The sequence below is a fragment of the Helicoverpa armigera genome, chromosome 1 (assembly GCF_030705265.1).
Source record: "Helicoverpa armigera isolate CAAS_96S chromosome 1, ASM3070526v1, whole genome shotgun sequence".
NCBI lineage: Eukaryota > Metazoa > Arthropoda > Insecta > Lepidoptera > Noctuidae > Helicoverpa > Helicoverpa armigera.
The window spans coordinates 10,620,748-10,859,616 of NC_087120.1; the positions used below are offsets into that span (position 1 = coordinate 10,620,748).

Sequence of the window (238,869 nt, forward strand, 5' to 3'; positions counted from 1 at the left end):
AAAACAGAACGATAAACGTATTTAAACAATTGCGGGTAGATAAAAAAAAGTCATCGATATCTCCGAATTGTGACGTGCTACGAAAAATAAAAAAATATTTTTTTAGTAACCGTCCATAGCCTACTTAAATAATATAGGTTTCATTTCATGAACAAAAAAAAAATATTTTTTTGTAAACTAGTGTTATTAAATGTTTTTTATTTGAATTTGGATTATACTTTCATAGATAAAAAATATAGTTTCGTACGGAAAATTGTCAGTAACTCTCAGTTTTATAGAATTATTTTTGGTGTAATACTGTATGAATTGTAATAAATTGATTTAAGCACTTCCAAGTACAAGATATAGTTGTATCTTGAACATTTTTATAAATGGTTAAATTGCTATATCCTCGGAGTACCGAAGCATCAAAAGATACCCAAAAGCAACATTTTATGAAACATCCTTTGCAGAGACAAAGATTTTACTGATGTACGTGGACAAATTAAAATATTTATTTTAAAACACTTTCAAGATAAATGATCAAACTTTCTGAATCTTATTTTTGTTTTTTTATTGTGACTATATCCAAAGCATCAAAACTCGTATAAAACGTTTAAATTCGCGAAAATTTGTGATAGCCCTCTTAAGGAAAGAAATAAGAACTCATCATAAAATTCTAAAGTTTATTAATAAAAAAAATCAACATAATTTTCCGGAGGATTACTCAAACAAAAAAAAATTGAACGCAAATTAAAAAATCTAGAAGTGTTATAAATATTTCTGTATGATTTACCAGACCAACAGACATGCAATGATGCATGTCTCGGTTGACATCATCTGGCATGTTACATAATCAAAGTTAAACCATTTTGATGACAGTAAATTATTAGATAAGGAATGTTATTTAAATACTTAATATATTTTTTTAAGATTAATAATCTAAAGTTAATAGCACACGTTATCAGTTCTTGTTAATGGTTATTCAAAAAACTCGCTTGCCTCGACTTCGTCCGTAGAAGCATGTCGAGTATACGGCGACCAAAATTGTTTATATTCCACTTTATTTTGCTATAAAAATTGATAGTTGTATGTAGTTGACCATAATTAATACATATTGTTGTCATTGGGATTTCACTGCGATCAATCTGCGCAAACTCAAACAATTTCAATTATTTAATTTTACATTCCAACGCTAATTGAATACAATCAAAATCAAGGTACATTAACACATTTTAATGAAGGCTTAATTCGATTCCATAACCTAATCTTAGAGCCAAGAAATTATAAGATAATAAATCTTAAAATAAACCTAACGGAAAAAATAACTAAAAAAGCTATATTACTTTGTACTATAAAAATCGTAATAAACATGGAACATTATAATAAGCCACGTCTTGCTGACATCTCAACATAGTAGATAATTAAATAAAAATGCTTAAATCTATTCCGTTGTTTAAACGCTATCATAGATTGCAAAAAGCACTACAGGCAATGGTGCTTAAGACACCTTAATGACAAGAGAGAATACACGGTACACAGAGGAAGGCGGACGATCATATAATACCGCGAAATTCTTAAGTCAGTACTTCTGGTTTACAAAGCCGTCCAAAAATCGACTCACAAGCCTCATCGTTATTGGTTTACATGTCTAAGATCTACGAATGATTTACTTGTAGGTAAATTAGCAGTATTTAAACTGATTTTGCACATAAATCTTATAGACAAAAAGTATAATTTGAGGTAGCAAGAACTTATAAGTACCTGTTTATTTAACTAAGGTCTAATTACTAAGATAAAATAGAGCACAATATCAAAGCGAGTACGTATAACTATTTTGTTTAAAATTTATTAGGCTAAAAGCCAGCGACTACCAGAAGTTTGAATAAGGCTGCACGCCTGCGCCGATAATCGGTGACGAATTTTTTGTGGGTTTGAAGACTTCATTTGAAGAAAAAAATATGAGGTCTGTTTTAATTTTAACGCTAATTCCAACGCTATAAGATGATAAGTCTCTGCAGTGCTTTTTATAATACACATGTTTACCCAAACGGCATACAAGTCTAAAAAGGCACATGGTAATGCATTAAAGAACTCCAAAATCAGAAAATAAGGATACATTTAAATGTGTATTTTTAGGTAATCATCAGGCATCCTTAATTTTTTTTTTAATAAAATAATAATTAAAATTGCTTTGAGGTATATTACTACCACCATATTAGGCCACGCCCTCATATCGAATGTTAACTTAGTGAAGTCTTAGCTACATATTGGAAATGGAGGGCACAAAGTGCGGATGGTAAATCAACTAAAAATAGCGAGTAAACTTCGAAAGAGCATCTTATCATATCACATCAAATAGATTTATATAAAAACATAAAAATAATTCAATCAATAATAATCATCAATCAACAATCACCTCAAAATCAATTTACGAGTACTTTTAAAAATACATATTTCTAACGCTTTATTTGTTTAGTGTATTTTATTGTGAAATCTGTTCATAATCTATACTAATATTATAAAGAGGAAAACTTTGTTTGTTTCTTTGTTTGGTTGTATAGAATAAGCTCAAAAACTATTGGACCGTTTTCAAAAATTCTTTCACCATTCGAAAGCTACATTTCTATCCCGGTACGGGCATTAGTTATCACGGGACGCGGGTAAAACCGCGGGCAAACGGCTAGTCACTTAATAAAACACTAACAATATCAGATCAAGACGCATATTTTTCACTTCTAGTTATTATTTATTTTTATGTCTAATTTTATATATTTTTTGTGTATGCGTCTTTTATTGCGCAATAAAATGTATTTTCTTTCTTTCTAGATCAATCAAGTATTTAGTTAAAAAACTTATTGTGAATATTGGAAAACAGACACGTCTAGTCTTTGTCGTTCCTTCTTACCCTTTTTTTCTTATTATCTAATAAGAAAAAAAAGGAGTGTTAAAACACGTGAAATACGCCAAATGCTGACTATTATAAATACAGAACTGCGACTGCGAATAACTGCGACTTATTTTAAGTCTGTCTTTATTTATATTAATTAATTAGAAGCGATGGAAACACAATAAACGTAACTATAGCTCTAAGAGCTCAGAGCTCGTATACACCTTGAATTTGTCATCAGCATCCAGGCTGTCACTAATATGTTTAGGAAGTGTCTCAAACAAGATGTGTTAAATTAATTTAATTACAGTATAGTTTTTTAATTACATTTTGAACCCGTAATTGCCTTCCGATCTATGCAAGTATATTTGCGATACAACATGTTATTAATTATTATAATATCAGTCTATTTCTTGCCAGCATCGTATCCAGCCATGATGGTTTGTAGGGCGGTCTTCAACAGTTCATTCGGCTCTATTTCGTACTTCGCAAGGTCGTGTCTGCAATATGGACACTGACCACCGATTGATTTGAAAGCCAGCTTTATACAAGCCTGTAATTTTGGAGAAAATTCTGAATTAATTAGAGACAAAGAGACAAATCCGTTGCGTAAACAAACTAAAATAAATATTAAAATATGTAAGTATCCCGTGGACTGTGATTATTATTTGGAAGCAGATGGTTGTAACTCATACGAGTATCGCCGGTTCAGAATATTATGAAGGTTAAACTTTTCATTTTGTCAATACATTACATAACGAATGTGCATATCACTTTTTCCAATGAAAATTGTTTAACTTACCATACAGAAGTTGTGCAAGCACGGCGTAGTAACAGGACTAACGGCAACTTCTTGACAAATGATGCACAGGAATACCTGAGTCACGTACTCGACAAATTCCTGTAAAGCATTAAATTAACTGTATTTGTTTGAAGGAACAGAGGTCCACAAATGTTGCACTTGCTTACTAAAAGTCATAATATACAAATGTAACATTTAGGTATTTTGTCTATAGTGTCAGGAAGTAGGCAATAGTTTTCAAATATTTTTATAACTAGCTTCCGCCCGCAGTTTCACCCGCGTCCCGAGATAACTGATGCTCCCCTCTAATTTTGAACTTAATCGGTTCAGAAGTTCTCGCGGGATGCCGTGACCACGAGATATTGGGATTCATTTTTATATGTGTAGGTAAATAGGCGATCAAACAACCCACCTATATACAATATAAATATAAAGAAGAGATAATTATAGGTTTTGTGTTCACTCAAAAACTTCCCATTACAAAATTATTTCAACATAAAAATCCTGTTATTCCTGAGTAACTTGTGCTATTTTATTACGATAATCAATTCCCTCGGGATGCGAATGAAACTGCGGGGAACAGGGAATATAGAATGGTACCAACCTTCTTGCCCCTAGCCTTGCACACAATGAGACATTCGTTCCAAAGCTTGCTATTAAGCGCGTCAGCCTTGATGGCAGCCATTTCGTCTTCGCTCAAACAGCTCTCAGGTTTACGAGGTGGCTCCTCGTCGGAGTTTTTGGCGGGTGTGCTAGTGATTTTAGTCTTTGGATTTTCGGCGGCTTTGGTTTTTGGTGCTGGAATTTAAAATAATAATATCTATACTAACAAGTTTGCCAACCTATAAGTTATGGTTCTCGACACACCTCTATTCGAAGGAAAGAAAAAGAAGATACATACATACTATAAACCTACTCGTTCCGATACAATTATCCTTTTTAATTAAACTTAAAAGCTCAATCAAGACCAATATTTTTACTATGGAGTACGGAAACCCTAACATTCTGTTGTATTTGCATAATGGATTAGCTTACTTTGTTTCGAGGTCTTTCCTTTCTTTGGCTGCGGCGGGCCTTCGCTATCAGAGTCGGTGGTTTGGTCGCTTTCTCTCAGCGCACGTTTCTTACGGCCCTTACCACCATTCTTGGTACCTATACCGTTTTTACTTTTATTCTTCTTCAGGGCTTGCTTTTCAGCTTCTGCTTCTAAGTAGCCATCGGGATACTATGGAGAATACAATATAGAAAGTTAAAGTTGCTGCCTCGTTCAACGACTGCTGTGTAAATATAGTATTTCACCTCATATGTGCGTGATCGCGATAAACTTTAACTTACTATGATAGGAAACTCCTTAACACCGGGTTCCCAAGGAGCGGGACTGGGGTCGTCTCGTCTTAACAAATACTTCCATACACGGTAACCAGATAGACCTTTCTCTGGGTAGTATTTCACCACTTTGTATATTCCGTCATACCTAAAAGAAAAAAAAAAACATGATTTTATCTATTAAAATGGGGTTTTGATACACATGATACAGTCTGAAGCAGAGGCAAGTATCTATAGGTACAATTACTTTTTGTACAGTAGTGGAATTAAATTGGGTTCGTATCGTATTATGGTATTAGTTTTAAAGTATAAAAAAACCGACTAACCGATTGCCTTCCTTGGGTGCATACTTGGGGAAATGCTTCAACATTTTGAAAGAGCGCACGACGCGGACCGGTTTGCCGCTTCGCCAATTGTCGCCCGCGTCGCCACCTTCCTCACTTATTTGCTTCACGGCGCAGTTACGAGCTAGCGCTCTGGAAACAAAATATTTACATTATTATATTTTACGTCTTTACTTTCTTCGAAGATGAAAGAAAAATGGAGATTTTATTTTATTTGACTTGTTCTGTATAACTCTGGTTCTTCCAACTTAATAGACATGTATTGCGCCACTTCTTATTCCCAGCTAAAACACTTAGGAAGTGGTGAAGGGGGGGAGTTTTGGGAGCTGTCTTTTGTTTTTGTCGTTCGAAAAGTGCTGATTTATCAGCCTAATTTGAATAAACGTTTGAGTATATTTACGTAGATTTCCGTATTTTGCGGCATTCCTTTCTTCGAAGATGAAATAGATCGATTAGGATATGTAAGAAGTTACCTGTTTTCTCTAGTGAGTGTCTGGTCGAAGGATTGGCCGGCGGTGCGTTTGTTGCCGGACAGGTCACGACCTCCACTGCCCGTGTATGTAAATTCATAGCCGTGATCCACATCGTCCTCATAGCCACCTGAATAAAGGTACTCGTTGAACGTCAAGTGTCCGAAAAACCACAACTTTCTATTGTGTCTGAGACCGTGTCTCTACTGTGTGTCTCAATATCTAATAAAATATTTTTACAAGAATTCGATTTATCGCAGGTGGAAATGTCATAAGGCAAAATCTCCTAACATAGGCGCAAAAATGCAGGTGTTCGGGGGACGAGGAACGTTACTAACCCCGCCCTCATACGCCTCCTTTAGAAAAAAAATGGACATGTACCAATCAATAGAGACAAATCTTTGTCAGATTCGGCTTGATTTGACAAGGAACTCGAACACCTCGTTAGTTCTAGTAACTGATCACGTATACCGTGCGTTACTTAACCTACAAAAAAGTGCCTGACCTACCTGCCTTGTGACATCTCCGCTGATTTTCCTTCCTCCGTGGGTGCAGCCATTTCAAGTGATTATAACCTCGTTAATCGGAGTAATATTGTTTGTCTATTTTTAGACCTCCACAGATACCTGTAGGAGGTGACCTGCATCCAGCGTCTTTCGGCGACTTTTATAAGGTCGTCTGTCCACCTTGTTGGTGGACGTCCTACGCTGCGCTTATTATGGATTATGTGGTATTTGGTAAATAAGTAGTTTGCCTATCGAAACTCAATGTAGATGTACCTGATAATACGAGACTGTACGCGCCTTCCACGTCACGCCCGTGGATTCCTGATACAGATGGTCGATGGACTCCCGTCTCTGACAACTAAAAACAATGTTTGTTTAATGGACACACTGGAAAGCTTAATTTGATATGAATAAATAAGTACTAAGAACAGTATAGATAGTGCATTGGTAGTCACAGTGTTCTGGTCTACCGCAAAAGGCAATGAGAGGTATCACTGCCGGTGACATATTCAATAATTAGTTGAATATTTGAAAATTGGAAATGGAATGGAATTACTTAATATTACCTATAGAGAAATAAGCTTATTACGGCCAGTTTCTTCATCAATAGTTAAAGTCAAAGTAATGTCTAAAGTAAAAGTAACGGTCAAATTCGTTTTTTCAAGGCTAAAGTGACAGCAAAACTAATAGAAAAAATGAATTTGACCGTTACTTTTACTTTAGACATAACTTTGACTTTTACTTTTGATGAAGAAACTGGCCGTTAGTCAAATAAGCTCATTGCTCCTAAGCCAAATTTAAATATAGAATAGAATAAAAAATAAAACAAACGAACCTGTATCCTAAATCTCCAGCACATGCCTACTTCAATGCCAGGGATCGGACCGAAGTGGTTGGCCGGCATGGCGCAATTCTTTGTCCTTCCTGCAAAATTCATGAGCACTTTAACCTTAATATATAAAAAAACTTGATGTTAATAGCCCGTGTCTTTCCTCAGGCTCTAGGCTATCTGTGTACCAAAATTCAGTTTAAGACTGGCAGACAAAGCTACTCTCGCATTTATAATAAAACACAGGATCACCTTAAGATCGTGATGTTAGACGCGATAATATCTCTTTTCTCTTCTGGTTTTACCGTAAAAGAGTAACAAACAAACTTATATCGAAATCAAACTATTTATCTATGTAAATAAAAATGAATTGTTGTTCGTTAGTCTGATTAAAACTCGAGAACGGCTGGGCCGATTGAGCTGATTTTGGTTTTAAAATGTTTGTAGAGATCCAGGGAAGGTTTGAACGATACGAAGTTCGCGGGATCAGCTAGTATAGAATATAATTATAGGTACAAAAATTATGAGCTAAGCCCCGCAAAACCAACTCCAGCGTCAGATGTAGTTACTTTCGCACATGCATATAGCTTATAGATTAACTAGAATATATACAGCATAGCGATAACTCTTATATGATTAACTTCGTAAAAAAAATATCTTAAACATAAACAGGTACACAAAAGCTCACACTTTGTATCGAACTGATTGAGTAGGTACCAGCTTCGCATCAATCCGCAATTTCACCCATGTCCCGACGGAACTATTTCCGCTCATAGATAAAAATCTATACTAATTTTATAAAGCTGAAGAGTTTGTTTGTTTATATAATATGTTTGCTTGAACTACTGGTTCGATTTGAAAAATTATTTCAGTGTTAGATAGCCCATTTATCGAGGAAGACTATAGAATATATTATCACGCTAGCTAAGACCAAAAGGAGCGGAGCACCAAAGAAGAAATGTTTCAAAATTGGGGGATATTTTCCTAAGGTTAGCTCACTATAATATTTTTTATGCTAACCAAATTTGTTCTAAAATGTAACTATACCACGCGAACGAAGTCGCGGGCGGAAGCTAGTGTATTATAAGTATTTCAAGTTTAGTCCATTGTGTCATTTTCGCTCGGGTTTAACAAACATACATTCTTACAATCTTTCGCACTTATCATAGTAACTTAAATAACAGTAGCAGTGGGCATACACGCTTCTTACACAATACTTTTTATAATATTATCTACCTGTGTTATAGTGGCTGTGACCAGCTGTATGCATGGCCGTGGCTTTTAGAAGCTGATTATATATTTTCAGCTTAACTGAAACCTCTATTGGTTACCTATATTTATCAATAGAAGACAAGCTGTTTTCTGTGGTTTCATTTGCATCCCAAACTTCATTTATGCAGTGTTAAACAAATATTGAACATGCAGTTATGATATTAGTTCACATAATACTATATATCTATCTGTTATGTCTTTACTTCGATTCTTAAACAATGATTGCAGTGCCATTGGCAGTAGCTGCAGTTGGTTGTTTTCCATCAATTCGCATTTGGCATATTTGGATTTGCAACAAGCTCAGCCTTATATAAAGAATTATAATATGTGCACGCAAGCAAAATTTTATAATTGATAAAATGTTCATATACTGACCAATACAAGCCATTCCTCTGCCCCAATCACGTTTTGTTTTGGAAACCTTCTTAGTTTGCTTGGCAGCTCCAGGTGCGATGACGTCATTAGGATCCCTCTTACAGGATGGACAGTACCAGTCTCCTTCGGGCAATTCCGTGAGGGGTGGGTCAAGACAAATCATGTGGTAGCCGTTGTTACATTCATCACATAAAAGCATCTGCAACATAAGTGTACAAATATAGTAATTTAATGATGACATTAATAGGGTTTCCCGCATAATAGTGGAACCAATGAATCACTTACTTTGTCAGGAAACTCCTTCCCAGCACATAGATAACAGCCACAATCTTTGCAAGGAGTGTCTTCATCGTCACGACAAGTCAAACAATTCAAAGGTGCTGATCCTTAAAACAATGTGTGATTATAACATTAAATTATACATATACAACGTAACATTAATATAGTCAATTCTTATAACTTACTTTTTCCTGGGGGTGTAACCATCATTTTATTGTAATCATCAGACCGTTTTGCTAGTGGGACAACCTCTTCAATGGCATATATCTTGTCAAGCACTCTAACTGAAGTGTCATTTGGTATTGCATCAGCTCCCAGATAAAGCGTTCCCTTCAACTCATATGTTGATCGCACTTTCTTTATGTTGGCTACTTTGAAGTCATACCTGTAAAAATTTATTGAATAAATGTAAAATTACATATTGTAGATTTTTGAATTACCAACATAATAAGTAACCTATATAAGAGACAATAAAAATAAAATACAAAACTGTCACTGACCCTGACAAAAACTGAACTTTGGGGAGTCTCAAATCTTTATATATAAATCTTACCAATATCCTAGTTCCAGTGGTTCCTCAGTATTGTGGTTGATCAGGACAGTCTGTCCTTCTTGGAGATTATTAATGTCTATTTCCACTCTTGATCTAGGCCTTATTTCTTTTAATTTACAATAGATCTTCGAATCTGATTCACTGTGAAATTATAAACAAAATGATAGTGCAAAATGGAATGAAGTCACTTAGTTATTGAAAGTAAGATATGAGATGTTACTTACTCAGTGTCCATCTGCACTTTATAGAGCAGCCGTGAATCTAAATCTTTATGGTGCTCACTTTTGCTAACTCCCTTGTCAGTTTGTTTTTTTGGCGCTGCTTTGGGTGTTCTACTAAAATAACGTGCTATTCCTTTACTTTTGTTATTTGGAAAACTGTCACCATTTGTGGTATCATTTGGTGGTTTGTTTTCTACATCATTCTCAGTGTCAAAACTCTGATCAGGACTTGTAACTAGTTCTGTGTCACTGGTGGACTTATCCTTTGCATCTGGGATGTGTGGTACAGTAAGGTCATAAACTATTTTACTTATTTTGCCTTCAAACCAAGCCCCTGTTTCTCGATCTCTCACGTCTATGAGGTCTCCAACTTTATATAATGTGCTACTTGCATCTGTAAATAATGAAAAAGTAACCTTGAAAACATCAAAGAACTAATTCATGGGATTAAGCATTGGTAAATAAAAGAGCCCCCTTGTTGCATTAAATATGATAAGGAAGGAACAAAAGAAGTTCTTTTGAAGCAAGATGGTCTGAATATTGTTCAATTTAATTTGTATTTTGTTCTCTTACCTTGATACTCTTCAGGCTTCTCACTGGACTGCTCAGTTTGTTTGCTGTCTTCAGTTTTAGGTGATTTCTTCTCCTTGGGACTGTCCTCGGGCTGCGCTCGAACCATGAGCTGAATGACATCGTTGAGCTTGATGTTATAGTCGTGGAATGTGTATCCATTTTCCAGCTATAATAATAATAAATCTTTATGGTAACACATGGTACAATAGTTTTGATAATAATTTTGATAATAAGTCTTAATTAAAGGTGCATATAATTGTTTGTTGGTTTATGCTCCAGTGGATGGGTGGATCAAAAGATTGCATAAACTCAATGGATTTTAGTAAAAAATGCACTTAGTCTTATATAATAATTGTAAAGGAACATATTGTATTACTCAGGCAAAATAAACATGTGAATTTAATGTTTTAAATTATATTATTGATAAGTTAGTCTTGGTCAATATGTTAGGTTGTTTTATTAATTGTTGTCAATACATAATAATCATCATGTAAAATCAACGAATTCAATGTAAATGTGCTAGGTATTTTCTCTAAATTATTTTTTGGCGTAGGCCTTAAGTCAGATTGATAGAGGTCAGAAAAAAATTGCAGGGCTGAATTAAAAGGTCAATTACGCCAAAATGGCGTTTCGCCCTTAGAGCTCCAGGTATCGATATACTCATGACAAAATATTACTGAATTATAATAATTACTATTTATAGCAATCTGTATTACTGGTCAGTGGGTCGTCTTTGGGGCCGAATTTCATTTATATATAACGATTCTCTTTTGAATTATTAGGCTCCACTAAACCGTTGTGACTTTTTAACGGTCACCGCGTGATCTGACGTCCGAATGTGTTTGTCTTACTTGAATAAACATTGAGTTTCAAATGTTATTGCATGCTTCAAAGGACTAAACAAATCATTTGTACGACGTTTCAAGCTTATATTACATTAATCATTATCAACAAGTCATGTTACTCACCAGTTTACCACCATAGAACAATCTCTGCAATTTCGGTTGAACACCAAACTTATCCTTTATAACTCGCCGAAACTGATCAATCTTTGTCAACTTCGACTCAACAACTACGATGGTGTCTGGTTTACCAAATATGCGTATTCGTACGTGCATTTTGGAATAATTTAATTACTATAATATTAGAGCATGGTATTACAAACACGCTATTTCACAGGTTGAAATACGGCGGAGGTTCAAAAATAAATGACTTGTAGACCTACAACGGGTAAAAATGGCGCGAAAACCGGGGTTTTACGGTCGGGCTGTCATTAGTGTCATTGCTGTCAATGGAAACCATAGTGTTTTTTTTTTAATATTCACCCATATGGCGAATATAAAAGATGGACCGGACCACCCGGAAGACGCTGGATGCAGGTCGCCTCCAACAGGTATCTGTGGAGATCTAAGAAGGGGAGGCCTATGTTCAGCAGTGAACGTCCTATGGCTGAGATGATGATGACCCATAGGGCAGTTTTAATATTTCCATGGGCTTAAGTCTTTGGATTGTACCGCCTAGTCTTACGTAGGTTTTTTTAAGATAAACGTATATCTATCAATATTTTTACGTCATGTTTTGTAAATCACAATTTTTGATGATTTTTGGCATCGTTTATAAAAAAAGATAGAGGTCACTGGAAATACCACACCATTTTTTTACGATAAATAATCGATTTTTAGGTGTGGTGTCAAAACAATTTCAAACTCAAAAAATAATTTTTGAGGGGGAAAAAGTCCGTAGAAGGGGAATCTGAATTGCCGTGTGGGAAAATTAAATCGTTCTAATGGAAACACTACTCGCAACCAATTGTAGTCTTTGCTCGCAACACACACATTGCAACACACAATTAAATGTGGAAATGTAAACGGCATCCGCATAGGTTAGTAAAGTCTAGGACTAGCTCAGACTTCAGCTTTCCTGAGAAGACTTTGTGAAGAGGAAATTTAATTTACAACCATCCGAATCAAATTAAAAAGATGAGTGGTGAAATAGTGAAAATGCGAAAGCAGCTTGGGCTGCTTGAAGGAGTAGCTATCATTTTAGGTATAATATTCGGTAGTGGTATTTTTATATCACCTAAAGAGGTTTTGGATAAAACTGGGTCAGTTTGGGGCGCACTCTCTGTATGGGCTGCTTGTGGAGGTCTCGCTACCCTAGGAGCCATGTCTTACGCCGAATTAGGTAAGTCAATTTTTGTAAATTCCTAGTCACAAAAAGCACGTATTATTTTGAATTAGATTAAATTAAATATTAAATTAAAGTATGTGAGTAGGTATGTTATATTGACGTCTTATAGTCATTACGGGTAGTCAGAAGCCAGTAAGTCTGACAACCAGTCTTACCTAGACTGGAATTTGACCCCAACATACCTGGGAAAAGGCTAGGCAGATGATGGCTTCCAATCTAACGGGATGCATGAAAGTACCAGGGTGTTACAAAGAGCGAGTGCCTATCTGACTTGCTCAACCCGGGCAACTCCATACCCCTAGATAAGACTCGTTCTCAGACTTACTGATGATTTTACAATGGCCAGAAACTAGCTGGTGCATGAATCTAATAACACATCTATGGGGTGAATTAAGACACAAATTTGTGCGAGTTCCTGCACCAAAAACACTTGGCCTAATCCAAGAATTAGTATGCCACTTTTGATAGTGACTTTCATTCAATCAATGAAAATCTGTATGGATGCAGCAATAAGAGCTCAGGGAGGGAATGCAAGTTATTAAATAAACAATTTTAACTTTCTTTTCATTTACTTCTTTTGTTTTATCAAATTCCTTCATACTCCATAATGGTAAGAATTACTTGTTGAACAAATCGCCAAACCTGAGAAAATATAATTTGGATTAAGAGCATTAGAAATAGGAATTGAAAATGCTTTGATCTGATGTGCGCACATATCAAATCAGAGCTGTATAAGTCCATGCTATGGATTGTTTTTATTTTTGACTAGTTTTTGGAGGTAATGAATTTCTTACTCAGGTACAACGTTGGCACAAAGCGGAGGTGATTATCACTACATCAATGAAGCTTACGGACCTTTACCAGCGTTCCTCTACCTATGGGATGCCAATTTAGTTTTTGTGTAAGTACTCATAAGACGGAATCTTTATGTACATTAACTACATAGGAAATAAAATAATTAAATACAACAAGTTCAAAGTCAACACTTAATCATATTGATTCTGCTACATATTATATATTATATCCAATCCTTTTGTGACTGAGATGGTGAATGTTAAGTACTCTTACTCAAAAACTACTAAATACAATTATAATAAATCTTAAAAGAAAGATGCCATAAACATGAGAATATATAACACATAAATATGTTGGACACTTTTTATATTATTCTTCCAGTTTTTTTTTAATCTGAAATATTCTGAAAACCATCTTAGATACTCATAATATTACCTCCATCATCATCATAGCGAGAGTAACCATTACCCTTATCATCTCTTTTACTGTCATTATCACCACCACCAACATTATCGTAACCATAGCGTCATGAAACAAAGACTAAGTACAGCTTGGCACAAGCTTGTTAAGAACACAGGTTTAGCACACAGGCTATTTTTACTCTATACCAGCTTCCGCCCACGGCTTCGTTTGCATGGTATGTTGATAACATGTAGCCTATGAGTTAATCCAGGGTGTCACCTATCTACATACCAAATTTCAAGCAAATTGGTCCAGCCGTTTTTGCATGAAAGAATAACAAACATACATCCATACATTCTCAAACATTTTAAATTTTTTATATCAGTAGGATCAATATATTCAATACAAAAAAAAAACTTGTTATATGTATAGAGATAATGATCTGATCACAACATTGATCAATTATAATCCAGATATTTCTAGTACAATGTCATGAAGTCAATCAATCAATTACAATGTATGATCAATATTGATTGATTTTATTGAATCACAATGGACTTGTACTGTTATTGTTTTATGCTTTATCCATAACAGTGACCAAATATTGGCTGTGCATGGGAAATGTTAAAGATATTAAACTTATTGTTATATTCAAATACACCTCTTTGTTCTAGACCAACTACCAACGCTATAATGTCACTGACATTTGCAAACAATATATTGGATCCAATTTTCCCTGACTGTCCCATTGATCCTATATGCAGGAAACTTATAGCAGCTGCTACAATATGTAAGTGTTTGTTTTATTTTTATTTATTGTTAATTTTAAATAAAAAATAGCTAGGTCACTACCATGGTTTAGTAAGTTGGTAGTTGGTTACTATATAACTACCAAGTCATTATCATGAAGAACCCATGATGGCTGCTGAACTTAAAGGAGATACATTAAACTATTTGTGGTTTATAGTAATACTATTTTAATACTCGCCTTACCTATTAGCTTATCTGCAAAACACGACCGTAGTTCTAGTACGATGAAACAACACAAATAACCGTTAGCTTTCTCAGGATATCACCGTAGGTTATTTACCTACTTTTTCAATGCCATACACCGGTTTGAATTTGCATAACATGACCCACAAGAAACGAAAGCGCCTACGATCTCTAAAACTTCGAGAAAATACAAATTGATCTGTTTTTTTTAGGTTTTCTCACATTCATAAATGCCTACGACGTCAAATTCACGACTCGCATACAAAATGTATTCATGTTCACGAAGATCACGGCGTTGGTCATCATTATTATGGGAGGCATCGTCTGGATGAGCAAAGGTATGGAAAATATATTATCTTTCGTCCTTCAGTATAGTAGATAGCGGATTGGTCAATGCTGATCTGTTGCGGTTCTGCATCAGGACTTCAAACTTCGAAGAAACTTAATACCTCTACAACAAAAAATTAAAATATTTCCAGTAGTTCCAAAGTAAAGCAAATTAATATTTATAGTTTATATTCAGTATAAGTATTTAGGTTTTTAGTTCCAAGTTGGCGATTGGAATCAGAGCCTTATCGGATTCAAAAAGTAACGGCTAATAACTATTTCAATAGTTGCGGGGTAAGAGCTCGTAAGCCTGACATAACCCAGTTTAAACGAATAACGTATTTTATTTTCCTTAAAGGAGGTACGGAACACTTTGAGGATGGCTGGGGTGGCACAAAGTCTTCGATAAGCGATTGGTCAGTCGCATTCTACTCCGGTATTTTTTCCTACTCGGGCTGGTAAGTTACTTTCAGAGTAAAATTCAATAAAATTCCGTGAACGAAAAGTAAAGCATTTTTGTTTGATTTCATTACAAAAGTGTGCGCAAAGGAACCCTTTGCATTTTAAAATCAGAGTAATATCACAGATTATATAATAGTTACTACGTAACAGATAAATCACTCCATACAAAAAAGTCCATACCTACTGTTATAAGCACCTACAAGTTCCCCAACTACCTACAAATTCCTAGCTGCGTTATAAAATGAACCTTAAAAGCTCGAGCGCTTGACTGTTATTCCAATGCGATAGCGCACAGTTCAGTGACCGCAACCGTGCCGCGGCCGTGCTAAGGGTTGCTTCTTACAATTTATTAATATTTAAGTAGGAAAACAAAGATACGCTTATTTTAAGATAACCTTTTTTAAAACTGAGTTTTAAAATAAAAAGTAATATCAAGAATATTTTTCTACCTACTTACACTCGAGATGTGTTCTGATCTACAAAACTCACAATACAGTTCATATAACTAAGTAGGTATCTAAAGTAAAATAAGTACCTAATGATCTCTGTTGTTAAAATCATAAAGTACCTCTAGATAAGTATTAATTTATTTAAAAAAAATTTAATTACTAGATAAGTTCATAAATATAAAATGTTTCTAAATCTTACAATAGTCGCATATAAACCAACACAACTCAAAATAATCCATCAGTTTGTTAGGTAGCTTAAAAAACCTAATAAAAACCAACAGCATAACATGCCACGAAATAAAAATAATAATATTGGAACGCCCGCGGCGCGTGTGACTATTGAAAGCCCTGAGCCGCGTGGGGCTACCGGTAACCCAGCGAGCGGTAGGCATTTATCGCGCGCAAGTACGTCGAGTGAAAGAGGCCTGGTAATATCCATGTTTTATTTTCGTGTTACTATATTAATACCTAACCACCTTTACGCACTGGTATATTCAAACAAATACTTTTGACTTGGTTTCAGGTATCGTTTTTAATCCGAATTACCGTTTAGAATCTGTAATGATTTTGAGTTTGGAAAAATTGCAGTTTATTTAATATAATTTTTGGGCGTAACTTTGTTTCTGAAAGAGCTCAGATGTAATGTTAATTACGAATTTTTTTATCTATATCCGAATTACATATTTACGTAAAATAGCACAATTTATTAAAAATCACACTTGCCTTATGAGTTGCTGTCAAAGTTACACATAAGGAAAACATAAATGTACCTATTTACTTCGGAAAATACCGATGTGGTCTACCTTAGTACTTGATTTGACCATTTTAATATTATGTACCTAGCATTAAATGTCCCATTCGTGGTTTGACTAAGGATGCTAAAAATGTAAATGCGTTGTTAAAATTGAATGAAAACAGGTATTACGGTTATTCATTTTGGTATAATTTTTTTATACGACTCACATTCTAAATAGGTCAAAAGAGTAGATAAAAAGATTGAATTCTAAGAATAAATAGCATAGAACAATGGCCGCCGGAGTATTCCAAAATTACAATTTAATACAGTTAAACAATAAAGGCTCATTTTCACCGACAACATTAATTAACGTCCGCTTTTCGTTTACTTTGAACGAATAACATAATTGAACGTAAAAAATCATACTAAGAAAACTATGTATATGTTTTAAGAAAGCTGACGTTTACTTAGTCATGCGTCATGCCTTAATATTTTACTCTATGGTATATTTTTTTTAATTCGTAGGAATTACTTGAACTTCATGACTGAGGAGCTAAAGGATCCATTCGTGAATCTCCCTCGCGCAATCTACGTATCGTTGCCGATGGTCACCGCCATATACCTACTGGCGAATGTTTCGTACTTGGCCGTGCTGGGACCTGTAGGGGTACTGGCGACTGAAGCCATAGCTGTGGTAAGTAACACTGCATTGATATCTTTTTTTTTCTTCTCGTCTGTAACTTAAAGCAAGGCAATCACTAAACCCGGTGGGACCCATTAGCGCCAAAGCTTGCGGGACTGCGGGATTGCTCGAAAGTTGCTTCATCTGTCGCTTAAAGATCTCTTCATAATAAAAGCTGGTTGGGCAGTAGTAAATAATTTGTTTTCTACACCATGTTGATACCTGTTAATTTCATTAAGGACTTTGCTGTAAGCTGCCTGGGTTTCCTGAAATGGGCGATGCCTACCCTTGTCGCTATCGCCGTGTTGGGTGGTCTCACGGTGCACATTATGACGTCATCACGCATGTGCTTCGCCGGAGCCCGCAATGGACACATGCCCGAATTGTTGGCGCACATCAATGTCAAGTGTATGTCTCCCCTGCCTTCGCTTGTATTCTTGGTAAGAAATCAACCTTGAATTAAAGATGTGTATGCTATATCGTATATGACCTCGATTTAACACGGTGTTTACATATTAAGTGTTTCCTTATTGAGACAATGTTTTAATTGAAAGGTTAATTCGTGGTAAATGGTATTTCAGCAATTATTAACTCAACGTCTTTGTTAATTAAGATATAATGTCCAGAATAGTTTCCCGTGATGGGCATTTAAACCACAGATTCTAAAATACAAGTATGTAATTATTAGATGCTGATATCAATAATAATGCTGATCCCGGATAACCTGACGACGCTGATCACATACTGCACGGTCGTGGAGTCCTTCTTCACCACGCTTAGCTGCAGCGCCGTGCTCTGGCTCCGGTACAAGAGACCCGACTTGCCCAGGCCTATTAAGGTAATGGAACTATTCTCACTGACTGCTGACTTATCCACCTAAAGGAATTCTAGTATCCAGAGTTTGTTTCAAAATCCCCTGGCGGCCAATCTTAACTATGATTTGATCTTAAATATGAACCTAACCAGTCTTTATCTGGCAACTGTAACCAGTTAAACCGGGCATAAAAGTTTGAAGTAATATTTCCAGGTGCAACTTTGGATGCCGATAGTATTTGTGAGCATCAGCGCAGTGCTGTTAGTGGTGCCGGTGGTGAGTGAGCCGGTGGCCGTCATTGCTGGCGCTCTCATGACGCTCGCCGGGGTACCAGTCTACTTCGGCCTCGTTAGATCCAAACCACAATGTATTGCCACTGCTTCAAGTAAGTCACAGTATATGTAGATTATAATAATAATATTATCTACAGTTGAAAAAGCCGATTCATTTTCACTTGATTCATATTGATTATTAATGGTAGATTTTCAAAATTGTTTTTAGATCATTAACATTTTTGGAATTTGTCGTATTTATATAAAAAACAACTGATTTATCGCATGCATTTCTTAATTACTAAAATTCTTAAAAACGTACAAAGTTATAAGTACGCCTCAAAAAGCCTGTTTTATCAGATAATTTTCAGCTAGAGAAATATTTTTAACACCTTTTAACTGTCATATGCATTTATTTGAAGGTGGTGAAACTGATTGAAGTCTTTCTACTACTAACGCACAGAATTTTTTATTCTAGCAACATTCACGCATTGCTGTCAAAAACTGTTCCTGTCTGCAGTTGAAGAAAAAGAAGATTAAAATGAAAAAGAATACTCAAGTATGTCTACTTTTTGTTCTCGAATATGTAAGATTTAGATACATACGTAGTATATACCTATTATAGTATTGCTATCATAATTACGAGTTACTTTTGAGTAACGGCCAGTTCGTAGAAGGTTTTGTGAATATGTTATGCGGCCTGTCTGTATATAATTAACTTATAAAGCACACTATTCTGGTGTCATAGCTAATAGGCATGTCAATAGTATAAAAACAGAGTCTCATATTTAAGGCTAATCTAAAAGACAGCCCAGTCACTTCTATATTAGTCATGCCCATTTTAATGTGGAACTATTTTGAATATAAACTCTTTTGCAAAAAAAGCGGGCAATCTGAATCTTGGTTTTAATGACTGGAATATGTTACTAGCAACAAAATTGTTAGCTCAGCATCCGTCATAGCGTATTGTAAATTAGATTTTTTGAGAAACGAGTGTTTATTACCTTTTCAAATAAAAAAGTACTTTAGTATTAATAGTCTTTAAGCGTATTTATAGTCCATTTATTCGCCGGTTGTGTCAAAAAAATCTTTACCTACTTTTCAACAGTGGAAAATATTTGGATTTTTTTCAAAATAAATATAAGTAGCCATTCTTTATTACTTGCAGTTGCCATCGTGGTAAAAGTTTTTACGAGTATAGAACACTGTTAAAATAGTGATTTCTGATATTTTTTTATCAGAAATTAACTGCCATTGTCAATAAATTATTAATGTAGATACTAAAAATACAAATTTTGAATTAAAATATGAATTGTGTAAACGTTGAAGACTCTTAACATGTACAGTTCCCTAGCATTACCCTATTTATAGCATTTTTCAATAATACGGTTTATTATTATCGAGTGATCCGTTTTATGATATAGAGGCTTTCACTGAAGGGAATGCACATACGTATGTATAACCGAATACAAGAATATGATTTGACCAATATGTAATACTGTCATTTCATATTTAAGGAAGATTTATCTCCTCTCTGCTAATGTAGCTGCTGCTTAAGGTCCCGTAGTAGAGACATCGCCGAAACCCCCAAGGATCTCTGTCCAGAGTTCCCCGCAACTCCGCATTGGCCACCTCCGTGGCCTGGATGATGGCTAATTGTATTGCGGTCTTCGCAGCTCTGTATCCCTCGTACAGCTCTGCTTCCCTGGCCTACGCAACTGGAGGGCCGATGCGAAGCCTGCGGTGTCTGGTCTGACGCAAGCCTCTCGAATAGAGGCTATCTCGCTGGACCACCAGTGCACCTGGCGTAGATACGATGGTTTTTTAGTCAGTAAAAATCTGACACTCCCTTACCGCTGCTTACCCACAGCGGGAGGGGTCATTTAATGATTTTTGCCATCGCAAAAAAAAAAAGTACCGTGGTAGTACGTAACAAGTAGCCTACATTATGTAAACAATTATATAATAAAATTGATGTTCGTACATCTCCCTGAACTTCTAAGAGTCCATTTAGTCGGTGTGAAGTTCGCCGGGTCTCCCCTAGATACTCCTAAAACCGAAATGTAGACATAACTAATAATAATAATTATGAATGGTACTATATAGACTTTAATAAAATAATAATTACTGTCAGACTACATAAATGGTCCCGTAAGTTAATCACAATTGCTGTAATAATCCCTAATAGACGTTAGTGCATAACGTGTTGCGGTTTTTTAGCGCACCTACGATTGTGAATCTTCTAAGACTGAAGCAAGTTATTTGTACATTTTAGCGATAGAACGCAACATTATGTAGAAAATATGCTCGTCTAAGCTGAAATGGCGCGCTCCACTACCGCATTTTTAGTGCGTGTACCGTAAATAAATGCGATAGTGCCATTGTAATATATATCTCGATATTAATATTAACACAGTAAACAGCTGCTATGTAAACGCGCTTAAAGATGGAAAATTAAACATGCGGAGTATTTGATGCACTCAGATGAGTGTAAAAGTTACCGGCAAACTGTATAATCCGGTATTATACACGATACCAAAATAATGTATAAAATACCTGAACATTTGTAGATAATGTAAGAAATACTGTTTATTTTATACTTTGTCTAGGTATTCTATACAAGACTGAATGCGCAACCGATAAAGTAGGTACATTTGTATAAGACGAGATGCAAGGACGGAGAGGACTCATTTATAGCTTGTCTAACCTGAAGTAATAATTAATAACAGATTGCCGGTAACATAAATATTTTCTTAATTAAGATGTTCCTTTGTTTTTATATTTTTTGTTTGCGCTTTTTATATTCAATTCGGATTGGCTATTAATCGGACTGATGCTTCCGTGTACTAAAATTGTGCCTTAATTTATACCATTTGCTTGCTGCGAGCTAAGGTTTCTTAATTTTAATATTCTCGGTCAAAATCGATATCGGATTCGTTATAATTAATAAGCTCTCTTTGTATGATATAATTATTGTATCTCAATCCAGCTAAATGTGATGTAGTACCAAATAAAGTATTTTATTATTAATATTCTAGAAATCAAAATATTAAAATTTGGAGCTTATATCGGTACTTATATTTGTAAAAAAATGTGCGAGATCTTTTATCGTGTACATATTTATATTGTGTAATATTTATCTGTGAAATTTAACTTTTGTGGATGAAAAATCTTTACTATTTCTATCAACTTTATTTGATTACTAAAGAAAATTGTTATTAAGGAACAATACTCACGTACACGTAGGATATCGTACAACGTTTTCGTACGTTGTAAACTTGTTGTATTCATGTCGAACTAGCGTCACGCCATGTTGGCAGCCCTAAAATAGTGATGAGTCATGAAAAAATAATTTTTGGCGTCTAAATGGTTAGTGCAATCACAGAAGAACAAGTTACACACTGTTCTCTGTTTGGTGTTTATTTTTACGGATTACTTAAACCGAGTTTGTTTGTTATGATACATTGAGTTCCTAATGTGTCATCATGGCGTGAAGCTACCAAATCAACCAGACGCTGGTCAATTATATAATCGGTGTGGTCGACTTTTGAAACCTGGCTTATACCTATTAATATGTATATTTTATAACGTATTTTATACCCTGCTCTGAAAGCAGGTTACATGCGCTATTTGGTAGTTTTAAGTATTAAACATCTGGAATATGTTCAGGCAATAATATGATAATGTTGCCATGCGGCATAATTTTTTAGAGTAGTGCCCCATAAGATATTCGTACTTTCAAACTATCGGTGCGGTGGTCACGGACTGCATACCAGCCGTCACAACCAATCCCCTTCCTTTCTAATTCCTTCGTACAAGTGAACATCCTTTTACTATGAAAATGGCGAATCACCAGTGTGCCTGATACGAAGTCAGTAGTGTACATTATATACCCCATCAGCTGGCGTGGGGGTTAAACATCGCATTTTAATTGTCGTCGATGTTTGTCACAATATTTGCTTGAATTTTTAATAGTATTTAACTGAGTGGTAATAGTGTAGTTGTTTTATTTATCCGAGTGAAATACCAAACGGAACTTAGTAGATATGTAGATTAGAAATATTGACTGATTATGGAATACTTACATGGACATGAGGTGAATTTTGTACATACAGACATAAAATAGTAAGCCTGTGTTTCTATATATTATTTATAGAAGTAGATACATCTTTATTGTATAAATTATAATATTTCAACATAATAATTATGTATTCTGGTTCGGCCCAAGAATCGTTCCCATGTGGACGATGCATATTTATACGTATATTTAAGCGTGTTTCCTAAGGTATATCATGAAATATCCAGTGTTTAATATAATGTGCTAAACTACATTTACGATAGTATGAACTATGGTCTTTCACGAACTTTATTTCCGTTTCAACCTACTTAATATGTATGTACTTATCAATGTTTGTTTGCTCTTGAATTAGTTAATTAAATACTCCTATTGAATCTCGATTTGTAAAACATCTGTCCAGTGTTAGTTCTTGTATAGTGGTGCCAAAAATAACTTTTTTGATTTTTTGCTTTTTTAAATGTTTTAATAAAAATTGTTTTGATATAGTTCGTAGTTTTATTTCAATTTTACAATATCTGTACCTAGTACTTTTCATAGTAGTCCTGTAAAATTAGCAGAAGCTTAAACAAAATCTCTTAATGAAAGATACTCGTAACAAGCTGGAAAGTACATACCTTCGTATAAAATGACTCCTTAGAAGAATCCTCTAAAGAATATTTTTTACTACAAATCATGCATTAAACGTTACCATTTCCGTCTACTACCTTAAGCATGCTCCAAGGTTGCCTAGAAGCTAAATTAAAAGGACATAAGATAGTTTTTGTCACCATCCGGCTACGGGAAACTGACGTATCGGGATGCGGGTGAAACCGCGCGCGGAAGCTAGTATAGATGAATACATAGATTTTAACTACTGAAACGTACGTATCTGAATATTTTTTCAGTTATTAATCCTAACAAGCACGGTCTAACTGCCAATTAATTTAAGGAGGTAGTAAAGCCTACCTACATTGCAGCCAGTGCAGTGCCTGTGCTCGGGCGCTCGACCAACATGGGGCCGGTTATTTGGCTCGTTACATTTACTATTATCCAGGTAAGACGTTTTGAGTGTGAATAAGGTACAGCCACAAAACGATTTTAGGTGCTTTAACCTGTATACTAATTTCCTGAGAGTATTTTTGTTAAGGGTGTCTCGGCTCGATCGCGTCGTAGTGGCCGCTTCAACAATGGGTCGGCGCACGAGTTCACTACCCCCGCAGATGAGATTGGGCCGATGGTACACGACGAAGGCTTCCAAACAACAACTGTGATATCCGGTCTAATGCCGGACTCTTTCGGGGAAATGTTCAATTTTCTCGACGGAGACAGCTTCGGCATAGGTACTTATGTATTTTTAACAATTTAAAAATATCGTTTTCTTAAGATACGTTTGTCTCCCACCAAAAACATACAAGTAAAAAAAATACAAGTCTATGCAATCTTTCCATCGTAAATGTAGAGTTCTCAAAGAAGTCAAGTTCTGTTCAACTTGTGTAACTTTGGTCGATTGTGACTCCCAGATTATTAATTCAAATATCGTAAGTACTTAATTTTGAGAAGGAGCTTATTTTAATGCTAACTCTTGGTCCCCTTTTAAACCTTTAGCTTTATTCACATCAATTATATAGGGAGTAAAATAGCGGCGAACCGCGAATCGCTTCAAGAAAAATATAGTAGGTATGGCCCTGCCTGCTTTGTTCAAAAGATGGCTGGGGCACGGCCGTGGCCAGATTTAATGCAGAATTCTAATGCTTAAGCTCCAATCGTAATATGTAGGTCCCATGCATGAGTTCGTTTATGGCTGGCAAGCAATTGTAAACACAATGAGTATGAAGAACAACGTGGAGGTGCGCAAACGTGCTGGTTTACAACGTTTCGCATTGGCTGGTATCAACGGCATCACGCTGGTCTCCCACATTGGGGTTACGGAGATCATGATCAACGGGACGAGATCGTATTGCTTTGGTGGTGTATCGAGGCCGCCTGGTAGACGCAGTGTTATTTGCAAGGTACGAAGGCTCAGGGCCATTAATAGTTATTTGTTATACAAGAGTGCAAAGTTACTTTTTAACCGCGGGCTCAATTTTGATGACCGAGCAAGCGAAGGATTCTAAAATTGAAACACGAGCGTAGCGAGTGTTTCAATAATTAGAATCCTGAGCGATAGCGAGGGAATCAAAAGAGCACAAGGTGAAAAATTTTTGCACTCGAGTGCAACACGTAACTTTTCATCCCACCTCATCGAGGAAATTTAAAAACAAAATGGCGCGCACATATGGGTATCAAATTAAAAAGAAGTACCTATTAAAGTTCATTTATTTAAAAACTCAATTTAAAAATGAAACGAGGTCTAAAATCTATGTAAAAACAATTATAAAAATTACTTAACTGAATAATTATTTTAAGCAGTATTTTATTTGTTTAATATGTATTTGTTTGAAAAGTCTTATCAAGATTGTCACAAATGGAGTATTGCACACGATGTTCTAAATTCAAATCACTTTGCCGCTCTAGAGGATAAAAACGGCTTTTGCGCTCAGATATCAAAGGGTAAAAATACTCTTTCCGAGATGGTGGGATGAAAAAATCTTTTTTTACTTAACGCTACAAAAATACTTCGCTTTGTGCATCACACTTTTCTTGTGTGTATTAATATAGTAAAGAGCAAACATTTATTGTTTGTTTGTATGTACCCCAGAGGCGCCGAAACAACTGAATCGATTTGAAAAAATCTTTCACTGTTGGAAAACTACATTATCCACAAGTAACATATAGGCTATATTTCAACCAGGTACAGGCGGCGTAGTCCAATATGGCAAGTTTCGCCATTAGTAGTAAACTGTGTGGGCAAAATAGAACGCCTTCACCTTTTGTAGTCTCGTAGTTGCTCGAGCGTAACGGACCTCTTAAAGCGATGATGAATCATTATTTACCTGGTTGCTAGTACCTTATTATAAAGCCTGCAGCAGTTGATTTCCTTGTTTTAGTCTAACCCTAGCACATTATACCATGACTTCAGTTATCATGAATTTGATAGAGGGTACTAAGTTTAGGATCATTGTATTTTATGTTTTTGTGACATTTTCAGGGAGCTATGTACCAAGAAGGGCGCTTCACATGTAAAGTGCCCTACCTGCGATACCCTTCGATATTCGGATACAGATATTGTATAGATAAATATGCTGCCGTCAATTCCGTCGATGGAACATATAAAAGTAGGTTCAAATATGCGTACCTACCTTAAGAATTCGTTTACAAAACAAAATAAAAAATATTCCGTATTAAAAAATATAATCTTCCGTTTAGAAACATATTGCGCGAAAGGAGAATCTCTTCCTAAGTTCCATTACGATTACATTTGTGAGAGGAGAGACATCAAAATTAAGCAAATAAACCTTACCGACCCTAACGAGAGATTCAACATACGAAACCCTGTTGTACGAAGAGCGGAATATTACAGAGCGCCTTATGATATTTTGAAAGCTTGCCCAGATTGGTAAGTGGAACTTCTACGTAGTAAAACGAGTTGTGTAGCTTCTTCTACTGTTTTGCACCTTACCCCACAGGTTTTAAAGAATTGTAACCAGTGTAAGTTGTCAACATTCGACAATTTTTTACTTGAACGGCCAGGGTTCAAGTTGTTTGAAGTAGATCATTATAAAAAGCATGAATGTACCTACTAATAAAATTCAAGCATAAAATCATTATGTTTTAATTGTAGGTATGGATGCAATCTTCAAATATCCCAAGATAGATTACATCAAGAGCTTCCAACAGCTTTCATGGCTGCCAATGAGAGTGCCTACGTTGGCCACGGGGGCAAATATTGGCTTGCCCTTTATTATACACAGGTATTATCATATTACCTACATACAGCTTGTAATGTAGTTCTACGTAATTTAAACTAATCGGGACTTACAGATATGTATATTGATTATAGCTTTCCACATATGCCATTTACTTCCAAGCTCATGGAGAGTACCCGTGGCAGTCTAACAGGCCTATCATGTCGATGGATAAGGGTAAGTAAACTAGACCAAAATATCTATGTAAAGTAAAAAAACGATTTTAAAAAAATCGTTTAATAATAGAGGTACATTTTATTTATCTGTGTCTTTTTATCATTCAGGTGGAATTTGGGAACAACTGCTCAAAGCTAACATCGGTCCGGACATGAATCTTCACTATAATCTCAATGGCATTTACAATAGATTCCCAGGCTCTGTATTCCCTGACATTATGAGAAACGATGGTCAGGTATGATATATTTGAGCGTGAAATAATAAATATTCCTTCCTTATTCGTACTCTACCTACGAATACAATATAAAATTTTATGTCCATTAGGTTCAGCCAGCCAATTTCAGGTCAGAATCCAGAGAGGGTGCCCAAGAGGACATCCTTATTGGCAACGCTCACTTGTCAGCTGAAGGAGCAGGTAAGCACGCAATCAATTTAAGCTACAAAAAATTAATCCGCCCGATTTCCTTTATCGAGAACCTACATACATATTACTTCGTACCCAAGTACTGCTTAGGTCTGTGGTTGGTCCCCCTGGGGGAACATGACTGGGAAGAGTTTTTCTATAGACTAATGGTGTACGTAGCCATCAGTCTGTGTGGAAGAGATTGTCATCGACAGATGTCGGTGATATGAATGCGTTAAGTATACTTACCAAAAAGAAACTACAGGTACTATATGGTATATATGGTTGAACAGACCTGACAGTTATCGGCCACAAAAAATGAAAGGGATGAACATGAATTCAAATTGAATTTCCCATCATATCTGTTTGAAGAATTGTCTGGATTCTAAGTATTTTATCTAGTTTGATGAAGATTCGGTGAGACAGCTGGCCTGTCTGCTCTAACTAACACTACGCATATTACGTTTTTCTTGCACAGGTGGCGATCCAAATATCGGTCCATATAAATTAATCCGTGATGCGCAAGTTCAACCAACGTTTGATCACGGAAAGAATATTTGATGTTTGCATCGTTCTGGGGAGCCATTACCAACGTGTACGTCGAAAAAGCATCGTGCAGTTTACTTAAGTAATAAAGTAGTATTATCAACAGTACGAAATGCTTTTATTTTTTTTAAACAAACCTACCCATGAAGGTCTTTTTTATTAGTAGGATTTTAGATCTACAAAGGAAAGAAGGATATCTTCGAAGCCATTCGTTTGTCTGACATTCAACACCCTTTGAAATGTTCATCGAAATCGGTTCAGTTTTTTTTGCCTGAGTTTTTGGGGGTGGTTAGATGGTTCAATTTTAGGGGCATAGTTTCACTTTGTAGGTTTTAATAAATTCGCAAACCGTATGGAGTTTGTCAGTTTGCCGTGTTACGACCTGGACCCTACACTATCCATGTAGCCCGTCCACAGAAGGTAGAAGGATCGAGGGATTCAAACGTAATTTTTTTTAAATAGTTTGAGCACTGACTAAAAAGCAACGAATGCGGAGCTAAAATGATTAAGGAGGATCCGCGAGGCTTTTCCGCTCTTTCTTTTGTCATTTGTAATTCTGCTGATTCAAAGAGTACCTAAGTATGTGCACGTAGCTAACATAGAAAACAAAAGTAGGAATATGCATGAAATGAACAAGTAGACCCTTTTAACATGTGAACGTTCATGTCACGGGTAGTCTCTTTTTAACACGCTTTTTTATTGCACCTAACCAGTAGTCTGACTATCTATCAGGACTCCTCATTACAGGTAGGAACCTACTGGGTACTAAGCTACATACAGAAAAGGTGTGCCTGTAAAGACAACCTCGATGGCGCAATGGTCACCATGCTGGTCTGCCGAACCTGATGTCCCGGGTTCGAAACCCGGTTTGGCAGAATGTGTGTGCAAAGGTGTCCCGACATTATTTGGCCTGTCGACACTGTTATCATGGATGAACCCCAACTCAAATATAAAAAGAGAAGATTTTTCACTGTCAAGTCTAAAATCAATGACGATAGTGGAAAGATTTTAGTGATTTTATAATATACAACATCGAACGCGAGGTAGCAGCTACTAACTACTAACTAACTAGCTAACTGTTAAGAAGTTCCCTAAGAATTACTTTGCCTTCATCAGCAAGTCCGAAATGGCAATTAGAACCCATACCTGACAGTGAAAAGTTTTCGTCAATACGTATTTATCAAATAAGCCCAAACATGATGTAGTTGCCGCATATATAGCTTAGGAGTTCCCTCGATTCCCTATCGTCTCCATCATCAAGTCAGTTACAAAACTTCATTGGATTTGAAGTGTGCTGTTCCTTCCAGTAACGTGCCAAGTTCAGCGCCACCTAGGCATCAGCTAGGAAAAGAATGAAAAGAAAATCCCTCATTAAAGTATTGGCTAAACTAAAACTCATTGCACAATCTAAGAAATCTATATTCAATATCTGTTTAGTGATTAGGTATAATCAACAGACAGTTTTATACTATTTAAAGCTTATTTTAGTGCACTTATCGTAGTTTTCAGAAAAAGTTTTAGGCCTTTAAATGATTTATTCAATGGGCACTATTTATATCCTCATTATCGGCAATTTTAGATTTATTAATCTGAGTTGGCAATGGATAGTGAAGAATTTGGTTTGAATCATATAAATACATTCTGATACAAACTCATTGAGTAAGAAGCTAACTCAGATTTTACGAATAGGTCGGTTTTGTCGGTAATTTTCGGTAAATAAAATGTTTTCCAAAATTCAACACTGGCAACACAGCACCTTTCCATAAATTCGATTTATCATCTGTGCACAGCCTGACTGACATCTTTCTTTGTGCAATTTCTGTCGAGTCTCTCGTGAAAAATCCCGTTATTTCGCTTTCGTAATTCACATAACAAAGGTATTATCTGTTCGCGAGTGTTCACCGCTATTCGTGGGACAACAACTAAAAATTAACGAGCATTCCTAGATACGGTGCAAATAATTTATTTTCATTTCAAAATTATCGATTTTAGTCATCTCGTCGAGAAGAATTGTTTTTATGCTGTTTATTTATTAGTGCCGTCGGGTGACTGGCGATCGAGCAACAATTTTTGGGTCACAGTCCAACCTAAGGTGAGTGGAGTACATAGCGGGTTCTGCGAGAGGGAGCCAGCCTCCTACATCTGAGCTTCTTTGTGACGCAAAACCTCAACATCTCCGCGCTCCGATAATTATCCCAGTCTCCAAAGACATCAATCAACCTCCGTTATTTATATGCCGTGTGATGATTTGTGACAACTGATGGGTGCCATCCATCAGTGATAAGGTTGTCACACAAAAATTACTAATCGTGAACTGCTGTGCACAGCTGCGATGTTTTCCTTTGCTGCTGCTAACAAAATAACTGTATGTTGGAGACCTGACACCTAATAACGCCTTTTTCCTTTCTTTACTCTTTATTGTAAAGTTACTTTTGAGTTCAATTCATTTACTGTGGTGCAATCCTATACAGAAAACAAACATAAAATAAATCAGGTTTTCACAGTATGTCACAATGTGATTAGTAAAAGAATGCAAATAGAATTAACAGCATCATCTCTCTATTAAAAAACAGGTCCTTGAATATAACCTCTAATTAAAGTTTCTTCTTGAGTAACAAATTGAAGCAAACTGTCAAGCAAATTACCAAAACAAAACTGATGCTATCCATGTAATACATCAAATAGTGAATATGAAATTATTGTCAAGAAACATAACATAACATTTAGCATTACAGCATTTCATATTGCAGAAATAATGATTTACATGCAATTGTGATTGCACACATTGATGACCCATCACTGAATTAGTGGCATAACTCTTCATTTTTACAGTCATCAGTACATAAGTATCAGAGAGCAAACCATTTAATTGTCAACTGGCAATACCAAGGCATTCTAGATAGCTACTGAGTGTCCTTAACAGGATTGCCAGGCTGTAATTTGTTATTTTGCTGAAATATTTTTGTATGTCAAGTTAATTCAATAGTCTTCCTGTTACTAGCAACAGTATAAGAAAAATACTATTAAATCAGTCACAAAATGTTTACAGCTACACAAACAATAGAAGCAATATTATATTTGCCATAAAAACCAAATTAAACATTAAACATTAAACGTTTTCTTTTATGGCATAACATTTGAGTTTGTTGAACAGTTATTGATTTATTTTGTAATGTGCAATAAACTTCCCAGTACTGCTACTAACAAACAACAATTTCCAATAATTCACTTGCAATTTTCCAGTGTTACCTCTTTTATGGTTTTTTAATCAGCTTATCTACTTGATAAGCCAGTATCATTGATAGCAAACAGTATTTAATGACAAATAAGTAAAACATATGCCGAATTAACAGATAGTGCGTACAACTGAAGATTGTTGTGATTGCTATACCTACACATGTTAATGGTCATAAGAATTTCTTATATATCAACTCTGAGGCTACTAAATGGAATTTCACACAATTATTTCAGGAAATGTGTCAAACCAATGTTTCCTGTAAATGAAACTACCTTTTTCATTGACTAATGCAAGATTTCGTTTTGCCTATCAGAGTTAGTGGGTGTCTTCTTCTCATACATTTTAGTTATTGTACTGAATTGTAGCACCAAGTTCTTTGCATCAGTGCTTATTTATTTTAAAAGAGAATTGAATTAATAAAATTTTTTTTTGTTTATGCAGAGTGAGCCGTGTCTTGGGGGAAAAGCACACCGGGCACTACGGTGGCCCCAGATACACCGGCCCCAGCACCCCAGCCTCCGGGTAAATATTATTATTATAAGTTTATTATACTACTAGCCGTTTTACCGCGGTTTCACCCGCGTCCCGTGAGAGCTACTGCCCGTACCGGGATAAAATATAGCCTATGTTACTCGTAGATAGTATAGCTTTCTAATGGTGAAAGAATATTTAAAATCGGCCAGACCACCATCAATTACAGGTCTCTAAGTTAAGAACTAGTCACGTGACAGGTACTAAATCAATATAGTAAAAGCTTGTTAGCTAGCCATTGTGTTGTACAATATTGCAAGATGAGGAAGCTGATAAAAAATTGATAAGTATATATAAATATTTTAGTACAGGAAGTTTAATGACTTTGATATTATTAAATTTCCCTCATTGTTTGAGACAAATTTAGTTCTATTTATTCTGCAAACATCTCATTTTAGTGGGACTCTCCACATTACCTCTCGTAATATATTTGTGGTTCTGGATTTTTAATAGTTACTGGATATGAAATAATAATCAAGAAGAACGAAAGTAATAAAAATTATAAGAAAAAAATATATTTTATAATCAGATGCCAAGGCCCGTGTTGGTTATTCACAGACTATAAAATAACAGGAACAAAAATAGTCAATATCGCTGGAAAGTTCATCAGGCTGATTCTGAAACTTGTAACTTGATGAACTTCTCTAGTGTTAGCCCATCCAGTCTATCCGCGAACAGTCTTAAGATGATGTTGAATATGTTAGTTGTAATGCTGTAACGATGCTTCAGACCTATGTATTGTTCGTTTTTACACTCTCCAGCCTTTATACATACATATTTTAAGTTTGCCTTCATATTAATCAATTTATGGAAAAAATCGCTCGTCTATTGATTGCTTATTCTATATTTATAAAAAAAAAGCATATAACAGGTAAAAGAAAAATGTGAGTTCAAGAGTTCTCTTTCCACAAACTCATTGGCAAATATGGCTTATCTTGTTCCCACTACTCACCAAGAACTGTTATGCTGAGCCATCATTTTAGGCGAGCTTGCAAGTAATTCCCTATAAACATTGCACTTGAGAGTTCGACAAATTCCTAAGTGACACTCCCACGGTCCGCGGATGTGCGGACGTGGGCAGCAAGGCTCGATTACAGGGACGCACGACGGCACAGGGCAAGAGTATGTTATATGATTTAACGGCAAGACGCCGTAAATTAATCAACTTACTAAAATACATACATACGTTAAATAGTACATTTAAAATGCCGTTTATTATTTTCCGGTAGTATCAACTACCTAGAAAATTGATCAACTTACGAGTCTTGTTATTTTCCAGTGACAATATATATTATGCCCACTCATCTGAATATTATTGTTTGTTAAAAAGCGAACCCGCGTAGACTATGAACCAATCAACGAACGATTTTTCTAAGCTCTAGGTCTGTTTGTTATATTTACTACCCAAACTGCTGCCAGTAAAGGTAAATTAAAGGTAAATTTAATAGAGGAAAAGAACATTTTTAATTGATAGGTCGAAGCCATTTATGGGTATTATTATAAGTTAGTTTCTTCCAGGTTTTTAGTATTCACATTATATATACGTCTGAATCATCAATATGCTTGTCATGGGTTTCAGGTCAAAAGGTAATAAACTATAAATGAAATAACATGTATTTATTACTTACATATATTTGGAGGCATAGTCAGTTTAATTCATATTGTCTTTACGTATGAATTTTTAACTCGTAAATTCTGTTGAAATTGTGAAAAACAACCTTCATGGGAGTCAGGTAAAAAGAAACAGACTTATTATTTTAGCTTTTTTCGGCGTTTCAAGCATTTCTCTAAATAGATGCGTTTGCAATAGCGAATTATTACAAATCGTAACTATGCTAAAAATAATCTAAAATACTCATCACAGCAGTGAACTAGAGCTCAGAATTTTTTAAGCGTTGCCAACTCTCATATTAGGAGTCGCATTAAATATTAAACGATTATACAAACCAAATGGTTTATGGAGATTACGTATTCTAGTTTTTTGTCTTGTCACGACATCATAATGGTGCAGCATAACGGTACTAGTCTATGGTAATAAGGTAATTTACGCCGACCCGATTCACTATGAATCTATAAACGAATATTACGTACTACTCAGTACACCTTCGATATAGTGTCATATCTGACGATGACGCAATGCTGCAAGATCGTACGATCGATGGTCTTCGATTATGAAATCCCAGTTTGACACGCAATGGTCGAACATCATTTTTGACGATTTCATTGGAAACTTGCGAAGCTGCAACCAATTTTAGGCATTTAAAGTATTATGGCAGAAGGCTGAGAACTCAATGCGTAGAATGACTTGTGGTTTGGTTTATACTCCAAAATTGTCACTTCATAATATTATTTGGGTAATCATTGGACTGGATTCCCAGTGTTATTGACCGTAGCGAATATTGAGTGAATTGGTTCTGGTTTTCATTGCGTACAACTGTACTTTTCCTTCGAATTCTTATTCAAAGTGATGGGATATTTTATAGTTCTCAATAAAAGTATCGGTTGGTTGCCTTAAAATAAATCAACTTTGTTAGTGACCGTATTAAATAGGTCAAGTAGAGAAAAATGTGTGTTCGCTTTTACGAACTATTTATATCTGAAGTGTTGTACGGTTGAGTACGCTACTCTAGGTATTTCGTAGGCACCTGGGGACATAACAAACATGGGTATTAGGTACTTATATTACCCTACAAAGAAGTCTTATTTAAATAGTTCTTTATTTCTGGCGATTACGTGGTCCACAATTTTAGACGAGACGTAATGTTACTTACGACTGATCAGAAAACCAGACACCATGAAAAGGCACAATCGTATTTGATGGTTATTTAAATATTTAACGTTTTTTAAAAGAAGATACAAAACAAACACTGTTTTTTGTACAATTTCAGGGTTGTCACAAACTGATCCGATTGCCTCGTCTGCCTAACATTCCTGAACAAACTCGTCTAACATAGTCTAATCTATAATTTGGATTTGTTCCGAAGAGGCAGGTAGTGATTGTTGAGCGATAATCAATTAAAATGAACTCGCACGCATTGCAGTCGTGTGGGCAGCAGGACAGGCGACAGAATCATCTCGTTGGACCGTCTAGACCGGTGGGCGGCGGCCCTTAAACACTGCTCAAGAGAGGTCAACATAAAAATGAAATCACTCTTGTCGTGTCGCTGCAAAATGTTGCCCGCAGTGTATTTAGGTAATTAATTACTGCCTTTAAACAGAAAGTGTATGTAAAACATGAGAATAAGGTTTAGGCTCTAGACTAGACAGACGGACTGCATTTCAACCGCAATCCAACTGCACGTTTGATTGGCTATTGCAGTTGTGCCAACTGCATTCAAACTGCAATTTGCAGTTGGAGTCAATCTCTTATCGGAAAACTACGGATAGATCGGTAATTGTCATCCAAAGTTAGTCGTTCAGGCCATCAACTGAAGACAGTAGACTTTACAATTGCAAAAAAAAATACTTAGGCTCTTAGTGATAAGACCGCCCATTATGTCACCTACTTTAACTACCTAGTTTAAGATCAAAAATGTAAAATTGGTGTACCTAATAAAGAATATCTATCTATCTATCTTATATTGATATAGCTTCAAGGGATCTCTCATAAAATCACACAATATAAATAACAATATCTCACGAGGCACATGTTGTGTATGTTTAGAATTGAACAACTGAACTAACACTATTTTACCGAAAAATATAAAACCTTGAATTGAAATGACAAATCATTTGAATATGTTACATGGATACCAATTTATCATATAATTATACTCGATTGAAACTTATCTTAACGGATATGTGACGTCAATCATATTCGAGTTATGGTTTGCATGCAATATGGCTGTGCGTCTTCATTTATCCCGAACAGCACATGCTTTGTAGTAACACAAATAAACTGCCCGTAGCTCACCTAACTAGTCATTCATTGTTGGAAACAAGTTCCATTTCCCTATGAGTCACACCAAAACAATAAGCTTACCAAGTTTCCCTATAAATGTGTTTAAATGAAACTACGGGTATTATAGTCTGGAATCGCTGAAAGATTCCTGGAAATATCGACCGTGTTTTGTTTAGGTATATGGCTTCACCTCATAGGGCTATTGCTTTGTGGTATTTTGAGTAAATATCAGTTATCTTTGATGGTGAATATGTGCTGAAGTCATTAGCAAGGAGACTTCACCGGCTTATGTCAAGGTTGATGTAACGTGATGTATGACGTGTGCCTCTGATGACGTCATAAGCTGATTACGCTTAGCCTATTATATTATAGATTTGTGATGTTTTGTTATTTAACTTTATGTAAACAAACAAAAAAAAACCAATAGATAAGATTGTAGTACTGAATGCGTGACCTACTGTTTTTCAACAAGTAATGTTAGACTTTGATTTATTGCTTTCTATACAGGTTATATATTACTGGTTTTTTTAATTTACGTTAGTTTATTGAAAACAGTTTTCAAACATTTTTGTTCGATATCATATGAAATTATAATATCAATTGTATAGAAGTTTCTTTTAGCGCCATAATTGACGACCAGATAAGGTAGCCGACAATAGTAAATACACTGCACGCAGATAAAGCCGAGTGGACATGAAAGGGCTGATTGTGTCGAGTCGCGACACCCTGTATTGTGCACTGCCGACCATTGATTGGTAAACGCCATTCTCCCTGCACCAGTTTGTTTACGATGACCGTGATTATTCATCGGTTCGCATTCTGTTATTGTTCTAATTAAACAGTAATGATCGGTTTGTTTTCTGTATTGTTTGCACTCATATATTCTCGCTCCAATGCAATGTTTTCGAAGAAATGTTTGTTATGAAATATATCAATTTCGTTTAATGTTGCTCAAGATTTTATTGCGTCCGGTGATCGGACTAAAGACATCCGCTGTTGACCGAAAAATTGGTAGATCAAAATATAATTTGAATATAACGTTATTGTTTGTTTGGGTTATTTGAATAAAATTAACTATAGATACTGGCAAACAGAACCGTTAACAAATTCGGAATGTAATTAGGTTAATATATTCTATAAAGAGTAGGAGAGGTGCGGTGTGTTACGGCACGCTTCCACTAGGTCCTCGACATAAACAGGCATTTCCTCTCAAGGGTACTAAATGATTGATTGCGCTACGAGCTGCCAATAGATATGAGTGATGCAAGTGCGTTATCTGTGTCACTCGCGCCAAGGGAAAGTTCATAAGGAGTGCCGCAATTATACCTAACGAAGAAGACTCTTCAAAACTATACTGCGCATTTAAGGAATCAATCTTCTAAAGTAGGTCTACAGCTAGCGGAAGTCTTTATAGGTCACTTATATTTATTTTCTTTGAGAATGCTTTGAAAGTAAAATGGTTGTCCTCAGGGGTGCTGGAGATGACAGGCACAGACATTCGGTTTAGCGGGTCAACGCTAGACAAAGCGACCAAAGCCAAGGTCACATTAGAGAATTTCTACACGAACCTCATCACACAACATTTAGAGAGGAAACAGAGGTATGGCAAAGACTTAAAAAAAATACATAATTTTATCTTTCCTCTCTGAATGTGTTTTCTTATTTTATATATTATCTGCAGGCTCGAGAAACTCGAAGAGTCTTTGAAAGATGACAGTCTCACAGAGAGCCAAAAGAAAGAGAAAAGACAACAACATGCCCAAAAGGAGACAGAGTTCCTCAGACTCAAGCGGTCCAGGCTTGGCGTTGAGGACTTTGAACCGCTCAAGGTATGTTCATTCCAAGTATCGCTAGTACCATTGTTGGCCAATTGGAAGATCCTATTGACCAGAAGTGCAAATTTCTTGCACAGTGTCAGTCAATGACTTAACAATTGCACTGTCGGATTGAAGCTGTTAATACACTTTAATTCAATCACGTTTCATCGCTTTTTAGGTTATCGGACGAGGCGCTTTTGGCGAGGTTCGATTGGTCCAAAAGAAAGATACGGGACACGTTTACGCTATGAAAATACTCAGAAAAGCTGACATGTTGGAAAAAGAACAGGTTTGTAGCGAGAAATGAAACTCGTGAATATATAATACGTAATAATGGCTTCGTGACGCGACCCACTTAAGGGTTGTTTGCAGTGATTGACGGATTGTCGTAATTTCTTCAGTATCTGTGATGTTTCACATATTTGAAAAGGTTGTCGTTTGATATTCAACTAATGCTTACCCTGAACACAGTTACAGTTTTACTTCTCATGAAATGTCAGTACACGATTCTACAATACTTTTTTGGCGATAAATACAAGTGATTACTTACTTTACTAACACAGTACAGGTTTATTATTAGTCTATGCTAAAATTTACATATTTAATATAAATAAATTCAATAGTAATGGAATAAACAAAACATCCTACAGTAAATGAATTCTTTGATCAAACACAGGGCTCGCTGTGTAGAGCTGGCAGCCTGTAATTTCCTTGTCATTTACTGAAAGCGGCAAGGCTTATTAAATAGCACACTGTTTGAAATAGAAATACATTTGATTAACCTCGTAAATTCTACTTTTAAATTATGGAGAATATGCGCCATGGAAATAGCTGGTCGTTTCAAATGGAATTTAAGATTATGTGTGAAGCGCGTGAAGTTAGAAACTTTATCGAGACGTAAACCATTAGATAGTCAGTAACCGATCTATTTTACCTTGGTTTACTTCAGGTAGCCCACGTGCGTGCAGAACGCGACATCCTAGTAGAAGCCGACCACCAATGGGTAGTTAAGATGTACTACAGTTTCCAAGATCCTATGAACCTGTACTTGATAATGGAGTTCTTGCCGGGCGGGGACATGATGACGCTGCTGATGAAGAAAGACACCCTCAGCGAAGAGTGCGCACAGTTCTATGTGGCAGAGACAGCGCTTGCTATCGATAGTATACACAAACTTGGCTTCATACACAGGTAAGTTGAATCATACTATAGTAGAAGCAATGGTGGTGCAAGGGTAGATACTGCATTTCAGTCATTGTTGCATAAGCAGGCCGCTCGCTATCAGATGCCAGACTGAGACACAAGTCTCAATGTCCTCGGACAAGTGTCCTGACTAGCATACTATCCTTGGAAACGCCATGCCCAGTTAGTAGGTAGCTTAATTTGTAAGGTCTAGTGATGTTGTTGTACTATTCAGGAGTAACTTCCTTCGCTTAGTGTCGAGAATACGCTACAAGTAAAGTTGCATCCGGAACTTTCTTGAATTTCGCTAAGTTGGATTAAGAGTGATGTGTCCTCTATTAAAAGGGATCCGTTTTTAGCATTGTATTTTTATGTCGTTAAACTTGTCTTTCCGTTGAACTACAATAATTTATGTGCTTTAATGCGAAAATAGGATTCTGGTTAACGTATTCGAAATGTACTGTATTGTAGTAATATCGTGTCGTATGCGTGTTGCTATTTTGTATAGGAATACGTCAGTCTGTCGCGATGTCGTGTTTTCATATCGTGTCGTCTATTGATGAGTCCATCTTGCTAAGTCTTCATGAATATAATTGATTTGACTTTGACATTCGCGATCGATTTGAAGGTCAGAAGCTGTTAATATTGCACAAAGGCATTGGTTGTTCATTGAGTCATTTTTCAAGACAATGTCTAGTTCAGAAGTGGAACTCATTTTAAGTAAAACAAATAGTTTTATTACTAAGGGTGTTATTATACCTGTCCTTCCACAGCTAGTTGAACTAGATAATGTCAGAGGGGCAGTCATTGTGCGAGCGGTTTTGTTTCTACTCTTACATTAACTGTCCCTTAATATCATTTGATTGCCACCTGTGTGACAATTGTTTGATTAGATTAAAATTACTCCAGTGTGTCAAGTTGTCTTGTTAGCATTTCTTTCGCTGTAATGCCGTGCAGTTAAACGGAAAGCGCTTACGTATTGATAATAAGCTGTGTCTGACCGTCGACCAGACATTTTCTTTGAATTTTTAAAACTCCCCAGTCATTGGCTTCGGCAAAGCGAACTGGCTCGATTTGAACGTATTTCATACATTTTTTATAGGCGCAACAGATTGATTTCCGTGTCAGGCAATAAAGTAGTATTATTTATGTAACCTCGTAGCTAATTGAAATAAGGTTCATGTCTCAATTCATTGAACGGAGTCATTTGTTATTTCATTTCACTTTGCTTTATACCCACGGTTTCTTTAGAATGTTTAGTCACGTGCAAAATATTTGATAAACAATGCTATACTGTAAGGTCTGCCATTTTAGTCAAGGAGCAATTTTCTTTTGTGTCATAGTGGCCTTTGGTCTAACCTTTTTTTGGTAATGAATGGTTTTTTTGAGTATCAGTAATCGCGGACACCTCGATCATAGTTTGATGTTAGTTTTATAGGAAGCGAAGGGGTCTACGCTTCGCGAGTGCTGTGGGAGCGAGGGTTACATTATTCAATGAGCCACTCACTTTCGGATTTATTTCGTCGGTTTAGTCTACCACAGTTATAGCCAAATAGTGGATCAATCTGGGTCTGTTGTAGGAGTAGTGCGATGGTTTCAAAATCTCGAGAGTTGTTGTCATAAACTGTAGTAGAATGAAAGTTTTCTCAGCAGTTTTCGTAGCGGGCGAAACCGCTAGCATTTTATAAAATTACCTATTGCTGATTTGGTCTCCGATACCGCCTTCCGATTGGTATCGCTCTGTTCGCCGAGTAGAAAAAAATGTTATCTGATTCTTGTTGGTAATATTTTTCCCTTGCACGTGTAACTGTATTATATTAGTAACGTTTGTTGTTCATCGATCGATTTAGTCTACTGACGTGTGAGAGGTACGTTAATCGGATGTAAACTCTGGTAGACCGAGAAGCGTTTGCCAGATTTAACACGACTAAGGGTGCTAATGAATTTTTCACGCGTGTTCAAGGTTCAAGGTACAGGACTTGTTCCGAAATTTCCTATTTTCGAACAAAAGTAATAAACTTTTGATTGAAATGTCGAGTAATGCGAAAGGTGCAGGTTGCGTGCCATTGTACCGTATCTGTGCATGCTACATAATACAGTTACAGTTACAGTAACGTTATAATAATATATTTTGTGGTACACATTTCGTTTTAATATAAACATATAACCTATACCTTTTTAAAATATATAAAAAGTTTGTGTATTTTTAATTCCTCCAGAGACATAAAGCCGGATAACTTGCTTCTGGACGCCCGCGGTCACATCAAGCTCAGCGACTTTGGCCTCTGCACCGGCCTCAAGAAGAGCCACCGCACAGACTTCTACCGGGACCTATCGAGAGCCACGCCTTCTGATTTCAGTAAGTTGAACCATTCATTTCTCTGCTTATGTGTCGTGTGTGAATTCAATTGAGCGAATTGTCAGTAATTCTTTGCTAATCGGCTATAGAGCTGTGTTCATTGCACCTGAGCTGTTGCCTAACCCACGATTTTTTGTTGCTGAAAATAGACAGAAATGATAAGCTTTCATTTGGTGTTCGGGAACGTTGGCTTAGCTTTCATATATAATTCGCTATGTCTACGTGATTTGTTTAAGCACTTGTACAGTTTGGCACAGAGAGACGAAGAAGTCGACGATCGGCAGATAGAACTGCGTAGATATTAATTGAAGTTTTTATTACCTTTTTATTTAAGCTCTACACTTCAATTTCTCGTATGCAGTATCGACGTCTTCGTCGGCAATGGACTCGAAACGGCGCGCGGAGTCGTGGAAGCGAAATAGACGGGCGCTGGCCTACTCGACCGTGGGCACGCCCGACTACATAGCGCCGGAGGTATTCCTGCAGACTGGCTACGGCCCGCAAGCCGACTGGTGGAGTCTGGGGGTTATCATGTTAGTATCGCAATGTATATGTTTATATATTTATTATAACTAGTAATTCATCTTGAAGAATAACACTTCATACAATCAATTCATCTTTTCTCAAGACTATGAATTGGTATTACGATAGTCACTTCGATGATGAGCCTAAGGAGCTCATTTTCACCTTTTAAATAATGAGTGACAATAAATGGATCTCTATACTATACTCTATACAATATTGTTCAGGAAAACCGTTTATCACGGACAGATGACAATGGCGTCTTGGCGTTTGCATCTCTTTGTTACTCTGCTCTTCGATGTTTCGATATTGTATATAATACTCTATTTGTTGAATACTTTAGTGATGAGCGTACTTATTGCCGAGCGAAATCAAATGCGATTTTTGAAATCACTGCCAAGCTATTGTGTTGCTAGCTGAATGCTTTTTAATATAAACCTGTTGGTGAATTTGATAGGATGTATGTTAATTAGTCAATGCTTAATCTGAATTGAGAAACCCCCTCCTTACAGAGAAATCGGTTAAGAAACTATTATGGACATAAAACATTGGAGGTTTATTAAACGATAGATCCTAAAAACGATAGATTTCATGAAATGACTGGTGATGAGAACTAAACTACATTTTTAATGTTATATGTTTTCAATGAAATGCCTGTACAAGGCTCGATGCCTGAAAGACGTTGACATGCTATGCGTTGACAAACTTAGTGCAACCATAAGATGCTAAGCTACAACAGTGCTAAGCGATAGTAGAACCTAAAAAGAGCAATTGCTACTTCAAAATTTTACTTCATGGGATCTATACATTTATTTTAACTAATAGTTTTGTCGCCTTTTATCGACATGCCCGTGCTGTGACGAAATATAATGTAATACTCAATTAATTCAATCACGCTATGCGATCATCTCTGATTATCAGAGTGGTTAGATAAAAACTGCATTTAGACAGCCTTTTTTATAATTCAGCATACATATTTAAAACCTCAATAAGCTATTTATGTCTACCATATCTTTAACTGGTTTATAAATAGTCCACATATTTGTCAGTCTGAAAAGTTAGTGAAGGTTTAATGTTACTGAAGCAAGTTCATTATATTTTCCAGGTACGAGATGTTGATCGGTTACCCGCCGTTCTGTTCGGAATCGCCTCAGGAGACGTATAGGAAAGTCATGTCATGGCGGGAGTCGCTCACCTTCCCGCCAGAGATCCCCATTAGCGAGGAAGCAAGGGACACCATACTTCGTTTCTGTTCAGAGCCTGACCGCAGGTAAGTCACCATCATCTCTCGAGCTTTGTCTCAACTGTGTTGGGGTCGGCTTCCAGTCTAACCGTATGCAGCTGAGTAGCAGTGTTTACTGAGTACACAAGGAGCGACTGCCTATCAGACCTCCACAACCCAGTTACCCGGGCAACCCAATGTTTACAATAAACGTTACCAGTCAAGTTTTTTAACACGTTTTATTAGGTCGAACTGTATGGAATCTAAGGTAATTAATTCAACCGTCTTTCAGTGATGATGGACCCGTAAGATATTCATTTATTACTTTAAACCTATACGCTATAAGTCTCAATTAGTTGTTTTGCCACCACGGGCATTGCCTTTCGATTGCCGTTCCTGTATAAACAATAACGTGACGAATTTTTTCCCAGGTTGGGTTCCCAGCGAGGCATAGAGGACGTGAAGTCGGTGTCGTTCTTCCGCGGCGTGGACTGGAGTCACGTGCGCGAGCGTCCTGCCGCCATCTCCGTAGAAGTGCGCTCTATAGACGACACCTCGAACTTCGACGACTTCCCAGACGTCAAGCTTGAAATACGTGAGTCTAGTTACGACGTATTTATACTCCTTGGTATACTCAGAGATCTGTTCTGTCTATTTACTACGTATTTATACTCCTTGGTACACTTGGAGAGTAATTTTTGGTCCTTATAATCCAAGAGCAAAATTATACAGACATTGTGTTGCCGTAGAGTTTGTTCCACCATTTCTTCTTCCCAGCAAAAACACATAGAGGATGATGAAGCGAAGTCTTCGGCATAAGCCCGTTTCCATATAACCACGTACATCTCCGATTTTCATGTCCATTAGCTAATCTTAACCATTATGAACATTGAGTACATTGTTGCAGCATCAGCGCCAATACCACAAGACGGCGAGGTGGCATACAAGGACTGGGTGTTCATCAACTACACCTTCAAGCGATTCGAGGGGCTCACACAACGCGGGACGCCCACCAAGAAGTGAACCTACGAACCATAAGTTACACTGCTTTCAGTCTAAACTGCTGCGCTACCTAGCCTTGACAAGCAATATAGTAGGTGTTAATATTTGGTTACGCTGTCGATAGAAGCGCTAGACTACCTGGCTTCTTATCTTACTATCCGCTATTTAGTTAGTATTACGCTGCGCGGGCGCCAACGCACTTACAGGGAGAGAAAAATACCTACACCCTCTGAAATATAGCCTGGTTGCAATGGCAGCTGATGAATTAACGTGGCTTTTGCTGAAAAAATGTCGATTTCGCCTTAAAAATAAAAACATATATTCAGTCCAGATTTCCAGAAAGCTATTTGGAACCAAAATAAAAACCTGAGACTGCGAGTACTGGAGCAAATGAAACGCTGGCGACTACTAAGAAAATAACAAATATTTTGCAAGCATTGCATATTTTTGTACACAAAATTTATTTTAAAAATGTACAGCTACTATTGCAATCAAGCTATAAGCATTTAAGTGTATTTTTGAAAATATGGGAAGGGTGGGATATATTTTCTCTCTCCAATAGGGTCGCCAAAATTATCCTTTCCTTTAGAACTAAGATCATTTACCAGTCATTGTTATACTCCATTTGATTAAGTTCTTAACTAGAGATAAACAATCTTAATATGACCTTTTATTCAAAAACTCAATTTTAAAGTAAATTGCAGCTAAAAATCAATGTAAATACATTAATAACAATTACTTAATTGATCCATTATTTCAAGCAGTAGTTTATTTGTTTAATACATATGTATTTCTGTAAAATGTCCTATCAAGATTGTTTGCCTTTAGTTAAATAACTAATCGAATGGGTTACAGGTAGTTCTGTCCAAAGCTTTTCGATAGCTGTATTGCAATAAAAAAGTGCGATTATTTCGTAATATAACATGTATGATACGGCGTAATTTTAAGGCAGTAAGTGTCGTGAGCCTACCTCTATTCGTGCCTACCTCTGCATGTATTTGCGACATTTTAGTCTGAAAGCAGTTTGCTGTCCTCACTGATGACAATCATAATATAATCTGTAATCATCAATCGCTGATATGAACTTGAGTGTATGAGGATGAACTAACTTTGCGTACCTGTTCCGCTTACTAAAACAATCGTCTGTGACGCTCGATTAACTTATTGGTAGGATGCCAACTTATTGACAAATGGAAATTCTTGAAAACTAACTCTCGTGCTGTCGTTCACCACAGAAACGTGGATATTATATTCTCGCCAATGAACTTTGTTTTGAAATGTATATATTGCTCTTAGCCCGGCTTTTAAATACCTACATTATTAACGATTATCTCTCCTTGACTTTTTAAATCCAATCTTCAAGATACCCGAGACAGGCAATAGCAATGGAATCGCGATAATACATATGTTACAGGCAATGTGTATTATGCAGGCATTCTATACATTTCCTAGATATTGTCTAGAATGCCGGGGTCGTCCAGGCATTGCGTGAAATGATATTGAATGTTCAAACTATTTTACACTTTACCTCGGAAATGTCTCTTATCTTCTGCGATATTAGGACAAAATCAAATGGCAAATGTAAAGGTGCACTTGACCGTACCAAAATTTGCTGCAGAAAGTTGACCTGTCTTCTTACCACTTGATTATGGAAATTTGATCGTGATACGAAAAGAAACCAACAGTTTTCATTTAAAATTAACTTTTATTATACTTTTAATAAACTGTGGGTAACATAATTATAATTTGAAAGGAAATAAAATCTAAGGCAACATCTTTGAACAAACTTAAATAGACTAAAATTAAATTGCAATTTAGTTACTACCTACTTGTAGGTACTTAATAACAATCTGCCCACTCGCCTCCCTCCCGTGGTCGTTCATTATGCACATTGCCTGGTGCGCTTCGGGCATTTTATACAATAAATAGCCAATGTATGAAATGAATCGTATTATACACATTGCTTATAACTTGTATGGATTTATAATATTTTGGTTATTTACGAACACTAAAGTATCGTAAAACTTGAAAGTATTTTTGGTGTTACAATTGTACAGAGCGTAGATCTAGGCTAACATTGGATATTTTTAAAGTTATAGTATTAAAGAAACCAAATAATTGTGAAAAATGTGAAAGAGAATACTTAAAAACTGAAATCATTTATATTTGAAGCTCATCATGCTATATTTGACGACAATATGCTTCTTATATTGTCTTTCTCGGTTGTCCGACTGGGCGAGTTCACCGCGTGTCTATAGTATAGATTCTATACAGCCAGATCGAGGAATTAGAAATCTACCTTGTTCTATGAATTTTGTATATTTGATTTTAAAAAATCCTTATTTATCTATTACACTAATATTTACAATTATTATTCGTTATTTTTTTAATGTGGTTTGAAATATGTTGTTGTTATTTTTGTTGCAGTATGAGTTCAAATTACAGATTTGTGTATTCAAAGTTCATGTAAAACTTGCGCCATGTATTGGTCGAAATAAAGGTAACAATCAATGCTTAAATCGGATTTTTGAACCGAAGTAGTTTGGTGTTATATTTGTGTAGTGGTGCTTATTATAAAGTAATGAAAGTATAGTGTTTATATGCATTGTTTAGGTACGAGTGAGATGTTTATGTGTTGATTTGATTGTGCTTTCTCGTTTACACTCACCTTTTGTTCAGGGGGACAGGTTTTGTACACGGTCACATAAATATGCCTTCCAAAATGACTGTTGTAATTATATTTTCCATCGTCATCAATCATTATCAATAATTTTAATAATGTAGTTTTATTTAAAGAGCTAATCGATAACTGCGTTCATTAAATTCAAAGTCCAAGCACATGAATTTGAATTTACAGCTCTACTCTGTATCATATTATCGTGACTTTCATACATTATATATCTCGGTCGACGCATACTTCTCGTTATGTGTTTCATAACATCAGGAATGCTCACCTCTCTCTCTTTCTTTTGTATCGAAAACTCGATAGGGAAAGAAAATGCTTACCTATTTATATTTTATATTTATACAAATAATAGTGTACTAAAAAGTATATTTTAAAGGCCGCGTTCAATTCATTCGCAATAGAATTCCGTCCAAAATTATGTTACTATAATGAAAAATATTTTACTAAAAATATGAATATATTTACCTCATTACTGTTGGTGTCAAAATAATGAAAATAATGCGACTTTAGGACCTTTTTACCTCTAGGTTTGTAACATTTTCGGGGCTTGAACCTCTTCGTTGTGTATAATCAAAAATTCTGTAAATTTGCACTGCCAAATAGTTAAATATTAAAAAAAAATATAGGCTTTGTTGGACACGGCCATAAGTTTTGACGTGTGTACTTCAATAGATATATAGCCACCAAATCGGCTGTTCGTGCTGGTTTTGACGCGGTGTTTTAAGTTTAGACATTCACCAAGCAAAACAGAAGTTAAAAGTCAAATGACTTTTTAAAATAAATCTTTAAAATTATTTCCAAGTGATACCTTTTGTTCCGCAACACAGCACAACATTATTACGTATAATGTAACATTCTTCTTTAAACTCTTCCTTTAATAGGGGTGAACGAATTCCCCATATCTGGCGGAACTGACTCACATGAGTATTTTGTTTTGGCCAACTGCACTGCTTACTCGGCTGCTTTTGCCTGACTTGCTATCAGCCATAAATAATCATATGTCTTGAAATAATCTCTATAAAAATTGCACGAAAACTTCATGTTTAGGCAAACATTTATTTAACAAAAAATCTCTTTCGATTGAAAGACTCTTCTTAAAAACGTTGCTGAAATCAGGATTTATTTGCCTTTGCGATGTCTGATAACACTATTCTATTTATGTGTACACGTCAAATCCATATTATTAAGAACTTAGATGCCATGTTTACCCATAGCTTTACCATATATCTTATAAACAAATTGATATTCAAATTATTATATGGGTATACATTTAGCAAGAAAAAAAATCAAGCGAATGTAATAAAACCTTATTTTATAAAAATAATGAGATCCTGTAACAACATAGATCACTGTATTATATTACTGTAACTATTGTTATACTATCTTAAATTTACTTTGCAAATCATTCTTATGAAGAAAAAAAAATATGATCACATTTAGCTTTTTATGAGAGAGGATGGTATTCCTGGTAACTTTTTAGTCTACACTATTACTTTCTTCACTGAAACTAAGCGCCATTACAAAAAATGTATTTTGATTTATTATGATGTTATTTGCAATGTTTACTAGAGGAATTCGACGTTCGTTAGTCTACTCGGGTATTCCTAAAAATGATGTATCGTATGGTGATAATAACACCCCCTACGATTCAAAGCGGTTCTAATCTTAACTAATATCCTAATTCTATATTCAAATAAAGCCGAGAACTTGTGAGCTAAGGAATTCGATTCTAGATAACCAGTCTCTTTTCGAAAGTTTAGCCGGTCGAATTTGCGAAACAGAAACATTTGTTTTGAAATGATCACTAAAGTTGTATTTGTAACCAAACTCATGTAATAAAAAACATTGTCACGAATTTCCACGAATTATACAGTGCTAAAAGATGCTTCCATTTTAATATAGTTATCTGACTATACACACGACAGTATATGTACAATATATGTATATGAAGTAATACTTAATTTTATACGAAGCTTTGATTGTAATAATGATAACTACACTGGTGATGATAACTTAAATGCACATTGAATGATATCAATACTTTACTCAGATGATATAAGTGTGTATCGAACTTGGTATGAACATAATATATTCGTATATGTGTTGAGGTTTCCAGACACACTTTGAAGTGAACAATAATACATTTTTCTACGTATAAACGTTAAGCGAATCCGTAATTGATTTTAGGTAGTCTTTTAGAGTCTTCTCTTGAAATTCGTATGTTATTATGTGGTCTCTTAGTCCACATTTCAGAGGTTACAATTCCTCTGATTTCTTGTAATGTTTAGTGTCGTTTCAAATTACAGAGCTATGGTTATGCATATGCTGCAGTTTTCTGTGGCACCATTTTTAAACTGAATTTAACTACGTACAAAGAAACTCAACATTATTACATTGCTTTCATCACACGGTCATACAACTTACTAGCCGGCTTGTTTAGACTTAAAATCAATAAATGTGGACTCTATATTCTCGGAAAATGTTTATATTTTCACAAAAATGCGTATACATAAATATAATATGAAGTGTGCAGTGTGATATTGTGCTTTTTAATTATTTTATATTTGAGAGATATTTGTGAATTACCAAGTTGTAACAAACACGGAATGTTTGAAATTGTCAGTAACTGGCCATGCTTACACTGTCATCACTGCTCCAAAGTGAGCATTAGATAAATTATATAAACATCACGCAACATCAACAACAGAGCATGAAGCTGATGCTACCGCAATCGGCCGGTTTGACGCATTTGGTGCATTTGTCTACTTGTACACCATGCTCAAATGTTGCACTTCGCAACTGGTACACTTCTCAAATGGCACACTTTGCAACTCAACTTAAAAGTGTCCCTTTTGCGAAGTTCACAATTTGAGCACCAGTTGCAGTGTGCCATTTGAGAAGTGTACCAGTTGCGAAGTGCACCATTTGAGCATGGTGTACAAGTTGAGAAGTGCACCAAATGCGTCAAACCCCAGTCGGCGTCTCAGGCGTATCGCATCTAAACATAGGCATCACGTAATCGTTAGTCGCGCAGGAGTACCGATGTGTGCTGTTCTCGTCCACGCTAGCAGCTAGCTAGACACGGCGATGCAAGGCTCATGTCACACATCTGACACCGACTACTCGTATAGGAGATTCTTGAATATTATTTTATAAGAATAGGTGTATTTTTGTGTCTGTCTAGAATCCTTGAAAAACTCCATCTATAGCGACAGGTCGCATTTTATTCGTACTAAGTAAATAAATAAAACTGGAAATAAATATCCTATCATATTTTTGCACTTATATAGGAGCACATTATAATTATCATGACGTAATATTAACTTGTACAAACTGACAAATTCTCCTTTTTATAGAATTATTATTAAATAGTACAACTTAGTTGCACGCTATAATGAACGTTATTTGCGACTAGATAATGCGCTACAAGGTACGCTTACACACACACGTTGCGATATGTCGCTATACCCCCTGGCTTAGCGCCGTGTTCCAACGTGTATGCATCGTGCTGTACTGTTTGTAAGCGAGATGTACTCTAGGATTTGTTCAACATGACTTGACCCATCAGGTCTTCTATGAAGAGTCTGCTTATTAATATATTAAGACTACCTAGCGGCTTATGAAAAGCCAGTATGACAAGGAGAACATTATGTTTGGACAGATCCTGGACAAAGCGGGACACCGTTTATCTCACAATTGCAATTTTCTTGTCGATTTTCGCATATATGTAACGCCTGACTCAATCATTTAGTCTTGTGCTTAGCATAGTATTAATATGTCAAGTTTGGTGTTGTATAATTTTAATGTTAGCGGCTTTGTATCATTTTCTTCGATGTGTGTTGGTTTAGTTACACATCGTCTGCAGAAAGCGCCCCGAAGCATTGTTTGAGCGCAGTAGACGTAGCGTTGACAACGGCGGGGACTATCCGCACTGCTAGTGTGTACTTGTGTACAATTGATGCGGGCTGTTCGAACGGGCGCGAGTTACAGCGCCACCAATTAATGTTATCCTAAGTGTACGTACACACTAATAAGTATAATTATGTACTTTAAGATATATGTCGAACCGTAACGCCACAAAATTGCCAGACACTAGAACTAAGCAATAACCAATGTCAATGTAATTGATGATGTTTTCTGCACAGTTATTATATTACACATCGCGTTCGTCTCTAGAAGAGTTGCTCACATTTGCCAAAATTAATCTGTCAATTATTTTAAACCTGTTCGGTTGATTATGCTTACATAATTCATGTTTAGAACGTATGGTTTACTTAAATGTACTAAAGTTTCTCATCTGCATAGAGGCTATAAGTAAGAGAGTCTCAGAGACTTGAATGGAAACATACAGTGCGCACCGTTCACACGAATAGCCCATTAGTGATGTAGTGTTAACTCCATTAAATTTAGTTCAATTATGTAGTTTTTGTCAATAATTCATGTTAATTTAAATATAATTTAATTATTTTAATTTTATTCGTTTGTCATACGCAAACACATATCACACATGAGAACGAAACCGGTTCGCTAAATTACGCTAAATGCCTATTTCTATTTATGTCTATTTACATTGTGATTAAGCGATTACATCATAATTTATTATTAATAAAACATTAAGGTTATAGTTATGATTGGTTTGTCTGTTCTCTGTAGTCACGTCAATACAAATGGCCGAACATCTTTATTAAGCGGAGATCGGTTGTTCGCCGCACAAGCGTTTTCATTTCTGCAAATATACCTATAAAAATTGTGATGTGCTCGATTATTTCAGTCAATAAACGTAACGATGTTGATATTTGCGATGTGTTAGTGAGAACATTATTTAATGTACATAGATACGTGTGCACGCTACGAATAAAAACATTTCTTTAGAAAAGCGCGTCGTGAGTTTCCGTACCACGATACGCAGTCTTAGATGCAATATAATGTGTTTCCATGAAAACTACCAAATTCTAGCATGTTACACGTATCAGAACACCGCGTTTTACGAAATTTCGGCAGGAGATCAAATGAAGATGTGTATACAGCCCGTTTTATCAAAAATGTTGTTTTGTTATTGTAATTTATTAAGCGTCTTGCAATACCGGTCCGCCGATCAAATTCTAATAAATCATAGCTATTCGCTTTGTTATTGTTATTCGAAATGATAATGAGGAATTATTTAATTTCTTTAATTGTAAGTTTTTAAAGTATTTTGTTTAGTACTTTTATTGTTTCTTCCATGTGATTTAAGAAAGTGGCAATACGATTAAGCATTAAAGCGATATGACCTTTACCAGCTGTTTTTATTTTTACTACCTTATCCTGCATACCTGTGTATAAATTACATCTGTTCACCATGAACACAAATCCCTCGGGACGCGGGTGTCTAATCATAAATCCAGTAGCTTAGGCAACATAAAAATTGAATAATGCCAAAGATATTTAACATATGTGCAGACGCCTTTGAAAGGCTTGAAAGTTCCTAAGCCAAAGGAGGAAGCCACCTTTGTGTTCATATAACTTTTGAACTATTATACTACAAAGTCCAAGATTGAGCCTACAATACTTTTTAACTTACTACTAAATAAGTACGAAATTTCATTAAGATACAAAAAGTGGCTACTTAATCCTGATGGAAATAATCAGTTCATAGGTTTTAGTACCAATGCAACTTTTCTAAGTTTGGATGTACTTTCTAAGTATATATCTTAGACACTGACAATGATTGTGTTTCGGATGGCACGGCACGTTAAACTGCAGGTCTCGGCTGTCATTGAACATCCTTGGCAGTCGTTACGGGTAGTGTTGTGTTGCCCGGGTAACTGGGTTGAGGAGGTCAGACAGGCAGTCGCTTCTTGTAAAGCACTGGTACTCAGCTGAATCCGCTTAGACTGGAAGCCAACCCCAACATAGTTGGGAAAAAGGCTCGGTGGATGTTGAGTTTTTAGTACTATACAAGCTGTTGATTTGCATCAAAATTCAAGGACGTAATTATGCTAATGACTCGATCCAAATCAACAATAAATTGGTACGTATTTTTATTTGTTACTAGCTTTTGCCCGCGGCTTCTCTCCCGTCAACTGACTTCTCTACTTTACCCTATTTTTTTTTCATAAGAACCTTCTCCTGACAATAACAAACAAAACAAAAAAAGAATTAGCCAAATTGGTCCAGGCGTTGTTGAGTTATGAATCGCAAAATGTGTTGGTAACATTTTGCGATTCAATTTTATATTATAGATTTATCTTCGGAATTTCGTCAGCGAACGCATTCGCATCGATCATACATAAAATTGGGTTAATTTTTAAATACTATTAAATTACAAGAACAAAACAAAAAAAGCAGCACATATCAGCTATTTCCCGCATGCCATACTTTCAATTGATTATTTACGTATTTTATGTCAACCGCCTTGAAGTTTGCACGGATGCAAATCAACAGCTTGTGCCTATACGTAGTTTTTAGTACTTTATACATAGTTCATACAAACCATCAGCCTTTTCGAGTATTTCACCATCAATTCAGAGTTTTCTAATTCGAGTAAAAGCGGCTCAAACGACATTTTCAGATCTTGTAATCTATGTCGCAGCCAAACTGGATAAAGTAGCCATTCAATCAAACAAGTGCCCGATTCTGCTAAGTTAATAATGTCAAAATTGAATCGCAATAGCAGTCCTAACCTTTAGCAGGCATTCTGAGACCAATCGTATTCCAAAGACATTTCATTGGTTTGCGATTGGTCCGCCGTTTGATCTATACGGCAGTTTGCTCTAAAATCACATTGCAATCGTTAATCGTTAATCATTGGCAGACAATATGATTAATTATTCTTCTTCTTCCTCCTGCCCTGTCCCCAATTTTATTTGGGGTCGGTGCAATATGTCTTCCGCTTCCATTTTAGGGAGTGAGTGTCAGTATGACGAGTGACAGGGAAAAATGATTTTTCCCTGTCACGAGTGAGTGAGGAGTGAGTGTCACTCGTCATACTGACACTCACTCCCTTCCTATTCATGTCATCTTTCAGGCAATCCATCCATCTTTTCTTATGTCTTCCTCTTCTTCTCCACCCATCTACATTCATACTTAGCACATGCTTTGTTGCATGCGTAAGATCCCTCGTCATAACAAGCCCATACCATGACAATCTTCTTCTACTTTCATCTTTTCTGTAACTTGCGCTACCTTCAGACTTCCTCCAATGTAATCTTTCCTCACTTTATCCATTCTTGTCACACCACACATCCTTCTCAACATTCTCATTTCTGCTACATGCACTCTCTTCTCATCCCTCTTTTTCAATGCCCAACACTCAGATCCATACAGGACGACAGGTCTAATTCATTATTGAATAGCAGAAAAAAAAGGATAAAAACGTTTATTTCAAAATCAAATTGAATAAATATAGCAGAATTCCACATACGCTCCAATCGTAATTGAGTCGTGATTGGATCGTCGGGTGTGAATCGTATGTCGCTTAAGTAAAATTAGCCGAATCGAGGTCCAGCTGAATCTTTGTAGTGTGTACCTATGCCTTATATCTTGTGTAAAGGCTGTAAAAATAAGCTTGTCGGCTAATGTTGTTAATCTGTTGAAAAAACTTGCTGGGTATTTTAAAGAGATAATAAAACGCCATTTGAGAGCAAGCACTTCGATGAGTGACATTTATTAATACGAGACTAAACACACCAATTGAAGAGTGTATGGCCTACAGAAGATGGATCTCTACATACTATACAGTTCAGATTTTGAGATCTTTATGCTTCGTAGACACAAAATACCTAAGTATATTTAAAAGCAAAACTTAAGTAGGTATACTACATTAAATAACCTTAGCAGTACTAATTTATTTTCACTGCTACTTGATCGATTTCCGAAGAATGCCTTATTTCGCATCGTTAACATTAAAATTACCTACCTATCCAACTATATTTACTTTGAACCCAATAGGTATAACTGAAACCGATCAAGTTCGAGGAAAATATTACAAGTCATTCTCTCTATGTCTTAATTTAAACAACAGCAATTTAACTTAAACGAATTCCGAATATCATTCCACTAACAGCTAATATACATTGGCTTACCACGACAAACAAAATATACATAGGTATTTAATATATTTATTTATAAGTACCTATTGTTACAATGAACGATAAATGATTACATGATAAATCTAAAAGGTGCAAATGCTGAGTAAATGCAAGCGCAATACTATGTACTATGTAAGTTCTAAATTGATATTGTTATGACGTATTTAAAAATGCAGCCAGCCGTATTTCAAGTGAGGAAAGATAACATTAGAGGGAGTCTGAAAGTAGCGCCAGTTACAGAAAAGATGAGAAGTAGAAGATTGTCATGGTATGGGCTTGTATGTAGTGAGGAGGTATGATACGCATGCAACTAAATTAAAATGTAGGTGGATAGAGAGGAAAAGGAAGACCTAAAGGGGTCTACACACCAAAGCCGGTGACCCGGCGGCACGACTGCCGCGGCATGTGGTGTTCTAGTAATTGTCAAATACTCTATGAAAGCCGGCGGCCGGCATCAGCGGCTTTGGTGTGTAGACACCTTAAGAAAAGATGTATGGATTGCCTGAAAGATGGCATGAATAGGAAGGGAGTGAGTGTTAGTATGACGATTGACAGGGGAAAATGGAAGAGGATGACATATTGCGCCGACCCCAAATAAAATTGGGAACAGGGCAGGAGGAAGAAGAAGATTTAAAAATGCAGCCAGTGAAACGAAACGTTAGCAATTATGTTGAAAGCAAAAATAGATCATTGATCGTTCATTAGGTATATTGCGTTCCCATTTAATAAATACGTATTTTCTGTTAACTATCCTGGGTGATAGTTACAGACTTTACACATTAAATTATCCAAATAAAAATAGAAAAATTTGAGCAAAATATTATTTAACAAAACTTGAAACTGATCTATGCTGTGTGGGAATACATAATTTATGTTAATACGGCACATAAGAACATACAATGTATACCTATTCTTGTGTGTTACACATATTTGATCACGGAGTGGTGATTTGTACAGTCCTAAATGTGTTGCTAAATCTTTAACAAAAAAATTACACTCTTTTCTGGATTGGAATTCAACTGAAGTTAATTTAGGAGTTATTAACTAGTACAGCTAAGCACTTTATATTAACTCTTAAAATGAAGAAAAAACAGACTATTATACATAGGTAATATTAAACGCATAAGTTTATAAAGTTTTTGTAACCTAAGCTTAGAAGTTAGAAAAACTTTTTATCGCAGTGATAGTATGAACAAAAACAAACCTAACATATAGGTACTCTAAGTAATAATGTTGTCTGATAAACAGGATATTTTATATCCTACGTACCCACAACCCCCATTTAAACAATAATAAAAATTTAACAACAGAAAAAAAAACTATAATACTTTAATACTCCTGATTTCCGATAAAAATATATTTTTTGACAACAATCATTAGGAGTAAGTAACTAAAACAATCGAGAAAAAGAACAATGACGATTAGAAAAAGAGCAATGTCTGAAAGGGTTCAAGAGATCTTTTCATTTATGCAACCACTTTCCTTTCAGTTAAAGGTTAGATAACGAAGAAAAGTTGATATTACAGTTCCTATCCTAAGAGAGACATCGAGAGAAGAGTTCCTTATAAGTTATGTCATGACTTCGTCATTCAACTAAATAATAATATAATAGAAATTGAACATATCGGGTGGCAATACCTTCTCCTTTAGAAGTCGGTTCAAATTAAATACCTAATAATGATTATTTTTAGAAATTAAATCAATTTACAGTTCTTTATCAATCAAAAAATACTTAGCCCAATAACTTAACATTACCAACTAAATCAGAACAGGTTAATCAATTGAGAGTAATTAAACTATATTATTTATAACAAAATATCGAGAAGCTTTTCACACAAGGAACTATTTAAATAAATAAATGCTACACTAGCTTAATGACGTAGTTGATAGCGAAGTTATGTTATAAACATACCTAGTTGATACGAGATTCCATACAAACGGTGTTAGGTACTACCTACAAGGACCAATCAGAGGACCAGATGAGCAACTTAAATGGATTCAACATATTCGAACACCTACTTTAAATTGACTGCCTATCCAAATGACTACCAGGGTTAAGGCCTTATCCATATTTACTATTCATGGTACTTATAGTTGGCGGCGACAATGCACCCCCTTCGATATTCCACGTTACATACGTAGACCGTAATCTAGGCGTCATCCAATCATTCAAGTAATAAATAATACTAAACATCGGCTAAAGAAAATGGTACCTAAAAATTTTGAATATCCTAAAATATTATATAAACATTTTCCTCTGAAAACCTTTCGGCCTTGTACGGTAAAATGAAACTTTCAGAGACTGTGTTGCAATTAAGAGAGAAGCCATAATTTGCTTGGCATTGAATGTGTAGGGCTCTGACTATCAAATACTTTCAATGCTGTTCATGGTTAGAAAATATGTGGATAGTAACTTTGGCGCAATAGGTTATCCTAAAATGTTATAAAATAATATTTCCAATAAGTTCATCAGTCAAGCCTTCTTCATCGATGTTGACATTGCATCCTACTGTTGTCGCAAACTAGCCGCGCTGCGGGACCTGAGGAGTTTGAGAGGAGTGAGGGGATTGGGAGGACTGAGCGACCGGCGCCACAACCACCGCCGTCGACGTAGTCACCGCCGAAGTCGACGGCGCCGCAACTGCTTCAGTCTGATCTTCGTACCTCGGAATATCAAATATCTCTATGAACAGATCAGGCAGCAACAGGCGTGGCCAGCGTTCTCGAGGATACGAGAGAAGAACGTGATGTCGGGCCCCTATGAGGCGGACTTCGTTCCTGGCCGCAGCGAAGGCTTCGTAGCGGGCGCGGGCAATGGCTGTCGCCTCAGGACCACCTCCGCTGGTTATCATCTGTCAGAATCAAAATCAACCGATTATTCCGTTGGCTTATGTAATAAAAAATCTATGAGCGAATCGAATAGTTTTGGTCTTGTCAATAGAAGGCAGGCATTAGTGTTGAATGGAAATATTTACGTTATTTATGAGTGCGTCATTCAAGGTTTGCTGCAGACCACTGATGCGGTCGGGGGTGCTGAGGCCGACGCGGTGCGGGCACATCAGCAGGGTGCTGGTGTACAAGGCCATCTCTTCCTCGGTGATCTGCATCCTCAGAATTTTCCAAATGTACGTCATCAGTGCTGTCGCAAATGGTTGCTGGAACATAATTAATTGATACTTAATTTGGGTGGATAAGTAAAACTATAATAAACCCTTATTTAAACGACCCTAGAAGCTTTGTTTTAGTCAATCGTCCATTCGACGTCGTCAGCGCAGTAGCTTACATTCCCTATAACTCCTACAGAATGTGTAACACTTTCGAGCAAATATGAACACTTACACACCTATGAATTTGTACAATTACTTATTTCCAAGTAGAAATAAAATAATTTAAACTACGGCACTCAGTTTTAATTAAGCCGTTGGTCGATCGTATAATTATTACGATCGATAAATACTATCGGAGGTCGACACATACTGCAAGTGTGGACTTATGTAAGAACCGACATGTCCCTGTAACAGTTATTGTGTAGCAGCAAACGACAACAATTAAAAACATACTACGGTTATCAATATCTTATGTATCTATTGATTTTTTTATGTCTAGTTAGAAAATCAACGGCGTAAAGTTCTCGCAAAACTCAATGGCGGTCTGCAACTAACTTCCGAACACAAGTACGAGCGGTAAATCCGACACGATCGAAGAGAGATTGGCAGGACCGATATTTACTTGTTATCCTAGGCACGAGTGTATAATCACCAACTTCTAGACACGGGGCTGCTTTGTGAAACTTATAACACACAAAGTGATTTCGGCCCGACCCTGAATCGAACTGGAGACTGTGAAGTGACTACTATGCCAACGACGTCTTTAGCATTGTTGAACTAAAAGAGCTATACGCTTCACTTGCACTGTATAAATTTCTCAGGGATAGCTTGAAAACTAATCTAATCAACAGTTTTTTTAAAGAGTGTCTGTGGAGTTTCTCGCCAGTTCTTCTCCATACACACTCTTTGCTGCCGTACAACTGGTTTGACGTTTCGATAGAGCTCTTAAATAGGCCACCTATTTGAAAGAAATAAAAAAATCTTTGACCAAGTAATAGTAATCTGCCGTATTTCGTAGCGCGCCGTAGCACTTTCGTAGCAACCGTTTTCAGGCACATTTTACTTATTTTATGAATGGTAGGGTAATACTTTTACTAGTGTAAATTACATTGTTTTCATAGAAAAGTTATTGTCGTGTCAGGTATAGACATAGCAATGGTATTAAATTCGTCAAAATGTTACGTGTATTTTGCCATGAAATTATTTACTGCTTACGTAGACGGCGTTCACGTGCGACACATAAAACAACTGCATGTAATGTACTGTAAAGAGCGTCTAGCAACTGAGTATTCCCTTGAAATGCATATTATATTTGAACTTGATCGTAACATAATACCTGCAATTTTTATGTGTGTAAACAGTTATTTCATATTACCTTGCAGTTAATTTCGTTCGGTACCTACTCGTTCGCCTCATTATCTATGTCATATGTGTACTCCGTTAAAAGTAATTTTAACTCTTTTTATTTATAAAAAAATTGAGGCTTTGATTACTTACATCATACATCACCATCAGCTCCTGATAGGTAAATGTAGTGCCATTCTCGAACATGATGCACTCCTGAGTAGAGTGGTCGGTCACACGAGTCAGCCAGACTTCGAAGAACCCTTGCTGCGGACATAAATACACACTGACAGGGTCCAATCGTTACTGGTGATGCATAGCTTTGATGGTGGTGACTGATTTGGGACACGCAAAGCGACACTTCGCAATAGGTACAACAAATTCGCAAATAAAATAAATGCTGCGCAACAAGTAAAAAATATGTATATTTTTACGAAAATTAGACAAGCTTAAGTAAAGGAAAAGTTAGACAAAGTTGTAAGAGAGTCCGCCGCCGAGTGCGGGAGACCTAAAGTATATAACAGCGGACAAGACGTACGCTCGGAAATAGTAAGTTCACAGGAAGGTGCGATAGTACATCAGCTCTGAACTTTACTTCAAAACTCGTTAAAGTATCACTTCAACATATCAAAAAGTCTATGTAACATTTGGAAATGAAAATTCGCCCAAGGCTTACGTGGGTTTGCAGCTGTTTACCTTAATGAGGATGAGATGGTCATCTTGCGGGAGGCTGAAGAAGCCGGGCAGTCGTTTGGCGAACTCGACCACTAGAGGGATGGCGGGAGTCATCTGCTGCGCGAATCTGTGCCACAGCATAGACCGCATGTCGGTCACGGCATCAGTGCTCGACGACGCCACGTCCTCGCCGCCACTGCCTAATAGTTCATGGATTGAAAGCAATTATTACTATGTATACTCGTGATAAACAAAGAGAAATAAATATGAAAACTTTCAGCATGTCTTGAAAAATATACTCTAAGTCAATAATAGTTAAGATATGTGATCCAACAGACAAACTATGTTGTCTATAGTTTTTTGGACATTTTGTACGTTAAATAATATAAAATATACCTTTTAATAAATAATAAATAAATGAATAACGTCTACAATTTTCTTTTCCACCAGTTAAATGCTTAAAATTAAAAACTTTCATCGTACGTATACAAAAACTTTTCTAAGAAGTCGCTTTTCCTCTTGGATTTGAACCATATTAGCTTTTGTTTGGTTTTTAGGTATAGTATCTACTAAACAACTGTTCTGATGATTTGCAAGTCTACATTAGGGCGAAGCTCCGGAATCCCGCTAGTAGGTAATTAGTAAACTTCAGAACCTACTACCAAAAAAAGCTAAAGATCGGAAGGAATGGGCTATGTTTCGTAAAGGTAAAGTTTTGCATTTAAAACTGCAAGATTTTCTCAAATAAAATTATTGACCACTTCATTATAATAATTACTAAAGGTAAGTTTTGAATTCTTGCAGCCGACCGCACATGCCGGGACTGCATGAAGTCGGCCGCAGCTAAACTACTGGTTTGTAAGCGGCAGCAGCACGTGCAGTCAGACGTCAGATACATGACAGTGACAGCATGAGCTGGCACTGCTTCGGTCCAAAACGGTTTTTACTTCTTTTGTTTTTCCCTAGAATATCATCTGTGCGGATCCAATAACTTCTAAAAGGTTTCAAAGACTAAATACCTAATGAAAACTATGCACACATCGGGCAAATAAATATTTAATGAGTGTCTAAGCGTATTCCTATAAAATAAATCGTACTTCCTACTAACAGTGAAACCCGATAGTTACAAAGGAAAAATGAAACCAAATTGACGTTACTCAACAAATTATTATAAATGATTCAACTTAATGTTTAATGGAATGCACGAGGCTTAAAGATTGCTGCGGTAGTCCAAACACTAGTCTCTGTGGGTCATGATTTACGTCGTACTTGTAATCAACACGTGGCAATCACCGCCTAACTTAGCTCATTAGAATTTTATAACTTAATTAATCATTGTCGGTCAGGCGCTAAGATTTAGGCTACAAAGCGTTGCATATTAGGGATTAGTTCTGTATTGTCACACCCTATAGCCATCCCATACCGCCTTAGTATCATCAGCAGCCTTTCTATCGTCCCACTGCTGGACAAAGGCCTAGAATCGACCTACAGTCATACTTGAGAGGTTGGTTGTTTTATCTAGTAGGCCATTATGACTTGCCTAAGGATATCAAATGTTTGTAGGAACTTACTTGCTCAATTGCAACTAATATTATTAATGCGAAAGTAACTTTGTCTGAATGTCCGGCTTTCATGCCAAAACTACTGAACAAATCTAGATGATATTTGGTTTACACATAATCGATTGAGATACGACATACGCAACTTTTTATCCGAGTGCGGGAAGTAGCGTAGCAGGATAGCAGTAGGGTAGAGCAGCGGGGATAAGCTAGTTAAAAATAAACCGGTGACTGCACCCGACACGCCGTGATACGCTCACCCCTATCGAGTTACGCGTGAACTTTAAAAAAAATATTTTCAATAGCGACATGCACTCGTTGATGTGAACTTGATAAAGGTCTGCGTGGGCGTGATCGACAGCCTTTTAAGCTCACTATTTGAAAAGCCTTATTTTAGATTTCTTACACATGTCATTTTATCTAACGTTCATTTTCAGTTTTATTTCCGAGAAAATTATTATCTATTACTTTTTTTTGTCTTCAAGTTTAAAGAAACACAACTCGATATTAAGGGCTTTAATGAGCTATCAAGGTTGGTTCGATTCAACTGCAATTTGAAATAAGCAATGACATAAATCCTTGTAAATTCTATACTGAATCGATAGCAAAACGTTTTTACCGTTAAACAATTTACAACAAGTTTCAATACACAGATGTAGTTTGTCATTATATAATGAGTTCTTAATGAAAAAACAAAATAATATCGCATGGGGGAAGTAGGCCAATTGGGGCCATCTTGCATATTAGATGAAGAGGCCCTAACTGCAGTGGTTAGTTAGTTATTCAGATACCTTTCACTGACTTTGTGAAACATGTATCTATTTTGTACATTCAATAGAAACAAGGTAATTCAACGACGTTTGATAGGCACTAATAGCTCAATAACATCATAAATGCGATAGATGATAATTCTGTCTGTCTGTATGCCGCGCTTATGAAAAATACTGGACCGATTAAATGTGTGCGGAGATAGACTAGAGCCTGAGAAAGGATAAAGTACATTTTTACCCGGGTGCGGGTAGTGGCTCTCTTGGGACGTGGGTGAACCCGCGGGGAACAGATAGTGTATAGGTATATGGCGCCGACGATACAAAGAGGTAAATACATAAAGTGTATCTTACAAGAATCATTAGTTATATTTTTTGATATTTGAAGTAAGCAAGTTATGATGATTTATAACTAAAACTATTTATTGAGGTATTCATTGACAGTTTAATATTGCACGGAATGATTAGAAATGAACAGTAGGCTGAATTTGAGCCGACCGCATTTGACCTACTTATTAAAAAGGCACTGCACTTCTTTTCATGCTGAAAACGTTAATATTAGTTTCGGTTGATATGGACATAGAAGAAGTAATAAGTAAGTTTTTAAATTCGGATGTAAGTACGTAGGTACAGTCAGCACCAAAAGTACCTAGATGAAAATTAATTTCGAAAACTTCTGAACAACATTGTAACCAGAAATTGCTTAAATAACACCCCAGAACTAAAATCACATTTAAATGTAATTTTATTATGACATGTACATTTTTGTAATGCGGACTATCTAAAAAACAAAAGATAGTAGAAACTATCCATTCCTATTTCTAAATTCAAAACTAAATGCACGACTTTTGATTTTTCTGGTGAGCTTAGCGACCTACATAACTATTAGCTTATTTATAGATTTATACTTAAGTTGACCTAAATATTATTTTAAGTAACGCTTCAAAAATTGTTTCTTTGCATCAGTTGAGAAAAAAAAACATAATTACGATTACCTCAGTTGACATGCACACTTTGCTAAGAGAAAATATGTTGATTCCAAGAAACGATTTTGGAAATTCTCATCACGACTTCATTGGGGTGAGCTGAAATCATCTTAATGAAATAAAATAAATGTTCACCTTCAGAGTCGTCATGGATCCGCATGTAGACGTCGCGCGGCAGTGGCACATGCAGCTCCTCCGTGTAGGTGTTGGTCTTGCGGTGCGCTGTCGTGATCAGCTTCACCAGCTCCTCGCTGGACATCTCCGGGCGCGCGGGCTCCGTCTCCATGGCTTCGGGCGGCGGGATCACCTCGACGTTAGCGGCGTAGGCAGCGGCCGGCTCTAACTTCACTTCGGCGACGACGGCTTCTCGGGGACGCTTGGGGACTCGGCCGTATCTCACGGCTGCGGGAAGGGACCTCATTACAGTCGAGTCGCGCCGCAATACGAGCCGGTGCATCTCGCACGCCGCGGTGCACTCAAATGCGAACTCCATGCGACAATTGGAAAATAGGTGTGACTATTTGTACATTGACACCGCCCAGTGTTTCTGCGCCGCGTCGATTGTAATTTCCTGTTGCATATTAATTGCGATACTCCGAACGGATTGCTCTAGGAAGCAATGATTGATGCTAGAAGCTTATTTCATTCTATCGGACTTCGCGCACCACGTGTTGTAGTTGTACAACAATGCAAAGGTAGACGGTAGCGTGGGCAAGTACACATATCGTAACATTACATAAGTTGTGTCTTCAAAATGGTGCATAGTTATTTCAGCGAAGAATTAATTTTGAAGTCAAATAAAATCGAAACCAAAACTATCTCACTAAAGCTATATTAAATGAGGATGGATAACCAATGAGGGCGAAGCGGAGTCTGCGGCTAAGCTTTCTACTATACGAAGATGATCTTAGTATAGATGCACTTTAGCTTTTATTGAGAACTATTTCAATATTCTATCGAAGTTAAAATTAAATCACAGTCAGGTAACAAGTCGGTAAAATATGCGCCTTCCTTGCTATCTACAGCGCGCGCAAGTAAGTAAATACAATAAAGGAAAGTGCAGCGTTCCCTGGCCAATACTCTTAATTTAAATGAACTTTGTTAATCACTAAAATAAACTACCTTGTAAGTGCATCAATTTGTAATGTTACAATAATAGCAGATAACGGTAAAATACAAAACTAGGTCTAATTGAATGAATGTAGTCCAATAATATATGTACATGTGTACATCATTATAAATGAACATCCGTACTTGTTTCATTAACGCTCAATATTTATTATAAACAATCGGAACTAGAAAGAAACTACTATACTAGGAACTAGAAATTCATATTTAGTATAGATAAATACATTTTAATTGAAATGAATCGTTCATAAAATATTCTATAGAATTTAAAATTGATAGCTGCACTGTCGTTGTATTTTTGAAAAATAAAAGAATACTCACAGTCACGGCTCATGCCAACTGCTAGACACTTTTTGAATCTGCAGAACTGGCAACGATTTCTGTTCAGTCTGATAACAAGACACTTGCCGTCACGGAGGCAACGGTATTCAATCTGCTTCTGGATGCTGCGGCGAAAGAACCCCTGCACACCAAACGACACACATATACTCATCCGTTAGCACACCAATAATTAGTAAAAAAAAATGTTGCAAAGTCCAGTAAAAAAAAAAATAAGCGCGCTTTTTTAAAAAAACGGAAGAACCGTCAAAGGGCCGTCAAAACTTATTTAAATTAAACGCAAAAATATTGTAGAAGGAGACATGAGTCTCAAATATGAAACATTAAAAAAAAATGCAATTTCACAAAAACACACCAAAAAAAACTTTTTTTAACGCACAAAAAATGCACTAAAAAGTAACGAATTTTCCAAACGATAACCGAATCATTTGGGTTGTGATATAAAAAATAAAAAATGAAAGTAACTATTAGAAGTTTCACGTCCGCAACATGAAATTCAGGAGACGCCGTTGAAGCTGTCTATTAGGTAGCTTGGTCGAAGGCTTTATGGCGAGCGCGCTGTTTGCACCACCGCCGGGGCGTAGGCCGGTAACTTACATGCTTAGGGTTCCTTCACCGATTTTAATTAGTACTACATGTATTGCAAAAAAAAAATTAAATCATTCCGTACTTTTTTGTCAATAATGTTGAGCGTCATTATGAAGTGGATTTAAAAAAATAATCTGTTTTTTGTTTTGTATTTCCGAAATATTTAAAAAGAATTGAGGTATTTATCTGTCTATCGAAATAAGATGCTCGAGCAGCGATTATATTTTTTTTACCAAATTAAAATTTCCACGTAGAAAACTGTTAGGATAATTATACAAAATAATTTACGCGACCGTGGTCACTTTTTTGCATATTTTTTAAATCACGTTAAGCTGTTATCGGAGATTTAATGCGTTTAGTTTGCAAAACCTTGGGTAAAAATGTAGCGAACGGGTTCCTGCGAAAAAATATCAACGTTCTAACTAGGGCATCGCTTCCTAATATTTTGTGTGACACTTCAGGGGATGTTGTAAGACTTGCAACACATGGTGGTAACATATTCAACTTCTATAACGTACGACAAATTAGTAGCATTATCTTAGTTTTCCACACTCCATACAATACTAATTACTTAGTAAGTTGTTAGTTCATATTGAAGTTATACCGGCTACTGTGTCAGTTCGGGTAATTGAGGTATATCGCAAATCGATTTATGCTGTTATAAAATGATGTTCCTAGATATGGTTTTTAAGAATGAAAGTTATGAATATTATTAATGAAGTGGTGTTTCTTAGCGAAAGCCGACACATGTCAATTATTTCAGGGCTTCAGTCTGTGTCGACCACATAAAATTCAGATGGCAGTGAAGTAGGTCTAGTTAGGTGCCACGTGACGCTGATCACCATTGTCCGTGGCGGTCACGAGGCACCTAAACATCCCATAGACACGTGAGCACCCCATCGGTTGCTCAAAAGTTTTTTTTGTGTCACCGTACCAAACATTTTTTTAGGGGAGTAATTTTCAATGCCAGGGGAAATTATGAATCTAAAGCCATATAAAAACTTCACCCCTTTTGTTATAAATGTTTTTTAGGAAATTCTTGAAAAGTGGGCCCGTAGTTGTTCTGAGTTTTCAATGACTTTGTACTCATGTTATAATACGCCAATGTATAAAAAAGGTCGCATAATTAATGTGAACAAAGCAACTAAATAATCCAACGTACAATATGACACTGATATGATAATAAAGGGTATGTCAGTCGGTGCATCGAGAAATATCTGAAGTTAACAATAGCTTGATTTCGCTCTGTCCTTTACAAATTACGATACCACCACATCCACTAATTAATGATGTTACGATTGAATGGAAAGTATGAAAATGAATTGTCAGTATATGATAAAGAAGTTATAATGAAATTGGTTACAATTTACTTACTAACTGCCTGTTAAGTCCAAAATACAATCTCAATTTAACTATTCGATTATAAAAACAATTAAAAAAAATATTGACGTTCCAAGAATGATTGAAGTGGGTCAGCACTGCTATCTTCCACAACACATAGGTATCGAACAAAGCACGCTTGTAATTCACTTAGTAAACTCCAAATGGTTGCATAATTGCACACGAGCGGTAGGTACCCCCGGTCACCGACGAACTGATTAGTTTAATTTTTCGCATGTCCGAGTATTAAATGAATTTGCATCGCGACACCTAATAATGCCTATAGTCTGTCAGCTGGCCGAGGGTCCATTTACACGCTTTTAATTTAAGCCGTGTATGCAAAAAGGTTTAACTAAGTTTTCGCAGCGCGAAGCATTTCCGATGGAAGTTATCGTCGGCCAGTCTACTATTACCATGACAGCGCAATTTTTGTGTGATTTTTATTATTACGAAGGAATTATTACATTTTTAATGTTTGTATTTGAAGCAATTTGACAAGAATGTGTTAAGTACCTATGAATATTATGATGATTTCAGGAGTTCCATTTTGACCTGGTTTTACGGACAACTTGTTGCTACTTTTCTAGTAACTTTGAACATCAGGCACAGTTCGCAGTATAACATAGATGGGTACAGCAGTTACCAATTTCCTAGAAACGGTGTAAATGAAACAGGCATTAAAGTATTTCGATCATGCGTTAATTACTACTATTCTTCTGCTGCTTAACCATAATCTTTTGATGGCCCTAAGTGTAAACGAATTATTGTAAGTACTTGTTGATTGCATTTCTGTGACCTATTCGTGTTGGTGGGGACATCCAGAGTCGTGGCCTAGTTCCCGAACGGTCTAATCGGTCAGCTAAGCAGGACACGACTAGAACTATAAAAAAGGTATAACAGACTGGCGATTACAGACTAGCGTTTTTTAAGGAATGTTTTTTTTCTAAATTAAAAAAGATACCGAACCAAACATATTGGCACATTTAATATTCTAGTTTAAAAACCCTCTAACCCAACTAATAATGTATTGTTGGAGAATACTAAAAAAACAAACAAACTCGCACATTAATTAGCAAGACGTCAATTTACAGATAATAACTTTCTTCCAGTTTAAAAAATTAATACAACAAACGTCGTTACGCCCATGATTTCCGAAGGGTTGGTCAATAAGTGTATTATTACAAGTGTATCACAAAACCTGCTATTGAAGTACATTCAAGGCTAAGACAACATCCTGTACGTAGTCCCTAATGTTTAGCTACGTCACTCACAAGTGAACCTACCGCAAACAATGTATTGCCAACTTAAATATTAATACCAGTTATTAGGGAACTCACACAATGCGTTCATATTAGCGTAAATTGAGGAAATGTTCATTTGTTGATTTTAAATAGTAGAAGGATCAGAAGACGGTTGAGATACTGACCATGCTTGACCCTCTTAGGTATAGATTATTTTGTTACGTAGTATTATTATCTTGAATTTCGGTGTTTACCTTTGGAGCTCGGACAGGACATGGCTCAGTACCACTAAATAGAATAAACCCTCCAGAGAGGAACAAAGCAGCCAGTAGCAGTTTGGTGTACCCAGCTCTATACAAATGCTAAGTAATTTTCCGAACCTCCACCTAACAGGATTCTGACGTATTTTCCGGGAACTGCAGATTTTACCTAGGGCTACACTAGTTATACCGAATTCTCTTTGTAAATACCACGTCAGTGGAAACAAAGCAGGTTATATGGAAATTGTGTTTGCCAGGTAACAACACACACAAATAATAATTCTGAGTAAGCTGCAGCTTCAATCAGCTTGTGAAAATCAATTAGGACTTTACACAAAGGTCTTGGTTCAGGACTGTTTCCGATAACCGCCGCTTTGAATTCAACAATTTCATATATTTACTATCCTTTGATGGTTATGGAAATAAGTAATGAGTGGAAAACCAACAGCAAGATGAACCACAGACATGATTAAAATTCTCGGAAATACGATGCACTAATTTGTTCGTTGCTCGACGCAAAGTAACGTAAATAAATTAATACGTATATGTATTTGCGCTCAATCAGCTTTTCATGATGCAATATATCAAAGGAAAGAGAATTAATGATGATAGTTATGCATGCATGATATGTATCGTATAATTAATTACGTTTCGTAAAAACGTACATATTTTAATAACGTAGTGTTCAAGCATGATAATTTGAGCCTGATCGTGACCTATATTACAAGGGCTTTCCAAGGTACGGGTATATCACACCCGGAATTCCGGGCTATTTTGTGATAGTTATTTACGTATGTAGATACACGCACAGTACGATTTCAGCCTGAACCGGCAGTCGAACCCTAGACCTCGTGCACAACAGTTGCGCTTTGCAGCCACTAGACCAAAGGGCAGTTGAGCTTAGTGCTGTACCTATTACTAGCAAATTATACGCGCGTCAAATTAGCAATTTTGTGAACATAGTTTTTCTTACAGTCGTTACAGGTAGTCAGAAGCCAGTGCCTCAGACAACCAGCCTTACCAGGGGGTATTGAGTTGCCCGATAGCTGGTTTGGAGAGGTCAGATAGACAGTAGTGAAGCTGTCGCCCCTGACTGCTTCAAGGAGTCCGTGTATTGCCTGCCTTATACACATTGAAAATACGAGTACATGGGGAAGATATAATGGCTAATTGCTACAAGAGGCAATCGTCGTACCACAAAAACTTTTAAACGTCTGTTGAACACTTGTCTAAATAAATATCAGATTATGACGTTGAAATAAAATCAGTTTTGCAGCCACACTTTTTTAGATAAGTGTTCAACAGATGTTTAAGTTTTTGTAGTAAGGCGTAAGTTTTTCTTACCTTGCATCCCTCGCATGACGTGACGCCGTAATGATAGCCAGAGGCTTTATCACCGCACACCTTGCAAGGGCTTGCTGTCTTGTTGACTGATGTTGAGTTACTACTTTCTACAGTGTATTGTAGAGGATCTGTGGACAATGAAAATAATACTTTTAGGAGGAATACAATCAATGAAATATGACTAAGACCGACATTATCTTTGATAATATTATTAAAAAATAAAAGGCTAATAAAAGAAACATAATGGTGAGGCAAGCTTTTTTTCCACTTAAAACTTATTTTATGGTTTTGTTTCACCTACATTAAATGAATAAGTTGCAAATAGTAGAGTGTCTTATTACATCATTTATTGACCGACTTCAAGAAAAGAAGGTTCTCAATCCGTCGTTTTTTTATACTAGGTAACATTACACAGTGAAATACAAACATTGCATTGTATAAAAAACAAAACAGAAAAATGCCTAAAGATATCTGTCCGACAGTGTATTCAACAAAATCCGGTACTTGATGTTTCGCATACGACAGGCAGGGCATAACACCATTAAACCCTGTGTGCTGTGAAAAATATGATTTTTCATCCGATGACAAATCAATGAAGCGCAAGCTAATGAGAAACGTCACAATGTGGATCCAGTAACTATCGGTCCACTAAACCAACAAGTCCGTATATTTCAACTCCAATATAATTTGTGAACAGAACAAACCACCACCGCAGTGTATTGGACGTTTCATGTTGTTTTATCATCAGTACAAGAGTAACCGCATATTATTGTAACTAAACTGGCTGTTTTCCCGCGGTTTTGCTTGCCTCCCGTAGGAATTACTGCCCGTACCTGGATAAAATATAACTTATGTTCCACAGGAATAATGTAGTCCCTTTTCAAATCAGATCAAAAGTCGTTTTTTTTGTTTCATATAGGTGCATAGTTCCGGAGCCAAACAAAGAAAAGCGGGTACAAACAAACAAACAAAGATTTCCTCTTAATTATATTAATTAGTATAGATTTACTAGACGAGACACTTGTGACAGTCCGGGAATGCACATGATCTAGCAAAGGCTTTTGTATTGTAACATGTCAAAGGTAAATTTCAATTATCGCCAGACAGTTTCAGCGGTTTGCACCGAGACGTACCAACTAGCTAGCATTGCGCTTTGACAACATCAAAGTGCAATTAATTTAGGCGGTTATATGTTCATTTGTAGCGATTGATTTGAGATATGTCAACAAACAAACATATTGAAATGTAATGCAAACATATGTATGTATATACGTCTATATTAATACTAGGAACTCGATACGTGTGTACTATGTAAATAAATGAAGAACCGCTCGACCGATTTTGTGCAAACTTCATATAAACCATCTAGTAAATAGTCCGAATAAACCCCAAACATTTGGTCATTTGGTTAGGATATTCAAAGGCGTAGCGTACCAGCCTAGATATAGGTTAAAAAACTAAACAATTACATCATCATATTTTTCAACCTCATTATAATATTTTTAGAGACCAATTTTATTAACAAAAATATTACCTACAGAAGTTTTACAGTTTTAGTCCAATCTTGTTAGTAAAAGGAACAACTACTTACTTTTCAAAAGAAGGTCAATATACTTTGTTGGATTTATTCGTATGTTCATCTTATTGCTCCTTATAAAAACGTAATGCTTATCGTACTCGGACAACTGTTAAAATTGAAATCTTAAGAAGTTTTCACATACAAACTTTGGCACTGCTTTTTACCAAGGTAATTCAAAGGGTAATCTGAAGCCTACATTATAGGAACACCCTATAAACGGGTAAATAGAAAATTATCTCAAAACTGGCGAATACTAAAATCACTTCCGATTTTGATGGTACTCGCTCAAATTTTATTAAAATGCAAACGGTACAATTTAGATTTAGAAAAAAGTCTATCTTACACGCGCTCACTCGTCTATGAAATCCTTTTACAGAACCAAATGCACGGATAACCGAAATGCGCTTCATCTAACTTACAAAGGTAAGGTTACACAAAAATCTCAATGGCTAAATGCATACTATACCATTGTCGCCAAAGGCTCATTGCTAAGCTTTTTTTCCTTTAAGTGTCTGCAACCAGTGGTTTAGCTAGTGCGTCAATCCATCGGTCAGTCAGGACAAAAGGGTTTTGTAGTACATTTCTATACGGCCTAGTGCACCGTGAATGCGTTTGGACAAAGCGCTGTAATCGTACATTAGAATTGTTCGCGCATCATGTGGAACTGATCTAATTCATCATGAAGCTGAATTACACGTATGTTTCCTTTCTTTTTAAACCCTACGGCTGTTAAACCAAAAAATTTTTTTCAAAACAATGCACACTGTAAACCACTGGTCAGCCCCGGATCTTCACTTTTTTTTAGGCGGGGCAAAAACTGAAAAATGCCGCCCCGTCTGCCTACTTATGTTTATTATTACCTTTATCATTCATGTAATTTCAGCTATCAATATGTATACAGGCAGGGCCGTCTCTAGCTCATGTAGGGCCTGGGTGCAATCATCACCCAAGCGCCACCTATGTATTGAAAGATTTTGAGTAGCACACATAAGAACTGGAAAAATTTGCGCGAGCGAAGCGAGCCCGTAATTTTTTTAATTTTGTGACACAAAAAGTTAATAAGTTTTAAAAAGCGCTTGAAAGTAACAAGCAGTCGGTAGCACAAACTTTTTGTTTTCGATGACTCCATAAATATTATTTTTTTGCTACACTTGACTTATAAAAGGTAAGACAGCGTGGATTTGCCTTATGAATTACACGGCGAGTATGTATAATATTGCGCGAGCGAAGCGAGCGCGAAATTTTTTAAGTCTACGACACAAAGGTACCTGACTAAATATATTTTAAGGGTGTGCGTTCGCGCAGCGGAATGTTGTTGAATTTAAAGATTTTAATTATGCAGATAATTAGTGTAAGACGTCCTATAATTGTGTATGGTAAATAAAAATTTGTGTATGCAGCCATTGTGGAGAAATTCACCTAAAACAGATTCCGCTGGGCGAACGTTGGCGAACGTTGTCCTGGCGGAACTTTTTTTAATCCATAGACTTTAGAAGAAAAGAGATGTGTCCGAAAATTAGTGTGTATTTGTGTATAATTGATTATGTATGAATGAAATCAGTGCATGCATAAACTTCGGAGAAATTCAATTCCGCTGCGCGAACGTTTGGCCATTAGCTAGTTTTCATATAAAGCGCTTACGTAGAGAGCTGTAGATTTTTACATACGTTGTTTTGAATTTGTTTATTTTTGTTTAAAAAACAGATTTAGAAAAAGTTGTACGGTTTAAAAGATAAAAATATAAACGTAAAATACACTTATTAGGTCTTAGTTCTTAAAGTATGCAGTTTGGGGTCTAGATTTTCACGTTTACACAAACCTTGTAAGTGTCTCCAACATGTTGCCAAGTATCAATGATGTTCCGTTAGTAATTAAAAAGTTATAGGATATTTTATCATGAATAGATCTCTGTTTACAAAGCAGTCGAATATCACGACGTTCTAAAGGAATTGCATGGTAAAATGTATGCCAATAATTCGTTTAATCATTCAACTATTCACTTGCAAAATTTCATGTCATTAAATTCAGTAATTAAAGAAAGACAATTATAATACTGACGGAGCATCGAAAACCTATATAATCCGACCAAGTTCGGATAGCTACAAAAAAGCGGCCGTGCCATATGTCTAAGCAACGTTCTTAACTTGGAAGGTTAGTATTTATTAATATGGTACAGTTGCGTACACAAGCGTTAGGAAAAAATAAAACAATTGTATGTCTTGATTGATAAATATTTTTTTAATAATAATGCCACTATCTACGATAAAAATAAATCTTCAATTAACAAGTACTTCTCTATTTAAATATAAGTGTACAAAAATATTTTTATTATTATTACTTACATAAATTACTTAACTACGTGATTAAAAATAACGTTAATAAACGTTACGTATTTTAACTAAAATGTCGTAGATAGTGGCGTTATTATTAAAAAATATTTTTCATTCAAGAAATGCAATTGTTTTATTTTTTCCTAAGGCTTGTGTACGCAACTGTACCATATTAATACATATACTAACCTTCCAAGTTAAGAACGTTGCTTAGACATATGGCACGGCCGCTTTTTTGTACCTATCCGAACTTGGTCGGATTATGTAGGGTTTCGATGCTCCGTCAGTATTATAATTGTCTTTCTTTAATTACTGAATTTAATGACATGAAATTTTGCAAGTGAATAGTTGAATGATTAAACTAATTATTGGCATACATTTTACCATGCAATTACTTTAGAACGTCGTGATATTCGACTGCTTTGTAAACAGTGATCTGTTCATGGTAAAATATCCTATAACTTTTTAATTACTAACGGAATATCATTGATACTTGGCAACATGTTGGAGACACATACAAGGTTTGTGTAAACGTGAAAATCTAGACCCCAAACTGCATACTTTAAGAACTAAGACCGAATATATTTAAATATTATAATATTCTAAATATTATTTTACGTTTATATTTTTATCTTTTAAACCCTACGACTTTTTCTAAATCTGTTTTTTAAACAAATATAAACAAATTCAAAACAACGTACGTAAAAATCTACAGCTCTCTATGTAAGCGCTTTATATGAAAACTAACTAATGGCCAAACGTTCGCGTAGCGGAAACTTGAATTTCTCCGAAGTTTATGCATGCACTGATTTCATTCATACATAATCAATTATACACAAATACACACTAATTTTCGGACACATCTCTTTTCTTCTAAAGTCTATGGATTAAAAAAAGTTCCGCCAGGACAACGTTCGCCAACGTTCGCCCAGCGGAATCTGTTTTTGGTGAATTTCTCCACAATGGCTGCATACACAAATTTTTATTTACCATACACAATTATAGGACGTCTTACACTAATTATCTGCATAATTAAAATCTTTAAATTCAACAACATTCCGCTGCGCGAACGCACACATTTTAAGGCAACAAGTAGCCGCGAGCGTAGCGAGCGCAAACTTTTATAAATTATTTGTTTGAAGACTCGCAAATTAAACTGGGAATTATGTACAAATAAAAAGAAACCGTGATTAGAGCGAGTGCCATTTGTGTTCGTTGATTCGATGCGTCAATAAAAATAATAAAGAATCAGAAAGATGCACACGTTATTATTTAGCCGCGAGCGCAGCGAGCGAGAATTTTTTAGAAACTTTGCTTATCAGTATCATTATACAATGTGAAACTTCCTAATCAAACGGGTGTAATTTCATCGAAATTTCCTGGTGGTGGGGCGCCCCGCGGCGTCCCTGAGACCGAGACACCGAGGCGCCCGTGTTATTCGCACACCCTGCACCATTGGTGTCTGAAGTTTGAATTTGGTAGCCGCCTGATTTTGCCGCCCCCTGAATTTGCCGCCCGGGGCATAGGCCCCGGCTTGCCCCCCCCTAGATCCGGGGCTGCCACTGGTCTTAAAAACTCATGGTGAGAAAATTATTTTTAAATGCAGGTACAACTAAATATTTGTTTTAATTATTCCTCTATGAGTACAAAAATCAGATTTTAAGTTTGCATGTGAAAACATGTGCCCACCATTGACGAGTGTCAATGTGACTTTCAAAGAAGACAAGTCATCAAAAAGTGCCAAAAAGATAGAAAATACCAGAAGGACTCTAAGAAGGTTACTTTCATTAGTACAAACAAACTACTTATTGGTATTTTGGCACTACCAACAATAGTGAAAAAAAAAAACAAGAAGTTTTGTACCGGTGCCGAATCTATACTAATATTATAAAGCTGAAGAGTTTGTTTGTTTGAACGCGCTAATATCAGGAACTTCTGGTCCGATTTGAACAATTCTTTCGGTGTTAGATAGCCCATTTATCGAGGAAGGCTGTAGGCTACTTTTTATCCGGGTTCGTGCAGAGGTTCCTACGGGATGCGGGTGAAACCGCTGGCAGAAGCTAGTTCATGTTAAAAGTGTTAAAACATATACGTAGCTAAGTTTCTATATATACAATTAGTTATGACAATGTTGTAACAAAACAAATATCTTTTGCAAATTGTCGTCTAGTCCGTTTGTTTTTGACCTTTAATAGCGGACAGTACTTAGGATAACGCGATAATAAGGTGCTCAACAAGGTTTGATTAGGTTTAATACCGCGATGCAGGTCACTCCGTCTGTGACCCAATTTAGTGGCATATATTTGACAATTTGAAAACAGATAGCGTTGGGTCATTGATGGCGCTGTAAATTTTGCTTAAATCCTATATTCTAGTGGTGTTAAGCTTCAAGAAGAAATAGTAACAGAGTTATTCAGTGTATATGTGTAAAGTGGTTAATGTGATAGTGCTGATAATATTACGTGGGGAATAAACGTCTTCGATGAAACGGCTCGTTATGTTCCCCCGCCCCCCTTCCCCTTCCCTGAATTCTGAACACAGTGTATAGATATAAACGGGGATTGTCAAGTTAAATGGGTCGTTATATTCCCCCCCCCCCCAAATCCTGAAAGCCCAGAGTTCAAAATAAGGCAACTTTATGACGATTGAATAATTCAGTCACAGAAACTGAAAACATTCATTATTACAACTGCTTTAAAAGCTGCCGTAAAAAATTAGTTTAGCGCCCTAAAACCGCGGCGCTAGTGTCGTTTTGTTCTCAACATTGTAACTGGTTTTACGTTTCAAGTATTATTGATAAGACGGAAATGAAAATATAAATATAGAAATAAAGCAAGTATGCTCATCGGCAAATAATGGCGAAGACGAAAAGTCAAGTCAGAAATCTAAAGATCAAGATCAGACTTTTCGATTCAGTTTAAGGCGCATATTTCCAGTCTTCCCTTTCGTTTATACAAATGTTGAAAGCAGGTAGCAACTCTTTAATGACTATACAAATGAGAAGTAAGTACCTAAATACTTACATACATATAAATTCATAGTTCTATTCACATCACAAATAACTAAAATACGTTCTCAGAACTGCACCCGTATAATGAATTCACTAAAACTTCGTTTCAGTGCACCGAATTTCAAATTCCTGAAAACATTTCATACATAATATAATTTATTTCTGTGCCAGTACCGAGAAAATGCAAAGTCTTTTTTAATTGTAAAAATATTGTTATATTTTAACAAAAAAAAAAAACGGTCGAGGTATCGGAAATGATTTTCACATTTAAAAAGATTTAACGTGAAATGAAACAATGTATTATGTTACCATCCCCCGCGCTCCTGTAATCACCCCCGTTGCCTACGAGTACGACCCACTTTCCTAGTAATCTTTATTATTGTATGTAAAAAGAGGAAAGAAAGAAAGAAAGAAAAATGTATTTGTCAAAATGTACCTGGTACAAATATAGGTCTTTTAAGGAATGGAATTTAATGGAATCCTATCACATTTTACCGAATTGGTGTGCAAAATATTTGGATTAATATCTACGTATAATTATGCACATATGGAAACATAATTTTGTTTGTTTGTACCCTAAAGGCTCCGAAACTACTAAACCTATAAGAAATTGTCCGTTAACAACTGTTGACTTTGTTTGAATGTATAAATTCGTAAAAAGCAGTTGTTAAAAGGAAACTTATATGTATATTATTGGTGCCGCAAATGTTTTGGCAGCGTGGTCTGTGTATCTGTCTAGGCTAAGGTAAGAACCGCCTAAGGTAAAGATTCGGTCGGTACAGTTCACTTCGGTTATCAATATTATATGGGGCGATTGGCTGTATGTATGACCTAATGAAATCTAGTTACCCGTGAGACCCTGTACCATGTGGTATCTAAATCTTTTTATTTGTTTTCGACAAACAAGCATTCAAACGCGACAATAATTTAAACGTGCCTTCTGAAACACGACGGATTGCATCGTGACATTGGTTACCCATCCATGGACCGCCCGCGCCAAGCGTTGCTTAACCTTATAATCGATTGATCTGTACTGTTGGTACTTAGCTGCTAGTACCACGCGTGAGTTATAATTATAACTTATAACGCGTTAGAATTTAGAATAAATTGGAACGCAAACAAAAGACATCAACGCGCCGAGAGAAAAAAAACAAGCAAATCGATCGAACAAAATGTAACATTTTTGATAAAAACTAGTCTTCAATTACAATTAAAATCGTAAGAAACGTCACTAATTATAGTTTAATTCAAACAAGGCACACATTAAAGTAATATATTAATTGTATACCACAAATGAGGGTGAACTGAAAAAAAACTGCAAATCGATCGAACAAAAAGTAAAATTTTTGTTACAACAAGTCCTTATATACAGTGAAAATCATAATAAACGTAGTTAATTATAGTTTAATTCAAATTAAGAACACATTAAAGTAAAAGTTATATATTATTTGTTTTGAAGATGCGTCAGTAGTATCGTATGAACTAAGTACTGACCTTTTACAATTGGAACCTTTCTTTTTTTCCTTCTTGTGAAAAACCTTCTACGTCCCTTCTTTCTTCTTGCCATTTTAAAGTATTTTAAATTAAGTTTTTAAATACTGCAAACAAGCGCCTGCGCTGTTGTTGTTGCACCGGAAGAAAAACAAGAGGGAACCGACAGATGTTGTCACATTAAAAATGATTTTATTTTTTAACACACTGTTTTTAGTTGGTTCTGAAAGTCGACTAAAATGTCTAGGGTATTTTTCCAAGAGCGTGTTGAATTGATCTGTTGATATAGTGAAGATATGAATTGAATTTTTTTTCATAGAACATAAGTCTTTGTTTGTAGTTATAAGAAAAGTCTTGTCATAATTAGGTTTTGATGCAGTAAGAAAAAATATTTTTGGATTTAGGAAGATTTGAAGGAAATAAGCAACTATCTTTTTATTCACAGCATTGCATTTATAAGCTATCCGTGAACACATTTTTTACACAGAAAAAAAAACTTCTTACTAAGTAGACTAAAATATATTAAGGCGATAAAAATATTGTGTAATTAAAATGATCACTAAAATCATTTCGCAGTCTTTAATATATTAACCCAAACGTCAACGAATTAGCACAACATCGAAATATTACGCAATGTAATTGATCGTCTAGGGAGGGTCTAATGGTGCCCTATGCCAAAATTAATAAAAACGGGCCAAGATTATATCGGGCCTCGTTCAGTGTAGGGTTCCGTAGTTTCCCGACTACATACATATACCCTTTTAGACTTCGATTTTTTTGTGGATCGATTCTTCAGGTCGCGATTCGAATCGATCTATTTCGGAGAGAATCGACATGCCTAGTCCATAACTGCGTTCAGAAATGTATGTAAAATATTTGAGGTTTTTCGTATTTTTAAACTTATGGTTCGAAAGTTGGAAATACTTTTTTAATGTTTTTAGCGATTATTTCCGAAAATATTAATATTCTCAAAAAAAAACTCCCATTCATTTTTTATAACCTATCTAACAATATCACACGTTAGGGTAGCATGAAAAAAAATACTCGCCACTACGTACTTTATTACTTTTTCGAAGTTACATATACTTACATACAGATAGGTTAAAAAAAATATCCGTAGTACTAACGTCACCGAGATTATCCTCGGACGGACGGACAGACAGATATGACAAAACTAAAAGGATTCCTTGTTGATTACGGAACCGTAAAAAGAGATTCTGTCAAAGAGTTTTTAATAACCACTGCACGACTTTCCTTTTTACACAATATTCCTGGAGCCTGAAGCGTTGTGATGTTCCAAATTCAAACAACTCGTTTGCAATGTGTTTGATTTTCGTCCGTAAATACGTTTGAGGCTCTTTTTTTGAAAATAATGACAACATTTTCGTGCATGTTGCAATTGAGAACGAAATATTGAAATAATTCTTTTTTTGTTGTGTTTGTTGCAGACTGGGTAAGGTTTGTATCATGGAGAATAAAATTACTAAAAGAGATGTCATAACGCAAAATCTCCTAAAAAAGTAGTGTGCCAAAATGCGAGTGTTCGGGGGACAAGGAACGATACTAGCTCCGCCTTTACATGCCTTTTTTTGGAACCCGCTCATTATTTTATAATTTGTGTACACACTTTTAATTATAATTAGAAATGGCATAATATAATTGAGTACAAAGGTACCTTTGATAGATTGGTTTTGATTTGACAAGGAACCCGAAATGCCTCGTTACTTATAGTGACTGATCACTCCTACCGTACCGCCTGACCTAGGCGTCCACCATACTAATGGCATCTCCGCTACCTTTCTTTGCTCCGTGGTTTGTATGATATTAAAAATGTAATTAAAGAAAAGCCGAAAAATGTTATGTAACATTATTTTCTCCTGGTGCATGACGAGCAGTTACAATTACAATTTTACATAATCCTAGTTCGGGAAGTATTAAGGGACGCGGGCGAGAAAATTAAGTAAAATATATTTTCTTAGTTAGACCTCGATGGCGCAATGGTTACCATGCCAGACTGCCGAACTTGAGGTCCCGGGTTCTATTCCCGGTTCGGTCGACATTTGTGTGATGAGCATGCTTGTTGGCTGTGGTCTGGGTGTTATAATATCTATTTATATATAAATGTAGTTATATCTAGTTTATCAGCTGTGTTAGTACCCATAACACAAGTTATTTAATAACTTACCACGGGGCTAACCGACCGTGTGTGAAAAAGTGTCCCGGCTTACTATATTATTAGTTTCTAGTTTGTACAGCCAGCAATGCAGGCCATGCATTGATCCACGATTCAGTGAAGACAAAAGATTTTATAAATAGAAAATAATCAATTTGGCCCTTGGGCGGTGAAGAGTACCTATCTATGATTACTAGGTGGAATTGATACCGATTGTGAATTAATGATCAGCGCACCGTGCGGCTGAAGTGTGTAGTGAAGTTTTATTCCTTTATTTCAATTAACGGTCATAATACGGACAATTGTTTAAATGATATTCAATGGTGACACAAACTATCCTTGATCCTACCCCCGGATCTAAACAACCTCCCCTCCAATTTTCACTACAATCGGTCCAGCCGTTCAAGCGTGATGGCGTGACCAATGGATATATAGAAATCTATGTATAGATTGCCAAGATCTCAACTCACACACAACACAGTCAAGTGTTTAGGTTTATTTTATGCGTATTGACGACGAAGTACAGAGGTGCTTTTCCATGTCAATGTGCGTTTGCTAATGGTCGAGCATATGTACAGTCAACTTCAGGTCAGTGGTAACAAATTTTATAGGAAAACCGTACTTATTCCTATTGAGTTAAGGTGCATGACAGTTACCACTGATGTGCGGTCTACCGTACCACGGGGACGTATAATTTTTGGGAACTCCAATAGTTTTGGGTAAGAAGTTTTTTACAATGATTAGGGTTAGATAAGAGGATTATTTATAAATTCCACGTAAATGTTAGTAATTGCTACGTCAGACAATGTCGCAAAAAGTAACAGATCTGTGGATACGCCATTTATATAATTTGAGGAGTGTGAAAGATTAAATGTTCACTCTGATTTTTCTCGGTTAATTCCTCAAAGGAAAACATCAAATCAAACATAGCCGCGCTGATCTAAAAAGATTGCTAGATTTGTCTATTAGTTTATTTCCGCGATTTTTGTAAAGTCTCGACTATAACATTTTTGCATGAAATATGAATCAACAAGCTGAAGCAGTATGTACCTATAGCTATAGCTTAAACTTACGGACAGGATATCAAATCGAACGGACCGCGTCAAAGGACTTACAGAACGGTGGAAGCCGGCAGCTATTACTGAAAGCCAGCTTTACATCAAGTCTTCATAGTCGCAGAACAAAGACGGTTCTGTAACTTTACTTTAGAAAATTTCACAGAGTGAAGTAAATTCTAAATAAAATTTTCTAATGGAGTCTATTTTAGACACCGCTGATCCACTGAACTTAGAAATCAAATCCGTCAATTATTTTAAATAATAATTATTTTTTTTGGCTAATAAGGCACGGCACATATACTTATATGCTGTGGTCTAACAGTGGCCTAAACAACCGCCGCTTTCAGCCACAATGTAGTAATGATAACGTACAAGAGTCGAGTCACCACCTCCCGAAACTATTGTCAAGACGCCGCAACGATAAGCGTTATTTTACGAAATAAAATGTAAATTCCATGATGACGAGAATGAATGTCACAAATGTTATGTATAGAGAAACAGTTTAAAAGAGGTACCTATATTTTAAAATCCGTATCAATGATATGATTCATACTTAAGAAATACTAAGAAATTCATCACACAAAGGGCTGCATATAACAACAAACAAAGGGTGCTTCAGCGAAAACGTTGGAGTTACACAGTCAACAGGTTGTGGACGTAGCTTAACTCTCGTTGTGTTTCAGATACACGATAAATTGAAAATTTTTCTTTATATGATTAAGGGATGTTTTTATCGGAAGAGTAAGCGCTTTGTAAATAGGTCATATCGATTTTACAAAAATAGTATTAATGAGTAGTGTCTCTTTTTTGCCAAAATAATTATCTAGCCCAGATAACAACTGTACGAATATATCCCCATAAACTTACAGGCCTTTGAATAAGTGTTTTGAAAAATATTAAAATCTCGGGAATTGCATCCGAGACCCCGTGAAATAGCTGTCACGTTAAGATAACATTAGATTAACAGAGAAAAATAACATCCATAAAGTTTTTTTTTAGTAATAATATAATTAAGTTTTAAAGAGAACTAATTTTGACCTGCATATATTATTTCAGTAACTGAAAATATTTGCGTTGCAAGTCGTGTAGTTATATAGCCTCGAACTAATAAACGCTTACATTTTCAGGAGCATCGTTTTGGCGGTAAATTCAAATTTTAAATTCACTATAAAAATGATCATGTACTAAATATTATATCTGAATGCAAATGAATGAAGTTTAATGATCATGCACTTTATGATGTTTATAAAATGACTATGATTTAATATTTCACTAATTAAAAAAATTACTTACGGTCGTCGAGAGCAGGGAGGACATACATTTCTAGTAATACTGTTAGTTCAAACCGCCTATCCATGAAGCGTTTGAAGTCGGCCACGGTGGCCGACGGGATAGGCAGCGGAGGAGGTGGTGGCCACGGAGGCTCCGGAGGTAGCGGAGGCCACGGTGGTAGAGGAAGCAGCGATGGCAGTGGAAGCAGCGGTGGCAGTGGGTGCAGCGGTGGCAGTGATTGCAACGGAGGCAGCGGAGGCCACGGAGGCATAGGAAACATTTGAGGTATTTGATGCTCCATGGTGGAGACATAGGTAGGACCGATCACCGAGTGCTGTCCGACTGGACACGCTGACGGCCTAGCACTAACAGCCACCCCGAAACGTCAGCCCTCGATGCAATGATACCGTGACCTACTTTCAGTTAGCCCGAAACATGACAGGTCCGACTTTACGTTTAAAGCTGCTTTTAATAATAAATCTTCGCATTCTGAAGACTTGAATATAATTAATATTTGCAAAAAGAATACAATTCATTTAATATGAGAAATACAAGTTAATCTTAGAACTACTTATACGAATTACTTAAGACAAAAAGTCGGGTAGCTCCTAAATAAAATAAACAAATCAGTAAGAACAAATTCAAGTTTAGTGGGTATTAGGACAACTGAGGTACTATTACGTATCGATATGTTGATGGCAAGTCATTAGCAATATACATTGGACTATTTGTTCGTTATATTACAATGTTTTTATTTTTATTTATTTTTTGCGTACAAGTTACAAAATAAATTATTTATGGATACATTTGAGATATACGGGTTTTAGACATAGTTTTTTTTTTAATTGTTTTACTAGGATAGTATTTTTTTGTATTGTAAATATCTATATTTGTATATAAATAACTATGAAAATAAAGTAATCCAAGGATATATTTTCGATCAAAATCTAGAAAAATCTTTCAAAATGTGGTGTTTTAGGTTGTTGATTTTAAATACACTTATCGATCCGTCCTCATGTGTTTGAAAATATTTTATATAAATTCGCTTTTTAAAACCCATATCGACGTTAAGTAGCCATGGCGTCAATCGATTAGGAAGGGATAGCTATTTAAAGAACTGTTAAGCCTGTAGATAGCCAATAAATGTATGTTTGCGGCATAAGCTGACCTTGTCTCATAAATAATGGAGATGCACGAGAACAAAAGAAATATGAATTTATTGTTCGTAACATACATTACTACATACCTCTATCTATTTTTGTATCTTACTGCGTTTATTTGAAACGAATTTTATTTAAATGTTTTATGTAATTAAATCTTAAAAACTTTGAAAAAATAACTGAAACCTCTTGCACGTAATAATTTTTACCTGAGTCAACTAAACTTACCAATATTGTGGTTTGCGAAAAATAAACAATGAAAATGGCACAAATGTTACAAAAAAACCGACATAAAGTTGAAAAGTAGTTTTTCCAAAATAGGTACTTTAATCTCAAATGCATTAAGCTTTCCAGTGTGTGTAAAATATTTTGTTTCATAATAGGCTGTGAGAGCTGTTTGGTGGGGAATAAGTAATTGAATTTAACTATCCAAACGGATTACTTTATTCGATGTGAGGTTTCTGTGTATTTTTGTTTTATACCTGTTTTTGTGCGTTCCGTAAGCTCTGGATTTTCTATAATTGAAATCTGTTTTCATTAAAATCAATTGCAACTGTGCGGAAAATTATTGAATTGTGGCGTTTCTTCTCAAAATTCCCAGTAACCACTTCGTTAGCATAACTGCTTCGCAGAAGGACGAGATCTCCCCCCATTCCTCTCGCTCCAAGATATGGCTTGAACCACATTATCTCCAAATAAATATGATGGCTAGCCCGGGCACCATAAGGCTGCTTTTCAACCCAAGATGTGCTACGCTGTGTTGCTATGAATACGTGCAATATGTACCAATCATATTCATTGGTAGTAAAAGATTCTACTAAGCTACATTTTTATATGTTAGATACATTCATGTATATTAACAGCCAACTTACTTGTACTGCTACATAGTTTATCAACAATGGAAACGATCACAGCCATCACATTTTCAAAATGTGAACATTTCTGATGGAAAAAGCAGAACTAAAGCAGCACTAGTTGGAGTTGTAATTTCCTGAAGATCAGCTTCTCCATCTTGTATTTTAGAGTCTTAGATTAGAGATTTTTGGTCACCCCTGAAACGGGTTTCGAAGTCATTTTGAATCAGTTTTAGCAGTTCAGCTGGAGAAGCCATGAGCTTTCAGACTTTCCGGTGCTCACCATGCATTTCACAGCTGGAAAGGTGACAATTGGTCAGCGGTTTAGGGCGACGGTGAGGAGCTTTTGTCGCACGGTCAAATACTCGTACGTCTAGATTCTCTAGCAGCTCAACTCCTTCCAAACCACATTTAAATTTCAAAATAACCCTCTCTTAACAAAGCACTATGTTTTCGTTACTTAATTAACTGAAATCTGGGTCATCATTATATTTAAACAAATAAACAAAATAAAATAAAACATAGATTGAATATTTATCAATCATATTTACGAGAAATATTTATTGTTAATTGGTTTCGAAGAATAACTGAAACATTGAAAATAAATTAAAGGGATTCTGCGTACTATATTGGCCTCGCAACTTCCATACGAATTCAAATCATACTTGACCGAATTTAACAACTGGATAAATTCGAGCAATTTTTAATTTCGATATTCGATAGAAAAATATTTCATTTTTCGAACTCTTCAAATGTTTTAATATAAAAAAATATTTATTACTTGTTATTGCTAAAAAAATAAATAAAAACAAAACAGCGTACAATTTCGCAACTAAAAGCTGAAATCACCTGAAATAATTATTCAGCATGAAGATCGCCTAAAACAATTTCAAACTAAAAATAAGCGTAACCATCATTTGAGTAGCCCTTCCCGAACTAAGTATGTTAGGGTCGGTTTCCAGTCTACCCCGAATATAGCTGAAAACCTGAGTTTTACATGGAGCAACTGCCTATCTGACTTCCTCATCATTTTGCCCACGGAGAACAAAATGATTAGCGGAGATGTCATAACGAAAATCTTCTAACAAAATAGCGCGCCTAAATGCGGGTGCTCGGGAAACGAGGGACGTCGCTTTCCACGCGCTGCGTTATACACATGCTTTGATACCCGAAGATTACTTGTGATACCAAAAAATGTAAAATGTCTCAAGAACCCCAAGGCCTCATCAGTTCATCCGTAGCTTATCATTTTGGTCAACTTACCTATTTGACCTAGAAGAAGGCGCCTGACCTACCTGCCTTAAGGCATCTCCTCACAGCTTTCCATACTCCGTGCCAGTCTTTTTGCATAGGCTGTCTGGGTATCCAACATGGAAACCCAGTCATGAAAAAAATGAAAATGAAAAAAATATTTATTACATATAACAAAGTGATCCATATACAAGAATTGTGTTTGGAGCCTCCTTTTAGACAAACAATGCCTGTGTTAGGAGACTCCGCTCTTCCATATCATAGATAAGGTTACATGTTACTTTGTGTCTTTGTGGAACATTTCGGTATTGTGAAAAAGAAATAATAGTAATAAAAAAAAAAACAGTAAGTATAAAATGAGAATTAGTACATACATGTTTTAAAGAAACTTGATGTACTTTGTTTTGGTTTGTATGTATGGTATGTGTGTGAAATGTAGTGTGGTTCAATATGATAAGATAATGTGTGGTGTGACGAGTGGTGTGTTGTGATGTGGTGTGGAGAGTGGTGTGGTGTTATGTAGTGTGAGGAGTGGTGTGGTGTTATGTGGTGTGAAGAGTGGTGTGGCGTGGAGTGGTGTAGAGAGTGATGTGGTATGGTGATTTGCATAGTTATAGAGTGTGGTTACATTACTCATGAAAAACCAGAAGAGCTTCCGTATCCTCGTAAGAGAGAGACTTAATCCAGTTCACTATCATTTTTTTACAGACATAATAGTTGTGATTGTGTATGTAAATTTTTTTATTAATCCTGTTATATAGCTGAGCTGAGAGATAGTAATATTGTCTACTACTAAATATGGTTTTACATTGGGGAACTATTGCAATTTTATCTTTTCTCCTTTTAGGTTTCTTATTCGCATGATAAGGGAGGGTTTTATGTTTATTTAGAACTGTTTGGGTTATGTACAGTTTCCTGACTGAGAGCAAATTACTGATGTCGTATAAAGATTTAGTGGAGTATCTTTTATTTTTAAAGTACATGACCTTTATAAGTGCTCGTTGTGCACGTTCCAAGTCCATAAATCTAGTTTTGGCTGCCCCACCCCAAATGGGGATACAATACAATAGAATAGACTGTGCTAGGGCAAAGTAGATTTCATTAAGAAGGTTTCTAGGCTGCTGATCACTCCTCAACAACTTAGTAGGAACCACATGCCTAAGTGTTCTGAAGATCCAGGTAAGCTTTCGAACTCTGGCAGTCACCTGTTCAAGATGAGGGTACCATGAGAGAAGCTGGTCAACCATCACGCCCAAGTATTTGGTTTTAGTGACCCTAGTTAAGCATGGACAGTTACAGCTTGATCTGTTTATGTCTCCACATGTATGAACCTTCAAGTTGAGATCCTCATTAGGCTGTGTCCTCGAACTAACACTAAAACACATGTAACTGGTCTTGGAGGTATTTAATGTCAGTAAATTGGTTTTCAGCCACTTGTCTATACAAGCAATCCCTACCTCTGCACTCATTTTAACGTCTTGCCAAGAACTACCAGAAAACACAACCGCAGTATCGTCTGCGTATGCAAAGACCCTGGCATTAGTTAATTTAATATTGCATAAGTCATTAATGTACAGCAATAAAAAATCGGTAAAAAAACTTTTAAGTTAAACGGTTTTATCTTATGTGCACTGAAAACTAGAAAATAAAAAAATAGTTACTTACCTGTCAACCTACGTAGGTGGTCCCGGTCACATTAGACTAAAATAAAAACGTGGGGCCCATTAACTATTGCTGTAGTACTTTCTTCTAGAGGTATAATAGGTGTGGATTGCATCGACTTACTATTATCGTAACTGGAGATTTTGACAATCAATAATCAGCCGTAGCGGCTTCACCAGCGAACGCCGAGCTCATGATCTACCAAAGTATAAAGATATGCTTTGCCATAGGTAGGATTTCACAGGGGCCCCACGTTTTTATTTTAGTTTAATGTGACCGGGACCACCTACGTAGGTTGACAGGTAAGTAACTATTTTTTTATTTTCTAGTTTTCAGTGCACATAAGATAAAACCGTTTAACTTAAAAGTTTTTTTACCGATTTTTTATTTTCTAGTTTTTAGTATTTAATGAAAATGCCTACCGAATATTCCTCATTCTATCTAATTCATTTAGTGCATCATTATTACACGGTCTCTTACCTGACAATTTCCAGATACTTTTTTTTAACAACCCCAAAAATCATCACATGTCCTCTCTTGCTGTGGGTCAGCAGCGGTGAGGGAGTGCCAGACTCTTGACTAATAAAAACCGTTTTGTTCCGTCGTAGGCCTTTTATGTACCAGGGCCGCGGTAACTCTTTCGAACAATCTCGCAGCCCAGGCAGGCCTTGGCCCTGTTGGGCCCCGCTGGAGTTACTGACAGTTTTCTACTTGTGAAGCACTTTCATTTGATACCCATATTGGTGGGATTGATAAAAAATTGTTATCAGCCATTTGGTAGAGGCCGCCATCTTGGATTTCGATTTTGCATAGTAAATTGTATTCTACTTGTTGAGACCTTTCATTTGATACCCATGTTGATGGGATTGATAAAACCTACGTTATCCGCCATTTTGAAGAGGCCGCCATCTTGGATTTTAATTTTATATGGTACATTGTATTCTACTGGTTGAGAACTTTCATTTGATACCCATATTGATGGGACTGATAAAACCTACGTTATCCGCCATTTTGAAGAGGCCGCCATCTTGGATTTTAATTTTATATGGTACATTGTATTCTACTGGTTGAGAACTTTCATTTGATACCCATATTGATGGGATTGATAAAACCTACGTAATCCGCCATTTTGTAGCGGCCGCCATCTTGGATTTCATTTTTTTATAGTAAATTGTGATCTTCTTGTTGAGACCTTTCATTTGATACCCATATTGATGGGATTGATAAAACCTACGTTATCCGCCATTTTGTAGAGGCCGCCATCTTGGATTTCAATTTGGCATAGTAAATTGTGTTCTATTGTGTTGGATTTTAATTTTATATAGTACATTGTATTCTACTGGTTGAGACTTTTCATTTGATACCCATATTGATGGGATCGATAAAACCTACGTTATCCGCCATTTTGTAGCGGCCGCCATCTTGGATTTCATTTTTTATAGTGAATTGTGTTCTACTTGTTGAGAACTTTCATTTGATACCCATATTGATGGGATTGATAAAACCTACGTTATCCGCCATTTTGTAGAGGCCGCCATCTTGGATTTTAATTTTATATAGTACATTGTGTTCTACTTGTTGAGACCTTTTATTTGATACTCATATTGATGGGATTGATAAAACCTACGTTATCCGCCATTTTGTAGCGGCCGCCATCTTGGATTTCCATTTTTTATAGTATATTGTATTCTGCTTGTTGAGCCCTTTCATTTGATACCCATATTGATGGGATTGATAAAATCTACGTTATCCGCCATTTTGTGCCGGCGGCCATATTGGATTTACAATGTTATTGATATTACTATATTGTATTGTCATCGGAATTAAAGGTGTATACAAAATTTCAGATCAATCGGTTGACAGGAAGAGGGTGAAATTTGAATTACTAAATTTGACCCAAGAATGAATAAATAAAACAAACGGGGTGAGCTAAATAAAACCGTTTAAAAATAGGGTAGGGCCTAAAACACTACCCTGAGTGTCATGCGTGAAAGCCGATCGACGTTCTGTTTGTAGGTACAGGATGCTTTTAGGATGCAGTTGGGATTAACTAAGGTACGGTAAGTGCGTTGGAGAGGGCTGAAGCACTTATTGACGGCTTTCGGATCTCAGAAGGGTCACGCGGTGTTATTGAATGGAATGCAATAGCCAACAGCAACATTGGCGTTATAAATTCTGGGATCATTGAAAGTGTGATTGAACTGTTTTGCACTTTATTAAAACTTCGATCATGCATTATTTTATTTAGTACAATAAGATGCCAGATATTCGTATTGAATTGATGAATTATATTTTTTATATTGTTTACGTTTAGTTTTTTTTTTGCTGTAAGTCTATTTTCCGAGGGGTGTAGGTACTTGAAGTGTTATGAAATTACTTACACCTGGCATTGCACAGTTCAAGAATATTGTTACTGTCTCTAACAACTAGCAAAGTCAATATTTTTGTCGTATACCGTAAATATTCATATGCCGATTGATATTATTTGTTACATTTTACACAAATGGTGTCTCAGCTAACTAATGATATGTTGATGTCATAAGCTGAGTGTTTTCTAACACCCTCGGCTCCAGAGAAACCTTGACGACGACAATTCAACCATTACGACTAAATAATACTAATAAGACTAAAATGAATACTAATAAGACTGTTCAACATTCAACACAATTGCTTGTTATTGACAATATTCCTTTGACGAGCGTCGAGACAACTTTCAGATATTGTAAATATGTATGTTTATTCAAATTCTGAATAAGTATTTATTGAACGTGAGAAATAATTGCAAAGATCAAGAAAACTCATTATGTATGAAAATATTTCGCGAAAACCATAATCGGTTTTCACCTTTAAGAGTGTTCAGTACGCAAAAGTTTTTTACAAAGAATATTGTTAATGAAGGATCATTTTCCACAAATAATACGTGTTTTAAAAAGTAAATATTACAATAAATCATTGCATTCGATGGGTGCCCAATGGCAGCGCCATCTAGCTGTAATCGTAACCACCCACAGGATATTGATTTGTCAAATGTATGAAAAAGGTAATTAAAAAATATTTAGTTTCAATAAAATGTCATACTTACTTAAGTAACAATAATTTATCTATATAATTTTCGTTCGTGCCTAAATCAATAGAAGAGCTCGTGGCCAATTCAAAACCGCGCAGGGTTTTAGATCAAAAGGTTAAGCAACCCTTGGCGTGGTCGGTCCGGGGATGGGTGACCATCTTGTCATGACGAGTTCTACCAATTTTCAGTAGGTGTATGATAAACCGGCGGGTGACGGCTATCATTTAAGTAAAACCATATTAAAAGCTTCATTGTTGACAGTGTAGAAATAAAGTAACTCTCTCTAAATAATATGACTAATTGCTCATAACCCGGTAAAAATAATCTACAAGAATTTATCTAACCATTTTTCTGCAGTTTTACTTGCATCTCAAAAGGACTAATATACGCAAAGGCCTTAGGGTTATCGTATGGTTTCCATGAATTTAATCTGCATTAGTAGTCTTATTACGACCTAATTTTTTTTCTTAATTAGCTCTGTGGCAGCGGACTCCATGCGACTATATGTACCTACGGAATATGATTAAAGTTTTTTCTAATAAAATTAATAGATTTTATCCGCAGTTCCACCAACGTTCTTACAGGACTTGTTTAAAGAATTACTTTAAACCGAAACACAAAAAATCACATTTTTGCTATCAATTGAATTAGGATTTACGTCAGTTTGAAACTAGAAATGCTAGGCTTATTAAGGCAACAGATTTGTTCGCTCTCACGATGTGAACCGAAGTAGTTCGTAAGCCATTAGTACTTAGTTACAAACAAACGAGTTAGTGTGTTTTGGACGTAACCACGACTCTCGAGGACAGAAACTAAAAGGAGTATGGTCTCGATTTACAGCATACTGGCTGTGTGTCGCGGTTTGAAAGCTTCGTGTAAGAGGTTTTTATCATCTGCCTAGCCTTTTCCCAACTATGCTTCGGTCGGCCTAATGGGATGTAGCTGAGTACCAGTATTTTACAAGGAATGTCTGCCTCCTCAATCCAGTTACCCAGGTAACCATATATCCCTAGACAAGACTGGTTTGCAGACTTCTGACTTCTTGTAACGACTGCCAAAGATGTTCAAATGACTGCTGGGAGCTAGAGCTTTTCGTGCCCTCGGCAAATAAATATTTTATTGTGTATGGTAATTCACACACCGTAACGCGCACAAAATCCTCGAGCGTAAGATCTAGTGGAGCGCGTGGGAAAGATTCGAGTTTATTTCATAAAAGCAACATGAGATCTGTCTCACTTCCTACCACGGAACTACATGATCTCAGTTTATAATCTTAATGCTGATAACGAAATTAATTCTAATTAAATTATTCACTTCAAAATCCACTATTTTTTTAAATAACATCATTATTGGTTTATTCTCGTTGCGACCACAATGATGATATCTTCAATATTCAACAGAGTGAATGCCTTGATATATTGTGTTCAATGAAAATAAAATAATAATGATCATCTTGTCGGTCACGCATCCATATATCATTGTAACATAAGTTGAGTTTGACTTAGCCACTTGATCATTGTAATTGCGTCTGTTATTCACTATAATCTTTTATTACGAAAATAATTGCCATTGAAACCAGAAAAAGCAATATCAACTTTACCTCGAAACTTATTATAACAATGTAAAAATTATAATATGTATATTTGTATAGCCGTGGCTACAAAACTCAGTAAAACGCTGCTATTGTTAAACAAGTTTTGATTGTACCATCTGTTGCGAACCACTTTTCGGGCTGAGTAAAATGCTTCGAGCCCTTTAGCATTTTTTTTAATCTGAACCCTTACTGAACTTGTAGGAGACAGGACGCATCATCCTTAAAATATTACAAAGACTCGGCACGAAGGATTGTCTTGATAACTTTATTTTAATATACGCCTATACGCAAACAAAAAGATTTTATTTATCTTGTAGTCATCGATGTTTTCATTACGGCACCGTATTTACATATGACATTATGTGTTACGAGTTTCATATACTTCGGAGTACACACTACAAAAGAGCAACAATGAAAATTTTGAAATGTTAACAGCAAGGCCATTTGTGCCGAAATTGTGTACCAGCCAAACCCAGGCTTAGTTAATTTTGGACAGGAAGGCAAGTGCTCAAAAATGATTATTAAGTGCTGTAACAGTCGAATATTACAGTGGACTTTTTACCTGTTTATTATAATGTGCTTGTCTGTTGTGCAAATCAAATAACGTCGCTCAGACGCTCTATTTAGTGAAACTATATTATAAACAGCCGAGTTGACAGCACTTACTTCGCTGGATGACTTTATTATAGTCTGTTACTTGTGCCTGAATTACTCAACTTAAAGGAGACGGAGACACTTTTAAACACATTATTGGGCCAGTGCTTTTGAAAAACACAACTATCATAATATTATCAAATAATCACAGCATTTCACTCGGATTTTGGTGGTTTAAGAGCCTACAGTCAAAGGAATTTTACGAGGAGATTACATGTATGTATGTATGAGGTTAAAAAAACCTTGTTGTGGTTGTGGTTACAATAGCAGTCTAAAATATTTTTTCCGCGTTGAGAATGTAATAACAAGTATTTCAAATGAATTTTCAGATGCACGAATTTATACTGCTCTTAGTGTGCAGCGCCGTCCACATCTTAAAGCAGACCGCTTAATATAAAATTCCTTTATGATGCATACTTAAAATTTCTGAAAAATGTTTCGTAGTTACAATTTCAAAGTAGGTGTCATATTAGATGAATTGCATTCCCAACATAATTACAGGGAATCGTATCTAAAATTCACAAATTGCGTTTGGCGACAAGCCAGCCGCACACCAGATGGGCATGCTGAATATTGGGACAGGGAGCGCCCTGTGGCGACGTAATGTCAACTATAATATATTATTATATTAATATTGGAAAAATACAGCATTTCTGATCAATTTATGGCCTTGACATTCGTAGTGAATGGCCAATACTGGTTGTGCGACTAATTGTCACGATGTTGTACTAATTAGTTAATTAAGCATTGTTAGCTACCACTACTACTCTATAGAGCGGCGGGAGTGCTCGAAACTGTTACTGTTGCCTTGGAACTTAAAGGGCTACAAAACAAGATCGGGTTTTAGTTAAGTAGTTAGTTTGACTCTGCCGTTCATCCCATGAACAGCATATCACAACAAAGTAGTTTATTGTTTATTTGATAATTTCGCTAATCCAAAAAAAAACGGGAATAATTTAGGCGGTCACCAAAAATATTTTTAAGACTCTAAGCTGAGGCACCAAATAAAATAAACAACTCCTTAAAAAATAAATTGACTTTATTAAAAGGGCACTAAAGTATATAATATTATGATCCAAAAAAAATAAAATAACATCAGAAAAATCGCAAATCTCGCACAAATATTATTTTTGGTTCCCAAAATGGATATATGGTCACCAAATTCTATCCAACTAAAAGATTAATATTACTACCAAAAATCAAAGTTAGTGACGAAAACGAATCGCTGCAAAACCGACTCCACGTAGTCTTGTCTGCCCTACCCCTAGAGTGCAATTCAAAACCGCGTAGGCGCAGAGGGGCGAGGCGGCCTGCGAGCCGAAGCTGCGGTGGTGAGCGTGAAAACCATCTGCGACGATAAGCTCGCATGGAACCGCCGGAGCCCCGCAGCGCCGGAGCCGTGACAGAAGCCATGCTTGCTGCATGTTGCGTGCTTACATTTTAAACGTACTGAGTTACACACAAATTCATATAACAATAAATAAGCGACGTACGTTTGGGAACCCCAGTATATTAATTGGTATTTGGGAAATATTCTAGCGATCGTTAGCTTTTTTAGTCTAACAAAAATGACCAAATTAGGAGTCATGGTATTACATAATTGGTAACATCTAAGTAGAGACAATATATAATATTTGGTCTAAAGTGTATTTTAAAGGCGTCCATATATTTTTTTAGTAGTCAATAATACGAAAAAATGGTTTTATCTGAGGGCACGGCAGTGCCCCAGCCAAGACTCGAGCAAAGCGGGCACGGCCGTACCATCTTTTCTCGAAGCGTTTCGCGGCTATTTCAGCCCCCTGTATCTTCCATGTGAACAAAGCTAGGAGTTTAGGTTTTCGATGACCAAGAGTAAGTATTAGAACAAGCTCAGTCCCAAAATTACAAGAAATTTGAATAAATAGTTTACGAGTTATGAGCGATCAAAGTTACACCATTTTGTCACTGACTCACTCACTGACCGATCATCAAAAGTCTAAGGTACTTCTAGCAAACTTAGAACCTTCAAATTTGGCACCAAGATAGGTTATTGGCTACATATAAAGGGAAAATTATAAAAACCTTAAAACTTAATAAAAAATAGGAAACAAATTTATATTTGCGGTTTTTCAAGAACATTGTGTATGAATTTTGACTGCATTGATAACTTTGTTATTTATTTATGTACAAAATGTTACTATTTGTTTTATTGTTACGTAGTGTGGTATATTGTTATTATGTATTAAATATACATACATATGAATAAAAAAGCTAGGTTAAAATAAAATGAATAATGATAAAATCTTTCATATTAATGCAGTGCGATAAATACTGCATGCTCGCTCGATAGATGGCGTTGTCCTGGTCTAAATCGCGCTACGGTTTTTAGTTAAAAAAAAAACAAATAATTTCATGTGATAGCGCCATCTACCTCTGAAATAAATCTCTTTTATTCTAAAAGATATTGGATAAAAAAATTCGACAATTTCGAAATTGTTTAATTTATTAAAAAAAAATGTTGTTTACGTGCTAGTTTAGGTCTACATATTTAGTTTGTTATATATTTAGTTAGTTGCATGTAAGTTAATTTAATTTGTTATATACTTAGAGAAGAAGGAGACCTACAAAAAATAAATTAGATCCCACCAAAAACATTAAATGTAAAAAAAGCCAATCCTCTACGCAATTCCTCCACCGTAAAAAGTTTTGAGATCGCATAGAAGCCAAGTCCTGTACAACTTTATTTGTAATAATAAATCAATATTTTGCGACTATATCAATAGTTTTGTTCACATTACAATAATATTGTCTTGGCCATGAGCACAAGTTAATAGTCGCTCCCTGAAATAATGTGTAAATACCATTGAATTGATACATTCTATATGGACATGATTTTACGATTGGACTGATTGGAATTTGAGATCACCATGGACCAAACATGCGCCATAGTAAATGTGCAGTTCATGATTTTGGATGATACTGACTGTCGGTCATTTAGTAACAATTGAAAAAACTAAAAGTATTTAATTCTGTGATATTAAACTTCATGATTGACTTTCACCTCTCCAAGATATGCTGTATTATATTTGTAGTTTATTGTGCTCATGGCCAAGGCAATATTATTGTAAAGTGAACGAAACTATTGATATGGTCACAAAATATTGATTTATTATTACAAATAAAGTTGAACAGGACTTGGCTTCTATGCGATCTCAAAACTTTTTACGGTGGAGGAATTGCGTAGAGGATTGGCTTTTTTACATTTAATGTTTTTGGTGGGATTTAATAATATTTTTGGAAACGTTATTTGGTGACCATTTATCCATTTTGGTAACCGTTTAGAATTTTTTTGGTAGTAACTAAATTTAACTAAATTCACATAAAGACGAGAGAGAAACTGTATCTTTTTTGCACTCAATTGTAAACCGCAAGCACACGAGCGGTTAAACAAGTTTGCAGTCGTTACGGGTAGTCAGAAGCCAGAAACTCTGACAACCCGTAACTGGTAGTCAGACTTTTGAATTCCTTGACCCAGATAACTGGGTACCTACAGGAAGTCAAATAGGCAGTCACTCGACTGCACCTATCAATCCGGTACAGGAAGTCGACCCCAACATATTACAACATAGTTGAAAAAGGCTAGGCAGATGATAATGAAATAAAAATCAGAAATGTCGATAGTAACTTCCCATTTTTATTTCGCGGCTAAAATGGCAATTATATAAAACTAGCTTAGGCTGCAACTATTCATAAAATCAGTTACTCATTTGCATCGAGTAAACCAAACCGGAAAAGTGGCGGACTTGCTCCCCAGACGCTCTATGATCTATCTATCGAACCTAAAAATAGATAAATTATAAACAATTATTTTATGAAAGTTAGACCCAAGAAAAGATTGATCGATTGCGTGAAAAAGACCTAAGGAAGATGGGAAAATTTACCAATTGGAGAAGGAAAGCTAAGTTTTGTAAAAACAGGAGGATGGTTGCAGAGTACAACAACACCCACAAAGGATTGTATAGCTAACGGAATGAATGAATAAATGAAATGTGAATCCATGTTTATTGTGACTTTATATATTTCTAATTAGGTAGAAAATAGAACACCGTGTTGGTAAAATTTTAACAGATCTAATAACACCGCATAAAGATAGCCTAGACCAAGAGCCTGAGAAAGTGCATAAGTAGCTACTTTTTATCCAAGACCAGGAAGTAGTTCCCTCCGGACGCTGGTCAAACACAGATAGTTTATTCTAATCTGAATCAATTTAACCATATGATATTTATTATGGCAGTACTTTGAACTCTAGATTTTAAAAGCATGTTTAGTAAATTGCATCCACACACAGACGAATAAAAAATTTATACCAATCCGTGCATCGACATTTTTAATAGTGTTACTGCTAGTCAAATATAAAGGGTAATAAATTACATAATGTTACGTAAAGTATAGGCACACCTATGTGTAACCTGCATGGGTAACAAAATTATGTGTTTTAATTTAAGTCATTAAATTAATTTACATTCGACCCTATACAAATATATATACACTGCCAAAATCAAATGCATCTGCTTCAAAATAGCGTGAAGAATTCTATAATAGGTATAAAATTGACAATGGTGCAAGTAGTGCTGGTGATTGGCGATAAAACAACTGGTTACGTAACGAGGCGCGTTGCTTTCTTCCGCGAACGTCTCGGGGGCCGCGCGAGAGACACGCCGCGCGCAGCCCGGAGACTGCGCACAGGGCTGCGTAAGCGCCTAGCGGACAAAACTAAACAAAAACGAATGTATGCGAATATTGTGTTTGGAGTAAAAACGCGGTGTATGTCATCGTAAGCTAGCTTTGGAACTTAATTTGTCTGCAAAAAGGAAACGCATTTCTTTTGGTTAAATTTAAGTTAATAAGATAGTACTTAATTCACAAAATATTCGTATTTTGGTACTTTTACCAAAACGGTAAAAATGGAACTATAGCGAAAAAGAAAACTTAATTGGTCAGAAAAAATATTAAGTAAAACACGCAATTTTTCATAGAGTCTACATAGATTTTTTAGATACTACGATAGTTCCACGAAGCGTTAATATGTAGAGCTTATCTAGAGCCTACAAGTAGAAAAGCCGATTAATGTTCGAGGGGCATGTCACACCGTAGAATATAAGGATCGTACTCGTTTTAAAGCACATTTTTCAGCTTACACTAATACAGATTTGAGTCTATTAAAAATGAATCTTCTAAATGCAAAAAAGTATCTAATACTTTTTGCCAGCCCTAACAATTTTCCAAAGCAATGATTGCAGTTCAACAAACTGCGCGCGAGTCGATCGTTGAACCTGCACTAACCGTTACTCCGTCCCCCTCGCACTCGTCGCGGAATTGTCGTCCATCTCTTTCACCGGTGCAATATACCTTCCTTTAAAGCAACCATTGAAGGTATTGTTTTGTGGGAAATAAACTCTCTCCGTATCATCGTGCAATGTACACTGGTATCTAGCAACGGGCAATAATCAAAGTTACGTCGACCATTCTCTTTACTTTCATGTATTAAACATAGTCAGCTAAGTATTCAATTGTTTTTATTGCAAACTCCTAAGCGGAGCAAACTTTTCCCAGTTATTTGTGTCGATAGGTTTTTTGCAGATGATCGGTGACTATTTTCTTTGGCTACAAACAACAAATCATCGGAGCATTAAGTAATGATGTTTTTTGATTCGAGATGCTCTCCGGTGCCCGCTGGGTTCATAGAATTATATGGCTAGCCTAGCAGGTGAGCTTTTATACTTCTCCAAAAATGATTGCATTTTGACTTTATCAGTTTTGTTATTAGTAAATATGTAATAATATAAAAAGATTCGCGCCAGACCTCTAAGATTTCGCGCGACTTTTTTATGATATCGATCGTCATGTTAATATTATCCAAGAAACTTAGGATTGATCATTCTTAATATTTGCTTAATATGGATATTCTTGTGGTTTCTTATTCAAGACGCTACTTCTTTAAAAAATATTTATTTTATATATTAGGTAGCTTTAATTGAAATTATAATTAGCTATTTCGCATCTGTAGTTATGTTTATTTATATATTTCAATGCATGACTACGATTACTTTCTAGACCTAATGAAAGAAAACCTCAACATGATGTAGTTAAAGTTAAAACTTATAACTAATACCGGGTACGTTGCATTAAAACTTTGTCATATCGCCATGTTAACTCTTTGATCACTAACAGCGAGTTAATAATCAAGTTACTTCTGTTAATTACTGCGCAGTAGCGTACACGTTTAAAAGATTAAAGATGTTGTTATACATACATAGTGACCTTTTTCCGCAAAAAATCTTCCCTGAGGTTTAACGTGATTTCATTGTTTTTGGATTTAAATATATATAAAAAAATGATAATGTCGCCAGTATTCCAAACTCCCGAACTTATGGAAGTCAGTCTTTCGGTTCTCGGTTTGATATAAATGAACAAAACAAAAGAAGCTGAATAGTGGAAACATTCTTTTGTTTCTCCAATTTAAAATAGAAAATAGAATGAAGAAATCCAATGGAAGCAAATTAAACTGTAGTTTAACGTGGCATTGTAATCATGGCCACGTAACTAGGTTCCTAAATAAGTAATGGGCTATTGATGACGAAGAATTACTTTGTCATGTCACAAATGTGCATCGAATAGGTCAGTGGGTCAGTTGCAGTATTTATCATGGCATATTAGATGGGTAGTTGCGATCGAACTCGAACTTATTAAGAGCCCTTGAAACGTTTCGATATTAACTCTTTGTCCTTGCTTTTAGTATGTAAGTGGTCATCATTACAGACATGTGTTGCTGGGGAGTTTGATGCGCCAATTCTTCTCGTCAGTAATATCACGTAGGAAGTGGTGAAGGGTGGGTTTTTTTGTGACTGTCTCATATAATTCTTACGCTCGAAATGTGCTGATTTGAAAATCACTTTGAATAAACGCTTTTTGATTTTATTTTAATTTAATTCCTGAATCATAATGAACGAAAAACATGGATTTTTTGCCGGTAATTACCACAACCCACTCAGGAAACCAGTGAAAAGGTCTCTATAGGACCTTTACTTGGGACACATGGAATTAAATCTTTGTCTGGTACTGACAGTTGACTTTGAAAATAATTTGGATGGTAAAAATAATAATAGAAGATCTATGAAATAATCTAACATCATCAGCCTATTGCAGTCCACTGCTGGACATAGGCCTCTCCAAGTGCACGTCACTGAGATCTATTTTCGGCTTCTCGCATCCAGCTCCTGCCAGCCGTCTTGCGCAAGTCATCACTCCACCGTGCCTGAGGACGTCCTACACTACGTTTGCCGAGGCGTGGTCTCCACTCTAGAACTCGTTTACCCCAACGGTTATCGGTTCTTCGGCTAATATGGCCAGCCCACTGCCACTTCAGCTTGCTGATTCGGTAGGCGAAATAATCTAACAGCCAACCTTTTTACACAAAGAAAAAACTCGAAGCTTTGTCCTAGAGGTCTGAAAATAAATAAGTAGAACGCTCGTATCCGGCGGTTCGGCGGTGTCGGTCCGAACAAGACAATTGTGTCGAGTGCAATCCACACGCACCGCAATCACTCAATATCCCCAATTGAGTGACGCCCAAAGTGGGGGCAGATGCACTGCCATCCTCAGAATATTCCTCACGTCATAGATACAAGCATTTTAAATAAGACAAGATAAAATTCGCAGTGCAATTAAAACAATAACATAAGGGTAGATACACTCGCGGAAGCATAAAAAATATTGGAGATAAATGCTGCCATATACGTGACAATGACAATTCTATCAAATATGTAAGTATGCACTCAGTACATCTATTTCATATTTCACGTCCGTTAAAGCCAACTCCCGATCCTGAACTCCTTACAACCCCATTAATTGGCCAAGAGCTTTAGCTGAGAATCTGTAAACTTTCAATTCTGCCAGTTACACAGTTGACTAACAAATAACAGGGATGATGTGAACATGTTTGGGTTAACAGGTAGGTACATCTTTATCAAAGCGAACACATAATGTGATATGGTATGTCCTTTAACTACAGTTAAGTCTCGTGACATACTGAATAACTTGATTACTTATGTCACGTAATTACACAACCCGTGAATAAAAGGAGTAATGTAATTATTTCGAATCTATTGTCGTGTTTGGATTGATAGCTAGCTATGTACATCTTTATCAAAGCGAACAGAAAATGTGACATTTCAATGCTACGTCCTTTAAAACTACAGTTATGTCTCGTGGCATACTGAATAACTTAATTATGTAGGTGAGCATCAGGAGTAATGTAATTATTTCGATTCTATTGTAGTACCGCGGGTCTGTGCGCAAATTACAAAGCCGATTGTACATATCCGTTGGCATCAGACGCCACGCACAATGCATGGTCGTTGTGTCATCTCGTGTCTCCGAGGGCAGTTCTCAAGGCATTGAGGTAGGTCCGGATTCGTTTACACTGTTTAGGTACCCAAATACGAACACTGCTTGATTGACGTCTGATAGTTGGCCTGATACGGTTGGCTATCAGTAGCCAGATGATTGATTACATGGAATTTGGATAGAAATGAGTAAATAGACTGAATCCTAGGGGAAGGGCAGTGGAGAAACTAAGGCTACGTTCAGATGACAAGCGCGTGTACATACATTTTATAACGCCTAACGCGCGTTAGCATGTGTACAGCCTGAATAAAATGTATGTACTTGTCAACGCGCGTTATCAATACACGCGCGTTGTGCGCTTGACATCTGAAGGTAGCCTTACTATTTGGTGTATAGGGTGGATTTTCAGCGATAGCATTTGTTTATATGTATTCAAAGCTGCATCAAATTCTATCCAGCCACGGAAAGTATTTTACTGTTTCGAAAATTGGAATGTTTATTTTTTGTCAAAGCATAACAGCGTGGTAAAAGCCATTTCAGGCGAGCGGATTTTTCTCACACTTTTCCCGAGCGATAACGCTCGGTGCGGCAACTGATGGTGTCGCGCCTACACGAGCGACAGCCAACAATTGACAACTACCGATACAAAAGATGCCGCATAGAATCGCGTGACAGAGTTTTGTCGCTCGGAACGCACGTATACGCGTTGGACGAATAAAATTTGCCAGCTCAAAAACGCTAGGCTGTTACAGAGACTAATAATACAAGAATGACTGCAAAAGTCGTGAAAGCCAAAACATAAAATCTACAGATTTTGCTACTAAAATCTTTGGATGCTAATATACAGTTTCTCTTTCAATCTTCCCGTTTAGGCTAGGTAGGATTTACCCAATTATTTTGTGGGCGAATTCCTGCAAAATCGGAGTCGAGTACCAAGTTTATACGGAGGGACTGCCTAATTGACCTCCACCACAAAATACATACAATAAGCTAAGCTTCATAGCTGCGATTGGTCTATGGATGATTTAACAGCCATGGACTGACCGAAGTGCAGCTTAGTTTGACTGGTCAAGACGAGAAAATAAGCGGTATTTTGATACTGCTACGACATTTTTAAAGGCTTTAATTTCGAATTCGTTCATTTAGGTAGGATTTGTATTGTTGCAAAATCTGAAAATATCACATATCAATATCATTGATATTTGTCTTAATAAATGGTGTTTAAAACACAATTTAGTTTTAAATTTCAGCCAGAATTACTTTAGCAAGGGGCAACCCTTAATAAAAGTTAGTATAAATATGAATTCCTACTTACATGAAAACAGGAACTTTTGTGTACAGCGTATCTAGGAAATGTAGTTGCGAAGTAGGTACTGTTCGACTGCAAGCAAGTGCACTGCGCAGCCGCAATGAGTCTGTTATCAACTCACTCGTATCAATTTACGATCAATTTAAATCTGATGTGGTACTTATTGTCTCTAACTCAGAGAAACAACAGTAGTACGACTATGAAAATTGCAAAAAGAATAAGGATAGAAATGAAAACTATCTGATATCAACATACGAGTGTGAGGTCCAGACTCTTGAGATTATATGCAGTAAAAAGTCATCTTACACTAATATACGTAAATCATGAAAAGGAAGTAAACATTACCTATTAGTTACAACAATGTAGTTTCTAAGAGATCTTAGCTCTGATTCTATCGCGACATGCAAGCACATACTTCACGGGGTCGAAGATCATCAGCTCACGATCACAATCTGTCTATTGCACTCGGAATCCATAACTACAACTTCTTTCACCGGCAACAACTAGGAAATACTTGACCGTATCGATACCGTTAGCCAACCATACAGCTGTATTTATGCAAGTACTTTGTAACTGTGTTATGGCCATATTAGCAATTAGTATCTTCGAGTCCCCACTTCACTCACAATACGTGTTCTAATGTCTCATGATTATAAACAATAAGGTATTCACACACGCACGTGCTCGCAACGTCTGCTTTGCCACATCACTGTTCTGTTTCACTGACACCAGCGTATCATATGAACTTTCTTCTGCAGCGACTTGGTGGTGGGTCTTCCTTGCACATTGCAGGCAGTTCCACGTGGATTCCTCTATATGGGTCAATATAGGAATGATGCTTAAAGTCACTGTAACACGAAATCCTCTCTTCGGCCTCATATTTATTACAGCTTGAGAACCAAGTCTTTTTAAATATCATCAGCTGTGATAATTCTGAGATCAATATCAATTTTCTCAATAAGAAGGAGTTTCGCAATTCAGATGTTAGTTTATTTTTTTAATAACTCAAAATTCTGTCGAGGACTTTGCTGAATAACCCATCACTGCCTATTCCTAGTTTTATAATAAGTACATAGACACCTATAACTAAATACTAGCTACATAGGTTTATGTATGAATGAGCAATGATATTAGATATTTATGTTCAATGTCTTTTCATTGTTGCTCTTCCCAGGATAGTGCATAAAGGTTCTATGGGAGTTGAGGTCAATAGGTTTTCTTTTGTGTATGCACGCGTGCATATACATAATATATATTTTTTGTACAAACTATAAAATAGATCTCTGTTTAAATACCGGTGATACCGGATATAACTGAAAATGTAAAGGAAAACAATCTACAGCGATGAGGACGATTTTTTTACGCTGTGTAAATAAAAATTTTAATTTTAGGTTTTTGAGTTACCAAACAACTAACAAATGAAAAGGATTAAATGAATACAGTACAATTTCCTAGAGACGGATTTAATATTCGAGCTTACGTAAACATAATTTTTCACGTGAAAAATATAATACGGATTTAGTATTCAGCATATTTATTGAATACTCTCTGAGTATTATTTACTTGTTATAGATTTCAGATTATTTTAAAGCACAAAAGACTACCTTTTCATTCACAAATGGGGCTTGACAATAATCCATACAAAGGGTAGTTAGTACCTACCTAGTAGTTATTATACATTGTTAGTGCATTGATATTATACTGTAAAAGAAAAACAAGTAGGTAACCTACTCTGAGTTCCTCCTACCGACTCCTATTCACTTTCCTTCAGTCACCCTTAAATATAAAAAAAATAAAACCCAATTGACACTTCCAGTTTACCTAAAGACTTCGCCCTTCTGCACTATATGTATTTGTAAGTAAGTAAGTATGTCTTCGCTGTCCTAAAGGAACTTAATCATCAATTAACTTAAATGTTTGCATCATTTGCAATCTGAAACTTAATCCCATTGATACCAATTAAACAATGCCATTAATTGATCTGCGATAATTTCCTATTCGCCTCGACTGGAGAGAAACAATTGAATATAGGAACTGCTTCAGTGGTTAATATTGATCTCGGCGTAATAATATACAATGGTCTAACACTAGATTAGAGCTGTACTACAGGGTACATTGCGCAATCCCGCTTGACATTTTGCACGTTCATAAAGTTTCGTAATTATTGGAGGCTTAGTTCTAAGCCAACAAACTATAAACACTGCGCGGGCGCGGTGCTGACTCATCTAAGGAAGTCCGGGAGAGCGGGTAATCTACCCGCTCGCAAATAATTTCGGGATTTTACTGTTAGGAACATTATTTATTATTTATTTATTTTTAAGTTTTTCATAGAGGAATTTGGTATATCTCTCCAGAGATAGTACCCCGGGAAATAATGAGGACGGCATGTGGCTCTTAAGAAGTGTGACAAAGTCAATACAATATGGCAATGCCTAAGTAAAATATGGTAGGTGGAGCCTTATAAAGGTTTAGTGAGAAGTGGATATTGTCTACCCCGATAACTCTCCCGGACTTCCCCTATCGTTTTTGTGTACCTCATAATGGATGGCTTCTTATTCATATTCGTGACCAATTATTGTTAACCGACTTCCCAAAAAAGGAGGAGATTATCAATTCGATTGATTGCTACTTTCATTTACCAAACAATACCTACCTATTTTTTTATAGTGTTTTTTTGTTATCGGAAGGTAGTGATTCCGATTATAGAAACCCTTACTTGTGATAGAAAGACTTACAAATTACTAGAGGTTTGTAAGTAGTTGATGGAGAAGACAGACAGTCGAGGGCATTTCTGATATTATATTGATTGCTGTGCAGTATTCAGTGAGTGATATAATAATTTGAACTAATGGGTCCGAGGAACATCCATCATGAGTGCCCTTGCTGTCCATTAAAATTATAGTTGGTAGTGTATAAACGGCATCCGCTGTCGTATACCATAATGGATAATTTGCAGCCGCTGACAGCCACCCGATAGGGGGCAAGGTAACCGATCTTTCCATCCATTTTTAGGGTTCCGTACCTCAAAAGGAAAAAACGGAACCCTTATAGGATCACTTTGTTGTCCGTCTGTCTGTCTGTCTGTCTGTCTGTCTGTCTGTCTGTCTGTCAAGACCCTTTATCTCAAGAACGCGTGGACGTATCAAGCTGAAATTCACACGAAGTACTCAGGTCTATTGTCCCTTTAAGCTGTGAAAATATCAAACTTCTAAGCCAAGCCAATCAAAAGATACAGCCGATTATGTCGATATTTTCAACAAATTTTCGACACTCGCAAAGGAATCAAAACCTACAGGATACTTCCCGTAAACTCAGTCTTGAAATTTGGCATGAAGCATTGTCATATAATGCAAATATAGGAAAAATTACGAAAATCTCATTTTTTTAGTTATATAATGTAAAAAAAAATATTTTAATAAAATGAAACTTACTACCTTATTTCTCACGAACGAATAAAGGTATCAAATTGAAATTTATAAAAAATACCTAGGTCTATTGTCCCTTTAGGCAGTGAAAAAATCAAACATCTAAATTAACGCGATCAAAAGATACAGCAGTTATACCGACACCTTAGACGAATTTCCGTCACACGCTAGGGAATCAAAACCTACAAGGTACTTCCCGTGAACTCAGAATCTTGAAATTCGGCAAGAAGCAACGTTATATAGTACAGATAAAGGAAAAATTGCGAAAATGATAAATTTGAAGTTACATAAAATATTAAAATATTATCAAATCAAATCAAATAGGTATTTTCCTCATTTCAATGGGGAATTTAAACGACCAAGTTTGACGGATTTGAGAAATCATTTCTTTGTAGTAAAAGAGTATACTCGCCGTTTATTTCCATTGTCATCAGGTCAGGATCTGATGATGGAAATCCTGAGAAATCGAGGGCAACTATTAGAAATTGTAGGCATGCATAGGATTAAAACTTGATTCTCAGATGTATGTCTGGTGATACTATCAAACAGTGAAAGTTTAGAGCTTTCTTGATGATGGAGACGTGAGAAAGTCGAGAGAACTCCTCAACGGTATGATTTAGTAACGTCGTGTTTGGGCTTATATTATTCGTATTGACGAGAACTTTTCACAAAAGTTAAAAATAAAAACTTTTTACAAAAAAAAAAACAACTTCTAAAAACAACAAGAAAACTGTTTATATGCATCGGTCTAGATCTCGGTGGTAAAATAAATATAGATGCATCCTCTAGACACCGACTTCTAGACCGATGCACCTAACATCTTTTTAATTTCTTTCTTGCTTTTGTTTTCTTGTTGCTTTTTTATATGTTTGAAGTTGGATTTGTTTGTAAAATGCTACAAAATAAAATAAAGCCGACTTTATAAAACAAAGAAAGGGACAGAATTACACTTTTGTCAAGGCTCTAGAAACATAAAGCCAGCAGCCCCGAATCCTACTCTCTAGCAGTCGTTGTTACAATTCGACAGTTACAAGTCGTCAGGCAGTTTCGAAAAAAACCTGAAACTGGGGCTCGTTAGGTGATTAATCCCTCAAAAATAAAAGATCCCATTAGTACGGAATTCTCATCACCTAAAATAAAATAAGCTCCAACACAAGGTTACGGTATAAATTGTAAAGGAGTTCCCATAACTATATCTGATCTTTGCTATCGATCCCACAATGGAAGTCAAAACCTATCTATGTGGAAAGTTGCGGTTGGCGCGAGACTCGCTTTTATTACACAGGATTACGGAACCCTCGGTGAGTCCGAGCACTTGGCCGGTTTATTTAAAACCGGCCAAGTGCGAGTCGGACTCGCGCACCGAGGGTTCCGTACAAATCCTGTATAGATAAAAAGTGAGTCTCGCGCCAACCGTTCAGTTTAGAACAATCATAGTTATGGTAATTTCGTGAGAGTCAAAATACCTAGTTAATATTTTTATTTTTTTTAATATAACTAAAATAGTAGGCCAGTACCTTCTAAAATTTATTTTATTAAAGTTATTTATATACAACATTTTATAGTCATCATTCAGAAATCTGATTGAAAATAACTAATTATGTCTTAAAGGTCATTGGGCATATCTGACCCGCTTTGTAAAAAGTGGCAGTCATGAATCAAAGTAGTTTTTAATCGTGGAGAATGGTATGACGTTTCTTTGAATATAAATATTTTATTAAAATTCCATGGAGACGAATGTCCAGGATTGTTTAAAAATATAAAAGACAAGCAGTTTCAGAGGATTGTACAGGTTGCAATGCTAGTTTTTATTGTTAAAGACTTTTCATAAAGAAGGAAGATGCCAATTCGGATGACCAGGATCTGATGAGGATCTGGAAACCCTGAGAAATCGAGGGCAACTCTTGAATATTGTAGGCACGCATCGAGTTAAAACCAGACATGTGACTGTATTTTTGAGGGTACTGGTAAACAGTGAAGGTTTGGAGCTGATTTGATTATGGAGACTACAGAGAGTCGAGGGAACTCCTGAACGGTATGTTGCAACTACCACGTGTTTGGGCTTATTTTTTTCGTATTGGCGAAGACTTTCCACACAGATAGGTTTGATTGCCATTGTGGGATTGATAGCAAAGATCAGATATAGTTATGGGAACTCCTTTACAATTTATAACTTAACATTGTGTTGGAGCTTGTTTTATTTTAGGTGATGAGAATTCACTACTAATGGGATCTTTTATTTTTGAGCGATTAATCACCTAACGAGCTCCAGTTTCAGGTTTTTTTCGAAACTGCCTGACGACTTGTAATGATCCGATGAATCCGCCGTGGGTATGGTTTCCATACTAAGGTGCCCAATGACCTTTGAATGATTTAAAATTGTTCACAGTTTAGAGGCAATTATATTTAAGAAGTGTTTGATATGAATTTCAACTTTAATATCTCTACGCGTTCATGTGAAAAAGGGTAGGTAGTAAGTTTATAATCATTAAAAAAATATTTTATGTCATGTAAGCAAAAATAATATTTTATGTAACTTCAAATTTATCATTTTCGCAATTTTTCCTTTATCTGTACTATATAACTTTGCTTCTTGCCGAAATTCAAGATTCTGAGTTCACGGGAAGTACCTTGTAGGTTTTCATTCCCTAGCGTGTGACGGAAATTCGTCTAAGGTGTCGGTATAACTGCTGTATCTTTTGATCGCGTTAACTTAGAGGTTTGATTTTTTCACTGCCTGAAGGGACAATAGACATAGGTATTGGGTATAAATTTGAATTTGATACCTTTATTCGTTCGTGAGAAATAAGGTAGTAAGTTTCATTTTATTAAAATATATTTTTTTATATTATATAACTAAAAAAATGAGATTTTTGGATTTTTTCCTATATTTGCATTATATGACAATGCTTCATGCCAAATTTCAAGACTCTGAGTTTACGGGAAGTATCCTGTAGGTTTTGATTCCTTTGCGAGTGTCGAAAATTTGTTGAAAATATCGACATAATCGGCTGTATCTTTTGATTGGGTTGGCTTAGAAGTTTGATATTTTCACAGCTTAAAGGGACAATAGACCTGAGTATTTCATGTGAATTTCAGCTTGATACGTCCACGCGTTCCTGAGATAAAGGGTCTTGACAGACAGACAGACAGACAGACAGACAGACAGACAGACAGACGGACAACAAAGTGATCCTATAAGGGTTCCGTTTTTTCCTTTTGAGCCTTATAAAGGTTTAGTGAGAAGTGGATATTGTCTACCCCGATAACTCTCCCGGACTTCCCCTATCGTTTTTGTGTACCTCATAATGGATGGCTTCTTATTCATATTCGTGACCAATTATTGTTAACCGACTTCCCAAAAAAGGAGGAGATTATCAATTCGATTGATTGCAACTTTCATTTACCAAACAATACCTACCTATTTTTTTATAGTGTTTTTTTGTTATCGGAAGGTAGTGATTCCGATTATAGAAACCCTTACTTGTGATAGAAAGACTTACAAATTACTAGAGGTTTGTAAGTAGTTGATGGAGAAGACAGACAGTCGAGGGCATTTCTGATATTATATTGATTGCTGTGCAGTATTCAGTGAGTGATATAATAATTTGAACTAATGGGTCCGAGGAACATCCATCATGAGTGCCCTTGCTGTCCATTAAAATTATAGTTGGTAGTGTATAAACGGCATCCGCTGTCGTATACCATAATGGATAATTTGCAGCCGCTGACAGCCACCCGATAGGGGGCAAGGTAACCGATCTTTCCATCCATTTTTATATTACTAAACTATACGAATGAATACAATGCAATGGTTGTAAGTGGGTCAAAGTGATGTCAGTTTAATCCGCAAGAGAATAACCCTGATGACATTATTCGCTATAGTCATTGCGACTACGGTGCTCGGTAAGTAAAATTAACACTGTTTTATGGTGTTCCTTTATATATTCTGTTTTAATTTTTGGGGTGAGAGGGAGTGTAAAAACGGGGCTCTATTATTATGAAGTCTTTGCCCCGTTCGCTGTCAACTAGCTTTCTTATGAACCGTGGAAGTAAGACAATTTTATAGATAAATAGAATTAAAAATATATATGTTGTCTCACACAAAAGACGTAGTTTTGTCCGGTTTTAGATAAAACAATAACGGAACGCAGTCCAACTCGCATTTGGCCGGTTTTTCTAGCACTAGATAAAACATCAGCAACTTTTAAAGCTTGTCGGTTAGTTTCGAAACACGAGTCCTCAGAGCCACAAGCTTTACCTCTATTTACATAACATGCAGTAACTAACGCGTAACCTAATTTCCTTAAAAGCTATTAACTAGTAAACCTAAACAGGACGTCCCTGTGGTAAAGAGATTGCCCTGTTTTTAGTACAAGGATGTTCACGTTAAAAAAGGTTGAACCCATTTGAATTTTGTTGTTGTGTTGTGTTTTTGCCAACAGCGAAACATATCCATTGTAACAGATGTTTTGGTTCGCTGTTAATCACCTATGTAATAACATATAAGGTTTTAAGGTATTTTTCTTTTTGGCATTGATGCCTGGGAATCAAGTTTTAAATAAATAAATAATAAAAAAAACGTATCAATGTAGTTTTATAGAAGAAGCTGGATACGCAAAGCAGTTGCTTCAGTATTTTTATTTTAATATGAGTAATTTATGCGGGTGCAATCGTAAGATTCATTTAGTTACATTTCAAGTGACTTTTAAATAGAGCCTGAAATGTGTGCATCTCGGAGGTCGCGGGTTCAAACTTCGTGCATGTCAGATACGAATCGCTTTCACTTTCACTAAATCCTGAAGCTTTTCGATTTATTAATTACAATAGTGATATCTACGTGGCTATAGATTGATATAATTGTTAAAGTACATATGTAGCAAGCGTGGCATTTATTTGATATCTATATTATTTATTGCGATTTAAAATCTTGCTAATACCTCTAATTTCAGACTCGTTGTTTTCGTAATTAACATAATAACAACTTATTTTAACGAATGTTTACACTAAAAACTTAAGAGTAAAAAGTGCCTGTACTAATGTATAGTTATAACAGCTGTTTTCCCGCAGTTTCAATCGCATCCAGGAGGAGCTTTTTCTCGTACCCGGATACAATAGAGCCAAAACAGTGAAATTTTTAAATCGGTTTAAAGAAATAAAAGAAACACAAAATAATTAATTACTTTGTATAGATAAACGAGTTATGAATAATTAGCTTTCATTTTGAGACTTATAATTGCTCCGATTTATCTATCAATAGTTTAGTTGTGTATCGGAACCGAAGTGATGTCATACGAAGAATTTAATATCGTATCGTGCGGCTATTGAATTCCTTCATCCCCATTCAGGAGCGCGGTCGTCGTGGCATGCGCTCTCAACTCGCATTGCAGTTTAGCTTCTTATTTTGAGCTGGATAATTATTTAGTAAGCATGTATGTGGTAGCTGCCAGTTATTTTATCGTGGTCTCTAATTGATTAATGAGATAATGGCAAATTGTCTATATACTGATATAATTAAGAGAAAACATTTCTTTGTTTGTTTCTTTGTACCCTGAAAGCTCCGAAACTACTGAACCGATTTGGAAAATTCTTTTACTGTTGGAAACCTACACTCTTCCTGAGCAAAATGTTATATTTAATCCTGGTACAGGAAGTAGTTCAAGTGGGACGCGGATGAAACCGCGGGAAAACGGCTAGTAACACTTTTAAGACAAGGTTAAAAATGACTCATAACCCTCAAATAAAACGGCTAATATAAAGCGCAAGGACAAGAAACTTTACTACCCAAAAAAAAAACCAAAAGGACGATGAATTAATCCCAAAGACATACATATCCAGATTTTGTAAATGTATTAATGTATTGGTGCACGTCAACGGCGTATTCACTTGCATTGCAGTGCACCCCGGAAGAAGCGACCGTGAGAATACTGACGCACGTAATCACACGGTTACGACTCCTTAGCTTGAACTGTTATGTGATCAGTTCAAACGACTGGCCACTGCCGTGAAGGATTTTGTTTGAATTACATACACTATGAAACGTTTATTTTTATTGAACCACACACCGAGCTTTTGAGTTTTCAAAAGAACCTGTTGTTGGTAGATCCTTTTTTTTCAAAAAGCTCCCCATTTCAAAGTCAAAATGAAAAACTTTTATTCAAATCGGGCTGACAAATCAACAGTTATCTAACGACTAAACCAAAAGACAGCCACCAAAACGCCCACCCGTCGCCACTTTCTATGTCGTTTTGTTGTAAAAAGAAGAGGCGCAACAAACTCCCCAGCAACACCTGTCTGCCTATTAGGTTTCATCTCCACACCTCCCGATCCTATGTGCCCACCAATTTTGGCTGTTCCGGTTGGTTCCGGGACGTACCCCGTCTGCGGTGTCCGGCTTGGTTTTCCGAATGCATTCGGTTGATAGGTGCCCAGAAGTCAAAAGGTTATTTTTTTACGTATTCAGGTAAATACAAGCATTTTTTGCAAAAGCATATTAAATGGCAAAACAAACCAAAATTGCCATCAAACTGAATAGAAAACAGAATAAGATGAACGAATAATGAAAAAGTCTGTAATGGCTACAAACGAAAATTGGCGGTGTAATGATTTACTTCGCTGCATTGAACGACAATGCTGTCAATCATTATTATTAATAGCACCGTTGAAGTGTCACTGGGAAGAGCACAATGCATAAAGTCAGAAGAAAGTATCCTGTAATCAGCGGCGGCGGCATCTCGAACAAAACACCCATTGACTTCGCAGCCGTCAAAGGAGACACTTTCAAAAAGGTTTTTAAAAGCTCGTAGTAATATCATTTTACACTACACGTGGGGTTGGATGCTGCCCACGCACTAACCTTGAGTTGCTAAGCAACTGGACAGTGCTATGTGTATTGTGCAGCCTCTTGGATATGTCTTTATCAATGTGTTGCATAACGTGTGAGGTCGTTGACCGCGAGCGCGGTACCCCTCAGGCCGCGGCGCGCACTGGAGTCCCGCGGACTCGTCACCACAATACGATGAGCCGACTTCTAGACGAGGTGCGTCACAAATAGATCAAGTTCAAGGCACAGCTGACGGCTTATCACTTCATACATCAAACATCAGGAAGATTCGAGCGGACGATAGCGTAATGTAACAGTATTTTTGTGCGTATGAGTGATTAAGCCTGATGTTATAATATAATTATTAGGTTACGTAGAGATGTTTAGAAATTAGTAAGAGGTTAGGTATGACTTTGTTAATGTTTACGATATATTTATATTTTTTGCGGAAACCTTTTTAGTCCACATTGTGATATGAGGCTTTTAAACTTCTTATGTAGAACTTTTTAAAGATATACATTGTCTAAATAGCTTAAAGATAGCAGTGTTTATGTGAACGAGCCTTTATATATTTCCAATAACTTCCAAGTAAGGAACTAATAGGTTTCTATAAATGCAACACGGCAGATCTAGCTAGTAGCTCGACTGTAGCTTACAGACGTGCTCTAAAATGGACCTAAAGTGCAGGAAGACGAAGCTCTTAAGTGCATTTGAAAACTAAGTATTAACAAAAGTACCAACGTAACGTTACGAGCATTTTCCAAATACTTTTATGGCCTAAACTTAAAATAGGTAGGTACACTTGTAGACAAATAAATTTAGTCATCTGGTACCAGCCCAATAGTTTCGTCATCAAATTGAATATTCGGTGGTTCCAAGACAATAGGTAAAATATTCAATGATTTTCCTCAAAAATAAACAGATTCAAACGTTTTCGCCGTGATAGTTACTGAGCAAGCGACTGCTATGATTGCTATCACTTCCATTTCTCTGCGTGTACGGGGAGAGGCATTTCACTGGACGAGGTAAGAAGCGATGTATGTTAAAGAAGTTTGTGGTCCGTAAAAATTGCACTGTTGTGTAATACGCCGATGATAAATACCTAACGGTATAGGCACGAGGAGTTCGGAGCTAATTTTCGCCAAGCGCTCCGCTTCCGTAGTTTTGATCTTTGTGTTGTTTCATTCACTGTTAGTTTCCTTACGATTACTAGAGAATTTAGCATAAACGTCAGCTGACTTCTTCATCACTCTAACAGTGTATGAACCACCATCTAAAGTTATTTTTTTGTCTTCATGTTGAAGTTAACTTTTCTGCAACTTGTGTAAAAGCACTAGATCATTATGCTAGGACCAGTTGCCTAAACTTCTATTTTTAATAAGATGTTTTGTAAAAAAATGGGTTTTCATTCAGGAGAAAGTTCTTGAAGGTGTTGCAGGTGGCATATTAGATAACTATTTACCTAATCAATGGAAATGGTACAAAGTTACAAAGCTTAGGTAGATTAGTAAAATAGGTAGTTATCTTTGTTCGTCCAGCGCTTGGGCAAGGGCCACCTCATAAACCGTCACAATGAAAGTCCGAAGGGGAATATCGGCACCGAACTCGCCCACTTACCACTGCTGCTCTCGGGATTATGGTAATTGTTCGCCACATAGCCAACAATTACCATAATTCTGAGACCAAACCGAATATCAATTCAATTTTTAATACATCAAGTCAGAACCAAAGCACGGAATTATTGTACTGTTAGATTTTCGCCATAAAACTCGACGTGTTTGCGAAAATATACCAGTAAATACGGTAAGTTTTAATGGCATTACTTTCATTTTATGTTAGGCATCTAACATACAAAAGGATAAGGCTAACAGTCATTTGCACACACTCACTTTTAACTCAAAGAAAACCTCCTGAAATCGATCACAGAATGAAACAGACGAGAGCGCCAGTGAACGCTGTGGTAACATTCGCATAACAAGTGTGACGTGCTGTCGGCGCTTACGCATGCAGCAGTAATAACATAAACACAACACACCTTGTTTCGGCAGCGTCGGCGGCGCTTGCTCTTTGCTGTCGAAGAACGTGAGCGCAAAATTGTCGCCGGGCTCTATGGCGAGGGGCGACGGTGCGCGAACGCAGGACGCGGGTCGACCGCTCCACACGTCCATATTCCGATCATGTCCGGCGTGCTTCGGTTGTCGTCGGCTCGCGTCCGCCGGCCCTCGATACGACCCGCGCACTGAGCTTTCTCGAGCTTGACTGCTTGTGCCTTCGAAATAAGTGGACGCTGCGGCGCCCGCGCACCGCACCGCGAAACGGAGCAGTGAGAGTTTTTTTATTCGACATGGTATCCCTTTTTTTGGTGGTAACAGCATAAATAAGATGTACTTACTTGTTACGAATTTCTTAGCAGCAAAGCCTTAAGCTTACTAGCAATACTTGAACATAATTACCCAGGACTGATGGCAAGCGAGCCTCTTTAAACCTAGACCGCCAATACTTCTTTATTGAATTGTTAGATGATCTATCAAATCAGCCCACAAACCTTACTTATTTTCTTATTTCATTTTTTTTTTCAATAAGATATAAATAAATGTTATTTTTCAGCCAAGTTTTTATTCAGAAAGGCATTGCCAGTTCGAGCAATAGTCATCGCAATCGTGCCATAATTTGCCGAAAGCTTTTTAAGTATTAATTCATTTCCTATGTACTGTGTGACTCAAAAATGTAGGTACCACTAAAATCTGAACATAATTCGCTTCTTTTTTCCGTCCCAAACCTAAACGATGAAAACATCGCACATTTTCATTGTTAAAAAGAAACGGGAAACGGACGCTTTCTTTACATAAAGCACAGAAATTTTAATGTTTGCGTATGCAAACCGGGCCCTAACTATTATATGCTCTTGCAAAGGTACCAAAAGTAACGTCAAAGAAGAGTTACAATTGCTTGAAGATTGGCACCAGCTTCTCAGAAGCTAAACGCATTCGTCAGTGCGCTCACCAACACGCACTCCTAGAGCGGGGTGTATTGTCCAATCCCCCGAGCCTGGGGAGGCCTTTGTCCAACAGTTGACGTCTTAATAAAATACTTAGGCTGTGACGACGACGACGACGAAGCGTATTGTTAATACTGCTGGGCATCACAGACTGCTGGTAGCGTTACCTCGCGTGGTCAAAACTCTAAAGCTCTACTTATACCTATACGGAATTAATGATTGACCGACTTGCTACGATTATGGAGATCTAACAAGAAAATCCGCGATTAGATAGGTTCGATTTAGTGAAAGAACATTTAGCATACATGAAGCGACTTACTGCTGTAACTACGAACAACATCCAGTGTTACATGTACCTATCCAGTGTTAAGTCTCTTACCTACATAATTATGAATTCCCTGCTTCTGGCGTCACAATGTCTATCCTTTGCACTTGACCGATTTCCAAAAACAACTAGGTATGAGTTACTAAACATGAGCCCGATAATATTCAGCTATTTAAACTTTTTGTGCCACGAATTTGGTTTGAATGTTTTAAATCGGCTTCCGTCGGACATATCACGAATGGCTTACATAATAAAATACTTGTGTCTGTCTAAATAAAACGATTTGACCAGTTTTGACAGAGATACTTGTAATAAGCGACACGACTTTAAGTCTATGCAAGTAAATAGTGCTTGTTGTGTACAGCTTTCCCCGTTCAATTACTGTATATTTTATTTCAGTCATATGTTAACGTTGGTCACGCGCGTATGTTTATGTAAGAAGATACCTACTACTCCTGCCTGATTAGAAACCATGCGAAGTTTTATTGTTGAATTTAAACCACGAATTTTTGCTAAGACTGTTGGGTATTGTCAACGACAATGTTAGACAAGAACCAAGTAGGACATAACATAATACATTGGCACAGATTCATTAAACGATATTTTAATTCATTAGACGGAAAGTTTCAATTTGATTTGTATACAAAAACATTCAAAAGCACATGCAATTAATATCAAATTCTGTAAGTTTTAATAAAGGTAAATCAACACGAAGGCAACTTGTAATACAATTTTTAAGAACCCTGCAAATACTCAGATGAAAATTATTGCAGTGCCAACTAAGTAGCTAACGAAATGGAAAATGCATTTTCATTTTCCGAGGAAACATTTTATTTTTTTGATTTTCCGATACGGTTTTTTTCAGACGGCTACGAGCGACAGAAAACAATTGACAACTACATACTTCAAACAATAATATCTGACATTGCGCGACAGGAATCTTTGCCGCGCTTAGAAAAACTGAGCGGAAAATAAGTTTCAGTTAAAAGTTTCCTTGGAAAATATATTTTATATTTAATTTGATTTCATATATTAATGAGTTGAGGGTGAGGTGAGGTGCAATTGAATTTAAATTATATTTTTCAGAAATTAAAATAAAGTAGAGGCAGAGTAGATAATGAATGAGAGAGCCGATCTTCAATATTTTCATACTTTATATATATTTGAGAAGTGTTTCTTCCTGATATCTAAGGTACATCTTTGTAAGTATCGTATGATATGGAAATAAATAAATGATTACAAGTTGTAGTTAATAATAGTGTGAGTGGTAAGTAACTAGGCTATCTTTACACGAGCAAGCTTGAGCACTAATCTAAAGTGTAGTCATGTCCTCTTTCTAAGGTCCGTATGACAAAAGCTTACTCAAGACTCCCACATACAGACAGACACATAGGTAGCTACTTAACAAAAGAAAGGCAAAAATAAATCATATCCAAATCACCATTTGCAAAATGTTCGCGGGTACAATTTATAAGGAGGGCCGGTTAGAAAGTAACCTCAGAGTTTTTAATCGTGTCTAAGCACTACTAACTATACATAAAATTAGCACCAGTTCCTACAACAAACACCTATACACTACCTATAAATAAAGTTGGTACTGCACGGGTGCATCGTCGGTAGCCATCGCGTGATACAAATCGTGCGTTCAATAATTCTGATATAAAGCATCACTAATAAATCAAACGCTAGAGGGAGACAGAGTGTCTACAACTTTTTGCTTAGTTAATCATGAAGTCACCATCTTTCCCTCGGCTTAGCTGTCGTAAAATCTAATAGGAGACGCACACGCAGCGCAAAAACACTGGTTCATAAGTAATAGTGTTGCGCGCTGAGCTTCGAACGATGTGCGCAATTGATTGTAAGAATCGATTAACGTGTTAATATAACGCAATTTAGTGTAACTGTATTAAAAGTGTTCTCGGTTGCATATTGTGACTCGTGCTAGGTTTCAATATTTGAAGATAACTAGCAAAATTGCTGTAGTCCAATGTAATATGTAATTGCCTCAAAACAGTTACCATTTCCGGAACAGAACAGAACAGGTTATAAATTATATCCGAGTATCAGAGGAAAAATATCGATAAAAAAGTTTTAAGTATTGGAGTAATGACCAGAAAAAAAAACAAACGTATTGCAATGAACATCACTATCAGTCTGAACGTTGCGGCGCAGGAAGCAAACCTTTGCTCGGGTCGCTGAACCAGGTATAGCTGTTAGCAAACCTCGTACAAACAAATCTGCACTTTATCTCCACAGTTTATGACCGAGAATCCTATAGCAATAAAAGTTGTGAGTGTTAGCATCTAATCAAACATGTTTGCACATAAAGTCAATCCAATTTCTAACGCAATGTCGGGTGCTTAAGTTTATTTTGCTTTGTATGGGAATGTAAGAAGGTTTTGCAAAGTAGTGCCATTAGTAGATAGGCCTGGCTGTCTCACAAGATTTGCTGATAACCGGGATTAAATCCTGAATTAGTACTACGCTAGGTACCTCTGCCGGTTATCACGGTGACTCCCAAAAGGTCTTGGAGAACGTTTGGCGAAGGGTTTATAATATGTCTACATTCAATGAACAAAGGAAACTCAAGAACCAGTGTCAATATTTATTCAAACAGGTGAAAATCGACTAGTTTTCTTTAATCCGCTTTTCGTAGATAGAGACCAACTGTATTTATCAAAAATGTTTGAGTATAGAATAGTCCAAAAAGTTGTTTTGATTAAAAGCCATGTATGTACATAGGTACATGTCTAATGTATGGATAATTAGTATAAGTCTAGACTTGCACTCAACAGGTTTCACGTTGCGGCACTGGGATGCTATTGAGAAGTTTTCCTAAACCGGGAAGAACTCCCATGTTTTTTGACCCGAAGAAGCGTTAATAAATATAACTTATTATGACATATGTACTTCTTATGAAGAAATTACATACCTCGCACCCCTTCTTCTAGGTAATGAGAGATAAAAAGTTTTTTTAGATTCTAGGTTTAGGAATACAATTACTCTCATTCCCTCAAACGAGGACGTGAGTTTAAAACAGCTCAGTTGATACATAAATGAAAAGAAAACGCTAGGCACTTGCTGTGTTGCTGATGCATTCGAATAGGTAAGTACGTAGAACTACTCCAAATACATTACCTATTACATATTTAAGTGCATACCTATTACGGACACGGCCGTAGCTTGCAACGTAATCCTCTTTGTTTGCACCTACACATCAAAACTACAATAACTAGCAGCAGAGCTTTACGTCATACTGAATTACAGGGCTTTCAAACTAACGGACGAACTTTTGTCGCGTTCAAATCCGAGTGTTTACGTTTCAAAATCAAAATCAAATTGTTTTTATTTCAAATAGTTTCACACATTTCGAGCAGAAAAATCTATCGCATCTGTATAGCATGTCATTTGTATCGGTAGTTGTCAATTGTTTGTTGTCGCTCATATGTGTGCGACCATACTTACGTTCCGAGCGTTGTCGCTCCGAAAAACCAAGCGAAAATCCGCTAGTGTGCAAGCGTAGACCCCACTCGACTGACGGGAATTTTGCGTTCTAAATATAAAACTTGTAAAATTGCTTATTACATAAGTAATTGAAGTATTTGTAATAACCGAATGCTACAATAAAATAACGCACGAAATAGGCAATACAACGTAATAGCTACGCAATAAGCAGCGTATCTTATTTATCGTATCTGCATTTCAATGAAACACATTTTCTGCAGCCTTTGATTCAAACGAGAACGTTGACAACCCAGCATCTGTTGCTAACACGTAATACAGTGGCAATACCATATGGGATATAAAAACTTCGATCATCTTTCTATTACATCAGATATAAAATAATGATAACGATCACGACTATACCGCAATACCCGGTGATAACGATAAGAGACCTTAAACTTCAATTGATAAAGTGCAAATTTTATTGACGACAATTTAAGCAAATCCTGCCTGATCTTCGTGGCCTAAGTGGGATATCCTAGACGTCCTAGGCTAGGGATCGTAATAGGGAGTTCGGTAATAGGGGATATTGCACTGGCATCATTCTTATAAGTGTTTATTAGTGCTGATAGAAGGTCTCACGCAATCCTAGGATGCAAGACTTGAGGTAATTCGTAATGCACTAAAGCTAGGATGTAGGCACTTTTGTGTGCTGGCATTTATTTAATCCTGACTGGCCTATGTTATCACTAGAGATCGGATCGTATGCGATTCTCACACAATCTGGATTAGCATTACTATACTGTAGCACAAACTTGTCTTAGGTATAACCTAGCACAAACTAGGTAAGTATAACCTTAGTCTAGTGTTAACTTAGTACCATGTCACAATTACGGATAGCTTCATGACAAATTATGTTGAAATTTTTTATTGGTTACTTTGTTATTGGTTTACTGTATGTAATGTGAAAAATTGCTATTAGGTTTAAAAAAAGGTAATTTTAATTCGAATTCGAGAAGTTGCGTTTTATTAGTCTATTCATCATTATCACTTTATTCATAGGATAGATCACATTCATATTACTTAGTTGATGAGTAAGGCCCATTTTCATCGACAATGTAAACGTCAATTTATCTAAAAACAACTTTTTACATTGAAATGGAGCTCAAAATTCAAAGGAAACAGCTGTTTTAAGAGAACCTTTATGTTATCGATGAACTACGCTCATGGGCAAGAGTTTTGAAAAATGCCACAAACGAGAAGAAAACTTCTCGTCTTCCCTTGAAAACTGACAGCAGTCAACTGCACAAAACATTCGGTATCCCTCAACACCCGACGCGACGCAACCACGCAATTTAAAACATTCTTCTTAAATCGAACCAATACAATAAAAAAGAAATAAATCCAAAAATTAAAAGGCGCTAATAAAAAAAAGGTACGTTACCTGAGGAGTAGCCTGCTACCGGAGAACAAGGCTCCTCCTTAAACCTGCAAATGAAAACAAGGAATTCATAATGAAGGTTTGAAGGTGAAAGAAACTGCAAACAAGATATATCAATAACGCAATTACCATGTACTGAATGAATGACTAATGGTTATGACGTCGGGAAATTGTTGAAACAGTGGTCAATGCAGCTTTGGCGCACCCGACGACCTTTCTTTGGCATAAAATTACAATATATCTAGAATATTCCAGATTTTTTCCCAAATTGCAAGTTAATGCACCGTTTCAACTGTAACATATCGGGTCAGACGCAATATTTCACAAAAAAATGGACTGTCTGGCTAGCAACAGCGACGCATCTCATGTATTGTAACTGATATAAACACGGCCACTGGGTTATTGAGGAGTCTGTAGGTACTTTCAACGACGAGACAGAACTTTTTATTCGTCTTTTTTATCGGACAAGCAGACGAGGGCCGATTGCCGTGTTACCATTTGAATTGTAAAACAAATTGACAAAATCACTTATGCATTATCCGCCCTGACCAACGTCAGCAAGCGAGCGGGGTGCTATTATATTTACAAATTGTCCGAATCTAGGAATACCGAAGTGAAAATACAGAAAAAACTTCTCCATGTTTGTAGGTACAATTATTATTTTATTCTATTGTGTTCTCTATAAGTGGTAGTTACTGTGAATTTTCTTAAAAAGTATTCCAATTACTTTATATGTCTAACCTTTGTAAGTGTCTAATATTTTCTAATGAGAGAGTACCAGCACAACTCAACAAGATATTGAAAACCACAATTACTGGTAACACGAAAATAATGGGACCTGACTAAGGAACTTTTCTTGGTAGATTACCGTTTGACCCACAATGACCATCGCATTGTTTAGACTTTATAACCATAGCATAAGCATAACCTTACAAAGTTTTAAACTGCTGTTTAATTATTTATTTACGGCGGAGTCAATCGATGTTAAATAAAGTGTTTTTTTTTTTCATAGTGGTTTGTTTATAAGTATGTGTACATTGGCATGTCAATCAAAATAAGAACATTAAAAAAACTATATTTATCACGTATTTATTTAAATTAGGTACTTTAGGTTCGTACGAATACTCAATTTCTATGAAGAAACCCACTGTCATGTCTCTTCTAACAGTTTAACGCCACACTGAAAATCCGGATACGGAAATCGCGTGCGTGGAGGAAAAGCAATATAAATATCATTTCGATATTCCTCTACATAGCCCGTAACAAAACCTATGATATGAGTACTATTAAAAGTCGTAGCTTATGTGTTCTTCTTTTAGGCGTAGTTCTTTTAGGAGTAGACGCCAATCGTATACAATTTTAGTGGCAAAATATTTCACCACTCTCAACGCATTGGTGCTGAAATACTTGATATAACATTTATACGCAGTACCAATACTTAATACTAACAGTATAGTGTTTGCGGAAGTATACATACTTCACCGGTAATACCTACCTACGTACGACATACCTATACAAAGCTGCGGAAACTCAAGGACGCGCTCAAGGCCGACGTTCCAGTCGCGGCTATACAGCTGATACTGTTATCGATTTCCCTTCCGATTACGCCTACATTTACCTACCTTTCACATGTAAAAATAATCATGAACAAACTACTTGACATGATGGTTAAAACTAGCTTGAAGATACTTACCCGTATAGGTCGTCATCTTCATCGGAAGTCGAGGAGCTGGTAGCCTCACTCAACACCAACCCACTCATTGTTATTAAATAATTAAAAGTCTCATTGTTTGTATGCACTGTTTTTATTTAACATTGTCCTAGTTAGTCTATTTAAATGTCTGATAATGTTCACAGTTTTTGGTAACATAGTTATTAGTGATATTTAGCGACTAACGTTATTATTATATCTAACATAGGCACAAGAAAGGCAGGCACCCTTATTTGGAAGCAGGGGCCTTCGAGGAAAACTCTTCGCGTTTTTAGGGGTGGTCTTAGTAATACACAATGCAACCTTGCAAGCAGGGTTAAAGTCAAGTTCGCGTTTCTGAGCCATGGTTACCGATTCTATATAAACATAATTTGCTGTTTTCACAATAGTTATAAAGTAATTTCTATAGCAGAATATGATTATAGAGTACTTGTATCACAGAAAAACACTTTCCTAATACTACACAGTCGTGTACTTATAGTAAGATGGGCCGACTGAGCCACGTGACAAAGTTGTCGGTATTGAGGGGTGTGAACCGCGCATGCCCCAGTTCGACCTTGAGAATACTTCCTGGTTCACGGGCAGGCCTTGTCGTTGTCACCTGGCTTCTAGGTCAATCCACTATACAGCTGTAGCTACACTCCAATTTCTTACTGATTCTTCTAATCTGCTGATAGATCGTGTGGTGCTGGATATCTCTGAGGGTTGAACATATACAGCCTTAATTAACGAACAAAAGGATGCTTTCTTTGACCTTCTGCCTGTTAAGATCTTTTTCTCGGGAATGGGGAGGTTTTACTGAGGCAGAGGAAGATCAAAGAATCGATGGTACCGACTGTGTGATCTAGATTGCATGCATACAAACATTGCACGTTACATGCAGAAAAGAATGATAGCTAGCTAACATTAAGTTATTACATATTACACCAACCCCAAATAGTGAACAGCCAGATAAAGAGTAAAAAAAACCGGCCTAGTGCGAGTCAGACTCGCACACGAAGGGTTCCGTGCTATTATTTATAAACCGTTCTATAAATAATTATAATACATTCCATATTCTGTGAATTTTTGAAGCATCTACCTAAATATTTATTTTATTCTAGTTTTCAGTTAGCAACAGAAATACATCATCTGTGAAAATAACAAACACACAACTACAACTACAAACACACTATTTAAATGTGTTTTTTGTAAAAAGAATAGGATTGAGTTTTGATACTGAACTTGTCACTTCAGTTTCGCTTACACACCGAAATAAACCAAAGTTAAAGTTCTATTTAATGTTTTTATTAAAATATCCCGTATATCCCGGTACCGAGCGTGCTACGCACTACACTATCACTGTTCATGAGATACCTACGACCTGGTGACAGACTGACGGACAAAGTAGCGAAAACTATAGAGTCCCGTTTTACCATTTGGATACGGAACCCTAGTAGGGTCATTTCGCCTGTTCGCGTCCATTTAGTGCAGTTGGTAAGTTTGACGGCGATAATAAAAATGCCCCAGCACTCATTTCTATGACAAATTTGTGTAATGTATTCATTATATACTCTATTTTAAGATTAACTTTCAGTTGTATTAGAAATATCTTTCGTTTTCTATTTAAATAGGTAAAACTCAGAATTAGGCGTTTTACCCAGTTAGCGTCCAACAAAATCCAAATCGCGTCCACCCATGGTCCAGTTCGCGTCCAGTAGCTTAGAAAAGGAATATAGGGGTGAAATTTTTAAGAATGAATAAAGAAAGATTGTGTTTGATCAATTTCTTTATTTAACAATAAACGTAATTATTAAAAATCAATATTATCATCATTTAAAATTCACTTTAAAAAATAAAAATAATTCTTCTCAACATTGGTTTAAGTAACTTAAAATAAGATTAAACAGTACATATTTTTTTATTAAGATATATACGTGGTTATAATTAAATTATAATTTAATTTCAATATAATTTAATTATATATATAATTCAAATATTTAATTATAATCTGATTATAGCCGCGTATATATCTTAATAAAAAATGTACTGTTTAATCTTAATATATTAAGTAATTTCATTTAAGATAAGATCTTCGGATACAGGAAAAAAGAAGGAAAAGACAACATACACAGAAGAAGATTTAAAGAAAGCATTAAATGATATTCGAGAGAAGAATAAATCGATAAAAAAATATGCAAAGAATATGCTACCTTGTCTGATAAATTTATTGACTCAACAATTCTTTTAGTTGTATGTTTAGACAAAATTGTTGTATTGTTTTGTTAATTTAATATGGCCAAAAACTTGCTATAATCAACGCGGGTCTTTCCCTGTGATTTTAGGGTAAAATTAACAGAACTGTTATTTTTCAAGTTGCAAAATTAATTACCTAATTTTAAGTTACTTAAACCAATGTTGAGAAGAATTATTTTTATTTTTTAAAGTGAATTTTAAATGATGATAATGTTGATTTTTAATTTAGAATAATAAAAAAATGTACTGTTTAATCTTCATATATTAAACAGTACCTATGTTTTAACGAAAACAGTGGACGCAATTTGGTTTATCATTATAGAGGATAGTTTTAGTTCGCGTCCATTGTGGACGCAAAGAGGAAGTTTTGTAAAATTCGATGTAGTAATTCGCGTCCACCTTATTTTATTCGATAATTATTACCAAAAACATTACCAAATTCATAAAAAACATTATACCTTTATTCATCATTAAACTGTAGAAATAGCTATCTATCCTAAAATTCACATAAAACCATATAAAGCTTACCATGAAACACGCCGCTGCACACTAATTTTTATCTAAAATTCAGCGTGTTTGCGCTTTCTTGTTGAAGAGCTTAGACTAATTATTTTTTCTAAAAGGATTGGTTGGACGCACAGAACTTTTGTCTATCTGTGCGTGCCTATTATACATTAACGTATTAGCGGTAATGATCTTTCGTTTGATTGGTGTGTTAATTATCTTGTTTTCGAAGTTTTTTAAAAGGAGATCGGCAAAATGGACGCGAACTGGGCGATGGACGCGAACAGGCGAACTGACCCTAGTAGGTAGTCGATGTCTTCAGATTGACTGTGCTTAGTTTGTGACCGACTTCTAGAGCTATGTCATAAGTTTTTTAATGCGTTTTTGAGTCCAAAACTATAATATTTTTGATACCCAAAGTGGCAGTCGTGATGAAAAGGCAATATGAATAAAATGTGCCCTAACTCAAGGTAGCTGGGTCGTTTTCAAAAAAATTGTAAAAAACAGATATGAAACAGATAGGAAAGCTATATTGTTATAACGGAAAAGTAACAGAGACGAATTATTAGGGTCAGTATATAACGACGCACTTTTAAAAGAAAATAAGTAGATAGTAGTATTCGAATTGTTCTCTATAATTTCGCTGTCGTCCACCTGGTGTTAGTGGCATATTGCCTGTGAAGAAAAGAAAACCTTAATACATAAATATTAAATATTCTAAAACAAACCCCACAGCAATTCTTATACCCGAACTAAAGCCTTTCGTAGGTAGGTAACTATCCCAAACTTATCCCATTATAATACATGATGTTACCTGCAAATATCGATTGTAAAAATGTATATCGATAGAAAACATTTTCGAGTTTTATATTATATAAGTGGATTGATTTTTATTTACTCTGTTCATGTCGACTTTTCGTAAAGATACCTTTATAAAATTATAAAATAAAAAGAAAAGTGGTAGGTTTGATTAAATACGTTTTTATCTCGGTACGTACACTGTGAACAAACCTTAACCGTTCATATCTGTTACGTCACAGAAAAAAGTAATCGATATGATAACCGATATGAATAAATTGCTTGTGTCTAATCTAAAAAAATCTCTTTTTCAATGCTAATTCTTACTTTATACGAAACTTGTATAGTACAGTGATAGTGTCAATATACATTTATTCTAAGCTGAGTTATAAAACAGTAAAAGTACTTACCGATACTTTAAAAGTCTCACAGTAATAAGTAACTTTTAATTGTCGAATAATCACTGCACCACAATAGTTCGTGCTTGTTGCGCTTAACAAAATTACCGAACATTTTTGATTCGTCGATTCTTTTGACAGTTCAGTTGCTAATGTTTTAGGTAAAATAATTTTGATAACTACTACAAAAATATTAAAATTACTAATGTAACAGACAGGAATAACAGAAATGAAGTGAAATCAAGACTTGCTTTAATTAATTATTCCTGAATTCTGCGTGTTATATTTCATGATAATTTTAGCAAATTCCTTCAGGTTCCACAATGCTCTGCTAAGAAATCAATTATTTGTCAGTTAAAATACTAATATTGAATAATAAAATGTTTTCTAAATGTCGCGCCAAGAATGTGGACACGCATTGCTTATATGAAAACAAATGTTCTACGTTGTAGTTTTCTTTTAAAATTAATCATTCATTGAGGATTATGGGGCGTTATTTTTGTTTTTCATAATGCTGAAATAAATGTTTATTCTGTTTTAAGAGTAATTAGCTAGTAGCTATTCTTTAAAAAAGAATAACTCTGTTGGACGTTTTAATATACAATTTTTTTGAATATGACCCAGCTGCTATCAACCGAGGAGATCCCTATAATGCACTTTGCTTTCGATAGTTGAAAAATCGTATCCTCTCTTTAACTTTTGTTTTTCTTTTTAAGTTTAAAAAATCTCATAATGTAATATAAAAATGTAATACAAAAATTATATTGAACTTGATTGGTTGAAAAGTTTTACAATATAATTTCTGAACTAAATATCTGAAACCATTTTTTTATTTAGATTACTATTATATATGTACATTTCTTTCAAATAAAAAAATAATTACTAAAATCGGTTCACGTCATGGTTCACGCTATCCAAAATTACCACCGAAAACCCAACATACAAAACCTATCTAGTTTTTCTGATGTTCCGAGAGATGTCGCTGTATTTAACCTTACATTGAGGCTCTTGGCCGGTTTTTTAAACTTATTTTAGACATTTTGTAATCCTGAATGTATCTTTTTTATCAATCCGAACAATCCGAAATTACCACCGATAATCCGATATACATAACCCGTTCAGTTAAAAAAAATAGTAATACAATTCCCTTCCCCGAGAAATGTCGTACTATGGGAAGGTGCGCGTTTTTACGATTGTATGAAAAGATATGCGTCCAGAATAATAAAATATGTAGACTAAGGTAAAATACAACTCAACAATTTAAAAATATCTATTGTGAACAGATTATATATAAAATATCATTGATTGTGAAATGAAATGTTCTAGCGTACTATCAGCGCCATCTAGCCAGCAACTAGGAAAAGAAACTAAAAAAAAGGATACCTATTAATTCTTAAATAAACATTAAAAAAAAGGATTCATCTTTAACTGTACTTAAATAATTAATTTTAAAAATGTATAAAGCTCGTTTATTGTTCAATGATGTATTGGCGATGCAAAGATTCTAACTAGCGCCTCTAGTGTCAAAATTGTGAAGCAGTCTAAGAACGACACTTTGACAGATATCCGTACATTTTGTGTCAAAATACCGCGCGTCAAATTAAAAAGAAAAAAGTGACAGTGACATAAATTGTATAGAAAAGGCTGTCAGTGTCGTTCTTAGACAGCTTCTTAATGTCGCCACTAGAGGCGTGCGCGTAATCTTTGCATCGCCAATGTGTGTACTAGTTACTAATTGTGAATAGGGCAAAATTAAAAACCGTCATAATATTGACATTTCGAAGTACGTAAGTATGTCGCCTTATGTCATTATCTTGACTTTTTAAGAATAATGTTTCATTCGTTCTTCCATCCATCAAGCAGTCGGTACTTTGAACAGGGTTTTATGTGTTTTATGATGGTTTTATGAGATTGTGAATTCGGAAATTCCCGCTTCATAATCTATTTATGATAACAGTATTTATTATTTTGTCTATGAACTTGGGCCGATGTGATCTCAGTTGAGACTGTCGTGTTTATTATCTCCACCAAATGTAGCGTTTAAATTATAATTATTTATGGCTCTTCTTGTGCTCATTGCACTATTAATTAATCCGTGTTATGGGTGCTAACACAAATGATAAACTACATGTAGTTACATTTACATATATTTATAAATATATCACAGACAACGCACACAGCTCATTACAAAAAAGTTGGCCGTACCGGGAATCGAACACTGCGGCATGGTGACCACTGCGACAACGAGTTCGTCAAGGTGATTTAGATTTAAACTAATTTCCTTAGAATTTGGCTTCTATGAGATTTCAATAGTTAGGTACTTTCGATGGAAACATTGCATTGGATTGCAGAGACTTTTATTTTTTTTACATTTTAGTATGATTTTGGTGCGATAGTCTTATTGGGGCATTTTGCCGAACATCCATTTATTGACGTTTATGCTTGGGTGCGCTCCCAGTTGACAGCGATGAGGATGAATTTTTTGACGCGTTTTAGTCATGTTTTAGTTAGTGTTTTTTTTACTAGGATAGTTTTTTATATGTTATTGTAAATATCTATGTAGCGGTAAATTGACGTTTATGATAAGTTAATATTGAAGACTGCGCAATTATTTCTTCGACAAAAATTTTAATTGTTCAATATTGAATTTTATAAGTTAATTATTTTCCAAAAAGGAGGAGGTTATCAATTCGTTTGTTTGTATTTCTTGTAATTTTGCACAATGGTATTGTTGGTAAGTGCCTTAGAAAAATATTAAATACCTAGACCTCATAATATTATCGCGCGATATTATTTTGACTGTCTGGGAAGTGCCTAAGAATTATATCACGGAAAAAACAAAATAATTGAAGGTAGTTTGTAATTGTTCAAAAATATAGATACTCTGTGGTTTTTTGTCCTTTCTACGGTTAATTAACATGTGCTTCAGAGTTGAAGAAAAGAATAAAGAAATTAGTCCAGTCTCGAATATAATCAAAGTAATCAATAAAGTATCAAATATAATCATCGAAATGGATAATGTGAGTACATATTTTAAATCAGCTAATTAAATATTTAAAGAAAAACGCATTTAATGAAATACCTTGTTAAAAATTAACTTCATTAAAAATGCAGCAGGTATATCGGGTGTGTCGTTCACAATCACATTAAATCATATCGCATATACTTTATGATATTCTATGGCGAATTGTAAAAAAAATAACCTAATCCATTCAGTGGTTTAACCACAGGAGACATTTTTCGTTTTTATAATTTACAACATCATGTGTAAAGCAGAGATAAAGTTAGGAGTATCGTATGTTTTGATCAGTTGACAGCTGTCAGTTTCCAAGGGAGAATTTCAGTTGTTTGTAATGACTGACTTTTATATGGTGTTCTAATTTTTGCACATTTTTATTCTATTTACTTTGTTTGAAAAAAACTTTTTTTTATTTTTACGTATTTTTATTTTATCTTTGTGTTAATCGACATATATTAACCAGTATATTAACGCATTTCATTTAATGTGATTATGAACGACACACCCGATATAATAGTTTTGTAAAAATCAATTGTTTTGAGTAATAAGTCAACCCACAATGGCACTTTCGTATATTTTTTAATGTAAGTTGTATAAAAAAATGCTTTAGAAAATCTCGTATAGAAGGTAGTTACTTACCTACGTATGTCTGGCCCCGATCTTATTGTTGTATTTAATTGCTCTATCTGTTTTATGATGAAATGATGGCAAATAATAATGTAGAATCACCACAAATTTTAATATACATTTATAATTTTTAATCGCGGGTAGCCAATTTTTACATTTGTAGCGCACTTACCAATTTTTTTTTGTTTTAATTTAAAATCAATCACATGTTATGAATATCATTTATTTCTTTCATAGTCATCTGCATCAACAACAACAACTATCACCATCACCATCGACGGCACTATAACCGTCACTGTCATCGTGACCGACTAAGACAACCTTACCAACATCATCTTCGCCATTGTAAGTAATCATCACTATCGTCATGATCATCTTCAATCAACCATTACCATCATCGTCGTCACCATTGTAATCATCACCCACATTATTTCTGTCACATGACATTTCATCATCAACACCATCATGAACTTTATTCCATCGTCGTCATTGTCAAAGATTACCGTAGGTAATCACCAGTATCATCATATTATTAACAATCATTACTATCCCCACCACCACAATACCTACGTCATCATCATCATTGTCTGAGTCTCATGGTATCTTGAATAAAAAGCTTCATCATTATCTATTAACATTGCCCCATTCACAAACTTTTAAAAATCCATTATTATTTTTTTTTTAATTTATTCTTGGCCATAGATACAGGTCTTTCAGCCGAAAACATGGATAATTTTTACAATACTTCTAAATTACAAAGAAAAAAGATAATCTTATACCTACTTATTTACAATACAATACACTTAACCTAAACATCTTTTTATATTTTTCCTACTGTGTTACAAATATATTTATATAATGTATTATAAAACTTTTTGTTGGCAAGTAGTTCCTGAACTTGGCGGGGAACACTTTGTTGAATTTCTTCACATTCACATATTTCACTTACTAAAATTAAACGTTGGATATTAAAATTTGCACATTTCAGAACAATATGATCCAGATCAGCAACTTCAGCATCACAGTATTTACATCGGCTATCGTTATATACATTTATTCTGTTCAAGTGAGCTGGCGTTAAGCAGTGTCCTAATCGTATGCGAGTTATAGTTGTTATAAATCTTCTATTAATATATTCACAATTATTAAACCATGGTTTTATTCGTAACTAGCCGTTTTCCCGCGGTTTCACCCGCGTCCCGTGGGAGATACTACCCGCACCGGGATAAAATATAGCCTTTGTTACTCGCAGATAAAATAGCTTTCTAATGGTGAAAGAATATTTAAAATCGGTCCAGTAGTTTTTGAGTTTATCCATTACAACATTTACAACCAAACAAACAAAGTTTTCCTCTTTATAATATTAGTATAGATTATTTCCTGACTTCAATTTACATGCCTGAAAAGTTGGTTATTATTTTAGGTGCTTAACTTAAAAATACTTACTAAAACTTAAAAATGCTTAAGTCTACTGTTTTATCGCCACCTGGTAACCAATATTGTTTTCTCCAGTGAGGTGTCCAGCTGGATGAAGATGGTATGCTACGAGGTGATCGCGCTCGGCGTGGTGGGATGCATCGCTGCCACCATCAGTGCAGTCAGCGCCATCTTCAGCACTTCCATGGCTGTGCCCTGCTACCTGTGATACTGCACAGCTTCTACTTACACGTCTATAGGACTCCTTATACATATAAATACGAGTTGCTTTACATCACTTCTACGTCAGAAATACTTGGGACCTATATCTTCATGCCTTATAATTAGCAACTGTCTTCTAGATATCTGATAGACAGAATAATTCATTTCCCGACAGCTTTCAGATTACAGGGATGAAATTGATATGCTATAGGATCCTATGGATAAGCCATAAAAACCAGAAGTTTAAGTCAGCTTCTTATATAGATATAAGAGTTTAAGTTTTACACTTTAATAAGCATCTATATTAATGGGTACAATTTACATAACATTCTATTATTAGGTACCAATATTGATATTTTTGTTACAATTCTAACATAAGCCGTACACGCTAGATGTACCTACTAAATATTTTTATTTTTTAACATTGAAAAATACCCGTAAATAATTACTTAAGATTATGATAAGCTTCTATTTTGTATTGTACTTGATTACACGAATAAAATGTTCTGATACGCAAATGTTCTACTATTTCATCAAGACACGTTGAGTGCATATTGTGAGCCGCACGTATTCGTACCGATTCGCATTTATTACATTACCCTACACACCACTGGTTGAGGTGCAGAATAAATTGTCATACAATCATACTGTACCGTAACGCCTTCTCTATGAAAACCGGCATTGTCACGCGTAAATGAAACCTTATTTCAACGGCGGATCCAGGGGGTAGGTCACAAGGTCATGACCCCCCCCTGGGCCAGGTCCAGGACCTAGGTAGACCACTAATTGAAATGGTTAAACACGATGTTTTATGTTTTTGTTCCATTAGGTATACATGTAGTAAGTAGGTATAAGATAATTTTTATTCCGAGTGAATAGTTACACAGATAGATAGAGGTAGAGTAGTTTTGCTGAAGAATTCGTGCTCGCAGCGCTCGCTCTCTATTCTTTATTTACCCAAAAGGAGAGGACGGGATGTCTACATGCTGCAAGAAAGCGCTTTCATCTACTTTTACTCCTCGAACTGAATAAAAATTTTAGCGCTAGCTTCGCTCGCGCTTTTTTGAATTTCGCAACTACAAATCTGTCTAAAAAATTGCGTTCGCTAAGCTCGGGCCATTTTCTGCATTAAAACACTTTTTTTAACCTTAGTTCTTGCCCTGAATAAAAATTTTCGCGATCGCTTCGCTCGCGCTTTTTTTGTTTTTCGCTTACTTGTATATTATATAATTGCAAGAAATTCCGCTCACTCTGCTCGGGCCATTTTCTACATGAAAACACTTTTCTTAACTTTATTAAAAATTTCGCGCTCGCTGCGCTCGCGCTTGTTGTATTTATACTGTGTCTACTTTTTATATTATAAGAAGAATACGCTATAATTTAATATAATATTATTTATATAAAACCAAATGTCGGCAACTTTTGCTTGATAATTAATATTTATAAATCAATCTATCTATACATATAATAATCTATACATATAATAAATCTGTAAAAAAACTGTGTCTGTACATTGAATATATTAAAAAAATAATAATTGGGTGGGGTTTAGAAACAGTAATGGAGCACAAATCCAAAAAAAAAATTCTGTCTGTATGTCCGTATGTCTGCATGTCTGTTTGTTTGTACACGCTAATCTTCGGAACTACTTTACGGATTTCAATGATTTTTTCTTTGTTGTATCAGTATTAAGCCTGGTCAACATATAGGCTATAATTTATCTTCAAAACTTGAAGACCTGATGCAGAACACCAACAGACCAACAAAACTATAAGAGATACAAAAATGGTGCCATAGCAAAAATTGTTTCATGTGATGAGCATTTTTAGCTGAGATAATAAATTTTAAGATCTGGAACACCTGATGTGGAACCCCAAGGGCCCAGCTTCTCTGTACCATATACAGGTATGACGTTTTAGCAAAAGTTGTTCAACTTGATAAGCACTTTCTATTGACTTATACAAATTGAAGATCTAAAACACCTGATGTGGAACTCCAGGGGCACAGCTAGACTATAGCATATAGAGGAGTGACGTTTTAGCAAAAGTTGTTCAATCTGATAAGCACTCTCTGTTGACTTATATACATCGAAGATCTGGAACACCTGATGTGGAACTTCAAGAGCAATACTACACTTGAAATGTATAGAAAAGAATGTTATTAAATAGGTATGGTGACACAAAACCTACGATTATCCCTTTATACACGATAGAAATGAACCCAAGGACAATCCCCGGTGGACGTCGTTAAAAAAAAAGACAATCCCCGGTTCTGTGCTATACCATTGCTAACTGTGGATGAAAACTACTTGGGCTATTGTGATGGGATGCTAATGGACTAGGAATGGGGAAACTACGGGAGCTATGGCACCTGCCGATGACAATGTATTAGATACATGTAAAAATTGCAGGTGGAGACTTCGCCAGCTCTTTTACTGGGCCCCCGGGAATCAGTCACTGAATAGCAACAATAGGGCAACAGGGACATGAGCGACTGAAGTGTGAGAATACCTCGGCGGATTTTAAACGCAGATTACGCGCTCCCTGTGGGTCACTTACCACGAGGCGCCTATCCTCCGAGCAGGGCTACTAACCCTGCTCTAGCGACTCCACTCTGGACGGCCAAGCCAAGCCAGAGGCGTAAGACCTAACCCCGTAATGGTTCACTCCGACCGGCCGGAGATGGGGGACAGTATACTCTCCCTGGAGAACTCAGTATATATAGCCCCGCGGGGTCGCTACTCCCCGTCATCAGCCTCAGATGTCCTGCAGTGCCTATATCTCATTATTATTGTCGTTCTTATCTCAAGAGCCTTTGTCCCAATTATGTTAGAGTCGACTTCCAGTCACGATGCAACTGAGTACCAGTGTTTTACAAGGAGCGACTGCCTATCTGACCTCCACAAACCGGTTAACCGCTCAACCCAACACCCCTTGGTAAAACTGGTCAGACTTACTGGTCTGACAGCCGGAACCTACAGTTTAACATGCCTTCCAAATAACGGTCATTGGTATCCAAAATACCTACATACGAACTTAGAAAAGTTGCATTGGCAGGTACTTGCCAGACCTGGAATCAAAGACGCACGCTCACGACTTCCACTAAGTCACCACGACTTTGTCATCTATTTAATGTTTTTTTACGTAATAATACGTGTAATATTTTTGCCACATACAACTTAACCCTAGATCACTAACCTTCGTCAAAACGACGACGAGGATTTAAAAAAAGTGGTATAATTTTTGAGTGCGTCGTCGCACGCATTTCAAATTCCAGCTAATCTCAGTCGAACCAACGCTCGCGAGGACCACGGGTGTATTTTTTATGTAGTGGCCCTGTGCTCGCCGTTCCAGCCACCATGAGTCGTCGAATCGACGAAGGTTAGTATTAACGCAGCAACATTATTATTCAGGATTTTATTTATTTTTAATTTTTTCGAGTATAATTATTTATTTTTCTTATATTAGTGTTTAGTAAACTTTGTACCTAATTTGCCTACATTGAAATAAGTACCCACACTATTTTTATTTGAATATATTTTTATTTTAGATACGATTCGCCACCTGTTATGTGATGATAATAGTGACGAAGAAACTTCTACTTCTACACATGAGCCTGATCAAAGAGAAGATGCCAATAATCTTCCTATCGCTAAAAAAAGAAAACCTTGTGCAATTTGCCCCTCCGCAAGACGAAGAATGACAAAGAGTTGTTGCACTAAGTGCAACAAATCCTTGTGTGGCGAACACAAACTTGACATTTGTCACAAATGAATTAATTGATAGTTTTTTAATAAAATGTTGTTTTCTTTTGTTGATTTTATTTCTTAATTTTAATATTTTAATGTTTTTTTGAGTCTTTGTTTTGTTAGTTATAAAGATTTTTAGCATTTAAAAAACAAAAATGTTGATATGAGTAACATTTTCGGGTCTCAATTAAAAGACTGTCAAAGTAATTAAAATGTGATTTTAGTGAATAAAAAACTGATAACTATGTTAACAAATGATTATTGTAATAAATAAATAAAACACAAAAATATTTTATTTCATTAAACCTAACCAGCTCCCCCTTTTACATGGCGTAGTCGAAACGTCGAAGGTTAGTAATAAGCGTTGTAAAATAAGGTTAGTAATCTAGGGTTAAATGCTGAAGTGATTTTCAGAAAAATTATAATGCAGTTTTAATTAATGATTAATGTACCTTTTTGTTAGATCAAAACATTTTTGAAAAACTATGCGTATTTGATAAAATTTTCACCTGCTCTAAATGGGCTATACTGATGATTGATGACAATGTTAAGAGTTTCGGTATTTTAGTGTAAAGCGTTCTATTGTTTAGATATTGTACCCACGTGTTTTAAAATATCGCTTTTTCATAATTAAATTAAATAATTAAAAATTAATTAGACGAGTTGTAAACGGCATTGCTAACTTTAAATTGGCTTTGTCGCAGCCCAAAGTACGGATACTCCTCTAAATAGTGTTTAATTATGAAGAAGGGATATTTTAAACCGCGTGGGTACAATATCTGAACAATAGAACGCTTTACACTAAAATACCGAAACTCGTAACATTGCCGTCAATCATCAGCATAGACCGTTTAGAGCAGGTGAACATTTTATCAAATACGCGTAGTTTTTCAAAAATGTTTGATGTAACAGGAAGGTACATTAATCATTAATAAAAATTGCATTATCAGTTTTCTGAAAATCACGTCAAAAACTTTTCAAAAGGACCACGAACTTTCTACCAAGAATTAGTCCAAAACAACGTGTAACCAGTTTCTTAGCAAATCTACAAAATTCATATTTAGAATACACCCTCACGCGTACTTGGCTAACCCTTTTGATGCTAGTAACAGACTACAGTTATTAAAACCCTTTGAAATACACGTGAAGTCCTTAAAACCTAGATTTCGCATAGGTGCCCGTTTTTTTTGCAAAAGAGTGTATTAAGCGAACATCTACCTCTATTGTTATCACTCTGGCATCCAAAAGCTATGTTATGAGCATTAAAATCACCCATGATAATACAAGGTTTGGGTATATTATTGATTAGTTCCCTTAACTTTACTAAATCGAATCTGATACTTGGTGGACTATATACACAAAGTATTGCCATAGACCCATATTGTGTTTCAATAGTAATAGTCATTTTGTATAGATTCTGAGAAGTGTGTGTGAATGACTTGGTACTTTAAACGTTGACTAACCAAAATAGCTACTCCATTATGGGAATTCTGTGAATTTTTGTGAATTAAATTATATGAGGGAAAGTGGGGAATTATGGAAGTAGATTTGAACCACGTTTCGTTAAGTAGACAGACATCTATATTTTTTTCAATAAGTAAATTTTGTAAAAGGCTCTTTTTACTCTGCAAACTTTGTATATTGTACTGTAAAATATGTATGTAATTATCCATAAATTAAATTAAATTAGATAAACATATTTCTTTTATTCTCTTATGTGTGAGAGGCCCATCAGAGTCACTCTTATTTCCTAAGGCTACCAACGATTTTACAATTGCGTTTATAATGATATCATTATTTGCTATTTTGTTCATATCCAGGGCGTCATTTACTTTCGGTTTATCTGCGACTTTAGGTAAAGAAGGGAATGACTTATTAGTCAAGGTAGGGGGTGTGTTCACAACAGTGGCATATGATTGCTGCATTTGCTGTCTAAGGTATTTGGCTTTTCTTTCTTCTATTTTTTGTTTTTTAATGGGACATTCTCGAGAAATGGCAAGGTGATTACCTGAACAGTTTATGCATATAACTTCTTCGACGTCACAATCTCGGTAGGAGTGGCGACCAGCACACGAAGAGCAGTGCTGTTCACCTCTGCAGACTTTTGCTGAGTGGTTAAATTTTATTCATTTGTAACATTGTAGTAATGGTGGTATATAAGGTTTAACTTCATATCTGAACAGTTTAATGTAGGCATACTGTGGTAGAGTTGTAGAAGCGAAAGTTACTGAAATAGTGTTTAGAGGCACGAGTTTACCTTCTACTTTCCTCATAAATCTTTTGACAGATACGACTTCGGCGTCGCACACCATACTTTTGTAAATCTCTTCGTTGGATAAGTCCTTCGGTACATACCTCAACACACCAACTCTTTCAGTGAGGTTTGATGGAATAAATGCTTTCATCTTATGTATCCATAAAAAGTCCTCCATTTTCAGGAAATTATTTGCTGCTGCAGCTTTTCGAAATGTAATCCCTATTTTATGCGCATTAATTCTATGAACCCCTATAACATCTTTCACCTGATCTGTGATCAAGTTGGTGAGTGTTATGGGGTTCTTGTTCCCTAACTTTTCATCTTCTGTGGATTGTACGTAAACTGTGAACTCGGTGTTATTGTTTTCTATGAATAAACGCTTATAGTTAGGCTTCGTAAATATTTTATACTTATGCGAATCGGCATTCCCGCCTGAAGTGTGTATTCTTCTTCGCTTTTCTCCGGGTTCCGGCGGTGGTTCTTCACCGCCACTATGCACACTCATTCTTAGTTGTTTTAAGTACTTACTATGCTGACTTTTAAGGTATTTTATCAATAGTTTTTTATTAATTCAAAAACTTATAAAACAAATTTGCCGCCTTGTTTGACTTCCCGCCAAAAAGTCCCACGCACGACAACCGGACAATGTTGCCAAGCATCAAACCCTTAAAAATCCATATCAATAGAATATTACCTACTTAAACTTCATAAACTCTACCTAAATTAGACATTCAGATTACATAAATACAAATAACAAAATAAGTTACATAATTTTATAATTGATATACCTACTGAGCTCTACTGAGCTATTTTACTAACATTGAAAAAAGATAAACTCCAATAACAAGCATTTTCGAGTACGTAATGAGTAGTAGGTAGTTCAAAACAATGAATCGAATAATTTTCACGACGGCGACGTTTCCTTTTACACGTCTTTTACAAATGTATAACAATGTTTCTATATACTCTGTAGCACTAGATAGAAAGCCTTCGTTCATTTCAGCCTTCATTTCATTCCTTCATGAATCATTCAACTATCGTTTTTGGTGGCGGGAACCATTGAAGTGGAAAGGCGCGCTTTTTGATTTTGAAGCAAATTAAAATTAAAATATTAGGTTTTTTCGGGACTATATTTGTAAATAATAGTGTGAACACAGTGTAAATAAATAGTTGTAAATAAATAGTTGTAAATATGGGGAAGAAGAGGCGGCGGAAAGATGATCTCATAGATGTCCCTCCAGACGTGAATCGGCCTGAGTCCGTAGATTCGGACTCCGAACTTTCGGTGGTGTCGGCATGCTCCAACTCCAAAGTCGAGGAGTCTAAAGATAAATATGCCATTTACAAAGTCAAAGGCTACGCACGGAAGTATCCGGAGGACTGTAAGAAGGAGGAGTTGGTTGTCTTCCTAAACCATATTGACGAAGGCAGGACTTTTACTGACAGAGATCGTATGGCTCTATCTAAGGGCATACGGGAGCATGGTGTGTCTGGGGTGATGCACTTGCGAAGCATTAATAGATACAAGGTTGGCGTCACTTTCGACTTACCGAACAACGCAAATATGTTCCTGAAGAACAAAAAACTGCTGGAGCAATTATCGCTCAGAGCGTCTATTCCTGCTGGTGATACTGAGGTCACTGGGGTACTCACTTCAGTACCAGTTGATATGGCTAATAAAGAAATTTTTTCGTTGATTGGTAGTTCAAAAAATGTCATCCAGGTAAGGCGTTTCATGCGCAGGGTAAGAGGTGATGGAGGTAAGTTCTCTTTCGTTCCTACACAGGCAGTAGCGGTTACTTTTGCCTCAACCATCTTACCGCAGTACATATATTTGGATTCTTGGCGGCATGAGGTAAATAAATATATCCCTCCTGTTAAGCAATGCCTTAAATGCATGCGATATGGGCATATCGCCAAATTTTGTAAAAACTCGGAAGTCTGCTCGATCTGTTCTGAGCAACACAATTTTAAAAAATGTAACGTTGCTCCGCAGGATGCCAAATGTGCAAATTGCAAGGGCAATCACATTGCAATATCTTCAGCTTGTCCAATTAAAAAACAGCAGGTAGAGGAAAATAAAATAAAATCTCGAAACGCCACTTATTCAGACCTTTTTAATGTGAATTCATTCCCAGCTCTAACGGCACGCAATATTGACACGCAAATAAATAATCTTATGAAATCAGACAAATTTATAAATACATTAGTGGAAACACTTACGAAAATATTAAGCAATAAACAAACACCCATTAATTCAATGTCGATTAAAGAAGCTCTCAAATCAACTTTATGTGATAAATTTTCTTCTGCCTGTTAATGGATATTTCGGAATTAAATATTGTCCAATGGAATGCACAAAGCTTAAATAGTAACAAACATATACTTATTGACTTTCTTTATAGACACAATATTCATCTGGCAATCATTAGTGAAACGTGGTTAAAACCGCAACACGATTTTAAAATTAAACATTATAATATTGAAAGAAATGATATTGGTAACAAACATAATGGTGTTGCAATAATCATTCATAAAAGTATTAATTATACTCAAATTAAAACCTTCTGTGATAACTCATTGCAAAATATTTGTGTTAAAATAAAAGTAAATAACAAAGAGTTATGTATAGTCAGTCTTTATAGTCCTTTGAATTGTAATCCGCAATTCTCAAAGGAAAAATTGGATCTATTAATAAAATCTATTCCTGAACCTTTCATATTGGCTGGTGATTTTAATGCTCATCACACATCTTGGGGCTGTGGCTCGGACTCTGAGCGTGGGCGCAGTATTCTACAGGTTATTGATGATAATAATTTGGTTCTGCTCAATGATGGTCAACCAACTACTGTTGGCTCCTTGACTTGGCGTCCTAATGCGTTGGATTTGACATTAGTTTCATCATCTTTAGCGCTGAATTGTGAATGGAACGTACATGATTGTCCTCTTGGTAGCAGTTATCACATCCCTGTAATCATAAAAGCAGTGATTAGCAATAATAGTTACATTAACAACAGTCATTATTCTTCTAATGTTGAGCATTTGCCTGTTTATCCAAATTACAAATTGGTAGATTGGAAGAGATATACCAGTAGTGTTGATGAATTGCTATATGATTTTGAAATCGACAGTTTATGTATTACTGACACATATCTTAGATTTTGTAGCATTTTGCGCACAGCAGCCGCCAATTCTATAGTCAGTTCTGCACATTCTTCCAATAGATCTTGTTGCATTAGAAGTAATAAGCGACCTTCGCTTCCTTGGTGGAATCAAAAGTGCGCGGAAGCTGTAATAAACTTCAGAAACGCATATGTGGAATTTAAAAATAATCCATCCGAAGAAACTTATTTGCAATTTAAAAGGTTACGGGCAGTTAAAAAACTGGTTTTAAAAACAGAAAGGCAAAAAAGTTGGTTTTCCCTTTGTGAAACTTTTAATAGATCTACACCGATATCAATAATATGGAAATTTATGCGTAAATATAATAAAACATACAATGTCAGTGGTCATGAAGACGATACATGGATTTTAGATTTTCTTAAAAAATATACACCAGATTTTGTCCCATCAAGTGAAAAAATTTTCACTTCTGGTTGTAATTCTAGTAATTGCTACATGCTTGATCCCTTTACATTGCAAGAGTTGATGGCGGCTATAACTTCTAGGAGAGATACCACATGTGGTCTTGACGGAATGCCGTATATACTTTTCAAAAAACTTAATATTTCAGGTTTAAAATTATTTCTACAAATTTTGAATTTGTTATGGGAAAATGATATTATACCCCATAATTGGAAGGTTGATTGCCTAGTACCCATTCTAAAACCTGATAAAACTAAAATGTGTCCTGATTCTTATCGTCCCATAGCTCTTACTTCTTGTGTTGGTAAATTGTTTGAACAACTGTTAAAACAACGCTTAGAATTTTATATAGAAAAAAATAGTATCTTACCATCAAATCAATTTGGTTTTCGTAGGAATCGTTCCGCTCGTGAAAGTATTTGTCAACTGCAGCTTGATATTTATAAATCCATAACAGCAAATGAAAATCTGGTTGGAGTGTTCTTTGATGTTGCAGGTGCATTTAATAGTGTAAATATAGATATTCTATGTGATGAGTTATCACAGATAGGGATTCCGGAAAAATCATTAATTGGCTATCAAATTTCCTTAATAATAGGGAAGTATTCGTAAAATTTAATAGGCACCTTTATGGTCCTAGACTATCGGCTAAGGGAGTTTGTCAAGGTGGAATATTGTCACCTTTAATATTTATATTGTATATACATAGATTAAATTTAATTTTAGGGGCTCAAGTTAAAAATCTACAGTTTGCAGATGATCTTGTGGTTTATTCATCTGGGAAGAACATTTCGCAAGTAGTTGAGACAGTCAATGTTGCATTAACACATTTGCACAATTACTTCTCTTACCTTGATCTCACTATCAATCCATTAAAGTCCAAAGTAGTCGTTTTCGGTAAGCGGAATCATAATTTACCCGCTGTGTTGTATCATAATTGTGCATTACCCAGCTCTCTTGAAGTTAGATTTTTGGGAGTTATATTTACACACAATTTGTCCTGGAGTAATTACATTAGGAATATTGTTGCCAAAGCAAATAGAGGTTTTAATGTTTTAAAATCCTTGAGTGGAACTTACTGGGGAGCAGACCCAAAAATATTATTATTGTTATATAAATCTTTAGTACGTAGTCACTTTGAATATGGTTTTTATTGCTTTGCTGCAGATTCAAAACATGTAAATAGTTTAAATATGTTGCAAAACAAATGTTTGCGGGTTATTACTGGGGCATTCAGAAGTACTCCTGTGAACGCTTTGCAGATTGAATGTAATGTTGCACCTCTAGCTATTCGTTTTGATTTCTTATTGGAAAGATTCTTTCTGAAGCTTTATAGTGTTTCTGGTAATAGTCTTTTAAACAATCTTGTACATTTAGCTACACATACTACTTTAAAACCTTTTTATATATTACAAAGTCTTAAAAAATTTAAAGCTTTTATTGAAAATATTAACATTCATCAATCAAAACATATCCTGCCTTGTTATGAAGGTTCATTTAGTAGTAAATTTCCAGCTATAACTGTCATTATAAAGAAGAGAAAGAATTGTCTTCTAAAGAGGATGTGTATAATATGTTGTCAGAGTGGTCAGATCACAAATTTGTATATACTGATGGTTCCAAGAATGATAGAGCGGCTTCTTTTGCTATTTATGAGCCTACTTCAAATATCGGTATAGGCATGAAAATTGACAAAAATGCCAGTATTTTTACAGCTGAAGCTGTTGCAATCTTGAGTGCACTGAAACATATAAAAAAATCCAATTTAGAGTCTAGTAAATGGGTCATAATAAGTGATAGCATGAGTGTCCTACAAAATATAGCAAATAATAAATTCCATGCTAACACTAACTACATTATTCATCTGATTAAGGAAATGTGGGTACAATTGATTGAGTCAAATATTGAAGTTCAATTTGTATGGGTACCATCCCATATTGGTGTTAAAGGAAATGAAAAAGCAGATTATCTTGCCAAAAAAATTGTCGAACTAGAGGATTCAATTCCCAGCAGCGATAAAAGTGTTTCCATACCTTACACAGATGTAGTTAGTCTCTTAAGGCAACGCATGTGTGAAGCGTGGGGGAGACATTCATATAATTGTGTGCACAATGAAAATGTGGGTTCATGGTTTAATACTCTCGATGTCCAAGTTAATACTGTACCTTGGTTCTGTAAAAATAACATTTTTTTAAATAGGAAATTTTATTCAATTATTTGTCGTATGCGTTTTGGTCATTGCAGATTAAATTATCACCTTCATCGTCTCAAAATGGTCAGCTCAGCATATTGTGATTATTGTCAATTGCAAAAGGTTCAAACACTACATCACATCTTTTTTGAGTGTTCGTCTTTCAACATTCAGCGCCTTGTGTTGTCGGATGAGCTTCTTAGAATTTACAAAAATCCTGAAATGGTCCCGCTTAGCTTACAGGAGTTGCTTATGAATGCTTCAACTTATATATATTTGTACAGATTCATATTGGAAACAGTTAATGACATTTAAATGTTCATAAAAGTTAGCATTACCTTTGTATATATAATTTATATATAGTTTTTTAAAATATTCTATTTGTCTAATTTATGGTGTATATAAATAAATAATAGCATATGAATAGGGGAAAAAGGTGAAACCTTTAAATAACATCAACTTGACGTAAAAAATACGTTGACACTGTCTTTAAAAAAAAAAAAAAAAAAAATTGATATGACTTGACATGAAAGTATGCCTTTAACGGCTGGATTAGGAAAAAATACCTGGATAATAAAAGAAGACAATGACTTGACAAAAAATTATTGATTTGACATGAATTAAACACGTATGACAAAATTTTTTTAAAAATATTACGAAAGAAATAAATACCTACGAAAGACTAGGCAGTATGGTCGAAAGACTTTAGCCTGCCCTATGGGCAAAAAATCATTCAACTATCTCTTCACACAAAACGTCAAAATGTCCACACGTTCACGATTCTAAATAAGTGCGATTTGTTTATTTAACACTCATTTTCTGTGCTCTTTTTTATTCCTCTTTTCATATTATGATATACCTTTAAGCATTGTCAAATGCAAGTGGAACGACGACTAAACGTATTGAGCCAGCGTGACTATGAGGACGGCACAAACGGCAAAGTAAACAAAATGATGGAGACGCGTTACTACGAGGGTTGTGGACGAGAAGGGCCTATCAGATGCATATTCCTGGGCGAGTTCCACCCCGTGGCAGGCCCCAAGATTTCCTGTCAGGTATGTCTCACTAATAATTTAAGATCAAACTTATTGCTTCTCAAAAATGTGCAATTTTCACTGTTAAAGATGTATTCGATGACTGCGCATCTCTGGTGCATAGGTGTATAGCTAATGTATATGATGATCTGTGGAATATTGATCGTAATGGGGGGGTACCTGCACCTGTACATATGTAGTGCGTCTAGACAGTGCTATAGCGCCAGTGTATATGTGCGGCGGACCGACTGTCTAGACGCGGGGTAGAGGGAGCGTGGCTGGGGTGAAGCTTGCACATTGGTTGCCTTAACTTCTCATTATTCTGTGAGCCTCAAAGCAGTGAACATGTCCAGCTCAAGTGTTGTATATGGTTTGCTCATAGTTTCCCGAAGACTACATATCAAAGGAGGTGTTTGATTCAATCAGTGCTTACATCATTCCAAAACCACAAATCCAAAAATGTACTATGACCATGTAAGTACCTTTCACACCCTCTTTGTTTTATTTATTCTTTCATTTTTATTGTTTGGTAACTTATACTTAAAATTTAAATACAACTATTTTTATGTAAGGTCTATAGATATTAAATTAGTTGTAATTATTTTGTGAATATAGAATAAAAATATTGGTAGCTGAAATATTATCTTTTTTATGTACCACACCATACTAATGTTCTTTGTTTTGTCATACAGAAATGCCCTCGGTCATAAGATCGTGGGCTACCCGATTCGGATTGACAATCCTCGCTACGAGAGGAATGTCTACTTGTTCAACCTGTGCTTCGTGTGTGACAGCTGGTCCAAGACGGTGCAGTATGAGCCAGTTGTCAAGAAACTCGGAGAACATTTGGTAAGTGTTAGTTATTAGTTTTACTTTGCAGCTATGTATGGTCAGAATGCAGCTTCGAGAGCAGCAGCGAGTACAACATCCTCGAATTTTCTTTTCTAACAGGGCTGTATTTGAGCAGTCTTCAAGCCGTCATCAAGATTATAATATTCACTTTTCTATTACTTACCAAAAGCTGAGCAGGGTATTACAGACAAAAAAATAATAGTTAGTTACAGCAAATTACCCACGGAGGGAGGAACGACAGTGGAGTCAAATGCTTTCTTTTATTTCATGGTAGGCTTTTATGGTCGTGTTCGGGTTCCATGTGCACTTTGTTCTCGCATGTTTTTTTTTCATAAAAATGTGTTTTCTGACACATGTTACAGCCTCACATTAAGTTTCATTTTGTAATAAAGGATAATGCGCTTCAATATTAGTTTTTTATGTTAATTTATAAAAAAGAAATCAAGCTTGTCGAGTCAAAATATTCAAGGAGCATGTATGAATTTGCCTATTTAATTAATACCTAAATGAGAGTCATTCATACATCATCATTGTTAGTTGGGAATTAGTTTCAATGAAATAAAGGGGGGTGGGGGAATAACATTTACTTTGCATTTTTTAACATAACACGCCATTCATTGACATGGCAGTCATCCATGGCCCATACTAGATCAATACACCTCCATACTCAGTTTTATGCAGTGGTAGCTCTTAACCGCGGTTTCACTCGCGCGTCCTGAGGGAACTCTTTACGCACCGGATAAAAAGTAGCCTACGTCCTTTTTAAGGTCCTTACTGGACTATCTGGGTACAAAAGTTCGTTTAAAAGGGTTTTTAAAGTTTTGTGGTGACAGACAGACAGAAAGATAGATATCTTTATATTTATATTAAGTAAGGATGTGAACACACATCTAACAATTCTATCATACTATGCGTTTAGTCAGTACATTCAAACCCTCCTCCCCCTCCCCCCCACTTGGATTTATAGGCATGGTTGTTTGCTATGAGTCTGAGACCTTAGTTGATCGATACAAAGATGGACGCCATGCGAATATCTGTTATCGCAGATTCTTATTAGTTGGCTAGTTAGCAGTTTCGGATCATGTCCAGTTCAGGCTATCAGAAAAACGAGACAAAGGGACTTTTATATGTTAGTACAACAAAAACGCATTTCAACAGACAATCATGGAAGAGGAGACGCGTTTTGTGTCGAGCGGGTCGAGTAAGCTGCCCACTCTACTAGCGCATCTCCTCCACGACCTAAACACGCATCGGAAAGCCACTCTTGTCGGTGAGTACTTGTTACATATGTATCCAGGTATCGACCAGACGCGCTCCCGGCGGCCATTTGCGAATGCTACAAACATCTGTAAATGTTTGCATCGATGTACCTCAAAGTCACCCCAGCCAGACAGACAGGGGGACTGCATAAAGATCGATTAAATAAGTGCGAGCGAGAGCCCAACAAAGGAGGAACCGAATGTGCTAGCTACCAAATTGGTGCACTTCAAAATAAAACGGGAAGGTAATAATTTTGGGGTGAGGGATGGGTAGGGCGGCAGGTCTGTCTGCAGCTTATTGATAGCTATGTATGTATTTTGATTGCAGGGGTAGGGAACTAAGGGAATTTAATATTTGGTGGCGGGCGGCTAGACAGACGGGATTTATTGATTTTTTATGCAGACAGTGTGCAGTGCAGGTTTATTACTTTGTACTTTTGTTTTGTCTGTTTATAGCTGTGCGCTGATTTGCTTTTGCATTGTTAGGGTGTTCTAGGGGGAGTAAGGATTTAACAAAAAGAAGACACTGTTACGTCTGCTGGGATGGCTTTGCGAAAGTTTCAAGTTTATAGGGTTTTGAATTATGATAATTTTATAGTAAGTAGGCTATTTAAGGGTACTCGTGCGAATTGTCTATTTTGCTTTGCGGATTCGCTAAGATTTTCTGAGTTCGATGCGAAGTTTATAGTCAATAATTGCGCGTTTATATTGTCATTGACTTTTGTTACGCACATAATGATAGTTCATACGCATATAGTAAATATTTTTGTTTACTTCATTCATTCTTGCGTCCAATATTTGTTTTGATTCATTTGAATATCACATGGAGGCATCGACCGCTTTTAATTGAACGCAAATCACCTAATTGCTGTAAATACGAATGATGTTATAACATTCTGGAGGTCATGGACTTCTCTTGGGACGCTACTTAGGACACAAATTAATATATGCGTATTAAATATTCATTTATCATTTTAAACAAATACTTTGTAGTATGTAGGTGTCACGCGTCATAACAATGTGTAACTAATAAAGTATGATACTAACACAATTCGTAATCTCATTCATAAGTTTTCACACTCCTTCCCAATAAATGACAATGTAAAATAAGTCCTTCGCTTCCCACCAGAGGGCGACACGGTGATGCACTTGAAAGTTCTGGAAGTCCGCAAGGACCCGCCGCCGGTATTCGATCACCACGTTCCAGTACTCGTTGCATCAGTGGGTCTCCCCCGACCTGGCCGTCCGAGGCGTACCGCTCCCCCCGAAGGCTCGGAAACCATACAGAGCCAGGAACACCTAGACATTGACGATGAAGAGCCCTTTGAGATCGATATGGAAGCAGACTGGGATTTAACAACTAGACAGGTTGGTATTTAGACTGATATTAATATCATCACCGTCTGCCTACTCTTTTCCCAGTTATATTAGGGTCGGTTTCCAGTCTAGCCGGATGCAGCTGAGTATCAATGTTTTACAATGGAGCGGCTGCTGACTATCTGACCTTCTCAACCCTGACTAAACATATAGAGTATAATTGCACTCGGATTTTCGAACTTTTCTCAATTCCTGCGCGTGATTGACAATTTCGAAACCTGCGCACGCGTCTGACAACTAATCAAATGTCAAGTGAATAAAACAGCTTTAGAAAGCGACTGTTCAATCGTGAACAATAGCCTACTATCGGAGATTTTGCATTTCTCGCTCCTGGATACATACATTATACTAAGGTCTGCGGCCGGACTTACAAATCGAATATTATGAATTGCATTCAACGTCATGCAAACGATGGTAGTAACCGTCGTCTGTTTTTATTTGAATTACTTAACCGACTTCAAAAAGGAGGGTTTCAGTGTAACCTGTATGACTGTATGTTTGTGCGCAATTACCTCACGTTTTTCTGAACCGATTTTGATGTGGTTTTCAGCACAGTATTTTTCAAACTTAAGAGAAGGTTATTATTGAAGTCTCTATTTATTTTTATTTTTTATTACCTGATACTTATAGGGTCCGAAATAAAACATAACTGGCTACAAGATATTTATTTGCTTGCACCTCATTACAGCTACTTCCATACATTGATGGCTACAACCACGTGTCTAAGATCGCCGCCGACACCAACGTGGAGAAGACTCTCGTCAAGTCCTGCATTCAGAACCTTGTTTACTATGGCGTGGTAGGTTCTTCTTGCAGCAATTTTAAGACTAAAATAAATACTTAATATGAAAATAAAATAAAAAACTCCTTAAAAAATAAAAACATTATAATTTTGAATACTCTTTCAAGTCTTTCCCCGTTTTTTTTTTTGTCAAAAATGTCTACACTGTCAAATGTTTTTTTAATTAAGAATTTATGTTTTTGAAGATATAAATAAATGTTGTAGCCTACTTAAAGCACAAATTAGATGTTCTTCAAAATAGACACGTGGTAAGTAATATATTGGTTTTGCCAGGTAACGCTGCTCCCGATAATGAAGTTCAGCAATATGTACCGAGCCACGCCCAACCTTAGCCGCCTATTCAGTGATCCCGAACTACAGAAATCCTGCTTAGCGTTCATCACCAAAGGAATTGACTCCAAGGATAAGGTAGGTTTTAGGAAACCCATTTTTTTCACAACAGATTTTTAGATAGGGTCACATCACATTGTCTCAAAGTATGAGCACTAATCACTACAGATACTCAAAAGACACTCCTGCAATTTCAAACTTCAAAGCCCATAGACAGTAACATAAGGACTCCTAAAGTTGTAACAAAAGAATTTTACCCGTCTGAAGTCAGCCACTTGGCGCATGCGTGTGCGCAATAGTGTTTTGTTTCTACATTTTGACTAACGCGAAGCCACTAGGAGCCAGCTTCGGAGCTGAATATTTATTTGAAGAGAATTGTATCTTATTTGTAAAATAATATAAGAAGCATTACATTACAATGTGGTCATCGTGAGTTCTTATAGCGTTTTTCGTGCTCGAGGACAATAAGTAATAATAAATAGAACGAGATAATTAACGACGAGTTTCTCAATATTTTTAGTTTTCTATTCAATTCATTTTTCTATTATATTAAAGTCTTCTTTGACATTGACAGTTTTTTTTAAATTTCTTGTTAAATTCATGTCTACAGCCGACCATTTCCGAGGTGTTGGAAATTCTGTGCGCCCTCCAACAAGGCACCACCTTGCGGACGGTGTACGAGCGATTCGCCACTGCGCCCGCGCCGACCTTCGACCTGCGTCGGCTGGTCGTCTACGCACAGTTGCACGGCCTCGTCAAGTGCCTTAAAAAGTAAACATGTTTACCTTTTCTACTTATTTTTAGCTTTTCTACCATGTAGCTTCTCTGGTTGGACCCCAAACACAGCCTCAGAAACTTTTCGTTTTGTTTTTTTGTGACAAATCCGTACTAGACATCATCAGTCATTTCTTGTCAAATGAAACAATCCTTCGTTTACTTATTTCATTCTGGGGAGTTTGTTGCGCCACTTTTTCCCAGTAATAACACGTATAAAATGGTGAAGGGTGGGCATTTTTGAGGGCTGTCTCATGTAATTTTGACGTTTGAAAATTGCTGTAGGTATTTCAACTTTGAATAAACGCTTTTTGATTTAATTTTAAATAAAAATTTGATACTAATGAATGCAACAATTTTCCCCAGATACCCAGTATTCCTGCGCAGCCCACCCCGGCCGAACGGCTTCAACAACCGCGTGGATCCTATCCTCGGTATCCGCCGCCTGTTCACCGGCCGTCACTGCGCGGACGAGATATGCTGCATCGCGCGCATCGACCTACCCACACTCGACCAAATCATTGAAGACGATCCCAATGTTACCGTCATCTGGAGGTAGAGTGTCGTAAGTCGCGGTTACGTGTTGTATTGGTTGCATAACGTTTGACGGCTTGGCGGGCACTATTCGATACTTTTTTTTTTTTCAAATATCTTTAGGTAGATAATTAGGAGAACATTTTTATGTACTTTTTGGTCGTAATATTTTATGTATTTTTTTTTGTCAAAAATGTGTATACGTCATGAAACAACAAAAGCTTTGTCGCATCCGAGGTAGCTGCAACCAAACTTGATGGTGGAACAACCCAGTTCGGTCATTTTGATACCTCTGACCTCCTGAGCTCAGTTTCCTGGGCAACAGGTTACACCTCTGCAAGACTGGTTGTCAGACTTTCTTTCTACCCGTAACCGGCCAATGGTCTACAAATAATAGCCGGGACCCACAATTGTGCGTGTCTTCCGATCATTACAAAAAAACAAAATTCTTTTCTAAATTCAAATCATAAATAAACTCTTTTGCAAAAAAAGCGGGCACCTGTGCGAAATCTTAGTTTTAAGGACTTTACGTGTATTTCAAAGGGTTTTGATGATTGTAGTATGTTTCTACCGTCAAAAGAGTTAGCCAAGCATGCGTGAGAGTGTATTCTAAATTTGAATTTTGTACAATTGCTAAGAAATTGCTTAAACCTTGTTTTGGACTAATTGCTGACAGAAAGTTCGTCGGTGTTTCGAAAAGTTTTTGAAGTGATTTTCAGGAAAATGATAATGCAGTTTTAATTAATGATTAATGTACTTTTTTGTTACATCAAAACATTTTTGAAAAACTATGCGTATTTGTTAAAATTTTCACCTGCTCTAAATGGGCTACACTGATGGTTGATGGCAATGTTAAGAGTTTCGGTATTTTAGTGTAAAGCGTTCTATTGTTTGGATATTGTACCCACGTGTTTTAAAAAATCGCTTTTTCATAATTAAACTCTATTTATAAGAGTATCAGTACCTTTGGCTGCGACAAAACCAATTTAAAGTAAGCAGTGCCGATCACAACTCGTCTCCTATCGGACTTTGACATTTTTAAAAGTCTTGAAATTCTACAAAATACAGAAAATAGCGCATAGACTGTGAGCACGAGGTCTTAAGGTCTCGTAATCACTGATTTTTAAACAACCTCGTCTCTTGGGAAACTCCGTAGACCACTGAAGATCTATGAGTCTGAGCGTTCAAATAGCGTGTTTTCATCCCATGGACATTTTATTAAATAAACTTGCCTACAATGAGATTTTCTGGCATTTACAGCACTTTCCTGCTTAAATCATAACAATAATTGGCTATCTGCTCATTTTTTAAGAAACATACGTTTGGCCAATAATTTTGAATTCTTGACTCCCTTTCAGCTAAATCGTCGTTTAGTAACCCGATACCTATGGAGTTATCGAGACCTTCAACGCGGCAATAATTTGACTTTTCAGATAGCTTTAACCCTCCTCATCATTTTTCATGTGGTTAATTTTAACATTTATCACAAAATTTGGTATTTTTTAAATGTCAAAGTCCGATAGGAGACGAGTTGTGATCGGCACTGCTTACTTTAAATTGGTTTTGTCGCAGCCAAAGGTACTGAATAAATAGTGTTTAATTATGAAAAAGCGATATTTTAAAACACGTGGGTACAATATCCAAACAATAGAACGCTTTACACTAAAATACCGAAACTCTTAACATTGCCATCAACCATCAGTATAGCTCATTTAGAGCAGGTGAAAATTTTAACAAATACGCATAGTTTTTCAAAAATGTTTTGATGTAACAAAAAAGTACATTAATCATTAATTAAAACTGCATTATCATTTTCCTGAAAATCACTTCAAAAACTTTTCGAAACACCGACGAACTTTCTGTCAGCAATTAGTCCAAAACAAGGTTTAAGCAATTTCTTAGCAATTGTACAAAATTCAAATTTAGAATACACTCTCACGCATGCTCGGCTAACTCTTTTGACGGTAGAAACATACTACAATCATCAAAACCCTTTGAAATACACGTAAAGTCCTTAAAACTAAGATTTCGGAAAGGTGCCCGTTTTTTTTGCAAAAGAGTGTAGAAGGATGCCGGTATCCCAAGCAATCGTTTATCACCGCCAAACTGTTACGCCCCTGAACGCAGGGCGAACTAGACTTTTGTCATTTGTGACGTCATATCATCAGACTCCACGCCCAGTGAGCAGGGAGATATCACTGTCAGATTCCACTGTCTTTTGGCAGACAAGTGTACCATATATGATCAACGTAAGGTTGGAGAAACATAGTGGAGTATGGCCGAGATATCTACCAAAGACGGCTGCAACCGAACTTCGTGTGACCTGTAAATAGTTAGTGTTAGTGTGTTACTTATTTATCGTAGTTTTAGTACGCTTGAAGTTATTCCGTGGATTTTATGATATGTTATTAGGCTCAACCGTGTGCCCTAGTTTAACTTAGAATTCGTTGTACAGTTCATTTGAAATTCTGGCATTCACGTGCTTTTACACAGCGATTTGAAATGTGACCACTGATGTCTGTAATATATAACGACTATAGACGCGAACTATCGGCTCTTGACACAGGATAGACGGAGACCGGTCTTATGCGCGAAAATCAATCGATCATCGGTATTCAACAACTAAATATACCATGTTTCTCTCATAACAACTGAACAACTAAATACCGGTATTTAAAGCATTAATTCCACCTTATTTTTCACCCCTTACCGCCACTCAAGGCCAGGAACAGCTGTGTTGATACTGGTGTGACCTGGTATTCCTGTGTCCAATCTGTGTCAAGTTCGGTACACCGCGATATAAGTCGGCAGTCGCCACAATTCCCTTCGCTGACCACCCAGATTGTTAATTAACACAATAATATTATGCATATGTTAAGAATTGTCTTTGCAAAATATTGATATGTTATGTGACTGATCCATAGTTACACTGCCATTGCGGGCATTTAATTGTTTTGAAACATATCGAAAGTTACAAGGGCAATAAGTCTTGCGTTTCAATAGATCGAGGATTTTAATGTTCATGTGACTTTTGTTCCAAACCTTTGCTTATAGAAAAATAGATATTTATTATATCTAGGTTAGGTTAGGCTAGGTGTACGGTGTGGCGGAGATACCCGTATATACCTATATCGATTGCACTCACAAACAGAGATTTATTAGTGTTAGCAGATTATATTAGTTTTATCTCAGAGCTATATATGAATTAGTTAGTTATGAGTGTGTAAACACCAATAGTATATGCATGTTTCAGTTACTTACGTTTAGCTGTTATTTATTTTTACTAGAAGAGTTTATTATAGCTGTTATATTATGTATATAACCCCAAATATATGTAGTAATAGATAGTAGGTGAAATTCAAACTAATGATATCACTATCTGAGAACCGTAAATCATTGTCTGGCAAGTTCAAAATTATATAAAAAGTTACCCTTTTGAATCATTCATTTTTGTCAAACCATACCAATCTCTATTTTTTAAGTCATAAAAATGCAGTTTTGGTGAAATCGATAGGTATAGTGACTACATTAGTTTGAAAACAATATGTATTATACAGTATTTTCATTATTATAGTATAGTATCAATACATTTCAGGACATGTATCATATATAGAAATTCAAAAACATAGTATGTATAAGAAAAACTGAAAACCATCCAAAAATTTACGTCCCGAGGTACGCTTAATCAGCTTGAACCATATTCCACCCAAACTACTCGACCATATTACAACTACATCGAAACTACACAAACACCAATAAAACAAGTTTAGTAAAACATTTAATAATCATATTATATTGTATAAATATCGTAGAAATTAGACTAGGTTCTAAGTACGCATTTTTTAACCAAACTGTTTGTCCGAACATATGCCATCTCCCGAGCCCCTTCCCATCTGTTCTGGGTTCGGTTTTTAGTCTAAACGGATGCACATTACCTATTTCTCCGAACATAGTGTGGTTAAAAAACGTGTATTTTAGTGACTAGGGTCTGTGCTAGCGCAGATATAGCGAAGATCAATTCTCTCTGCGCTGGGCTCCGCCATATGTGCGCCGGCCGAAACTGTACATTTTTTACTGCGCGCATCAACTCTTATGAATTAACTATAAGTGCAGCCATTTCGGTTTGAACCTCCGGGACTAATTTGTACATTCACCCCGGGGTCGTTTAGCATAGCACGAGTGCTTCGATGTAGGTAAATAAGAGTATATCCGCCACGATCGCACAAACGAGTCTGTGTTGCATACAGTTTTAGGAACCAGTTGTGTTCCATCCATCTTCAATTGAAATTACCTCAAAAACCCAACGAAAATGTAACATTTTACATTTATTTTTAGTCTGTCGGAGAAAATAAACTACAAAAATGTGGACCAATTCAGCAAAATAGATTTTTTTAGCTAAATTATCTCAAACTGGCCATCTTTCAACATCTTATTTAAACATAGTTCGTCACTGCCATTCTCCGTCCTTTTATTTTTGCTAAAATTAGCATTCGTCATATTTTACCTGAAGCTGTATGTGGCACGGATGTTCTATTTATTTTCCGGTATTACAAAAGTTTCAATATTAAATTATGTACTTAAAAAGCTTTTAGTTTACTATCAATTAGTATTACAAACCATTGTGTATTAGATTCTTGAGCAAAAATCTCGACAAGTTGTATTGTTTACAGGTTATTTTAGTTTTTAACATTCTTTATTTTTGGAGGATTGCGATGGTTATTTTTTAGGAGTGTAGAATGATGGTGAAATTTTCGTGTGCTCTGACATGTGTCGCGATATTGGCGAGTGGTTGGCGGCGGCCCTCAAAAATATCGACTATACACTGCATGTTAGAGGCCACGGAACATTCGGTATGAAACTAAATAAAACCCCGTCGTCTCGACGGCAATTCTTCGCGTGAGAAGGAATAAGCGGATTGCGATTTGGACACCCTGTGTCCCACATGTAATCCCTACTGACAAGAGTCAATAAAAACGTCAAAATGCTAGAAATTAAGTGATTAAAATTAACACATTATGTGAAATGTCCGCCTCTTTATAAAATTAGGAACGTGTTTAACTTCACATAACCAACATTAAATAAAAATAAAAAAACTGCGTAAAAAGTAATGCATATCTGTGAGCATTCACGATTCTGCCACTTAATACAAGACTCAGAAACAAACGATGCGAGTAAGATGTTACGGCATCTAATATCCTTTGAATGAAGAAGTAAAATGCGTCAAATTCCTCTCTCTTCCTCAGGCAGGAAACCACTAGGCTAGTATTTTAATCTTAAGTAACGAGCATGTCTCGTCGAGCGTCAATGTTCTACAACGGAACATTGAAATGCCTCCCTGTCTCCTTCTTAGGCATACTCATCTTTGAAGTAGTTTTAATAATAATAATATCAAACCAATATTTGTGAGAAAGTCAAGGGTGTGTTAAGCACACCCTCATTTTGTCTCTAGGTTTAAGTTAGGTAAGGTCAATGATCAACCAGGCATAAATGCAGCCTCCGGGCTGCTACTGAACAAGTCTAAGGGTGCGTCCACATCTGGCGAATGCGCAGCACGCGAGCCGATCGCGAGCTGTCCGCGAGCTGCGCGCGTGCAGTCACTGCAATAGTTCGGTGCGCCTCTTTAGCGCAACTCACGCAAGGCTCGTATAGAGCGCGCGATCTGCGCGCAATCAGTTCTCGCCCTTACAGTTCCGTATATTGGCTCAGTACTATCGAAGATGGCAGACGTCGCGCGCCGCCTGCGCGCCGCTCGCGTGCGGCGCACATACGGGTATTTCATCAATCTAGGCGGCCAAAAATATTTGTGTGGCTTTTCTTGTTTTAAATGATGGAAATAATATATGTGTAATATATACGGGCAATAACTTTTATAATTTCATAAAAAAAAGCAATAAAACACAAATTAAAAAAAAAAAAACTGAAAATAGGCTATATATTTACATACTCTTACGTACACTTATCTACATTAGACTATATATTGACATAAACTTACATACGCTTATATATACAACCATTACTATTTACATATTCATACATTACTTAATTAATTTACCAATAACAATACAATTTTTTCAAATTAATTCAACTCCTCGTTCTAACTTTCTGATTCTGTTGGGTTTGGTGTATACCAGACAGAAGCATGATTAATGTTTCAGGCAGAAACGAATACATCTTCTTTTCTTTATTATCCTTGAGGCACTAAGAAATGGACCTGAGCTTAAAAGAAGCCTATTTAAAATATGTCTATTACAGAACTCTAGAGAATTTCCTTCAGTAATCCTGTCTGTACGTCCTAAAATGTTTGTTCCGTGCCTCTGCTGCTTCCTCAGACTGTTGTCCTGTAGGTAACAATGCATTTTATTATATCTGACCCGTGTACAAGTACTTTGTGCAGTGTGGGTGTCATTGGGTGCCATGGGTAGAGTTTTATGTATAAACAAGCAGTTTCTTCAGCATATTTTTCATATTTTCAACTTAATTACATCAATATTATCCCTTCCGTTCCGATCTCTTCCGTTTTTCTTCTTTTGGTTCTTTCGCTTGATTCCTCAAAAGATTTACAAGGGCGACCTGGACGATTTGCCGTTGTGACTGGAATTTCGAATGTACCTTCCGGCCAAAGAACGTTGTTTTTCAAGAAAAAAACATCTTTTTTTTGTGAGATTTAATCCACCTTTGTTGTTATTTCCGATTTAAAATGAACAAAATTGATTTTCAGTGTTTTTAACTGATCTTCATTATTAAGAAGGTGGTCTCTCAGAAAACATAGTTTTTCTTCAAAATTGAGTAAATTTTCATTTTTCATAATATTAAAGAGAGGTTTACGAGTCACTATTCTCACTCCGGAAGTACACACTTATATCTGGAACAAGTAAATATTACTTTTAGACATTAAGATTTTTTTTCAAAAATTTTGCTTTTGTTGACCGTGAAATTCAATGTTCTAGGGTTTTGCGCATCCGCGGTATTCCGCGGCAAATTTTTTTAGTATTCGTTACTTGAGGGTCTATAGTTTACATATAAATTACAAAAGTTGCTGGATCTACCAGGATACTAAAACAAATAGCCTCGTAAACATAAATTTCTTTTAAAAAGTATCATAATTTCAGACGTGATTTCTCGACCTCTAAAAGTACTTTAAAATAACACAAATTTTAATAAATTTATTACAAGTAGATCATCACATACCTGTTCTTTCCGAATCCATTGCTACTTTTCACTAGGTAAACACAGAAAACTTCAGTTTAACACACAAAGTTAACGATTTTGTAAATAGCCGACAACGGACACATGCACAAGAATCAATGATCAACTTTCGACTGATTTTTCCGGAAAACGCGCAACGGAAAAAGGGTGGGGGTGGCAGTTTATTGTTTCCTGGAATGTCCCCTGCCTCAGGTGATCAATGAAATTTGCGTTCCTAGAATTTTGTTATTTTGACTTTTGGCCGCCTAGATTGATGAAATACCCGTATGTGCGGCGCTTAGGTCGCGCGCGAGCTGCGCGCGGGCCAAGCAGAAGCGGCGCATGAACAAAAATGCACGCGCGCAGCTCGCGGACAGCTCGCGATCGGCTCGCGTGCTGCGCATTCGCCAGATGTGGACGCACCCTAACAGCTCGGGTAGTCTGTAGTTCCGACTCCGTACCCCGAGCTGCGCAGTACCACTTGCGACCACTAGGTTTAAGGCAGTAAATGTATTTTCATACGTGACATTAAGGTGCACGAATTTTCGGATCGTTTGTCCATTAGTATATTAAGGCAATCGAGCTAATTAATCATAGTTATTAATGTAGTGTGATATACACGGAACTTGAGTTTCCTATTGTGTCTATCAATCCTAAACTATTAATGTGTGGAATTTCTCGATTTTTCGCTATCTAAGTAGTGAGAAAATAGAGCTGTGAAAATTTAAGGGTATTGTATAATCGACTCGAAAATCATATCGATTCAGCTAAATTATGAATTTATTGAATGTCGATTTCTCCGTGATATGTCAAAAGAAAAGTAAGACTTTTCAAAAAGAAAATATTTTTTATGGTTGTATTAATAATATTTTGTTTCTAATCGTAATTTATGCTTAGTGAAAATTATGTAGTTTGTCGTTTTCGCAAATGGTTTTCGAGTGGATCGTGAAAATTGTGTGAAAATTCAGCGGTAGAATAGAAACATGTTGTGAACAGTCTTTACATCGGCTTTGGATGAGATAAATCAGAACAAAATCAAATAAAATTCACCTTGAAAATTATTATATCATTTAGGATATGAAACACAGACAAAATTTAAGGTAATCGAAACTTAAAGTTATTCTTCTTGTTAAGAATAAAAAATGAAAGAATCAATTGTTTTGCGGACTACATTTTGATCAGTATTAACAATTCGACGAAGCTGTAATAAGCAATCTCTATCATTATGAGCTAGTCTGTTGCTTAAAAAATATTTAGATCCTTGTAGTAATTCACAATCGGGAATTCATGGAGAAAGTGTTTCTATTCTAATAAACTTAAACAGTATTATATGCTTAGTATGTAAGTTGGTGTTGTATGCTGTGTACTTATGATATTCTAGTATTTATTACCTAATAAAATCGTGTCATGGTCAATCGACATTTACGGATGCAGGTTTTAGTATTAAATAAGTATTTAGATGTAACACGGCGCATGCGTTGAAGGTTGCATATTGAAATAATCGGATTATAATGTCAATGGATAATTAATAGCATAGTTCTAAAATTTCTGTCGCATTATATACATATCTATACTCTATCCACGGAAGCAAGAGCTAAAAGATAAACAAAGAATGACACTTTTTCAAGATGGCGGTATAACCTGACTGATGACAAAACGTCACATTTTTGTGTAAAATGTTCGCAGTATCTGTGATTTTGTCATCGGTCGGGTTATACCGCCATCTTGAAAAAGTGTCATTCTTTGTTTACCTTTTAGCTCTTGCTTCCGTGGATAAAGTACAGGCATTTATGCCGTGTCTTGACTTATTATTCTTGTATTCTTGGAAGTAGTAATGCTCAATAAAACTAACTGCACCTAGTATTATTGAACAGAGCTGTTTAAAAAGCTAATGAAGTAAGATATCAATATGAGCACTTTTCTTGTATGAACTGTGTCTCTCGAGCTTAAAAACCCACCGTTTCGACATTTGTATAAATTATAAAGGTAGCTCAGTAGTATAATGTACTTTGTACCTGTGCTCTGAATTCAATACTTGTAGTCGTCTCCTAACTTATGTCGTGTCATACAAACAAATGTGCATCTTCAACGCATGCTTCGTTCACACACGCTTTTACGTATTACGGTGAACTGTTTAACTTGTTTCGTAAACTTAATTTCGGGATTCACGCCTTCGAGGCAGTGCTGACTTTAAAAGAATTCACCAAATCATTGCAATAGGTATACCCAGTGATTTAACTGTATTCGTGTAGTTGTTAGTTTATATTCAGATAATTACTGCTTTTATTTTAAACACCTACACATTGTATTTTAATGTTGTACATTTTTCTTTTTTAATTTATTCTAACTTTAACTTAATAATAAACGCACTAAAGTTCCTTTTAACATGTTTAATGTTTTCATAAATTATTATATTTATACATCCTTATTTATAAGTATTGTAAATCAGGTATATTTCTATAAGTACGCAATTTAGGCAGTCACATAAATTAAAAATAGTGCTAAAATATTTAAGACATTGAACAACATCAAAAAATATTCAATTATAAACCTATTCTTATTATCCTGGAAAGACTTTAAGAAATACTGTTAAAGTTCTAAATCCCAAGCATTTCATCAGGCTTGAATTCAATATCTGAAAAGTTTCTTGTAGATAATTCCTGGCCTACAAATGAAGAGTGATACATATTTAGCACTATGTATGCGATCTATTTCCAAGTGTAACTCTCTACTCAGTACGTGCTGCGTACAAGTGTGTGAATAAGTAAGTTATAATGCCGCCTGGTACGGGTTTTCAACCAACATAAGACAGCAGTTGTTTTGGTCGATACACTAAGCAACCACTGTCTTACGTTGGTTACAAATCTTGCGGCGAGCGCCTAGTGTAAGGTCCACATGTTTACAAAGCCTTCGCAGATAGATATATGGACTGAATAGACAATGTTATTTTCTAAGGGTTAGGGCTTGTGTGAGTGGTATACTTGTATGAAAATTATCTGCGAATCATTTGTAAATGTGTGGCGTCATGCTCTTGTAAGAACGTGAACTTGTGTAAATGAGCAAATCTGATAGTTCAAAATATTTGATACAAAATTGAGAAGAGACTCGAAGAGAGAGAGATACGAAATTAGGTTAATTCTCTACGCAATAAAAATCCTTACAGTTTATACAAGTTCATGTGTTATGGAGCCATTTTTCCTATAATAATCATGTTAGATGCGGTAAGACGTGGCTTCGGTAATTATTTACCTACTAGTGATGTAATTTTCAAAATATCAGTCCATAATAGAGAAAAAAATTGGTAAAATTTCTTTTATTTGTCTTGAACCTCATTCTCCTACTATCCTTCCTTATTCCAGTTTCTATCAGGATCGGCCCTTCTTTCAAAATGTGCAGTCTGACATAATCATTTGAAAACGGCATTACTTTGACATCCTTGATACTCTCCTTTGCTCTATGGTTAGTCGCGTCCTTCTAATAAAATTACTTATTTTCTATGTTTACTGATCATCTTTATAGCACAAGACCTACTTTGCAAATGGTCATCAGATCTACCTGATCATCATCTGCCCTGAGAACCATCTCTTCAAAATTATCGCATGACCAAAGAGTCACCGCAGTTCTGGTACATAAAGGGCTCCAGAAGTAACATGGTGGGTTTTGGTCAGTAAGAGTCTGACAGTCCCTCACGATGTACCTACAGGGTGAGAAGTCATTTGGTGATATTCAGGTAAAGAAACACCTATTTGTGGTTTTATTTTGATGGTGACGAATAGGAAATCGCCCCGGGTTGCCCGGGTCTGTCATTATTTTGGAGTATTCGGTCGAAATATTGTTATTGTACGGTAGACTGCACATCAGTGGTAACTGTCATGCACCTTAACTCAATAGTAATAAGTACGATTTTCCTATAAAACTGTTACCACTGACCTGAAGTTGACTGTACCTACCAAACAGCTCATAAGACTATCGAAGTGACAACTTATGAAATATTCTGAACTTTCCACAAACTATTAGATAGGTAAAAATAAAACAAAAAATTGCTAAGACAACATTTAATCCCAGACCTTATATCACAGAATAAAATTATATTAATGTTATTTTTAACTTTACTTGCATTTAATTTGCCAAATCGACATGATTTTGTCTCCGTCAATTATTTTTAATGGCTAGAAACTGATTTATACTTTTATCAAGCGTTAGTTAACGGTAGTGCAATTTGCGTAATTATTACAAATTATAAATGTATAAATGCATAATTATTGAATATGTATCTGGTTCACATGTTTATATATTTTCATAAATATACTACAAAATCATATAATTTCAGAATTCATAACAATTTATTAATCCAATATTTTAAAATAGTTCAGACATCACTACCTACCTATAGACTTATCTAATAAATATGGGTCGTTTCCCGTGGTTTAACAAATCGAACAACCTTCTGAGGTAATCTGAGATCGCCCATGGTTACAATTTATCAATATTTCTTAAATATAAAATAGGAATAATACAAGTATACCTAATCTTACGTTTTCTACTGCAAATAAACTTTTACTAGGCGTACGTATAATACTTATTTTTTCAGACGTTCGTTCGTGCAACAGGCGTGCTAAAGCTACTGGGTTCCAATAGCCTGGTTACGCTGGTTTTTATGGTAAAAGTTAAAATTCAAAAAATCGTGCGTTTAGCAGCTGACCAGCGCATTCATTTACATTCATATTTTGCAATTATTGCAGGACATTGTTTGAATCGAGAGCCCATGGTATCTTAAAGGTACGTTTGGAATGTCGACTGCTGATCGCATATGCCGCGACTGCATGAAAACAATTGATATCTAAGGTAACATCGTTCCAAAAGGGTTTCATATAAATATATACAAACCAGTGGTGCAACTGTGGAGATTTAACGCAGTCACGGCATGTGCGATAGTATATATTTCTATATTATAATGTACCTTTAATTATGTATATTTCTATATGTCTCTTAATTAAAGTAGCTCCTTTTTCTCACTGGGGTTCACTATAAGTAATAAAGTAAAAATAAAGCCATCCTACACTAAAAATATGTTCTTAAAATATCTAACAATAATGTGGCAGTCCTGTAAACGCAGCCCAGTTCTAAATCTGTCGAGTACCTAACGGAACGTTTACCTTACCGCCTTAGCGTCGGTTGCACAAAGCCCCTTTAAAGTTAAACCTTCTTTAAATCTATTGCTGACTCTTTGTTAACAGGATAAAAAGCTTCAGCAATAGATTTAATGAAGATTTAACTTTAATGGAGCTTTGTGCAACAGACGGTTAATATTACTAACAAAATATGTATATAAATAAATAAATGAGAAATGAAAACTAAATCTGATTTTCTTCTTCAAATCACTCAACGTGTGTCGTACCTAATCACATTCAATTAAATAAGTTAATCTAAAAAAATGCATTTTTCGTGCGAGAATTAGAACACCATATAAGAATCATTCATAACAAAAAACGGAAATTCTCTCTTGAAAACTGACAGCTGTCAACTGGTCAAACATCCGATACTTGCGACCGAACTTTATCTCTACTTTACACATGATGTTGTAAATTATGAAAACGAAAAGTGATTCCTGTGGCCAAACCACTGAATGGATTAAGTTATTTTTTTACACCATAGAATATCATAAAGTATATGTGATAGAATTTAATGTGATTAGGTCCGACAATAAATTCTAGAAAAATACCCTAGTTAAAAGCCTATGTTCGTTCTTCAGTATCCTTCTAGAATTTGCAGGCATATACTACGACTACATACTTAGCCTTTTTTTCTAGTGTATTAGGGTCCGTTCAGACAGACCGGCTCGGAGAGGAGAGCAAATTCTTAACACGTTGAAAATTGAGTACTTAGTATTTGAAGTAAGGATTTTTTTTTGCGTGCGCACTGCTTTTGTCATTAAGAATGCTCGAAGGCGCTCGGTGTGAAGTAACAAGAGGAGCCGACCGGCTCCGATCGGCTCCTCTCGTGTACTTTTTCTCGGTTTTGCTGACGTTTGGTTCCACTTGCATCCCACGCAGCCGATCGGAGCCGACTCCGGTCTGTGTAAAAAGATAAATGCGCGCCGATGCTCTCCGAGCCGGTCTATCTGAACGGACCAAGTCGGATGTCAAGCACGGGTATCCAGAGTTGACTTATGGAGATATAGGCAGATACAATATAGGTATTTAATATTCTCGAGTCAATATATTGATATCATTTCGTTAGCAAATTAATGTTATTATTTTGACTCGTTTTCGTCAATTGCATTTTTTTTTTACAGAAGTATAGTCAAAGCCAAAAGTGGCTTTACACATTCAAAGTCACGCGTAATTTGAAAGAGATAAATTGATAGCTGAAAACAGTCAAATAAACCTAACAGTGAACGGAAAGATTGATGGGGAAGATTCATACACAAGTCATAGAAAAAAATGAAAATTTGAATTGGTCAATGACTTTTGAAGTTCTGGTTGCTAAGCTACTTTTGTGAACTGATTTTTTAGCTACTTCTTTTAGGAATTCTGGCTTTTACATAAATATGTTGGCAAATAATTACCAGTACAAATAATTAACAGACATAAATTGTACAAGTTTTTCGATTACATTAAAAAATACTTTAGGCAACTCAACAACTGAGACCAGCAACGCCTTAAAAACAGCCTAAAAATACTTAATACTTATTTACCTAATGCGGTTTTCTTAAATAAATGATCCTATACCTGAAAAGCCCTAACAATGGATGCAACACTCTCGTACGTTCCCGTTGAGAAAATGAATAATCCTAAGAGAATGATGAAGCAGTTTTTGATGATTATATGTGTTGGGATTCCTCCGGGCTTCTGTGACGTGGACACCAGTTCCAGAAGAGGGGGGAACATCAGCGCCAGGGCTGTGCTGCTCACTGCTCCCACCAATGATATGAAGAGTCCTAGCTCGGGTATGGATTCCGCCAGAATGACTGTAATTAAAAAATAATAATTAAACTCTGAAAATCTTGAGTTTTTAAATAAATCAATTTTTATTGGTACTTCTTTTTGATTTGATACCTACTCATATATACGCGCCATTGTTTTTTTTCATTTAGTAATTTCTTCGATGAGGTGGAATGAAAGTTACCTACGTCTTGCACTCGAGCGCAAAGATTTTTCACCTTGTGCTCTTTTGAGTCCCTTGCTGTCGCTCAGGATTCTAAATTTTAGTTAAAAAGCAACTTTGCACTGTTGTATAACAAGTAACTATTCTATTTAAATGATACTTACAAGTCAGTATGACAAGAAGAGCTCTGTAGCCCAGTTCTTTGGCCACGGGGTGTGTAGCTCCATACTTCTTCTCGATCGCCGGCCAGGTGATGGCAATGGGCACGTAGAACTGCAGTGGGTATGTGAATAAAATCGCCAGCGCGATCAGAGATTGAACCACGTTACTGAGGCTGCAACAAAAATAAAGAAATTGAGACTTTGACTCCCTTAAAAAAGATGAGGCAAATCCACACCTATTATTGAATGTTACCTTAGAGTGCATCTAGACGGCGTAAGTAGCCTGCGTATGTTGACGCACATGCGCAGGTTATTTTAAAAACGGACACGCGTGAGTCGCTGGACCCTACCAAAGCAATACCCACCCGCGTGCTCTCATCACTTGCGCATGTTAACTTGCTCCAGCAACATGCACCGTTTAGACGCACCCTTATGTTCCTTCACACTAGGAAGCTTAGTAAATCGAAATCAAACAGGTCTACATAAGATCAGGGTTAAAGACTTACACTTCTCCTGGTTGCAGATTCAGGGTCAAGCTGCCGAGCACTTCGTCGCCCCATTTGAGGTAGCCCAAGAAACCCACGGTGATAAATATGCTGCCGACCACTACCATGCCTACGTTCAACACACCCAGGGGCTTTTGGAAACTCTCAGGGTTGCTCATCTCGTTCTTCAGAGGAAGGACCTAGAATACAATAACAAAAAGAAATATAGTAACATGTTTACTTCGAATTTTGATCTTTTTGATTAAATATTGTTTCAAATTATGTTGATAATGGTTAGATTTTGGACATTTGTTTCTGTCAATGTAATAGGTAGATACTGCACACTTACCAATCCAATTCCTTCAAAAGCGTAAATAGCAGTTCCGAAGTACAGAGGGAGTTGTTGCCAAGACGCCATGTATACCCTGGTCTCCACTGCTGGCAAGTCCTGGGTGGCTGCGTAGATCACAACAGCGACTCCAAAAGCCATCATTATATTCGCTATGGTGGAGAACGGCGTCAAATATTTGAGGTTACGGACCATGCAGGCCAGCATAATCGGTAACACCACAAATAGCATGTGTATTGATAGACTGATGTGTATGTTGTATTGGTCGCAAATCTGGAATATATAGAATAAAAAGACCATTAAGTTTGTGTGCTAGCTAGCTAGTTTTTTTTTTTATTAGAAAGTATTTTAAGTACACAATTTAATATAGGTAGTATCTAATATTCTGTATGCCAAAGTTTCTTCAAGCCATACAGACAGAATTGCGTTGCTGTAGAGTTTGTTCCACCAATTCTTCTTACCAGCAAAAACACATAGGAAGTGGTGAAGGGCGGGCATTTTGGGGACTGTCTTTTGTAAATTTGCCCTTCAAAAAGTGCTGATTTTCAGCCTGCTTTGAATAAATGACTTTTTATCTTTAGACCCTGTGTATGAACAGAAATTTTAAAACAGTGGAAAAGCAACTGACCATTTTAACATTATTCGCGATGAATACAATATAAACACAGCAGAATCCCAGCTGTGTGACGCAGAGGAACCCGTTGACTAATATCTTCATGGTGGTGGCCATACTTCGGCAGCTGACGGGTCCACTAGCAAACACCAGGTACACAGTCTCTGCGAACCCTGGTGCACGGTCGCGTTTTGACTTCCGATGCATCTCCTCTGAACAGTTTAGCTGCAAATAATATCGGATTAGAATAGGTTTTTTTTTCTACTGGTTGTGGCTGCGTTTTATTTGCCAATGCTTTGTTTTCGTTATTTATGATTACTTACAAAATTACGACAGAAAAATGCATGACTGAGTGTGAGTGAAAAAAGAAAACAGTCTCGTTTTTTGTTTGGTGACATAACTCTATTCAGCCGAAACTGATATGTAAATAATTGGTACAAGAGTTTCTGAACGCCAAACGATTGCAACATAACTCAATGTCCTTTTGCAAATTGTCTGTGTTATTACTCAGTTCAGTACATTTGAGTTCATTCATAAAATGAACCAGATGTGTATATTCCAATCATTGCTTATCTCGCTAGAATTTAGGTTGATTTAAATCATAAATTAGCAATTTAATTTTCTACAAAATGTAATACACTCCCAATTTTGACACTAAAGAAAGTTGGTTAAAAATCTTTCAATTTCTATAATTTCAAAACTGAAATAAACTGACCAGTAAATGCTGAGCGTGAACGCAAATGATTCCCAGTAGAGCCGTGACGATGGGCGAGAATACGATGCCTCCATTCTTGAAGGCATCTCCCATAGCCAGCAGGCCCGTACCTATGTTGCCTCGAAACAGGTGCAGCATAGTATCTGCGTACCTAGGACATAGACATAGGTAATAAGAGCTTTAGAGTGAGGCAGGAAGATTAATTGTCCGTTTAAAAAAAACTAAAACTAAAAAGCATAAAAAACTTCATCCTCATCGCTATCGACTGAGAGCGTGCCCAATAGGCTGCCATGATGTGATGGGGATGAATTTTTTTATGCTTTTTAGTTTTAGGTTTTTTATAAGAATAGTTTTGTATCTTTATTGTTAACTGGCTTCTGCCCGCGGTTATCCCGCGTCCCGGATGGTGAACTAACTATCCTATGTCCTCCTCGCGGGTCTAAGCTACCTCCCCTCCAATTTTCAGCCTAAACGGTTCCGCCATTCTTGAGTTATAAAATGTGTAAATAACACAACTTTCTTTTATATGTATACCGTTAGTTGCACAAAGCTCCGTTAAAGTTAAAGCTTCTTTAAATCTATTGCTGTCTCTTTCTTTGTCAACTGGAGAAAAAGTGTTAAATGCAATAGATTTAATGAAGCTTTAACTTTAATGGAGCTTTGTGCAACTGACGGCTAGATGTGAAAATATCTATGTAAATGAACTATTAATAAATTGACCATTGACGCTGATCACTGGAACACTTTTATCTAGATAAGTAGCTACGGGACATGGTGACAAAGTATCGTAAAAGGTTATACATGTGATCGCAAATTGATTTCTAATTAATAGCGTTCGAGCTCTAATTGGTTTATAGATGAAGCGCGCGTCCCGTAGTCAGATAGTTAAGTGGATTTTTCAAAACGCCTGAGATGAGAGTATGGAACACTCATTATTTCATATTATGTCGTTACTGTACCCTGTTAGAGAGTAAGCACGACAGAACAACTTGTTAACTGGTAAGTGATAACTATAGTCAAAACAAAAGTAAATTTTATTTTTAATTTTGACGTTTTTTCATGAGAAAATAAAGAATATTATAAACCCGCCTAAATCATGTTTTTTTCTCATTTTCCCTTATTTCCAAGAAGTGTTATGATTTTATTGATATAGATATATGTATTTATAATAAGTACCCAAGAATTGTAGGGAGCAAATATATACAACTAGACAGTATACTACAATAAAATTCACCAACTTTAAGTAAACCTGCCGCTTACAGAAATCGACTCGGACCAATTAATTACTGAACAAAAAGTTACTCACGAAGTTGGATGTGTCACAACATGATGTTCTCCATTGTGTGCTTCTTGTTTCTTGGTGTCCGGCAGCGTACCCGACAAACTGCTGCAACAAGGAAAAACAATATTTTCAAAAATATGAAATTAAAAACACCTAACACTGGTATTTCTCCACCACTCAAAGTTAGACTCGCAGGCATTAAGTCCGCCGCTATACAAAATGTGCATTTAATAAAAAAATAAAAAACAATTTTCTTAATGTCTCGAACTATTTCCACCACCCAAAAAAACCTAAGGCATTAAGTCCGCCGTTGTACAAAAAGTGCATAGAGTATTAAGTTAAAAAAATTAAAAAAATATTTTTTTATATCGAAAAACTTCAAAGAAAAAAGTTAGTTTCAGTACATTGAAAAACAATGTTTGGGTCGTCCGTGTATCGCAACAGGTTTCCGACGCCGCACTGGCCGCTGCTGCTCGAGCCGAGGTGGCGAGTCTCGTAGTGAGGTGCTTAACACCCCTTCCGTCTTATCAAGTGCGCCAATGTATCGATTAATTTGCACGTGTCATTAGCCTAGCTAATTAATCGTAATGGACACAGATTGTACCGATGACTCGCATCTTGGTGCCTAGCCTACTCGTTAGTCTCGGCCTAAAATTGCAAGATTTGTTTAATTAAATTAATATTAGAAAATTAAAGTTATTGATCATGATTTAAAAGGACATCCAAATCTTCGCAATGCACTCAATATTAAAAGAAAGCAGAAATCGAACCCACAGTCGTAAGTAGTAGGTACAAAGTCACTGCTCCGTAAACGTTCAATATTAATTTCAACATTAAAACCCCTTTAAGTTTTCCATATAAAATTATGAATATAAACTGAAATCAGGAACTAATGAAGTTTATTTTCTCCACAGGGAGAGGTCAGTAATTTAAAGTTGTTTCATAAATTAATTTGATCTGCCAGGCATTGTAGCTCGTTTTAAGTTAAAATACATGGTAGAGGTACTTTACTGTTTCATAATATTAAGTTCTAAATAAAGCTCCCATGTTTGTGGAACAGACCACACGCGTATTAAGCAGTAGGATACTACTACATACACTCATATTACTAATACAAACACACACGCTACATACTACTACTAGTAGGGTAGGTACTACATAGTGTAAGGTACAAAAATTGTCTCGATTCGTCATGTTGCACTTAGGTTTATAGCTTTAATAAAGAAGACTCATAATAAAAATGGGACATTATTTACGAGGTAGTTAGATTTCGGGAGCGAGAAAATAGAAATAAAAGTTAATATTTAAAGAATCGAAATAAGATTTTATTATTACGACCCAAGCTTACAGAGTTTGATGCAAGACTGCCAAATTAATACATGTTTATTCATTAACTAGCCGTTTTCTCGCGGTTTCACCCGCGTCCCGTGCGAGCTAATGCCCGCACCGGGATAAAATATAGCCTATGTTACTCGCATATAATATAGCTTTCTAATGGTGAAAGAATATTTAAAATCCGTCCAGTAGCCTTATTCGCTAACTCCACTGACAGCTCGCAGATATCATCAATTGGTAAAGTGTACATTAGTAAATTGTCAAACAGCTATTTTCTTATTCGCTAACGCCAGTTACCAAATGAGATGACGTCATCAGGCTGATATCCACCATGACTCATTTTGACAGCTGTTTCTGTACCGATAAACGTTATATTGCGATTCCGTAAGCCCAGTGGACATAATGGATGATGGATAAAAAAAAAGAGCTGTCAAATTGTCATCGTAGTTTTGGCGTCAGCAACCGTGTAACGATATCCACCGATATCCACTTCATGCGATACAGAATACCAATGTTTTGAACTTATCGGTTGAAATCAAAGTTCCGATGACAACTGAAGCCAGTTGACATCTGAGAATTCGAAAGTTAGCGAATAAGCCAGCAGTAGTTTTTGATTTTATCCATTACAACCAAACAAACAAAGTTTTCCTATTTATAACTAGCTTTTGTCCGCGGCTTCGTTCCCGTCAACTGACTTCTCTACTTTACCCTATTTTTTTTTTCATAAGAACCTTTTCCTGACAATAACAAACACAACAAAAAAAGAATAAGCCAAATTGGTCCAGGCGTTGTTGAGTTATGCGCTTACCAACACATTTGCGATTCATTTTTATATTATAGATATTAGTATAGAAATTCTAATAAAAAGAAACTTAAAACTATCTTACGGACTAGGTATAGTTACAATAACAAGTCGCCTGAGAGGGCCGACAGATAGGAAAAGTGCTGTGTTCGTTGGTGTCTACCGCAGCCTGGGACCGTTAAGGGGCTGCTACACTGATAAGTTAGGAATATAACTAGGTTGTGTGATGTTTTTACTTGTGACACTATAAAACGACGGCAGTGGCACGATAAAACTAATAAAAAAAATAATTTTTATAATAATGTCAGAATGAGGAACCATTTCTTTGTTTGTTTGTAAGCTTAGATTAATGTTTTACCCGTAAAATAAAAAGATATAGGTAGTAAGTTAAACAAATCCAAACCAGTATAACTACAGAGGTTTGCTTTTCCCAATAACAAAGGTAATTTTAACATTGTAAGAGTATAGGGACCACTGCATGAGTTCTAGGTTTGAAGGCTTCGTTTATCCACAAGACAAGGTTTCACTGTAAACCGCCTACCAGCATCTTAAATCTTTTTGGAAATAATAAAAATTTTATTTATTATATATTTATTTAAAACACGAGAAGTAAAATTGTTAGGTAAGTATTCTTCAAACAATAATTCATATTAGTATAACTTCCATACCGGAGCTGCCATAAGGCTGGTAGGTAGATCAGGCGCCTTCTTGTACCTAGGTCAAGCACTGAACTGGCAGGGGTGAGTAAGTAACTCTAGTAAGAACTAACGAGATGTCGGAGTTCCTTGTCAAATTAAAACCAATCTGTCAAAGATTGGGCTTCATTGATTGATAATAATCTTATTTTGAAAATAATGAGCAGGTTACGCGTAGCAACGTACCTCGTCCTTCGAACACCCGCATTTTGGCGCGCTACTTTCTGAGGAGATTTTGCGTTTTGTTTTCCATGGTATCACTAGTATTCAAAAATCCATAGTATCACTAGTAAATTGAATCAAATTACGCTAATCAGTGAGCACAGGACTAAGGTAGTTAGGTACTTCGCATGTGCACCGCCTGATGCATCCAGGACCGGTGCAGTATAACAATGCTGTAATGACGGTTGTTCAGCATAATTGCGAAGATCATGCTTGATTAGGGCGAAGGCCATAACTTCCGCTGCCATTCATAACTTTGCTTCAAGCAAAGACATAAATACCATGCACATTTGTAACTAGACTCATCATCTCTCGAGCCTTTTCCCGACTATGTTGGGTCGGCTTCCAGTCTCACCGGATGCAGCTGAGTACCAGTGTTTTACAAGGAGCGACTGCCCTATCTGACCTTCTTAACCCAGTTACCCGGGCAACCCAATAGCCGTTCAGACGCGTTGGTAAGACTGGTTGTCAGACTTACTGGCTTCTGACTACCCGTAACAACTGCCGCAGATGTTCACTGATAACCGGGACCTACAGTTTCACATACCGTCCGAAACACAGTCCACACATTGATGTCCAAGATACAAGCATACTACATAGAATACATAGAAAGTTCATAAAAACTTAGAATAGTTGCATTGGTATAATAGTTGCCTGACTTGATATCGAATAGAGCTAATCGTCTCTTTCAAGGTCATTAGTGTTTAAAATTACCGACGCAGAAGTATGTAGCCTAAGCCTATCTATCACATACCTACTCAATTATAAATTCATTAATTTTGAAACACACCTCACTATTATGAAAAATATTACAACGGAGATTAAGAAAACAATGGGTTTCCACGCCGCAGGTACTGCCCTAACCTAATGTGCAATTTACGTTCTAGTTACTTAAATTATAGGTTAGTAGATATATTTTGCAATATGCATAGTGAAATTATTAATCAACTTGAAAGACTTACATATAAGAGGAAGCATTGTTTTATTTGTTTGTACGAAGCCTAAAGGCTCCGAGAAATTCTTGCACTGTTGGGAAGCTACACTATTCCCGACCTATATAGGCCATATTTTGTCTGGGCAAGAGAATGAGCCCTCCCGCGACGCCGGTGAAACAGCTAGTAAAAAATAATAAGTAGATACTTATATATATGTTTGTTGTAATTCACAAAAACGTCGGTAACTTGTGTCAACTATCAGTGCTCAATTACCTATATGTTCAGTGATTTTCAGATAGGCACACTTTTTTAACTAGCTTTAAATAAAAACCAGCAAACTCGAAATTGATTCTTATTCTCTACAATTAGCAACAGCTTCTAATATCAACGGAATAGAATTCCTATTCGTAGTTACATAAAAGTCGCTATCGTAATATTGCTAAACTAATTTATACAATTCGCTTCGCAAGATACATTCAGAACAAGTCGCTCGGCAAAACAACGTTAACATTCACAATTACATGCAAAAACTAACTGCAATCATTAGTTGATACAACAACAAATAAAATATGATGTCATCTTAGTTTCATGCAACACTTGATTCGCAGGATTATCTGCAGATAATCGCAAATACAATGGATAGATCTCTTATTGAAATCCACCGTATATCGAAGCTCACAAAAATCAATTGCCGTTCATTAATAGCGCAAAAAATGGATAGCTTGGTGATTCGATGTTCTTTTGTTGTGTTTTAATTGGACTCGGGAGATTGCATGCGCTGCAATCTGGGACACGACGTCATCCAGTGCTTAAGTTAGACAACAATTAGGTAACATGTATAATTAGAGATTTTAAGAAAATATTTTAAAAATATTAATATTGTGAAATTACTAACGAAAATTACAAAAACATACATAGTCAATTTATTTAGCAAACTTAATGTCACAAAACCAAGCATAGTATGTAGTGCAGAGGGCATGTAAGTAGATAGTTTTCAAGAGGAAATAATCCATTAAAACCATTGGGTATTGTTAAGAAATTAAAACATTTATTCACAAACCACGTATTTACAAACTTAACTTATTGTGTTTTATAAATAACTAAGACTACTGTTTACATTAAAGTGATGTTATGTATATTTCACTGGGAAATGAGGGCCATCTCGGAAACAATGCGTACTTACATATAAGTACGTCTGTTCGCCTGTTTGTCGACCCTAACTTAAAACTACGAACATAAAACCTAACAGATTTCTTTCGTAATATGTCTGTAATATGACAATTATTGAGAGAAGCGATGAAACTAAAATAAACACTATTCTACAAACGCAGTGATGGCCATATAAAACTTGGGTTTTGCTAGTTTAACAGAAAAAAAGGTTCTTAGTATGTAATTTCAATTACATAATGGTTTTTTTTTTAAAGTTATATAGAAACAGCTTAATTTCTCACGCCTATTAATTACTATCAAAGCTAAGACTGCATGAATATGGTGTTTTTTTTCAGTAGCACGAAAGTCACAACATAAGACACACAATTATACCTAAGACATAATAACATACCTACTCGTACAAGTTTTATACTGTGAAATTCATATATAAGTAATACTCATTAATGAAGTAATTATGTAGCACTAATATTCGCAAAATTCCTCACCATTTAAGACATTTTACTCATCACCTTTTCTTATTAGGTATCGCAGCTTCACACGCCTGATGTAGTAATCAAATTAATTTTACTTAATATTTACATTTAAGGGTCTCCTCCCATGCGTGACGTCTGACAATCTTGTGAGCGTGGGCTTCATCCTTGGCCTGGTAACCAGTCGCTTGTGTCATAGGCCTTATTTTATTATAAAAAAACTTGCCATTTGTTTTGAAATCAACGAGTTAAATAAGCTATTTTTACGCTTTGTTATGAGAGCTTGAGCACTGAAACTGCAAAACTTATATTATTCACTTTCCACTTTCACGGGCTTGTAATGTAAAATAACTGCGAACATGAGAATCCCACTGTTTAAACTACTGTCCAATCAAAATAAACAGCACACTTGCACTATTCAAAACAGTTTGTAAAGAGGCCTTAACAATTGATTTATCTGTTTCTGAACTTTTCTCGGTCTTGAGATGTAATTGACGAGCGCTGACCCCAAGCCTGATGCTGCCGACGACACAACGTTCTGGAAAGGTCGGTTGTACTGACCGGGGAACCCTTGATTGTATCCGGGCTGGTAGCCAGGCTGGAAACCCTGTTGAGGGTAGAAGTCTTGACCTCCGTAGAAGCCTCCGGGATTACCATAGCCTCCGAAGCCACCTCCTCCGTGGCCACCGTGACCTCCATGGCCTCCATGGCCCCCATGGCCTCCATGACCACCGTGACCGTGACCTCCGTGACCTCCGTGACCGTGCCCATATCCCCCTTGCACAGGGTACGCGACTTGTTGCACCGGAGCATACTGAGGCACTACCGGCAATGCTCCACATCCGAAGAAATAGTTCATGACGGGAGCCGACACATATGTATAATCATGGGAGCCAAAGGTTTTCCCGAAGCCATAACCCCCGCAAGGATTTCCTTGCTGACCATGTTTCTTTCGCTTGCGGTGTTTTCTTTCGAGATCTTCGCTGTCTTCTATGTCATCAGGTAGGTCCCTCGTCTCACCCTCCTCGGCTGTTACGGCAACTACCGCACAGAACAGTAGGAGTATGATGGTCGACGTCCTCTACAAATAACGAATGAAAATATAGAGACAATCATTTACCAATTAAGAAACGGAAAGAGTTCTGAATAAGGAGAAATGTTTGGCTCTCTGCCTTAAGTCACATAATTATACTTCAAAATACATAGGCACTTACCATTTTCGTTGAATTGTTATTGTTTACTAGGACCCGGCTGCCAGGGCTCGTGGTCAGGTAACAACTGACTCCAACTTCGAACTCAGTCCAAATTGGGGGATTCCGATGTTGAAAGTGAAAGTATGTTGGCGATCCACGAGCAACAATATAATGATATCGCAACGACGATGAATAAGTATAGCCATTTGGTGGAGCAGGGTTTGTGCAAGCGCCTCGCCTAGCCGGAACGACGGAGCTTTGAGTCCGATCTTGTGTAGGTACCCAGCATACTTTTATGGTACTAAGGATGCGGGTGTTGCAACTGTGATACGATCGGCGTGCCCATGCGCACGGCTAGTTGCTACACCTCGTAGGAAGGCGAGTTACCGATATAAATACATTTTATTTACATGAGCAGAACTATTACATAATTATTTTACCAACAATCTTGATTAATTGATAAACTAAAACTGTTACATAAACGGTAATATAACAAATAAGATCTGGGCCACTAGATCAGAGTATTTTTATAATGCATTCCTATGTACAGTTTTATAATTAGGACTAAGTATTTTTTTTTATAATCCCTATCGTAATAAAAGTCATATGTACTACCTATTCACGCTACAATATTTAACCTTGGTGGTAAATTAATGATTACAAATCAAAGTTTCTTTCAGCAACATGCAATATTCTGGGAAACCCCTTATTTCGTGTATAAATGTTCGGATAGATATATTTCGCCACTGCACGGTACGCTGGACCGCACGTGCGCGCGCGCAGACATAGTAACCGGCGACCTTGAGCTCAACACAGCGGCAGGCATGTTGCATAGCACAAACGATTTTTCATCGCAACGCTACTTTTGATAGCACTGATTAATAAATAGAAGAATATTAAGAGTGTTGACATTTTCACAGATGATGTATTTTCTGTTGCCGCTATAACAACAAATACTGAAAACTAGAATAAAATAAATATTTTGGGGGGCTCCCATACAACAAACGTGATTTTAAATAATGATACGGAACCCTTCGTGCGCGAGTCCGACTCGCACTTAGCCGGTTTTTAAATTAGTGAATCCCTTCTCTAGTAATCAGTTATATTTATTTATTTATTAGGTCTACCAACAATTAATGTTGTACATCAAAGTATGTAATAATTATATTTAATTCCTTATATACTTTATTATGTACTCCCCTTAGTAATTATGTAATCACATTATGTACTCCCCTTATGTACTTCCTTATACGGGGCGTGTCGTAACTAATCACATGAAATTAAATAAGTTAATATATGCTTAATATGTAGGTATATGTCGATCAAAACGAAGAAAAAAATAAAATACGTAAAAAAAATATTTGTTCAAACAAATTAAATGTTTCATATCACATAAAAATCACATAAGTTGGGTGTATGGGGCCCACCAAGATCATCGGGCCCAAGCCAACCTCACCTGCTAGTCGGTACACCTGCTGGAAAACGAACGAGGCTCTGGCGCAGGCTTTTCCCTTCGGGGTTGGGAGGTCAGACGGCAGTCGCTTCCGTAAAGGCCACATTATAGCCACATCAATGGGAAGCAAAAATAGGAAAAGGGTCACGGATAGGGCGCCGCCGCATAACGGCGCGCAGGAGCTTCGCCCGACTCCTGTGGCAAGTGGGCAAGGGCTACCGTGCCACGGGCGGGCACGGTCAAAGAAGCGAGCCCCTACCAAAAAGAAGATCCGCTTCGCAACGTGGAACATTGGCACGTTGACTGGACGCGCGAGGGAGCTGGCCGACGTACTCATCAGGCGGAGGGTGGCCGTGGCGTTCCTGCAGGAGACTCGGTGGAAAGGCAGCAGATCCCGGTACATTGGGAATGGCTACAAGCTGATCTATACGGGTGCACCTGGTGGGGAGAACGGGGTAGCTATAGTGCTAGCCGAGGGATTGCACGACGATATCTTGGAAGTGAAACGCCTTAGCGACCGACTTATGGTAGTCAAGGTGCTTATCGAGGGGGTTCAAACCCACTTGATAAGTGCATACGCACCACAGGCCGGTTGTAGCGATGCTGACAAGATTTCGTTCTGGAATAAACTCGGTGATGTGCTTAGTGGCATCCCGTTGTCGCAGGACATCGTTTTGGGGGGCGATTTGAACGGTCATGTGGGTGAGTTGGGGGTGGATTTTGAACGGGTTCACGGAGGCTTTGGATACGGTAACCGGAACACGGAAGGGGAAGAGATTCTCCGGACGTGTGCCGCAGCCGACCTGGCCGTTGTGAACACGTTTTCAAAAGAAACCTGACCATTTGATCACCTACAGGAGCGGGAGAAACGCGACCCAAATCGACTTCCTACTCACTAGAAGGCATCACATCAGCAAAGTAGCCAACTGCAAGGTCATACCCGGTGAGAGTCTCACTGCGCAACACCGTCTCCTTGTCATGGATCTCTGTGTGAAGCCCAAAGACAAACGTCCGGAGCACTTCCAACGCCAAATCAGGTGGTGGATGCTTGATGAAAACAAGTCCCACATGCTCGCCTCGGCTATCGGCGACAAGTGCGACGGAGCCGAAGGCGAACTTGTCCAAAAACACTGGGACAGGATTCAGGCATCTGTCACGGAGGCGGCGAAGGCGGTGCTGGGAATGTCTAAGGGTGGACGCAAGTGTGACAAGGAAACTTGGTGGTGGGACGACACAGTCCAGAGGGAGACTAGGGTGAAGAAAGCACTTTTCTGAAGTGGCAAGCGTCCAACTCTCCCGAAGATCGCGACGCTTACAGGCTTGCAAAACGAGCCACAAAACGAGCTGTAGCCAGAGCCAGACGTAACCACTTACAGCCACTATATGATAGGTTGGAAACGTCTGAGGGGCAAAAGCTCATTTATAAGTTGGCTCGTTCCAGGATTAAAGCGGCACAGGACATCTCCAAGTGCCGCTGTGTCAAAGATCCTGACGGCAACCTGTTATGCGAGGACCTCGCGGTGAAGGAGAGATGGCGCTCTTATTTCCACGAGCTGCTGAATAAGCAGCACAGAGAAGTGCAGCCACCGGACCTCCCTCCGAATCAAGGACTGGTGCCACCGATAACGCCTGACGAAGTCCAGTTGGCTCTTCGCCGCATGAAAAATCGGAAAGCTGTCGGAGCCGATGGAGTCCCCATCGAAGTATGGAAAGCTATGGGGCCTCGTGGGGTGGGCATCCTAACAAACCTATTTAACCGCGTATGGGACACCGGCCGGATCCCGAACCAATGGAGACGGAGTGTCATCACTCCAGTCTTTAAGGGCAAGGGGTCTATGCAGGAGTGTGGAAACTATCGCGGTATAAAGGTCATGTCCCACACCATGAAGCTCTTTGAGCGGATCGTTGACTCTCGGCTCCGGCAGGAGTGCATTGTCTCGGATTGTCAGTATGGCTTCCGCCCTGGTCATGGAACCATGGACCCTGTTTTCGCCCTAAGGATCGTGATGGAGAAATACAGGGCGAAGAACACACCTCTGCATTTCCTTTTTCTGGACATGCAGAAGGCCTTCGACTGTGTTCCTCGCATGATGATCCCGTGGGCGCTGCGGTCCAAAGGGGTGCCAGAAGTCTATGTTGACATTATCCGAGACATGTACCGGGATTCCGATTCAGTGGTTCGGACCGCTGTTGGTGACACTACACCCTTCCCTGTTACCGTTGGAGTACACCAGGGCTCCGTCCTTAGCCCGTTTCTGTTCAGCGTGATACTGGACTCATTGTCCGAAAGCATCCGAGATGCGCATGAGCAGCCCCCGTGGTTGCTCATGTATGCTGACGACATCGCGCTGGCAGACGCGGACAAGGGACGGTTGGTGCAACGTGTTAACATGTGGAAGGAGTCACTCGAGAACGGCGGTTTGCAGCTGCATGTGGGGAAGACTGAGTACGTGGCCTGCAACTCGACAGATCCCACCTCCGTCTGCATAGACGGTAATATGGTCGAGCAGACGGACCAGGTCAGGTACTTGGGATCTGTCCTTCACGCGTCTGGTGGCATCGATTGCGACGTCAGGGCACGAATTTCGGCGGCATGGGCCAAGTGGCGTGAGGTGTCTGGTGTCATTTGTGACCCTAAAATGCCGGTTAAGCTGAAGGGACAGGTCTATAAATCCATCATTAGGCCTGTCCTTTTGTATGGCAGTGAAGCGTGGCCTGTGCTTGAGCGGCACAAGCAGGATCTGCGGGTCACGGAGATGAAAATGCTGCGCTGGATGTGTGGAGTTACGCGGAAGGACCGCGTTAGGAACTCGCGCATCCGCGGCAGCCTTCATGTCCGTGACATTGCAGACAAACTGCAAGAGTGTCGCTTACGCTGGTACGGACACGTTTTACGGAAACCGGCCACTTACGTGGGGAACAAATGTCTAGCCATGGCGCCTCCGCCCGGCCGGGGCAGACTGGGTAGACCCAGGAAATGCTGGCTTGACGTCGTAAGGGATGACATGCGTGCCAATAGACTAACCACCAGGGATGCCGAAGACCGAGCGAAGTGGAGGAGAAGAAGCAGGAAAGCGGACCCCGGGCCCGGAAGGGCAACCGGGACAACGCTAGGATGATGATGATGATGAAAAATCACATAAGTAATACTGAAACCTGAAATCGTGTTCTTCTGAACATGTGTTTATAACCCGTCATGGTATGAATAAACTAGCGAAGTTTAAAAGCGCGGCTAGAAATTATATTTTTCGCTGTTGGTATGCACGATCCCATGTGAATGTTGTAGCATCATAAATGCAATTTTTCTATCGTGCATCACAATGATCATAATTATTGAGATTTCAGTACTTTGGTGCATAGCCGTGGGAATTCGTAAAAGGGTAATTTTAGTGGTATATTGTTAGTGGCAATCATACTATTTTAATTTCAATTGCGACTTGTTATAAAACTTATAATAGAATTGATTACTTAAGTTCTTAAGTTAGGTAAGTTATTAAGTTAGGTATAACTAAATGCGAAATTATCAAGGTTATCCATGAGGTAAATCTAAGTTTTAATTCATTGGATACTTATGCGGATGTTTCTACAATATTCATAGCGTATGTTCACAAACATACAGAAATGATGTATCTATAAAAAAAAAACCGTGAAATACTCCTAAAGATCCTTGAATACTTACAACAATGTATAACTGCGTCACACTACCTGACTACGAGTTACAAAGAAAATCATTAAGTTCCTGGTAAACATAAAACTCAACGCAATCATCAGAGCGTTGTTATTTCGTGACTTTGTAAATGCCTTAAAAATTACTCTATGTATAAATAAACATTTCCATTAAGTTACGGTGATAAAAAACCCTCATTAAATGACTGATATCGTCGTAGGCTTTGCTAGTCCCAAGCTGAGGTCAACGACCTAGGATGCTGGAGGCCAAACTTGTGTTGGTCACCCTTCTAATACCGAATCAGAAGTTGAACATACTTCACGATAAATTATAAATAAAGACCGAAAATAATTTATTTAACTACATTGACGTAAGTACTTTTTTCAGAATCTAGAACAAAATACGTCAAAGCGAAAAATCTTAATTTTTCTTGCCTGATTTCATGACTATATGGAAATGCATTTTTTTAACTTACGCATTTACATAACTCGAAATACCTGAGCCTAGACTTTTCACACCACGAAAAGCATTCAGTCCATACATCTGGTTTCCACTATTAAGACTTGTGTTTTTTTTCCATGTCACTATCAGTATAAGATATTATGAGTTTGCATAAATTCGTTCAAACACTCGACACCTTCGGTCCACGAGCTGACATTTGCATCAAATTCTAAAGCTCATTTAATCCGCTCCTACGTACACCACGAAGGGTTGATACGTGACCGCTACACAATGCTTGTCCATCTACATACACACAAGTGCTTACATCAGTAGGCATGTGGGGGTGACACGTGCAACCAGCATTCAATGCAGAATATCATTGATTGTCAAGATCAATGTTGCGAGAACCACAATGGGAGCCGTTTATCTAATAAGAGATGTAACTTATATGTATGTTGTCGGTACGTGCTGCACTTACGACAACCCGTGTTGGCGTCCTGTATTGAATTATCCTCCTATCTCCCCCGCAGTAGGCAGAACACAGATGTATCTACTTGTGTTTCGCAATTCTATCAGTTTTAAGTATGTAGAAAGATTTTGAAAACCATTGGTCACGCTAAGAATTTGAGTAACTTCTATCACTATATTTAAGTAAGTTTATAAGACAATCCATAGACTTGACTTTCAGCGAGACACAATTAAGTACAATATTTTTATTACATCCCCATTTTTTTTTCTCGGGAATTTATGAGAGCTATATGTAACCGCAGCAAGCACATCATAACATAGACCAAAAAAATGATGATCTCCCACCAGCATAGCGATAAATTTCCTGATAGCTATAATATAAGAGTCATTAACTCGAGTTAGGTAGGTACTAGGGAATGCAATCCCGACTCGAGATTGCAAATTCGGGATCCCGCGGGATTAGAAATATCAATCCCGCGGGATCCCGGAATTTTCGGGATCCCGTCTTATTAAAAAAAAAATTGAATTCAGATGACTGAAAAAGCTAATAACTGCTTGTTTGTGATAGTGAGGTTAATTAAAATAACATATTACTCGAAAGAAAATAAAAACCTTTATTCTTTAATCTTACCAACTAAATAATAATCAGGTTGTAAGGAAATTAACGTAGGTAAATTAGGTAATCAAAACAATAAGCTTATTTCAAGGGAATTAGGAAAAAGTGATTTTGAAAATGACTCCTTAAAAAACAAATCGTATTAATAGATTCATCTGCTAAACGGCATCTAATGTCCGTTGCAATGTACCCCGCTGCTGAGAATGCCCTCTTCGACTCAACGCTGGTTGGCAACAGCGTGGCGAAGCAATTATATGTATGCTAACTGCAAAAATCGCCCCCTTGTTCCTCCACACTCAAACAAATCCATTTCTTTTTAATGGTAGATTCTAATTTGTCTAAGGTCGTGGACGTGGATATGGTTGTGTGTGTGTTGCGTCGCTGACCACTGCCGCCCAATCCCGTCAATCTCGAACGGGATCTCGTCATATGATGCGTCGGGATTGATCCCGAAAAATTACACGAGATCTCGCGAGATCGGGATCCCGCGGGATCGGGATTGCATTCCCTAGTAGGTACTTTGAGGACATTAATGCACGTCACGTCAACATTGTGTGATGAGGTCAAGCCTGGCGAATAAAATATCGTATTGATATAAAACTCATTCATTTCAGCGGTTCCATTCTCTCCCGAGCAATCTACTTTCTGCACTCTGATAAAAAGTAGCCTATAAGGTAAGCGTCTACAGGATCAATTTAAATGCCAAAATTTCGCCGTTTCACGATGAAACATTAAACAAACGCACTCCCGATTCATAATTACATACTTAGATGTTCCCCGCGGTTTCCACCCCCGTATAAAAAGCAGCCTATGTCCTTTCTCGGACTATAGACTATCTGTGTACTCATTTTAATCAGTTCTGACTTATTAGAAGGGATTTCACTTACTTGATCTCATGAATGTCGGACACAACGCTGCCACTTATGTGAGTAATATTAATTTCGTGCTGCATCTTTTTGTCTACCATTTTTCTGAAACAAACGAAAAACATTGCAATTAACATTCTAAAAGTGTATAATATATAAAACTGCGCATTGAATACTTATTCGCCTAGCTTTTATTTCTTCGCTAGGCTTAATTTTCAGTTTTCATCCTTACTACATGAATTATCCTGTACAGAAAAATTCGCAAAGCGTATGAGAAATCGCCATTGTGCATTATGTACCGAATTCGCTGAAATACCTGATCGTTGTTACATTGTACTTGAAGTCATCTGCATACGGATTTATGAGCCCAAATCAACTATCTACCGACTAAAATTTTGTGGTGTGCGCGCGGTCTTAATCTAACATATTCATCGAATATTCTTATATTAAGCAAGTCAAGAAAATAACAGTAATTCATACTATGTCGCTATCTCACTTAACGTAACGTTACAAGTACTCTTAGTACAAAAACATTAAATACATCGTGTTTTTAAATCATAAACAGTAGATCAGGAAAATAAACATTGTAAGCCGACCGTAGTGTGAACATAAGAAGATATCGTTAATACCTTTATTTTGACTAAAATGTGTGAAATGTCTGATGGAGGCCTTTTATGCTTATTCATGTTCACGTGTTTATTAAACGTTTTTTGATAATCTACAAAAAGATGTAGTGCGATTATTAGGTTCATGCATACAGTTTGTACATTCCTATAAAACCTTTGCATTTTATGTAAAAAAAAGGAAACATGTTTTTCATGGTTTGTGAAAAGGATCACAAAATTGCAAAAAACAGCTGGTTAAAATTAAATGGCCTGGGTAAGTGCTAGACGAACCTGAAAAGTATCATTAAAAATTACTGTCTGTCTATCGATGGAACTGTCATTAAAAAATCGCTTACGATATTTTAACTACAATTTTGTTAGAGATAATTTGTAATAGTTATTTAAAGTTTATTAATTAAAAGAGCTTAAGTTTAACAAAAGTTCTTATTTAATATTGATGGATAGTTGAGCATTATTGTGCAAAGTTAAAGTCAATACGTACCAACAAGTCCAACACATCAAATTGATTTGAAAAGGATTGACAGCATACTACAGCTGAGATCTTCGTTACAAAGTTATTTTATCAGCTGATAACACTTCTAAGATAAACAGCTGACATTCGGTCCGTATGTTAAAGATCGTAGATTCATTGAAATACCAAATTTTCGTATCGAACTAATGATAGGTCATTCGTTTTTCTCTCTACGAGCTGGACCCAAGTACTGGCTGTATATTCGAAAATTCGCTTATAACCCGTTACATACAGAAAAGAACCTCAATAGTCCCAAATAGATACACAAACGTCTGAATAAATGTTAGGGAAAACGAAATACCTAACTACCTCTTTTTGAGGTGGAAAATCGTCAGAGGGATGTCAGACTTTTACTCCATAAAACTTTTAGAGTCCTTTATGTACGCGACAACTCTTTCTTACTATTCTGCAGCCCAAATACCTGAACTTATACTATATGTAGGTACTTATTGCGCGTATATGCACAGGCAACACCGCAGCATGAGATCAGAGTTTCTCTTATATCTTTACTGATAATACTAGTGACAGTGAGATTTCTTTTCACTTCCCAGTTTGAACAAAAGCGATGTTTATTTTTCTTGATAAAACTTTACGCACTTACTTGCAGACGTTTTGCGTCATTTGCGATTACATTTTAGGCTTATTTTTCACTATCTACGAGTGTTTCAAGTCGTGGATAACACGTGGAGAATCCCGAATTAGGATGAATTGAGATATCCATGCATTGATCACGGCACTTTCACCCTAGTGGATTTTCCGTTCGGTTTTTTAAGGGCGACAAAAGTCCTATAGCGCGGTTGCACATATCGTCGGTGACCCAGTAGTTATCAAAAGTTTGCGCGTTTCCCGACACCGCCCGCCCGTTCGAACAGGTCGGAAAAAACCCAGCTGAAAATCAACGAGTGTGAAAGCGCTGTAAGAAAATGACAGTAAAATACATCGAAATATTTCGACACATTGAACTGAGTGTAGTGCACACTTAAGTTTAGGTATGTAGTCGTGTCGTCGTGAATATTTAAGAAGGTTTGGCTTTGTGTGCTTTTGTTTAATTTCTACGACCTGACCACGAAATTAAGACAGGAGCTATAAAATATAATTGAGTTGCTTCGACTTTTAGAGCAACCAGTATAGCTATATTATGCAGTGTTTATTAGTCGACATATTTTGTGGTAACTAACTTATTTATAGGTCTATCAGTACAAATAATTAACATTAACCCGTGAACTACTAGAAAACCGAATATTACAAATATTTACCGGTAAAACCATTGGAAACATTACCACCAAACATCAATTATTAAGGTAAATATTTTCTGTGGCAATTATCGGTTTCCTCCATAACAAGCTTCCATGCTAAGGCCAACGCTGTCTTATTGTTAAGAAAAAATAGAGAAATAATGTGACATTACAATGACAAAATAATAGGAAAATAGAAAAATACATATATAATGAAGTGTTATTTAAGTGGACAGACACAAAAGGGAATAAACAATGACCACAGAGCGACAGCATTGTGGTGTCTGACTGCAGTAGTTTGTCATTCCATATGATGAATGATGATCTATTGGCGTAACATATTGTGTACTCACATAGTAATTGTTTAATTCTCACCAATTAGTTTCCTAAGTAAATTAGTTTACGTAATTTAATAATAGCATAATGTTGAACAATACACAACCTAATATTTTCGAAGTTAAGTATAAACATAAGTATTAGATATGAAATTGAAACGGTTCATAAAATCAATTGATACCTATGAACTTTGCTTTACCTATAGTTCGCACGGTCTTAGGTGACAAATCACTAAATAATCGGTTAATTAATTTCGTTAAACGGTATAATAATTAACTTCGTATGCCAATGCATATTTTTACCACTTCTGGGAAATAGTTATTTACAAATTTAATTAAAATATAGGTAATTGGACTGCGTTTGTATGTAACTAACTGACTGTAAACGAAGATGAACCGAAACGGCCAAGTTCGAGTCGGACTCTACCGCAGAAAGTTTCGCACGATGCCAAATAATTCTACTTTCAGATAAATATATAGGAATCAAATAATATTACTTTACCTAGTTGTAAAAAAATCGTATTTGGATAAAGTATATCCCTTATTTAACGAACGCAAGCGTTATTTACAACTATCACTTTAAATGGAAAAATTCTTACCGTGTGGCTATCTCAGCTTCATGTTACAAGGAAACTCAAAGTCTGACTGACTGTGACTGAAGTGATAGCCTGACGGTTCATTCAAACATTTACGTCATTCTATCAGCTACCTTACACCAAAACAACTAAAACAATCTTTCGTTTATCTGGCCATGTGTATGCCTATATCTACTTGAGATAATCACGATTGTGTAATCACAGTTAGATGTCCTCACTCGATGACAACTGTGCACCAAGTACAGTATGGAAGGTAAGTTAATAACTATAGTTAAGTATCTACCCACAGTTATTGATGCCCGTTTTCACCAACAATCTCTTAACGTATCCCTAAGTAAGTGTCACTTAGAATAATTGCTCCCCCAATAATAAAGGTTATAAAGGACACTTATGCCCATTTTCACCAACAAATACGTAAATTTAATGAACCCCTAAGAGTATTTAGGGAACACTTAATACGAATTTCATTTTCACCAAAGTTTAAGTGTCCTTTATTATTGGGAATGCCCTTACACTAAGTGACACTTAGTTAGGGAAACGTTAAGATATTGTTGGTGAAAACGGGCATTAAATTTTGGTGAAAACGAAATTCGTATAAGGCGTTCCCTAAATGCTCTTAGGGGATCCCTAAATTTAGGTATTTGTTGGTGAAAAAGGGCATGAGTTAACCGTATCAATGAGAAAATATATGTTACTAGCTTCTGCCCGCGACTTCGTACGCGGATCCTGTCCCTTATGCCAGCGACTACGGGGTCAGCAAAATCAAAGATCTGAATCGTCTGATATTGAATTTTAAGGGCCCGTTGACTTGAAAACAACGGGATACGCAAAGCCATTAGAAACGTTCCATATATTTAATTTTTGTACTTCAACGGCAAAAGCAAAGCAGACTAAACAAAACGCTGAGAACTGAACCGCAATAGACGCGACCATAGGGATAAAAGTAGTGATTCTAATTAGTCCGCATTTAAGTTGTGTGTGGCAAAAATATTACACATATTATTACGTTAAAAAACATTAAATGTTACTGAGATGACAAGGTCGTGATGACTTAGTTTAAGTCGTGGTGGTTTAGTGGGTAGAGAACCAATCTCTCAAGTATGAGCGTACGTCTTTGATGCCAGGTCTGGCAAGTACCTGCCAATGCAACTTTTTTAAGTTCGTATGTACCTACTTTCTACGTATATTTTGGATACCAATGACCGTTATTTGGAGGGCATGTTAAACTGTAGGTTCCGGCTGTCATTGAACATTCTTGGCAGTCGTTATGGGTAGTCAGAAGCCAGTAAGTCTGACCAGTTTTACCAAGGGGTGTTGGGTTGAGCGGGTAACCGGGTTGTGGAGGTCAGATAGGCAGTCGCTCCTTGTAAAACACTGTATGTAAAATTTGTACTAAGCAGTGACTTAACACAAAATTCAAGCGTGTTATATCTTCGTTATTATTTGTTTGTGAGAAGGAGAAAAGAAAAAATGCGTGTCCATTATTTTAGGGTTATCTAAAAGACGGACTATTTACTTTTTTTTGATTCACCATACCTATTTCTTTTATTAACATTTGTTTCTATACATTTCAAGTGTAGTACTGCTCTTGAAGTTCCACATCAGGTGTTCCAGATCTTCGATGTATATACGTCAATAGAGAGTGCTTATCAGATTGAACAACTTTTGCTAAAACGTCACACCTCTATGCTATAGTCTAGCTGGGCCCCTGGAATTCCACATCAGGTGTTTTAGATCTTCAATTTGTATAAGTCAATAAAAAGTGCTCATCAAATTGAACAACTTTTGCTAAAACGTCATACCTGTATATGGTACAGAGAAGCTGGGCTCTTGGGGTTCCACATCAGGTATTCCAGATCTTAAAATTTGTTATCTCAGCTGAAAATGCTCATCACATGAAACAATTTTTGCTATGGCACCATTTTTGTATCTCTTATAGTTTTGTTGGTCTGTTGGTGTTCTGCATCAGGTCTTCAAGTTTCGAAGATAAATTATAGCCTTTATGTTGACCAGGCTTAATACTGATACAACAAAGAAAAAATCATTGAAATCCGTCCAGTAGTTCCGAAGATTAGCGTGTACAAACAAACAGACATACAGACATACAGACAGAATTTTTTTTTTTGGATTTGTGCTCCATTACTGTTTCTAAACCCCACCCAATTATTATTTTTTTAATATATTCAATGTACAGACACAGTTTTTTTACAGATTTATTATATGTATATAGATTTTATGGGAATAATTTGCTTATACTGAATGGTTTAGCAAGCGAGAGCGACCGGCGTCGAACATAGTAACACATTTCCTGAACTTGCATTATGCATGCATTTATGCTTGATTGAATCTTTCTTCGCAACAATCGTCTCACGATCATTGTGCCTGGGTGTCACTGCACTGCAAGTGTTGCCCGCTGCATGATCAAATAATTGGGTCACTATCGCAATAAGGTCACTTTGTGCACTGATTGCCTAGATTCTTTGAGAATCGAACATTCTAGACCAGACAAGTTGGGTCAAGGTTTCCTATTAGTCCTGGCAAGGCTGCGGGATTGTTCGAAAGAGTTACATGCTACATATGTAAAGGGCTTAAGAAGGTACTTGGTGGGTTTTAGTCAGGAACAGACTGACTCTCCCTCACGGTGCACCCACAGTGAGAAGGTGCGGTAGGGGGTCGTATGTTGATTTCCTACCAAAAAAGGGGGTGGCCTAATAGTTCAAATTATGTGTTGCGAAAGAGTGGTGTAACTAAGCAGTCAATGTCAAAAAGTATTGATATTTTTTTACGAAAAGCCAGCAAGAATAGAGGTATAGAGTTATCCCTAACTGCAAATTTTGAGGAAAATGTAAAACGCAGCCTACTAACTACCTAACTGCCTTAGTGCTCTGACGCAAATCGGAGACAGTGTTATTATTTTCTATTATTTTTTAAATTATTTTCGTTTACCCTAACACCGGGAAAACAAACTTTTTCCTTCTCAACGTCGTGTCACCGACGATTCCGACAGATTTTCTGTAAAACTAAATCGCTTTGGTACGTAGTGGTAAATAGGTAAGGCATAACAAGTTAAATTCGAATAAACAACCTTATTCAAAACAGTATTTACTCTAAATCAGGAAATTTTAATTCAATTTCCAGAAAACATTTAGTACGCAAACCTACTTTCATTTTAATAATATATCCTATTTATACATATTTTACATAACCTACCTAGTCTTTATATTTACAAAAATAATAAGAAAAAGAAAATATTAAAAATCTTTGCGTCAAAAAACGTCAGCGGGGATCGTGCCCAAAAGGCTGGCTGCATTGCCACGCTGAATGGCAAAAATGGCACTTTTTTAATTTTAAAGATCTAAAAATGTGGTATGCAACGTGAATGGAAATGGGCATTTCCAGGTGCACAATTTGAATAGTCACTATCAACTTCAGATGTTAAGATTAAGTCCCTTATGAGATATTAACATGATGATTTGAAAATACAATGATAAGTACGAATACTGTTGTCAATGGTTTGCGAAAAAGAATTCAACTTAATAGATTATCTTGACTTAAAATCTTAAAAGATACTGATAAGCATTAAATGGAAAATAACCTACTTACCTATTTATTTATTTAAGCCAAGTGAATATAACTGATGTCATAATTTTTAAGCAAATATGTGTTGCGTCTTATGAGCATACTTTAGAAAAATATCGCATACTCCTTTTTAATGAATTGAGTAATGGTATTTTTGAAGTTGGTTATTGTTTGTTTTGTTAACACATAACGAAGGTGCCTATGATGGTGCTGGTGACCATATAATTTTGGCACGAGGAAATGGACAATTTAGCTATGTAAACATGCAAATGAGAATATAATGATATCTTCATTACATTTAAGTATAATGTTCAATACATAATATCCGCACATGTGGGTTTTTACACACGTGTAACCCCAACAAAATGTAGGTACAAATGAAATTTCAAGTCGACTTGAGTTTTTTGATAGGTACGTATTGTTTAATCACGATCTTTGAAGCTAATTATTAAAGTATCTCTATGCGTATGAGCTATCCGCTTGCAAGGATTTGTTAACAACGAGCCGAAAGCATTCTTCCTTAGTTGCAGTTAATTAATTCCCACGGGAAAGTAAACGGATTAAATAACTCAGAGCTAGGTATCATAATGTGCTTACTTATTATGAAATAGGTACTTACACAAGTTGGTGCAGAAGATTAAAAGCAAAAGTCATAACAACTCGTCTGTATTTCTTCAAAGGGTTAATTGGAGATGAACCTCCTTTAATTTCGGTCCTTGGTATCTACTAAACCGTTCTGATTATTTTTAAGGAAGATGATATATTCCAGGAAATGGATGTATCATCCATTATCTGACCAACTGATTTCATCTTCCTTTCCTCTTAACGATAAGATATCAAGCCTTGAACATTATTATGATTTGATTAGACTTTGACTAAAAATTCCATGATTCATAACTATCTATATGTAAATGATAAAAACTCTAGTAAATTTCACATCTTTTTCAGATTGCGATCATTAATGATTGACAGATGTGTGATATTGATCTTTCCACGTTGTGTACAAGTTTCGGTGACTGATAGGAATTGTATGTACTCAGATTGATACGTATGATAGCTTTGATCATCTTCTTTTACGACAATAACAAACAATGGCGCCAAGGCCTCTTCTCATAGCAGAGGACACGAGTACAGAAAACCACGTGTATGTAATCGTTTCAGCGGTTTTCTTTGTAAAGAAAACTGGCCTGTAATGTTGTCTCTCAACGATTCGAGATAACCTTTGAGAGCACATAGGTACTTAGATTTATTATCAAATGGAAAAAAAACTTCAGCTTATTGTTTTCCTCGAAAGTAAAGTAGTAGTCGTGGTGGCCTAGTGGGTAAAGGACCAACCTCTCAAGTATGAGGGCGCGTGTTCGATCCCAGGTCGGGCATGTACCAATGCAACTTTTCTAAGTTTGTATGTACTTTCTAAGTATATCTTAGACAACATTGGCTGTGTTTCGGATGGCACGTTAAACTGTAGGTCCCGGCTGTCATTGAACATCCTTGGCAGTCGTTACGGGTAGTCAGAAGCCAGTAAGTCTGACACCAGTCTAACCAAGGGGTATCGGGTTGCCCGGGTAACTGGGTTGAGGAGGTCAGATAGGCAGTCGCTTCTTGTAAAGCACTGGTACTCAGCTGAATCCGGTTAGACTGGAAGCCGACCCCAACATGATTGGGAAAAGGCTCGGAGGGTGATGTTTTCCTCGAAAAGCGGAATTGGGTCACCATAACATTAGCTGTGCATCTGAACACTGAACTTAGAATTTGATTAAAAACCCTTTACCAAAGTCAGCCCCGGATCTAGGGGGGGGCAAGCCGGGGCCTATGCCCCGGGCGGCAAATTCAGGGGGCGGCAAAATCAGGCGGCTGTCAAATTCACAATTCACAGACCAATGGACCACTCATCATTTATTTAACCTACATATATAGTTAGTCTTAACCTATGGTGCAGGGTGTGTGAATAAACCGGGCGCCTCGCGAAATCTCAGGGGCGCCGCGGGACGCCCCACCACCAGAAAATTTCGAAAAAATTACACCCGTTTGATAAGGAAGTTCCACATTGTATCATGATGCTGACAAAAAAAGTCGCCTTCGCTTTGTTTGATTGATTATTTTTCACTTTTAACATTTTCCAACTGTTCGCGACAGACGCATCCGTGCGCCGCGAGTGCAAAATCATAATGCCTGAGTGTTCGTGTATGCGCGTTACTATTTATACTCTAACAATTTTGTGATGAGGGTAATGAGCAAAAAGTGCCGTGAGCCGCGCCAAGGTATGTTTTTACGTGCACCCTCCTTCTAAATAGTTATAGAATTGTGTTCAGATTTTGATAGTGATTTAATCTGTAAATTATAGTGTTTTTTGATAGCAAATTGTAATAGTTTTATAGTGGTAACCTTAACCTACATAATTGTGTATAATAAACATAATAGTTCTGCCGTTTAAGGCCTGATTTGCCTATGTAAACATTTCTCGATAGTAAAAATCCTAGACTTTCATTAGTGAAATAGTGTTTAACTGAAAGCCTAGGTCTCAGTATATAGAAAATAACTTACTGTAAAGGAATATTGTTAATAGTTTAAGTTATAGAACAATAAATAATGTCTGTGTTTTGACTTTCATTTTCACATGCAAATTAACAATACTAGGGCTTAGGTCACATTGTTAGGATTACTATCGCCAGATAGCCCATGAAATGCCCTAACACACACTGCCTTCCGTATCGAGATAACCCCCATAGTATTATTATGTGATATTCTTGTTTCTGATATTCCTGTTTCTCGCCACATCGTAAATACAGTCCACTCGCCCAGACGTCCACGAACCAGCGACCGACGGGGCGTCAACGTCTCGAAGCCACCCATAGTACCTGCTTCTGAGCTACGTCCGTCCCGCACACCAACTAAGTGAAAAAAATTCTCGCTCGCTACGCTCGCGGCTAAATGACATTATATGTACTGTATTTCTGATTGTTTCTTTTTTACAATGTCTGTTGTTTTACAATGTCCTTAATCAGGTACTTTTGTGTCGTAGGCTCAAAAATTTTCGCGCTCGCTTCGCTCGCGCAATTTTAAATAGCATGCATTGCCTTGATAGCTTCATAAGTCAAATGTAGCCAAAAAAAAATTTATGGAGTCCTCAAAAACAAAACATTTTGCGCTTCCGACCGCTTGTTACTTTGAAGCGCTTTTTAAAACTTATTAACATTTTGTGTCGAAAAAATAAAAAATTTGCGCGCTCGCTTCGCTCGCGCATATTTTTACAATTGCATAGATCTATCTGATTTTCATAACTTAAACGTGGCCAACAGTTTGAGCCTACAATGATTTGGAAACATTTTTTTTAGTCCTTTACCTACCAAAAAAGTGACTTGTTCGCACGTTCTTATTTATATTCCTTGTAGCTACTCTAAGTACTTTGATCAATATGCACACACATACATGAGCTAGAGACGGCCCTGTGCCTACGTATTGATAGCTAAAATTATATGGATGATAAAGGAGAAAATAAACATAAGTAGGTATGCGGGGCGGCATTTTTCAGTTTTTGCCCCGCCTAAAAAAAATTTAAGATCCGGGGCTGACCAAAGTATGCATTTACACTAAAAAGATTGATCTTGCCAATATATGTTTCCAATTGCACCTAAGCATTCTATGTTACTTACTAAATCCTTACTAATATTATAAATGTGAAAGTAACTCTGTCTGTCTGTCTGTCTTTTCTTCACGCCTAAACTACTGAACCGATTTGTGTGAAATTTGGTACAGACATAGTTTGGAACTTGAGAAAGGACATAGGATAGTTTTTATTACAAGAAATATAAAAATTAAAAATAAAATTTATTCCGGACATATAGCGCCATCTATTGGTCAATCCAAAAATCTGCTGGAAGTCACAATTCCACGCGAACGAAGTTGCGGGCGGAAGCTAGTAAGTACACAAATATGTAGAAAATATCATGGGGAGATCACAGCGGCTTTTGGGTAGAAACACCTGCGTCTCAATTACCGGTGTAGGTACTCCTTCGAAGTTTTATGTAGATTTTAAGTAGTTTAGGTTCAAAAAGAGACCTGAACTTAAAAGTGTGAAATCGCCAAATGTTCTTTCATTGGATCAATTATTTTTTTAATGATGGATTTGATTTGAATGATTGATTTAGTTTGCTTTTTAAATTGTTTTTGTACTGTGCCAATAAAATCATTTTCCTTTCTCTATCCGTAAAAAGGGTCAGTTCGGTATTTTTATGACGCAGTACCTCATGTTATGTGATGTTTGAGTCAGCGTTATTCCTACTAATAAGCATTATCTAATCGGCGATGTGAGAGGCGACGCGCCGTCGTGGGCGGGCAGCTCTCGGCGTCCATTCAAAGATGGTTTTGCCTGGACTCCTTTCGGGATATTTTATAGCTTCCAGTTTCATAAGTTTGCGATTGTATGGAAGTATGAATATACATAGGTATATGTATAACGATAAAATGAAAGCCAGGCAAACTGAAGTTAAACTAATATACAGTTACCTACCTAAGCAAGCTTATTATTTATTCTCAAAAAGTTGGGTATGATAAATATCAGGTTTAATTCTTTGCTTAATCAGTAATAATCATAAATATTAGAATTAATTAACGCACGATGGAACATTTTTGATTCCCCAAAGCACTAGGTAGTGGTAGGTTATTTTTCGTCTGGATTTAATTTGATTCGATTCCGTTTGTAGATACGAAGGCAACGCTTGCCGAAAAAAGAGGGCTACTTCGGTACTTCTTTTATTCTCTTGTAATAAATATAGTGTCGCTATTTACGTAGCTATGACAATACAGAGTGTGTGTATCCGCTACTTAGACTAATTGACAATTTATAAAGCCCAGCAAGTAAACAATTAACCTCGACATGCTTTGTGTAGATATCCCATAGAAACAAGCTCTGACTGCGATTGCATTTTCGCAACGATTCTTCGTGACACCGAGTTGCAATTACCATGTTGTAGATACCTATCTGCCTAGGTGTTCCTAGATATTTTATATTCAATAAAACCTACATTAAACTGTAGACTTTCTTCTGTAGAGATCTTAATCAGCCGTTACGTCCGTCAAATTGGATAGTCCATACTCTTAATTTTGCAAACTTAATCGTTATAACATTGTATGGATAAAGTACAATTTCTCCTATTTCTTTAGGTATCATATTGTGTGTAGTACTTACATATTTTCTGCAATATGATTGAGAGTATGAGTACCTACCTAATTGCATTGTAGGGGTGCTATTAACCGGTACTTAAGTGCTACTAAGAGCCATTCTGAAGGCAACGTTTCGGCAAATCTATGCATAACTGCAAACTACAGCCCTATACTATATAGTACCTACATATCATATACTACAATACCTACGTATCATACACAAGCCGTTTTCCCGCGGTTTCACTCGCTTCCGGTGTCAACTACTGCCCGTACTGGGATAAAATAAAACCTATGTTACTCGGGAAGAGTGTAGCTTTCTAACAAAGTTAAGTATTATAAGAATTGTTTAAATCGTTTCATTAATTTTTGAGTTTATCCATTACAAATTATAGCACAGATTTATGTATATTTAGACCAAGGATTAACTTGTATAATAAGTTAAATCAGAAACGTCATACGATTGTCCCCTAATCGAACGGAAGCAAGGTTAAGACGTGACGTTGCACGCGAAAGACGAGGCTAACAGGTGCCGGTACATTCCGCATACATGTATCATTGATTCAAACAGGTACATTTAATATACATAAATAAATATCTATACTAATATTATAAAGAGGAAACATTTTTTTGTTCAATTATTATTTGTTAGGTTCCGAAACAACTGAACCAGGTTGAAGAATTAAATTCACTGTAACATTATCACTAGGTGTAATGGGTGCATTTATTCTGCTGCGGGAAGCAGTTGTGAACATGTATTTGCTTAAACTGATGATGAAAAGAAAGTGATGCGTTCACGACTTTAAGCTAGACTTATAATTATTGATAGGTAAGTTTTAAATGCATATTAGGTATGGCCCTAGTCTACCTACACGCTCTTGGTGCAACAAAGTGCATAATTCACAGGTTTTATGTTTGTGAGATATTTTTTTAAACAGATTGTCTTGTCAGCAATTTGAGCAGTGGTATTGTTGAAAAAATTTCGTTTCACGGAACCAAATTTTACTAAGACTTAAGTTTTTAGGTCAAGAAATCATTGAAAAGCATATCATATACATATAAGATAGACAATATCCCTAGCAATTTGACACAAAACGTATGCAATCTCGATAAAACCAATGTTGTCCGGTAGCCTTAGGATAGCCACTTGAGCCTATCTCAATGATAAGTACCTATCTAGATAATCCACAATTCAATAAACGCTGTTTAAGATCACAATCGATCATTCTTAGAAATATTTTACTATTTTATTCCATTCAACCATACGTGACAAGCGAATTTTCCTTGTTGATTTGAAGACGAAAAGACCTAGCCTCGGGCTTCTTAATCTCGATTCATTGAAACAATTTTTGACATATAGTTAGGCATTTAGGAATTTTACACAGAGATTACCTTAACCAGGAGAACGGATTTAAAATTGCTGTGATGCGAAGTTTTAGTAGGTCTAGATAAAACTTACGTAGTTAAAGCATGTAGAAATAGAAAGTGGCATATTTATAAAACTAGCTTCTGCCAGCGGTTTTACCCGCATCCTGTGGGAACCTCTGCACGTACCCGGATAAAAAGCCTATAGCCTTCCTCGATAAATGGGCTATCTAACACTAAAAGAATTTTTCAAATCGGACCAGTAGTTTCGGAGATTAGCGCGTTCAAACAAACAAACTCTTCGGTTTTATAATATTAGTATAGATAAAAAAAATATTTTATTTGAAGACTCATTGACCTTACAGTCAAACCATAGTAAGGGTTTTGTGGGACTTAATAATCATAATATAATCTAGACTTACCTTTTTTGTAATTAATAATTAAATAAAAATAAAATAAACAATCGGGACTTAAACGCGATACTGGAATACAAGGTACGATAACTTTTTATTATCCCGACGTTTCGGTCGAATTGCAGCGACCGTGATCACGGGTGGACTGATGACAACTATGTAGTTGTGTATTTCAAAGTGTGTGGGCTACCGGTGTGCTATATGTGCTTTACACAGAACTTTACATGAGGGCAAGGAGTTTCTGACTGTACAAGAAACGGCCTAGGTACTTAACTAGGTACGTGTCCTGTAAATCATGTAAAATATTAACTTGAATACCCTAAATTTTATCTTAGCTTATTTATTTAAATGTATAATTCCATTTCACAGTAATAACATGTACACTTTCAATAAAATATAACTACAAATAACAATTAATATCTATACTAATATTATAAAGAGGTAAAGTAAGTTTGTATGTAGTGGGTAATCTTTGGAACCGCTGGTCGGATTTCCAAAATTCTTTCATTGATAGATAGCTACAATGTTCCTGGGTGCCATAGCCTATACTTTATCCCGGTACGGGCAGTAGTTCCCAGGGACGCGGGCGAAACCGCGGGAAACGGCTAGTTTACTTTAAGAGAAATTACTTGACTTGAATGATACATTGAACCTTATAGAATATGTTTTTTGTAACTCCGAATATACTAAGTGCATACCAAAACGCTTGAGTAAGTTAATGCAGTATGAAGATTGCAGAAGGGTAACGCATAATCATGTTATCAGGTACAAGACATAACCGGTATTATACTCAAAAAGGCAAGACGACGACCCACAAAATTTTTCCTTTAACTTGTAAGTAACCAAGCAAAAGATAAAAATATACCTTTGTCATTTGTTATTGTGAGCTAACTAAATTCGTTGTTTTTATGAGAACATAGCTTTAGTTTAAATTTATATAAATATATGTGCCATTTTTTAAAGAGATTTAATAAATAGCAAAGAGCAAACACTGAATTTATTATAATAGGTTAATAGAAAATTCGTTATTAGCAAAACGTATTACATAAGTATACCTATATTTTAGAGAATCTGTAATATGAAGAAAACTATTGTTGGTAAAAAAGTTAATTCCTAAATTATATCTACTCATAAGCAATAATATAGTATTAAACTGAGAACACTATTTAGATGTATAATTTGTCTGGTTTTCCGTTACTTGTAGGAGTTTTAGAGAGACAAATGTCAATTTATTGAATAATGTCGCTGATCTAGATATCTGTTCTGATTAATTTATTGCAAGACTCAACACTCGAGTGCAGCCTAGTTTGAGGTACCTTTGCGTACTTATCTATCAATACCATTCCCGATATTCTATATCGGGTGTGTCGTACCCAATCACATGAAATTCTATCACATATACATACTTTATGATATTCTATGGCGAACTGTAAAAAAAAATTACCTAATTCATTCAGTGGTCACAGCCACAGGAGTCATTTTTCGTTTTCATAATTTATCTCTGCTTTACACATGATGTGTAAAGTTAGAGTATCGAATGTTTTGACCAGTTGACAGATATCAGTTTTCAAGGGAGAATTTGCATTGTTTGTAATGACTGACTCTTATATGGTGTTCTAATTTTCGCATTTTTTTATTATATTTACTTTTTTTGATTATTTTTACGTATTTTTTATTTGCGCTAATCGACATAATATTAACCAGTATATTAAGGTATTTAAATTAATATGATTAGGTACGACACAATAATGGGCACACTCAGAGACATTTAATGGTTACTTAAGCCGTTCCTTAGTGCAAAATTTCTATGAGAATCTGTCAATAAGGAGTGACTTAAGTAATGCGGGGGTGAGAGATAGAATTTTGACATAAGCCTTATCCTATTTCCTATCTCTAGTAAGCAATACAACAGGTTGATATTATATTGGGAACGCCCTTAAGATGCAACTGATGTCCGCAATTGTTAGCACGGATGACTGATAGTGCCCAAGAACTAATATTATGACAGTTTCTACTTTTGAACATTTATAAGATTGTTCTGTACAGATATCTACATACAAAACTTGTTCTGACACTTCAAATACGTCAAGGAGTTTTTAAGGAAAAAATACAGCTAAATACGACTTGGGATCGTGCAATGCGAATAAAGTCTTACGTGTCTTATTTTTGCTCTAGAGATTTAAATCCCACCCAAGACAAAAATGTGAAAGACTGCCAAGTTCGATAATATGGGAATGCTTCGCCTATAAAAGAAGTGAGATCTGAATAAGTACCAAGTTCCATACACATACCTCAGTTAAAAATAGTTACTTTTTAATGATGTTACTTGGCAAGTTTTCATACACCTTGTTATAATATATAAACCTACTAAACGCAATGAACCAAGTATTTAATTTTCTATTAAAACTTGCCAAGTAACATAATTAAAAAGTAACTATTTTTAACTGAGGTATGTGTATGGAACTTGGTACTTATTCAGATCTCACTTCTTTTATAGGCGAAGCATTCCCATATTATCGAACTTGGCAGTCTTTCACATTTTTGTTTTGGGTGGGATTTCATTTATTTTTGTAAGGTTGTTTATTTAATTTTTTCTTATGATGAAGTTAGTTAGAGAAATGTCTCATTTATACTATCTTTTAGATTTTTTAATATGCACTATGTTTCTTACAAAGAAATGAACTAGATTAACTAAATGGACTAGATTTACCAACTGACTGACATGACATGTTAACATGTATTATGTTCGTGGATCAAAGTTACACATTCGTTATTTTCGAAAGTAATTCACACTTGGCCGTTTTCAGATTTTTACTTTACTTTGACTAAATACAAACCTTTGTACCATTCGAAGATATATTATATAAATATAGATAAATTTAGTTCGTTTTAGTTCCTTAGGGGTATAAATTTACACCGGGTATAAAACACCTTAATTATTTTGAAACCGACTCACACTTGGCCATTTTCAGATTTTTCCCTTTACCTTGACATAAAGACCTACCTCCATGCCAAATTTCAAGTCAATACGACCATTGGAACTGGTCTAGGTTTTTGATGAGTGAGTCAGTCAGTCAGTCAGTCAGTCAGTCAGTCAGTGAGTGTATAGTAAAAATAGCGATTTTCTGACGTCAATATCTCAACACCTACAATAGGTATATTAATGAAATTTTGTATTTTAGATAAGTGAGGGGGGTCTCAACAGATACTAGAAATTTGATATGCGTAAATAAAATAGATTTTGAGTTACAGGGGGGTCGAATTTGGCCCGAAATGGTTCGTGTAATATAACCCACGGCCGGTGTGTCGCTTTTTTTGCTCGAACTTGGCGGACACACTGCCGTGTGTCTAGATAATAAATAAATAAATTATTTATTTTTCCAAAGTAATTATACAGATTAGACATAAGATCATACATATAAATCATCTGATCAAAAGTATGAAAGTTAAATTAAATTATTACTTACTTATTACTCACATATGATACATGTACCATACGTATGGACAACAATATCAAAATAAACGTAAGTTAAATGTTTGACGCCCGATCCCGCGCATATTTTGGGCATCAATTAGCACGAGCGCAGCAACCTCTTCATATTCAATTAAGGAATCTATTTAATTATAAAGTACTGTACCGTTCACGGTGATGTTAGATGTTCGATGAATCTGGAGGGACAATGTTAACCTAATTGCCAATTAAGTTTTCATTGCTGAATAGCATTTTTATTTAGACATCATCATTATCATTACATAATTTGCTGGCTATTTTCCCGCCGTTTCACTAAGGTCCGTGGGAACTACTATGTTACTCGGGGATTATGTAGCTTCAGGAGAGAGAAATAAAGTTATATTATATAATAAGTTTCAGAGTATTCAGAGTGCACAAGCAAAAAATTTACCTCTTTATCATATTGGTATACTTAGCAGTTTATATTACTTCAGTGGTCGATTCTTTTTATTTCTCTATACTTAAGTAAACAATAGCATTCCAAGAGAACATGATTAGCATCGCATTTATTGCGAAACTTATCTATTCAAGTCTATTTTTAGTATTTTAATAAATAATCAGGAAGTAATATAGTTTAGAAGGTTAAATAGGCAGATTAATTAATTTCTGAGCGACAAGTTTAAAATGAATTTAATTAAGTTTCCTAGTTTTTGCGCAATATAACCTAGCTACGTAGCGCGTAGGTAACTAAGTAGGCACGAAGCTATGTAGGTACTTAATGGATTCTACGGTAATTATTTTAACTATCTTCCAAGTTATGAAAATTGGCAGCTGTCTGTATGTATTCCTGATGACAGTACATACAGACAGATATGGTGTTTGTTGTCGAACTGATCTGATGATAGACCCGGAAGATCTGGATCTTCATGATGGAACATCGTATCATTGCGGTGTTTAGACTTGTAATAAAAATCTTATAATGAACTTTGACCAAGATTAGCTTGCATTTATAAAAGCGTGTTTTTTTACTGGTTTTTAACTAGATGTAAATTAATTTTAACCTCGCTTCTTTATGAATTAACTTCTTTAAAACTCTCCGCTACAGAACAATGACAGAATTCACAAAATGCCGTATATACCTACCTACATGTCGTCTTCAAGAAAACCTACCGAGGCTGAAATATCTGTAACTACTTATTTTATTATGTACGTAAAATTCAAATTCCACTACCTATTGTACCTATTTTCGTATGTTTTATTCGATTACACAGCAGGAGTCTGCCGTAATTCAACTCATTTTTAATTGCATGTTACCAGCTGTTTAAAGAAACATGAATGTATAGTAGTATTTTTAAACGACGCAGACGGTCAAGTTTGGCATTGCGAAATTCACGGGGGCCTAGAGATAAAAGCACCAGCATCTTAAGTGCGGGTTTTAAAAGTGCTGAATCTTTATTTCGTATTGAATTAATTTAAAAAAAATTGATGCTGTTTCTTTTTCAATCCTTATGAAAAATTTCAATTCAATTCAATTTGTCAATAAGAAATTGAGGAAATTGCGATATCGCATAATTCGCGGTCAGAGTGCATGACACAACATAGTAGGTACATAATACAATTATGTATACTACACACACCTATTTATTACTAGTGCTAGAGTGGTAGAAGAAGTAGGTATATATTTATTACAAATAAGCACACCCCAACCACGGAGGTCGGAAAAATAGAAGCCAACTTTTTCAGTACGGGGATAAATAGAGCTTTACTTCTCTCTTCCAAACATTGTATATCAATGCTTCCAAATGAATTACATGTAAATGCATTTAAGTACCTGTTTTGTATTGTCCTAACAGCCCTTTTGCAAAATTTTGACGAAAATATCTTAAGGATAATATCAAATTTTCAATAAGCTTCTCGGTCGTATTGAAAGTTGTTTTCAAGTCACAAGTCTTCACATTTACAAGTTAGTATGTATTTAATGTACCAATATCTATGCAGATACCACATTTGAGGACCAACATAACTGAATTTTTCCTCTCGCGTAGGTATTAACAGGAAAATCTTACAAGGCTAGCGGACGGAAGCGCCCTCAAATTAAAGCACTCTGTACATACAGATTGTTATAATAATCCTATGTTGAACAAAACCACTGTGGAAAACCGAAAACGTGTTAGAACTATAAAACAAAAGCTAGTTCTAGAGGCTTTTCGTTTTATTACTACCGGGATAAAATATAGCCCTATGTTACTCGGAAAGAGTATAGTTTGCCAACCATGAAATAATTTTTAAAATCGTTTCAGCCTTTCAAACAAACAATCAAAAAATGTTTCCTCTTTATTATATGCTTATTTTGTATATGGCACGAACGTTACTTGAATATCTACATACAAAGTTATGAGTAGGACCGAGTTACCTTAAGGTAAATTTCTTTAGACGTTTAAGACATCTTGTGTTCGTGGTTAGATAGGAACTAGACTGGGTACTCTGTAATTATCATACTGCATTATTGTAAAAATTGCAAAGCAGATATTATTATTATAACTTAAAACTGTACTTATACAATTTTGATTGAACTTTAAAACTAAGTAACTACCAAATTAATTTATTAAAATGAGTTCCTAATCAATGTTAATCATGGAACAAATTAATATTGCATAATAAGTGCTCGTTAATATTGAAGGCAATCAGCGTGCTATTACAACATAAGTAGGAATTTTCAATTAACTGGGGATACTTTTGCATCAACTTTTAACTTTTTGACAAATTCATAATTGCAATAATGCCTTGTCATCTGCCGGATTATATTCTTATACCTACAATTGTCCCATGGATAAAAAAAAATCACAAAACACTGAAAGGGACAAAATAAAACTTTTGACATGGCTCTAGAAGACTGGGTCTGCGGGTCTGTTGACTGTGTTTATTTTACCGTCCAAAACTATAATATTTCTAATATGGCAGCCGTAACCCATAATTGTGGAAAGTCCTTACCCTTAGCTTCTATCAACCGTTAAGTTCCTTAAACTGCACATTTCCTTGATTGTCAGGTCTGATAGGCTAGTCATATCACATGTCTGTGTAAAGATCTCGTCAATCAATACGAATGAAATGAACCTAAACACTTGGTAGTTGCTTTATACCGATGCGGAGAGCCCTTGATTTTCTGTCATCTCCAGCATCAGGTAAGCCAAACCTACACGGTCATTCTGAGTTATCCGATATACACACGAATACACACGAATATAAAGTTTCCTCTTAATGTGTATCTACAATTTTCAAGAGTTGCCTTCGATTTCTCAAGGTTTCCATCATCAGATTCTGACGTGATGGAACATCGGACCCAACTGCGGGTACACTCTTTTACATAAAGAAATAAATTCTCAAATCGGTCCTAAGGTCTTCGAGAAATCGAGTAACAACGAAAAAAAAACAGACGACTTGAGAACCTCGTCCTTATTTTTAAATCCGGTTAAAAATGGTAAAATAAAATGCATTAAATTCTTCAAAATAATTAACAAACCGGACATAACATAGTAGACAAAACCAAAAAACTAAAATAATACAATAAGTGGGTACTTAACACAAAAAGTCGCAATGCAAAAAATAAGTTGAACAATACGAATATTTTGTTTTGTAATAAAGTTAGCCTTGTTATAAAGCGTGAACGTAACTTACGCGTAATAAATATCGATGTCGAGTTGTCGCGGAGAGCGCAGGCGCGAGGAGTGAGGAGCGCGCGCGTTTACAGGTGACTGCAGTCGAACGGCCGGCGCGCACGCAGCTTCGCAGATAAAACAGCCCTATTCGGTAGCACTCAGTTTTCCGGCTACGGCTAACACTACGCTACCTCATTCGTCCTTGTGAAGAAAAATTCACCATAAGTAGTGGCGCTTGCTCTTACGTAGACAGATAGGTAAAATAGAATGATAGGTAAAAAACGTGTTGATTACAATTCATCAATTTGTAGTAAATTCAATGAGTTAAATCAACTACAGAACTTCATGGTACATAATTTGTGACAACGTACTTACTATTTATACAACAGAAAGACATTATTACGGTTCCTATTTTTGCGGTTTTAATCCCTTTCGACTGTGTAGCTTTAGTAGTCGCAAGCGTGACTGCTGTACCAGGATTCAGTGGCGAATTTATCCATCCATATCTATTTTTTTTTGTAGGAGTTAAATAGAACATACTGATAGAAATAGTATAACGCATGTCCTACAAAATATCGGTCAAAAAATCCTAGTCAGATAGTCCCACAAAAAATCAGCCCTACGAAAAGACTTGGGCGGTCAGCTTTAGTGGGCACTGAGGGTATATCCTAATCTTCTTGTGTCAACATTCTTATTTCTTCTCAATGTAGCTACCTAGGTACTAAACCCCTATTTAATCACTTATAGACTCGCACTTACATACTTACCTACCCCTATATACTCACTTATAGTTCGTACGTACCACTGTCATCAGGTGAATGTGCCCACAACCTTTTTTGAGCGCTGGTCCACCCCTGCCTGGGTCCGATCTGATCAAATCCATGCATACCTACTGCCTAGTTCCCACATTTTTATGAGTTATCAATATTTTCATACAGATGCCGTGATTGAAGCATCTATGGAAAAAAAGTATTCAATAAAAAGAGCTTATACCCTATATTCACCTAGGTATATTCACCTAGGTATTAGCACACCTGCGACAAATAGGTACATCAATGACGCAAGTGTGGGGAAGCGCGTTATTGATTTGTATGATGACTAGTTCCTTCGATTTGCAGGATAGCAAAGAAAGTGGATGACTGTCATGGTTATTCACAATTTTGAACCGCAAAAACAAAATCCTTAACCAACCACAAATGCGCTGAATCGTCATAGTTGCGACAAATAAATATTTCCCGCTACGTCATTGTAGGAATATCCAATTTCACGTAAAGGAAAATAGTTTTACGAACTTACTTTATAGGGAACTCTTGTTACCACTAAGAAAGAATTTTCTTTCTTTTTATACAACCTCTCGAGTCTGAGTGAAATGTTGTACATTTCATGTTTGATTGCAGTGTTCATGAAAAGCAAAGAAAATTAGTGATAACATCTATTAATGATTCCGGCAATTGACTAGGTACATTTAAGAACTCATTTACGTAGGTAACAAACTGTTGGCAATCCTAGACCAACAATAGTTTGCTTGTTCACGTGATGATTTTATGACTTTCCTCATTCACTAAAGGAAACTTAGATTTTCGCAGTTACTTACTTCCTATATGTATTTGTTGCAATACTTTGATAGAAAAAGTGATTTTAACAATTGTTTTTTCAGACGTCCTAAACCTATTTCGAGTACCTACCGTTCTCTAAGAGTAAAACGGGTTACTTCACCGTCCGTTTGTCACCGGGATGTATGTTATGATGATGTATTTTTGTTGCCGTTACAAGATACTGAAAACTAGAATAAATTAAATATTTTCGGGAGCTTCCATAAACACAAACGTGTAGTTTGCTAGTTTTACAGATAAGGGTAGAAGACCGTTTTTGATTTACGTTATGGCATCTATAGCCGGTAGCTTTTAAACCTGTGCATTTCATGCATATGCTTACCTACTTGTAGCAATCAGGGCAAACAAATGTGATCACCAAAGGCGGTAATGTGGCTAAGTTATGACTGTCAAAAATCGACAAAGAATCTACACAAGTCAGCATACAAAAGCATCGCAAGTGCCGCGTTATTCAGAATTCCAGCTCAATTCGCGACACTGCAAAGGTAAGTGCTCTTTAATAAGAGGTTGAACCCTGGTTCCTCTTATTTAGATTGGACGTAGTTGTCTAATAAGCACGTCTCGACTGATTTAACGCCACTGGACTAAACAGGAAACGCAGCATTACAGTCCACAGTGAGGTAATCGCGTCTCGCGAAACTACGAATCAACTCGGTGGAACACCCAGATAAGGATTATTGGTTGATTAGGAATGCAGTTTGGATATGTCATTGATTGATAAGTACTTAATACTTGTTTTAGAATTAATAATTTAAATGTCGATAAAAATAATTACTCTTGCTCATCACTTCTGGACTTTTCCCTTTACTTGATAGTGTATACCTACTTACTTTATTGATAGTGAGTTTTCTGTCAGTAGTCATGTATTTTTGTAAGCTAGACAGACAGCTACCATACAAAGGTCTAGACTCGAGATCGCCGTGTGTAGCTAGAAAGTATCATTATTATTTGTTGTACACAAATACATTTTAACACACGGAAAACATAATTTATGTACAACGGCGAGCTTAACCCAGTTTTGGCTTATCTTATAGCTCGCTTAGAGTGACAGGGTAATTCGATGGGCGTAGGGCAAACCAAATGTGCAACCATATACTACAAACTACTAGTCGGTATAGTAAATTCTCGTATAAGTTACCAAATCAATGAGTTGCTGGGCTCACGGCGCTTGATGGCCACACTAGTTTTGACCTTTGCATAGTACCATAAGTACCACGACACTTGTCGAACAAACTTAACTACTAATGTCAAGGTAGGTAAGTTATACAATAAAAACATCAAAAGCAAATCTGTATAATACTTTAATCTTATAAGGAATTAGCACTTTATGAAGTACAATAATTTTATGATCTGTACTGTTATATAAAATAATCAATTACAATAATAATAATACACTTAAAAATTAGTCCATCAAATCTGCGTCATCCGACAGATCCTGAAACAAACAAAACATTTTATCTCATATTTAGATGCACTTTATCACAACATCTGACTTGCTAAAGAGAAACAATTCAAAACTTTTCCGTAACTACAAATATGTTGCATAATACTTATATTATTCCATAGCGAAGGATTTTGTTTGCTATAAAAACTCAGAAAATCAGAAAATTAAGATTAGTCTTACTATAAATAGATCTTCATACATATTACCATTTCACGAAAAGAGTTACGTATAAAATTAAACTCGTTTATCATGTGTGTAAATGAAATTCGTCACAACTGAGAGCTTCACAATAATATTGCCAATATTTTGTCATTGTCAGTAAGGTGACATTGAGAGCAACGCACGTTTTTCTATAAAATGTGGTCATTTAATTCGGCATAGAAATCTCATGTTTATTCAATAAATAAATAAGGATAACTGACCTCCCAGTCATCGTAACTTTAGTTCATTCACATTTACCTATGATCACAAATTGCGTCTAACTTTTTTCATAGTTGAATTTGTTTATTTTTGTGGTAGTGTCAATATCATGACGACATGTAAACGTCAACTAATTCATCTAATAATAATCTTATTATGTTATCTTTATCGATAACAATGACCTATAGCAATTTACCTTCTAGCGTTAACTCTATTATGAGTCATTAGATCTCATTTGGTCGTCCGTTCACAAACGCTACTTCATCTAACTACACATAAACGCATTGTCATTTTCTCAGCAAATATATTAACATTAAGATTATAAATATAAAGATGTACATTGTACATATGTATAAGAAGTGTCGTGTCAACAACATACCACGCTGTCGGCCGTACTATCCAGTATGATGTCATCAATCTCGCGCTCTAGTTCGTCCATGATGTCGAGAGAATCGTTCCGTTTCTTAGGCGCGGAAGGCAACGCTTGTGGTACTTGCTCCGGAGCTTTACTGCTGGAGGCATCGCTCGTAGGACTGTGGAAACGTGAGAAAAGTAAATTGGATTCTGATGGTTTCTTTCAACAGGGTCGAATTTAACAAGCAACTGGTTTTAAATATAGTAACTGCCCAATTGACCTAAAGACCCCGTCTCCCGGGAAATCCACCCCTTGGCCCAATAAAAGATAGCTTATGTCGCCCAGGGATAGTGTAGCTTACCGACAGTAAACGAATCATTCAAATCTGTTCAATAGTTTAGGGACACATTCAATTTAAACAAAAATAAAAATAACATTTCATAATATTAGTATAAATTCTTACCAATCTGATGTAGTTAAACTAATGTCTGCAACAGCTGCGCTGGTGGATTGCGAAGTTTGCACAATGGGCGGCAGTTTGAAGCCGTTCTTCTCTGCCTCGGCTTTCTCGGCAGCGAGATCGCGGTCGATATTGCAAGTCTTAAAATCTTCGGGCAAGTTTGCTAGCAGGCAACTCTGCTCATACCCGTATTCGCGCTGAAATCTCTCCAGATCCAACGATTGCTGAAATAAATGTGTTAGTTAGAAGCTGAATGGATGTGGTCAGTTAAGAACTTATGAAGTGCATAGTTCTGGGTAATTGGAAATTTCATGAGGCAAATATCATCTCCATGTCCCATCTTTCATGCGTGCATTCATTAACTAAGTTAGAGTTACCACCATTTAATTACACGATTACAACATAAAATAAAAACAAATAAGAAGAGATAAATAAAATGGTAACAAACAATCATAGGCAAATACAACATTTACCAAGTCAATTATTGAAAAAGTGCTAAATTGTTATCTTATATTACACAGAACAATATAGGGCCTTATAGAAAAAGCCTGTAACGTAAAATTAATGAACCTCGCAAAGTATATAATTAATCGAAACTTAGTTTAGGGTGCAAGACTTGTCACACGAGTACTTTTGAGGGAGTTTATATTACATTCTACTACATATGTTTTATTATTTATCAGTATAGTAATATTATAATATTACCAGGTACTCCGGGAACAAGTTTTCGTACTGCTCGGGGTCGGCGAGCGATTGGCCGAGCTTCTTGTTGGTGGCCGATGTCGACTCGCGCCATAGTTTCACCACCTCCGACATTTTCGATGGAATGTATGATCTGCACAAAACAAACATTTTCAATAAGAGAGCCGTTAGTTTATTCTACAGATATTTCTTGTGTTACAGTGAGTTTCACCATTTAACTATACCAATAATCGAACCATTTTTATTTGTTTTGCCGATTCGAGGAATGGGTGGCAAGTATAAGACTGATTATGGTTTGGTTATCCTTATAGTTAAATTGAGCAACTGGTTCTTAATTCAACTTATCTAAACTGGAGAAAAGGTGACCAAAACGATGCCCAATTGATCATGTTAAAGCCGGTAGGTTTTTTATAACAGACATTTTATTTCTAAGTTATTTAATGACACACGCGTTTATTAAAGTGTCTATGGACATCGAAACGTCACTTGTAGACGTTTCATCACCACTGGGACAATGTTAGCTCTATAGAGTGAATGTGAGAGTGTTGGCAACAGTTAGTTACCTCGAATTCTAGATCTAATCTATACGAATATTATAAAGCTGAAGAGTTTGATTGTTTGCTTAAACGCGCTAATCTCAGGATTTACTGGACCGATTTGTAAAATTCTTTCAGGGTTAGATAGCCCATTTATTGAGGCAGGCTATAGGCTATATGCTTTTTATCCGGGTTCGTGCAGAGGTTCCCACAGGATGCGGGTGAAACCGCGGGCGAAAGCTAGTATTAAATAAATAGGGTAATGATGACGTGATTTAGTTCAGCTTACCTGGCAAAGAAGGCGGCTTCAGGTAGTTTGTTGCGCTGTATCAGCAGATTGAGACAGGCGTCGAGATCATTCAGCATGAAGTACGCCACGAACGAGATGTTCTCCGCGCCCTCCTCCGAAGACATCTGAGCTACGTTCCTTAGCAACGTCTTGTCACCTGCACGGACAGAAATAATGTTACTATAAAGTATAAAAAATATAAATCTGTCTCTAAAATATGGAGGATATTGCCTAAATGGATATTCAGCTTAATTTTATGTAGAAAACAAAGTTACCTTCTAGCCGAAATTTAAGAGGGCCATATAAATATAGATTACTGAAAATATATCTCGTATAGATTATACCTATACAAATCTATAACAATACCATAAATATGAAGAGTTTGTTTGAAGGTGCGATTCTATAGATCAGATTTGAAAATATTTCAGTTTCGATAGCCCATTTACCGAAGAAAGCTAAGTCTTTTATCTATTCCCATGGATCACCAGTAACACCGCTGGGAGTAGCTAGTGCTGAGCTAAAACTAGATATGCAATAAGCTAAAATTACAACTACAGTAACTTTACTCACCAGTGCTAGCCGCGAACAGCAACAAAGCACTGTAATCCTTAGCGCTCTGGTAGCAGGCCTTCGTAAGCTCGGTGTCAGCGGCAGCAGCGGCCGCAGCCCCGAGTCGCGACCATCGTGCCGAGGACGACCGAGACGGGGCTCCTTCGGCAACGGCCGCTTCTTCAGCAAGCTGCTTCGCCCTCCGTAGTTCTCCCAGCGAGAGAGCCAGTTCGAACTGGTGTTCGGGCTCTGTGGATACCGCCAGAGCTTGCTGCTTGAAGCCCTGTGAAATTTTGTTTGGTTAGTATTGTTCTCATCGGCAATCACAAAAAAAAATCGACAAAATTACATCTTAGCAGCACCGTTGAACCTGTATTTTGATAGTCATTCCTAATGTGGTAGGTATGAGTCTCAAACATCTCCTTTATCTATCTCCGGACGTGTCCGATTCCCGCCCCATAGCGCTATGAGAGTGAAGGAATAGAAAATGCTCGAGTCAGCGCCAATGCTTGTACATACTCTATAATATGTCCTCTGTAGCTGACTGATCTCCTTGACGGACCATTGAACCCCCTCTGACCATTGAACGTTCTAAATTTAGTCCACAAATATCTAAGGAACGTCCTTGTGATTTATTTATAGTCATTGCGAATGCAAGGCGAATTGGAAATTGAAGGGCATGTCGGCTGGGATCATCAGAATCCTCGGAATAAGTACTTCTTCACCTTTTCCCTCTGAGAATCATTGTTTCAATCACATTGGTCATCAGTTTTTTTATCACCAAACGCGTTCCATTGCATAGTTTTGGATGGTTTAGATGACGAAGCTTGAAGACTACCGAGCCAACCTTTAGTTGTAAATTATGCGGTGGTAACATATGAAAGGTCGCCGGAAGACGTTTGATGCAGGTCGCCTCCAACAGGTATCTGTGGAGATCTAAGGGGGAGGCCTATGTTCAGCAGTGGACGTCCTATGGCTAAGATGATGATGATGAACTCATGAAAGTAATAAATAGATATAACCTACTTGTTTCTCTAGGAAGTGAGCGACCCTGGTGCGGTGCTCGTGAGGTATGGTGGGCAGTACGCGATCGGCCGTCTCGAAGTCTGCGCGCATCACCGCCGTCTGATACTCAAGTACCGACAGCAGGAGGGAGTATGACACGATGTTCAACTCCTTGTCGTTTAGATACAGTCTGTGGACAACGATGTCATGTTACTGTTGAGAAAATTATAATAACAGATATTATAGCCTTGTTTACCACTGAATTTAAAGTATTCAGATGCTCATGTATATTAGGATCAAAAGCTATTCTATAAACAGCATATTAGATACAAAAGTGGGGTATCACCCCTAAACATCGACCACTATAATGTTGGAAGCAGTATTTGAAACGTGTTCCTAGTTTATAGACAGTTATTAGCCCAAATCTAGCATGGGGTTCAATATTTTAGCAACCACATCCAGACCTTTGCTAAGAAGTAAACTTGGAATAGGCTAGACTTTTAATTTACGGGGCATAATGAAAGAAACATTTTCTGAATGTTCTTTGAAATACAAAGACTCATTACCTGTTCTCCTTGGCTACGTATCCTAGGATATACATGGTGTGGTCCAGGTGGGATATAGTGACGATCTCGCCGCCGACGTAGTAGTTTATTCTGTTCACTGAGTTCGTGTAGATGAAGCAGTCGCCCACCCATAGCCCAGTCCTCACTATCTCGTTCACTGCGCCCACAACCTGGTGAGGATATTGAAGCGATTACATTTGTGAACTGGTTGTAGCTGGTTGCAGCTGGTTGCTACTGGTTTAGCTAGTTTTCTTGGTAGGCTTTGTCAGCATTCCTAGAACCCATTAATGTAGTAATCGAAATTAGTGTCAGCCTTATGAAACAGTCAATGCAACTTTTGCAACTCAGACAAAATTGGAAAAGGGTATGAGGACATATTTTAGTAAATTGATATTCTTGTTATGACATCTATGTATCCTCCTGGAAAACCTGCCTGGATGCACCTGAGTATCAGTGTTTTAAATGGAGCGAATATGAGCATATCTGACCTCCTCAACTCAGTTACCCGGGCAACGGGATAAGCCTTGATAACAGTAATGGTCATATTTTCTGGTAAACTCATTCATACATCATCATCGTGTTACAATTTACACCATAGAAACATCCTTATTGTTCACATACATTTCTACCAACTTTATTAAAAAATCCTATCAGTAGGCAATGTTAATGACCTGATTGCGTGTCAATTTTTTAAAATGGTATTTGACTCGTAAAACTCTTAATTCTTACTGTAGAATTTCAATTTCTTATTATTTATTTCGATTATTTTAGCTTCGTGTTTCGACTAGTAGCCATGTAACTATTCTCACAGATACTATAAATTAATTTTGAAACATTAGAGTGAGTAGATAAAGAATGTCGTAACGGTTAGTAGGCTTATCACGAACGCGAGTCCTTATCGCGCCAGTAACATTATTGAACATAACTTTTAAATTATTTCACACGACTAACTGATTAAATTAAAGTATTCCATGTTTGTTACTGTGTAAAATATTTTTTTAGTTTAAACGCCACAACAATGATTCTTGAATGTTTTCATCTGCCAACGGCAATATTAATTCAACTTCATTCTTAGATATTGGCTTAAAAAGTATACCTACTATGCCTGTAAGGTAATACCAACAGTCACATTGGTTTAGTGATCGCAAGTGCGACTAATGTGCACTGGGCGGGCAGAGTTTCTACTGAAGCTTCGGGCCACTCACCGAATCGCTCTATAGATAAAATCCACAGAAGCGGGAGTGTTCAAGTTGACATGTTTCACCCGTGCGCTTCGAATAGCACTATAAGTTGTCGGTATTGCACCCTACCCTTTCTCAGTCTTATCAGATTGCCGTCCTGTCAGACTATGAGTCTGTGCTCTTTGGGCATCTGGCTGGAGAACGGCTACACTAGAGAACGGCAGCCCTTGCGAGAAATCGTTGTATATACTATAGCATATTAATTTACAAGAGACAATTACCTCAAAAGCATCCTCAATACCATCTTCTGTGATGTTGCTGTTGGTCTCCCGGGCGCGAGTGACCACGGCGGCGTTGTACTTGAGCACATAGTACGAGTCGTCAGTGGCCAGGCACACCAAGTTCCCGCTCTCCGACCAATACACGTGACGGGGCTGGATCTCAATCCTGAACAAAAAAGTTGAAGATGAACTAGTGTTCAAATAAGGCACAGCATTATGTAGCAAGCAAAGACAATCCTAATATATTATCACACACAGCACAGGCCTCATCTTGCACAGACAAAGATATACTGTTTTCAATTATTTCTTATGAACTTTCTCGTTTACAAATGTTTTGGATGTGTCGCAAGCTCATGTTTATTTTATATATTTCTTTTTACATTTTGCAAATGTATCGACTCGCTTATAACAAGTATATTCATAATTCTAAGCGCTAAAGAAGTGTGAAGTCGCCAAAGCAGCCACAATGTGTGGAGAGTACGATGAAAAAACGTAGAAATTATCTTTATTCGTGCACAGCTGATCGAATACGATTGCATTATTTTTATTATTGGGTATCATCAGTGGTTTTTATAGTTTTTCCCCATCTTGGAGGCAAAATTACTAGGCATATTGCCATCAACAATCCGACAGTGTATACTATGATCATATTTTGTTTAGGACGTTCATGGTATGAAGGATAGATGCCTCCAAGAATTTGGATGACTCCCAAATCCACAGCCTTTTTCTACAAATAGTTCATCATAATTTCAGACGTTTAATTTGCATTTTATGTTTCGCAAGCCAATAACCCTCCGGAATCTCTACAATTTACACAACAAACAAATACGCAAAGCCTCTATTCTGTTGAAATGACAATGGATAAGAAGTGTATTTAAAAAACGCATATTACTATACCCACGCCTCGAATACGAGTATTACTTGTCATTAATCATAATATCTCACTAATTAAGATGGACTTATATTTTGTTCACTTATTTAAATTAACTTCAGTATGATCGTCTCATCATAAAGTTTTATCTACAAATGTTTTCTCAAAAATATTATATGTTCACTGCAAGTACCTAAGTTCCTCTATGTACTGTGTATATTATAAAATATTTAATATTAATATTTTTAATTCATATTTTTGACAACATAAATTCGCATTATTGTAATGAGGTCGAATACGTCAGTAAAAATATGCAAAGGAAATCGCTTAGCTGTAAAACTCGCTACAGTGGTAATACTACACAGGATTATATTTTAAGCCTGCTTTGGTTACACGATCAAGGTAGCGTAACGTTATACAAATATTTTTTCGCTAGCCACTTAGTATATCATACCTTATTAACCTCTTTGATGATATTTTGTAGCAAATAATAGATTTTCATGACTAAAACGCAACAAAAAGTTTCAAGTTCGTATGTGGATAAAACTTAATTTTAATTGTGCACAGCTATAACTGCCCAGCATGGATGTAATTAAGATCGATCGCAAAGAACTAAAGCAATACTAGTGCTACTTGGAAACTAAAGCAATTACCGACTTTACTGAATTTTCTTGATCACGATGAGTGACAATATCAATAATTTCATTGAGTTACTATTTATGATCAAGCAAGCTTTTCTTTAATTTCTAATTAAGACAAAAAAAAACTACTGAAATGAACAATCGCTGTGCAACATATGTTTATTTTGTACATACTAACACCTTTGTAACCTATGAACACAGAGTAAAGAGCTTTGACTTTGGTAGTGTGAAAATAAACATAAGTATTCTGATTAATTAGCCAGTTTGCATTTACCTTCTGATAAGTTCTAGATTCTCCCAGTCGTAGAACGAGAATGCCACACCGCTGATAGACTTCACACCCAGCATGAACCCTCCGTAAATACCTGAACAAAAACATTAGTGAAAAAACAGTTGAACAAAGATTTATGTTTATGTCATTGTCAAGATGAAAATACTACAAGGAAATTCACCATTTGAATGATCAACTTTATAATACTACCACTCACCTTCAGCACCAAACTCGGGCTTGAAGCTCTTTCTCTCTTTGAAGTTTTTGAATACCTTTATGGTACTGGAATTTTCAAGGGTCGCATACTCCGAGCTGTCAAATGCCCAGACAAACTCTTGCGCAGTTCCAAAAGCCTTGTTTCTCAGCGCCATTGCGGTATAAATGATGTATTCTCCATCACCACAGACAACCACGAAACGGCCGTTCGGGTTGTGAGCAATAGTCTGTGGGTAGATCTCGCAGGAACCCATGTCCTTCGCCATAACGGGGACACGCTCGCCATCTTTTATTTCGGTACCTGAAATTAAAACAAAACACCGACTTCAATTGTGTAAACAAAACCTTCTAAATCTGACAATTACAATGCTGACAACTGCTTCAAAACTTTATTCAGCCAAAGGTGGTAAAACTGAGAACTTTTTTTTTGAAGTCGGTTGAAAACAGACCCTTTACAAGATAACACATCATCAAGCACAAGAATACCAACACCCACCTTCAGGTAGCGCCTTCAAGTTGACTTGCTGCATCTCCGAATGCTTCGCCCAGATAATCTTGCCACCGTTGACGTCCATGGAAATAGCGGGCTCCTCACGGCCAACCTTGATCATAATCGTGCCCTCGTCGTAACTGATGAACATAGGAATATACTCAATATTTGTGTAAAAAGAACTTTAACATTTTTGATTGAAGGAGGATATGTCATTAATCAAACTAATAGTATGAAAGTAGAAAGATTGTGAGTAACGCATTTTGATGATAGTTAGAATAGCAACATAGCTTATTCATCAGAATAAATTATGGAACATAAGTAGTTCTATCAGGATTTGGGAGAAACTCTGAGATACAGTAAATGGTAAAGTTCGAGTTAAACTTACCCGATTGCCACATTATTAGATCCATGCATGGAAGATATAGTCCAGACTCTTTCGAAGCCGTAGTTTAGGGAAGACTCGAGCCTGTAAGTGCCGGCGTGCCATATCCTGATGGTGCCATCTTCTGAGCCGGTCAGCAGTATTGGAAGCTCGGGGTGAAATGATACAGCTGACACATTCTGTGTGTGACCTACGCAATAAGACTTTATTAATACTTGTTACTGGTGATTTACTCAGAAAATAATATAGTACATAAGATATTTCAGGTAAGAAGATTGGTACTAAGATGTCAGTACGTTCTTTATGCAATACAAGATTACTGCTGCAGCTCCTTTGTGTCCTAATATGCATCAATTGACTGCAGTCATTTAAAATAACCTGAGCAACAACTGCAAATTGTAGGATGAATGAAATGAATTGCCGAATTGTAAGTCTGTATGAAAAGATGCTAAGGATTGTTATCATGAAACAAGTTATAAGTTTAACTTACTTTCTAATGTCTGAACACAAGTTTTGTTTTGGTAGTCCCATATTTTGACGAGACGATCGTCAGCACCACTTATGAGGTAGGGTTTGTCTCCGCCGTGGTAGTAATCCACGCAGTTCACACCTTTCTCGTGCCCTTCTAGCGTGAAGTTAGAGATTGACGATCCAAGCTGCCATACCTGATTACATACAAGATAACATCAAATAATTTTATCAAAACGCTAAAAAGGCAACTGCTTCTGCTAAAACTACATGGGACTTTAAGAAAACTCAAACATACTATAGTATTATTACAGTAATTTTCTTACGAGTCATATTGCACAGTTTATACTAATTGTATACTGTCCAAGTCAACAATGCTGCCTTGAAAGTCTTCAGATTAATTGTCTGTAATGGTGGGAAGAAGGACAGCCGTGCAGACTTACTTTGACGGTGGTATCGAGACTAGCGCTCGCGAATGTGTTGTTGTCCTTGGGATTGATGACGATCTGCATCACATAATGCGTGTGACCCTCGAACACCTGCTGGCACGCCCAGTTGCGTTCCCAGTTCCATAGCTTTATCAACAAGTCATCTGAAAATTAAAATAAGTTGTAGCGAATGAAACAGCTCCCGCTCTATAAATGGAAATCCGAGGCTAACAGACGTGACCTATAACTTTCTGTATCGATTTTTCAAACAGTCGGCATCTTCTAACGAAAAATAACTAAAGAATTGTATTATTGATCCAATTAGTAAGTGATATTGGAAAATTATACTGTACATTATTGAATGCTTGGATGATCAAATTTATGTACAGTGACAATGTTTAATTGCAATCGAGATCTTTTTCGTACCTGTATTGATTTGTAGTACTGATACAAGATGAATGCATCTTACATAGAATGTAAATGTTGTATTAAATACGCGAGAGCATATTGACCTAGGTTGACCTACATACAGATAGTGGTTCATGTATTACGCCAAACTACATTTATATCAAGAGAGCTGTTGTTACCAAGCTATTTGATGAAGAGGAATATAGATTTACAGAGTACTCAATCTCCAAGTAGTAATCTACTAGGGATGCCTACATTAGCAACTGTTTCCTTCAAAAAATGAAGACATGACTTACCACTGCTTGTAAGAATGTATGGTTGTGTAGGATGTATCGCGATACACCGTACGTAGTCAGAATGAGCCTCGAAGGCGTGCACTCTCTCCAACGTGTTGTAGTTGAAGACGCGGATCTGCATGTCATCGGAACCGGTGATGACCCAGTTCTTGCGCGGAACAAACTTCGCGGCACGCACGGGCAGGTCGCATACCTACACAACAAATGCATTACATATGTTATGACATTCATGTCATCAATGTTATGCCCATAAGTTAAGCTTAATCAATGGATTTTGCAGTCTTCCTATAGTGCATACCACTATAATAGATTATATAGATACAATAGATTACAGATTTTGAAATAGCACCATATCTACTGTGTAGTTTAGGAAAATGGCAGACAGAGCATATTACTGCAGTCTTTTCAGTCTGTTTATTGAGAAAAATTATGACATTGTTTATTAAAGTTGAAGTTGTTAGAATCATCTTCTTTATCTGTTATGTATTTTAGAGCTATGTGTATACCACAAAGCATGTATGTATATAACCATTTAAAGACAAATCCAAAGTATGAGAAAAAGAATGACAGCCGTTTAGTAAATATCCTGCCCATGTTATGAGGCTTCAAGAAACTTTGTTTACGTGTTGACATCAATGTACTCTGTTTTAACAGATGGTGATAGTGGAATGTAAGCAAGTTGTATTAATTTTTATCATAGCAGTAAACTCATAAAACAGCTGCTCATGAAAAGAAAATGTACATAGGTTATTTATTTATATCAATAAATGTACAGACTGTAATTTTCTCAAGAGACCTAAACTAACTAACTAATCATGTTTTGTAATTTTGCTTAGAGTGGTTAGATAACAATGTTTTAAATTTTCAATTTCTAAACAATTTTTTTTACTGTACAATCTTAAACTAAAAGTTGTGTTCCTGTAGTTTTATTTATTTAACAAATGGATTTGTAGGACACAAGGGTACAGTTTCTAAATTGTCAGCATGTTAGTATTTATTCAAACTTAAATTGGTATTCTAAAATGTGACTGGAAACAGTATTTGTTATGAGATTGATCACCTCATCGTATTAATATTGATTAGATAATAAAGCATCATAACACTTAAAACTGTTTATAAATTATGGAGCATTTTATTATTTTCTGTAGGATGGCATTACAAAAATTAATCTGGACAGAGATTCATATGATATGTGCATGGCTTTGTGTGTAACCGAAGTCCACTATAATCTTCACACAAAGCTATTCTGGTAGCAAAAACAGACCATGATAATAATTATTACCCATTACAAAAAGGATTTATAAAATCACATCAATGATGATTTTAACAGATGCGATGCAACCAAAAGTAATTTGTGACAAAGATATTCATTGAAGATTAGAAGTCATACAAAGTTCTGAGTGGAAAAGTAATAAGCATTGTTGTATAGAGCCCTTTTACGAATATTATATGAAAATATTGTCTAACTAAGAACTTATATGGCATAAACAAATCTTATTAGCTGTAACCTGATAAAAAATATTTTCAATTTCATTCTATAGGAAATACAAGCATGATATTGATGAGCATAACTAGTAAACCACACTATTCATACAGAAAGAGGTTTGAAACTCGGATCATGTTTGCTAAATCAAGACAAGCTTTGATGGACATGGGAAGCTAAAAGATGCTACTGGTATATTCTATAGCAAAAACTGTTGGTTACCTCGAAGCGTTTGATCTGCGTGTGTGTCTCATAGTTCCATATGTTCACGTCACCGTTGTACAAGGAGCACAGGAGCCATGGCTCCGACGGGTGCTGGTCCACGCACTTGACGCGGTCCGACCTCGCTGTCAACTTCCTCTTGATATCCAGGCGTAACGGCTGTTGGAACATAGCAACAGTACACGTTACAGACTCCGTCCAAAGCACAACAAACACCTATTACACGCGAATTGCATCAAGTAGAAGCCGACATTATACGAATGATGACACACTGCCGACAAATATATAACTACGTGGCGGAAATTTTGTCCGCACTAACAAATATGCGCAAACACTCAGTTACGTTTATTATTGTTAAATCAAAGTGGTTCTTACCATTTTTAATAGTTAAAACATGAAAATTTATCATACAGGAACAGGGAAACTGTGGAAGTTTGACAGGGTGGGTGGACGTGTCACTATTTTTTTTTTCCTATGCCAACACACTTTTGGATACGCGTCGAAGAAAAATTGTCGGTAATAATCGGTTTTTCAGTTATCGTTAATTTATCTCTATTCTCTTTTAAAGTGCTACTTGGGGATTCTGGCGGGAACTTTAAATAAGCGCGGTTCAGGATTTTTTCAAAATTTGTTTTTATTAAACATTTGCTAGTTTTTTTTATGTAAAAGTAATTAAAACAAAAGTGCTAGGTGTGGAAAACTGTGAAAATGGTGGGAAATGAGGGGGGCGGGGATAACCCGCCCACCTCACATAAACGTCCCCGGTCTGAGGCCGGAGGCGAAGGGACTGCGATGGACTGCTGTGGTGATGGCGGCGGCGGTGAGCGTACTGACTATTCACCATATTTCAAACCAGATTATAAAAGACTATATCCAGAAAATGCACCTTATGTGGACTTTAAAGTGTTCATTGAAGCCACCAACAATAAGGATAGAATAGGAAATAAGAGCCCTATCTACCTTAACCACATATTTTCTAGCGAAATAAAAGGGGTGACGGCCATACAGCGCATTAATGCGAATAAAATAGCGGTAATATTCAAGCAATATAATACTGCTAATAATTTTATTAATAATACTGCTTTTCTTAACAAACATGATTTGAAAGCATTTATTCCGGCTGCGCAAATAGAAAAAACAGGTATAATCAGATTTGTACCAGCAAACATCTCTAACAAAGAATTATATACAAAACTGTCTTCAATCTATGAAATAATAGCTGTAAGAAGATTCACAAAGAAAGTTGGACAAGAGCGAGTACCACTACAAACAGTTAGCATAACTTTTCTATCAAATATTCTTCCAGACAATGTACAATATGATTTATTTTCATACCGAGTATTTGAATATGTCCCCCCATTGCAGCAATGTTTCCGTTGCTTCAAATTTAACCATTCTGCTAGAATATGCAATGGTAAACAAAGATGTTCCATTTGTGGAGGTGAGCATATATATAAAGTATGTGACAAACCAACAGAGATCTGCTGTGTCAATTGCAGTGGGCCTCATCTGGCAATATCTAGATTGTGTCCAATTAAATTAAACAAAATTTTAGAAAAGAAAAATAAAATAACTTACGCAAGTGCAACAATGACAAAACAACAAATGACTGATATTTCACAATTTCCACCTCTTTCACCTCCAAAATGAAACTAGTTGATAATAATGTAAATAAAACTGTAAATAAGTCTGTACATACATCTGTAAATAAGTCTGTACATACTTCTGTAAATAAGCCTGTTGTAAATAATACTGTACATAATGTAAATAAACCTAAGGAAGTCCCTAAGGTGGACATCAAAGCACAAATAGTTGCCAGCAATGATGTACTCATGGCCCTAGTGCAAACATTGGTGGAACTAGGTAATAAGGGAGATAATACGCCTACTACCATAAACAGTATTAAAGAAACTTTACTTAAAAATCTAAAGTAATGGATCCAAGTCACACAATATCTAAGCTACGTATTGCTCAGTATAACATACAGAGTGCCAATAGTAAGAAACCCTTATTAATTCAATTCTTAGAAAAACAAAATATTGACATTTGCTTACTTAACGAAACATGGTTTAAAGATCATAATTTTAGAATACCTGGATATAATATTTATAATCAAAATTCCAATAACGCTCATAATGGTGTAGCAATACTAATTAAGCCATACTTAAAGTACACAGTTTTAAACACTAGATTTTATGAAGACATACAAACTGTTGCTTTGTCCTTATCTACTGTGCATGGTAGCTTAACTATTCTTTGTGTATACTGTCCTCCTTCTAGTGGACACCTACGAATCAACAGACTGCGTAATATAATTAATGATCTTCCAAAGCCCATCTTTATCAGCGGTGATTTTAATGCGCATCATATTGCATTTGGTTGTCTATCCACTAAGAGCAGAGGTCAGGATTTATTTAATATCATTGATGACTTGGATTTATGTATTTTGAATGATGGTAGTTTTACAACTGTTAATAACCCGAGACGAAATCCATCTGCAATTGATGTTAGCTTTGTTAGTGCTAACCTCGCATCAATATGCGAGTGGTCTGTGCATGATGATGCCATGGGTAGTTATCACTATCCAACAATAACAGAGATTACTCTACAAATAGATAAATATCAAATTAATCCCCCAGTTGATAGATTTATATATAAAAAAGCAGATTGGATAAAGTATATAACTATTTCCAAAACAATATTCAATGATTTAGCCCTAAAATTGTATGATCCTATTTCAACCTATAATGATTTTTGTTCTCGATTAGATACTTTAAAAGAGATGACAATTCCTAAACTCACTAAATTAAATAATTTTAAAAGCAGGCCTCCAGCTCCTTGGTGGAATGACATTTGTGAAAAAAGTGTAATTGCCTCTTATAATGCATTAAAACTTTATAGAAGTGAGTCTACTATGGAGAATTATTTAGATTACAAAAGAAAAGATGCGCTTAAGAAAAGAACTATATCGGAACAAAGAGGAATAGGTTGGGATAACTTATGTAACACTTTTAATAGAACTACACCTGTAAGTAAGATTTGGAATCATCTTAAAATGTTTAAAGGTATAAGAACTGGCAACAAATCATACAGTGATGAGTTTGTTTCTCCATTTCTAGATAAATTATCAGGTAATAGTAATTTAAAAGATTCTGATAATTTAGGCAGTATTTTTGAATTAAACAATGACAATCTAAATTCAAAATTTTTATTACATCCTTTTACATGGTCAGAATTTAACATGAGTTTGATATCTCGGAGAGACACTACACCTGGTTTAGATGATTTTCCATATTGTATTATTAAAAATTTAGATGAATCTGCGCAAAAAATATTTCTTAATGTTCTTAATCTCCTTTGGCATTGTAAACGTATTCCACAGTCATGGAAAACACAATGTGTCATTCCAATACTCAAACCAGATAAACCTGCAAAGTTGGCCAGCTCTTATAGACCAATATCACTCTCCTCATGTCTAGGGAAAATATTTGAAAACATGATCAAAAATCGTTTAGATTGGTATATGGAATCTAACAGCATCATTCCACATGTTCAATATGGATTTCGTCGAGGACGAAGTTGTGCTGACAGCTTCACTTCTTTAATCTTTGACCTGAAACATGCAAAAGATAGAAAGTTAAACACTGTTTGTGTATTTCTAGATGTTCAAGGTGCATTTGACAGTTTAGATCCGACTATACTTGTAGAAGTTATGTCTAGGTTGGGCGTGCCTGGTCAGCTGTGTAAATGGATATTTAACTTCTTAAAAAATAGAACAGTCTATGTAAGGCACAATAATACATTGTATGGTCCAAAATCTACATCTAGAGGTACTATGCAGGGTGCTACACTGTCTCCTTTGCTATATAATATATACACAAGTGAAATATGTAAATTTGTAAATAGTAATGTAGAAATTCTGCAATTTGCAGATGATATTGTTCTGTACACTAGTAATTATAATGTAGAAATTGCGATTGACAATATCAACAAAGCCCTGTCTGAACTATTCCACTACTATAATGATGTATTGCATTTAAAATTAACCCTCCAAAAGCAGTGGCATGATATTTGGAAATGAAAATACAAATTCAAAAGTAATTTATAATGGAGAAATTATAAACACAGTAAATTCAAAGAAATTTTTAGGCATAGTAATCGACAGAAAATTAACTTTCGAGGAACATATTAAATACATATCAAAGAATGCTCTAAAAGGCTTAAATATAATGAAATGTCTCGCAGGTGTTTCATGGGGGGCAGACCCGAAAATATTGTCAATTTTGTACAAAAGTATAGTTAGGAGTCATTTCGATTATAGTTCTCTAGTGTATATAAATAGTACTCATGTAAATAAATTAGATCTCTTGCAGAACAGAGCTTTGAGAACAATTTCTGGTGCAATGTGCTCTACTCCCATAAGGGCCATGGAAGTAGAGACTAAATTGATGCCCTTAATTTTGAGACGTATTCTACTTGCAGGGAGATTCTGTCTTAAGCTAATTGCTGCAAATAACAAGAAAATAAAAAATAAAATTGTACCTTTTGTAAATACTAATTCTAGTAGACTAACAACAGGAGAGGATCTCTTGAGTGGCAATTCCCCAACATTATCCAAAATATTGCTGGAAACAGAGAATAGTTTTACTGGTGTTAGAAAACAGTGCCCATGGCCATGTTACTCCTTCTCTTATCAGAGTATTACACATCCTATTAAAGTAATGCAAAATTCAATTAATAATAATTTTGAAATGTTGCAGTTTTTGGCAGAAAATAAGAATTATTATGTTATTTATACTGATGGCAGTAAGGGGAACGATTATGTGCATGCTGCTATGTACGATTCACATTCAAAATTCTCTCGAAGCTTTGTTCTGCACAATACTTGTAATATATTCACTGCAGAGGCATATGCGGTTTATAGGGCATTATTATATATTCGTCAGCTTGATCATTGTAAATACTTTTTGATTGTTTCTGATTCACTAAGCTTGATAAAATCTTTAGCTAACCTTTCAATTTCATTTAAGTCTAATTATATTTTGTATTTTATCAAAGAAATAATTTATCAGTATTACCTTAAGCATATCGAAATTGCGTTCCTGTGGGTACCATCTCACCGAGGCATCTCTGGCAATGAAATAGCTGATAAAACCGCATATGATGGTAATAATGCTGTTGATGTTAGAAATGCAATGGAAATTCCGATGACCGATTTCCTGCAATGTATTAATGAAAATGTACATAATTTATGGTTAGAAATGTGGAAGAAAGACCAAAACATCAAAGGGAAGTGGTATGGAAGTATTCAAGAAAGATTACCTGTTAGACCCTGGTACAATAGACTGAAAGAAGCCAGCCGAGACTTTATCACTACGTTAAATAGATTGCGCTTTGGCCATAATACTGCACCGTCACACCTTGCTAGACTTGGGATTATTACGAGTAATACGTGCCCCCATTGTGAATCACAAGAAGGAACCATGGAGCATCTTATTTTTGACTGCCAAACCTTCCTACTTGACAGACTAGTGTTGGCTAGTGAACTGTGTGAACTGAAAATTAAGTTTGATTCTTCATCCCGCCCGCCGCCACTTGAACAGTTATTAAAAGACAAGAACAGTTATAAACCCATATACAAATACATTAAAAATACTATCAAAACAATTTAAGTGTCGTGAAGTGAAGTGATAAAGTTTATGTGTAAAAAATGACTTGACTTAAAGGTCTCAGTTACCAGGTCATAAAATTCCAAAAAAAAAAAAAAAAAAGTGCTACTTGTTTAATGTATGATACAAAATGTTTGTTTTGGTCATGAATTGATTTTATAAATACCTTTTATCCTTCCTGGACCAAAGGTAGATGCATGCTGTAAGGGGAGAACGGACATAAGATTTATCTGACCCGACCGAGACAGTGCCGGTTTAAGTTAGGGCCACGCGCGCCAGCTTAGGGCGCAGGATCAGGTTGTGTACAAACCCTTGACTTAAGCCCGCCTAGTCTTTTCCAGCAAATAGTATCTCAATATGAAAAAAAGAAACTGCGTGAGCAATCCCACGATACTGCTTTTGCCGTTGTCAATGAGCCAATGTTGCCTAAAAATAACGGTACTTGATTTGATTAAGAGAGACAGGGCTTGCTATACCCTGTAACGGGAAAATAAAAGGGTCGTTAATAAAATGTTTTGACCTGTAGTTTGACCAAACTCTCCTTAGCCTACCATCAATAATTCAGCTGTTTAAACAGTTACATATGTATTGTGCACGGTGCACCTTTTGTAACTTTATAATGAATTTGCAAATTCCTCTAAACTATGAGGCCTACTTACCCTAGTCTAGAGCACGTTCAGCTATGGCGCTCTATACTTTACTGTTGTGTAGTGTTCATGGTATCAGACATTCACCAGTGTCAAGTTTTTACCCTATTCATGCCTAAAATTTTCGAGAGACTAGAGATGATACCATATTAAATTGATTAATAACTTCAAAGTCCCAACTATTGGGTCTGCTTCGTGGACAATGAAGTGGTTAAAATAAAACAAACAAATTAAAGTACAATATAAATATTATTTTATTCATTATTGTATTAAATAGAATTGATTTCTTTCGTGGTGAAATACCCGCCACGAGGTAACTAAAACTAATTTTATCACAAAAACTAAATCCCCACAAAATTTCAGCTAAAACGGTTCAGGCATTCTTGAGTTATAAACAGTGTAACTAACATGACTTTCTATTATATATTTATATATAATATATAGATTTTTCATAATTACAGCATCATGATAATCATTTGTATGTTAATTATAACATTGGTACGATTAGTCTTAACTTACATACTATATAACCAATAACTTAGTTACTATGTATGTATGGTGAAAATATTTTCTAATTAACTAAATACAGTTGTCACCCTTTGTTCACGGAAGAAAGCAGATGAACAATATTTAAAACTGTTTAATAAGATTTAACTAATAACATTAACATTATCACTAACACATGTATTATCATTATATTTCTGTTACATTAGTTAACATTATCTGACGATACAACAAATAATCTAAAAAATAACTAACTCAAGATACAGAACAAACAGTTCTATAGAATATTTTACTATTGTCTTATAGATATTCAGTATTACACCGTGACACTGCTGTCATCAAGTAGGTACGTAAAAAAAACAAATTAAATGGATAACCAAATTTTAAGTTGATCTGGGTATAACAATTCACTCCGAAATGAAATTTAACACTCAATTCACTCACTCTTAATTTTGTTAAAAGAAATCAATATTATACAATTCAATTATACTAATTTATAATTCTAAATTTATACAATTTTAAAAAATAAATATATTATTATACATTTTAAAATACTAAAATAAGCTGAATCTTTACACTATTTACAAAGCTTATAATTAATTAAGGAGGAATTATAGCGGAGGTGCCATGAGGCAGGCAGGTCAGGCGCCTTTTTTAGGTCAAGTAACATACGGTAGGCATGATCAGTTACAGTTTGAGTTCCTTTTCATATCAAAACCCATCTGTCAAATTATGAAACTAGCAAGTTACGTTGCTCGTCCCCAAACACCCTCATTTTGGTGCGCTACTTTCATAAAAAGAATAAAAATAAACAGCAGTAGCAAGGCTTACCATCAAACGTATAAAAAATGAAGGGAGAGACACATACATGCAAAATTCCCAAAATAGCTGCAAATGACCATAACTATACACTACTCAACCTACACGAACAGACAGACATACAACACAACAACACTACTGACTGACAAACACAGAAGATAAGAGACTGGAAGAAGAAGGTGCTGCACAGACAACACCTTCATGACCTAAAACAGTCACATATAGATAAAATATCATTCAACAAATGGCTCAAAATACATAATTTACTCCCAGAAACTAATTAAAAATAATTTTATTGCGATACAAGATCAGATCATCAACAATAAAAACTGCAGGAAGAACATGATAAAAGACCATAGAATGACAGTAGATAAAATAGCATGCAACAATTGGCTCAAAATACATAATTTATTCCATATTATAACATAATTTATTATGAAAATACTAATTAAAAACGTTGAGGGATAACTTTCTTAGGAGAGTTTGCGTTATGACATCTCCGCTGGTCCTTTTCTTCACCACGTAATTAATACTCAACTTTCGAAACCATATCTGGTTTGGATAGGATTTATATAAAAACCTGTACCCTTGTTTGCGCAAACATTTTTCACTTGCTTGCCAAATTCATGGAACGGAAGCAAACAACGTGGTGATGTGGTTGCACCACTACTCGTTCAGTAACGCTGATAGTTGTCATACATTTATGAATGATGTGCGCATTTACAAATGGATGATTCGCGGACGCGGCATTAGATTCAGTCGGTGACGAGCTCGGCAGCGCTATTTGAGGTAGCTCTTGTACAGCATGAGGGAGCGACTCGTGTCTCGTTCCTGTTCCATCAGGCAGATCATGTCGCGAAGGTTGATGCGCTTCAGCCTCGTTCGCAGAGCCATCTGACTGCGCCCAGACTGTGCAAAAAAAACATTCACATTTCATTTAAAACCGTAATAATACTGTAGCCTTCCTATTTATTGATTACATTTTAGATTCAAGTCAAAGATGACACAGATATGAGTTGACAATATTTTTTTATTAATATCAACATCAGATACTACAATTACTGATAACAGATATTTTATATTTATCAGCAAATTTACTAAGTTAAGTAAAGTGGCTAAAATAGTTAGGAAAAGGCTAGGCAGGTGATGATTTATCAACTAATTGCAAGAAGTAAAAAAATTGATTAACAAAATCTGACAATACTGCAAACGCAAGTTCTTATGTGTATTTATGTTACTTTTCAGTGCTAAAACTTCTTGAAAAAACATCAGTTATATAGCTACAACAGAATTAATAAATAAATGAATAAGCAATTGGCTAAATTTCATTTATGTATGTGAAATGGGTGTTCTAAGACGCAGATGCGGGTAGAAACGCGAAGGGTTAGTAAAGTAACAAAAGAAATACGTACGACTCCTGAGCTACTATTGTGTCCGGAGCCGTTAGAAATGGAGTCTCCTGATCCTCCGGGCATGTCGAGCCTCGCCTTCTTTCTAGGCCCGATGGCCTGCAGCGCCGTCAAGTTAGCCTCACGCTGCCTAAGCTCTTCCAACTCAGCTCTCTGCATCTCTTTCGCTTTGGCCTTCAGTTTGGCCTGCTCCGGGTCCTCATTTTTAGACCTAGACTTTGCAGCTCGTAATAGCATTTCTCTCTCAGAATCCTCGCGTCTTTTCTTATCGACACGATCCAGTTCTTCTAGGAATTTGAGCTGGCCTTTCACGTCTTGTGTCACTTCATAGCGGTTGTCAGTCTGTGGACATTGCAATCATTACATACAGTGTTCTTAAAAAAGCAAAAAACGCAGCATGTGTATGTGTGTGTCATTCGCTTCATAGTAAAATGCTCGCCTCAGCTAATCGAAAATAAAATGAACGATTCGATAAACTGACGGACAAAGTGGCATGAAATTAATGATCTACCTATTTAATATTGGTCCTATAGGACATAAGTCTCCCAAAAACGCTTTCAACATCCCAAAGTATTATATATAAATTAAAACTTAGTATTAAATTTATTTCGCTTATTGCATGGCATTGGGGACAAAAGGAGGATTGTCGGTCATGATGCTGCATGGTTTGTGTAATTTGACGGTAATAGATCCTAACAAATGTCTTGTTACCTAAGTTCATTTCTTAAAAAATAAAACAATCGCTAGGCAAAAAATGTTGTAGATTTTACAGAGAAAAAGACATTTATTAAAGTATATCATTGTATATAAAGTATATATTTAAGTAAATTAGCTTATTATGGAAGTGGTTCTATCAGACTAATTAACAAATTACCTTTATTATTAAATCAATTCTGTGTTGTGCGATCGTGGCAAGTTTCTCCACAATGGTCTTGAGCCTTTCTTGTACTGCATGGCTGATGATGTTGGCTACTTCTGGTGGCGATTCCTCCATGCCGTGCTTTGAAGTTATCGCTTTAATTCGCGCCTGCATCAAGCTTGTCGGTACTAAATATTCCTCCTTACATGACCTGTAAAATTATAGGGCATGTTATACCGCCGAAATCTCAAACTGCAAAGATGATCATGGGTAATGTATAATAGTATTTTACCGAATCTGGGTCCCGATCATTTCCGTGGAGCCGAGGATCCTCTGAGATTCCTCTGCCAAGTTGACGCCTCCCATAGCAGCCACATCGTTGATGTCATCGTCGCCCGCCATCTTGTCGTCAACAAACGGTTGCGAGAATTGTCCCGAAGACTTCTTCTCTTTGTCTTTGAGCAAGGATTTGCCGGGGGTGAGGACGGTGGAGAGCGCGGCGGAGGGCACAGACGAGCGCGGGAAGTTGGCCTTGCTGTTCACTGTCATCGCCTTGCCCACCTTGTTCACATTGATCTTCGTATGGAGAGGAATGTTCTGCAGCACGGCTATAGAGCCGCCAGGCTTCTGGGTCGGCTTCTGGTCCAAACGAGTATAGTTAGACATACTTATTTTTTATATTAAACGAACTGTTTGGTAACACTCATCAAATTACTCATCGATTTGCAAAAGTTCTCCCAATGAACCAGTTGATAAAATGTAATAAAATCGATAAGTTGGAGTGTTCATACCAAACAGGTAGTCGCAAGGAGGGCTAACTCCGAACTGACAGACATTTATAAAATTGGGACAATACTGAGGAGTTCGGGAAGGATTAATATTAAACACAAATATATTTACATACATCAAAATACAAGTCGACACGAGACAACTGTAACATAAAGTAGGCAGTCTTTATGAAATGCAATTCCTATGCAGTGTCTATGTAGTAGGAGGAAGAGAGGTCAAATAGATGCGAGTTTGTCGAGGTTGCAGAGATCAAATGCAGCAACTATAACATACTATGCACGCACATGCTGCAAAACGCACACAGCTGCCGCGTATACAGATCAGAAGAGCAATCGTTTCCTTAGATAATTTGACTAATTGGGTTTTAGTACATACTGAAGTGACTGTTAAATATTATTTACAGATCCTAGCCGAAGATAATAAAATTATCTCGTGTCATACTTTCCAGTACCCCTAGCCTGAAGACATATCTAAGAAGGGATGAAGCATATACATAATAATTTATCAAAAGTATCCTATTAAAGTGAATATTTTTAATTCCAAATACATGGCCCCGTTTGCTTCACCAACAGCTGTTTGTTGGTAATCCTATAATGACAGCAATAATATGTAGAATTGTTCGTGCTAGAGGTACTGAAACTGTCATGCAAAGAGAAATACAACATTCATGCATTTTTACTTTATGCGAAGAAGTACATTTAATGGAAGTAATAAGGTTACTTCCATAATCCGTGAGGGTTTTATCGCAAATTAACGAGTATCAAAGCATTAGGAGTGCACAGGAGACTTCTAAATATTATACATATACTGTATAAAACATCCCAAACCCGCTAGGGCTTTAACGATTGGAAAATCAATCAATCTTCAATATTAAAGTTTTTAATAGAAATCGTCATCCGATTTCAGTCTATAAATAATCAATAATAATAGGTAACATGTACCAATATTCGTGTATCCTTGTAATCAGAACATTTATAATCTTTTATCAAACAAAGTTTCTACGTTTGTCGAAAAAGAAGCATCTTAAAAAAAGTAGAATCCATTAAAGAAGGCTCTTACTTTTGTAATTAGAATGGAGATTAACAATTATTTGGACAAGGCCGAAAGTGACTATGTATAGATACTTTTTAATAAATACACATAATATATAACTATAGAAAAAATATTCCATCAAAGAATTAAGCTGGGATCAACGGATATAAAACAGTATGGATGTAGCGCACTATTGGTACGAAGACACGAAGCATGGGGCACACACTACGGAGGGCTGCCATCTTTGTATTTATCATTGCTTTACTTTATAACGTCTTGTCGTCTTGTATGACGGGGAAAGACTTGCAAGCTGGTTAACCAATCTGCATGAGTCGATTGCACTGTAGATGATTACATAACGTCACATGAACTATTTTGTGACGTAGAGGAAGAAATTGCTAATTCAAATAGCCGAATACAGTATTCGGTAGCAGATGGCAGCCCTTATGTTATGAGAAACAAACCTGCGCAGACGTAGAGGTAGACGGCGCAGGTACAACGTTAAGCGACTTTGTGGAGGTGACGAGGGGGCTCGCCAGTGTTAGAGGTAACACCGGCGGCAGGAGAGGCGTCAGAGTGGGGCTCGAGCTATCCTCGTCGCGCGGCTGACCCAACACCACCCAAATAACTTATTAGTTACACTCACACATGACAATACATCATCAACTAACCACCAGTAAGTACTTCAGCTCTAATCTAGTACAGTTTGAGTTCTGTGCAACTCCCATACCTGGGCTCATGTGGGCGACCCACTCGACATACTTCCAACATGCGTGCTTAGGTCATCCGGTTTCATGCTACTTTCAACTAGTACGGTTCCCGCTGTCATTTATAGTTATAGTTTGCATATAATATAGTTGCAGCAAGTATAGTTAATTTCAACATAAAATAAATTGGATTTAAAACAAATACATAAACCAAACAAGTTAGTTAACATCACATTCGATGTTAAAAATATAAATAAAAATTTAAAAATATTAACTACTGTGCTCCTAGCTATATTAACAGAAAGAGATACAGTTAAGGTTTTGAGTACGAAATCAGTAGTTTAATGGTCACTGCAGTTTTCTATGACTAAGTTAATTGTAATCAATTCATCACTTTTACCTTTAATGAATAATTTCTTTTACAATGTATTAGGGTTCATTACTTGCTAAATTCTTCAAAATCTAGTCAATCAAGTTTGAAAATTAAAAATATGTAGTCAAAGTGAGAAACAAAGGTTAGTAATAATTGTAGTAGTGATAAGAAAGAGGACTTAAGATTTAAGAGGACTTCAATTAGAAGCAACATTAGTGTTGATCTTTCCACCACCATCTATCACAAGACACTTCACATAAAACCACACTTAAAACCCGAAAGCAAGACTATTTACATTTCAATTGGGAAGCTGATTATATTCAACAAACCAAGCAGGTTGAATGTGTTACCAACTACATTCCTGCGAAGCCTTCTTTTGTTTATTACACTACTTTTAAAACAATAGCGGTCATTTTAGCCCCCCTGAGTGTTAGACAAGCATATTGCCCGTGTCTGCTTATAAGAATGGTGTATATATAACTTACCATCTGGATGTTGGAGGTAGCGATGACGGGTTGAGTTGGTGCTGGTATGGTTGAGAAGGCCACGTGCGGCGCTGGAGGGTTGATGCCTTCGATCACCAACTCCTTCGTCACAAGAGACTGACGGAGCAGCGGCAAACTTTTCTATAGCAGAAATAAAGTAAAATATTAATCGCATTATCTTGCTAAAAAAGGTTATTTTATCCTTCGCTAAATTATAGTATAGCAAGTTCAAGGTTAGGTCACAGGTTGTACTCATGACTGATAATGATTGTTTTAACCACTTAACGAAGTCTATTAGAAGCAAAATTAAAACCATCAATTCAATTAAACCAATGAAATAAATAAACAAAACCTATTCCCCTGTTCCGGGTATAGCCGGTTAGTTTCTAAGGTTTATCTATCTATGGGCCATTAATGCCTGAGAATAAAGTTTTAAATAAAACAAAAAGATTATAAGAATTCAAATATCCTTTCTATGTCTAAATTGTATCTGTAAGGCCTGATTTTATAAACAAATGTACTGTTATGAAGACAAATAAAGCTTAAATAAAAAAAAGAAATAAGGCCTGATTTCATTGGTTACCGATCAAGTGTAGTAGATAATTCTCTCTGCCAGATATTGCCAGCAGACCAGTGAAGCCAAAATTTCAGTATTATCAGATTTTGTCAGTAACCGGTGAAACTGGCCAGTAAAAGTAAAACTATATACAAACCTTCAGAAATCCAATGAGGCATGGTTGTGGGCTGGCGTTGAGTAGACGTTCAAGTCTATCACAGAACTCCTCGGGCTCGACCTGGGCATCAATCAGCTCCTGGATCAGGTTCCTCACATTCATCTCCACGGATGGTGGCTCCTTGCTGGACAAGTCCAGAAGATTTGCTAGGAAGTTCCGACATTTCTCTTTGGTATTGTCTGACGGTTTCTGTGGGAGAAAGAAATTTATTTTTTTAGAAAGCTTATGTGACAATAGAATATAAATGATGAAAGCAACTTGTTACTTTATAGTGGATTTAAGAACTTTTTGTGTCCCAAAATTTAAAAATGTTTGTGCTCGTTTCACTAGCGTTACTACTGATAGTAATCGTTTTTACTGTACTTCTGTCTCGACTTTTCTAAACTATCAATGATATGTTTTTTTTAAGTCTTTCAAGTTTCCATACCTATGTGCTTTCTTATTTATGTCCCTTTGAACTGTTCTAAGTAATTTACACAATCACTAGGGTTATGATTGCACCAGGGCGCTACATGAGTAAGAGGCGCCAATTATGAAGAGAGTAATGTTCGCAGTTATTAAATCAATTGAATCAATTCTATCACTGCCACACGCCGGCTGATACCCGAAAGCTGTATACATTGTTAGCATACAATCCCAAATAGTAGAAACTAGTAAATTATCACTACATAATAAAACAGTCAGCATAATCTCTCTATGTCAATTTTTTAAAATATAATTACCAGCATTTTCCAAGGACAGCCTACAATTTATAATGCCTTAATTCATCTTATTAATAAGATACTTGACTAGTCAATTTGCGTTGTAGATAGATATACGTAGCTGATATTTCAGTTCTCTATAAATAAACTTATCGATTTCAGTTTCGTTATACGCATGTTAAAAATGCAATGGATGACGTTCTATTGACCTTGATGTTATCACAATATCGGACCTCAATTATAAATATTAACACCATAAAAACTTAACATGCGTTCGGTTAAAAGAAAATTAATGAGGCTGTTATTTTTATTTATTTTTATATTCACGAACTGCGATTAATGCAATTCGTAACGTTGTTTTGTCTTGAAGTACGCATGCGCCCTGAGACCATGGAAATTAATTCAGTCAACAAGGTGTCATTTTGATTACGCTGATTATCACAACTTTTACACATAATTATCAAATTCTATAAATTATTGTTTAACCTTGCTCTGTTACTACATGGTGAAACGCCGCGTTTGCGTGATTATTGTCCATGGTTATTAATTATGATAATGGCATTCATGGGTTTAAAAATAGTAGTCACACATCAATACGAATACCGATCGTTAATTCTACCAGCGCTAGAAACAAGTACATAATTTAATCGGTCTGCGATTTGGACTTCTTCATTAAATTAATTTAACAATTGAAAAGTGAGTTAATGGTAACAAATGAAAAATTTCGATAAATCGATTTAAATGTGTTCTAAAGGACTTAAGGAAGAATAAAGAGTAATATAAACAAGAACAGGTGTCTATAGATTAACGAGCACGGGACGCGAGGGACCTTGACCCAGATTTCACAGATAGGAGCGGACCAGGGACGGCTTAGCACTCTAATATATTAGCCCACCTCACCCTCTTTTATTTATGACTTTCATTAGTACTAAGACTAAGATTTAATCGAATAACATGAATAGCACAAAGACAGTTATTCCTAAGAAATATAAACAAATAACATTTCTTCTTCTTTCTTGTAATAGATTATTATAATTAATTTAATAACTTTAGAAAGTAGATTGGTCCCTTTATGTGAGTATTATGAACATAGTTATACAAAAGTGTATATTTTTATTCGACAATGCTGGCATAAACTGGCAGTGATTTTGTTGTTTTTAAGTTTTGACGTTCTTAATTGGGCTGAACTGCCTTTCTGTGCAGCTTGTACAATGAAAGCTAGGTGAAGGGTTTTTGGCGAAGGCATCTGCCAGTGTAGTCAAGAGTCTGTAACTATTACTTCCACAGAAGTATGCTTAGATGCTATAGTATAAGTAACATGAAAAGACTTACAATATGTGTGGTGGTACTGGGCTGCTGCGGCGGAGTTGTAGACACCGTAACACTTGGCGCCGATGCGACCACAGGCGCAGCAATCGGCGGCGCCGGCATCTGTCCCGGAATGGGGCCAGGTGCCGCCACGCTTGTGGACACTGTGGCCACGCCAGGGTGCTGCGCGAACAAAGCCACGCCGTTAGAACACCACAGAGGCAATCTACTACCCATGCTAAGCAGGCCATCACTAATGCGCTCATTCTCAAGCAGTGGCAGGATAAGGATATAATAAGGATGTTTTAATGTTGGGCGCAAAACAATCGAATTTCCGTCGTAGTTTCCAAAATAGCTATATAAATCAACAAAAAAGTTAATTATCTACACAAAATTACATAGTCAAATGTATTACTCGAAAAAAAAGCATTTATCCAAGTAGCAAAACACGAAAGCAAGAAAAAAGGGTTGGTCGCGCGCGCTGTCAAGTTTGCGCCTAACACTAGAACTAAATAGTTTCTAGGTAATTAGTATTAGATTATACACAGTCATGAAATACCGATTAGATTCTTACCTTGTTAAAAACCTTAGAGCATGCACCTCCACCATATGTTATATGCATGAGTGAGACTGAAACTGGACAAAAATGCAAACACATCTCCTGTATGAGGAGGAACTAGAGTGAGTGCTGACCATTGTCCAATTAGTATGAGAGCGCGGGGTGAGTAGCGGAGTGGCTGTGCCTACTTACTGCCGGCACGGTCGACAGCCGGATGGTCTGAGCCTGCGGCGCCGTGAGAGTGCTGGCCGCGGGCGCGTGGCCCACCCTCAGCAGCTGGTATTGACCATTCTCAGTCTTTAACAACAAATGACCCTGCTGCCCCGGTTGAAGACTCTGCAGAGTTTGCAGCGTTATCTAAAAATGATAGCCTAGTTTCAATTCTATTGAACTCATCCAAGCCAGTTCAATTATTTCTTTGGTTAAGTACAAAAATTAGCTTTGCGTTTCCATAAATAAAATCTGAGAACATGATTCTAAAGCAGGTCATTTTTTAGATATAACAGTTTGTGGATTTAGTTCAAAATTTTGTAACAATGTATTTAACCCGAGTTTGGGAATCGCTGGAAATATAGGGTTAGCATGGTGGAAGCTTATGTATACCATGGTAATAACTAAAGTTAAAGCCCATTTAGCACAGTTAAATTACATGGCACACTTTCGGTACATTTAGACTTTTATTGTACAATCAAGCATTACTACTCAACGTCCCATTGCTCACATTAATCAAATACGATAGTAATTTTTTATGGAGCTAATGGAAAACTGAGACTTTCATATCACTGGCATAATATTACCACAAATATGACCATGAGGATCAAACATACTTGCTTGAGTTTAGTACTTTGAGGAACTGCAAGTACCTCGACTGATGAGTTTTTAGGGCCAATGATTGAATATATACATTGAAAATTTGGAAGACATTAATTGATTAATCCCAAGCTTAGAGTTATATTTGCTCATTCTGCAACAACAATTAATTGATCTCTGCAAGTGTACTTGTACTGGAATATTACCCATTAAATATTGGTTGACAACATAAATGTTTCCGAAAAATACTCATGTATTAACACTTTTGTTGGAAGGCATTTCCTTAGTTGTGAATGCACTTCAAAAATTATGACATTCATTTATACTTCTCCAATACGTGTCAACATTTACTCTATTTAGAATGAATGTACAAAAAGATATTATACAATTTTCTATATTCTTTCAAATTATCATAACTATAATCCTTTGAACTTTTGGGTTTATAGATGACTTTATTAAATAAGCACAGTTGCAGAGATATTGTCTCAGTTCAAATTTGCAGAGCATGAAAATAAGTACATCAATAGTTGAAGTTGAGTAAATGAAATTCAATCATCTATGCACTCAAGCTAAAACTTAATTTTGTGGATTCAAATGAAACCTTGGTGTTACAATCAAAACTGTTTACATACAGTTACTTTATACTGTGTTTATTATTAAGTGGATCAATTTAGTTAATTCAATAACCCAAATATCAAATACTATATTTTTTTCTATTTCAAAGAATATGGAAGTCCCACTTATTATGAAGATGAGATAACTGTGTAAAATGTCCAAATGAGTGCTGTTTTAAAGTGTTAACCTTCATTGACTCAACTATTGCAAACATATTTATTGACTGCCCATCATGCAACATGAGATGTATTATTAATCAATGTTATTGTGGTGTGTACTACGTTGACATGTGAAGTGTTTGTCAATGAGTGATGATGAGTAAACAACCAGCAACGCACTTTGTACAAGCCAAGAGCAGTGATTAGATTGCTGGTCATTTGAAATTTATTGATGTCAATTGAAAGTGAAGTATACAAAAATCATAGCCCAGAGTGACATATTGCTTTTTAGGCATTTTGTATTTAAAGCATGTGTTTGTACAGGACAGTGATAGTTAATAGTGCAAGTTGAGACTGACAGAACATTGCAACAGACATATAAACAAACCTGGTATAGCAGACGTGTCTATACTCTGTGACACAATTTACAGAACAATAAACATCAAGTGGTACTTACAGTGAATTAGGGTACAAACATCACAACAATCAGAATAGAGAGGATCTTAGGAGGTGAAGTCAGATTCACATCCCACATTGACAAGTGTGTTCCGTCAGCCTCAAAATGTCTGTACAAGAGTTACTGAATGAGCTTAGTTATTTAAATGTGAAGATACTGAGCAAAATGTCTTTACAGCTTAGACAGACTGAAACTTACTGGAGCAGTTGCTCTCGTACCAACAACTTGAGGCGTACCAATCACCACTCTGGGTGATACTGTCGCTACTGACTTCTGAGCAGCCACTGCGGGCGCTCCAGGTCTCATGTTTAATATTTGGACATTGGGGATGATAGTAGGCTGCGCGGAGCCTAGATTCTGTGTGGTCACTACAACGTTCTGCCCTCCAGGCTTGTTCAGTGTCATCACATTAGGTATTGAAGCAGGCATGCTAGAGTTCACAGTCATTGGGACAGTCACCATTCCAGGCTGCATACCCACTTGGCCAGTATTTGTGCCCTGCTTTATCACGAGTGGAGGCTGCATGGCGATAGTTTTGTTGCCTTGCTGGGGTAGCACGCCGCCTGTCGACACTGCGTGTAATATCTGGCTCTGCGATGGCCCGCTTGCCAAAGACTGAACTGGTAACGTCACGCTGCTGTGAGGGTTGCTCAGGTGTTGTGCTTGTGAGTATATCACCTTCAATGTCTCATTGGAAAGAGGAGCACCACCACTCAATGAAAGAGATGTAAATGTTGGTTGTGTTGATGCTTGCACATTATTAAACGATGCACTTGAGTTCGATACAATATTAGAATGAATACTGTTCACTATACCACCAGAATTTATTTGGTCCGTAACATATTTTTGTCCACTTATAATAGAGCCCGCGTTTGAAGTTATATTACAATTTTGAGACGGTATAACATTTACGAAACTGGTATGAGAGGATTGTGATGGAACGGGCGTGACTAACTGATTTTCTAATGACCCTACAATCGCGTTAACGGCGTTCTCATCAACGTTTGTGGACAAAGCTTGCTCTAAAAACTCGGCTGACGCCATTTTATACAAATCATCGGATATGGCTAGCGTTGGGAATAAACCGGATTAATCGGTAAACGTCGGTTTATCGATTACTATGTGTACCAACCTATCAAAATTATGTAAACATTCTTTATCTATGATTTACATTTACTGTTACGCACTCTGACTGATTCTATCTTGACGAGCAAGTAGACACTCGCAGTTAATAATATTTTGAGATCATGACAATATTATGAAATTTCCTGAAATAAAGTTTCAAATTGATACATTTGCCAATCATCGTCCTCCGAGCCTTTTTTGGATCGGATGCAGCTGAGCATCAGCGCAGCGTCTTACAAGGACCGACTGCCTATCTGACCTTCTCAACCTAGTTTTCCGGGCAACCCAATACCCCCAGTACTTGTTGTCAAACTTGCTGGCTTCTGACTACCTGTAACGACTGCCAAAAATATTCAATGACGGCCGCGACCTACAGTTTAATATGCCCTCCGAAATACAGTCATTGGTGTCCAAGACTGTGTTTGTATATACTTAAAAAGTTCATACAAACTTAGAAAAGTTGCATTGATACTTGCCTGACCTGAAACCGAAACCTTACCTAAAAGTTGGTTCTTTGACCATTAGGCCACCACGACTTCTTAAAAGCTAGTACCTACCAGTCTATAGTCAGTTCTTTA

The 238,869-nt window shown here is 36.4% G+C and overlaps 10 protein-coding genes and 2 long non-coding RNA genes across 32 annotated transcripts; 5 read left to right on the forward strand and 7 right to left on the reverse strand.

The window, feature by feature from the left end:
- Positions 1–651: 651 nt before the first annotated feature.
- LOC110374596 (E3 ubiquitin-protein ligase UHRF1) lies at positions 652–11,689 on the reverse strand. Its single transcript, XM_021332364.3, has 16 exons — positions 11,388–11,689; positions 10,420–10,585; positions 9,850–10,240; positions 9,626–9,766; positions 9,258–9,457; positions 9,079–9,179; positions 8,794–8,992; positions 7,153–7,241; positions 6,591–6,675; positions 5,815–5,941; positions 5,324–5,473; positions 5,007–5,145; positions 4,707–4,896; positions 4,276–4,469; positions 3,672–3,770; positions 652–3,422 (listed from the first exon to the last, which is right to left on the reverse strand). Exons 1-16 carry the CDS (start codon positions 11,535–11,537, stop codon positions 3,276–3,278), a joined length of 2,568 nt encoding a protein of 855 aa, XP_021188039.3. The 5' UTR covers positions 11,538–11,689; the 3' UTR covers positions 652–3,275.
- Positions 11,690–12,211: 522 nt separating this feature from the next.
- On the forward strand, positions 12,212–21,835 carry LOC110374590 (Y+L amino acid transporter 2). The gene is made up of 10 exons (XM_021332355.3): positions 12,212–12,603; positions 13,408–13,510; positions 14,481–14,596; positions 15,012–15,137; positions 15,485–15,584; positions 17,299–17,467; positions 17,695–17,895; positions 18,144–18,293; positions 18,483–18,654; positions 19,020–21,835. The coding sequence occupies exons 1-10, from the start codon at positions 12,399–12,401 to the stop codon at positions 19,079–19,081; spliced, it is 1,404 nt and encodes a 467-aa protein (XP_021188030.2). The 5' UTR covers positions 12,212–12,398; the 3' UTR covers positions 19,082–21,835.
- A 1,700-nt stretch (positions 21,836–23,535) lies between these two features.
- LOC110374593 (uncharacterized) lies at positions 23,536–27,671 on the forward strand. Its single transcript, XM_064035118.1, has 10 exons — positions 23,536–23,652; positions 23,746–23,938; positions 24,375–24,607; positions 25,687–25,813; positions 25,905–26,094; positions 26,320–26,449; positions 26,539–26,620; positions 26,728–26,855; positions 26,945–27,035; positions 27,502–27,671. Exons 1-10 carry the CDS (start codon positions 23,611–23,613, stop codon positions 27,582–27,584), a joined length of 1,299 nt encoding a protein of 432 aa, XP_063891188.1. The 5' UTR covers positions 23,536–23,610; the 3' UTR covers positions 27,585–27,671.
- A 1,674-nt stretch (positions 27,672–29,345) lies between these two features.
- On the forward strand, positions 29,346–51,304 carry LOC110374600 (serine/threonine-protein kinase tricornered). Of its 4 annotated transcripts, none has more exons than XM_021332368.3 (11): positions 29,346–29,661; positions 31,249–31,329; positions 36,710–36,839; positions 36,921–37,068; positions 37,235–37,345; positions 38,006–38,247; positions 40,458–40,597; positions 40,932–41,130; positions 42,225–42,389; positions 42,773–42,936; positions 43,249–51,304. In XM_021332368.3, the coding sequence occupies exons 3-11, from the start codon at positions 36,721–36,723 to the stop codon at positions 43,362–43,364; spliced, it is 1,404 nt and encodes a 467-aa protein (XP_021188043.1). In that variant the 5' UTR covers positions 29,346–29,661; positions 31,249–31,329; positions 36,710–36,720; the 3' UTR covers positions 43,365–51,304. The 4 variants fall into 4 exon arrangements, with proteins under 4 accessions (XP_021188043.1, XP_021188046.1, XP_021188047.1 ...); XM_021332371.3 differs by having other exon boundaries at positions 43,255–51,304; XM_021332372.3 differs by having other exon boundaries at positions 40,959–41,130.
- A 2,339-nt stretch (positions 51,305–53,643) lies between these two features.
- LOC110374601 (ecdysone-induced protein 78C) lies at positions 53,644–122,559 on the reverse strand. 5 transcript variants are annotated; one of them, XM_049838530.2, is made up of 9 exons: positions 121,815–122,559; positions 120,125–120,168; positions 68,817–68,944; positions 63,986–64,127; positions 62,672–62,938; positions 59,246–59,424; positions 58,703–58,816; positions 57,074–57,253; positions 53,644–56,950 (listed from the first exon to the last, which is right to left on the reverse strand). In XM_049838530.2, the coding sequence occupies exons 1-9, from the start codon at positions 121,880–121,882 to the stop codon at positions 56,621–56,623; spliced, it is 1,452 nt and encodes a 483-aa protein (XP_049694487.2). In that variant the 5' UTR covers positions 121,883–122,559; the 3' UTR covers positions 53,644–56,620. The 5 variants fall into 5 exon arrangements, with proteins under 5 accessions (XP_049694487.2, XP_049694490.2, XP_049694478.2 ...); XM_049838533.2 differs by lacking the exons at positions 120,125–120,168; positions 121,815–122,559 and adding exons at positions 70,408–70,501; positions 70,862–71,167; XM_049838521.2 differs by lacking the exons at positions 120,125–120,168; positions 121,815–122,559 and adding an exon at positions 113,949–114,189.
- A 5,486-nt stretch (positions 122,560–128,045) lies between these two features.
- On the forward strand, positions 128,046–131,781 carry LOC135116994 (uncharacterized). 2 transcript variants are annotated; one of them, XR_010276563.1, is made up of 4 exons: positions 128,046–128,787; positions 129,651–129,758; positions 130,402–130,721; positions 130,881–131,781. It is a non-coding gene; the product is annotated as an uncharacterized LOC135116994 (long non-coding RNA). The 2 variants fall into 2 exon arrangements; XR_010276562.1 differs by lacking the exon at positions 130,402–130,721 and having other exon boundaries at positions 128,083–128,787; positions 130,926–131,779.
- An 11,778-nt stretch (positions 131,782–143,559) lies between these two features.
- Positions 143,560–160,286, forward strand: LOC110382816 (GATOR complex protein NPRL2). The gene is made up of 10 exons (XM_021343517.3): positions 143,560–143,622; positions 143,699–143,887; positions 144,249–144,340; positions 144,559–144,715; positions 145,877–145,988; positions 147,107–147,345; positions 148,043–148,153; positions 148,430–148,564; positions 149,097–149,257; positions 149,627–160,286. Exons 2-10 carry the CDS (start codon positions 143,708–143,710, stop codon positions 149,817–149,819), a joined length of 1,380 nt encoding a protein of 459 aa, XP_021199192.1. The 5' UTR covers positions 143,560–143,622; positions 143,699–143,707; the 3' UTR covers positions 149,820–160,286.
- A 733-nt stretch (positions 160,287–161,019) lies between these two features.
- On the reverse strand, positions 161,020–203,132 carry LOC110382817 (proton-coupled amino acid transporter-like protein CG1139). Of its 6 annotated transcripts, none has more exons than XM_064035172.1 (9): positions 202,971–203,132; positions 182,046–182,129; positions 167,716–167,793; positions 166,410–166,560; positions 165,710–165,919; positions 165,082–165,354; positions 164,754–164,932; positions 164,251–164,420; positions 161,020–163,949 (listed from the first exon to the last, which is right to left on the reverse strand). In XM_064035172.1, the coding sequence occupies exons 2-9, from the start codon at positions 182,123–182,125 to the stop codon at positions 163,705–163,707; spliced, it is 1,386 nt and encodes a 461-aa protein (XP_063891242.1). In that variant the 5' UTR covers positions 182,126–182,129; positions 202,971–203,132; the 3' UTR covers positions 161,020–163,704. The 6 variants fall into 6 exon arrangements, with proteins under 6 accessions (XP_063891242.1, XP_021199193.3, XP_063891241.1 ...); XM_021343518.3 differs by having other exon boundaries at positions 167,716–167,796; positions 202,971–203,129; XM_064035171.1 differs by lacking the exon at positions 202,971–203,132 and adding an exon at positions 195,854–195,998 and having other exon boundaries at positions 167,716–167,796.
- LOC135117651 (mesenchyme-specific cell surface glycoprotein-like) lies at positions 172,938–174,848 on the reverse strand. The gene is made up of 2 exons (XM_064037256.1): positions 174,535–174,848; positions 172,938–174,401 (listed from the first exon to the last, which is right to left on the reverse strand). The coding sequence occupies exons 1-2, from the start codon at positions 174,535–174,537 to the stop codon at positions 173,739–173,741; spliced, it is 666 nt and encodes a 221-aa protein (XP_063893326.1). The 5' UTR covers positions 174,538–174,848; the 3' UTR covers positions 172,938–173,738.
- Positions 203,133–205,848: 2,716 nt separating the features above from the next.
- Positions 205,849–219,046, reverse strand: LOC110379367 (coatomer subunit beta'). 2 transcript variants are annotated; one of them, XM_021339008.3, is made up of 18 exons: positions 218,907–219,046; positions 218,532–218,690; positions 216,827–217,019; positions 216,138–216,286; positions 215,717–215,891; positions 215,230–215,416; positions 214,848–214,981; positions 214,353–214,652; positions 214,139–214,229; positions 212,353–212,518; positions 210,891–211,060; positions 210,346–210,514; positions 209,341–209,602; positions 208,771–208,927; positions 207,949–208,078; positions 207,247–207,467; positions 206,808–206,961; positions 205,849–205,999 (listed from the first exon to the last, which is right to left on the reverse strand). In XM_021339008.3, exons 1-18 carry the CDS (start codon positions 218,907–218,909, stop codon positions 205,967–205,969), a joined length of 2,853 nt encoding a protein of 950 aa, XP_021194683.3. In that variant the 5' UTR covers positions 218,910–219,046; the 3' UTR covers positions 205,849–205,966. The 2 variants fall into 2 exon arrangements, with proteins under 2 accessions (XP_021194683.3, XP_021194681.3); XM_021339006.3 differs by lacking the exon at positions 218,907–219,046 and having other exon boundaries at positions 218,532–218,717.
- Positions 219,047–221,723: 2,677 nt separating this feature from the next.
- LOC135116996 (uncharacterized) lies at positions 221,724–224,271 on the reverse strand. Its single transcript, XR_010276564.1, has 4 exons — positions 223,854–224,271; positions 223,610–223,750; positions 223,074–223,156; positions 221,724–222,144 (listed from the first exon to the last, which is right to left on the reverse strand). It is a non-coding gene; the product is annotated as an uncharacterized LOC135116996 (long non-coding RNA).
- An 806-nt stretch (positions 224,272–225,077) lies between these two features.
- Positions 225,078–238,378, reverse strand: LOC110379369 (transcription initiation factor TFIID subunit 4). Of its 7 annotated transcripts, none has more exons than XM_049839516.2 (10): positions 237,365–238,375; positions 235,319–235,483; positions 234,592–234,750; positions 232,538–232,747; positions 231,825–231,965; positions 230,724–230,864; positions 228,731–229,074; positions 228,454–228,649; positions 227,583–227,921; positions 225,078–227,079 (listed from the first exon to the last, which is right to left on the reverse strand). In XM_049839516.2, exons 1-10 carry the CDS (start codon positions 238,208–238,210, stop codon positions 226,951–226,953), a joined length of 2,670 nt encoding a protein of 889 aa, XP_049695473.1. In that variant the 5' UTR covers positions 238,211–238,375; the 3' UTR covers positions 225,078–226,950. The 7 variants fall into 7 exon arrangements, with proteins under 7 accessions (XP_049695473.1, XP_049695469.1, XP_049695494.1 ...); XM_049839512.2 differs by having other exon boundaries at positions 228,731–229,077; XM_049839537.2 differs by having other exon boundaries at positions 228,731–229,077; positions 237,647–238,369.
- Positions 238,379–238,869: the final 491 nt, after the last annotated feature.

Bases quoted from the DNA above. Each gene is read 5' to 3' on its own strand.
- LOC110374596 (XM_021332364.3), bottom strand. From the start codon at position 11,537: ATGCACGTACGAATACGCATATTTGGTAAACCAGACACCATCGTAGTT. The intron at 9,458-9,625 runs GTAAGATTTATA...AAATTTTTACAG, and splicing joins CCACTGGAACTAGGATATTG to GTATGACTTCAAAGTAGCCA. The intron at 5,474-5,814 runs GTAACTTCTTAC...TTTTGTTTCCAG, and splicing joins ACACTCACTAGAGAAAACAG to AGCGCTAGCTCGTAACTGCG.
- LOC110374590 (XM_021332355.3), top strand. From the start codon at position 12,399: ATGAGTGGTGAAATAGTGAAAATGCGAAAGCAGCTTGGGCTGCTTGAA. The intron at 15,585-17,298 runs GTAAGTTACTTT...TTTAATTCGTAG, and splicing joins ATTTTTTCCTACTCGGGCTG to GAATTACTTGAACTTCATGA. The intron at 18,655-19,019 runs GTAAGTCACAGT...TTTTTATTCTAG, and splicing joins ATGTATTGCCACTGCTTCAA to CAACATTCACGCATTGCTGT.
- LOC110374601 (XM_049838521.2), bottom strand. From the start codon at position 114,081: ATGGACGTGTGGAGCGGTCGACCCGCGTCCTGCGTTCGCGCACCGTCG. The intron at 64,128-68,816 runs GTAAGAAAAACT...TTTGGTGTGCAG, and splicing joins CGTCATGCGAGGGATGCAAG to GGGTTCTTTCGCCGCAGCAT. The intron at 59,425-62,671 runs GTGAACATTTAT...ATGAACTATTAG, and splicing joins GATCCATGACGACTCTGAAG to GCAGTGGCGGCGAGGACGTG.
- LOC110379369 (XM_049839512.2), bottom strand. From the start codon at position 238,210: ATGGCGTCAGCCGAGTTTTTAGAGCAAGCTTTGTCCACAAACGTTGAT. The intron at 234,751-235,318 runs GTAAGTAGGCAC...TTGTTCGCGCAG, and splicing joins GGCTGTCGACCGTGCCGGCA to CACCCTGGCGTGGCCACAGT. The intron at 228,650-228,730 runs GTAAAATACTAT...ATAATTTTACAG, and splicing joins ATGATCGGGACCCAGATTCG to GTCATGTAAGGAGGAATATT.
- LOC110382816 (XM_021343517.3), top strand. From the start codon at position 143,708: ATGCAAGTGGAACGACGACTAAACGTATTGAGCCAGCGTGACTATGAG. The intron at 145,989-147,106 runs GTGAGTACTTGT...GCTTCCCACCAG, and splicing joins TCGGAAAGCCACTCTTGTCG to AGGGCGACACGGTGATGCAC. The intron at 148,565-149,096 runs GTAGGTTTTAGG...TCATGTCTACAG, and splicing joins GAATTGACTCCAAGGATAAG to CCGACCATTTCCGAGGTGTT.
- LOC110374600 (XM_021332368.3), top strand. From the start codon at position 36,721: ATGACAGGCACAGACATTCGGTTTAGCGGGTCAACGCTAGACAAAGCG. The intron at 36,840-36,920 runs GTATGGCAAAGA...TATTATCTGCAG, and splicing joins CATTTAGAGAGGAAACAGAG to GCTCGAGAAACTCGAAGAGT. The intron at 42,937-43,248 runs GTGAGTCTAGTT...ACATTGTTGCAG, and splicing joins AGACGTCAAGCTTGAAATAC to CATCAGCGCCAATACCACAA.
- LOC110382817 (XM_021343518.3), bottom strand. From the start codon at position 182,125: ATGGTAGACAAAAAGATGCAGCACGAAATTAATATTACTCACATAAGT. The intron at 164,421-164,753 runs GTAAGTCTTTAA...TTTTTGTTGCAG, and splicing joins AATCTGCAACCAGGAGAAGT to CCTCAGTAACGTGGTTCAAT. The intron at 163,950-164,250 runs GTAAGTATCATT...TTTTAATTACAG, and splicing joins TCTTCTTGTCATACTGACTT to TCATTCTGGCGGAATCCATA.
- LOC110379367 (XM_021339006.3), bottom strand. From the start codon at position 218,702: ATGTTCCAACAGCCGTTACGCCTGGATATCAAGAGGAAGTTGACAGCG. The intron at 208,928-209,340 runs GTGAGTAAAGTT...CTGTCCGTGCAG, and splicing joins GCTGTTCGCGGCTAGCACTG to GTGACAAGACGTTGCTAAGG. The intron at 206,000-206,807 runs GTATGTTGTTGA...TGTTTGTTTCAG, and splicing joins ATAGTACGGCCGACAGCGTG to GATCTGTCGGATGACGCAGA.
- LOC110374593 (XM_064035118.1), top strand. From the start codon at position 23,611: ATGGGGCCGGTTATTTGGCTCGTTACATTTACTATTATCCAG. The intron at 26,856-26,944 runs GTATGATATATT...TATGTCCATTAG, and splicing joins TTATGAGAAACGATGGTCAG to GTTCAGCCAGCCAATTTCAG. The intron at 27,036-27,501 runs GTAAGCACGCAA...TTTCTTGCACAG, and splicing joins CTTGTCAGCTGAAGGAGCAG to GTGGCGATCCAAATATCGGT.